General features: G+C 38.2%; 5 protein-coding genes across 11 annotated transcripts in view; 2 read left to right on the top strand and 3 right to left on the bottom strand.

Annotated features, from left to right (window-relative positions):
* CRPPA (CDP-L-ribitol pyrophosphorylase A) overlaps positions 1-47,370 on the bottom strand; it is a 299,083-nt gene extending 251,713 nt beyond the window's left edge. For all 3 annotated transcript variants that reach the window (XM_029234261.1, XM_029234263.1, XM_029234262.1), the window contains exons 1-3: positions 47,114-47,370; positions 35,476-35,752; positions 14,008-14,157 (exon numbers count right to left, since the gene is read on the bottom strand). In XM_029234261.1, the coding sequence (XP_029090094.1) occupies positions 14,008-14,157; positions 35,476-35,752; positions 47,114-47,370 (684 nt within the window). The remainder of the gene's footprint in view (positions 1-14,007; positions 14,158-35,475; positions 35,753-47,113) is intronic.
* A 28,959-nt stretch (positions 47,371-76,329) lies between these two features.
* On the bottom strand, positions 76,330-80,640 carry SOSTDC1 (sclerostin domain containing 1). Its single transcript, XM_029234266.1, has 2 exons — positions 80,255-80,640; positions 76,330-77,767 (listed from the first exon to the last, which is right to left on the bottom strand). Exons 1-2 carry the CDS (start codon positions 80,457-80,459, stop codon positions 77,352-77,354), a joined length of 621 nt encoding a protein of 206 aa, XP_029090099.1. The 5' UTR covers positions 80,460-80,640; the 3' UTR covers positions 76,330-77,351.
* A 51,566-nt stretch (positions 80,641-132,206) lies between these two features.
* On the top strand, positions 132,207-173,195 carry LRRC72 (leucine rich repeat containing 72). Its single transcript, XM_029234265.1, has 9 exons — positions 132,207-132,367; positions 138,108-138,181; positions 142,443-142,512; positions 150,648-150,729; positions 151,832-151,942; positions 159,663-159,752; positions 160,684-160,836; positions 171,956-171,983; positions 172,966-173,195. Exons 1-9 carry the CDS (start codon positions 132,275-132,277, stop codon positions 173,129-173,131), a joined length of 867 nt encoding a protein of 288 aa, XP_029090098.1. The 5' UTR covers positions 132,207-132,274; the 3' UTR covers positions 173,132-173,195.
* A 7,268-nt stretch (positions 173,196-180,463) lies between these two features.
* ANKMY2 (ankyrin repeat and MYND domain containing 2) lies at positions 180,464-215,473 on the bottom strand. The gene is made up of 10 exons (XM_029233748.1): positions 215,082-215,473; positions 208,152-208,216; positions 202,160-202,298; positions 200,350-200,448; positions 193,689-193,849; positions 189,392-189,606; positions 188,463-188,598; positions 184,236-184,364; positions 183,068-183,197; positions 180,464-181,327 (listed from the first exon to the last, which is right to left on the bottom strand). The coding sequence occupies exons 1-10, from the start codon at positions 215,146-215,148 to the stop codon at positions 181,143-181,145; spliced, it is 1,326 nt and encodes a 441-aa protein (XP_029089581.1). The 5' UTR covers positions 215,149-215,473; the 3' UTR covers positions 180,464-181,142.
* On the top strand, positions 214,676-272,810 carry BZW2 (basic leucine zipper and W2 domains 2). Of its 5 annotated transcripts, XM_029233745.1 has the most exons (14): positions 214,907-214,929; positions 215,041-215,168; positions 215,820-215,857; positions 232,921-232,985; positions 241,626-241,802; positions 245,993-246,096; positions 249,222-249,287; positions 252,955-253,090; positions 257,103-257,212; positions 261,751-261,921; positions 263,720-263,866; positions 264,999-265,137; positions 271,546-271,668; positions 272,347-272,810. In XM_029233745.1, the coding sequence occupies exons 4-14, from the start codon at positions 232,928-232,930 to the stop codon at positions 272,373-272,375; spliced, it is 1,260 nt and encodes a 419-aa protein (XP_029089578.1). In that variant the 5' UTR covers positions 214,907-214,929; positions 215,041-215,168; positions 215,820-215,857; positions 232,921-232,927; the 3' UTR covers positions 272,376-272,810. The 5 variants fall into 5 exon arrangements, with proteins under 5 accessions (XP_029089575.1, XP_029089578.1, XP_029089576.1 ...); XM_029233743.1 differs by lacking the exon at positions 214,907-214,929 and having other exon boundaries at positions 214,947-215,168; XM_029233744.1 differs by lacking the exons at positions 214,907-214,929; positions 215,041-215,168 and adding an exon at positions 220,380-220,536 and having other exon boundaries at positions 215,708-215,857.
* The last annotated feature ends 15,548 nt before the right edge of the window (positions 272,811-288,358 follow it).

Genomic DNA, 288,358 nt, shown 5'->3' with positions numbered 1-288,358 from the left:
AACAAATAACACACAAGGGAATCCTCGTAAGGTTAACAGCTGATCTTTCAGCAGAAACTCTGCAAGCCAGAAGGGAGTGGCAGGACATATTTAAAGTGATGAAGGAGAAGAACCTGCAACCAAGATTACTCTACCCAGCAAGGATCTCATTCAGATTTGATAGAGAAATTAAAACCTTTACAGAAAAGCAAAACCTGAGAGAGTTCAGCACCACCAAACCAGCTTTACAACAAATGCTAAAGGATCTTCTCTAGGCAAGAAACACAAGAGAAGGAAAAGACCTATAATAACAAACACAAAACAATTAAGAAAATGGGAATAGGAACATACATATCGATAATTACCTTAAATGTAAATGGATTAAATGCTCCCACCAAAAGACAGATTGGCTGAATGGATACAAAAACAAGACCCATATATATGCTGTCTACAAGAGACCCACTTCAGACCTAGAGACACATACAGACTGAAAGTAAGGGGATGGAAAAAGATACTCCATGCAAATGGAAACCAAAAGAAAGCTGGAGTAGCAATTCCCATATCAGACAAAATAGACTTTAAAATAAAGACTATTAGAAGAGACAAAGAAGGACACTACATAATGATCAAGGGATCAATCCAAGAAGAAGATATTACAATTGTAAATATTTATGCACCCAACATAGGAGCACCGCAATACATAAGGCAAATACTAATAGCCATAAAAGGGGAAATCGACAGTAACACATTCATAGTAGGGGACTTTAACACCCCACTTTCACCCATGGAGAGATCACCCAAAATGAAAATAAATAAGGAAACACAAGCTTTAAATTTTACATTAAACAAGATGGACTTAATTGATATTTGTAGGACATTCCATCCAAAAACAACAGAATACACATTTTTCTCAAGTGCTCATGGAACATTTGCCAGGATAGCTCATATCTTGGGTCACTAATCAAGCCTTGGTAAATCTAAGAAAATTGAAATTGTATCAAGTATCTTTTCTGACCACAACACTATGAGACTAGATATCAATTACAGGAAAAGATCTGTAAAAAATACAAACACATGGAGGCTAAACAATACACTACTTAATAACCAAGTGATCACTGAAGAAATCAAAGAGGAAATCAAAAAGTACCTAGAAACAGGGCTTCCCTGGTGGCGCAGTGGTTGGGAGTCCCCCTGCCGATGCAGGGGACGCAGGTTCATGCCCCGGTCCGGGAGGATCCCGCATGCCACAGGGCGGCTGGGCCCATGAGCCATGGCCACTGGGCCTGCACGTCCAGCGCCTGTGCTCCGCAGCGGGAGAGGCCACAGCAGTCAGAGGCCCGCATACCACAAAAAAAAAAAAAATACCTAGGAACAAATGACAATGGAGACACAACGATCCAAAACCTATGCGATGCAGCAAAAGCAGTTCTAAGAGGGAAATTTATAGCAATACAATCCTACCTTAAGAAACAGGAAAGATCTCAAATAAACAACCTAAACTTGCACCTAAAGCAATTGGAGAAAGAAGAACAAAGAAACCCCAAAGTTAGCAGAAGGAAAGAAATCATAAAAATCAGCTCAGAAATAAATGAAAAAGAAATGAAGGAAATGATAGCAAAGATCAATAAAACTAAAATCTGGTTCTTTGAGAAGATAAACATAATTGATAAACCATTAGCCAGACTCATCAAGAAAAAAAGGGAGAAAACTCAAATCAATAGAATTAGAAATGAAAAAGGAGAAGTAACAACTAACACTGCAGAAATACAAAAGATCATGAGATCTTACTACAAGCAACTCTTTGCCAATAAAATGGACAACCTGGAAGAAATGGACAAAGTCTTAGAAATGTACAACCTGCTAAGACTGAATCAGGAAGAAACAGAAAATATGAACAGACCAATCACAAGCACTGAAATTGAAACTGTGATTAAAAATCTTCAAACAAACAAAAGCCCAGGACCAGATGGCTTCACAGGTGAATTCTATCAAACATTTAGAGAAGAGCTAACACCTATCCTTCTCAAGCTCTTCCAAAATATAGCTGAAGGAGGAACACTCCCAAACTCATTCTATGAGGCCACCATCACCCTGATACCAAAACCAGACAAGGATGTCACAAAGAAAGAAAACTACAGGCCAATATCACTGATGAACATAGATGCAAAAATCCTCAACGAAATACTAGCAAACAGAATCCAACAGCACATTAAAAGGATCATACACCATGATCAAGTTGGGCTGATTCCAGGAATGCAAGGATTCTTCAATATACACAAATCAATCAACGTGATACACCATATTAATAAACTGAAGGAGAAAAACCATATGGTCATCTCAATAGATGCAAAGAAACCGTTTGACAAAATTCAACACCCATTTATGATAAAAACCCTCCAGAAAGTAGGCAGAGAGAGAACTTACCTCAACATAATAAAGGCCATATATGACAAACCCACAGCCAGCATCGTCCTCAATGGTGAAAAACTGAAACCATTGCCACAAAGATCACGAACAACACAAGGTTGCCCACTCTCACCACTCTTATTCAACATAGTTTTGGAAGTTTTAGCCACAGCAATCAGAGAAGAAAAGCAAATAAAAGGAATCCAAATCAGAGAAGAAGTAAAGCTGTCACTGTTTGCAGATGACACGATACTATACTTGGAGAATCCTAAAGATGCCACCAGAAAACTACTAGAGCTAAATCAATGAATTTGGTAAAGTAGCAGGATACAAAATTAATGCACAGAAATCTCTGGCACTCCTATACACTAATGATGAAAAATCTGAAAGTGAAATCAAGAAAACGCTCCCATTTACCATTGCAACAAAAAGAATAAAATATCTAGGAATAAACCTACCTAAGGAGACAAAAGACCTGTATGCAGAAAATTATAAGACACTGATGAAAGAAATTAAAGATGATACAAATAGATGGAAAGATATACCATGCTCTTGGATTGGAAGAATCAACATTGTGAAAATGACTCTATTACCCAAAGCAATCTACAGATTCAATGCAATCCCTATCAAACTACCACTGGCATTTTTCACAGAACTAGAACAAAAAATTTCACAATTTGTATGGAAACACAAAAGACCCCAAATAGCCAAAGCAATCTTGAGAAAGAAAAACGGAGCTGGAGGAATCAGGCTCCCTGACTTCAGACTATACTACAAAGCTACAGTAGTCAAGACAGTATGGTACTGGCACAAAAACAGAAATATAGATCAATGGAACAGGATAGAAAGCCCAGAGATAAACCCATGCACATATGGTCATCTTATCTTTGATAAAGGAGGCAAGAATGTACAGTGGAGAAAGGACAGCCTCTTCAGTAACGGTGCTGGGAAAACTGGACAGCTACATGTAAAAGTATGAGATTAGATCACTCCCTAACACCATACACAAAAATAAGCTCAAAATGGATTAAAGACCTAAATGTAAGGCCGGAAACTATCAAACTCTTAGAGGAAAACATAGGCAGAACACTCTATGACATAAATCACAGCAAGATCCTTTTTGACCCACATCCTAGAGAAATGGAAATAAAAACAAAAAGAAACATATGGGACCTAATGAAACTTCAAAGCTTTTGCACAGCAAAGGAAACCATAAACAAGACCAAAAGACAACCCTCAGAATGGGAGAAAATATTTGCAAATGAAGCAACTGACAAAGGATTAATCTCCAAAATGTACAAGCAGCTCATACAGGTCAATAACAAAAAAACAAACAATCCAATCCAAAAATGGGGAGAAGAGCTAAATAGACATTTCTCCAAAGAAGATATACAGACTGCCAACAAACACATGAAAGAATGCTCAGCGTCATTAATCATTAGAGAAATGCAAATCAAAACTACAATGAGATATCATCTCACACCAGTCAGAATGGCCATCATCAAAAAATCTAGAAACAATAAATGCTGGAGAGGCTGTGGAGAAAAGGGAACACTCTTGCACTGCTGGTGGGAATGTAAATTGGTACAGCCACTATGGAGAACAGTATGGAGGTTCCTTAAAAAACTACAAGTAGAACTACCATATGACCTGGCAATCCCACTACTGGACACATACCCTGAGAAAACCATAATTCAAAAAGAGTCATGTACCCAAATGTTCATTGCAGCTCTATTTACAATAGCCCGGAGATGGAAACAACCTAAGTGTCCATCATCGGACGAATGGATAAAGAAGATGTGGCACATATGTACAATGGAATATTACTCAGCAATAAAAAGAAACGAAATTGAGCTATTTGTAATGAGGTGGATGGACCTAGAGTCTGTCATACAGAGTGAAGTAAGTCAGAAAGAGAAAGACAAATACCGTATGCTAACACATATATATGCAATTTAAGAAAAAAAAATGTCATGAAAACCCTAGGGGTAAGACAGGAATAAAGACACAGACCTACTAGAGAATGGACTTGAGGATATGGGGAGGGGTAAGGGTAAGCTGTGACAAAGTGAGAGAGTGGCATGGACATATATACACTACCAAACGGAAAATAGATAGCTAGTGGGAAGCAGCCGCATAGCACAGGGAAATCAGCTCGTTGCTTTGTGACCACCTAGAGGGGTGGGATAGGGAGGGTGGGAGGGAGGGAGACGCAAGAGGGAAGAGATATGGGAACATATGTATACGTATAACTGATTCACTTTGTTAAAAAGCAGAAACTAATACACCGTTGTAAAGCAATTATACTCCAATTAAGATGTTAAAAAAAAAAAACTTCACCTGAGTAAGACATGTATTTAGATACATATGAAAGTTGACTAAGAAAAGCATTAAATGTAACAGAAGAGGTTCTTCAGGAAGCAGAAGAGTAAGATCTTGGAAAACGGAGAGAAAAAATAAAATTTTTAAAAAAGAGGTGGCTAGCACAGATAAACTGCAGTAACCAACGATAAACCAAGAAGGAACATCAAGTCAGTTCTAAACACCTAAGATCCAAAACAAAGCAGGAAGGGAACTGACAAGTTTGCACTGTAATGTATCTGTATATACACGTTAAAAACTTTGATGGTAAAACACTTTAGGGTATAAGGCAACAGATTTCAAAAGTTTCAGTAAAGGGGAAAAAAATCACCAGGAATTAAGGTGACCAATAAATGACAGTGAAGTAGATGTTTTACTTTTTTAAACTTATTTTATACCTAGTAGGTTGTACCTATTAATCCCCTACCCTATCTTGCCCTTCTTACCTTCCCCCTCCCCACTGGTAACCACTAGTTTGTTCTATATCTCTGAGTCAGTTCCTTTGCTGTTTTCACTAGCTTCTTAGATTTCACAAATAAGTGATACCATATGTTGTCTGACTTATTTCACTAAATGTAATACCTCCAAGTCAATCCATGTTGCTGCAAATGATAAAATTTCATTCTTTTTATGGTTGAATACTATTCCATTGTGTATATATACCACATCTTTATCCATTCACTTATTGGACACTTCAATTGCTTCTATATCCTAACTATTTTAAGTAATGGTACTATGAACATGGGAGTGCATATCGCTCTTCAAATTAATGTTTTTGTTTTCTTCAGATATATACCCAGGAGTTGAACTTCTAGATCCTTTGTATATTGAGGAACCTCCATGCTCTTTTCCACAATAGTTGTACCAATTTACATTGCCACCATCAGTGTACAAAGGTTCTCCCTTTCTTCTCATCCTCACCAACATTTGTTATTTGTGGGATTTTTGATGATAGCCATTCTCACTAGTGTGAGGTGATATCTTACTGTAGCTTTCATTCACATTTCTCCAATGTAATGATGTTGAACATCTTTTGACGCGCCCATTGGCCACCTGTATGTCTCCTTTGGAAAAACGTGTATTCAGGTCTTCTGCCCATTTTTGCAGGTTATTTTGGACGTTATATGAACTGTTCATGTGTTTTAGATATTTACCCTTTACCAGCGATATCATCTGCAATGATTTCCTCCCATTCAGTAGACTGTCTTTTCATTCTGTCGATGCTTTCTTTTGCTGTACAAAACCTTTTAAGTTTAATTAGGTCCATTTGTTTTTTTGTTGTCTGCCTATTTTTAATGAAACATGAAAGGAACAGTATATACCCAAAGTAGACATAATCGGATAAAAGATGTGGTAAGGAAACTAGGCCATGAAGTCTGCAGACTGGAGTTTTGAGCAACGGACTGTAACTGTATGCCGTGCTTAGGAACTGGTACTTTATCCTATGAACCACAGAGGACAACCTAAAGTCCTAAAGCTGTGGATGAACACTGACAGATTTGCATGTTAAAAGGATCATTTGCAGGGATCACTGGTGTGGAACATTAAAGATGGACAAGGATGGCAGGAGGAACATCATCAAGAGAGATCCTCCCCCCACCCCCAACCCAAGTCCACATGAAGGATGAGGGCTGTATCAAAAGATAATCAAGTGATTAGTTTTTAAACTGTACCATCAAAGCTTATCAATGTAAGGGAAGATTCAGAAAAAAAGCAAGTATGAGATGTGCAACTTGCTACCATAGTTTGTGCCTGACATTTGAGGGGCAAAAGTAACGTTTTGCAGATACTTCCACTAATTCAACAAGTCGCTCATTTCCAACTCAAAGCTTTACCATAAGAGCCCTCATTTGGTTTTCACTCATTTTCTTCACAGTTTCTTCCATCTTTCACTTACTCATCCCACTACATATCTTTTCATTTCTATCCCTTTCTCAATTCTTCATTTATAAAAATGATTACTGCCCTCCTCTCTTTCCTACTTCTCCTTTTCAAAACCCCATGGGATGTGAGGTTTCTTCTGAAACTCTATCCTGAGGCTCTTCCTCATCACCTCCAAATTCAATCCAGGCCTAACTAAACACGGAGAGGGAGGCAGAAGGAATGGGCAAGTACACTCCTTAAAAACAGCAATAAAACCTCCGAGAACTGTAATGCTTGTGGATATAAAGGAAAGACTCTTCATAAAGTTCAATGCTTTTGACTGGTTTCTTGTTAACTTAGCATTTAAAGCCCAACGTGTTAGCACTCAGTACAAGATACAAGTCCTATTTTATTCTAATGCATGTGGGGTGTGAGCAGGGTACGTATTACAAAAGGAAATTCCTATTATATTCCTTTAATTTTATAATTGTATTTTGGATCTAGAGACTTCAGTGACAGGAATCTTTAAGGAATCCAAGGACTGTCTTAGGCATGTTTTTGAAAGGTGTTTTTCCCCTTTTAGGTTAAACAGCCAGTTTTATTAAAATACTCTTAATGGAGATTGAGAAAATTTAACACCTACGTATTAATCTCTGCAGTGAAGTCTAGTATATCAAACCAAAAGGTACATAATTAACACTGAAGAGAACAATTCTGTCACTAGTTGAGTCCTGCTCTGTCTTCCATGCATGTGCATTTTCATGAAAATTCAACAAGTTATCTTCTAAAATTCTCATTGAGAACTTAAAAACTTGTTAGAAATGAGGCCAGGTCTCAATAAAGTTTAGAATACCATCTGTGCCCATCATACCAATTTTCCGCAAGAAATTGATTCATGTAATTCAAAAAGCTTTTGTACGAAATTTTTCTAAACAGTATAGAACGTGATTATGTATCTGAATACTCAGTAAGAATCCTCTGGACCAATCTGGTGTTTTCCTCATGCTTCTGTAGACGGAGTAATTTCCACTACTGAATCTGTTACTCGTTAATTTAGCCATCTTTTCCTTTAGCAGCTGTTTAATGTATCATTAAAAAGTCAAGGAATGAAAGTTTTGCAAATCGTTTTTAAGCAACAAAAGCAAGTACGTGCGAAAGTCCAAAACCAATCAAAACCAAATACTTAAGTATTTATATATTTTAAATGTGTATCACATCTGCAGATTTTTAATGACTTCAATTACTATCAACCCAGTCACATGTCAGTATTCACATATCCAACTAGTTTTTCTGTTTTGTATGTGTACTCATACCCACACGTGTGTACATGTAAGCATAAATACATATTATATATAGTTAACATAAGGAGTTATATTAATATCATGAGCATTTTCATGCTCCATAAAGATTCCCCCAAAACAACTTTAAGTGACTCTTTTTTTTTTTTTTTTTTTAACATCTTTATCGGAGTATAACTGCTCTACAATGGTGCGCCAGCCTCCGCCCTACAACAAAGTGAATCAACTACACATACACATATGTCCCCATATCTCTTCCCTCCTGCGTCTCACTCCCTCCCACCCTCCTTATCCCACCCCTCCAGGCGGTCACAAACCACCCAGCTGATCTCCCTGTGCTATGCGGCTGCTTCCCACTAGCTATCTATTTTACATTTGGTAGTGTATATATGTCCATGTCACTCTCTCACTTTGTCCCAGCTTACCCTTCCCCCTCCCCATATCCTCAAGTCCATGCGCTAGTAGGTCTGTGTCTTCATTCCCGTCTTACCCCTAGGTTCTTCATGACCTTTTTTTTTATTTCGATTCCATATATATATATTAGCATACAGTATTTGTTTTTCTCTTTCTGACTTACTTCACCCTGTATGACAGACTCTAGGTCCATCCACCTCGCTACAAATAACTCAATTTCGTTTCTTTTAATGGCTGAGTAACATTCCATTGTATATATGTGCCACATCTTCTTTATCCATTCATTAAGTGACTCTTTAAATTCATTCAAAACTAATCTCTAGAAATAGAGGCCGAATAGAATTTCTCACATTTACAAAAATGCTGCAAATCACTAGCTTTATACACAAATGTTTGCCTATACTTCTAATTTCTCAGATGAATTTCTTGAAGGTTTTAGAAAAAAATTTCAGTATGTACATAACACATATTACCCCATGCAAAGCTTTTTACATAATAACTGACCTAAGTGTTAACACATAAACATGTATCTACATATACCCATGTATGGATAAAATTCTTACATTTGAAAATGTTAAGAACATCATGTAAGCCATGAACTCTTCCAGGTGCTACAGATAAGATAAAATTCCTGCTCTAATGGAGCAGTCATGCAGGAAAGAGAAAAATCTACCAAAAACACATTAGTGATATCTAATGAAACTAAAAGCAGAATTAAGCAATACATGACAGAGAACATTTTTATATGTAAGTTATCAGTGGAAAGCTTCTCTGAGAAGGTGACATTTGCATAGGGACCTAAATGCAGAGTGGAAACAGTGTTAATATCTTGAAAAAGTGGCCCAAAAGCAGCAGTACGTTGGATATTTTTCATATTTATATGCATATACTTTGATGCTCATCCACTGAACAAATATGCACTCGGTACTAATAAAATATCAGGCAAGTTGCTAAGACAGGTACCGTGCCTACTTTCACAGGGCTCATGGTCTAGCAGGGGAGTTGGACATTTCGTAAGTGATTTCCCAAGTAATTATTCCATTCTAATTTTGATGCTGGGCAGAAAAAACAGGGCACTAGGAAAATGTGTAGTGGGTTAGACTAACCTAGTGGGGATGGGGGTGGACAGTAAAGGCTTCCCTAAATGATAATTTACTTACTATCTAAAGGATATACAGCAAGATAGGAAGTAAAGTTCCAGAAAGGACCAAACTTATATTTGAGGAAATAAAGTAAGCATAAGTAGAGCACACAGAACAAGAGGATGAATGACATGAGACAAGAAATGGTGGGGGAAACAATCCAGCAGATCCATAGACAGAATTGCAGCTTGACATCTATAACTTCCCAGCACCCAATTTGATGAGGAAAAGTCATCCATAACCTCAAACTCGGGAAAAACAACAACAAAAAGAAAACAAGAAAAACCCACCTTTTTGGCCAGGCCATATGGCTTTGGGTCAGATTAAGATGTGTTTGTTCTATGTATAATACAATCTCATATGACCTTACTTACAACTGCCCGATTTCTGCTCAACTCAGTAAATGATCAACACTATTATGTATTTTCTACGTGAGTACCACAAAGCAAAGTTACACCCTTGATAAAATATAAAAAGTTCACATGTCAAGTCCACATTTCAAGGCCACATTAGTGATTGACCCATTTGATGGTTTTGCAGTTTTTTTGATCAAATTTTTCAGTTTCCCATAAATGTCCAGAAAATAGCCCTGGAAAATAGATAGACTTTTTCTTTGGGATGATTTTGTGTATTTTTAGCTTAAGTGTAAGAATTTAAGAACACAAGTCAGTATTTACTATGGACTAGAGGTATCCTTTTCTATCCTAAAGCCTAGATACCTCCCCCCTCCCTGTGTCTCAGCTGATGATCTGCACCCCGCATCACTAATAAAAATCAGACAACAAACTCCAACAAATCTTCCCACTACATCTATTAATCTACATCTGTACCCAAATATGGCCTTTCCTCCTATCCCTGTGGATGAACTGTCCATCCCCTCTCAATACAGTATCAGTCTTTTCCTTTCTACTAAATCACTCCATCATTTTATCAATATGTTGTCATGCCATCCACCTTAATAAAAAATTTCTCAGTTTAGAACCCCCTTCGGCCACCCCATTTTTCTGCTCCATATGCATGGAAGTTCCTATAAAAAGCGGCCCTCCTATTCTCTAGTCAATCAATTGCAAGCAGGTTTCCATAACTAACACCACCACCACCCCGACACTGGCGATCTCACACTGCTAAGGCTTATTATGGTCAGTTCTCGATCCTTTTTTTAAACCACTATGCAGCATTTAACAACTGCTCAATCACTCTTGAGCCCCTTTCTTCACTAGGCTTCTGGGATATTACCCTCTTACTCTTTGGCCACTCCTCTTCTGAATAATGCCCCTTCCCAAGATATCCATGTCCTAATGCCCAGAATCTGAATAAGTCGTTTAGATGGCAAAGGCACTTTGAAGATAAGAGATTTTGAGATGGGGAGATTATCTGGGACTATCTAGATGGGTCTGATGTCATCACTAGGATTAGATGTGACATTGAAATCAAGAGCTTGTAATGGTATGAGGGATAGGCCAGAAGCCAAGGAATGCAGGTGGCCTCTAGGAACTGGAACAGTCAAGGAGATAGTCTCCCCTATAGTCTCAAGAAACACAGCCCTACCACCTTGATTTTAGATTTCTGATCTCTAGAATTTTAAAGTATTTTCTTTTTAATTCTGTAAGTCTGTGGTAATTTGTTTCAACAGTAATAGGAAACTAATACATCTTCACAAACTCAATCTTTGCCCCAGGGTTCAGCCTTTGTAGCTCTTACTTTCTCTGTACCTGTTTTTCTAGTTAGGTCAGTTAACTCCAAGGCATTAAATGCCTTGCATGATGGCAATTCTCAAGTGCCTATCATTATCTGGATCTTTCCACAGAATTCTAGTTCCATATAGTCAAAAAGGTTAAGGGATACAGTTGAGTATGTCTAAAGGAAATCTCAAACTTAGTCTTTCGGAACGAAACTTTTGATCTGATCACACAAAACCATCTCTTCCTCTCGCATTCTCCATCCCAATAAAGGGCAACTGCAATTGGGAGATTGGAATTGACATACATACACTATTGATACTATGTATAAAATAGATAACTAATAAGTACCTACTGTATAGCATAGGGAACTCTACTTAATGCTCTGTGGTGACCTAAATGGGAAGAAAATCCAAAAAAGAGGGGATATATGTATACTTATAGCTGATTCATTTTGCTGTACAGTAGAAACACAACATTTTAAAGCAACTATACTCCAAAAAAAATAAATAAAAAAAAAAGGGGGGCAACTACATTCTAGTTATTCAGAGCAAATTCTTGGACCCATGATTCTTCCCATTCTGATATCCCATACGTGACCAATTGGCTTATCCTCATTTTATTTTTAAATATATTCAGAACAAACACTTCACACCAAATACTCTACTATCCAAATTGCCCTAATTGTCATCATCTTTGCCTTGATCATCACTATAGCTTACTTCTTTCCCTTACCTTCTGTAAGGTACCATCCCCACAACTGACAGGTGACCCCATAGAAGTGAGGTTTCACACAGCACCATCCAAAGTCTTCCCTTCTCATTCAGGGTAAAATCTAAAGCCCATAACATTGCCTTTAAGGCTCAACAAGATACTGGACCCAGGTACACCTCCTACTTCCCCCCATGATGTCATTCTCTTCCAGCCTTGCTCCACCTTCTTAGATTCTGCGTCCTGTGCGTAAAATAATGTTCTGTCAGTTACCTGCATGACTTATTGCCTCAATTACTTCCCGATGTTGGTTTAAACTTTACCTTTTCACAGAGTACTTCTGACCACTCTATAGAGAACAACTTCCCACCCTTGGAACTCTGTCATATCTTACTCTTCTCTATTCGTTAAAAGCAAACATATATATACACAAATCATATAGATGAGAGACATCTTTTACACAAATTTCCTTATGAACGCCTTTATGATCAAAAATAATTTTCATAAGAACTTGTATCAAAACCTCCAAAATGGCTTGAGAATTCCTCATCTGAACCACAGAACAGTTATTTTTGTGTGACTACGTTCTCATTCTCCCAAGAACACAACAGAAGAGAATTTATCACATACAACGGATACCTTAGGGTGTTGGTTCCCAAAATTCAGTGTCAGTCAAGATCACGTGGCCAGCTTGCTTGTTAAGACACAAATGGATGGGCCTTATTCCCAGAGTTTCTAAGTAACTAAGTCTGAGGTGGAGACGCAGAATTTGCATTTTAACAAGTTCCAAAACATGCTTATGCTGCTGGTCTGGGAACCATAATTTGACAACTATTGCCTCAGTGTATTAGGGCTTAGTTCTCTACTGAAAACCGTTGAAACATGCTACTCTAGTGTGAGGATCATAAGGTTATATTAAATTTTCTAAGACAGAGCTATCATATTTATTATTCTTAATGTAAATGCTTATATAAAGATGAACAAATTCTTTCATTAATCTTAAAAAATATTAGAAAGATTTAGCAAGATTTAGGCTTTATAGGATTATCGATAGGGGAATATTTGATTAATGATCAAATACAGGTAAATTTCTGTATAACGAGTTTTAAGAAAACAAAACAAACCACTGACGACTATTCATACCATGAAAACTGATTACGATTTACAGTCTCAATATTTAAAACAGTAACCGATAGTCAAGATTGATTCATTGTGATTAACTTTCTATCCAAAATGCAGTATTCTTTTATTATAAAATGTCAATATTTATGTTACCATTATCTCATATTCTTTAAAGTCCATCTATCTCTATTTACTGATTGTCTAACATCAGCCAAGCACTGCCTTAGTTGTTGTAAGTGATCTTATTTCATTGGGAAGTTTCTGACAAGCACAATACCTGATATTTAATAACTGTTTAATAAATAAACACAGAAATGAATAGCAGTAAAATTTACAGGTACAAAAATGTTTCCAAAACATGAAAACAAAGACAATCCAGTATAATCTAAACATGAATGATTTGATATTTTGAAATCACTTACCTTTAAAATTTTAACAAAATATCTATACAGCTGTGCAAAATGTTTACTACATTAGGCCTGAGATTGCAGGCCTGAGCAGTAGACCTGCTCACCAGGTGGGCCCTCGGCCAGTGTCTGGGAACTTGGCTCTTGGAGTGTTTCCAGTGAACAGTTAACTGGTAAGAGTGGCTCACTGTGCCTAGATGTTCACATAAACAATATGGTTTACAATATGCTTTATGTTGAACACCGGCTTTTCTCCTGGAAGTCTGAAGTTTGTGTGCAAGGCAGAGGGTATCTATGTGACCAACACAATACCTTAGACATCAAATCTCTAATGGGCTTCCCTGAAAAGAAACATCACACCCAAACTGCTGCCTTCTCACTGCTGGACGGAAGGCGTACTTTGTGCGACACTGAAGGAGACAGATCATGAGGAAGATTACACATGGATTCCTCCAGACTCTGCCTGGGTCTTTTTCTCTTATCATCCAACTTCACTCTAATCACTTTTAGCCTTGAGTCCAACTACGTACTCAGTTCCTTGAGTTCTTCTAGCTAATCTCCAAATATGGGGGTGGTTCTTAGAGACCCTCAACACAGCAGATTGTCAAAAAGCGAAGACTCTTACCTGCTGATATGCTTCATAGATCACATCAAATAGAAAGGCCTGTGGCATTTCACTTGCCCTGTGTCTCGCACGTTCCAGTGAGTGGTCTAAACAGCCATCTACAGATGGACTGATGACAGTAGATACAAGAGGTCGGATTGCTCCTGCAGCCTAAAGCATAAATAAACAGAGAGGCAAATGACACAGGTATTTCACTTAGAAAACATCTGAAAGTCAAATTCTGAACTCAGTATCTTTGTTTTGAAACAGATCTTACACCTTCAACAAGCTACCTCAAGAACATACTTAAACAAGTCTTAATTTCGTTCATAAATCAAATCATTTCCAGTCAAAAACCAATCTCATACCACTACAGTTCCATATATTAGAGACAGAAATAATTTTTCATTATGGATCCAAAATCCGCTTCATCACAGGCCACTGAAGTCAAATACGAAAAAAGGATGCTAAGATACAACTGAGTGTTCCCTGAAGATGGGAAGGAGACTACTGTCAAAGAACTGAAACGGATTATACGTGAATATTTACTTGTTAGTGTGCCTTCAAGTATTTAATTTACACATCATTAAGGAACAAGACATATTCCCTAAGATCCCCAAAATGAGCTCAGACACCAGCCAAGTGACAATGAATATATGTCTTGCTCTAACTCCTGCAAAAAAACAGCTCCATTCAAATATAGCATCAATGCAACGCTCCCAGAGGCTAATATCCATTGATTTCAATTGCTCCTATGAAAGCTCTGTCTCATTAATAGATGCATCTAAACTTTAAAAAGACACCTTACCTGACAGCTTTTCCCTTTACCTTTAATAAGTTTCACTGGAATACAGTCTTGAAGGTCATTACCAGACAGCTGCCTTGGTGAAGTAGCCTTAAACTTCCTAGGGTAGGCCTTAACCCAGCTGTCTTATATTGACTATAATACCTAAGAACAAATTTGGTCTCAAGGAGACCAACATCTGAGAAGGACAGTCCATAAACTAGTTTACAAAAGCCAAGGGACTGGTTGAAAATCAAAGCTAACGTGAGAGCCAAGCAGGCTGTACAAATTGTGTGGCCATTTCCAGTGACTCAAGCAGAGATTTGGAGCCTAGGCATAATAGCAAAAGTGAAGAGACAGCCAGGGGTGATAGGGAAGGAGTGAAGTCCAAGTAGGTGAAAAGTAGATAAAGAGCAAGCCCGTATGGTAGTTCTAGTTTTAGTTGTTTAAGGAACCCCCATACTGTTCTCCATAGTGGCTATACCAGTTTACATTCCCACCAACAGTGCAGGAGGGTTCCCTTTTCTCCGCACCCACTCCAGCATTATTGTTTGTAGGTTTGTTTTTGGTTTTTTTGGTGGGGGGGGGGGTACGCGGGCCTCTCACTGTTGCGGCCTCTCCCGTTGCGGAGCAGAGGCTCCAGACGCGCAGGCTCAGCATCCATGGCTCACAGGCATAGCCGCTCCACGGCATGTGGGATCTTCCCAGACCGGGGCACGAACCCGTGTCCCCCGCATTGGCAGGCAGATTCTTAACGACTGCACCACCAGGGAAGCCCTGTTTGTAGATTTTTTGATGATGGCCATTCTGACCAGTGTGAGGTGATACCTCATTATAGTTTTTATTTGCATTTCTCTAATGATTAGTAACGTTGAGCGTTTTTCATGTGCCTTTTGGCCACCTGTATGTCTTTTTTGGAGAAATGTCTATTTGATTTTTTGATATTGAGCTGCATGAGTTGTATATTTTGGAGATTAATCCTTTGTCAGTTGCTTCATTTGCAAATATTTTCTCCCATTTTGAGGGTTGTCTTTTCGTCTTATTTATGGTTTCCTTTGCTGTGCAAAAGCTTTTAAATTTCATTAGGTCCCATTTGTTTATTTTTGTTTTTATTTCCATTTCTCTAGGGGGTGGGTCAAAAAGGATCTTGCTGTGATTTAGGTCATAGAGTGTTCTGCCTATGTTTTCCTCAAAAAGTTTTACAGTTGCTGGCCTTACATTTAGGTCTTTAATCCATTTTGACTTTACTTTTGTGTATGGTGTTAGGCAGTGTTCTAATTTCATTCCTTTACATGTAGCTGTCCAGTTTTCCCAGCACCACTTATTGAAGAGACTGTCTTTTCTCCATTGTACCTCCTTGCCTCCTTTGTCATTGATTAGGTGATCCAGCAATCCCACTCCTGGGCATATATCCAGAGAAAACGATAATTCAAAAAGATACATGTACCCCAATGTTCATTGTAGCACTATTCACAATAGCCAGAACATGGAAGCAACCTAAATGTCCATCAACAGAGGAATGGATAAATAAGATGTGGCACATATATACAATGGAATATTACTCAGCCATAACAAAGAGTGAAATAATGCCATTTGCAGCAACATGGATGGACCTAGAGACTGTCATACTGAGTGAAGTTAAGTCAGACAGAGAAAGACAAATATCAGATGGTATCACTTATATGTGGGATCTAAAAATAAGGGTACAAGTGAACTTATCTACAAAACAGAAATAGAGTTACAGATGTAGAAAACAAACCTATGGTTACCAGGGGGGAGGGATAAACTGGGAGGTTGGGATTAACATATACACACTACTGTATATAAAATAGATAACTAGTAAGGACCTACTGTAGAGCACAGGGAACTCTACTCAATACTCAGTACTCTGTAATGGCCAATATGGGAAAAGAATCTAAAAAAGAGTGGATATATGTATATGTATAACTGATTCACTTTGGTGTACACCTGAAACTAACACAACATTGTAAATCAACTATACTCCAATTAAAAAAAAAAAAGAGCAAGCCTGACTTGTCAAGCCTAGCACCTATCAGCAGAGGTTAGAAGACAGGAAAGGAACACACATGCACATACGTCATAGTGCTTTTTAAGGAAAAAAATATAGTTCTATTACTTATAATTAACTACTTACGGTTAATTCTATGCCAGACAATGACATAAAAATTTAGAAGAACATGAGACATACAAAATGTCTCCATGAAGAGCTGTGCAGACTCTCTGCAACTAGAGAAAAGCATTTTTAAAAAAACAACCATTTAAAGCCTTTGAAAATTGTCCTAAGGGCATTCAATAAATTAACATTTAAAAATATCTCTTAAACCTTGGAGAGAACAGAGTCTGTGGTACTGGAACCGTCATCTGTTTTTTTCCTTCATTCCACAACACCCAGCTCAATGTGACTTTAGTTCCACTCAGAGTAGGTATGGCCAAAAAGAAAGGGTTCCCTCTCCCACCAGCTCCCAGTGGGAGGGGCAGAGTGCCAGCATTTCCCATCCCACTCAATTCCATGTCACAAAGGCTCAGTTACCAGCAAGTATGGCCAAGAGGTTGTAGACTCCCTTCACCCACATAGCCTCCACCCAATAGAGTACAAGACCCACCCCAGGCATGGTAGGTAGGGAATACTGGGGCCCTGATCACTCTTGGCCCAGTCACACACAGGGCAGAGGTTCTGTGCCAGGAGAGGCAAAAAGAAGATGAGTCTAATGTCTCCAGGCAGCACCCTGCTCACGAAGCAGTGGTGTCACTCAAACAACATGCCCAACTATAGCTCCAAAGCAGTGGCATGGTGATTTTTCACAGGGAGAAAGACAGGCTCTAAGAAGAGACAGCTACTAAGCTCTCCCCAAGGGAACTTGCTTAATTGGAAGTGTGAGGAAGTTTAAGGGTAAGCATGCTCTCAAAAGAAACGGAGATCATGGTAAGCAATTAAGAGGAAGGTGAGAGCTTCATGAGAACAAAAAGCTGAACCATAGGGAAGCTAGTTTACCAGAGACAACCAGAACAAGAGACAGCTAACAAGAATCACCCACCCACCCACCCCCAAAATCAAAGCAAACCTCCAATACCAGCTTTACAAACTACCCCTGGCTAAGGGACCAGAATTTACTTGGATCAAACTGTAGGGTACTTTATGTATTTGGCATTGTTCCGAAAAAAGAGCAATGAATGGAGCTTATCAGTTGAGCGTCAAAGGCAGACAGTATAACAGAGATCGGGGAAATACAGATGAAGCGAACCCTGCTAAAACAACTGTCATTCCGTGGTGACTCAACACTTGTCTAGAACTGCTCCCTCTGAAGTGACTTTAGAGGTTTTGCCCTGTACAGGAATAAGACTGTAACTTTGCTGGTCTATTTTAGTAGCTAAGAAAATAATAAGCCTAGGGGAGGTAACTGGAACTGACAAAATACATTATCCAAAATATGCATTTTTCAACAACAACCAAAAAATGTAAAGACATGCATCCAAACAGGAAGGTGTGATCTATACAAAGCAAAAAAAAAAAAAAAAAAAAAACAGGCAACAGAATCTGCCTGTGAGAGGGCCCAAGTCACACACTTATCAGGTAAGACTTCAAATCAGGTATTATAAATATGTTCAAAGAATGAAAGGATATCATGCATAAAGAAATAAAGTATGATGACCGTTAGTATTATCAATATTAGGAATACCTATTTTTAAAAACTGAGTAGCAATTTTAGAATTGCAAAATAGCTAAAATGAAAAATTCACTGGAGGGGTTCAACAATAGATTTGAACAGGAGAATAACTGAACTTAAAGTCAGATCAACAGATTACACAAAGAAAAATGAACAGATTCACAGAGAAACGTAGGACATCATTACAGACATTTTTGTAATAGGAGTACCAGAGGGAAAACGAAGGCAAGAAAGGAGCAGAAAAAATTATGACTGAAAATTTCCCAAGAAAAGCAATCTGCACACTCAAGGAGCTCAGTATACTCAAAGCACAATACACACAAAGGAATTCATATCCAGACACATCAGAGTAAAAATGCGAAAGCTAAAATCACAGGAAAAAAACTTGAAAGCGGCCAAAGAAAAATGTTTTATCGTTAACAAGGGAACACCAATAAGATTAACAACTGATTCTAATCAGAAACAATGGAAACCAGAAGGCAAGTGGCTGATATGGTAACTGCTCAAAATAAAAACCTGTTAAAGGTTAAGTCCAGCAAAATGAGCATTTACAAACATCAGATCAAAATAAAGATTCTGAGCAAACAAGCAGAATTTGTGGCTAGCTGATTCACCCTACGAACACTGAAAATCTTTAAGCTCAAAGAAAGCAACCCTAGACAATAATTCAAATCCACATGAAAAGAGCACGAATCATTTAAAAAAAATTAAAAAGTTATAAATGCCTTTTTCTCCTCTCTTATGTTAAGAGGTTTAAAAAGGAATGTATAAAATAAATATATAAGTTAATTGATCAACCTATAATATTGAAATATATATTTGACAAAAACAGCATATTGTGACAAGGAAAAGATGAGTAAAGGTGTATCACAGGAAGAAACTAACAGATGATAACTTGAATCTACAGTAACAAATGAAAACTGAAAATGGAAAACAAAAAACTTAATATGACATTCCTTATAAATACAGCTCACCTTTCTTCTCAACTTCTATAACTGGTGTAAAATAAGATGAAGTGATAACAACAATGGATTATTGGGTTTCTAACATACATGCACCTAACACTAATAGCACAAAAAGGCAGAAAAGGGAATAGACCTATTTAAGAGTAACATTTCTGTACCTCCCTAGATTTTAGTTAGCATATATCTGAATTATGTTAAGATGTATACTGTAAGCCCTAGAGTAGCCACTAATAAAAAGTTAAAGTGAGAAAATAAACAAATTAATGTTCCATAGAAAATATTCATTTGATACGAAAGCAAGCAGTAATGAGAAAAGAGACACACATGAAACAGAAAATAAAGTGGTCAATGTATATCAATAACATTAACTTTCAGTCGATTAAACAATCCAAACTCACATTGTCAAATTGGATTAAAAACCCAACTGTATGCTGTCTACAGGAGACACACATGTGAGACTCAAAGATCCAAATATACTGAATACAGAAGGATGAAAAAGGATACGTATCAGGCTAACAGCAACCTGTAAGAAAGCTGGAGTAGCTATACCAGAAAAATTCCAAAAATGTTAAAGATAAACCCATCTTAAAATTTAAAAAAGGTCAATTCAACAAGATATAAAAATTTATCTAACAGATCCCCAAATACATGAAGCAAAAATTGGTAGGATTTAAAGGAGAAATAAATAATCCAGCAGTTGGAGATATCAACACCCCACTTTCAATAATGAGTAGAACAACTAGGCAGAAGATGGCCATGGAAATAAGACTTGAAAAGCACTATAAACCAACTATATCTAACATATCTATTGAATACTCCACCAACAAAAGTCTATGTTCTCCTCAAGTACACATGGAGAGTTCCCCAGATCAGACCATACGTTTGGCCATAAAATAAGACACAATAAATTTTAAAGGAGTAAAGTCATACTAAGTATGTTCTCTGATCTTAAGAGTGAAATTAGAAAACAGTGATGCAGCCACTATGGATAACAGTATGGAGGTTCCTCAGAAAGTTAAAGATAGAGCTACAAAATGACACAGAGATTCTACTTCTGGTTATTTATCTGAAACAAACAAAAACACGAACTCAAAGATACCCACCTCCATATTCACTGCAGCATTATTTACAACAGCCAAAACATGGAAACCTAAATGGCCATCTTCAGGACATGTGAAGACCTCACAGGCATTATGCTAAGTGAAATTAATCAGAAAGACAAATACTGTATGATCCCACTTACCTGGAACTTAAACAAAAGACAGAAATAGCTCATAGATACAGAGAACAGCTTGATGGGGGACATGGGTAAAATATGTGAAGGAAGTTAAAAGGTACAAATTTCCAGTTATGAAATACATCATGGGGATGTAATATAGTTAATACTATATTGCATATTTGAAAGTTGCTGAGAGAATAGATCTTAAGTCTCTTCAGAAGAAATTCTGTAACTATGTATGGTGACAGATACAGACTTATTGTGGTAATTTCTCAATGTATACAAATGTTGAAACATGTTGTACACCTGAATCCAGTATGTTGTATGTCAATTATACCTCAAAAAATGTTTTAGAGAAACAAAAAGAAGTGTGAGAATTAAGAACATAGCAATTGGGGCTTCCCTGGTGGCGCAGTGGTTGAGAGTCCGCCTGCCGATGCAGGGGACACAGGTTCGTGCCCCGGTCCGGGAAGATCCCACATGCCGCGGAGCAGCTGGGCCCGTGAGCCATGGCCGCTGAGCCTGCGCGTCCGGAGCCTGTGCTCCGCAACGGGAGAGGCCACAACAGTGAGAGGCTCGCGTACCACAAAAAAAAAAAAGAAACCGCCTGCCAATTCAAGGGGCACGGTTTCCAGCCCTGGTCCGGGAGGATCCCACATGCCTCGGGTCAACTAGGCCCGTGCACCACAACTACTGAGCCTGCGCTCTACAGCCTGCGAGCCACAACTGCTGAGCCCACAGGCCACAACTACTGAAGCCCGCATGCCTAGAGCCCGTGCTCCACCACAAGAGAGGCCACCACAATGAGAAGCCCGCACACCGCAATGAGAAGCCCGCACACCGCAGCTAAGAGTAGCCACCCCTTGCCTCAACTAGAGAGAGCCCATGTACAGCAATGAAGACCCAAAACGCAGCCCAAAATAAATTTTAAAAAGCAAAAAACAAACAAACAAAAAAAACATAGCAATTGAACAACACACTACTAAATGAATCCAAGAAGAAATCACTATGGAAATGATACTTTGAGATCAGTAACATACACAATGTAAAGTAACTGGAGAATGCAGTTAAAGCAGTCCTAAGAGAGATTTATAGCTGTAATTGTGTATATATAAAAGGACATTTTCAAAATCAAAACCCTAACCTTCCACCTCAAGATACTGAATAAAGAGAAAGACTTAAGCTAATGCAGGCATAATAATAAACATAAGAGCAGAAAATAGAATAGAGAAAAACCAAAAGTTAGTTCTTCGAAAAAGTTTAAACAGTTTTTTTTCTAGTTTAGCTAAAGGTTTATAAGACTCAAATAAGTAATATCAGGAATGAAAGTGGTGGTATTTCCACTAACCTTATAGAAATAAGGAGAAAGAAAACTGCAAGCGTATTTTAACAAATTAGGTAACATATAAAATCACATTTTTCTAGAAAGACACAACCAAAACTAATTCAAAGATAGAAAATCTGAATAGACCTTTAAGAAAATTAGGCATTTTTTAATTTCCCACGAAGAAAAGCCCAGGCCCAGATGGCTTCACTGGTTAATTGTAATGAAAGTATTTTTTTCAATACCAGTTCCTCACACCATTTCAAAAAAAATAGGAGGGAACACTTCCCAACTCACTCTTTAAGACCAATATTACCAAAACCAGAGACATCACAAAAAACCAAAATACAGATCAATACTCCTGAAAGATATAAACACAAAAATCTTCAAGATAACAAACCAAATTTGGCAACACGTAAGTAGTATTGTGCACCATGACCAAGTGGGATTTATCCCAAGAAAGCAAAATTAATTTAACATCCCAAAAAAAAAAATCAATGTAATACACCATATTAATAGAATAAATAACAGAAACACATGAACATCTCAATAGACTCAAAAAAATTATCTGACAATATCCAACACTTCATGAAAAAAGCATGCAACAAACAGAAGAGAACTTGCTCAATCTGATCAAGGGCATCTACGAAAAAAATCCACAGCTGACATCATACTTAATGGTGTGATGACTTAATGTTTTCCCTTCAACATCAGGAACAAGGATGTCCACTGTTGCCACTTTTAAGAAAAGTACTGGAAGTTCTCGTCAGGGCAGTTATGCAGGAACATCTAATAAAGGCATCCAAGAAAAGTAAACTATCTTCACTTGCAGATGACACAATCTTATACACAGATAATTCTAATGAATCCACTAAAAATACTATTAGAACTAATAAACTAGTTTAGCAAGAATGCAGAGGACAAGATTAATATATAAAAGTTAACTGTATTTCTATATATTTGCAAGGAACAATCCAAAAGTAATTCCTTTATAGTAACTTCAAAAAGAATCCTTAGGAATATATTTAACAAAAGTGCAGTATATTTAAATATACTCAGTAAGTGCAAAACATTCTAAGAACTACAAAAAATTTCCACCTCTTTTCTAAGATCCAACATCTCCACATACTTACTGGCATCCATTCCTTCTCATGTAGGTCTCTATAGCAATAGTCTTCTGTCCTCAGTTTGTATTCTTTTACTGAACTGTCTCCGTTAGAGTACATGCATTTTGTGACATCTCCCATCATTAAGTCAGTCTTCCATTGATCATACGTCTGCCAGTTAGTGCCAGTTTAAAATAAGACTCTTTCAAACAATTGTCCACACTATACTATTCCTTATCTGTAATTTTTCTCTCCTCCCGTGTGCTCTGTAGTCTACTTTTATTAGGATTTCATCTCCACAACTCCACAAAATAAATTTTTCAAGCTCACAATGACCCTCACATTGCTAAATCCAGTGGATAGCTCTTTATCTTCTTGAGGACATTTGTTCACTTGGTTTTCAGAAACCATTATCACCAAGCAAACTCTCTCGTCTTCTCACACTTTAAATCCTAGATCCTTATATCCTCCTTCTAAGTGGAAAGCATTTCCAGAACTCGGACCTCAGACTTCCCTACATTCATTCCATAGGTGACCTCTTCAAGTCCGAGTTTCAAATACTATCTTATACGAGACTTCGCAAATCTATAAATCCAGCCCAGATATTTCTCCTTAAATCTGGAGTTGTACATCCAAATACCTATTTAACATCTCCATTCAGATCAAAACACACAACCAGACTATAAATATCCAAGTTCTGGTTTCACCTATACCACACACCCCTAACTGGCTCCTCTACAGATGTTCCCATCTACATAAACGTCTACTCTATTCTTTTAGTCGTTCTTACCAAAAACATTGAAGGTCATTGATTTCTCCTCCTCTCATATTTCCTATCCAAACCATCAGCAAGACATCAGCTTCAAAATATCCCAAATCTGCCCACTTTTCATTGTTCCTACTGCCCCAATCTGAACCCAAGGCACCCATATTCACTCTCTCAGATCCCACACAAATCAAGAGCCATAAAGACATTAGTAATTTTGGCTATATTGAAATAAAAATGCTTGCTCATCACAAAACAGTATTTTAAAAAGAAATTTTTAAAAGGGAGATAACAGTTACAAAGCATATACTTTGCCAAGTATTCGTTTCCAGAATAACCCCAACAAACCAGCGGTTATTTGAGAACTAGAAACAGGGGCAAAAGATGTATATGTGCAATTCAATGAGAACACATAAAGCCCATAAATATATGAAGAATACCCAACCTACTTATAAGATGCCAATTTAAACCACAAAGAGAAAGCACTTTCCACTATCTGGATTAGAAAAAAATAAGTCTAACAGTGTCAAGTGATGGTGAGAATGTGGGGCAACAAGCTGTTGTTAATACACTATTGGTGACTGTAAATTGATACAAATTTACAAAATAATTCAGCATCATCTGGTAAGGCTGGTAACGCTCACACATCTTGACTAGAGAAATCCTTGCACATGTGCACCAGAAGACATGAGTAGCACTGTTCATGCTAGCAATGTTCATATTAGCATAAACTAAAAACAAATGTCCACTAACTGTAAACAGATAAATTGTGACATATGAAGTAGTGCTCATGAAGGCATTATAGATGCACAGATTAATGTGAATACATTTCCCCCAATACACTGGGCAAAAAATATATATACAAAACAGTTAAAAATCATATGAACGTGTGAATTATACCTCAACAAAAAAATAAAATCTAACAAGTATGTTCTTTAGGGATACACGCTACAAAACTGAAGACAAGGGCAAGAAAACAAAGTTCAAAATAATGTTTATCCACCTGGGAGGAGTAAACACGATCAAGGCAGGGACAGAGTTTCACAGTGACCAGTAATGTTCTATTTATTATACCATGTGGTAGATCTGCAAGTGTCCGAAGTTCTCTGACTGTTTTTGGTATTTTTAAAAAGAGAATTTCTAAGATGTGTATTTATGGACCCTCATTTTGATTACTGAAAACTAACTTCAAGAGCAGAGATCATTCATTTTTGAGATGTCATTATAGGATTAGTATACTGCAGAAATTACTAGGTTCTTTCCTATGGAAGCTAAAACATCAGTTGGAAAGTAACACAACATAAAGACAATTGAAAGCACAAGGTGGCTACCAGCTTCCTAAGTCTCACTACACAAAAGCCGAAGAAAAGAGTCACAAGTGAAAATACCTCTGCTGTCCAAGTATGGACAAAGTGAGTTGCCTCTTAAGTACAGCTACCTGAGAAGTTTGTTTTATAAAATGTAATTCCCAAGTTATCAAACACACTGTTTCCATGGGAATTAGCATAATGAGCTCTGAATGGAAGCTTAACAGCTCAACACCACAGTGATTACGTGCCTCTCAGGGTAATGTATCAAATATTTCCACATATCAATGCATGGAAAACATCATAGATACAAATCATACAATACGAATAAAGAACCCCACCTCTACTGTTTACTTTTAAAAGCAAAATTGAACAATGCTTATCATCCATCAACACAGCAGGTACTAACATGCATCCCTCCTCAGGCATCTGCGTTCAAGCTAATTATGACACTACAACAGAAATCCTCTGACTAGGTAATTACAATTTCAGTTAGCTGAGTTATCTTTATTCAGAGACTACTTAATGTTTACAGAATAACGTCTTCAAAGCTAATCATTGCCAATTATGAGATTTTGACTATTTCACATTTTTATACTAGAATACTTCCCATCTCCTTTTATGAGGAAAGAATCTATAGTTTATTCAGTATAGAAATATAGCTTTTAGAAAAACCTGTCCAAACTGTGCTATCACTACAAAGTATCCCTAAACCTGAATATGCAGCACAAAGGCATAAGGAGCCCCCGCTGTACACAAAACTTTAATTCTGGACAATTAGAGTGATACCATTTATCTGAAACCTAATATGATCAGAGATAAACTTGGATATGTACTAAACTTTAATTCCTAGGTATACTCATCTTTCCTTAATCTACCCTTTCAAACTTCATTTTAAAGTAATTAATTGAACAGATTTGCAAGGGCAGATAGTTTCAGGTAATTAAGCAAAACAAAAGCCTTTCACATAGCAGCTTCTCTAGCATCAGAAACAGATCAAGTTTCACCTCAGACCATGGCAGTCAGGGAATAAGTAGTTCACCACCTGCCCTGGACTTAATTTAAACCTTTGTCAACATTTCCCAAGAAATAATCAGAACTCACTGTTTTCTTCCAGAACTCCCTCATTCTTTAGACATAGGACTTAAATCAATACCAAACTTTCTCTTGAGTAGATAAAGGATCCATTTGGCCCAGGAAAGCTTATTACCTGACCCCCACCCAGGACTGAACTCTGACCTTCAGTATGGATCATCATGACCACAACCACCCAGAGATCAAGCAATTACTAGCCATGGTCAATTCTACTTTATGTCAAATTTCCAAATACAGAGTCAAATATCTGTTAAGTGAGTTTTTCATCTCTATTTTAAAACAATCCATTCCTAGGTATTTTATTCTTTTTGATGCAATGGTAAATGGAATTGTTTCCTTAATTTCTCTTTCTGATCTTTAGTATTTAGTGTATAGAAATGCAATAGATTTCTGTGTATTAATTTTGTATCCTGCAACTTTATTGAATTCATTGATGAGCTCACTCTGAAAACTGTAAGATACTGATGAAAGAAATCAAAGATGTCACAAAGAGATGGAAAGATATGCCATGTTCTTGGATTGGAAGAATCAATGTTGTCAAAATTACTATGCTACTCAAAGCAATCTACAGATTCAATGCAATCCCTATCAAATTACCAATGGGATTTTTTGCAGATCTAGAACAAAAAAATCTTAAAATTTCTATGGAAACACAAAAGACTCTGAATAACCAAAGCAATCATGAGAAAGAAGGACAGAGCTGGAGGAATTAGCTACTTCAGACTAAACTATAACGCTACAATAATCACAACAGTATGGTACTGGCACAAAAACAGAAATAATAGATCAATGGAACAGGATAGAAAGCCCAAAAATAAACCCACACACCTATGGTTGTACCACTATGGAAAACAGTGTAGAGGTTCCTTAAAAAACAAAAACAGAGCTACCATATGATCCAGCAATCCCACTCCTGGGCATATATCCAGAGAAAACCATAATTCAAAAAGATACACGCACCCCAATGTTCTTTGCAGCACTACTTACAAGAGCGAAGACATGGAAGCAACTTAAATGTCCATCGACAGATGAATGGATAAAGAAGTTGTGGTACATATATACAATGGACCATTACTCAGCCATACAAAAGAATGAAATAATGCCATTTGCAGCAACATGGATGGACCTAGAGATTATCATACTAAGTGAAGTCAGACAGAGAAAGGCAAACATATGATATCACTTATATGTGGAATCTAAAAAAATGATACAAATGAGCTTATTTACAAAACAGAAACAGAAAACAAACTTATGGTTACCAAAGGGGAAAAGTCGGTGAGGGGAGGGATAAATTATGAGGTTGGGATTAACAATATACACACTATTGTATAGAAAGTAGATAATCAACAAGGACCTACTGTATAGCACAGGGAACTCTACTCACTACTCTGTAATAACCTATATGGGAAAAGAATCTGAAAAATAGATATATGTATATGTATAACTGAATCACTATGCTATACACCTGAAACTAAGACAACGTTGTAAATCAACTATATTCCAATATGAAATAAAAATTTAAAAATTAAAAAAAACAGTCCAGAATACATTGCATAAAGTTATAAAACTGGGTAGTGAAAGTATATTCTTGATGCATACACCCACATTAACTTCAGCAGAATTTCCAAAGCATTGTTCATCATTGCTAAATAGTCATGCTGCACAGTCCTAAGAGATCCCACACACACCCCATGTCAAAATTTCTCATTATATAAATTCCACTGTTTCTCTTCAGATTAACAATTTTCCAACAAAAACTAATCCTGCTAACTATGCTATAGCACATGGGATAGCCACCCCCCGCAAGAATAAACAATTACCTTACCCAAAAGGTCTATCGTGCCAATGTTGAGAAACCTTGTGCCAAGCTGATACTCAAATATAGGAAGAAACAAAGGCCTGGAGCCTGCTTTCACATACAAAAAGTCCCTGTTTTACACATTGCAAAAATCCAACACAGGAAGTATAGGAGACCTTGTTTTATGAGAAAAGATAAGATAAATCGTGAACCAGTGCGGAAAAGGTCCCAGGCAGTCATAACCCTTAGGCAAATGTAAATAGGTCTGCAAAGATGTGGCAAGCAGAAAATCAGTGCCTAAACCCTAATTTCACAGAAACTTGGAGGCAAGGGTGGGGACGGCAGGAACACAGGGATTTAGAGAGAAGAGATGAGACTACCTCAGGGAAACGAAAAATTAAAAGCACACAAAATACAGGTCCCTTATTTCCTATGGCTCACATACCACACCGTTACTCAAGTCCAGGCAGTCCAGTGCCCTGAACATTTTAGCACTATCTACTTCCCTCTCCATTTCATTTGGTTTATATAGGGTTCATCATCACTCAGCTGCATCATGACTGCAGATCCCAAACTAACGTCACTTCCCTCAAACTCTTCCTTTAGTCAACCTACCAAACAAGGCAGACAGTCATCTTTGTAGAATTCAAGTCTTATTATTCCCTCCTCAAAAATCAGTGGTTCCCTCTTACCTATGGATGAAATTCAAGGAAAGATATCAGGGAGGATTAATGAATTCCAAGCTGCACATGATTCCACAGACACTGAAAAAGCCAAATTTAAGTGGTTCTATCTAGCTGGAAGTTGAACACAGCAGGTCTGGAATTCAGAAGTGAGAAGCCTGAGAATGAGAGAGATTTGGGACACTGTGTCAGTGAGAGTTAAAATAGGTGCACACAAATGTGTTGCGCCCAGTGAAATAATAGTCTTTAAAAGTTACATGTTGTATGATTCAATTTATGGATTCTGGAAAAGACAAAAATACAGGAACGGAGAACACGTCAGTGGTTGACAGGGGTTAGAGGAACGAGGGTCTGAATACTAAGGGCAACAGGAGGAAATTCTTCAGAGTGTTAGAACAGTTCTGTGTCCTACCTGTGGTGGTGATTACAAGAATCTTTACAGGTGTAAACACTCAGATTGTACATTCCCCCAAAGTGCGTTTTATGGTATGTAGATTTAAACAATATTAAGTATTGTGGGCATGATTTAGATTGCTCAGAAATACTTTGGTGATAATAGTTAAAGGAACCTCATTTAAAGGATGGGAAGAAGTATCTGAAAAGTGAGTGGTCAAGAAAGTAAGAGGAATGAATAAAGTCACAGAAGCCAAGGTAGAGGCAAGAGTTCCAAGGAAGAGCTAGTTAACACTATCAAATTTAAGGCATTCTATACACACTGGTGTACTCTAAAACTCAATTCTGATGTCAGCCACCTAGAGTTAGCATAAACCCATGGTTCATAACCAGACTGCCATTACTTCAGACACCAGAGGGAAGTGGGGTTCCCCAGGCCACCGACACTTCTGACCAACTGACTCCAAATTCAAGAGGTTCCCACAACCTCTATTCAAGTTCAGTAATTCACTAGAATGACCCAGAGCTCAGGAAGAATGCTTATCACATTATGATTATATGATTATGATTACTTACATTACATATTTATGACAAAGGATACAAATCAGACTAGATAAATAAATGAAGAGACACATGGGGTGAGATCTCAGGGGAGACCAGAACACACAGCTTCTACGGTGGCCTCCCCCCAAGCAATCAGGGAGCAGCATGTTTTCAGCACCTCTTTGTTCACCAACCAAGTAGCTCCCCACTGTGCTCCATTGTCCAGAGTTTATTGGGATTTCACTTCTTAAGCATGATTAATTAAACCATTGAGCATGTGACTGAGTTCGGTCTCCAGCACCATTCCTCTCACCCCAAAAATCCAGCTGGTTCAAAGCTCCATTGGTCTTGCTGGTAACCAGCCCCTATCCTGAGTCATCTCATCTTACTAGCGTAAGCTCAAATGAGATCCAATGGGCTCATGAAAAATGAAGACCCTTGACAAATTTCAAGGATTTATTCTCCCTGCAAGGAACCAGGGACAAAAGCCAGTCAAACTCCTTGTTATGCAAAAGACTAAAAATGTATTTGATTGGGAATTGGAAAGTTACAGGTGATTTTCAGGCAGAAGAGTCAGAGGGGAAAGAGGCCAGGTTGATTGCAGTGCATTGAGCAATAAACTGGAGATGAAGAAGCAGAAGCAATAAATATAACCTGTTACTGTAAGAAGTTGATTAGGGAGAAGACGATAAAACATCATTAGAGATGCAAAAACAGAGAGCTCAGGAAAGAAACATATGCAAGTAACTAAACTAAACGTCTCCCCTCAGGAGCAAGTCTTTAGGAGGCTGCTCTACTGATAGCATGAACTGAAAATGAGACTCTACTGGCAGTTCTTAGAGTATATGCAATAGCTTATTAATCCTTCTAAAAAGGATTCTCCCTACATCTTTATTTTTCAGTGCTCCAACATATCCCTTATAACAATGTCCTTATAACTACATCTCTTGACTTATACTTATGCAGAAATATACAAGTACTTCATATTTTGCAATATGGCAGACCACATACCTTGGAAAAACCTATTACAATTTTTTTAAATGCAGAGGAATTCATAAACAGCTTTTAAAAGTAACTTTTAAAAGTGCCTTTTTAAAAAAGAACTTTAAAAGTATGACTCAAGAAAACTCCCTAGAACTAACATGATAGCCAGAAACCAAGGAAGTAGGATGGCAGAGACCTTTGGGTTAACAAGAGGCTTTAGTTTTAACAAAGGAGAAGGAATGAGGAATTAGATCTTGAGCCTGTGCTACTTCGTTGGTTAGAACTGTAGCCCTCAAAGATCGATGAGAAGCTATATACTCATTTAAAGAGTAGACTAGAAAAAAGTGCCCTCAGTGAGGAAAGACAAAGCAAAATTGTCTGTCCTGGCTTGGGATTTGGGGCGGGTTGGGCAGGAGGGTGAGCTGGGGGTGGGAGTAGTCTTCTCTGAGAAGTGGTAATGATCATCTATACTTTATACGTGTGTTAGAAATTTGTTTTAACACCACCATAGGATCTACAAAACTTCAACCCATGAACTGACAAAAGTTGCTGCAGGCTGGAAAAGCCCTTGGGATCCCCGGCAGAGGGAACACAAATTCATGTTTCAGAAACATACCTTCGTCCCATGCCCAGAGGATTCCTGCTGATCGAGTCCTGCCAAACATGGGCTTACAATCCAAATTGCAAAGGAGGACACCAATCATCATGAGCAAAAGTGAACAGAATTGAAGAGCTGGAGAATTAAACTACCAAGAATTACTATTAGCTACAATGTATAAAATGTTTCAATATTGAAAGACAAAACAGAAAAGCAAAATAGAAAAAGACCAGTCACATTTGAAATGGACCAAACAGAACTCCTAGAAATTGAGAATTATTACAATTGTAAAACTCCTTAAGCAAAAGATTAGAACTAAAGAATGAAATAGAAAACTGAAATTACCCGTGAGGCAGTCCACGAGAACAAGTAGAAAATATTAAAGTTGAGACATGAGGACAGGATAAGGTTTATCATATATAGATACATATGGATAAAGAAGAAAAAAAGCTGTCAGTTGGGAAATGCGACAAGGTCAATATTCAATAAGATAATAGCTTAGGATTTTTTAGAATTGATTTTTAAAGACCATAAAATTCATAAAGGACAAAAAATCCAAAGCAAGGGAAGAAAGATTCATATATTGAAATACCAGAGACACTGCCCAAAACCTGAAAAATTCTTACATGCAACCAGACAGAAAAGGCAGATTACTTTCAAGGGATACAATTAGACTGGTTAGTAGACTTCTCAAAGGTATATTAAACTCAGGAGACAATGACATAATATATTTTCAAGGTACTGGGGAAAAAATAACTGTACACTTAGAATTTCATACTCTGACCAACCCTACCAAAAGTAAAAGAAATAAGAAATAAAAGTAAAAGAAAATAAATGAAAAGTAAAAGAAATGATAAAAGCTGCCCTACTGAAGTCATCTTGCCTCTGTGGAACCCAAGAATGGAGCATACACAGAGAAGAGAAAAGAACTGGGGTCCTGGCAACACTTTTGAGCCCCTATATGCAGACAACCTAATGTCACCCTTAATTTTGGGGCATCTTAGTCTCTTGAAGTAGTACATCATCATTAATTTGGATATTTTAACCAAAATGTAATGTAAGTTAAAATATCAACGTTATCTTAAGCCTGCATACCCACCAGGGGGCTGTCACAGTGTCTCATTTATTCAGGAAATGATGTATCTGAAAGGGACCTTTCTAAGTAGGGTTTGAAAAGAGGTAAGAAAACAGGACAATCAGTTGAGAGTCTATAAAACACAATTTAAAATAACAAACGAGAATGAGCTCAAAGGACTCCCAGGCAAACAATTGTCTGGTAGCTCTAAGCAAAAATCTTCACTACTTTCTTTATAGAATTTAATTCAGACCAGTTTTCTGCAATTTGACCTGACGTTAAAACGATGCCAATACTTCCCACCAATTCAAGAACTTCAACTACTAGTAGTACATCTCAATTAGTTGTGTTTTTGTTTTTAGGATTAAAATTTAGAACAGGGTAGGAGAGGTGGCAGAAAGTAGTGCCTGAATTTCCTGAGGCTACTGGGTCACTATCCTCAACATTCTAAGGAAATGAGAATAAGCAAAATAAGTGTCCCCAATTGAAAACTGTATTGTTTAGATACAGTTCCTGATTAGCGGAAACCAGCTTTTCATTGCCCTTGAGGTCTTTTACAACTCTCAAAAATTATAGATAACTGATAGTAAATGGAAAATCATTCTTGCCTATAAACGTGCCAATAGATTCTGCCCAGTTAAGGTTCAACTGGCACCCCTCGTCCCGTGGGGAAAAAAAGTTTTGTCTATTTGTGAATTAATTTCAACATTCTTTTATTCCATATAAATTTGTTCTCCTATCAATTGTAACATCTGTCTGGTTCCCTCATTAATGAGGGCAATAAACTCCTTAACATTCTCCTTATAACTGCATGAAACTAATAATGATGTTACACTTATGAAAATTATCCCTTAACACCATCAAAAACAAGGCAGTATTTCTTAGACACCAAATTTCTGAAGTTTTCTTAAATTAGTTGTAAAGATTTTGCTTTAAACCAGTTTTCAATGTATCTGGAAAGTTTCAGATTTTATTAAAACATAATTTGTTCTATTTAGAAGGCATAATGAGACTGAATCTTACAAATTATATTCTGATTAACAACTTAAGAAAATTAGAGTCTAAAAGCAATTCCGACAAATCTGCAACTAACAAAAAACCACCGAACTGCTATATATGTTTATGTTTTATTAGTCACCTGTTAAATGACATTCTCAGCCTGTTAATTGGTGCAAATTAATCTTTTGCCTTTCAGACATACTACCAAAAGAATCACTTTATAAACAATCTTAGAAATTCTCTGAATACTCAAAAAACCCAAATGTTTGCTTTTCACAATGAGTTTTAAGTGCTATTTTCCCAAAAGGTAACATAGGCAAAGAGCCATAATTTATTTGTACTATGGTATGCCTAGACTTTCTAACTGCCCAAATTATATAGTCTTCCCTAAGAACTTTCAAACTTGTAAAGTTTTACTCAAATTCTTAAAAGTTATAAATCCTTTCTTCTTTTATTCCTCATCACCCTTGCACCTGGCCACATTGTCTCTTCCACAATCTAGGAGCCGGGGAAAGAGGAAGAGGTCACAAAAAACACAGGAGCCGTGAGAAAGTTTTGTGGTCACTAATGTTCCTGAGCCATAATTTTCACTACATCAAAATACCACTTAGAAGTTATATTAAAAATAAGAAAAATGGTTCATTTTACCTGTGGAATTCTTACATAGGTCTAAATGTAAAAGAAATTCATGTTGTAGAGAGATGAAATTAGGAGCAATTTCCTGAACCTGAAAATCCAAATACATATAGATAACTAAATAGAAATCAGGCTATCTTTCCCAGTTGAGTATTTTATAACTTCCTGGCCACCCAGACGGCTAGGAAGGCTTAGATGACTCCTTCCATTGGTCTACAATCTTTGAAACAAAATATTATCTGAGATATTATAATTATTCTTACAGTAATACCACTTTAAATACTTAGCACTTTATACTATGTAGTTAACATATATACAATTTCCAATCCTAAAAGCAACCTTACAAGTTAGCATTTATATTTTTAAAAGGAAAATAAGCTCAAAGAAGTTGAGAAAGTTGAACATATTATACTACTAATAATTAGAAAAACAGGATTGGGCCTCAGTCTGTCCAACTCTACAGCCTCTTTTTTTTTTTTTTTGCGGTACGCGGGCCTCTCACTGTTGTGGCCTCTCCCGTTGCAGAGCACAGGCTCCGGACGCGCAGGCTCAGCGGCCAAGGCTCACGGGCCCAGCCGCTCTGCAAAATGTGGGATCTTCCCGGACCGGGGCACGAACCCGTGTCCCCGGCATCAGCAGGCAGACTCTCAACCACTGTGCCACCAGGGAAGCCCCTACAGCCTATTTCTATTATACTATACTAAGTCTGGGCCATAAATTTTCACTAAGTCTCAAATTTAAACTGCAAACTTCAGTTTAGTATCTATTATGTCATTTACAGGATTTTACTCAGTAATTTAAAAAAAAAAAACAAATATGTTCCAAAGATTACAACAGATCTTTTGCTATCCTGTGTTTATTTTGGTGAAAGAGAAGTAAACACAGAATTCTGTCATCCTAAGATTACTCACTTTAAGGGGTGTGAAAATCTTGCCTGGCTGTTTGTACTAAAAAAATAAACCACTTCTAAAAAATTAAAACAAAAAGTGGGTGAAATAAGCCAGGTTTGTTTGGGTTTTTTTGCTTTAAGTCACATAGCTCCTAGACTCTTAAAGATTCTTAGGCTTTTTTTTTGTTTTTTTTGTCATGCCGCAGCATGTGGGATCCTACTTCCCCGACCAGGGATCGAACCTGCACCCCCTGCACTGGAAGCACGGAGTCCCAACCACTGGACTGTCAGGAAGTCCCTCTTTGGCATTTTTAGGTAAAGGAATGAAATTAAATATGCAGCTAAGGTCCATCCATTCATATCTATACTCTTAATGACATTACTGCATTCTTCTCCAAATAGCTCATATTACATTATGATAAATGGCTACCTAGCAAAAGAAATTCCAGAACAGTCTCACAATCTATAATAATATAAACTTCCTAAAACAAATTAGCATAACGTTTTATGTCATCTTGCCCATTTTAATTAACTTGACATTTAAATACTGAATATAATTCCATCAAAATCCAGCAAATGAATATGTGCTATATAGCGTTTGCCCCTTTTATCCATTCTCAGAAGTATTTCAATACTTACCCCATGTTCCTTAGCAGCTGTGACAACTTTAAGGAGGACATCTTCCTCCACAAATGGTCTCACAGCATCATGGATAATCACTACTTCTGGCTTTGAGAGTCTACAGTTGGGCTGATCCTCTGCCAGTGCTTTTAGTCCATTGAAAATTGACCTGTGGCGGGTCACTCCAGATTCAACCAGAGAGATGCCTTTATGCTGGTACCTCTGAATAATACACTTCATTGCTTCCATGTTCTCTCCAGTTACTGCCACAACAATGTCCTTTATCCAAGATACTCTATAAGGAAAGTATGCACACATTTCATATCAATTGATTCTTAAACAACTAAAGTTAATCTAGTAACAAAACTGAGTTACTAATTACTACTAATACATCTTCATAGGGACATTAAAAATGGAAAGCTACTAACTAAGTCAATGTTATGCATTTTTAATCATGTCTAGTAAAGGGGTTGATTAAGAATTTGAATTTCTCATACTATAGAAACATGAATATAAATAGAAGTAGTATTTTTCAATACATAGTGTAAAAGTACCTATATTGCAAAGCATAGATTAGGTATAGATATGTATCACAGATTTCTTAAGTTAAATTTAAATAATTAGTATATTCATCAGTAGACTGAGAGAAAAAATTTAAGATTATGCTTTTAAATTGCTTTTTTTTTCCCCAAATAATTCTCTCCATTAAATAGGAACAACCCAAAGCACTTTTGAATTCCACAAGTTCTGTCTCTTTCAAGAAATCCATTGATTTGGCAACAAAGCTGGATAGCTGAGCTAAACTTTGCCTACATCAACGTGAAATGTTTTAGCTTAAATAGGGAAATTATGCTAATTAAGTTTGTATAAGTATAAATCAGGCTCAAATAAAAGAGAAAACTCATATTTTAATGAAATATAAAATAAAAGGAATTCATCTGTTGAGTCAGATACAAAACAAAGCAATTCTTCTCTGTTCTGAAACACTTTTAGACCTACTGACATACAGATGCTAACAGTCCACAGCGCTGAGTGGCAGTGGCTGCAGTAAAGTTGAGCAGTATTCTCTTGAAGACCAGTGTTAACAGAGGTTAACATGATTATACACTCAAAGTTCCTCAGCTGACGGGCCCAAGCCAGGAAAACAGCCTCTGGCCCATGATATCAACTCTGATTAAAGGCCACTTTAAAATTTAATGGCATTCTTAGCCTCTGAGATCCTACCTGTTCATGCTAGACAGTTAAGGCTTGTACTCACTTTTAAAGAGATGAAAGTAGGGTCTGAAAATTACTGAATAATGAAATTAACTATCGATAAATGAAAAACACTGGGTTGCTTCACTCAATAATTAACCATCTCCTACCTTCTGCTATTGAACAAACCCTTCCTATAATCCAAAACCCCATTCTGTCTGTGGCTACAACAGCACTACAACGATGCACACAACCAAAACTTGAGGGCACACTATCCTTTCATTTTAAGTCCATTCCTCTAACAAATATTTATTGAGCACTGAATAAATGATCAGAATTGAGTATACAATGGAAATAGTTACTGCTTTCACAGAGCTTACTGATAAAAAAGAGAGCACCGACAACTCCAAGCCGCAACACAGTGCTGTGAAGGAGAGGTCCAGGCCCCAGGATCGCATGCGGCACAATATGTGACCAGCACAGAGAAGGCCAAGATAATGCTCCCTAAGGAAGCAGAGTTTTCTCTTCAAGTGGCAGGAGGCAGGAAAATAGGCAAAAGGATTTGGAGGGAGAGAGAGAGGGATGGTTTAAGCAGAGGCCGTAGCAAGGTTCTGAGAAACTAGGAGGAAATGGAGGGGAGTTCTTTAAGCACAGAGAAGAGCCCATGAAGAGGCTGGAGGAACAGACAAGTGATGGGCTGGGCTAGGCCATGGAGACCTCCAAGGCCATATTAGGGGTTCTAGTCTTTAATCTTAAAAAATAGGAATCTAGAGAAAAGCTTTATGCAGGACATTTACACTCAAATTAATACTCACCTCCCCCAGTATTCTATGCTGTTCAATGACATAAGGGGAACTGTGGTAGGCAGAATAATAACCCCCAAATGATGTCCATCACCTAATTCCCAAAACCTGTGAATGTGTAACCCTACCTATCAAAAGAATTTTCTATATGTAATTAAGTTAAGGATCTTGAGTTGGAGATCATCCTGGGCTATCTGGGTCGGTCCAATATAATCACAAAAGTCCTTAAGAGTGAAAGAAAAGCAAGTGAGTCGAGGGAGAAGATGTGGTAACAAATGCAGCACTCATTACGACACAGGACCATAAGTCCCAGAATGCAGGTGACCTCCAGAACCTGAGTAAATGGACTGCCATCTGGCAAGTAAATGGATTGTCCCAAGAGCCTCCAAAAGGAACACAGCACTGCTAACACCTTTATTTTAGCCTAGTGAAAATGATTTTTTGACTTCTGACATCGAAAAGTTTAAGAATGTATTTATGTTGCTTTAAGCTACTTAGTTCCATGGAAACGTTTACAGGAGTGATTGCAGCTTCTAATTTTAGAGCATAAACTTTACTCTGGTGCAAGATGGAGAATAGATTGGGTAGAGAAAGCATGCAGACAGACCAGGTAGGAAGCTGCTGCTGAAGTCCGAGCAAGACAATGATGGTAGCCTGTCTATCAGATGGTGCATGTGGATAAGATTTAAGAGATGGTAATCTTCCTGAGTCAGTAAGAAAAACTGGCAAAATAAATAATTTATCACTTAATATGAAATAGCTAATATCGATTAACTTACTAAGTCTTAAGCATTAGTCATGTTCTAACTCATGTAATCCTCACACTCTATACTATCTCATATGGGAAACATCAGAAGGATCTGATACACAAATACATCGTACTTTATCTTCCTATACTGCCATCTGATGCCAAAAACTACTTGAAAAAAGTATTTTTACCGTTTTTCATCAAAATACAACATTCCATCTTCTAGAATGTAGGCTCCATGATGGCAAGGACAGTATCAGTTTTGCCCATTGCTTTACACCTAGTAGGTACTCGATAATTATTTGTTTTATCAATAAATGATTTTGGTCTGTCTCATCTACCAGGATCTTACAACATAGCATAGTTTGAAGGATTATGCAAACAGAAAGCTCTCCTCATCAACCTGAAGAGAGAATGAAAATCAATGAAAATGCCTTCCCTCTGCAATATACTGTTTGCTGATTGTTTTGTTTCAGCAGACTCTTTACTCTGATTTCTAAATGCTAAAGCTCCAAGGATGACTGGGATTACTTATGTTTTGTCAGACACCTTGGGGGAATTTTAATCATAAGCAAAGCAAAGCAACACCACTCAGAGAATACCAGACCAGAAAATATGTAGTTATGTGAATAGGCAATAAGGAGGATTCTGGGATATGACTAAGTGTAGGTTGCTCTTTGCTTTGTAATCCATCCATCCCCCACTTCTATCACTGCAAATTTAACACTGCTAGAACTTACTCTATTTACATGGTTTAAAACTTATACTGTGCTTAACCAAGTCCTTAGCAAGTGACAGTTTCTCAGTGCCCCCTAGATGTAAGGTTCTTTCCCAAGGTTCTGTCTCCGCTGGCACAGCTGTGACCCAGGCAGCCATCTCTCCCATTATTTCTGCAATAGCCTCTCAGCTCGTCTCCACCTTCTCACTTAACACAATCCACCCTACCACTTCTAGATGACTTCCCTCAAGTGTAAACCTTAGGCCATCCCCTGCTGGCTCTTGAGCAGGACCTGATCTCGGCCTTCTTCTCCCTGCACCACTTGGTCTCTGCCATGACCCTCTTTCTGTGACCACCACATTGTCTCACATCCAGGTCTCCGCTTACGCTGCTTCCTCTGCCTCTCAACATTAACCCCCATCCTCATAATTCCTCCACCCCCACCCACTCCTGGCTGAGTCCTACTGTTCTTCAGCTGTCAGTTCAGATGTGGCCTCCTCCAGCAAGCTTTCCTTGACATTCTGGGTGAGGCATCTCTGCTCTCAGCTCCCAGAGCACTCTTATCGCTAGAGAGTCTTATCAAGCATTGTACTGTTTCATTTTTGCCTCCCTCACCAGGCTGCCAACCCACAAAAAGCAAAGACTATATCCCAGGGCTTGGCATATACTAAGCTTTCAGTAATATTAATAGTAGCAATAGTAACTAAGATGTATTAATTGTTGGCTAAGTGCCATGTACTGTTTGGAGCATGTGTCTGTAATATTTCACTTAATAGTCATATCGGCCCCAAAAGAAATCACTATTATCTCCATTTCACAGATGGCACAGAGGCAGTGACCTGCCCATGATTATACAGCTAGGAAACGAAAGGACCTGGGTATACCCCACTCTGACTTTGGAGCTCACACTATAAACCTCTGTAAAAGCACTAACACTGAGAGGTCATAAAATCCATGAGAGAAAAAAAAAATCACGTCTGGATCGTCATGTCCCCAGCAATCCATTTATTTTGAACAATAATGCTGCATTTGTGGTCAAAACATGGTCAAGTTTATTTCTTACAATTTAAGCATAAGTATTCCTTCATTCATGGGTTCATTTAGTCATTCAGAAAACATCCAGTAAGCATCTGTCATTTGCCAGACATTATACTAGTCACTGGTAATCCAATAACAAACACCAGCAGAATTCTTGACCTCACTGACTATGTATCAAGAAGTATCTGTTGGACTTCCCTGGTGGCACAGTGGTTAAGAATCCGCCTGCCAATGCAGGGGACACGGGTTCGAGCCCTGGTCCGTGAAGATCCCACATGCCACGGAGCAACTAAGCCTGTGTGCCACAACTACTAAGCCTGAGCTCTAGAGCTTGTGAGCCACAACTACTGAGTCCACGTGCCACAACTACTGAAGCCCGTGCACCTAGAGCTCATGATCCACAACGAGAAGCCACTGCAATGAGAAGGCCACACACGGCAATGAAGAGTGGCCCCTGCTCACCGCAACTAGAGAAAGCCCGCGCAGAACAACGAAGACCCAACGTAGCCAAAAAATAAATAAATAAAAATTAAAAAAAAAGAAGTATCTGTTAAATCAATCAATGAATAGATAAGAGGAAGCTTAAACAATTAGAAATAAAATGTGCTCTTGAGTTTATAGAAAAGTGTAAAAGTAATCAAATCTATTTAGTTTATTAATAGGACATCACACTTTATTAATAAGACATCACACTAAGTTTGCTTTTTTTTAAATACATAAGTTTCAAGTACATGTTCAACTATATCAGTGGACAGGATTTTTTTCTAAGGCAAGAGCTTTACCTGTGCCCTAACCTATCACCTTTTACTTTCCATAGTCTATTCTATCAGAAAAAATAAGCTAAAAGCAACTTTTAAAGACATGTTGCTTTTTTGACCAAAACTTACATGAAATTAAATGTTAAAATATAGAATAATGAAGAGGGAGAAAGATAGGACATTGCTTGACAGTAATCATTCAAACGTCTGAGTTAATGAACTCCCAAAGGTCAATCCCAATTTTACTGGAATGCCTTAAAATATCTACAAAATGATTACCTATGTTCCATCAAACAGAAAGCAGTCCAAAAAGGTAGATATAGATTAGACAGATATACTCGTGGCCTAAGACTTCTCAAACAATTTTATGAGGCTCTAAATAGAAAAATGATTTAAACAAGTGTTTCTCAAACTGCAGATTTCAGGACCCATTAGAGTATCATCAAATCAATTTTGTAAGTTACGATTAACAGTTTTGAGTCAATAGAAATTAATACAATAGTAAAATTCTAATGTATAGCAAGTAGTAAGGACAGATTGTTTTCATGAAATTCTCTTTCAAATATGTTGGATGCAGTTAAGTATGTGTCACTGAGTCATGAGCAAAATCTAATTCTCATAACAGGTCACAATAAAAAAGTTCGGAAAGCTGTCTTACACAACTCTTAAGAGATAATGGGCTTGTTATGCTATTTTGTTCAGTAACCAAGCATACATTCAGCACTTGCAAGCCTTTTTAAGTACTGTTTGTGTTTCGAAGGATTTAGTCACATACTTTTCTAGTTATAGAATTAAAAGCCTTTTACAGTATTAAAATTTAATATGTAGAATCATGGCACTAAGAAAGGCCTTAAGTACCTCACACAGTGCCTAGTGAACAAATATTTGCTGAATAAATGAATCTGGTCGACCTCCTTAGCTGAAGGCAAGTCCACACTGAACCCCCTGTAGCTGGATTTTATCAAGTTCTGAGTATTTCCTTCCTAGCACATTCCATAGGCAAATACAAACCTAACCTCAAGCTCCATTACACCTACCGACAATTTGAGGAAAAAATACAGTATCTTAGATGTAATCTTCTCCCAGAATATTTTAAGATTGTATTTAAATATATTTCTATTAATATGTGCATTATATTTAAAAATAAATATTACTTACAGGTATATTGTGCTCAGACAGTTTAACAAGATCAGTTGAAAGTAGATTTAAACAAATGCTTTTAAAAAACAGATGCAGGGACTTCCCTGGTGGTCCGGCAGTTAAGACTCCACACTCCCAATGCAGGGGGCCGGGGTTCGATCCCTGGTCAGGAAACTAGATCCCGCACGCCACAACTACAGATCCGGCGCAGCCAAATAAATAAATATTTAAAATAAATAAATAAAAACAGATGGAAAAATCAGGCGCTGTTAACACTCCTTAAGTGCTCTCACCCAGGCTGCAGAAGTTTGGCCCCAAGAGACAGTGACAGCTATGGCTCACTTACATGACAGTTGTCATGGAAATTAGGCCTCGGGATTGTACTGTGGCCATAATTTATAGATTCCTCCTTCTCCATAAACACCCTGATATTTTAGAAGGAAAATACCGAATTGGTGTGAAGGGGCTGGCCCCTGACTGCCTTGACAATGTCAAGTCTCTTTAATATGGCCCATGAAGGCTTCCACTGGTCAAGCCCAGACTACCAGTCCTGGTCTTCTCTCTTGTCTCACAGTAGCCACAGGGGTGCCAATGGGAACTGAAATCTCCAATCATCTGACCTGTGCAAAACACAGTCCCACTCTATTTCTTCTACAATACAGGCCTCTTCCTTCCCTTGACTCAGACTTAACCCTTTTATTAATGAAGCATCCAGACAAAATGTTTAAGTCAAATTCATATATCTGAGCAATCACTCAAGAGCATCCTAAATTCATCTCTTTTTCTGAATCCTTAGTATAATTAACCACTAAAAATTGCCAATTCCTATCTTCTAAATATTTCTCCTGTCTTCCCTACTGTATTCCTACTTTCAGCTTAATTCAAGCAATCAATATTGCTCATTTCGATTAACATTTATGCTTTCTATTCTCTTGTTCTAACAGAATTTGCAGTGGTTTTCAGAAACACAGTAGGACAGAACAATTTTTTTAAGTACACAAAAAATATTAAAAGAAAACTTTCAGGGCTTCCCTGGTGGCGCAGTGGTTGCGAGTCCGCCTGCCGATGCAGGGGACACGGGTTCGTGCCCCGGTCCGGTAAGACCCCACATGCCGCGGAGCGGCTGGGCCCGTGAGCCATGGCCGCTGAGCCTGCGTGTCCGGAGCCTGTGCTCCGCAACGGGAGAGGCCGCGGCAGTGAGAGGCCCGCGCACCGCAAAACAAAACAAAACAAAAAAAAAAAAGAAAACCTTCAGAAGATCAAATAAGCCATAAGTTAATCCACTGAAAAACACCATGGAGTCTTTAACAGTTACTAAAAATGGACTTTCATCGATTTTCCAAGTAATAAGAAAGCCACCCAGTCTCAATCACAAAATCCATGGTTTCCAGAACATACAAATTGACAAAATGAATTTTTCATCTGGATTTATCAGACCCGAGGACCCTAACTCACATTAACCAAACTAAAAAGGCTCTGAAACATGAATTTGAATGCCAACGTATTAATATACAACGATACACATTACTATCACAACGTCCACAAAGTTCTTTACCAATGCAACAGCATATTTTCTTCCTATAAAAGATTTCTATGGGAAGCCAATTTATAATAACAGGTTTTGATGAGCACCGAAACTTATCAAGAAACATTTTAAGCAGTGTCCTCAAGAACTCAAGAAGCCTCCTGAGCTATGGAGAGGGCTGTGCCTGACTTTGTTCAAATCTATTGTCAGGGAAATTCCCACCTAGTCCACAGCCACCAGGAGTCTGAATAAGCATGGCCAAAGTGTGCCTCTGTGACTTGCTTTCATTGTAGCTGTCATTTGAATCTATTTAGCTATTCCAGGTTAACCAGCTCTCCTTAATAACACTTTCTTTCCCTAGAAATTTGAAGCCAGAAATTAGACTGCCAGCAGGAATTTTTACTTCCTATTTCAGACCTGGGAATTCTTTTTTTTTTTTTTAACCAGTAAAATTTAGATATCAGTTGATCGACTGCGAGTAGATCTTACAACCGAACTGTCAGAGCTTTAGGCCCCTGCCAATACCACCACTGACACATGATTTCTTAGAGCAACGCTTCCTTTTGCAAACTCAGGTCATAAATCGTTATGAGAAGGATTAACACCCTTGACCTCAGTTCCTTGTTAACAAAATAAGAAAAATCAAAGCTCTCTTCAAGTTATAATCTGTGGTTCAATTTATATTTTAATGGCCCCTAAAAGGCCAAAATGAAACTTTAAAACTCCTAGAAATGTTTTTAGTCATCTTCTGAAGACCTGTTCTTACTACAACCTACAAATTAGTCACACTTGATCATTTTAGTATAACGCCTGTAATGCACAGATCTGAACAAAGCGCATAATCTCAACATACTTTGTGAACATATAAACATATATATTCTTCTACACATATAAAAGCTAATTGTAATATATACCCACACACAACTAGTTCAGATGGACTTTGAGCCTCCATTGGTCCAGCGAAAGCCTTTAGCCAACATGTTTAAGATTTGAGGGTTCAGAGATTCTTTTAAATCTCATTTCATCTGATAATTAGTTTAAGAAATTTCAAAGGCACACAAGTAAACTGTGGCTAAACTACAAAAATGTGTATTTTTCCAATTTCAACTAAAGCAGAAAAACAATATGAAGTCCCAGACAAGTCACAAGACAAACCTCTCAATGTCTCCTCCAACTTCTCAGTTATGCAAAGACAGGTGCTTTAATGCATAGCACGTTTGAAAAGTAAAGTACTTCCTTGAGTCTACCTTAAGTGCTAAGCATCTCATTCGAAAATGAGAATGTGGCTCTTAATTTCTTTATGGCCATGGAGCACTTCACTCTGCCATTGGCTGTGCTGGATCTGAGCCTGACGCTAAGCCTCCAGTGTTCTGACAGGGATCTGGGAGCCTGTTTTTTTTTTTTTGAAGGTTTCAACCAGTTGCCTTTACAGCTGTAGACAGTTGTTCTCTGTCTGCCCTACCTTAATTAGTACTTTTAACTCCTGAGCCTTTCCAAGGTTCTATGACCGCAATCAACTTGCTTCCATCACAGCTCTTCTACCTCAAGGCTTACGTTTCTGCTTCCTTGAGCCTGTTAAAACTGACTGGTTACCACTCCTCTACCTCCTTTCTTCTAGAGCTTTATTGTTCTCTTACCTGCCCCACCTCCTTTTGCTTTCATGTTTCCTTTGTATGGCTATACATTTTTACTTGCTTTGCGTAGGTAAGTCAATGAGTAGAAATAAATGTTCACACGGCATTAACTGAAAACCAAACTAGTCATTTTTTTTGCATTTCCCTATCCCATTTTGGGGCCAAATTCAGGGGTAACCTCCTTCTAAATCCTCATTAGTTCTTTACATTGACTCTCAGTTCCAAAAGACAGGAACTTCCATAATTTATCTTTCAGGATGAAAGGCCTTTCAGCACCACACTCTAGGAAAACTATCAGCAGTCTACGGAGCTCATCTTTTACCAATAGAAGGGCTTACATTTGGCAAATGGCTAAGAAGCACCTGTATATACATCCCTGTGATACAAGGTTTCCAAGGATTTCCTGAGACATACTCCAAAATAACCATATTCCATCAATTCTTCAGGCATTGTAATAGTTTACAAAGAATGATCCCGGAAGTATTTCAAAATGGAGGTTTTGATTAGTTACTACTGCTATTAGGATTTTATTACTGCTGTGATCAAATTAAGTAAAAACAGAAGTGTTCCATCTTATTTTACATCAACAAGGCCTTTCCAGAACATTCGTGTACTTTAAAATTGATATTTTTTAATATCCACCTATCTCCTGCTGCCTCAGAAGAGGCAAAACTGCAAATACAGAAGTTTTGTGGCGTTTTTTTCCATACGAAGGAAAACTCAACGTAGAAACGTCTGCACTCCCTTACATCTAAATGCTTAATAAAGATCCTGCTGGCCGAGCTCTACTGTGTCCCCTAATATTACCTGCATAAATGAGCTACGTTGTCACAATATCTGTGACACTGGAATATTGGAGTAGCATGAATCAACTACTCAGAGAAATGGAAAACTACAGAAGCTAAAGAAGCACCTGGAACTCTTTCAATGTTTGTATGAGTTTCACATGTAACCACCAGCCACGAATCAAAGGTGATTATGGGTCTTTACACTTCCACTTACTTTCTGAATAGTGTCATTTGGAAAAATTACCATATGCAAAGCAACTGGGGCCTTTGGCTTCTGGGGTGTGTGAAAGCGTGGGAGGTAGGGGTCTGTTTTCTGGATAACATGCTACTGTCCTTTGACTAGAACCTCATTAGCTTCATCTTCATTAAAGCCTCCTAAAGCAAATGGTTCATGTCAATCCACGTGAAAACATATTCCCACAGCTCCACACCGGCTTCTGTAAGTTTCAACACCATAACAACACCTATGAGGACCTTTGTACTCCCCCCGCTTCCCATCCCTCCAGCCATTACACACGGCTAAAAGCAAGCTAAAATAACATACCCTTCCTTTTCACCTCCTTCGATCCTCACTACTACTCCCCTGGTCCTCCTTATCCCATTCCTTTTCCATTTCCCCAGCTAGTCCGTTTTCGAAGATACAGCATGTAGTTAGCGCCCTTAAATCCGTTTCCACCATGGAAAGGTTTGGATTAAATCCTGCTTCTCGGTCCACCTTCAGTAACTAGTAATTAGCACAGTATGTCTCATATCAGATACTCAGTTAATATTTGTTAACAGTTGATAAAAAGAATGACCAAAGGCCCATAAAACTATCTTGGCAAGTAAAATCTAGTTTGCAACTAGATTTTAATCTAATTTGCAACTCATCACCCACGCATGCGCGGAGATAGCCGCTGAGAGTGAAGAATGAGCGTGAGAGAGAATATGGGACAGGGAGACTCCTAAACCAGCTTCCCATTAGTCCCCACAGGCCCCGGGGTTAGAACTAAACGTCCCCCGCGCTAACCCAGTCAGTCTTGAGGGCAGCTCCACAGGCCGGCGGCTGGAGCAGTAAAGGGCTCCGTGGGGCAGCCCCAGGCTCCGCGCCCGTCTGTTAAAGGGCCAGAGCTCCCCTTCCGTGAAGGGCTAGCGGGAATGGAGCCCGAACTGGAATGACCGAGCGGGTGGAGTCCGGCCCCGCTGTCCGCCGAGAGCGGGTGTCAGCGCGAGCACAGCTACTGGAGCAGGTGCCGCGCGCGGGCTGCCCTGGGCTTGAGGGCGGGGAGCAGGGGGCCGGGGACCGCAAGGCGCGCTTGGCGCCGCATTACCTCTCCAGGGCCTGCAGGGTGTAGCTGATGAGCGGCCTCTCCAGGATAGGGCAGAACTGCTTCGGGGTGGGGACGCCCATCCTCTCCCCGCTCCCCCCCGCCGGCAAAACGGCCGCCACGGCCGGCGCGCTGCACCCGGCTTCGGCCCCGGCCCCGCTCAGCAAGGAGGCCGAGGCCGCCAAGTCGGCGCCGCGCAAGCCGCGCAGGCGACGCCCGGCCTCCGCGGGCCCAGAGCCGCCAGGCGGCCATGACTCCATGGCGGCGAGCGGCGGGGCGGGCCCTCCTCGCCCCGGGCCACTGCGCCTGGGCTCTGCTCCTGCCCTAGGCTGGGGTCGCAGCGGGGAGGGCGGGCAAGGGCAAAGCGCGCACACAGACAGCGCCCACCCGAGCCGCGCGGGCCAGGCCGTTGTACGGCCCCAGGGGACGATCCAGCTGCCGGTCTTCCCTCCCGGCGCGTCTTCGGCCTCTGTCCCGAGCCCAGCGCCCCGGAAGGGCTGGTTTTCCCGGCTCTCGGCTTCTCCTCTGGCAGGCCCAGCAGTCGCCGCAGGTGGAAGTGTCAGCCCTCCCTATATGCCTAAGGGCCTCCTTAAACCTTAACAGCTGTGCGCAGGCAGTAGGGGTCAGGACTCCCTCCCACCCCTCTCCCCTTGAAGAGATTTGAAGAGATTTGGATGCGAGCCACGAGATGAGACAGAAAAATGTGCACCTTAGTTATCTGGCTTTCATTCGCTCATGAGGCATCCTGGTTCCATCTCTGGTAAAGATAGGTGGATGGGCAAATGTTATTATGAAATATCAGTGAGCCACATTGCAGCCGTTCCCAAATTTCTGCAAATTGGAAACACCTGGGGAGCTCAAAAAATGCTGACGCCTATGTCCCACCCTCAGAGATTGGGTTTAATTGGCCTGGTGTGTGGTCTGAGAGTTTAAAGATATCCCCAGGTGATTCTAATGAGCAGGCACGTTTTTTTGGAACCATGGAGCCAAAGCGATAATACTAATAATTGCTGAATAGTCGGCGCACATTATCTCATTTAATCTCCAGGAGAACCCAGCTATTACTGTTCCTCTTTTACAGAGGCGGAAATAAGGGTAAAATGTTTAAGGAACTTGTGTAAGATTGCACACCTAATGGCCTTTGCACAGAAGTACAGCCAAAGTTGAAAAATTCCAGGCCTGAAGCGTATCATGCCCTTATTTACTACTGTCTTTGCTGTCAGTGCTTCCCATGAAAATGTACTAAAGTATTTGGAGTGTCAGAGCAGATTGTATTAGGCCCCTGGAATGTAAACTCCTTGAGAGCAGGGTCCTTACTTTTTTGGTTTGGGTTGTGTCCCCAGGTCCTGGAATATAAGGGAAGTTTAATAAATATTCATTGAATAAGCTACTGATTGAATGAATGAATGACAATCGAAGTATATATAATTAAATATTTGCTAATTTATCAATCTTCACCCATCAGTAGTAAATATAAGATTCATAAAATAGGAGTCTTTAAGCACTGAAAATATTATCAGATTATAATATTCCAATTTAGTATTTTTAGCCATTTTCCCAGTTTAGAATGAAGCATACAAAATTAAGATTTAAATTTTCTACTTTTATTGTCTTTTGATTTGATCTTATTATTAAAATCACTATCAGTTTTATTTTTGTTCCTTTTATATTATAATCAACCTTTAGCTCCATTCTACTTGAAATTTGTCAGATCACTGACTCAGTTGAAAAGTAGGCATCGTAATACATTTCACTGTGTAGCACCACCACCCGTATCTAACCTATAGTATGCATTCTATTAATACATGTTGACTAATTGGTGGACAAATGAATAAATGAGTCTACCTACAGAGGCAGAAAAGCAATCAAATAATTGTTTCTATTAATATTGATCTTTAAACCTCGCTTGTGGAACTAAAGTTATTCTTCATTTCCTTATTCTTGAGCAAAAATAGCATAGTAATAAAGGTCTTGTTATATTAATTTCTATATAATCATTAATATAATTAAACTTTGAAAATTTAGCCAGAATCTTATTATATTGATTTAGTTCTGTTCTTAGAACAAATATATTAACTCTGTTCACTATGAACCCGTAGATCTTACATAGCGTATGTTAACCATGTTTAATATATAGACTTATATTGAAAAAAAGGACAGACTTTATTTATATATCATAATATGAGAAGCAAAGTATTTGTATATCATAATATGAGAAGCAAAGTTTTTTTCTGAGCCTTTTTATATGGACGTAAGTAATTCCTTATTATGCATACTTTGGGTAAAGTATGTAGTTTCCATGTTACTTTTTTTTTTTCTAATTTATGGCTACGTTGGGTCTTCAGTTGCTGTGTGCGGGCTTTCTTTTTATTTGCAGCGAGCGGGGGCTACTCTTCGTTGTGGTGTGCAAGCCTCTCATTAAGGTGGCTTCTCTTGTTGCGGAGCACGGGCTCTAGGTGCTCGGACTTCAGTAGTTGTGGCAGATGGGCTCAGTAGTTGTGGTGCACGGGCTTAGTTGCAATGCGGCATGTGGGATCTTCCCAGACCAGGACTCGAACCCATGTCCCCTGTATTGGCAGGCGGATTCTTAACCACTGCGCCACCAGGGAAGTCTTTACTTTTCAATGCATATAGAAATACCCATTCAATGGAAGTGGCTCTTGTCTTTGTATCTGAAAGGCCTAAAATTCCTGTGTTTGGTTTGTTTCTACATGTCAGTGTACCGTGGAAGATTTATCTTGGGGATTTTATTATTATTATCATTATTAGAGAATTTTCGATCAAATTGGGTTCATTTTTCAAGCGTTAATTCAAGTATAATTAGCACTGTCAATCACTCTCCTCCTCCCCAACCACACTTACTGTTTTAATAGCATCTCTGGAGGTTAGTTGTGGTGTTGCTCACAAATGCTAATGAACAGCTTAATGGTTTACCCTTTAACTCTTTTCAATTCAGAGCCAAACAAAATAAATTATGGTTCCACAGGGGCCAGCCCCAGCATTTCTGTCAGCCTATGAATTCTAATTCCTGTTTTGCTCTTGTGTATCTTTTGTAAATGAGACAGTCTATTAACCTCTGACCTTTAACTCATTTTTATAAATAAGAAAGGTAATGCTCCGAATTGAGGTTTTTCTGTGGATAATTCAAACTAAACACCACATGGCAACAAGAATATTATCTTTTTTTCTCTCAGTATTTCTTATAAAGTTAATTATCAACCATCTCAACTGTCCACCTTGTTTTTCCTGTATAGCTAAAAAGGGAAATAGTGGTGAATAGCCTTAGGACTGAATGATAAATTTGACTTCATTAATGCTACCAAAGTTTAACTTTTCATAAGAATCATTTGGGGACCATTGTTAATATACATAGTAGTTCTTATATAGTTATATAATATAGTCATTTACATAATATATATTAATCTTAGAAGATATATTATTGGCACCTTTGTTTCAGGAAGGAAGACCCCTTCCAGGGCCCAAGAGTGGGCTTTTGTCTAACACCTGGAAATGAATTGTCCAAGGAGACACAAGTGCTGCCAAAGCAAAAGACTTTATTGGGAAGGGGCAGCCGGGTGGAGAGCAGCAGAGTAAGGGAACCCAAGAGAAATGCTCTGCCAAGTGGCTCTCAGTCTCAGATTTTATGGTAATGGGGTTAGTTTCCAGGTTGTCTCTGGCCAATCATCTTGCTTGGCCCATAGTCTGACTCAGGGTCCTTCCTGGTGGTGCACACATCTCTCAGCCAAGATGGATTCCAGTGCGAAGAATTCTGAGAGGTTGGTCATCTCCTTCCTCTTTTGGCCCCTCCCGAATTCTCCTGGTTAGTTTTCGGTGGCACACCATGTTCCTGTTGGGACCTCCTGTTGTGAGACAACTCAGGCAGGTGGTCATCATCGTTCCTGGCCAAGGTGGATGGTTTCAATCAATGGTCCCCTAACACCTTCTGACAGAAAGTTTACCTCAGTAGATCTGGAGTAGGCCCAGAAATCTGCATTTTTTAATAGGCTTCCTTAGGTGATCCTAATGTAAGTTTGGACCAGACTTAAACACTGAATTACAAAAGAATGACACCCCAATTCACGTTATATCCAATGCATTTAATTTCAAGACCTAACGCAAAATGCATGTAATATATTAAACATGCCATATAAAAATTGCATAAGAAATCCATTAAAATGTCTGTTTTATTTCCTTGTTAGTTTATAAAGAAGAAAACACGAGGGGAAAATGTTTAAATGCCAGGAATTAAAAAAAAAAAGATGATAGAGACCTGGAGAACCGAATTATCCCCAAGATCTTTCTACAGACCTGTCATTAAAAAACATATCACCTCTGACAGACACCAAAGGCCATGTCCTTGTCCACAGCTTAAGCAGAATTGAAATTGTTGCCTGGAACTCTGTCCTGAGCATGGAACTCAAGGGTATGATTCAATTGAGGGATGACACATACCTCCAGAAACTAAAAGAGGGGAATGCCCTCTGTGCGTAAGAAATGTGGGAGAGGTGATATCTTTGATGGGTTTGTTTAGGAAACAAATGACTAGTCTAGAATTGGTGGTAGCCAGTTTTCATAATCTGTGGAAGAGAAGAGCATACAGAATCATCAGTGAAGAGCAACAGCTAGAAAAGGAAGATTTGCCATTTCCGCCAGGAAAGATCTTGGCAGCAGTTATTCCTATATATTTTAACTGCAACGTATTACTAAAATGAGATTTAAAGAAAAGAAAGGAAAAAAAAAAACCTAGACTTTAAGAAGAAAATGCTCCCTGAGAATTCAAAGTCTTATCTGTTTACTAAGGAATAAGAAAAGAAGAATGTGGACATTTGAATGTGGCATTATTACCACAACCACCACCCCCTTCCCTGCCAAGCACGGAGTAAATATAGGATGTGAGTTGTGCAATAGAGTCTGAATGTGGGACATCATTGCCTTATAATGCCTCACCTAAGAGGGTACCGAGTCTTGATCTTAAGCAGATCAAAAGGGACTCTGGTGGGGTAGGGTACAGAGAGGCAAAGAAGTGACATGGATGAAGCAGAGAGAGAAGACTGAGACGATGATACAGTCTCTTCAGTGATATCCAAAGGATATGAAGATATAAACAACTTTTAATTTTTGTTTAAAAAAGAAAGTGCTTCACTGCTTTTTAGCATGGGACACTTACTTCAGTAGCCAAAAAAACAAAAAAAAGAAAGAAGAAGAAGAAAACACAGTAGTTTGGGCAGATGCTGTAATATCTAGTTAGGAGAACAATAAGCTAAACTGGTTTAGACAGGAAGCACTTAGTAGTGATGGCAAGACCATGTTTCATGGAGAAGTAAATTGTGGTAGATTGCAGAGAGGAAGAAATAAGGTCACTGTGTTGTTTATGCTGTATGTGAATAGAAATAAGTTAACTAGAAATTAATTCCATTTGTGACCATGGCTACCACTAACTGGCATAAGACATAAGTGAAAGAATGAATGAATTAAGAATGTTCAATGTGCCAATGAATATAAACCTAAATGCATGAAGACCAATTTACACTTAGTCTTCAGAAAAATTAGAATGCTGAAAACTATTCCTAAAAGAAAAAATTGTTTTGATTTAAAGTTGCACAGACTATCCTCTTTCTTCCTCTTCTCCTATCATTATTCCTTAAAAGCACTCAAGACCTTGACAAAAGATTAAAAAGAAAGACAAAAAACTTTCCCTTTTGTCAAATCTTTCCTTAGTAGTTATTTTTTTCTCTTAACTTCATAAAAAATCTGATTATTAACTACTATAGTACGATAACAAAAATATGCACAAAATTAACCAACACTGGTCCTGGGCAAAATTTCAAATTTCATTATGTTTCTCTTTGGCTCTCCTGGCCTCTCGCCCTCTGGTCCTTTTTCCTTTCTCCCTACTATCTCCTGAGTTGGGCATCTCACTATCAGCTCTGCTGACCACAAGTTCATCTGTGGCTTTCACCGATGGGCTTAACCCTTTCAGCCTTGACCAGGACAGGTAGCTCCATCCTGTGAGAGGGCTGCACCTTGAATTTGTCTCATTGCCTAGAAGAACTGCTTTACCATTCATGGGGTGTACTCACCTCCTGGCAACCTTCCTCCTGAACTCTACTCCCATTGACCCAGGTCTTACGATTGTCTCCTGCTTGGAATTCCACATCTCTTTGGCGTAAAGTAGAACAGGATCCCAGTTTGACTGGCTAGGCTTGCATCACCAGAGGGCTGTTCTCTGATTAATTGGCTGGATAACTTCTCTGAAAGGATTAATCACATAAAAACATGTCACCACTTAACTGGTTTTAAATGTCAGTCCTGTGAATTATGATACCTGGGTCTCCCTAGGATGTTCTATAACCTGGCCTTGAATTACTTCCCATGCCCACTGGCTGCTCCTGCTAGGTCTCGGTTTGGTCAAGTTATATGACTAAGGCCTTCCTGCCCCTATTAAACCTGGCTCTCAAAGTGATAAAAATACAACTGTCTCATTTATCCTGGGAAATAACAACTAATAACAGTTGTTTCAGACATTTCCATTTAAGTAAATATCAGAATCATGATTTAAAGGCACGATATTCTAACCTTAAAAATTCCTAAGGCCAGAGATAATAGCAAGAAGTCACCGTACACGAGGCCAGCGCGAGTCTAACCTTAAAAACAATCCACTTACTATTCTTTATTTTTGAATGGATGGTCAAAGATAAGTGTGCTATGTAATTGCTAAATCACAATAAGCTCTAGAGAACAAGAACTGTATCATTTTACAATTTTTCTCGGTTGTCTATTGTGTATAACAAACCATTCCAAAATTTAGTGTCTTAAAATAATACCATTTTATTGCTCACAATTCTATAGGTCAGGAATTTGGGCAGTACTGAATGAAGACCGCTCAACTCTCTTTCATTTGAGGTTGACCAGGGTAGTTCAACTGGACCTGGAGATGAATCCGAGATGGACTCATTCATACATCTAGGGTCTTGGTGCTTGGCTATTGGCTGAGGTATCTCAGTTTACTTCCACATGATCTTTCTCCAACAAGATAGCCTGGCCGCCTTTATATAGTGGATGGGTTCCAAAAGAGCAAAAGTAGATTCTACCAGGCCTCTTAAGTTCTATGCCCAGAATTGGCACAGCAATACTTCTGTCTCACTATATTGGTCAAAAGAAGTCACAAGTCCAGCCCAAAGTCCAGCTCAAGAGGAGGGAAAATGGCTCCACACCTTTTGATGCGAGAAATGGCGTGTACTTATGGGGCATGGAGGAATTATTAATGGCCCATCTTTGCAGAGTCTTCTGCAGCCACCAGTCACCCACTTTTGGAGATTCGCATGTCTTTGGATCAGAACATCTACTCAAACAATACAGATTTCATAGATTCCTGGCCAGATCAGGGCAAAGGATTCAAAGGGTCATTCCCTCGCTTTCCTGCCAAAAGAGGAAGAGACTGAAGAAATACAGCATGATTTGTACAGCCCTCTCTGCTCTTTCAGATCATTTGTTTCTACAAGTTATTCGCTAGAAGTTATCAATAACTATCCAGACCCTCCTTTTTGCCATCATAAAAGCCAAAACTAGGGCTGAAATATTAGCAAAGTGAATATATACCTAAGAAATTATTTCTGTTACTGAAGCCCCTACTGTTATAGATACCCCAAGTGATAGGCCAAGAACTGATTTCCAAAAGGTGACAATCTTTTAGTCTCACTTGTAATCATACTGTTTGGACTAGCACTTTATTAGAGAGCAAAATATTGGTGATGAGGTTCTTCATTATCTGAATATTCTTTCAGCTTTTTAATTGTAATCATAAGCATTAAATTTATTTAACTTTAATCAGAGTTAAAACTATTTCACATGATAGTCTTAATTTAAAATTCAGTAAAACTAAAAATATGAGAAAATACAGTATTTGCAATAATGGAGAGGACCAACACAACTCCTTTGAAAGTCTATGAACAATTTGGAAGGTGGATTCTATCACCCCCAAACTGAAAATTGGAAGCTCCAAGTATTAATATTTGTCATGGCCATTTATTCTATTAAAGAGCCATGTCTACAAAATGATTTGGGCTCTTTCCTCTACCTACGGCTATAGACTTGGTCAACTGGGAATTTCTGAACATTAAACCTACCACTATCTTGGAAATGGAGCCAAAGGGCCCAATATCAACTAGAGACGCACAAACTTGTTTCAACCAAATGACTACCTAGGTGTCAGTTTTTAATTAACAAACCACACCCCCAGTGGTAACACTAGTGGAGACATATTTTGCCGGATTTTGTTCATATGGATGTGGGGTCCTGCTTCAACAACCTCATTGGTGTGAATTAGGCCTCTCTTTTGAAATCATCTGTGCCACATTTGAGCAATAAATTGCTTCTTCATATCTTGGGACAGGAACTGAATTAAGAGTCCTGTCTTGTGGGCAACTGCTCTCCATTTTCAAATCCTCTGAAGAGCATAAGTAAATGTCAGGCCAGAAAACAGTGGACAAAACTACCAACAGGTGGGGAAAATCAGACAGAGTGGGGAAGGAAAGGGGACTTTGACCTTTGCCATTGCCCAGCATAGTCCAGCTTGATTCCACTGCAAGTAGAAGCAAAGAGAGCCCACGTAGTAATAAAGGCAAAGGCAGCTTTGTCCTGATACACTGGAGGTGTGGCAGGTAAAAAGCAGGTCCAGGGCTTCCCTGGTGGTGCAGTCGTTGGGAGTCCGCCTGCCGATGCAGGGGACACGGGTTCGTGCCCTTGTCCGGGAAGATCCCACATGCCGCAGAGTGGCTGGGCCCGTGAGCCATGGTCACTGGGCCTGTGCGTCCGGAGCCTGTGCTCCGCATCAGGAGAGGCCACACAATGAGAGGCCCGCGTACCAAAAAAAAAAAAAAAAGCAGGTCCAGCTCCCTCTCAGCACATAACCTAAATTAATAGTTCTCAGCCAGGCTACACATCACAGCCATTTGTGGGTGCAGATTGCATCAGGTGCAAAAGCTGAGTCAGAATCTGAGGTGAGAACTTGGAAGTGCTTATTCTGATGAGCACCTACATTTCTAGTCACTTTACTAGATCATACACAAAGATGGAAACCTGGCCTAGTTTAACAACTTGTGATTGACCAGGGTGAACAGAGGAGTTATTGCATGATGGGGTGGATCACTGAATCAAGGAGTAGGGCCACTTTCACTCTATTACAGTACTCTATTGCATGTTCAGGCTCAGTATTACATGCATATATCAATAATTCTTTCAGGTCTCACAACTGCTTTTGTGAGACAAAGGTTATCATTTCTCCCTATTTACTGATGTGGAACCTGAAACTAGTGACTTGCCAAGGGAAGCGATGGGCTGTGATGCCAGGTCTGTCTAAACAATACTATCCTCCGAAAGAGAGGACAGTGTTTCCAATTTGTTTTCAGTACTCTTTAGAGTAAGGTTCAGCTCTTTAATGCCCATCTTGACAAAATATTACAATAAATTATTATTCAGTGAACAGTGAGCATTATCTCCTACAGCAAAATTTCCTGGATGAAACTGAGATGAACGAAATGAAGAAGGCATTGAAAACTATAACATGCCATAGAAATGAAAATTTCTTCTTATCTTTTCTTTTTTTTTTTTTTTCTGGTACGTGGGCCTCTCACTGTTGTGGCCTCTCCCGTTGCGGAGCACAGGCTCCGGACGCGCAGGCCCAGCGACCATGGCTCACGGGCCCAGCCGCTCTGCGGCATGTGGGATCTTCCCGGACCGGAGCACGAACCCGTGTCCCTTGCATCGGCAGGCGGACTCTCAACCACTGCGCCACCAGGGAAGCCCCTCAAAATTTCTTCTTATCTTGAATGATGGCTCTTATATCATCATCCTATAATACAAATTAAATTTTTTCTTAAATATTCCTACTTCCTCATTTTATTACCCAACTTCAGCATATTCTATTATTTTAAATTTTTCATGTCAAAAATTTTCTGACCACACATTTTTCCATTTCAAAAATATTCTGACCACCACAGTTCTTCTTGAATAGAAGAGTAATGTAAGTAAATAAATTGAAATTGAGCCCCCTATTGGTGATGAAGTATTCTCCCCAAATGGCATAGTAACTCAATTTTTGATGGTCTTTGTCGTTGAAGTTTGGAAAGCTAATGTTCTATTGTTCTGTACTTATTTTAACACTTAAGTAATGACTGAATCTTCCTGGGCCCCTACTGTCTTTATGATCTGAGCTCAGTTATTAAATTCCTCTATGTGCAAAATAGAACTAAAAATGATACATTGCAGTGGATGTAGTTCTGATTGTATCATTTTTATGAGAACAGTTTTATAAGAGATAAAGTGCTACTCAAATGTGTATGAATACCTTGAGAGCAGACAATAGTTCATTTTTGTATTTCCAGGAGAGCAAGATGTGGTGGAAAACATTAATGATCATAAATGAGAAAAATCAAATTATCTTGCTCTATCCTTGGCAGTGTGATTTTTTTAAAAACAAGTCATTCATTTTTGCTGAGCTCAGTTTTTTCCTCTACAAATTAGGCATAATAAGATAATTATCCCGCCCTACTTCACAGAGCTGTTTTTAGAATAAAATTTATGTGAATTATATATGTGAAAGTTTGTCATGAACTCTTATGAAAATTCTAGGCTAACATTGGTGTTGATTTCTTATGGTTCTATCATCTCCTGCTAAATTGCACTTGACTAGCAGGAAAAGTTCCTCCCTGCCTTATGCTTTTGTTGCATTCCCTTCTGTACCTAACACAATGCTTTACCCATAATAAATTCTTTATTTAAAAAAAAAATAAAGGAGGCTTTTAAAGCAATGGTGACCTTCTGTTTTCAAACCTGCCCATGCTTTTGAGCAAAAAGCTGGTGGTGTTTGAGGGGTTCCAAACCAGTACCAACTTGTGTCCCCCCAAGCACTTTTTATCAGTAAAAAGGCAAAGCATGTACTGGAGAGAATGCTTGATTTATACCTGTCTAGGCAATCAACCTGCCACCCACAGAAATGTTGGAAGTTTGGCAGTTAATCAGCAAGGCAATTTTTTTGCTCTATTCTCCGTTGATGATCCTTTGAGTTTGTTCCATAATGGTGTTCCTTAGTCATTTTGTCCCATAATAAAATCTCTGTGAATAAGGACTTTGTCTGTATCTCCACAGCACCTCCAGAACAGTGCTGGAGAGCAGTGCCAGAAGAGTGCCTGGTGTATCCTGGGTGCTCAATAAATACTTGTTGGATGAATAAGCTAAATGACTCATGGAAATGAAGAATATGTATACTCAAGATTTTGAAGTATTTACCCAAACATTGATTTGATTTAATTCAGTAAAAGTTTTCCCCAATTTCCATCATTATAGAAAAGACTGAAAAAACTAGAGTTTGTGCTGAATTCTTTTTCAGTGTTAAGCTCCCCCGATAGTCAAATTACATTGCAATTTCTCTCCTGTGCTTATGTGTATGCATATTTGTTTTAAATACATATAAATAATGGGCATCTTTTTGATTTAAACCTAGTCCTATATAGCTCCTATTTTTTCTGAGGACCATAATTTCATGTTTGAGGAGAAGCAAAAATAACCAACATGTTTGAACATAAATACATCCATTCTCAAGGAGATGTCTTTCATTGGGCTAATGACACATTTTTTTTCCCAAATATATAACCCAAGAAATTATTTTACACACAAACCAAAGAGGTTACAGAATGAATTTTTAAATTTAACCCTTCAAGATACCATTCTATTTCTTTCAGAAATAGCATCATGAATTTGAAGATTAGGAAATAATCACATTTTCAGTGCTATTTAAGTGTGCTTTCCCTAAGACTCAAAATTTAAATGCAATTTTTCTCACTCTCCTATATAGCACTTTTCTAAAGCAGTTGCATATTACCTCTACAAGGTTTATAGAGTAAGAATACTGAGGGCCCAGAGATGTATCCAGTTGCTCAATTGACCAGTTAAGTTCCTTTGTCTTTTCTCACCCTGCCCACCTCCTGGTGGGTCAATTGATGAAGAATGAATTGGCTAAAAGGCAAGGAGTGGGGGATGAGAGGCAAAGTCCTGGATAAAGAGAACTGGATAATTAAACGCTGGATAGTGAAGAGTTGACTTAAAACAGCTCTTTTCAAAGGAGACTTCAAATTGCTGTCTCCTTACCAGACTGGAGAATCCAATTTGTCACGATGAGTTGATTCTCATGAAGATGATGTAACCTGACAGCTAGCAACATGTAGGGGTCTGGTAACCAAGCCAAGAAATTTGGTAGCACAGAGTAAGTGGAGATGAATCTTTTTCTAATCAATAAGGATTACGTTTCTTAGAGGTTGTTTAGCCTGTTACACATTAACAGCGTATTTTAAACACATTCTGTGCTTTTAAAATTGTTATAATTTAAAAAATGGATTTTTTTTTGCTCACAAATTAATTACAGGAAAAAGTGATGATGATGAAAGTATAGTTATTGACTCATGTTCATATCCTAGAATGCCAAGGATATTTCACAGGCAGATTGGCATAATTCAACTTTCTTTGGATAGTGACTAAATTGGGCTCAAGGAGAACTTAGAGTTTGATCTATAAATATTCATTTACTATAATACAGTGGGGCTCTTTTTTAAGTGACAGTTCTATCTCATTATTAAATACATGCAGTAAATTTCCGGGATGCCTCAGAATATAGCCAAGGGAAAAAATGCTTTTGAAGATTGAAAAAAGATTCATGCACTCTCTGGATCTCAACTAACAAAAATTAATTAATTAATAGGTCTAAATTATGTCTGTCCAGAATGCAGCCAAAGTACCAGCTTCCCAGATGTTCTTAATGTCACCGATCCCATTATAATTCCTCAAATGCCAACAGTACCTCCTTTGGGGTAGGGGAATTATACAAGAGAACAAGATGCCAGCAGGATGGAGGAGTACAACCATAGGCATGTTGGTCAGAATAATTATAGTTGTTAAAGCAAGAATATTCAAAGAGCAGTGCATAATCATGCATTACCAAAAAATCACAATGATCACCTGACCAGTGTCAACATCCTGCAACATCCTCCACTAGAAAGGGGCACCTCCCGAAGGGCAATACCCGAAGGCAAATGGCAGTACTGAATAGCCAACTGTTTTGCATATGTTGACTGCGATTGTCAAACAAAGGATCCTCTTTTTCAGGGTGCTTTCTCCATTGGAGATAGTTGGTTAATATTTGCTACACTCTCTTCATTTCTTTCATTGCACCTTTTGCCATTTATCTATTTTCTTGTTTGCTTATTTGTCTCCCATTCTAAACTGTAAACTACCCATGGTCATTTTTCTTAGGGAGGGAGATAACTTTTTATCAAACTATAATATTCATGCAGTAAAGTACATATATCCTTAGTGTAGAGGTCAACGAATTTTCACAAATTAAACACAACTGTATAGCAAGTATCCAAATTAAGAAGCAGAAGACCAGGGGCTTGCCTGGTGACTCAGTGGTTGAGAGTCCGCCTGCCGATGCAGCGGATGCGGGTTCATGCCCCGGTCCGGGAGGATCCCACATGCCACGGAGCGGCTGGGCCCGTGAGCCATGGCCGCTGAGCCTGCGCGTCCGGAGCCTGTGCTCCGCAACGGGAGAGGCCACAGCAATGAGAGGCCCGCGTACCGCAAAAAAAAAAAAACAAAAAAAAAGAAGCAGAAGACCAGCAGCACCCCAGAAGACTCCTGGTACTATCTTCTAGGTTGTTATACTCCAAAGGTAAACATTTCCTGACTCTTAAAAACTGTGCTTTCTTTTGTCTGTTCTTGGACTTTATTCCAAATAATGCTGCTCTAAATATATGTTCACAAAAAGTATATATCTCTGGTAAATATATGTACATATCTTTGTGGTATATATACATAGTAGTATAATTTTGGGGTCATAGGGTATGCATATGTTCAGTTTCAGTAGACATGGCAGACAGTTTTCCAAAGCATTTAAACCAGTTTCCACTTTTACCATCAGTGTGTGAGTGAGGAATCATATCTGGTTTGTTCACCATTTTATCTCCTGCACGTGTCACAGCACTTAGCACCAAGTAAGTACTCAAGAAGTCTTGGCTGAATAAATTAATTTGATATATGTTAGAAACGTCTAAATGACTATTAGCATTTCATCAATCTTTTCAAATTTATAAGAAACCGAAACAAGTTTCTGGCCCACTTCACAATTTTGCTAAGAGCCATCCCTAGGTAATCGGTCCCTGAAATAAACACCTCTTCACTGAATGCTGTTTTCTAGGACAGATGGCTGACTCAATGGAATAAACAGTATCAATCTGACAACATAATGAGCTTAGATATGTTAGCAGAAGACATTTTAGTGTCAACTTTCCCAGCTGCTCTTTACACAGTTAAGGACACAGAGGCCTAAAGAAATCAAATTAGGTGCCCTTAGGGAAGAAAGGATTCATAAGTGGACATATTCTTTGTTTTCTTCTTTAAAACTTTGTAGTGAATGATTATTTTATTTGTATACAATAATGTGTTTTGCCAAGAACAGACTAGGATTTTTATTTCATTGGTAAAACTCATGTTTTTACTGTGACCATCCCTTAAAACACTTTTTTCTTTTCATTACTTAAACAGAACAAATTACCTTTGTCATTATGCAAAATTGCTTAGATTTTGTCTTTGGGATGAGATTTACTCTATTTTTTGCATGGTGTGATCACAATCAGTCCTGAGGTTCAGTGGTTTTTTTAGGATGTACTTTTTATTTGTTCATGTGTTTTTACCAAATGCATCTAACAAATAAAACCATGTGGAAGAATAATAAAGCTTTAAGTCTTTCATCTAAAGAATAAGTACTTTATTGTGAATACAGTGAAAATGGAGAGAAATTCAACATTTAATATGTTTCTACACAATAATTACAAATACTCTGAGGAGGCTGAATCACTGCAGTGTTCCAAGGTCTGGGACATAGACTGGATTTGGATGAAGATACATGTACTAGATTCTACTAATGTCTTCAAACCTTTACCCCTTCTTGAGTATCAGCACCCTTTGATGTGTTACTTCACAGTTCTAATAAAGAGATGGAGTATACTGCCCCACTCTTTGACTTTAAATTAGTTATGTGACTTTTTTTTGAAAATGGAATGTTAGGGGACATGAGTGACAAAGGCTTGAAAAGTACCAATGCATTTAGGCTTTTTCTCTTGAGCCTCTCCTATGATAATGAGATACCCTAGCTAGTAGGCCAATTCCTGCAGGAAGCTGAGAGTAATGTAGAACAAAACCCATCTGCCCTAGCTGAGCCTAGATTGGTTGACTCCAGTTGACCTCCAGATACATAAATGGGTCCAGCTGAAATCAACAGGCTCATCCAAACCCTATCTAGATCAACTGACCCCCACCCAGAAAACCCTTAGATGTGTGATCTAAATAAGTGCCTTCTTATTATTGTATGTCATTGAAATTTTGTGGTGGTTGTAATGCAGTGGTATTGAAGGCATAGTTAAGGGTTACAGGTATCATCAGATAAGCACGGGTGGATAATGACCATGTTTACCAGAGGATGGTAAAAGGAACAGGTGCCACAGCAAGGGCAACTTGTCCATAGCTAAGAGGCGAATTCAAGTTACAGGTAGAGAGTCTTTTTTTTTATAAATGTATTTATTTTATTTGTTTATCTTTGGCTATGTTGGGTCTTCGTTGCTGCGTGTGGGCTTTCTCTAGTTGTGGCGAGTAGGGGCTACTCTTTGTTGAGGTGCTCAGCCTTCTCCCTGCGGTGGCTTCTCTTGTTGTGGAGCACAGGCTCTAGATGCGCGGGCTTCAGTAGTTGTGGCACACGGGCTTAGGTGTTCTGCGGCATGTGGGATCTTCCCAGACCAAGGATCGAACCAGTGTCCCCTGCATTGGCAGGCAGATTCTTAACTACTGCGCCACCAGGGAAGCCCGGTAGAGAAAGTCTTAAAAGAAGGACTGCTGTTCTGCAAATAAAGAGCTTAGAAGTTACACTCTGTCCTAACAACAAGTGAAAAGCTAAACAAACTGAAAAATCAACAACTCTTCTTACACCTATCAGAGAAATGAGGTCAAAGGACAAACCACTGGCCCCAAAGTAACTTTTATAATGTCTTATAGTTCAGGTGTGGGCTTGGGAATCCACCTTTGGAATCGTCTCTACCCACTGAATGTTATTACTAACACATATTATGTGCCATGTTTTGTCTTTCCAGAAATATGCTAGATCTTGCATAAGAGTAAACTATTACTCACCGTAGGCTATTGCTAAGGCTTATTAAACTTCAAGTCTCACCTGTAGTGGGAAAAGACAACTTTTTCAAGAAATAACAAATTGTAGGAGGTAAGGCTAAAACGAAGTGCTGTCAGCTCTCTCAAGTTTCATCAAGTTAAAAGAATATGTCAATATTAACACCTTTTTGGATATGGCTTGAAAACAGTTTTTACTATGAACATCCTTAAAAGGAGCTTAGGACCAGCGAGAAGAAATAAAACAATCACTACAGCCTGACTCAACAAACCCTATTTTGACATAAAAAACCGTATCAAAGAGAGCATGCATCAATTAGATTTGCACAAAAACCTAATTTGTTTCATCCACATTCTTGAGATCTTTCTATTTTATTAGACAACGATTCTTGGTTTTAAGGGCAGAGCGTATACACCAACTAGTCATCTCTCTGAGCTTCAAAAACTGGTTGGCATGCTGATTTCACCTCCCTCAAGGACTGAATTACAGAATCGAGAAATATAGTAAAAAACTGAGAGTGAGACATTGAGTTGAAATAATGAGCCTGGAAAAAAAGTCAGAAAAAAATAAGAATCATTAGGGAAAACACCATCTACATGAAATAGACTATAAATCCCTGAGGAATGCCAAATCCACTCTTTGTATGGAAACGCCTCTTCCAGCCAACCTCAGCAATACTTTTTGTTTTTCTATTAATTACTTTACAACTGTCTATTAGCACTCATCTGCTACAACAGGACCCTAAGCAGCCAGGAATCAGGGATTGTGTGAGACCCACCATCAGGAGGATGGTGGAGCGGCAACCATGCCTCTTCGCCATGGCTTGGGAAGAGTAAGAGGCAGCACTCTGGCCATCTTGATATCTAAGGGTCTCAACAGCCTCTGCCTGTCTTATAGCAATGGTCAATCCCAACTCCCTCACCCACAAAGAAATTCTCTGGTTTGGAAAAACAAGATGAATTCCTCATTAAGAGGGTACCAAGCTATTATACAAGAGTTATACAGATGGTACAAAACATGGTTTACCTCTCCAAGAAATTTCACTCTAATTGAAGAAAAAAATGATGTACACAAAACTAGAGCAATTAAGTGGTCAATTAGGTTTCAGATTATAAAGGCAATAGATTAGATCAGCATTCAGTAATAGTATCTATTTTCATTCCAAAAGAGTTTGATTGTTAATCCAAGGTTTATGTGCTGCTGTTGTAATAGAAACAGCTGACTAATCAGAGCCGCTTTAACTTGTATGTGACAGTAGTTTCACCTGTGAAAAGCAAGCAAAAAAACAGGGGGAGAGGGCTTCCCTAGTGGCGCAGTGGTTGAGAATCTGCCTGCTAATGCAGGGGACACAGGTTCGAGCCCTGGTCTGGGAGGATCCCACATGCCGCAGAGCAAGTAGGCCCGTGAGCCACAACTACTGAGCCTGCGCACCTGTAGCCTGTGCTCTGCAACAAGAGAGGCCGCGATAGTGAGAGGCCCACGCACTGCAATGAAAAGTGGCCCCCGCTTGCCACAACTAGAGAAAGCCCTCGCACAGAAACGAAGACCCAACACAGCCAAAAATAAATAAATAAACAAATGTGGGGTTTAAAAAAAAAAAGGGAGAAAAAGGGGATTAATAGTTAACTATTTCAAAATTACCAAATCATACCTCGTTTCTAGCATAAAATAGTAAAACAAAGTTTTTTTCATCTATAGAAATGAAAGTTGTAATGTTTCTAGTGAAACTTCCTTTTCTAATATTAAAAAAATACACAAATGGAGAGTTAATATTCATATTAAATGCAGGCATTAATTAGGAATTTAATGTTTCTAAAGGATATAAAACAAACTTGCCAAGCATACTAAGGGTACCCTGATATAAGAAAGTTTCTTCACTATTTTTATGCCAGTAAACTATGTTGAAAGAATCTTTAGCAACAAAACCTCTATTTATAATTCTTCTAAATATCTTCTTGTGAGGCCAAGGATAAAATATACTTCCAGATACAGCAGGCATGTTTACCTGGAATTTTGCCATTGCCTTTTAGAATGGTGTTAAATATTTTATTTCCGTTTATGTTACTGTCTTCTGGCTTTCCCCTCATTAAACCCTCTTGACATATACAAGAAGATATATATGACAAAGAAATTAGTAAATAAGGGAACAATTAACAAGTTGTGATCTCAAAGGAGACTATAATTTGTAATACACAATTATTGATAACAGAACATTTTAAAGGGTAGTAATATAGGATTGAGAAATGTGTAAGAAATGCTTAGAGGTATACTTTAAATAAACAGTATAAAATTTGCTCAAGTTTTCCAAAATTATATGACATTTATTATTTTCAGAGAATACAGTCAAGTTTACTTGCTCTTGTTTTTCTTTCTTTGCATTATTATTATTTAAGCTTTAATGATCCATTGGACTACAGGAAGAAAATCTGTTTTCAGTTTTATCTCATTTTATTCTATTTCTGTTTTTAAATGTGTTGCATAATGCACACAATACATTAATATGATTATATATATATTTATAATTTATAAGTAAATAAATGTGTTTTGGAGAAAAGTGCCCCAAATTCTATTTTTCTTGTGCAAACATGTTCCAAAATTTAGAGGATGACTTACTTCTAAGCCATCAGTTAACATAAACTATAAAAAGAAAAAACAGAAGAAAACAGTAGCCTGAACATTTAGGAGTAGATTGACATATTGTATTGGAATTATGAAAAAGCAGGAATGAAGTAAAAGAAAAACTGCTCTGTTCCTTTTGTTGAAGAAATGAATGAGAGGGTGAGCCCTGAAGTGACATATTGGTAAAGTAAGCAAATGCAATAGCAGTCAAGACTGAGCATAGGGGCAAAAGGAGGATAAATGTGTGAAAATGTTTCCTACATCAGTTTTTGTGTCACTCAAATATATGAAATGAATGGGAAATGACAACATAGCCAAGGAAAGCAAACCTGGGGTGATTCAAATGGGAATGGATAAAGGCATTGACATAGTAAAAGAGAGAGCGAGAGAAAGAGAGAGAAACTCCCTCTTTGAAAACTACCAAAATGCCAAAGCTATTTATTTTTATTTAAAATTAACTAAGATCTGTCCAGAATATCTTCCAAAGATGTGTCTGCCCTCCACCTTGCATTCCCCTACCTTGCTAACACTTGCTTCTTTCCTCTGCTTCTCTCTGACCCACTCATGGTCTACTTTCTTGACCAAGGGCTTGGAGAAGATGAAGTCCTTACCCAAGCCTATATTCTCCTCTGCTCAAATAGCTGGTCTCAGCTTAAGAAATATAATAACAACAACCGTAATATCAGTAACAACTAATATTATGAGCCCATACATTCAGGAATTCTTCTAAGGTAGAGATAATTACCCTATATTACAGATGAGGAAATTGAGGCATATAATGCTCAAAGTAGTCCGTTAGTAAGGGCAAGGTCAGGATTCAAACCCATGTACTTTTGGCTCCAATATCTATCCTCTTGACTACGCTTCAATACTATCTAACAATATACCAAATAAGTTAATTTTGAATGGATTCCCCATATAATCTTTTCTTTGTATTCTCATTTCTAGGACCTCAACATTCTAAAACCTTTATTTAGATCAAGTAATATTACTATTAGTGGATTAAGCCCAACGTCCAGCTGTTCAAGTATAAGAGAGTGGAATAAGAGGAAAGGGGAACTATTCCAGTTACAGATGTTATTTCTATGCATTCAGACACAGGTGAAAAAGAAATTGCAAAGTTGGCAGTGCTTCTTATCCTTTGTACATCTAAAGGCTGTGCTAGGCAGTGTAACAACTAAGCAAAGCCTGGCACAGCTGTTCATTCTTTCTCATCGCCTTTTATCTATGCAGTGCTTTCCCGTTAATGTGAGTCCTTGAAATTCTGAAAGCCAAGTGCTTCATTTCCCATCATTCCACACCTAAGCCAAGTTTCTAAATTGGCTTTGATGTGTATTTAAAATGGCTTGGCATCCTACGGTCATCATTCCCTGGATCAGTCCCACTCTGTGAAACTGTGATATGCTTATCACTGTCCCAAGTGAAGAGACCAGCTGCATATGGAACCATGATGATGTCCTTCTGCAACTTTGGGTTGTTCGTGGATTACAGTGATGACTGCTGGGGAGTACAATGTGAATGGGTAAGAGTTACATGTTTTGAGATCAGGTAGGAGTATGTAGTGATCTTCCTTTTAATCCGTAGACCTTCAGCCTTAGGGTTTTAGTTCTGAAGTTTTATTTTCATAATAGGGCAGCCAAGCTTAAACACTGCCATATTCAAATGCTTCCTTTTCTGAGGTTGAGGAATAAGCTTAACATAGGACATATATTTATATTCTAGATAATGCCTTTTGGTGAAAATTATCATATTTGGTGAGTAGTTCTTAGTTAATGTGTAATGGATTTATGGAATAGATAGTTTCTTTTTCCAACTAATATACTATTTCAAAGTTTGAATGGCTTTCATGAAAAAAACCAAAATAGAAACTGATCTGTAGTTAATCATTCACCTATGACTGCATGTTCTAATGACATGGTTGTTATTAAAAACACATAACAACAATAATAGCAAAAATAAACACCCAGTTCCTATCCCTCACTCTATCCATAAATGTAAATAGTGAAAACTTCTCAAAGGTATAGGAATCTATAGTAAACACGCCCCTGCTTTTCATGTGCTACATGAGATATTGCTCAAAAAAATGTTATCTCAGTTTTTGTGTTTTAAATAGGTTTTGGCTTTAAATAGGCTGACTTGTTTCTTGAGGTACATGATATCTAACCTTAAGGTAGGCCATCCAAAGCTCTCAGAATTTCTCCCAAATGTCTCTTTTAGATTCTTATCTCAAGCATGAAAGAGGAAGATTAATGCTAGAAGAGACCTTGGATCTTAATCCTTACAACTTAATTTCTACATTTTAGAAATGAAAAAAAAAAAAAGAGAGAGAGATTCTATAATAATTCAGTGCCTACTAAATGCACTACACTGTTCCAGTTTTCCAGTTGTAAAGAAAAGGCTGCCCAAGAGATTGTGCGAGGCAGATATGTTTGACTTTCCATATCCATCCTCTACTCTTCATGCTGCCCTCTGCCCCAAGGCTGACCTGTACGGATTACGTTCACCAGCTCTCAAGCCCATGACCTCTGAGGGGGTCAGCTAGTGGGGATCCCTGGCAGAAGATTAATCAGAAGGATGGGGGGGAAAGTAGAGTGACAAGGGTATTATTCCCCTGGACCCCTGGCTTTGCAGTTTCCTCTGAGTGACTGCTCAGCTTGACAATAGCCCACTGCTCCTCTCCATGTGTCCCCTCACCTTCCAGGCTCCAATAGCCTCATCCTTCCCTCCTTTCTCAGGGCCTGGTCTTGTGACAGCTTTGCTGTTGCTGGCCTGGGCTCCTGCACTAGGCCCTGTACTTTCCCTATTCCCCCCCAGACTTTTATTATTAGTCCCCTTGTAAATAAATCCTCCTTAACTTATTCTGAGTATGTTGTCTGTTTCCTTTTGGGATGCTAACTAATACAGAGATGCCAACTCAGATCTCAGGAAGTTTACACTTTAGCTGAATTTCCCAAGGCCATTCAGAAGTGGCATATTGGGGATTAGAATTAAATTCTCCTAACTCTAAACTGAGATATCATTTAAGTGCCCCATATGGCCCATAGACCAGCTTAAACGGACACAACAAAAGGGCCAGTATGCATACTTCTTCAAATACAAGATTTTTTAAATCTACTGCTCACGTTTATAAATTAGGAAAATTCATATAAAATATTTAGATTTTTGGTGGAGTTTTATTACTCTATATGGGAGCAGATTTGAAAGTGCCATTTTTTTTTTTTTTTTTTCTGCTACGCGGGCCTCTCACTGCTGTGGCCTCTCCCGTTGCGGAGCACAGGCTCCGGACGCGCAGGCTCAGCGGCCATGTCTCACGGGCCCAGCCTCTCCGCGGCATGTGGGATCTTCCCGGACCGGGACACGAACCCGTGTCCCCTGCATCATGCAGGCGGACTCTCAACCGCTGCGCCACCAGGGAAGCGCGAAACTGCCATTTTTTACGCAGGGCTTTTTTCTATAGTCCCTTTTCCCTTTCCCTTGCTTTATTCCCAACCTACTGGTCCACGTGAGGCTGCAAACATTATCTTGATGTGTTTTCTCTTTCAGAGATGTTTGTATTTGAGAGGAATCAAAAATGTTAACATTAAAAGGTGAATGAGTATCAGTAGTTGTGGAAGAGCCAGAAAGAGGATTTGTTTATGTGTTTGTTTTGTTTGCTATTTTTACCACGGAAGAGAGCAGCAGACCTTCTGATAGCATGGAAATTATACAACGTTTGAAGGTTCCTGTTTTGGGCAGCAGCCCTGAGAGACTGTGGCTTTTCAGAACTCATTCCAGAGCTATGCTACGGTGTTGACTGTGTGTCCTTACAAGCCTCTTCTCCGTGTCATCAGCATTTCCAGCTCTTTATTTCAGCTCAGAATAGAGCTGCTCTGGTACTGTGGTCATCTTCCCCTTGAACATGCTTATCATTACTACAGGTCATAAAAGAGATAATGAAACACAATAGAAAATTCTCATAACCCAGGATGTCCAGGAACCACACCTGTTTTAGTTTAATAATATTACTGAATCATAAATGCGTTAACTCCAAAAGAACACAATGGTTAAAAAAAAGGTGAGGGGAGCTTGTTCCAGCTCCAACATCTGCTGAAGGCATTCTCTTGGATTTCTTTCCTCATTTTATGAATTAAGGAATGAGGATAAAATATACATTTACACAAATACAATTCAAGCCGTTAAAAACATTATTACCCTCAAATGTATGTTAATGACTGAAAACCAACTTAAGTTATGCAATATCCGCATGATTTGCACGATACAGCAGTCATCTGGTGTAATCAACAGAATTCTTCATGTTTTTGGAGATTGCTTTGCTGGGACCTTACCGTATACTGCCAGGCAGATCATCCTATCATTACAGGCCCTTTTCCAGAGCAAAGTGACTACAATGGCATTATTTCAAAAGTATATATTTTTTAAAATATCCATATAAATATTGGATATAAGCCATATTTAGTGTCCTAGATGCACAAATCTCTACATGTTTATTTTTGCCAAAGTCATCTTAGCTCTTTGCTTTACTCATGCTATCATCAGCAGTAAATGGCTTCACCTAATATACAGAAACTATCCAGAAACTGGAAATTATATGTGGGAAATGCCCAGTAACAGGCTATAGTCTCAGCCCTCCTGCAGTTGGGTCTCCAATTTCATCTTATATAGCCTGCCTTAATGAGGTAGTGGTAAAGCTGGAAAATGTCAGTTCCATAACAAGTTTGACCAAAATCTTATTCTGAAATTTCATAATTGAGTGACCTGGAAACATCATCAAAACTGGAGAATAGTACTAGTGGAATCCGCCTTTTTGGGTGTCCGTGTGATTGAAAATATAGCCATACTGTTTGGGATAACAGAAAGTGAATATTTTAGGCTGGAAGACACTTTAGACATTATCTAGTTAAACTCCCTTATTTTACGGATAAAGTAATTGAGCCTTAGGGAGCTTAAGACACAAGTGTGATTTCGCCCAACCAGTTAGTAGCAGCACAGTCTAAACCATAAAACAGGTCTTCTGTTTCCAAGTTCACATGTCTTGCAATCACTTGTATAGAAATTGTTACATAAAAAAATTCAAACAGAATTTTTTTGTTTATTATGTGTTTAAAATGTCCAACTATGTCATAGATTAAATGTAAAATGTTTCTTAATTAGTATACAAAGTGGACAAAATCAACTCTTTGGAAAGAGTGTCAACAAACAGGCAAAATGACAACTCGTTTTTTTGCGGTACGTGGGCCTCTCACTGCTGTGGCCTCTCCCGTTGCGGAGCACAGGCTCCAGAAGCGCAGGCTCACCGGCCATGGCTCACGGGCCTAGCCGCTCCGCGGCATGTGGGATCTTCCCGGACTAGGGGCACGAACCCGCGTGCCCTGCATCGGCAGGCGGACTCTCAACCACTGCGCCACCAGGGAAGCCCATAACTCCTCATTACATTATTAAATGCATTTGACAATTTTTGTCTTTGGCTTGCAATAAGAAAATTTGTGGCAAGACAGAGTTGTTGTTGTTTAACTCTCTAAGCTTGAAGAAGTAAAACAAACAAATGAACAAAAAACATAAAGAAAATATTTTTTAATGTATAGACCACATAGTAAGAGAGGAAACAAGGCAAAAAAATATAGAGAGAGCTCTAGTTAGTAAAAACTGTCAACTATTCAACATAAAGTACAGTGCTAGTTAAAGATGGGAAAGGGTTGTTAAAAAAGGCCTGGTTACTGGACTACTGGTTTCAGTGTTTTAGGCTGTCTTTGAATGCTAAATTTAGGCTAACGTCTCAATAAATAAAAGGACTCAAGTGATCATTCTGTGAAAATTCACCAATATTATAACATAAACTTTTTTTATAATTTGTGTGAATTTAATGACAATAAATTTCAAAGAAAAAAGAATTTATTCCTACTGAAAAAGGTGATGTTTATAGTTTAATAGTAAGTTATCTTAAAGGCTCATTTTTTTTTTTTTTTTTTTTTTTTGCAGTACACGGGCCTCTCACTGTTGTAGCTTCTCCCGTTGCGGAGCACAGGCTCCACGGGCCCAGCCGCCCCGCAGCATGTGGGATTCTCCCGAACCCGGGCACAAACCCGTGTACCCTGCATCGGCAGGCGGACTCTCAACCCCTGCGCCACCAGGGAAGCCCCACCTATCAGGCTCTTGATCGGTTTTAGTAACAATGAACTTTCGCTGAATATGTCTGTGTCACTGACAATGTCATTCACTTTAGACATTCTGTCTCAATTCATACATCTAATCCCACCACTAAGAAATAAAATCAATAATACAAGGTAACCCTTGGTTTGCAGTTACTAAAATTCAAAAGGAAATATTTAAGTTCCTTCTTAAATCTCCCAAACTGTTTTACTCTTCATTTGTAACAGAAAATAAATCCTTTAGCAGGTCTGCCACTGCCGATGATAAACCATCACTCAGTCTAATTTGCACTGGAAATAATTATGCAGTCAGCTTGGCATTAAATCATTTTAATCAGTTCTTGAAACTGGAAGTTGAAACATCTTCCCACTGGGATTTTTGCAGTGGTTGTTACCCAGTAGCTCTTTGAGACAATTTGCAAAATATGCAGGTAAAGGCACCAAATGGGTTGTTAGCTATGGAATCAGAAATGATGGACAGACCAATACAATGGAATATCTATTCTAGTAAGTCTCTCTTAGCGGATGTAACAAAGATTTCTAGTGGCCGAATGTATACTCAGTTCACAAATCTAAACTCATTTTAATTCAACATAGAGCTATATTTTAATAGGTTCCAATTAAACCAAATGCGAGTCATCACTATCTGTCCTTGAGGGAAGGAAACATTCTAACAAGATAGTACGCTGTAGCACTGCGGATCCCAAGTCATTTTCCCAGTGAACTCCTGAGTGTCTACAGGATTTCATCAAAGGCTTGCCATGCATTTTATTTTTCATTAGAATATGTGACTACAGAAAGTGTATAAATGCTGAATTTATAGTATGCAGTGAATTGCCACTTTAGTGCTAAAAACCATTGCAAAAAAAAATCCAACATACTAAATTTAAACTCTCAAAAGCTTCAATTTTACTCAGCAATTTGGAACTTTCCTGGTTTTGTTTTGGCTAAATACTCTTCTTTCCATTCATAACTGCCTAGTATAACCTACTGAATATCTATTAAATATGATGCAAAATAGATAGATCAGGTTATACAATTTTTAAAAATCATTCTAGTAGCGTAGGGTGAATGATACAGCATGATCTTCTGGCAAAACCTTACTAATTGGGGCTTCCCTGATGGCGCAGTGGTTGAGAGTCCGCCTGCCGATGCAGGGGACACGGGTTCGTGCCCCGGTCCGGGAAGATCCCACATGCCGCGGAGCGGCTGGGCGCGTGAGCCATGGCTGCTGAGCCTGCCGTCCGGAGCCTGTGCTCTGCAACAAGAGAGGCCACAACAGTGAGAGGCCCGCGTACCGTTAAAAAAACAAAACAAACTTACTAATTTTATACAAGCCAGGAATGGATTAAAATTCAGTCTTTTTTAAATTAAAAAAAACACACCCTAATTTTCGTTGTTTTTCAAAAAGTATACAGTAAAATAAACATGGCTAACAGAGTACTGCCAATTAGTGGTTATTTGTAACTAGCATAAATGAATAAATATAAACCATTTGTAGTTAAAATATTAATTTTTTTGCAAATAGATATTTCTGAAGGCTCCATGTCCATATTTAGCTTAGGTGTAGCACACTATATGTATTATTTATTTGTATATGTACTATTAATTTTTCTTCCATTCTTGTTATTGATAAAAACACCTATCTATATATATCTAATATAACTATAAATATCAATATATATCTGTCTACCTATCTATCAAACTGTCTTCTATCTATCAAGCCACTTGAGTAAAAGCTCTTTATCCATATTGGGCAAAATAAATTTGATAAACAAATCTTTAATTGATAAATATTATGATGTAAACTAGAGGTCAGACTCTGCCAGAATGATCACAATCACCATTTTGAAATGATAGTTACTAAGGCGAGAATACAATTATGCAGTTTAATGAGACTGGAATGTGTGAATTAACTGGAGAAAAACAAAGGCTGAAATATAATCAGCAATTAAGATGCAAGTGCTTTTTAGCATTTTAAAATAATAACTACAAAGCTACTCTTTCTGTTTAACTTTTTACTTCACTGAGTGACTGATTGTATCCTAGGCTTTTCTTATTGATTGCTGACCTTTTCCTGTCATTTGATGTTAAATACCATGCATTGAATGCATCACAATGTAACATGGCCTGAAATGGATCAGTAAGTTGAATGTGACCATAAGAAATGGATCCAATCCTTGACTTAGCCGAGACTAATCTTATTTATAAGTTTGCTTTATTCCATTTCATTTTTCTTAGTACATTCACTTACTAAATACTATTAACAATCAAATTAGTGATGATTTTAGTATTTTATCACCAAAACCTTTGTTTCAATGTTTTATTAGTAAAAGGCAACCACATAGTCTTCTTGATTGTGAAGCCATTGTCCAGTCAACTCCTTTTTATGCCTCAGGCCTTAGGACACACTAATTTTAAGACCATCTCCAAGGCCTTCTATACAAGGTGCTTTGATGTTGAGAAGGAAGAAATGGCCAAAGTGTCTTAAGTCTTCTGTTATGTTAAATATCCCATATTGGGCAATGATGAGCAAGTAAAATAGACATACGAAATAATACATTTTTGGTATATTCAACCTATGATATAATTATTATGAATGTTCCATGCATTGATATAATGATATGAAGTAGTTTAAGATCTAGTTAGTAAGACTAGAAAATAAGTCAATAGTGGACTATGAATCATTATTTTATTTAATGATACAATAGTTGGCATTATTACAAAATCGAGAGATGTTTTCTCGTCTTTATGTATGTTGAGACTCTCCTACCTCTCATAGGGAAGGGACAACATTAACGTCCTTATTTAGCTTAGTATGATTTATGTCATATACATGTGACTTTTAGACATAATTACAAAAAGAACAATCTACCACAAAAAAGCACTAAGGACTCCTTCATGCTCAGGAGCCAAAAACTGAAAACCAAGATCTTGTCAATACATAATGAAGCCTCTTTGGCTTTCTTCACTTGGAGTGATGGGATCAATCATTGATTGAATTGACAAAACAGTTATTTAACTGTATAATCTTGTTCAAGACCCATTACATTGGTTAATAAATGGCATGTCAAACTTGAAAACAGTGAAAAACTAGTTTTTGTTTTCTTTTGTTTTAGTTTTTGGTTCTGGGACCCTGCAATATTATTCAAATATTCAAAGTTTCCCAACATATGGTAGTGATTTTTCCACAATTCATTTCTCAAACTTAACTGCATATTAGAATCACCTGGAAAACTTTAAAAACTGCTGATATCTGAGTTCCATCTTCAGAAACTATGATGTCATTTGGATGGCAGCCTGGGCATTGGGTCTTGTATCTCCCCCAGGTGATTATAATGAGCAGTAGACTTGGTATATTTAAATATCATATTCTTATCACAACTCACTGCTGGATTGCCACCCAACTTACTCAAATGTCTTATTTACTGAATCGATGGTCTCCCTATCCCTCTCTTTTTTCTTAATATAGAATTTTCTATCAAAACTTGAATGTGCCTTATATTAAAAAAAAGCAGGGGGGCTTCCCTGGTGGCGCTGTGGTTGAGAATCTGCCTGCCAATGCAGGGGACACGGGTTCGAGCCCTGGTCTGGGAAGATCCCACATGCCGCGGAGCAACTGGGCCTGTGAGCCACAACTACTGAGCCTGCGCGTCTGGAGCCTGTGCTCCGCAAGAAGAGAGCCTGTGATAGTGAGAGGCCCGCGCACCGCGTTGAAGAGTGGCCCCCGCTCGCCGCAACTAGAGAAAGCCCTCGTACAGAAGCAAAGACCCAAAAATAAATAAATTAATTAATTAATTAAAAACAAAAAAAAAACAGGGACTTCCCTGGTGGCACAGTGGTTAAGAATCCGCCTGCCTATGCAGGGGACACGGGTTCAAGCCCTGGTCCGGGAAGATCCCACATGCCGCGGAGCACCTAAGCCCGTGTGCTACAACTACTGAGCCTGTGTTCTAGAGCCCTCAAGCCACATCTCCTGAAGCCCGGGCACCTAGATTCCCGTGCCCTGCAACAAGAGAAGCCACCGCAATGAGAAGCCTGCACACCGCAATGAAGAGTAGCCCCTGCTAATCGCAATTAGAGAAGGTCCGCGCACAGCAACGAAGACCCAACGCAGCAAAAATAAATAAATAAAATAAGTTAAAAAAAAAAAAGCAATTACTCTGATACGTTTATTCTGTAGTTTTTGTAAACACGTACTTTTTTATACATGTTAGAGACAAAGACAATAACTTTTAGCAGTGTTTATTTTTGTTAAAAGAAACTGATGGAATTGAAGGTTAAATCACCTTCCGATTGCACAGATTAAACAAGAAAGTATTACATATTTCATCTTTACAAAGCATCTTATTGATTTAAAAAGATCCATACTATTGATAAAGTTCATGATGAAACATATATGTAATGAGGAGACTGAAATATTTATTTTACATATCTACAGTATGTATTGTCCTATTTCTAGATCAACCACAACTTACACAAGAAAATATTTAGATACATGAAAAAGCTTCAGAACATAAAAAATTAACATTTTGAAAAAAATCACTTGTGAAAGCTCATTAAATAATAACATTGACAAATAAATAGTTAATCAGCTTTACTTATTAGCTGCTGCCATGCATTTCTGGCATTCCATTCCAAGCGAGGGTCAGCATGCAGGGTATAATTTCATACTATGAGACTGTAAAAAGCTACAGGGCTTATTTTTGAAGTGAAATGTCACGAAGTCTTTCACTCTTTCAAAGGGCGATCACTCTTGGCTGCTAAACTGTTCCCGTGAAGATTACCAAAAAAGCACCTTCCTGAAGTGTTAAACTGAAGATTCATGGCAACAATTTTTTTTTTTTTAAACTTTTCAATTCTGAAGAGGTTTTGTTGGGGGGTGGGGGAGATGGATTGGGAAATGAAGGGTAACTGAGAAGCCCTCTTCCTTTTTAAAAAGTAATGATTCAGTGATGTGTATAGTATCACCAGTCTTTCAAGAACTAATACTACAGGATGTGTGGAATTAATACTACAGGATGTGTGGAATTTAAATGCAAATCCCACTCATGGATGTGCGTACGTCTTGAAAAAGAAAAAGCTATTTCCAAAGAAGCTCCTGATACTTAGGACAGCTTGCTGGGTTTGATCAAAGCAGAAAGCATATATTTTCAAGTAAGAAAAGAGCAGTGGCAGGCTTGAGTCTTCCGAGCAATCAAATCTGTAAAGCAGATGGTTACCAGTCAGTCCAGTTTGGAGGGCCTGAATTCTAACTCATGCTGTGCTTGCTGGATTTGCTGGCTCTTTTCCGCTCTCTGTGATGCTGGGCTGGCTTGGCAGGAGACATGCTCTCGAAGTTATGACTGGACTCATTGTGCTGCCGCGTGTACCTCTTGCACTTGCAGGCGGTGACCACCGTGATTTTGTAGGTGCGCGTGCTGCCATCTTGGCACTGCAGCTGGATTCTCTGGGTACGCGTTTTGTCATTGACACACCTCCACTCCTGGGAGCTCCTTCTGCTCCAGTACTTTGTTCCATAGCCTCCTCCGATCCAATTGGGGAGCACAGGCAGGGGCAAGCATTCGCCAGCGCACACCAGCTCCTTCAGGGGGCTGATGCTAGTGCACTGGCCGTCAGAGATGTATTTGGTGGAACGCAGTTCCCGGCAACCTACTTGAACTCGAGCTGCAGGAAACAGGAAAAAAATGTGCATCAGAGGCAAAAAACAAACGGACAGTTTTTTTTTTAAAGTAATCTGCAATGACAAAAATAATGTCCAAATGATAGCAAATGGCCAAATAGGAAGCGAACACCCATTTTATTTTCACAATGCAAAACACTGCCTGGATGGTTGTAGAGAAAGCTTTCATGAAAATTATCAGCTTATATGGCTACAATTTATGGAATAAAATAAACTGGGCCTGATTTTTTTTTCATGTATAACATTAGCTAATAGCTTACTGGAGTATATGAAAATCCCATTTTCTTAGTCTTACTCCCCAATAAGTATTAAGCAGGTCTTACATTTATGTGTAAATATTCATTCTTTAATGAGGTAAGAAGGAGTATACTTTAATGTTCTTTTACTCATGGGTCATATTAGTTAATGTCTGCAAGTGCTTTTAATTAGGTTTTTTAAAAAAAATCTATTGAGAAAATATTTAAATATTGTGTACAATGCAACCCATAATATTTTGTTTCACTTATAAAATTCAGCTGCAGAGAATCATATATACATATGTGTACGTTTGACATTTTGCATATCAAACTTAATAACTGCATTTTAAGCATAAATTCCCAAGCTGACTTTTAAAAACACAAATATTAAAGTGTTTAAATGCAAAATGTCACTACAACTCAATATTTAAAGAATATAAAACCCCCTAAATCAGGAACGTATGGTTGCCATAACAACTTGGCTACATTTCCATGAATTTTATGGCAGAAAAATGCCTAACATGTCTGATTTACAACTGCAAAAGGAACTACGGTGTTCGTTTCCTGAATATTGGTCATGGCAAACTTTTTGTTTAGTCATTTGAATTTGATAAGCATGTTCTCTAATTGACTGTTTCTCATTACATGCCTTACATAATTAAAGCAAAAATTAATCTTGAAATATTTGAGTTTTCCTTTCCATTGCTTTGTTATCTAAACTTGAGGAGAATTGCCTGTAACAAGCTTGGGGGAAAAAATCGAGCCTTGTTAACCAGAAATATATATACATTTCAAAGTACAGACTGCTGAAATTTAAAAAATAAAAATTATAAGGGACATTGAAGTGGTCTTGCATAGAATATTGAAAGCTAGTATGAAGTAGATACTAAATTAGGAGTCTTACGTCAGCTCTGTACCGCAGTACTAGTAAGGTGAGAGATATAGGCTAAAGGGATGTGATAGTTGTGAAAAAATTTAAGGTATATGCACATACATCCATGCGGGTACAGAGCAGGAGACTGAAATTAAAGTGTAAACTAGCTGGCTGGTCAGGGTACTCTGTCTGATTCTGATTCAGTTCACCTTCCTGCAGCTGCCTTAGGAATGCACCTGGAAACAGCTGGAGATGATTTTGACCTGTCTAGCTTTTTGTTCCTGTTCATATAGAGATTTGGCATTTTTGCAGTGACAGTTCATTGACAATGAATACCCACCACATTGCTCGGTAATCTAATAATAATAAAGTAGTTCCTGTGTACCTAAAAGCAACCATCCTCATGAAAATTAAAACACCTTGGTTTTCTTAGAAAGACACTAACAGTCACACTTGCTTTGACTTTTCAGAGGTTGAAACTCCTTTTAGCACTTGAACGACGAGTGCTTGAGGACGAGCTAAAGATTTGTGTAAGATTTCTTGTGTACTGTTTCTCTGTGTCTCTTTTAAAACCCTATTACTAGCATGTGAACTCTTCTAAAGGAAAGGAGTGAAGTAAAAGAAGAAATTTGAATCCCTCTAACTAATGGTCAATGAGTCTGTCAATTAAGCAAACAGAAAAGAAGAAAAATACTTTCTATACAAAATATTATTGTACTGTCATTATTTTATATCTCTAAAGTCATGAAAGTTTCCCCAGTCTCTCCCAGAAATATACAGTTACCTAAATTTTGATCTGGTTAATGAGGAATTATTTTGGAGAATATGATTCTCCAATGGTTTTAGTTTTACCCCTCTTTCTCAAATATCATCATCCAAACTTCAACTTTTTCACTAGACATGTTTTAGAAATCAGTGTGAGCCGTTTTTTTCCCCCAAAAAAGCTTCTTTTTTTTCCCTTGTGATTTCCCATACATGGTTTGGTTAATTACCTTTATACACTTTACCAAAATTGCACATGTCCTGAAATAAACAGAAAACAATCTGAATTTAACTAGAACAACACTTTGTAAAAATTGTCATCTTGCATGATTTTAAAGAAGCAACAGTCTAATTCCTGGAAACATTTTCTTTTGGAATGTTTAGAAACTTAAGTCTGCGCCTACGTTATCAAATCACTGTTTTAGTAATGTTAACTTTGTACGGAAGAACGCCAATATACACGTGCAGCAGATTTTCCCAGATTGTTTAGCAAAACGTATATGGTTCAGGTTAGTTAGCAATGAAAGAGTTCTACAGGAATGTGAGCTAATGCTACCAAATAAGAAAAAACCAAATCCATGGAAGTAAAACACACTTACTGTTCCGATCCAGTCCAGTGTCACTGAAATGCCTGCCTCCATTTCTGGCTTGATTCATCGTGCTGTTGTTGCTGGGCTGTGCTGGAACAGGTTTAACCACATGTGAATAAAGGATTTCTGTGGCATCATTTTTAAAAGCCAAACAGCTTTTCATTAGGATGCATGCAAGGGGAATGAGATAGAAATGAATGGCAGGAGGAAGCATGGTGAGTAGAGGATTTGCTTGGCTGGAGAGCTGGTTAATTCCTTTCCCTCTGCTTCTGCACTGTAACTGTGAAATTCCTCCTCAAGCTTCCCTTTATATATCCACTGAGCTTTGGCGTTCATTCAGGTGTAAAGTTGTGTAAAGCTTCAGAGTGAAAACACAGAGAAGGGGTGGGATCCCTACATGACCCTGCAAAAGAATTTTACCAATGGAAGAGAAGACTACAGAAAAGGAGGAGCTTGGTATACAAATTGCCTGAAATTTCAGAGTTGGACTTCATCAGTTGTCTGTGAGCTGAAGCAGCCAGGCACACTCTGTAGTAACTACAGCACCCCAACCCCCCCGTCTCTCTGTCTCTCTCTCTCTGTCTCTCTGCCATTTCCTTTCCTAAATCTAGTTCACATTCGGGTTTAATTTAAATGAAAATACGCTGCTGTTCATTTGAAGAGATTTACATTCCCCCAGTTGTTCTGTATTTGCGATAGGGAGAGGGTTCATCCCAGATAATAAGAGGAATTCAGGAGTTAAATATTGCAGGGCTTGCATGAAGCACCTAATTAGTTAAACATATCTTGTTTCTCAAGACGCAAACCACCATATTTTTTTCTTAAATGTATAGGCACAGAGCTAAAAATCTCCCCCCTGGACACACTTAAATAATGCAGCTTTGATCTGCATGAACTGCTGCGCTCCTAGGTAAATTATTGCCAGGGGTTCTGTGTGGAGAATAATGAGCATAGCTCTGTCTGCATTAAAGTAACTAATATCAATTTTCATCTTAAAAATGTGGCACAAGCGTTAACATTCATTGCCTCATTTTACGTGAAAGAAAGCCATTTCTGACAGATTATTGTTTAGCAAATTAAATTCAAGATAATTTTTACAAGGTTTTTCATTTGCTGCAGAACACATGTTCTACCTGCATTTACTGAACATTTTGTTCATTACTTCCTTTGGCTCTGCTGCTCACATAAGAAACATGGTAGTTTTCTGTTTATCCACACAAGGCACAGATGTTCCATTAATTACTACTAGGCCACTAATCTCTATCCTTAAAACAATTATGAAATTCCAACAGATTGGTGGGACATTTTGATTGGAATCAAAATTCTGAATCTCTTTTCAGTTTTAAATCCATTTTTTTGCGCTTCGTGTGGCTATTAAACTCACCTTATGGCATGGATACATCTCTTTATAAACTTTTTCCTGTTGTAACTGCTGTTCATATCTATCTGTCTATCTATCTATCATCAGTCATCTGGGTTTTTCCACAGTAGCACTAACAGCATTTTGGAATAGATACTTCTTTGTTATGGGGGGGTGGCATTCTGTGAGTTTAGTAGCATACCTGGCTTCTACCCACTAGATGCCAGTAGCACCCCCAGTTATAACCAAAAATGTCTCCAGACATTGCCAAACGTCCCCTGTGAGCTAAAATGACTCCACTTGAGAACTACTTGTTATCTATCTATCTCTATCTCACTACAAAAGAAAGTACAACTAAGAACAAAAGACTAATTATTTAATAATACTAAGGAACAATTAGGAGAAAAATGGTACTGCGGTTTTACTTAAAAACAACAACAGCTTCTCTTTTAGAGGTATATACTGAAATATTCCTAGATGAAATAATATGATACCTGGAATAAACTTCCAAAACAACATGGGAGGGGGGTAGTTAGGTGTGTGGATGGGGCATGATTTGATGGCTGTTGGGGCACGATTCCGGATATTCTATTCTGTTTACTCTTGTATATGTGCAAAATTCTACATAATCAAAACTTTTTTAAAAACTAAATTCAAAAAAATCAATATATACATACAAGTCCCCTACATATGAACGAGTTCGTTCCCAGAGCATGTTCCTAAGTCCAACAAAGTTAGCCTAGGGACCCAACTAACACAATCGGCTATATAGTACTGTACTGTAGTAGGTTTATAATAGTTTTCACACAAATAATACATGAAAAACAAACACAAAATAAAGAAAACATTTTTAATCTTACTGTACAGTACCTTGAAAAGTACATTAGTACAACAGCTAGCAGACGGGGGCTGCCATCGAGTGAACAGGCAAGAAGAGTTACCTACTAGAGGTGGGAGGTAGTAGAGCTGAAGGATCGCCAGCAATAGGAGACAGAGGGCAAGCTGCAATTTCACTCACGCCTGATGTTGATGGAACGCATGTTCGAATCTTTGAAAGTTCACAACTTGAAGGTTCGTACGTAGGGGACTTACGGTACTGCCAATCTGATCTCTATCTTAGGATTGTACGTAGTCATTTATTCTAGCATCCCTCCTGGAAAATAATACATCAGTTTATTCTGTGCACATAGAGATTATAGATCAGACATCCTTCTAAAATAGAAACTATGAAGGATTTCTTATCCTGCTTATCAGGGGACTTCATATTAAATACATGAAGTGTGTTAATATTAACCATTGACTGGTAGACCCAATGCCTAAAGGAAGTAGGAGCATCAAAATATCTAATCTCTTCCCCCTTACTCTTTTTTGTGTCAGGAGGAGGAGATTTGTTTGTTTGTTTGTTTGGCTGCACTGCGCAGCTTGCAGGATCTTAGTTCCCCAACCAGGGATTGAACCCAGGCTGGGTGTGGAGTCCTAACCACTGGAGGAGGACAAGATAATTTAATCTGCAGTTTAATTATTAGGTTGGGCTAATCAAATTAACTCATAATTGTTAAATCTGCTCTGTACCTAGTATTCTGTAGGCGCAGCCTTAGGATATCCCCTCGGGCAGGAGTAAAATTAGGAATCACGGTAATGTGGTTGATACCTGTGGACAGGAAAACTTCAGCATTCAGACAGTGACTTCTATGATTAGGTTAGCAAAATACTGTGACTTTCAGTCTTGCTTGCCTGCTCTAGCCATCTCACTTGCTTCTATGGAAGTCAGCTCCCATAATGTAAGCTTTCACACGGAGAAGCCTAAGGGGCATGGAACTGATGTCTCTCACCAACATGGAGCAGAGGCCCTCAGCCAAACAACCCTTGAGGACCTGAATTCTATCAACAACCACATGAGTGAGTTTGAAAGCAAATCTCTCCACAGCCAGTCCTTCACATGAGGCTGTAGCCCTGGCCTACACCCTAATTGCAATCTTATAAGAGATTTTAAGTCAGAAGCACCCACAGGAACTATGAAATAATAAAAGTTTTAAATAAGTTGGGGTAATTTGTTACATAGCCATAAATAATTAACACAATATTATCTGCTTAAAAATGAAGAAATAGTAATTAAGCCATTCATTTTGTGAAGAATGCTAGGACCTCAAAAGCATGGAATCATTTAATATGGTAACTGAGTAACTTTCATTCTTTGGGCAAGCTTTAAAACTTATTTTCCAGGTCTCAGCTGAGTCATCAATGTGATGTCATTATTATTATTTTTTTTTTTGCGGTACACGGGCCACTCACTGTTGTGGCCTCTCCCGTTGCAGAGCATAGGCTCCGGACGCGCAGGCTCAGCGGCCGTGGCTCACGGGCCCAGCCGCTCCGCGGCATGTGGGATCTTCCCAGACCGGGGCACGAACCCGTGTCCCCTGCATCGGCAGGCGGACTCCCAACCACTGCGCCACCAGGAAAGCCCGATGTCATTATTAATAATCAAATAATGATATCAGAATTACTATTATTGGTCTGATATGCAAAAGCTTGAAAGTAATTTTAGTACTCTAAAATAGTATTGTTTATTATGTGACTCTTGGCACTGGAATCAGAAAATCTGAATTTGAAGCTTATTTCTGCCATTTATAATGTATATGAACTTGGATGTATTTCCTGAAACTCTCTAAGTCAGTTCCTTCAACTGTAAAACATGACCAAGCTTACCTACCTCACAGAGGCGTAAGAAAATGTGAACATGTCTAGAACAAAACCTGGCCTGGAAGAAATGTGGAAAAAATAGTCACTGAATATGAGTCTAAGCCTACTGTTTCTCATTAGAGTCTTTGAACTTAAAAATGACCTTGGAAAAAATAGAAAAGTCTCAAATAAATGCAATTATCCTGTTTAAGGAGGGGAACAAAAAGTCATGAGAAAAGACTAAATATGAAATAATGAGTAAATATTATTTGATTAAGAAAACAATTAGCCTGACTTTTTATCTTTGACAAGAGAAGAATCAGAATAAATACACACAAAACATATTTATTGAATGCAATATCTGGTGAGCTACATCTGGTCCTCTGGATTTAAACTATTTTCAGAGAGCTCCAGTTAATAAGGTAGAACTTATAAACTGGAAAAGTAGCCATCATTAGTTTAGAAGAAAATAAAAACTACTTACAGACTCTTCATTCATAAAAATCCTTAAAAAGAGGGTGGGCTAACATCTTGCATTTATTTCATATCAACATGTGTTGAAAGCAGTGTTTATCATAGGTGCTGTAGTCCAGGGACTGCAGAGCTGAATGAGGTGTGGAGCCTGCCCTCTTCCCTCTCCCAAAAGTTCCCCTTTAGAATTCCACTAAAGGAGCTCCCTTGATCTCATCTTCCTGTATCACTTTCTTCCTTCTTCACCACCTTTCTCAGTTGTCTCTTTATTTTTATTTTGTTTAAATGCTTTCGGTTTAATATGTAAATATTCCTTTTCCTATAAGCTTTCTCAACAGAGATAATATTAATTTAGATAATACTGCTTATAATCCAGTGTAACCTGATGTAAAACCCAAGTGGAAATTACAAACCTGGTGGATATATTTCTAGGTAGAACTTCTCAGTCTTGGTACTAGTGACATTTTCGGCTGGATCATTGTTGTTGGAGCTATCCCCTATGTTCTAGGATGTTTAGCAGCATCCTTGGGCTCTACCCACTAGATGTTAATAGCACCTCCCTCACCCAGTTGTGACAATCAAAAACAGTCCTCTGGTGTGCAAAATCATCCCAGGTTATCTAGGCAAATTCTCCAGTAAATTTCCTAAAAATGTCAGCACGCTGCTCTTAAGGAAAACCTCACATGCAAGCTCTAGGGAGCAAATTAGGACAGTAGAGATAGGGTTTCCATCTGATTGTACAAACTAAGGCGAGTAGTAAGTTGTCCTTTTTATTGGCATTTGCTACCTTGCTCCGTAGGAATTGATGTCCTCATTCTGTACACTTAGCTCACACAAGTACCTAAACTCAATTTGACCAAGGCTGGCAGCATATTAAATATCCTTTTTTTCTTTTTCATGGAAAGGCATTTTATTTTAAATATAGTGGTGTGTACATGTCAATCCCACACTCCCAATGTATCCCTCCCCCCGGTAACCATAAGTTCGTTCTCTAAGTCTGTGAGTCTGTTTCTGTTTTGTAAATAAGTTCATTTGTGCGATTTTTTAAAAGATTCTGCATATAAGCAATATCATACAATATTTGTCTTTCTCATATTAAATATCCTGCCCACAGTGGTGCCTGGGAGCTAGAACTAGTTTTGTTCCACAAGCCTAATAGTTGTTCTAAAACCACGTTTTACCTGGGAGTTTGCTAGATATGCAACTTCTAGGCCTGATCTCAGGCCAGAATCAGAATCCCTAGGGGTGGAACCCAGGAACCTGTGTTTTAACAAGCTCTGCAAGTCATTCTTATGCGTGCTAAAATTTGAGACATACTGTTCTCAAATCACATGTGCCCTCCTAACTGTGGCCTGTCCCCATAGTCTCCATCACAGTCACCTCATCTATTTTAACTGGGCCTCTACCTCAGAGTCTTCCAGTTTGCACAGTCAGATTGAAGTCCTGCCCTAAAGCGCAGCCCTGCTGACCAAAACCCGACCCCTTTTTCTCTTCCTGCATTTATTTCTCCCCACAGACTGGATGCTCTCAGTGTCCCCCAGTGACTGATTAATGCTTTGTTCCACAGAATTGGTCACAACAGTTACTACTTACAGTGATGTCATTGCTCACTAGAAATTTTGGCAGTCATATCTGATTCGGATATCACTGTGAACTCAGATTTAGGCAAAATACTTCAACCACTGTGATTTTGATTGTTTTCCACCAGCCCCCGGAACATACCATAGCCACGTCAGGCTCCTAGACTGGGCAACATGCAGTCTGGCTTCACTGTTTCCTGAGGAATCTCTTACTCAAATACCAGCGGATGTCATGACCAAGCCAAAGATGGTAATAACTTACATCACCAATAGAGACTTAACAGTTGGTAGTTCCCTGGTATGTCAGAAAATTGGAGAACAAAAAGAATTCAGCAGAGCATTTGGCCCAACAATGCCACCGTCTTTTCTGGGAAATAAAGTTGTTATAGACATTTCTAATTTCAATTCTGATTTTTTTTTCTTTTTGGTCATGCTGCATGGTATGTGAGATCTTAGTTCCACGACCAGCGTTCGAACCCACTCCCCCTGCATTGGAAGTGCGCAGCCTTAACCACTGGACCGCCAGGGAAGTCCCTCTGATACTTTTAATGAAGTAATTTGCCTCTAAGTTATGTACAGATGGAAGCTGTGTTGTAGAGGATTCCACAGCAACAATGTAGCTGGAGTGAAGGGAATGTGATAGGGAATATGGGAAAAAAGTTTGACTACATTGATTGGAAAGGTAGATTGGAGCAGATCATGGACTACAACCCTGTTTTGTAGGTTTAGAAGTCTGGACATTATCTGGTAGACAATGGAGAGCCATTGAAGGATGTGTGGTGTGTTTGTGTGGGTGTGTTTATTTTTATTTTCACAAAGTGAAAATGCTGTGTAACTTATACCTAGGTAAAGTGATAGAACTTTTCCAGTACTCAGAAGTTCCCTTCCTGTCCTTTCCTTGTAACCACTTCCTTCCTCTCTAAAAATAAACCACTGGGCTTCCCTGGTGGCACAGTCGTTTAGAGTCCGCCTGCCGATGCAGGGGACAAGGGTTCATGTCCCTGTCCGGAAAGGTCCCACACGCCGCGGAGCGGCTGGGCCCGTGAGCCATGGCCGCTGGGCCTGCACGTCCGGAGCCTGTGCTACGCAACGGGAGAGACCACAACAGTGAGAGGCCCACGTACCGGAAAAAAAAAAAAATATATATCTGGGTCATGGAGAGACTGAGGTGTCAGGAGAACCAGTGTTGGCAGAGTTTAGAGTTGAATAATGAGTTTGGGCTGAGTTAGAATGAGGTTAGGGTGCTGATAGGAATTCAGAAGAGGGACTTCCCTGCTGGCGCAGTGGTTAAGAATCCGCCTGCCAATGTAGGGGACATGGAGTTCGAGCCCTGGTCCGGGAAGATTCCACATGCCGTGGATCAACTAAGCCCGTGTGCAACAACTACTGAGTCTGCGATCTACAGACCGCGAGCCACAACTACTGAAGCCCGCGTGCCTAGAGCCCGTGCTCTGCAACAAGAGAAGCCACCACAATGAGAAGCCCGCTTACCACAGCTAAGAGTAGCTCCCGCTCACCAAAACTAGAGAAAAGCCTGTGCACAACAACGAAGACCCAATGCAGCCAAAAATAAATAAATTAAAAAAAAAAAAAAAAGTAATCCAGAAGAAAGTGTCTAACAGACAACTGGAATCAGAGCTCAAGAAATCTGTCTAGCGGCTGACATCAGTTTCACCAGGATGCTTTCCTGTAACATTAGCATAATAGAACTTGGTTTAGAAACACTTTGTCAAATAACACTAAGACTTTCATTTATATATCTACTGCCATCTAATCATGCCCCTAGGCTTTTAAAATCTAACTCCCTACTTTCTGTAATTCCCAAGGAGGATGAAATATTGTATAGATATATTCGTGTTACCACGCCTCCCAAGTCGGTCTCCAACAGGTGTTCTCCTGGCCAGTGTCCTTTGAGGCAACAGAATGAGACTGAGTTCAACTCAGAAGCAAAGGAAAGTACTATTCTTTGGTCAGAGAATGGAGACGTTCAAGCTCGCGCTCTAGAGCACACACTCTCCCAATAGGTCCTGGACGGAGCTGCTTTATAGGGTCTCGTCAGGCGCAGGGGGCGGAGTTCTCTCTCGCTTGGCGGTCGCAGCTGTGCCGCTCGCTCCAGATCACAGTGTCGGGTGCAGCAACTCTGCACACGGCCCACGGCCACCATCTTGAATTGCGGCGTCGTGGGCCACGCCTCTGCACCGGGTTCTCTGAGGTGTTGGCTGCGGCGTTTGACGCTCCGAACTCTGGCCTGAAGTGCCGGGTGAGAGTCCTCTGCCCGCAGTACCCTGTAAGCGACTGAAACTAGACTAAGCACAAAGGAAAAGAAAAAAGGTTAGACTTTATTTTATTACCTAGATTCTATTTTTATTTCCTGAGAATTGTTAATGGCCTTTGCCAGTGACGTTTGTATAGGCTTATCAGATGAATGCCCTGTGTTTTATGTGAAGCCATAAATAATAAACATTTTTCAAGATTTCTTCTTTTGTTTCCCCCACAAAACCACTGGCCTAGTTCAAGTTTCCATCGTTATTTTCCTGAACTACTCTTTCCATAACTTTTTAACAGATCTCTTGTCTTCTCATCACCCTAAAATGCACTCTCCACAGTGAGATCCAGAATTACCTTTAAAAAAGGGGAGTCTAAACATCTCATGTAAAAGTGTCATTTGCTCCTTTTACTTGCAGAACAAACACCTTCATAAACCAGCTGCCCTCATTTCATGCCACCTTCTTACTTGTATTTTATGCTTTGGTAGTAGTTTCTCATGCTCATCATTCAATTTAACGCTTTAGGCCTTTCATTCCTGTAAGTGTTACTTTCATAATTCAAAACTCTGCTCTTTACAGTCTTCCTTGAATATATAATTTAATCAAACAATGAGAAACAAGGAAAAGGACAATTGAGGCAAAGGAAACTTTTCTGAACATTCAGGAGATGGATCTCTGGAATTATGTACTACAATTTAAAACAATATAAAGACATTTATTTTAATTTCAGTAAAATTGTGTGTTTTACATTTCCAGCCCTAAAATACTGCAGAACACATTTAAGATCAGTAAAATAATTTAAAATATAATAGTATGAAGTATTAAACTATTAGAAAAGATAGTACATGTAGATTTTCAGTATGCAATATTTACTTAATTCATGAAGTTTGAAAGAATACTGCTTTAAATTTTCAAATTTTCTGAATGCATATCCTTTTTAATGCTCTCATGCCATTAACAAGAAAATTAACGTGATTACTTAATACTTAAACTCATTTTAAAATGTATTGAACAAATACAAAAATTATTGTATTTTGGAAAGTATTCACATCATCAGATTTCTACTCTTTTAAAAACTGGGGTTATAAAATAGTGAATATAACATATGCATGTTGTAAAAAATGTCAACAGTTCATTAAATAGGATAAAATTCACCTCTTCCCATCCCTCCTCCATTGCTGTTCTCCAGAGATAATCACAGTTAAGAGTTTCTTGTGACGCCTTCCAGCATTTTCTGCACTTACAAGAACATTTAGTTATACATGTATATGTGTGTTCACACAAGTATGTTTAAAATTTTTTTACATAGACTGGATCATGATATTCATATGATTTCTCAAATTACATTTTGTACTTAATGACCTATCTTGTACATTTTTTATATCAGAATGTACAGATTTACCTCATTCTTTTTAAGCCTTGCATTGAATGAGTTGTATGGATGTGACACAAACTATTCATCCAGTTCTCTATTGATGGCTATTTAGATTATGTTTAGATTACCTCCTTTATAATTGTGGCGGGATATTTGTTGTGTACAATTATTGTTTTTAGCCCCAAGTTTTCCCCTTTGCCTTCGTTCAGATAGTTGAGGAGGGGGTAGAATTGGGAATGGAAGTGTAAGGTTGGTTATGTGTACTCCATGGAAGACCAGATGCCAAGCCTTACTCCCTGACAGCATGCCAGACAGGTGGCTAGCCTACAGAAAGGCAGGGTAACCACATTCGTTAAAGATTCCAGCAGGAAATGTAATTGCAGAGCCTCTGGACCTGAAGGAAGCATGTAGACTGGACTTGAAGAGCCCAGTAGTGACCAACGGGAAATGATTGCTAATGAATAGAGCCTAGAGGAACCTCACCAGTGCCTTGGCCATATGGAGGAAACTTTGCAAAGTTCTTGTTAGGGGGCTGGTGGGCGAGGGGCAGGGATGAAAGGAAAATGAGGGTCAGAGTTCTAAAATTGATTTTAAAATATAAAGAAATACAATATATATATTTTTTGCACATCTAAGCTTCTAGACCAGAATTCATAACCATCTTCATAAACATTTAGATATACCTTGATATATTTAAAGTTGCACTTTAATTTTGGAGGCTCTTTATCCATAGAGAACAATTCTTCATTGATTACAGAAAAAATTCCCATTTGAAATAATGTTTTTTTTAATCTTGACATCATTACATGTGGAATTTTGTGATATCCATTTGTTCTTTCAAAATGTAATTCCAACAAAAATAAACCATGCTTTTATTATAGTCTCAAGTTGTTAAGGATTTATTATATCATTTGGATGTCATACTTACATCAAGCATGGTTTAGAACACATAATATGAAATGATAAAACTTAATAGTCTATTTTGAAGAGCAGAAAAAAAATTTATTTATGGAAAAGTCATGCTTTTACTATGACCATTGCATTTTTGTTTGCCATTGCTTTTACCTTTAATTGGTACTTTTGCAGTCTTTATTGAAGGCTTTAGCCTGGTTTAAGGTTGGCCAAAGATTAAGTCAATTAAAAATCTCATGGAAACAATTTAACAATTATTCTCTGATTAAGAAGCACTGATTAAAGTTGCTTTTAGAAGGAAAGACGGAAAAAAATCCTGAAAATGCCTTATGGCTTAGAACTTTATTATGTCAACTAGCAGTTTATATTGTCTTCAGGCCTAATTCTCTAGTGTGTTTATATAGCAGTTGGGGGCTGTTGACCTGACAGTGCCTGGGGAGGAGAGGCTCCTCTGAAAAACAGCCAAAGAAGAACTTGAGACAGATGGGGGAAGGCCCACTCCTGCCAGGACACTGCAAGCTGTTTAGTGACCATCTAGATGTTCTGCTAGTTTTGTTGCCATACTTGGTAGTCCTGGGAATCTGGCTAGTCTCAGAAGTTGAGCAAAACAAAATACAACTGTGCACAGCCACGCCCTAGGGTGACTGTCTCCAAATACCATACAAGTCCAAGGCTGAAGCACTTGAAAGGCTTGTATCTCTGCAGATCAAATCTTCATCAGATTGAGCCTTTAAAGACAACCCTTAAGCACATAAATGTTGTCATTTACGGCACTGTTTCAGCACTATTTTACCTTTCCAATTATAAAGGTGGCTAATGCACATGATAATTACAGTTCCTTAAAATTTATGCACTCTCAAGCAGATCAGCTCAGAAATGTTGGCACAGTTTCAGGGTTCCTTAACAACTGCTTGCCAAACCGCTCTTTGATCCAGTGAGATCATCATATGATTCAAAACAAGGCCTAGAGCCTTTCAAGAAGTCACATCTGAAGTCCGCATCTGCATCGGCCAACCTCCCCAGGTTGAACCTAAAAACTGATTTTTTTTCCGTATCAATGCCAAAGGAGTAAGTTTTTTCTCTGTGGGATTTATAATATGCTTTCTTGGTCCCCATTCATTTAGTCACCGTTTTAGCTAACATTTATTGAGTGCTTATGTACCAGAGATTGTGGTTTATCCTGTAGTTTAGAACTAAGCTACCTCCCCTAAATTCACTGCATAAGGTAGCGGCAATCAGTTAACAGATAATTACCAAAAAACGCTCTAAGTCAGGGCAGGGTAGAGTAGGAGGACAGACTGTGGGCTCAAAGCCACTGGTGGAGGTCAAAAAGAGTCCCAGTGGAGGTAATTCTGAGTGGAGCATTGAAGAAAAATTAAAGTAGGCAGGTGATAAAAGCAAGTGGGTGCGAGGATTCTAGAGAGAAGAGATGGTGTGCGCACTAAGGTCTGGCAGCAAGAGAAATGGCAAAGTTTAGAAGCTAAAAATGTTTTGCTTGCCTTGGAATGCCTCCCATGGAATAGCTAGAAAAGAGGTGGGAGAAAAGCATGACAGGAATTTGAATAACCATTTTTTTGCCCTCCTGAGGAGTTTGAATTTTACTCTAAAGTCAATGTGGACTTTTAGAAGAATTGTGAGCAAGAAGGTGACTTGACCAGTTTGGAGTTTTGGATGGATGACTCTGAGGGATTGTAGAAGGAAGTTCAATTCAGAAATATTTAGCATATAGTGAGCATATCTCAAATCAAATTGTTGGAGGACTGAGGAGAGGATCTGGTCCTGAGGACAGTGCTGGACAAAAAAAGACTGAACCATCACTCCTAAGGGTCAGGACTATCATAAAGAAAGAACAACTAAAGAGGAAAAAACTAAAAAGGAAAGTGAAGAAAAAAATAAGGGGAAATGAAAGCTGGAGGGAAAAGACAGGAAAGGAGTGGAGGTGATTTGGAAGCAACACTTGATGCTTAAATCCTAGCTCTCCAGTCAGGGTTGAAAAGGAGCAGGGAGGAGAAAGTCAAAATATGTGTCAATAGCATTCTATTTCTTTAAAAAAGACACAAATTATTTTCTTTCTTTAAAAAAAACCACTTTATTGAGATGTGATTCACATATAAAAAGCTGTACATATGTAATATATACAACTTGATAAGTTTGAGGATAACTATATACCCATGAAACCATCAGCGCAATCAGGGCCATAAACTTATCCATCACCTCCAAATGTTTCCTCCTGCCTCTTTTTGTTTAAAGGTTTTAACAAATTATTTTCTTTTTCATCTTGATGTCCGGGCAACCAACATCAGTAATTCATGGTAATCTGGCCTGTTGTGAAAATAATACAAAAAAATTCATGAAATTTCTATAAATCTTTCTTGATTATAAATTGAATATCATATCCAATTGATTTGGTCAAAAACTCTTTAATGGCTCTCTTTCTATCCCATGTATTTCAAATCTACCAACAAATAATACCCGCTCTTTCCTTAAATTATATCCAGAGTCCAACCACTTCTCACCATCTCAACTACGACAACCTTGACCCAACCTCTATTCTGGACAATTACTAAGCCTCCTCTACCTACTGACATCCTAGAAGCTGCTAACTCTCCAGTGGTTTTCCATCACCTTATAATGATCCAGAGACTGTGAATGATCTGGTCCCTTGTTACCTGTTTGTCCCCATCTCCTCCTGCTTTCCCATCTTCTGTCTCTGATCCAGCTACACTGAGACTTTTTGTCTCAAATGCATTAGTGGTACCCCTCTGCCTGGGGCATTTGCATTAGTGGTACCCCTCTGCCTGGGACATTTCTCCCCCAGTTATCTTTTGTTCAGATATCTCCGTAATTGAAAGGTTTTCACCATCACCTTAAGTTAAAATAGCACACTCATCACCATTCACATTTTATGTTGTTTACTTTGTTTTTCTCTCCCCACCGCCACCAGCAGAATGTAAACTCCTGGAGAGGAAGGACTTTATTTTGTTCACTGTTGGGTCCCATATGCCTATATCTGGAACAAAGTTGGTGCTCAGTATTTCTTGACCAAATTGATAAACCAATCAGTATATAATTGTCCCCTGAATAGTACTTTTTTTGCTTTATGTGACGCAGAGTAAGCATTATTATTTATAAGAGAGTTGTAGTAGAAAACTCAGTCCCTTCTCTACAGATAGGTATTAAAACATTGCCAGAATCCTGGAGGGTAAACAACTTTAGCATGGAAATGAAAATGCCAGTTACTCAGCAGTGGTTTTAGAACCAGAATTTAACATCTTTTCAGGATTTCCAAGTAATCTGAGAGTGGGCCAAAGTTCTATTCTACTCAAAATGGCAATGTTTCAAAGGAAATAACATCTTGGTGATGGGGCAACTCAGAAGTATATCACATAGGTGCATCGTTGATAATTTGATTGATATGGCATTGAATTGATGGATTAATTAGGAAGAGTGTTTAACTGAAATCTTTACAATATTTACTCTCTATGCAATATTTTTGTTTATATATTCCATTTATTTTTGTCCTTAGTCAAGTTTTGTAGTTCATATATATCTGTCTATACATTTCTTAAATTTAATCATAGGTATTTTATATTTTAGACTGCTTTTGGAATGGGAGTTTCTTACATCATTTTCTAAATATATATTGAAAAACTACAGAATTAGATAATTGATCTTATATCTGACTTCAATACTAATACTGTTTAATACTTTTTTAGTTGATCTCAGTATTTCCTGGTAATCACACCATCTATCAATAATGATAACTTTATTCTTCCCTTTTCAGTGTTTTATATTTTTGTTTCCATCATATATTGCTATTTATTCTTCTGGTTAAAACTTTCCACAAATCTTAATTTCTGTCAGCGATGATGGGCAATCTTGTATTGTTCCTGACTTAACTAGGAATGAATTTAATATTTCATCTTTAACTTTGGGTATTGATAGTTGAGTTTTGAATAGAAACTTTTTAGGTGTCTCTAATTCCTTGATAATTTTTTTTTTTACATCTTTATTGGAGTATAATTGCTTTACAATAGTGTGTTAGCTTCTGCTTCACTACAAAGTGAATCAGCTATACATATACATATGTTCCCATATCTCTTCCCTCTTGCATATCCCTCCCTCCCACCCTCCCTATCCCACCCCTTGAGGTGGTCACAAAGCACCGAGCTGATTTCCCTGTGCTATGCAGCTGCTTCCCACTAGCTATCTACCTTACGTTTGGTAGTGTATATATGTCCATGCCTCTCTCTCGCTTTGTCACAGCTTACCCTTCCCCCTCCCCATATCCTCAAGTCCATTCTCCAGTAGGTCTGTGTCTTTATTCCTGTCTTACCCCTAGGTTCTTCATGACATTTTTTTTTTCTTAAATTCCATATATATGTGTTAGCATATGGTATTTGTCTTTCTCTTTCTGACTTACTTCACTCTGTATGACAGACTCTAGGTCCATCCACCTCATTACAAGTAGCTCAATTCGTTTCTTTTTATGGCTGAGTAATATTCCGTTGTACATATGTGCCACATCTTCTTTATCCATTCGTCCAATGATGGACACTTAGGTTGTTTCCATCTCTGGGCTATTGTAAATAGAGCTGCAATGAACATTTTGGTACATGACTCTTTTTGAATTACGGTTTTCTCAGGGTATGTGTCCAGTAGTGGGATTGCCAGGTCATATGGTAGTTCTATTTGTAGTTTTTTAAGGAACCTCCATACTGTTCTCCATAGTGGCTGTACCAATTTACATTCCCACCAGCAGTGCAAGAGTGTTCCCTTTTCTCCACACCCTCTCCAGCATTTATTGTTTCTTAGATTTTTTGATGATGGCCATTCTGACTGGTGTGAGATGATATCTCATTGTAGTTTTGATTTGCATTTCTCTAATGATTAATGACGTTAAGCATTCTTTCATGTATTTGTTGGCAGTCTGTATATCTTCTTTGGAGGAATGTCTATTTAGGTCTTCTGCCCATTTTTGGATTGAGTTGTTTGTTTTTTTAATATTGAGCTGGAAGAACTGCTTGTAAATTTCGGAGATTAATCCTTTGTCAGTTGCTTCATTTGCAAATATTTTCTCCCATTCTGAGGGTTGTGTTTTGATCTTGTTTATGGTTTCCTTTGCTGTGCAAAAGCTTTGAAGTTTCATTAGGTCCCATTTGTTTCTTTTTGTTTTTATTTCCATTTCTCTAGGAGGTGGGTCAAATAAATCTTGCTGTGATTTATGTCATAGAGTGTTCTGCCTATGTTTTCCTCTAAGAGTTTTATAGTGTCCGGTCTTACATTTAGGTCTTTAATCCATTTTGAGCTTATTTTTATGTATGGTGTTAGGGAGTGATCTAATCTCATACTTTTACATGTAGCTGTCCAGTTTTCCCAGCACCACTTATTGAAGAGGCTGTCCTTTCTCCACTGTACATTCCTGCCTGCTTTATCAAAGATAAGGTGACCATATGTGCGTGGGTTTATCTCTGGGCCTTCTATCCTGTTCCATTGATCTATATTTCTGTTTTTGTGCCAGTACCATACTGTCTTGACTACTGTAGCTTTGTAGTATAGTCTGAAGTCAGGGAGCCTGATTCCTCCAGCTCCATTTTTCGTTCTCAAGATTGCTTTGGCTATTCGGAGTCTTTTGTGTTTCCATACAAATTGTGAAATTTTTTGTTCTAGTTCTGTGAAAAATGCCAGTGGTAATTTGCCTTGATAATTTAAATACACTGAAGCAAATATCTTTGTACATAAATATTTGTATTTTTTATTATTTCCTAAAATGGATCTCATGATGCCAAATTGTTTCCAGAGCTTCATGTACAAACTTATCTGCAGTATATAAGTCCCACTCTTATCAGCATTTAGTATTGCCAATTTAAAAATCCCAGCAATTTAATTGATAAAGAATATGTTTAATCTAATAAGTAAGAAATACTATATGTCTTAATTTCTTTGCTCATTATTGCATTTGGTTCTTTTTTCATTTCTTAATTGGCCATTTGTATTTATTCTGAAAATTATTTATTCCATAGTTTTATTTAGTTGTGAGTTCTGAAAATATAATAAAGAGAATGATTCCTTGATTTTTGTATTGCTCATTTTAGCACATTTGTGAATAATGCCAAGTTACTTTTCAAAAATATTCTCTTGGATAATCTTCAGCCATATGTGAAAGTGCCCATTTCTTTCTACCCACCCCAAACCTGAGAAGAATAACTTTTTTAACTAAATTGCCAATAGGCGAAAATTGCATATTTTAAACATTTCACTTTCATATCTAAGACTGTTAATAAATAGGACCATTTTTCATGTTTATCATCAGATTTTTTTCTTCCTGCATTATTTGTTCTTGTCTTTAAATTGTATTTACTTTATTCTTTCTACGTATTTATGAGAGGTCTTTACCTATGAAGTTATTTCTATAAATAGGAAGTATTTTTTAATTTGATTTGCCATTTGATTGTGCTGATGGTTCTTATTTATTTGCTGTACTCAGTGTGTCTTGTGCCCCATCTTAAGTCCTCTAGCCTCACATCTTATTCCAGCCACTGTTGCAGAGTTCATTTCCCTGCTGGCTTCACCTAACTTCTCCTGGGTGCAGGCTGAGAGCATTTACTTGAATCCTTTGTTCCAGTCCTCTTGCTTCCTGACCTCTCAGTAGCATACACCCAGGAACTCAACGTGTACCCATTTTTGCATCCTAAAAATATACAGGAATCAAGAATCTCTGGTTACTGCTACCTCTAACTAATGAGGTCTGGGGGAAATGGAGCTTCTTCTTTAATCCTTCAAGTGGACCTTCTGAGTTATCTCAGAACATCCCTAGGGATAGGGTAAACTGGCACACAGAGGGTGGCCAACAGCATCATGTATCTTTGTATTGACTCTTTCTGCTAACCTGTCTCCCTCCTTCTGTCACTCATTCCTGCTCTCTGGCATCATGTTCCCAAATAAACTACCCACACATGGATCTTTGTCTTAGACTCTGCTTTGAGACCAGGTCCTATATGCTTTTACATATAAGCTTTGTCTATGTCTGTGTGTTGGTATGGGTAGGTATGACCACGTATATACTTCATGTATTTTATGGTTTCTATCTATTTCTTCATGCTTATAAAGGCTTTCTCTATCACCAAGGTCAGATAAAGTTATTTGTGTACATTTTAGTTCTTTATGATTCATTTTCTCATTTTTCTTTATTACATGAAGTCTATTTGCTAAGTAAAAAACACATCATTTACTTCTATCTTTTATAACACATTATCGGCCACATTTTTCAAATATAAAGTGCTTAATATTTCAAAGTGTGTTCTTCTTTCTAAATTTATTTTCCTGTATGTTTAGTGATGCTTGGTTAATGTTGCCTGCATATATAGAGTACCACAGTACATCTTGGGTTAAGAGATCTTTTTTTTTTAAACATAGCTATTAAATTATTCAAAGGCAAAAAAAAAGTTTATTTGTGCAAAGTAGTGATTTTTTTTGTCCCAGATAACTTTTTACAAAATTAATTTTTAAATAAAGTTGACTGAACGTCTAGCTTTTTCTCACTGATTTTGATGCTTAACTTTTCGGGGTTTCAGGGGAATTACAGATTAACAAGAATAGACTGATCCTCATATTCCTACTCTTCTTCACACATAATTATGATTTAATTAGCCAAAGATAGATACATATAAATATCCACAGAGGAGGAGCAGATGCATTATATCAAGATGCTTTTTCTCCACTTCCTAGCTGGACTCACAGCTGCTGGTGACACTCCACATAGAGGCTTGTCACAGCAGAGTAAACAGCCGAACACTAACTGTGCCCTAAGTCTTAAATATTTAGGGCTTATATCCTCATTCCAGGAGAACTTACATCAACAACCTAATTGCTTCCATTTATGTACACTTTTATGAACATGAAGTTATCCAGATTTTTTTTAAACAAACCTAATTATCCACAAGGCCACAGCCACATGAGGGTGGGCTGTACGAAACAGCACTCTAGTATTCATGAATGATATCATTGCCTTAATCTTCTGAGTATCTCAAAAAACAAAACAAAAAGCAAACTGTTCCCCCACAATCATGCACTAAATATTTATGTGTACAGGAGACTGTTTTTGGCCTTCAGATCCTTGTCATTGAACTTTCAGTCTATTCTTATGACAGGACTACCAGGGAGTACGGAGGCTTTTCAAATATGTTTTAAGGCCTGACAGAGCAAATCCTTTCTCTTATTTTCCTTTTTCAAAAATTTATTGGCTCTTCTTGTGTGCTTATTCTTCCAGTTGAACTTTTTTTTTTTTGGTCGTGCCACAGGGCTTGAGGGATGTTAGTTCCCTGACCAGGGATTGAACCCACGCCCTCAGCAGTGAAAGCTCGGAATCCTAACCACTGGACCACCAGGGAATTCCCAGTTGACCTTTAAAATCACTTTGTCACCTTCTTCCCAAAATGTGGCAGACACTGAGACGCACAGCCCAGAACCCCTTCAAGGAAGGGCTTGTTGCCCAGCTGTGAGGACTACGTAGATACCTTCCAGCTGTCAGCTCCTTCAAGGTCTTGCCCTTCCAGAGGCCACTTCCATCAGGTACCTGGGAGAAGTGGTAATAAAATCAGTCATTTCAGCTGGCCTGGGATGACTCCATGGGGCAACCAGCCCCCAGTTGGTTAGCTGAGAATTTTTGCATCTGTATCTTAGTCTACTTCTCCTTCTATTAATAATTCTATTAGCTATTATGAGATGGGCCAACATCTTTATGAAAATGGCCATAATAACTTACTCATAGAGTGATTCATCCTAACAATACTTGCTGAGCAATTCTGCTACTTTCCCCCTCCTTTTCCCACATGTCAATTCCTAATAAATGTCTTATACTCTAAATTCCATCTCAATCTCTTTCTCTGGAGAACTCAACCTGCAGCAAATTTAATTGGAATAGTGCCAAACTTATCAATTAATTGTGGAAAACTGACTTTCTTTTAACTCAGTTTTCTCATTTAGGAATAGGAGATGTCTCTAAATTTATTCGTCTTCTTATATATTTCTTAGCAAACCTCTCTTCATATAGAGTTTACAGATTCCTTTTTAAGGTTTTTCATGGTTGTCTTATATTTGTGGCTATTATTGATTTCTGTATTGAATAAAGCTCTTTCATTATATCTTTTATGTGACCTATAATGTTATAAATTATTTATAAATAATGCTATAAATGTTATAAAACATTTTTTTAATTGTAACTTTACTGAGTTGACTTGCAGAGTATGCTTATTTAAAACATTGTCTACATTTTTCCCATCAAGCTTCCTCTCTTCCTTCATTATAATTTTTACCTGGCTTAATGAATTATAACCCTGATATATCAAAAAGATTTCAGTTTTCTGCATTTTAAGAGTAATCTCAATAGTGATAGCATCTATTGAGTGCCCTTAACGTATCAGGCATTGGTACCGGAATGGCCTGGTGTTATTTTTAGCAGCCACCCTACAAGGATACATTATAACCTATGCTTTTCAAAGAATACGTATAACTCACCCATTAGCTATTGCTTGCAAGTTATTGAACCAGGAGTCAAACCCTGGAAAATTTAACTCTAAAGTAAAAAAATATAAAGACATTTTTCCCAGGCAACATAACCAAACCATGCCTTCCTAAGTTCATTTTTATTTTTGTCACATACAAATATTTAATAAGTATAAATAATATATATTTCAATTTTGATAATATATACATTTCAACTTCATAACACACACATATAAACTCCATGAGTAATTTCTAAGTGCAGTCTTTATATAACATTCAAATGTAAAGAAGCATATAGACTAAAAAGCTAAATTTCACCTTCACCTTACTCCCTTCCAAATACTTGCCCTTCTCCAGAGGAAACTACTATTAACAATTTTCCGTACATCTTTACATTTTCTATTAAGTTATGCATTCACATGCACACACGTACACTCATATGAGTTTGCATATATGCATACCAAGCTAGTATATATAAATTTATTTTTGTGTTTGTTAATTTATTGAGTTTATACTTTATGCATTATCTTGTAATTTGCTTTTCTTACTTAACAATGTCCTTAAGTCTTTCCATGTCAGTATGGAAAGTCAACTTTTTCTCTTTAAGCTCTTCAGGACCACCTGACTATCACTCAAGCCCCCTAAAAGTCCGAAGCCGGATTAGGCAAGGGCTTGATACCTGAGGAAAATTGGAGCTCCAAAACCAAGTAGAGAATTGGGGGAAATTATTTTGAAGACAGATCTTTAAATAACTAATACATAAATACATACACATGCATACATACATATATACATATGTATGTATAAGCCAAATATTCCCTTCTTACATTAATTTAGTTCACTGAAAACTTAACAGGTTCTTACCATATTTTTGTCACCAATAACATTTTCTCAGGTATTGCATTATTTAGAATAAAGATTTGGCTGTATGTACTATAAATCCAAAATCACAGTGACTTGTATAAGATGGATTTTTATTCTCCTGCTCTTAACAACACAATCTAAATTATACGCATCACTTCTACTCATATCTCTTGGTCTTCAAATCTAGTCACGTGGCCACATCTAGCTTCAAGAGTGTCTGGGAAATTTAATCTGAGCCACCATGAGCCCAGCTGAATATTTTTTTGCTAAGCATGAAGGGGAGAACTAGTAGATTGTTACAGGCTGTGCTCGATAACTTCATGAATCAGTCTAGAAAAGTACCCAAACAACCACTTTTCCAGGGAAGCTTTACTTTATTTTTTCTTTAAATGCTTGATCTAATCTCTTTTGAAAAACTTGTTAAAATTGAATTGAAAATGCTAGTAACTCAAAACAGCAAATCTAGTTTTGTGAAGTTTGTTTACCTAAATCTATTAGCTATTATGAGTGGGCCAACATCGTCATCAGAATGGCCATAGTAACTTACTTATAGAGTCATTCATCCTAACAAATGTTTATTGAGCAATAAGTTCTTACATCAGTCCTGAAAAACATACCAGAAATAAAGTAACAAAGATGGCCCCCATTGTGTGTTTATCTGTATCATATAATTTCATCCATAGCATCTGCATTGGTAAATACTAGTGAAGAAATAGAAGACAGTTTACCCATGTTATTTCTATCATAAAAAAAAGAATTGTGTATTTCTGACTTAATTTAGCATTTTGTTGTAGGATTCAGAATGTAAGGTCTTTACTTTTACAATAGTGAAATAAAACAAAAAGGAAGATTAGTGTTCCAACCATCTTATAGCCAAGAAATTCTTCACATTTATTTGAGTAATGCATCTGATGAAGTGAAATATGTTACTCATCAAAATTAACCTGTCTTTTACTTGAAATTTTACTTGAAAGAATAATATGAGGTTAAAATAGAACTCATTTTCACACTGAGTTTGAAAATGAACTTCAAGAATACAGGACACCCAGCTGGTAACTGTCTATCAACCCAGTTATTTGAGGAGAGGCATTTCTTGATACTAGTTCAGCTTATCTGTATATTGAGGGTATATATTGAGGGTGTATATTGATGACAGGTCACTAGAAAAAGTCCCTGGGAACTGAGTGACAAAGTACTGTGTCTCTCTATCAAATTGACTTTGTAGTTTAACACAGATGCTTTAAGCTCCAGAAAATTTTTCCAGTAGGGATTTTTTACTTCTGGATCATGATAATGCAACATAATATGTCAGATGACTTTTGCCCTTAAGATCCTGGCGCCTAACAGGACAGGGATGAATTTATATACACGATCTTTTGCTCAGTCTCTTGCAGCCTATACATGTGTTTCTTTACGTAGATGCATTTTCTGACACTAGCATTTAGTTTCTTAGAAAAGAATATCCAGATAGTAAAGTATATGCCTTTTTAGGTTAAAAATAAAATCTTCCAAGGAATACCCTAACCAGATTATACTAAATATAGCCATTTGTCCATGGTTATATTTACATGTATATAATATACATGTAAAAATACATTACATGTATATTTACATAAATATATTTACATGTATATATTATACATGTATATACATGTATATATTATACATTATGCATATAATAAACATGTATGTATACATATATTATACACATACATGTAGATATATTACATGTATATTTACATATACATAAATATATTTACATGTATATATTACATGTATATATATTTACATGTCTGCTCCAGTTCCTTACTGCCAATTCGCAGGTAGCATTTACTGACCCATGAGCACAGCACTGCGGTAGCCCCACTATGTGTGGAAGTTCAGCGAAGCTCAAAGTAAACATATTAATGTCTACTATGGAGTATTTTGTGTGTGTGTGTGTGTGTGTGTGTATGGCGGGAGGGAGGTGTTGGGGGGAATCTACAGCCCTGAGAGGCCACACTTTCCCATTTGAACTAGAACACAAAGAAAGGTAATGTCGTTCTAAGAAACATGAACAACCAAGGAATCCTCTTCCTACTTCTGTTAGTACTCTGTAGTAGCAATCTCTTACACTGAAAATGATGACATAGAAGAGAAGGGAAAGTTAGGACAATTCATATCTCCTTTCTTTTCAGTTCTTCCCTACTCATTAGCGTGCCAAAGGTAGAGAGTGTTGGTAGAATGCCTATGTATCAAGAAGTAAAAAAAACAGTTGAGATAGTTTTGTGCAGAGTTTCTATTCTTCTAGTAAGGACAAAATACATATGCATGTATAGGCTATGACACATGAATTGTGGTGATTTCAGTAATTTTGCATAAAAACGAAATGGTCTTATATTTTCATTTAAGACTGACATTGTACACCAAGATGAGTGATAAAATTCATACTACAGATTTTTAATTTTAGTTTTTTCTGTACTTAGAACAACACGAAATAAATAAAAAACACCATGACAGGTTAAGAGACTGCAGGAAAAAGGAAAGAGCTCTACATTTTAGTGTCTTTAATGGAAATGTTCCTAATTTTTGAAAAAGTGGCCCCATATTTTCACTTTGCACTGGGCTCCGCAATTTATGTAGCTCCTGTGTGAGCTCAGTGTATGTATCCCTCAGCAGCCTCTACCATCTGATTTAGGCATTGTCCTTTTTAAGTCACTTCCGAGTCTGACTCTCTGTTACTCCTACCTCAAGAATCTAAGAGCTACCCAGGGTCCTTTAACAAATTCCTTTTCTGTTTACTCTAGCTGGGTGGGTTCTGTCTTTTGCAGCCAAGCACAGTGACTGATAATGATAATAATAACTAAAATTTATAGATTCTTACTCTGTGCCTAGTACATATTCTCATAATAGTGTGATAAATACGATCAACTGTATTATCCAGATGAGAAAATCTAGGGTTAAAAATCAAATAAATTGAGTTCACTAGCTAATACATCCAGGGCCAGGATTCAAACCCAAGTGTCTGATTCCAATCCTGTGTGGAGCCACATTTATTGTCATTTGTCCTTTTAAACTTCGTTGATCCCTATGGGAAGAGTTTGACTAAGTTCTAAACAGGCACTGTGCCACCTAAGCAAATAGCCATTGTTAGAATCTGAGACAATAAATGTTTGAATCGGCTTGTTGCTGAAAACATAATTCTTAGGGAAGATCCAATAAACTGTCTTTTCTGAGAACCACGTTGGTGGTGATCAAGAATGTTCAGTGGTTTTTATGTCTCTGGGATTCATTGTTTCTGGGTTTTATTTCCCTAGATTTTACAAGATTCTACCAGCATAGGATTACACTGATTAGCAAAGGCAGACAAAGTGAGGAATTTGGATGGCTTTAAATATCATACAAATACCTCTCTTTCTGTTTATCAGAGGTGTTAAAATAGCTTTCTCAGCAAGTTGTTTTCATGCTGCTTCTGCTATTGTTTTTCTTACTGAAGTTCACACAGATAACTTGGCAGGATACAAAATTTTGCAATTACAACAGATTCTTGGAAAGTTCTGTATAAATAAACGAGGGACAAAAAAGGTTGAGATTGATGGAGTTCGGAAGCTCGGACCACACCTACCTGTACAAAGTTGACCATTCCGCCATGAGTCCCGCACTCTGTGAAAATTAAATCACTCTAATTTAGGACACACATCATTGCAGTTTTTAGATGTTTCCAATTTTTGCTGTTACAAGGTAACAGAAACACGGTGCTTTTTCAAAAAGTATGCAGTGTACTGTAAAAAACAAAACCAAAAACCAAGCCAAAACAAAACAAAAAACCCCCATGTAATGTGGGCTAAACTATGCAGGTTGAAACACTACAAACCACAAAGGTGAGGATCATAGGACAAGTATTTCTTTACCAGCTATGGGTGGGATAGTATCTTAATGATTTATTCTGAAATAACAAAACAATCTGAAACAATGAAGTGTTTCTCTATGCCTCATGAATATATATGAATTCAGTTCATGATAGAACAAGTCATTGGCTGCCTCAGCCAAACAGCCAAAAGGGGATGATTGATTGTTTTGTGCAGAACCTCGCACAGTCGAAAGGTACTTGAAACCTGTGGTTGACCAAATGGGAAACACTGCCAAAAATGAATGTAACTCTTCAATAGTATCACAGTACTAATACTGATGACCAGAAGTACTTGAGGACTAAAAATCACAAACTTCCCAAATCCACTACAGATTTGCTTATATAAACTATGTTTCTATTACTTCTTTAAATAAAAACTCTTATTGCCTTTAAAGTACATATACTAGAAAATAGATTTGATTAGCCTTAGTTGATCACTTCATACATACTGGAGGGTTACTGCTTTCATGAGAAAAATTTTTTTACCATAAGTGAATATGAGCAAGTGATTTATTTTATTCACAGTCAGATAAGGAAAATGTCCCTTCCTGAAACGTAAATGGTATAATTTTTTATTTACTTAGAATCTAAAATTATATCTTCATATAATTCAGTGATCATTCATTACTGCAAACGCATTTTTCAAATTTATGGCTACTTGAAATTATTTGAGGGGAAAGGAATTGCTTATACTTACTTCTATCCATAAGAATGTTGTCTTAATGTAGAGTTCCCCAAATGTGAATTCCAAGACATGGAATTAGATTTATTTGAAGGGCAACATACGAAGCAGGAGTGAAGGGGCAGGAAAAAAGAGAAAGGAAGGAGAGGCCATTACAGGTGTGCATTACTGAGACCTGCTGCTGGAGGGAACAGGGACTCAGTAGTGCAGGAAACTGTGAGAAACAGAATACTCGCCCTCCCTCCACTGGAAGGACAGGTGCTACATGCCGGTCCCCAGCTACCATCCTCCATTGGTTGAGGGTTACTCCTGGGGACATGACCTCCCTCCCACTGCTGGGCTCATATACCCAGGCTGAGGATGCTCCAGTGGCTTCAGAAAAAGCTCTGTGATGGAAAAGTGGAGACCCCCCTGCCTAGAGGTGCAGTAAAATACAAGATGCCCAGTTAAATTAGGATTTCAGACAAACAGTGAATACTTTTTAAATTGTAAATATTATGTGAGATATACTTATGTTAAAAAAATGATTCCTTATATTCCTTATTTATTTAAAATCTAAATGTAACTAGGCATCCTATAATCCCTTTTTTCTCTTCTAAATCTGGCAATCCTACCACTGGCAAAGTGCTTGTGATGGGCTGCTGTTGGCCTGAGTCTGAACTTGCCCAGAACTGTCTATCTCTGCTGCAGCTAAAGTCAGAGGTGGGCTGAGGGCAGGTGAAGCAGGGCACCAAAAGTGTAACTTAGATAAAGAATAAATCTACCTAACTTCACCAAACAGAATACCACATACACTCATCCTATGTGTTTTCATTTTTCTAATCGACACTTTTTTTTTTTTGCTACAAATAGATATCCACTTAACCTCCTCATAAGTAATCTTTTACTTGACTCTGTACACCACAAGTTTGCTTAACCAAAATTATACAACAGATTACTTATCTCCTGAATCTTCTCAAGTCCTCCTAGGCTTGCTCATGCCAGTTTCTTGTCACATTGTGATCATAGATGCTTTATATGATACCAGTAAATGTTAGTCTGGGCCTTCTGAGGAGCAGATGGAAAGACAGGACCAGCCATGCGAGAGATTTTACGAGGGGCAACAAGACCTGTGAGAGGAATATGACGAGGTTTGACCACAGTGAATGAGAGAGGCAAGGAAAAAGGATGGGTAGAAGAGCCTTAGACTGTAGGACAGTTATAAGATATCTGGGCAGGGCCATTGGGCAGTCATCCTTCAGAGGTGTCCTGTGTCCTGCGGGAGCAGGGCTGCCTTGTTGACCCTGTCACACTCAGTCACCGACCAGGAACGACTCCTGGGGAGCGTGGCCTTGGTGTGGACAGAAATGGACATCAGAGCACAGTATCTGGTGCCCTTGTCAGTTGGGCTCAACTGCTCACTTTCATGTGCAGTTGCTTCACAGTTTCATAGGAAGAGGTACAAAATACACCTGCTAAAGGTACTCATTGACTGAGTACCCTCTTTAGAGATAGTTTTGAAAAATACTTAAGTTAATACTCATATCCATGAAGCTGAAGTAACTGTGATATTGCATTTGTAGAGATATTTTAGGGCAGTGAAATTTTGTAGCATTTTTTCTCATCATAGTTTTTTAGACAACAGCTTATTTCATCAGCTCCTTAGAGACGTCTTGCAGTAAACTGGTGAAATATAGTAATAGTAGCTACTTGTTAAGGCTATTGTAAGGACAATATGAAGACAACTCTAATAGAACCCTTAGCATATCACTGCCACATGGTAAAAGTTCAATTAATGTTAGCTATTGGTGAATAATTGTTAAAAACCAATGTGGCATGGGAAAAAATGTGACATGTATCCATGTAAAATTGCCTTGCTTCTTATATTATTCCTAGCTCCACATTCCTGAGGAAGAACACAACATCTCTCCTCCCATTGCCAAAGAAACTGAGAAGATATGGGAGGTGATGTATGTGTTAACGAACCTTATCGTGGGAATCATTTCACAGTATATACATATATCAAATCATCACATTGTATGCCTTCATGGTACACAATGTTTTATGTCAACTATATCTAAATAAAGCTGGAAAATTAAAAAAAAAAAGTAACTGAGGAATGGGTCACGAGGATTGATTCTTTTACTTGTTTTTAGGGATAGATGCCTGCAATTGTGGATGAACAACTCAAAATCTACCAACTTTATTTGTCATGTCATCTACTGCTGCCTAATAAATCACCACTAAAACTTAGTGGCTTGAAACAATACATAAGCATTTTTTACATCTCAAGTTTCCCTTGGTCAAGAATTCAGGAAGGGGTCTTATGGGCAGTTCTCATTTGGAGTTTCTCATTTAGTTGTAGTCAGATATTGGCTGGTCCTGAAATCATCTGAAGGCACGATTGGGTTTGGAGGATCCATTTCCAACATGACTTTCATCAGACTGGCAAGATGGTGCTGGCTGTTGGTTGGAAGCCTCAGGTCCTCTACACAGGGTTGTTTGAGCGTCCTCACAGCATGGTGCTGGCTTCCTCCAGAGACAAAGGTGAAAGCTGTGATGCTTACATGACCAAGTCACACACCATACCCTCCACACAACTGCTCACACAGGGCTAGCACACAAGGGTATGAATACTGAACACAAGGATTATTGGGAATCATCTTGGAGCTAATATGTTTATTAAAGTCTCCTGCAGAATATATGTGTCCAGGAAAAATTACCTTTAATAAGAGTGCTTCTAATACTGGAGACTACAGAAAAGAATCATTTTTCAGCAGAGCTAAACTAAGCCTTGGTTTTTCATTTGTAGACATAGGCAAATGCAACATGACTACCATATCCTACCCTTTTAGGAAAGGCCTAAAGCAAGGATATAAGTGGGCAGCTTTCAAGCAGAATTCCCCCCAAAGTTATACAGTGTTTGGCTTGGCCTAACCAGTGTGTATAATGAATATGCAATTAAATACCTTTGGAGAAGCATTTGTTCTCCAGTTTGCCACCACTCCCTACAATCTTAAATCAAGTTATATATTATCTGCTCGACCCCTGAAAGGTCCCAGCAATCCCTACCTTAAAGAAGCGGAAATTCTAAGTGTAGAGAAAAGAGGGCCAAGGGGGAAAGAGGAATAGACAGAGAGTTCCTGAAGCAAGCTCACTCAGCTGTCCTCCTCCATGCAGAGGATATTATAAGAACAAATGAATATCTTGGCAGTATCATGAACGATTTAACATAGGCAAGAGAACAGTGCTCTTGAGAGTGGAGTCTGTTCAATACTAAAGTACGGAAATGGAAACTCCTTCTCCGGAGGTCTTTAGAAAGAGGAAAGATTCTAATCTGTCTGGAAGAATTTAGGTGTGGTTTTTCTTGGGGATAAATGGGTTGGTTTATATAACTTACAAAGTTTCTTCTATGATTTTTTGACCCCCTTCTATGATTTTTTAAAAAGTTATTCCTTCTCCCTCCACTCTCCCCACACACAGAGTCCGCTTAAGTGCAGAGTACGTCATGACTCTATCATGAAGCTCAGCAATTCCCTCTTCTAGGAAATGGGAGACCACCCAGGCGAACAATGATAGGCTGTCCCCTAAAATCTACATATCTGGCTTGCTGCAAATTGTCTGTCATTTCACTCTTCCATTTGTAGAATTATTTTCAAAGTCTGGTCATTAGCACTATTAATTTCAAAAGTTCCTATTATTTTGTTTCCTTTTTTCCCAAAAGTATTCCCCATGCAAAAATATTCTGATTTTTAGTATATCCAATAATATATGCGTATCTTTAAAGCTCAACACTTTCAACTAAAGAACAAAGTAGTCTGTAATTTACGCTTTATCCCAAGCCCCAAAATTTTCAATGTGTGTGTTCTCATGTGAAGAAATCCAATGCTTCCAACATATTCCTTGAATGTTATGTTTTCTTTTCTAAACAAACAATGTGATGATCAATTTCAACCTTATGCCCAGGCTTCTATACAAGTGTGTTTCCCATTAAAGTTCATCATAACTTTTCCAAATGTGTTTCTCAAACAAATCAAGATTCTTTTATCCCTATATAGCTAAATAGTCTTGATTTAATTTGAGAGAAATTTCACATATCAGAGGTCAACAGAAATTGTAGCTGAGTGCCACTGTTAAAATTTTCATTGCACTTAAAAAGATTGAAAAGATATAATATACATCACCTTTTATGCTCAAAATTTAGAAACTTCTTAACTCTTTTTATCCCTGTGTTCACTCAGTGAACTTTTTTTGTACCTTTATTGAGGTATAATTGACAAATAAAATTGTAAGATATTTAAAGTGTATTTGATGATGATTTGATATACGTATACATTTTGGAAGGATTCTCCCCATCAAGTTAATTAACATATCCATCACCTCATATATTTACCTTTGTGTGTGTGTGTGTGTGTGTGTGAGAGAGAGAGAGAGAGAGAGATCATTTAAGTTCTACTGCCTTAACAAAATTCAATTATTTAATACAGTGTTATCAACTATAGACACCATGTTATACATTTGTATCTTTAGACTTCATTCATCTTAGAGCTGAAAGTTTGTACCCTTTTTACCAACCTCTCCGTATTTCCTCCACCATCTATTCCCTGGAGCCTACTTTTCTACTTTGTTCCTATGAACTTGACTTTTTAAAAAATTCTGCGTATAAATGATACCATGCAGTCTTTGTTTTTCTCTGTCTGGCTTATTTCACTTAACACAATGCCCTCAAGGTCAATCCAAGTTGTCACAAATAGCAGAATTTCCTTCTTTCTCGTGGCTGAATAATATTCTATTACATATTTAGATATAAGTCTTGGCTACTGTGAATAATGCTGCAATGGATATGGGGGTGCAGATACCCTTTGATATCCTGTTTTCATTTCCTGTGGATATATACTTAGAAGTGAGATTGCTGGATCATATGGTAGCTCTACTTTTAACTTTTTGAGGAGACTCCCTACTGTTTTCCACAGTGGCTGCATCAGTTTACATTCACCAACAGTGCAGAAGGGTTCCCTTTTCTCCACATCCTCGCCAACACTTGCTATCTCTTGTCTGTTTGATGATAGCCATTGTAATAGGTGTGAGGTGAAATCTCATTGTGGTTTGGATTTGCTTTTCCCTGATGATTAGTGATATTGAGCACCTTCTCATGTACCTCTTGGCCATCTCTGTGTCCTCTTTGGAAAAGTGTCTATTCAGTTCCTCTGCCCATTTTTAAAATAGAATTGTTTGGGGGATTTTTGCTGTGTGAATTCTTTAAAATGTTTGCATATTAAATCCTTATCAGATATATGATTTGCAAACATTTTCTTCCATTCCATAGGTTGCCTTTTCATTTTGTTGGTGGTTTCCTTTGCTATGCAGGAATTTTTATTTTGATGTAGTCGCACTTGTTTATTTCAGTGAGTCTTAACTTTTAAAATCCAAGTCCCTGTTTTGAATTTTGAAAAATTTCAAACTTACAGCAAAGTTGAAAGAATTTTATAGTGAACACCCATATATGAATCACTTTTTACTATACCTTACTACTCGTCTTTTACCATACCCAGGTACACTTTTGATAAACATAAAACAACTGTCATCCCCTACTCCCCACAGTCTGATGCACAGGTTATCTTAAGAATTTCTGCTGTCATCTGTGTATCCCCACCAGACAAAAAATTTTTTTAAAGCTTTATATTGTTTGTTTTGAATTATAATGATAGCAGGTTAAAAAATAATAATGACTACAGTGGATTGAAAAGAATTCAAGAGTTCATAATAAAACTTGAACAAAAATTCATTGGTCATCTTTGCAGGTTTCTGGTACCAATTCACCGCTCTGAAAATGAATTAATAAATTGAAAAAATAAAGCATTTGTTCTGTTTTCCCTGTACAAACTGTATTTCTGGGTAACTAAATCTTCAACAAGAGAAAATTATTTATAGAAGAATTACAGCTAATAAATGCAGAGAGACTGGAAGAAAAGTCACCTTTTGCATCCCCTTAATGAAATAAAGGAACTAGACAAACATCAAAGGCTACTAAAACCTTTAGGAAAAGGTGGAGAGGGAATATTATAATGGGGTAATCTGGCTGACAACTCCTGAATCTACCAATCAATCTTAGCATCACTAACTGTAGGACAGAAGACATTGTGGGTCTCCTGAATGATGTAATAAAGAGTACACAATACCATCTATAAAGTGTTTCTTTCTTTAAAAAAAAAAAAAATTGCACTGGAACCTAAGTCAAGACTCTGAATAGCTCTACCTCCCAGTTACAAAAAAAAAAAAAAAAATACAGGCGATGGAAGCACAAGGTAAATAGTACCATGAGGAAGCCAGCAAACAAATGCAGAAAAACAGGACATTATCCAGGACCAATGAGCTGCTTTATTCAACAGCTGAAGGATATTAAAATGAAGGAGGGTAATAAGTGGAAGTAGGTTAAAGAAACTTAAGAAACACATTAACCAAATAATAATTGAGGACCTTGCTTACATCCTAATTGAAACAAATTGAGTGTAAAAAGACATTTTTAAGATAGTTGAGGAAATTTGGATATGAAATGAATAGTAGATGACATTAAGCAATTATAAAATTATTTAGTTGCTTTAATAGCATTGTGATTATATTTAAAATGTCCTAGATCTTACAGTTAAGTACCAAAGGTGAAATGCTGTAATTTTTGGGATTTGCTTTAAAATACTCTAAAAAATTATGGAAAGATAGATAAAGCAAGATTAACAAGATATTCTCTCTACATATATGATGTTTGGATGCTTTTATTAAAAGAGATTAAGAAAGAATAGAAAAAAAATGTCATCAGGAGTGGTAATGATAAAGGAAGGCATATGAGGGAGAAAGAATAGAGTTACCCATGGTTCATTAGCTTTAAAATATGTTATGTTTTAGAAAATTAAGTCAATAAATAGGAATGTGTTGAAAAATTATGCTGAGGTTGTATTGTATATGTGGGGGTGTGCGTGTGGTAGTCCTTTAATACCACATTAAGAATTTAATTATCTGTTTTGTAATAAATATAAACCCAGTAAGGAACTTTACACTGAACAGTAATTACCTTGTTTTGAAAAAAAAATACGTTACCTTTAAATTTTTTTGCATTTAACCAATATGAAATCACTTGAGCATCACTTATTTTTTAAAAAGCTTTTTTGTTCATCCATTTAAAAAATATACAATAATCTTATAATAGTGAAAAGTTGTTTTTAAAGCATTTTCTACCTCCTAAAATTCTGAGATGCTCTGTATTCTCTCCTTCCCACCCACACCCCATCGTGAAGTTGGGAATTTCCATTAAATGTGTGTATGTGCTGTGGGGCAGGTAGCAGACAGAGGGCAGAGAAACAAGAGGTCCTAGGGCATCAAAGGGTGAGAAACAGAGGCAGAATGAATTGTGGGAGCTGACGCCAACCTCTACTACCTGAAACCTTGCCATTTTCCCCACTACAAGATATAGAAATGAAGCACCAAGGAAATCATGCCCAGACAGATTTCTGGAAGACTTTGCCTTCAGCTGGAACAGATAGAAGGAGACGGTCTATTGGATCCAAAGCAAGAAGATCAAGGAGTGGAGTAATGAAACTCTCAATTAGGGTTTGCAGACTTCAAGTTCAGGGAGCATTCAGCCACTCTGTCAGCCTCCTTAGGCAAGCAGGAGTTTTCCCTAAACACGGACGGCTCAAGTGACTCCTTTCGTGGGAACAGTAAACAAAGCTTCTCTGGGTAAGTCACTGCAAGGAGTCCTGGAGAGATTTGGCAGCAGCTTCAGGCTTCATAGGGAGCTGGCAGAGGCAGCAGAGAAATGAGGTCGCACAGTGTAGGAAAAATCTCCTGACAGAGGCAAGGATTCAAGATTAGAGAACAGATACAAGTGGCAAGAAAGAGTGGTATTGATGAAAGGGAAGAAATGAATAGGGGTAGGGCAAGCATGCCCAATGTGCTGATCTGGTGGTGAGAGTCACCATGACAGGTTGGGAACCTAAAAAATGCAGAAAGCAAGAAAAGAATGAGAAAAAAACAGAATGTAGGGGTGGGGAAGAAATTAGGGGGAGAAAGGAAAAGCAAGCAAGCATGAAAGTGGATACTGAGGGACTTACCTGGTGGCGCAGTGGTTAAGAATCCACCTGCCAATGCAGGGGACACAGGTTCGATCCCTGGTCTGGGAAGATCCCGCATGCCATGTAGCAACTAAGCCGGTATACCACAACTACTGAGCCTGTACTCTAGAGCCCATGAGCCACAACTGCTGAGCCTACATGCCACAACTACTGAAGCCAGTGTGCTCTCGGGCCCACGTGCCACAACTACTGAGACTGTGTGCTGCAGCTACTGAAGTCCACACACCTAGAGCTCGTGCTCCGCAACAAGACAAGCCACCACAATGAGAAGCCTGCGCACCACAACAAAGAGTAGCCCCCGCTCGCCGCAACTAGAGAAAGCCCGCATGCAGCAACCAACACCCAAACGCAGCCAAAAATAATAATTAAAAGGAAAAAAAAGAAAGAAAAAGTGGATACTGAACCAGCCTAGAGAATCTTTATACATCTTTAAGGTATAACACATTTACCCCAACATACCATGGAAGAATAATACCGAGGTAGAATATCATGGTTAACTCAGATTACCTTCTTCTTAACATGTGCCATATTTATTAGACATTCAACTGTTTGGATTTTTTCTCATAAATAAATAATATTCTTTGCCTAAATAAATTGTAATGTAGCTCTTATCTACTGTTCAAGAAGAATAAATATAGAAGCAATTTTGCTAGAAGTTTATTTTTATTACTTGCTCAAGTATTGGTTTCTGTTTCAAAGTATGTCACAAGCCATCTCCTATTTCTTCCCTGCCCAGGCTCACCATGCACTTTGAAGGTGGCTGCCCCAACAAAGGAGATGGATCTCTCCAGCCTACTTGTACCAATGTGTGTGCCATTTCATCCTGCCCTCTCACCTTTGCTCTTCCCCAATTCCATTCCAGTATTTCCTAGTCTTTGATACTTTAGGCTTTGCCTCTCCATTTTTTGACTCAACAATATGATTCTATTTACCTGGCTTTGACTTTTAAATATTTGCTAGCCTAGGAGTAGCTTTTCATGCTCTGGCTAGAGTGGAAGAGAGAAGGAGAAGCTGGCACAAATAATAGAGTACTGGCAGCCTTCAGGTGTGTCTAAGTACAACTTTGATGGATGCCAAGAATAGCATTTATAGCATGTGAATCCTTGCTGGGAGGCCCTGCAAAACTAGGCTTCATTCTCCTCTCTGTCCTCCTGCTGTTGGTTACCTTGGTTTCCCGCCTTCACTTGATCTACCACTAATGTCTAAAAGAGTGATTCTCAACTTCAACTGCATGTTAGAGTCAACTAGGGGACTTTAGCAAATACTGATGCCAAGGTCCTAGCCTCCGTGATTTCATTGCAATCAGCCTGGGGTGCTGGTTGGGCTCTGGGATCTTTCAGATCTCCTCACGTAATGTTATCATAGAGCCAATGATAAAAAACACTGCCCTAGAAACATACCCCAGAGTTCTGGTTGCGTAAGTGATTCCAATCTGACCAATCCCTATTTATTTAAATTGGGGAGGAAAGGGGATTGAATATATGATAACTGAAGTATCATTTACTAATAAAGTAATAATTCTGAAAATGATAGAGCCAATCCAAGTGTATCAATATGCATTGGAATGCTGTAGCATTACCTTAGCCCACTAAAATAAATTAACATGTCATCTAGACTAAATGCAAGGAAGATGTTCATGTTGCACTTGGTGCAATGTGGAGTATAGGAAGAATGAAACCAGAAATATGTGGTATTCATAATAGACAGTCAAAGCCAGATACAATTCAAGAGGTTTACGGAGTGTATGAGGAGAAGGTGCCAAGCACTTAGGAGAAAATGAACCAGAGCTGCAGCCATGGGACATGGGACCAATGATTAGGAAAAGGAAAATAGAAAAGGCAACAAGAGACATTTACTAGTTGATTCCAGTTAATTCCAGTGGAAGGAATACTGTACAAAGCCTGGTCAATATTTGCCAAATTGTGCTGTGCAAGTATAACCTGACACCTGATTGCTCACAGGTCCTAATAAAAATGCTTCATTTTGTTTTCCTTTAAACACATTGTATTAGTCTGTATAAGCTGAGCTGTGCTGCAGTAACAAATAATGTCTCCCCTACAAAATCTCAAAGGATCAATACCACAAAATGTCTCAGTCACACACCATGTCCATTAGGAGGAGGTAGTAGTCATTCAGGAGCCCAGACGGACGAAGCAGCCACTTTCGCAGATGTTGCCATCCTCATGTCAGACCAAAAGAAATGTCATGGAAAATCTTGCACTGGCATTTAAATGCTCCCATTCAGAAGTGACCCAAATTATTCCTATTTATAACTCACTGGCTATAACTAGTCACCTGGCCCCATGCAATGAGAAGGGATCAAGGAAGTGTAATCTAACCATGTGCTGAGAAGAGCAGAGGACCAGAAATATGACAAGCAGTTCAAATGGTACCACCATCTTCATAGTGAAACAGTCAACCTTTTCTTGTTTTTCTTGTTTCTCATAGAAACAGCTATGTATAAAGATATGTCATGTTACATAACTCGGTTGTACCCACTAAAATGTAATGAGGGAAAGAAATTTTGTTTTTATCTGATGTGTCCCTAGGGCCTAAAACAGTTCCTGTAACATGAGAGAGTTTAAACAAATATTTTTTGGATAAATAAAACTCTTGTGAGAAGTAAGAATAGGCAGAGAGAGCTAAGAGTAATGTTATCATTTATCAGAGTGACTATCACTAACTTGCTATTAATTATTTCAAAATCACCAAGAAATTTCCATAGTCAAATGATTCACCAACTGTATTGAAATGATTCTGTCACCACTTTATTAAATTGCTTCAGAAGCCTTACCCCAATTAAGATCAAGTACAAATCCCATCATAGACTATGCCCAACACCACATATTTAACCACAAATAGCCAAGTCAGTCTTTAAAAAATTTTTTTTAAAGAGGATGGGCAAAGAGATGGCCTTGTCCTCTGAGATACTGATCTCAACAAATAGAATAACATTTCATACTCCTGCACCTGCATGGGAAGTCAATCATTTATATTGATCTGGATTTTCCCTAAATTAATCTATAAATTTAGTGCAAACCATTCAAAATTCTAGTCAGGCTTTTTTCTCCATAAAATATTTCCATTTTAATTTCATCGAGTTCCTAACTTCCATAAGTCACCAAATTTCACCCAAAATGCCTTTGACATTTGCAAAACAGCTGGATTGGTTTAGGAGAATGCTTAAGACCACTGAAACTCTCCGGCGAATTTGCTAAGAAATAAAACCATATGAGGATAACCATCCTGTCATCTTGGGAGAAGCCCTGGGGCCCTGTCCTCTCCCACTCTGGGGCCACCCACAGAGTGTAGCAATGGAGACTCTAAGCATGGGGTCGTTCCCCCTTTCCCAGACCCCGGATTCTCCCAACCTTGCTCTGGACCTTATGACCAGTTAGACGGAGCTGCCTAGAGAAGCCAGGCTGAGACTTCCCTCTGATCCTGGGCCCAGGGTCTCAGATGCGTGGGGACAGAATCTGACCATTTTGCAGTTTGAGTCCAACAGGGAAGCCCAACGTTACTCATATGGTGACAAGTAACATCATATGGTGACTGGTATGAAAGTAGAAGAAGCCATCATGACAGGAGGGGTTCAAGCCTCCTGGCCTTACCCAGATGGCTCTGCATTCTGGATGGTGGTCTTTACTCACAGTCAGAAAGAAAATGTGGCCTCTCAAATGGAGTGACACAAGGTTCAAAGGTAGCTGACTGGCAGATTAACCCTGGCCACTCACCAAATCAGGACAAGAGCTGAGTCTCATTCCTGTGTTCACCCCCAGTATCAGCTGCCTTCCTGAAACATGGTGGAGGTTCCTGAACTTCCCCTGAAGGGAGTTAAACAGAAAGCAGGTCAGGATGTTCTGAGTAGACCGTTCATGACAAAGGGCTGGTTAACCACAACAGAGGTTCCGAAAGGGACTTTTGTTTCTCTTACACACCTTTGAGCTTTTCTGTCTAGTGAGGGACCAACCATGGGCTTGAGCTCTGTCCAGCATTTATTTACCTGGCATTGGCTGCTGGTCACGGCATGTCTTTTAACCCTGAAAAGGTGAGGGACCCAGGAGAGTACACCTGGCCCAGGTATGCCTGATATCACCCTGGAGTTGGTCTGGGCATCTGGCCTCCCGGCATGGAGCTGAGACAGGGGAGCCCCCAGTTTCTGGCCTGTGGGATCCACCCCACTCATTGGGTAGCATGGACCTCCTAGGTGTTCCTGTCTCTCAGGTGGCCTGCTTGACCTTTCCTTTCTGAGCTGTGTTGACTCACCTCTATCCCCTGAGATTCCTCATTTCATAACCCAAATTCTGCTGTCCTCTCGTACTCCAAATTCATATCCCGATTCTGCTCTCCCAGAATGACACTGTGGACACTTTGCCTAGAATCCTTCCAGTCCTGCTTGGGGCATTTATAGGTTTATACAAACACTCGCTTTATAATCTATAGATGGTCCTGATTCAGTTTTTACAGCAAACATTGTGTGATAAACTAAACATCTTTCCTCATTGGTAAATGTAACTCTATTGTATCATTCTTTTACAGCTGTTTAATTTCCACAGGACAGATGATTCATAAATCCTTTCCCCTCTCTGGTTATTTCTTAATTTTCTTCTAGTAAAGATAATACCACAGCCATGTATTTTTTCCTCAGATGAGCACACACTAGGAACTATAAGGGCAAGGGAGCCAGGCTGCATGGGGTGGGTCCTGCCTGTTCCTCTTACAGCTGTGTGACCCTGGATCAGTTACTTAACTCACTGTGCCTCAGTCTTCACATCTGTAAAATGAGCCTGCTGTGGAAATCTTGCAGGTAATATAGCAACATAAAAGGTTTATTGCCACTCTAAGTTCCCTTCTAGTGACAAGAATGATGAAATTATGGTCAGGACCGATCATAAGTACCATCATATTAACTCTTAAAAATCAACTGTCCTGTTTTAAATTCATTTCTGGCAAAACAGGGTCAGATTCTTATTTTTATATTTCCAATTGACAAATACCACTACATAGTTTTAAAAGTTAAAATGTCATTTGAAATTGCTATTCTCTGTTTCTGTAACTTGAGATACTGCTGATGAGATGGGGGAATAGTTATATATATTTTTTAATTTATGAAAACCACATTTGTTAACTGTAGGTACTATAGCAACAGTGTGCATGTACCATCAAAGCTTTCTAGTCTGACCACTCCCATTTATTTTTTCCTGCAAGTGGAAAAATCTCATAGCTTTTTTTTTTTTTTACTTTGTACATTGCTGTTTTCCATATCAACTTGCTTCTTTAAATAGATGCTATAAAAATTACATCTGAGCAAGGTTTTAACTCTTGTTGGAACAGACCGTTGCTGGGTAAGCAGTCTCAGTGGCGTGACAGAGCACACGGGTGTCAGAGCCTGGGCTGGGTGAAGAACCCGTCGATGCATGGAGTGGGCCCATACTGAGGATTCAGAGCCTCTGCTCATTGTCGGAGAAGCCCCACGGGGTGGTAGGTGGGTGCAGTATCAGAGTTCAGGCCAGGGGAGAAGCATGTCCTTGTGGAAGGAGGAGCCCAGTGGGTGATGTAGGAGTTCAGCAATGATTGACTGTCTACCAATGATAGCAATACCACTCCCCTTGCCAATGTTTAGGAGGGCATGTGATGCCATTCTGGCCCAGGATACCTGAAGGGAAGCATTCAGGGAAAGAAAGACTCCCTAAAAGGTTTTCACTCTTGGAAGGTGAAAATGGAAAGTTGCCCCTCTTATTTCTCTCAATAGTGGCATGTCAAACTGTGAAACCTGGAACTGCTACTGCTGACCTGTGTTGAGGGGAGGCAACCTGAAAAGAAAGTTGCCTTAGAGGAGTGTAGCCTTTAAAACCAGCAGAGTTCTGGAGCCCCGTTCCTGACTGTATGGAGCCCAGAACTGATTTCCTTTGGACTTCTTGTTAGGGAGGCAAGGCATTTCTTTACTGTTGAAACAAGTAGAGCCTAGTGTCCTGATACTATAATGAAAGACATCCTCACTGATAACTACACCTTTCCTCCAAGGTTAGCACCTATCACTGCCAACGAGTCTGCTAGTGGCTCTGTGCACGACAAACCAGGAGGACTTGGAAGCAACAATCAGGATCATTTATAGATAAACAATATAAGATCCAGGGCTTACAAGCTGCCCTGGGAAAAAGCCACAGCCAGACTTTATGATTTTCGAATGGGTCTCATGTGGATCTCCAGACAAGAGCCTTGGGGTCATTCCACCAGTTAAATGAAGCTTCTTAAATGTTCCTAATTAATACAAAGTGTGAACTTGTTATGTTACCATAGCTACCTACAGTTTAGGTGTGAGCCATATCTAAGTTACAAAATAAAGTTAATAAAAAATAGTTTATTCAAACAAGAATCGTACAGGAAAAAATGTGTCAAGAGGGAACAAAATAGCTTTAGGGTAAGAAGTTAAGATATGGAAGCTAGACTTTCTTAGCAAAGAAACTGTCAAGTTTACCAATCCAATAATATTCTTGGTAACTTCTCTTGTCAAAGGACTTCTGATGGAATTCCTGAACTTATACAGAAAACAGAACCAAAAAATAGCAAGAGATCATATCAAAGAACTGAATAATTTTGATAGTAGAAGTCACTTTCAGCATTGGCCACACCAAGATAAACAGTTATGGGAGTGCACTTGTAATACTTTGAGTCATTAATTTGTAAATGACAAGGATCGGAAGTAAGGGATTTTCTTCGCCCCAAAGACATCCTAGTTGCTAAAGCTATGATACAAAATATAACAAAAGTCAACAAAAGGAAGTTGAAAAGGAATGTATGTAATCACAACAAAGGCAGGATGCATGACATTTTCCACCAACTAACATTACTATAGGTAGATGGATTAACTACTTATACAATCTGACTTAGAAAATATAGAAAAGATTATTTAAAATAATGTCATATAAAGGGCTTGGTTGACTTCCTTTGTCGAATGGTATTCACACTTTAGTGACAGTATTTAAAAAGTTGATTAGTAAAGGTAGGAATGCAGTAAAATATTTTTAGACCATCTACATTTAGCATACATTAAATTACACAACACATTCTTTTTAGTAAATGCTCTTTTTATAACATTCATTCCAGTTACTGATAGAAACTGCAAACAGGGTTATGATATTTAACTAATTCACAAAATGCAGCTGTACTTCAAACTCTTGGCAGCTGTCCAATAGTTTTAATGTAAATTTATATAGAGAGAGGGAGAGAACAGGAATTATTTCAAATTTTTCTTATTAGTTCCTAATTTGGGGGACGGGTGCGGCAGGGAGATCAATAGACGCAAGCTCTGGGCAAGTGTTGCAATAAAAATTAGAGTCAGTGTCGGCAGGATGTAGATCCAAGAAACACCAGGTATATGTGAAAATGCCATGATATTATGTGGTACACACTCAAGATAACATTACCACATCAACTAACTTGGTCACACTCTTGATTTAACCTAGAGAAATCTAATGCAAACCAGCTTAAACCAAAAAGAAAGTATACGTTGACCCACATAACCAAACTGCAGTGGAAGCACGCATGGAGCAAGCTAGAACCAAGAACTCAAATGCCATTAGACTTGATCTTCTCTTGCTCTGTGTGTTAGTTTTATTTTCCTCTACTGTAGCTCCAGTTTCTATATGGAAAGAAACATGGCTGATGGCAGTCTCTAGGCTCATACAGTAATAGCTTAAAGATAGTGAAAAGATTCTAGAGAAGGATTCTGATTGGCCTGGCTTGTGTGATTGACCAATAATTGTGGCTAGAGTTGTGAGGTCTGGATAAGCTTAAATCCCCACCTTTAGACCAAAAACTGTGGCAGAATAAAAACCATATGATGCAGAAATAAAAACCAATAGATGCAGAAAAAGCTTTTGACAAAATTCAACATCCATTTATGATAAAAACTCTCCAGAAAGTGGGCATAGAGGGAACCTACCTCAACATAATAAAGGCCATATACAACAAACCCACAGCAAACATCATTCTCAATGGTGAAAAACTGAAAGCATTTCCTCTAAGATCAGGAACAAGACAAGGATGTCCACTCTCGCCACTATTATTCAACATAGTTTTGGAAGTCCTAGCCACAGCAATCAGAGAAGAAAAAGAAATAAAAGAATACAAATTAGAGAAGAAGAAGTAAAACTGTCATTGTTTGTAGATGACATGATACTACACATAGAGAATCCTAAAGATGCCACCAGAAAACTACTAGAGCTAATCAATGAATTTGGTAAAGTTGCAGGATACAAAATTAATGCACAGAAATCTCTTGCATTCCTATACACTAACAATGAAATATCAGAAAGAGAAATTAAGGAAACAATCCCATTCACCATTGCAACAAAAAGAATAAAACACCTGGGAATAAACCTACCTAAGGAGACAAAATACGAGTATGCAGAAAACTATAAGACACTGATGAAAGAAATCAAAGATGATATAAACAGATGGAGAGATATACCATGTTCTGGGATTAGAAGAATTAATATTGTGAAAATGACTATACTACCCAAAGCAATCTACAGATTAAATGCAATCCCTATCAAATTACCAATGGCATTTTTTATAGAACTAGAAGAAAAAATCTTAAAATTTGTATGGAGACACAAAAGACCCCGATTAGCCAAAGCAGTCTTGAGGGGAAAAAACGGAGCTTGAGGAATCAGACTCCCTGACTTCAGACTATACTACAAAGCTACAGTAGTCAAGACAATATGGTACTGGCACAAAAACAGAAATATAGATCAATGGAACAGGATAGAAAGCCAGAGATAAACCCACGTACTTATGGTCAACTAATCTATGACAAAGGAGGCAAGGATATACAATGGAGAAAAGCCAGTCTCTTCAATAAGTGGTGCTGGGAAAACTGGACAGCTACATGGAAAAGAATGAAATTAGAACACTCCCTAACACCATACACAAAAATAAACTCAAAATGGATTAGAGACCTAAATGTAAGACCACACACTATAAAATTCTTAGAGGAAAACATAGGAAGAACACTCTTTGACATAAATCACAGCAAGATCTTTTTTGATCCACCTACTAGAGTAATGGAAATAAAAACAAAAATTAAAAAATGGAACCTAATGAAACTTAAAAGTTTTGCAAAGCAAAGGAAACTACAAACAAGATGAAAAGACAACCCCCTGAGAGAAAATATTTGCAAACGGATCAATGGACAAAGGATTAATCTCCAAAATATATAAACAGCTCATGCAGCTCAATATTAAAAGAACAAACAGAGAACGGGGGGGGGCGATGGGGGACAGCACCACACCTGCTGTGACTGGATACACTTCGGGTGCTGCATTCATACAAAGCACCTGGCCAAAACCCAGGTGGTGCCATGGGGGATAGCACCATCCATATTTAGAGAGGAACCTCTACTCTCAGTAAGAACACTGGTGCCCCCAAGTCAGGACACCCCTCTGACTTAGAGGAGGCAGCATTGTGTTTGGAGGCTCCTGGTCAGGGCAGCTGTGCCTGTGCTCATCTGAGTCTGGAAGCCTCATAACCTGCCCAGGACTTCATGGGAGCCATCAGCTAATTCCTTTCTTCTATGAAGAAACTCAACAAATGAAGAGCAGATCTTATTCTGCAAACTGTGAGCTTTGCAATGGACTTTGCATCACTAGAAAGTGGCTCAGCCCCTTTAAGTGAAACTTAACCTCCTCTCTTCCTACATCAAGCCGGAGGACCACACCTCAGGGGTGTGCAGGAGTGTGTGTGTGTTTGTGTTGGAGGGTGAGGAGCATATGAGCCCAGTTCAGAAATTACACCAGACTTGAGAAGTTCCAGTTAGGAGAATGGAAGAGAGCTGCATGTATCATCCACTGTGCCATCCCTCGCTTGACTGTTAACTTGGCCGACCCAAGCTCCTGGCCAGTTTTCCCTAGACTTGGAAATGTCAGGATGCCCACAGCTGTTTTCAGATGCTTCCTCTCCCCCTATGCATTTGCCTCAATGGTCCCTTCTCTTTCCCAGATTTATGTACATATATATATATATATATATATATATATATATATATGTATGTATGTATGTATATATGTCAAGAAAATCTTTTTCGTATTAAAACAAAAAACAAAAAAACCACATTATCTCCATTTCTGAGTGTCAGGAATCTGGGTGTGCCTCAACTAGGTGACTCTGGCTGAGTCTCCCACAAGGCTGCAGGGCTGTGGCCATCTCAAGCCTCCTTTGGGGGGACCTACTTCCAAGCTGGCTCACATGACCATTGCAGGCTTCAGGTCCTCTCTGACTGTTGGCCAGAGACATCAGTACCTTGCCATATGGGCCTCCCCATAGGTCAGCTCACAACACGGCAGCTGGTTTACCAGAGTGGGCCAGAGAACAAGAGAGGGTGCCCCAGACAGAAGCCACAGTCTTTTTGTAAGCTGCTCTCAGAAGTGATTGATAGCCCATCCTTCTGCTGTATTCCATTCATTAGAAGTGAGACCAAAGTCCAGCCCACTTGCAAGGAGAGAGGATTAATAATACAGGATATGAAAAACAGTGGGGATCACTGGGGACATTGTACAGTTTGCCTGCTATATGTGTGTGTGTGTGCATGTGTACATGTATATGAATATATACATACATGCACGCACACGCATGTATTTATATGTGTATGCACACACATATACACATATATGTACAAACGTATACATACCCACACATTTATATATAGAGAGAATTTATGCTTGAAATGCCTGATTGTTACATCATATGTGTGAAAAAATTCAGCATTCTTAACAGCACTAACAAGACTTCTCTGCTAGCCCAAGATAAACCATCAATAACTCATCAAGCCTAAACTGAGCAAAGTGAGGGAAGGCTTAGTAATTTCAATGACATCACACAATGAAGTCCTATAATGGAAACTAATATTTGTGACTTGTATGACTTTTCCACCCAGTACCACCCCTAATTTCAGGCAAGGGGGCTTCTGACCTAGGCTCCATGACTTAGAGGGCCCTGCTCAGCTCTTCCACTGGACTCTTTCCCTACCACTCCCACCCACTCCACTGTGGGAAAAGTGGATGAACCCACCTGGAGTTCTTGCCCCCTCATCTTTTTCACACTGTGTACCTAGGACCCTGATGGACATGTGATTCCCTAGGTGCAAGGGATAGTCAAAGGATAGCTATTTGGTGAGATAGACAGAGCTTAGACATGGGGTTCTTGGGAGAAGATGTGAAATCACACTGAAGCAAACTCAGGTTTGGAATTGAAAATTTATTATTTGGTTAAGCTGGGGTTCTGTCTAGAGGTTCCTAGCTTTCCCAGACAGTATAGTATGTTTCCAAACCTGAAACACTCCCTGTTCCTATACAGGGAGACATTTAGAGGATCGTGTGTGAATTTTGAGAGAAAACAGGTATGTAAGGATGAAGTGGAAATGGCTGCTTTCCTGAGAGTTTAAGAAATATTACATGTGGGCAATATTCCTTTAGAACCCCAATAACTAAGCATGCCATAAGGATGAGGAGAGACTGCTACTTCCTCCATTAGCTCACAATCCACCACCATTCTGATAACTCAAAAAATGCAACACTTAGAGCATCGGAGGATAGCATCCTGGGCATGGACCCTGGAGATCAGTGAAGGGGTACTTTTGGAGATAGATGAAGTTTATTTAAGCAGTCTAAAGGGCAACAGGCATTAGCCAGGGAGAAGAGAGCAAAGGAAGACAGCTTTGCAGGATGCTACAAGATGACTTGAGGCAACTCACTGTTGACTTCAGGAAATATCTGGAAAATTCTTTACAGATCTAGCTTGTAAAGCTTCAGTCACTGGCATTTGCATGGTAAAAATTAAGCAATTAATATGAAACAACAATTCACAGAAAAAATAAAAATGACCAATAAACATTTGAAAAGACACAACTTCACTAAATAAATACAAATGAAAACATTGAGATAAAATTTTACTCTAATTAGATTGGCAAATTTCAACAAGATTGATATCATCCTACAAAGAAAAGGACACTCATGTATGATTCATTAATATCATCAAGGGATTTCAGCTAATGGAATACTAACCCAAGAGCACAAAAGCATTTAATATAGCATTGTTTATCATAGCAAAAAACTGGACAATGTAAATGTCCATCAATAGAGTAATTAGTAAATAAACCATAAAATACGTTGCGGTGGAACATGATGCAACAATTTAATTCAGTAGCTGACTTTAAAAGATGGAGGTTCATGAGACGGTAAGGAGAAATATAAAAGCTGAAAAACACATTACATGGATGCATTCCATTAAAAAAAAACAAGAACAAAACCAAAAACCTGCACAAGCAGAAGAAAAAGCTAGCCAAGCCACAGTGTGACAGATGCTGGCAGAAAATAGAGACTTTTGGGTCAGAGACTAAGGACAGTTTATTACTCACAGTAACAGCATAGCCAGAGTTTGGATATTTGCACTAATTCCCTTAGCCACAATTCCTAGTCCAGGTGGTGTGGCCACATACAGTGGCTTGTGTTATAGGAGAGGAACTCTGAGCTTAGGGAACCCAAATCTTTTATATTGGGTAGTAAGCCCACCTGACCTTATCGTTATTATAAAGGAGGGAGACATGATCTTTATGATGCTGCACAGTAACAAACAAAACACCCACCCTTTGCTCTGGAGGTAGACACTGTCTCTATCTCCCAAGGCTGTTCACTGTACAAATATCCTTTACAATGCTTTACAGTGTGGCCCTGAACAGAGGCAGTCAGTGCCTGTTCTCATAAGATGTGCAGTACCATGAAAGACTCATGTAGAATTCCAAGAATTCCCAACGTTCTATTGTACTTTTCATTTTGGAAAATCTGGAAACACACAGAATACTGTAGCTGTCAATTAAAATGGTATGTTATTTTACCTAAAGGTATAACAGTGAAAATGTTGATGCTCTGGTCATTATATATCATAAAAATATATATCTTTTTATACATATAAGAATGTGATTTGATTGTAACTGATATATGGCTCATTCTATGCTTATTCTACACAGTAGAAATGGGTGATAATGATTATTTTATTTCATAAATATTTTTTACTCACTTAGAAAAATAACATCCAGACTGGAATTATTCAAGACAAAATTAAGAAGAGAATTTAGAAAAATTATTTAGCTTTAATGATAGCCATTACATGCATAATTTTTTCTTACTTTTTTTTTTTTAACTAGAAAATTGTTCTTGAAAAACAATTACATGTCAACAACTCCATAAGAATCTTTTACTCTGTGAACAATACATACTACCTGTCTGGGAGAGTGTAATTAAATAATGGATTTTTTGAGCTAAACTTCCAACTCCTTCATTTTACTGTTGAAGACACTGAGGCTCAGAGCCATTAAGTGCCTTGAAGGTGGCCAACAACTAGTTAACGTCAGAGCTGAGACTAAATCCCACATGCCCTGACTTGGAGTGCAAGGCTCTTTTTTCTTATCCAAATCCACATACGTGGTATGATAGAGCTTTCAAACTGGGTTATGCATATGCCTGCAGGCAATGGCAGCATGCCAGGGAGGTAAAGCCACAGGGTAAACACAGGGTGTCTTGCTTCAATGTAAATATTACTCAAAGATTTGAGAGGGGTTAGGGGGAGCCACTTTATTTTTATATTAAAACAAGATTGATTATAAAGGAGAATGTACATTTTACACAAATTTTTAAAATTTCAGGCTGGATTGCTCAGCTATAATCCCACCAAATGGAGGTAAAATTTCTCTCTGCTCACTCTGCTAGGGATACTTCTTTTGTAGATCAGCAATGTGAGGACGTCTAGGGAGAACCTTTTATCCAAGAAGTGCCTTCACTAACCCCCAGCTTTCACATTCCATTTTAAATTTCCATTATTTTATTCCTTGTGATCACTTAAATTGTAAATTTTTCTTGAAGAGGGAACACATGAAGACCTTATAGTAAATGAGTTTCTGAGTTCCTTTCCTAAGAACAGAGCTGTTCTTTTTAAAATTTATTTTCCTCTTCTTAATCGGTATAAGGTAAAAAGATTAAAAAATTAATCAACAATATAATCTTTAAATGTGATTCTAATAGAAATTAACTTGTTAGTAGTTTACTTTTGTAAGATGCTCTCTGAAAGTATTTGTTTTTAATTGAACTGTTATTTTTCTTTTTACATCTTTATTAGAGTATAATTGCTTTACAATGGTGTGGGTTTTTTTTTAACATCTTTATTGGGGTATAATTGCTTTACAATGGTGTGTTAATTTCTGCTTTATAACAAAGTGAATCAGTTATACATATACATATGTTCCCATGTCTCGTCCCTCTTGCGTCTCCCTCCCTCCCACCCTCCCTATCCCACCCCTCTAGTTGGTCACAAAGCACTGAGCTGATCTCCCTGTGCTATGCGGCTGCTTCCCACTAGCTGTTTACCTTACGTTTGGCAGTGTATATATGTCCATGCCTCTCTCTGGCTTTGTCACAGCTTACCCTTTCCCCTCCCCACATCCTCAAGTCCATTCTCTAGTAGGTCTGTGTCTTTATTCCTGTCTTACCCCTAGGTTCTTCATGACATTTTTTTTTCTTAAATTCCATATATATGTGTTAGCATACGGTATTTGTATTTCTCTTTCTGACTTACTTCACTCTGTATGACAGACTCTAGGTCTATCCACCTCATTACAGATAGCTCAATTTCGTTTCTTTTTATGGCTGAGTAATATTCCATTGTATATATGTGCCACATCTTCTTTATCCATTCATCCGATGATGGGCACTTAGGTTGTTTCCATCTCCGGGCTATTGTAAATAGAGCTGCAATGAACATTTTGGTACATGACTCTTTTTGAATTATGGTTTTCTCAGGGTATATGCCCAGTAGTGGGATTGCTGGGTCATATGGTAGTTCTATTTGTAGTTTTTTAAGGAACCTCCATACTGTTCTCCATGGTGACTGTACCAATTCACATTCCCACCAGCAGTGCAAGAGTGTTCCCTTTTCTCCACCTCCTCTCCATCATTTATTGTTTCTAGATTTTTTGATGATGGCCATTCTGACCAGTGTGAGATGATATCTCATTGTAGTTTTGATTTTCATTTCTCTAATGATTAATGATGTTGAACATTCTTTCATGTATTTGTTGGCAGTCTGTATATCTTCTTTGGAGAAATGTCTATTTAGGTCTTCTGCCCATTTTTGGATTGGGTTGTTTGTTTTTTGGTTATTGACCTGCATGAGCTGCTTGTACATTTTGGAGATTAATCCTTTGTCAGTTGCTTCATTTGCAAATATTTTCTCCCATTCTGAGGGTTGTCTTTTGGTCTTGTTTATGGTTTCCTTTGCTGTGCAAAAGCTTTGAAGTTTCATTAGGTCCCATTTGTTTCTTTTTGTTTTTATTTCCATTTCTCTAGGAGGTGGGTCAAAAAGGATCTTGCTGTGATTTATGTCATAGAGTGTTCTGCCTATGTTTTCCTCTAAGAGTTTGATAGTTTCTGGCCTTACATTTAGGTCTTTAATCCATTTTGAGCTTATTTTTGTGTATGGTGTTAGGGAGTGATCTAATCTCATACTTTTACATGTAGCTGTCCAGTTTTCCCAGCACCACTTATTGAAGAGGCTGTCCTTTCCTGCCTCCTTTATCAAAGATAAGGTGACCATATGTGCATGGGTTTATCTCTGGGCTTTCTATCCTGTTCCATTGATCTACCTTTCTGTTTTTGTGCCAGTACCATACTGTCTTGACTACTGTAGCTTTGTAGTATAGTCTGAAGTCAGGGAGCCTGATTCCTCCAGCTCCGTTTTTCTTTCTCAAGATTGCTTTGGTTATTCGGGGTCTTTTGTGTTTCCATACAAATTGTGAAATTTTTTGTTCTAGTTCTGTGAAAAATGCCAGTGGTAGTTTGATAGGGATTGCATTGAATCTGTAGATTGCTTTGGGTAGTAGAGTCATTTTCACAATGTTGATTCTTCCAATCCAAGAACATGGTATATCTCTCCATCTATTTGTATCATCTTTAATATCTTTCATCAGTGTCTTATAATTTTCTGCATACAGGTCTTTTGTCTCCTTAGGTAGGTTTATTCCTAGATATTTTATTCTTTTTGTTGCAATGGTAAATGGGAGTGTTTTCTTGATTTCACTTTCAGATTTTTCATCATTAGTGTATAGGAATGCCAGAGATTTCTGTGCATTAATTTTGTATCCTTCTACTTTACCAAATTCATTGATTAGCTCTAGGAGAGTTTTGTAGCATCTTTAGGATTCTCTATGTATAGTATCATGTCATCTGCAAAGTGACAGCTTTATTTCTTTTCCGATTTGGATTCCTTTTATTTCCTTTTCTTCTCTGATTGCTTGCATATGGTTCTAAAACTGACCTTTGTGTAATGTACAAAATTGACCAAGTAGTATGCATTTCCATTTTTCCATGTAGAATATTCATGAATGATATCTGAAATGTTGTAACACATATTAACAGCAAATGTGGGAGACAAGAGGCTAGTAAGTTATTTTATACCTTTTCTCAGTGGACCATTCTTCTCATCTGATTTTTATTTCTGGGATAAAAGCTATTTAAACAATAGTTTTCAGATGATTACTCTCTCAATGATAACTGCGAAGACTTTTACCCACCCACCTACCCCAAAAGGCTCAAATAATTTTTAGAAGTACTAAAAATAGTGTGTTTGATTTGAGGAATAATGATATTACATAGTTTCAAAGTATCTCCCCACAAGAAACCTATACATTACAAAGATAAAATAGTAACTTTGCTATTTGACTGGAGAAACGTGGCAGGTATGACCTTAATTGAATAATCAAATGTAATACTACCAGTAACGGGATTAATTGACAGCAACTGCCTCTGAAGTGATGCACTGAAAAGCACTCAACATCACCTCTGCAGTATCCCAGCAAAAAGTCCATAACCTGGATCTAGTCACGAGGAGACATCAAACCCAAACTGAGAGCCGTGCTACAAAATAACTGGCTTGTACTCCTAAAAATTGTCAAGGTCATGAAATATAAAGACAGACTCAGAAACTGCTCCAGATTAAAGGAAACTAAAGAGAGACAAGATGAAACGCAATGCATGATCTTGGATTTTTTTTTTTTTTTTTGCTACCAAGTACATTATTGAAATAATCAGAGAGATATGAATAAGTTCTGTAGATTATATAATAGTATTATAGCAATATTAATTTCTGATTTCAATAATGGACTGTGTTTTTAAAAGAGAATTCCTTGCTTTTGGGGAAACACACTGAAGAATTTAGGTGTAAAAAGGCAATATATCCACAAATTACTTTTAAATGAGAGAGAGAGCAAGAAAAAAAAATGTAGTAATATATTTACATTTGGAATCTTGGTGATGGGTATTCAGGAATTCTTGTATTATTCTTGCAGCTTTTCTGCAATCCTGAAATTATGTCAAAGTAAAATATTTCTTTTTTTCAAAAAAAAAGTGTGTTTGATTTCTTCACTGAGACTTTTTTAAACGCTCTATTCCAATACCAGCATTTTTTAATGCAAGTAGCTTGATGCATTTCAAAAAATTACATTTAATTCCTAGATTTCAAGTTCAAATTTGGAGCCAAGAAACCAACCCATTCAGTTGAATCAACATTTATTAAATGCAGTGTGTTAGGTCCTGGCAAAAAACAGTGATGGTACAGACAGAATCCTGCCTCTGAAGTTTCCCAAGCTAGAGGAGAACCAAACTCATAAATAAGATCATAAGATAGTCTTGAAGTCTTCAAGATTGGAAGAGACTGGCCAAATAGTGACTCAACTTAGCAAAATAAACCTTAATGCAATGTTTTTAGAAAATCAAAATTAATGCAAGACATACATGACGAACAAAATGTCAAATTTTCAAATAAAGAGAGGATCAGCAGTATTGATTGTTTTTTCCTTTTGCCTTAAGCTCCACTAGGACTCTGTTAGGCACTGCTTCACCCCTACCCTCCGGGATGGCCAGTGTTTTCCAGACCCATCTAATTTTCAGAAACGTAAATTTTCTGATATTTAGATCTCAATAAAATTATTATTACTCGGTGACTGCAGTTGGGGTCCTCTGACACACTCATGGTCTCTGGCATATGCTGTCTTTCTGGCATGTATGGCACGCAGTACCCGGCGCAGGGGAAACACTAGTGTATCTGAGGTACGACGCGGGGTGTTGCAGGGTCACACGCGCCAACGTCACAGAAGTCAGGATTTGGCTTCAGATCTTCCCTACTTTGGATTGGCTGTTAGTCAACAAGGTTCTGGTAACTGTTGGTAACCGTCAGAACAATCAGCCGCAGGCCAGGCTGGGTTGATCACAGGTGCTGCTGAGTCCCCCTGTGTCCTGATGACTGGGTACCTCGAACATCTGCCCTGTGCCTTCCAACACACGACAAGCCAAGCGGAGGCGGCAGATGCCGCCCTGGAAATCAGCCGTAGAGTAAGCATCGCCCCGTTCCCCAGATCACGGAGCATTTCGGGGCGGGGGCAGGGGCGGGGGCGGTGAGGAGGGGGCCTGTCAGATGCCCTAGTCTTCTGGAAGCCACCCCTGGGATCCAGGGTGGAGGGATGGAGCAACGGCGGACCTCAGCCAAACCCTCCACTGGGGCTAGAGGCCTGTAATCACCTGGGTGGGGGTTGGGGACTGCCCCTGATCCACACTAACTGATATATACTGACTTTTTCCCACTTAATATCTCCTGAATATATAATTATGGCAGTTTAGAGATTAGGTAATAAGGCCATAAATTTGGAGTCTTGACTCTCCAAAGGAGATATATATATATACACATATATATAACACTGAAATGTTTCCCTAAAGTGCAGATCGACACACCGGGGAGGAAAAGTTCTTTGAGGGACAATACAAGCAGAGTTGAGGGCAGTTAAGATAATGGCTAAAAGAATATTTGAGTGGAAAAAAAATGTCAAAATTGTGTTATGCCACTTAGGACCTAGCAAGGTGTTCTTGAGTTCTCACACTTGTCTAGAAAGGCTGGGGGCTATGATGATTAATCAAGGCTGAAAGTTCTGTAATGAACTGAAAACTTCACACTAAATCTTAACTAACTTGTGGTGCCTGTGTATTGCATGTAGGTATAGGAATTTATCTATCATTACAGTATGTAAATCGTCAAAGCAAGGATATTTCCTTCTATAGTTTTTAATACAGTCTTGATTCTTCTAGGATTTAATAATCCCACAATTTTCAAACATCCTTCTCCTTTATCCAGATTCCAAGGCATCTGCCGTGGAAGAAGTTGCCTTTATTCTTTCCATGCTAGAACTGTCTACACCCAAGTTCTGTGTTGGATTGTTTTTAGTTTCCTGTTTTGTCAATCACTTAATTTGAAAGCTAACATTTCCTCCTCATCAGGTTGCTGAAATTTTTTTTTTTTTTTTTTTTTCGGTACGCGGGCCCCTCACTGTTGTGGCCTGTCCCGTTGCGGAGCACAGGCTCCAGACGCGCAGGCTCAGCGGCCATGGCTCACGGGCCCAGCCGCTCTGCGGCATGTGGGATCTGCCCGGACCGGGGCACGAACCCGTGTCCCCTGCATCGGCAGGTGGTCTCTCAACCACTGCGCCACCAGGGAAACCCCTGAATACCTTTTCTGAGTGGTATCCTCTACCACCCTATGCAACACTGCAGATTCAAATTCTACCTTCTTGAAATCCTCCCTCTCAGCTCCCACTGTCTTTTTGTTTCTCTTCCTCACTTTATAAAAATCCCCCGTCTTTCTCCTTATCCATCTTGGTTCTCTCCTCCTCTTTCTAAATATAGACACTTCACGATGATCTTACCTGGGTCCCACTCTCTCCTCTGTGCTGGCCAACTGGCCAGTCTGTACACACCCACCCTGGAATCTCTGGTGAGATCCATTCTCCCACTTGCAGCTTCCTGGTGGATGGCTTGACTTGTATGTTCCACCAGTGCCTCAGTTTCAGCATTTCTCAACTGCAAGCATCTTCCCTCCCAGTCACCTGTCTCATCATCATGTCATCACACAATCATCATCACCTGTGACTTCCCTTGCCCTTATTCTCTGCCTCTAGTTACTTGCCAGTTCCCATCAGTTCTCTTTGTACATCACACGTCATATCTGTTCCCTGCTTATTCTCCCTTGCTACTGTCCTGGGGCAGGCTCATCAGCTCTTGACTTGATTTTCCAGAGGCAGCCTTGCTTCCTATCTGCAGTTCTGTCTGCACCCCAGGCCATCATATATGGTGCTGCTACAGTCATCTTCCTGAGATTTAGCTTTGTCACATCTTTTTCTCCAGTTTGAAAATCCTATAATACTTCTCTATTGCCCCAGAATTGAGTGCAGTGATGAATTACCCAATAGTTATTAAGCCCATTCTTTTACAGCCCGACAAATCAAGGGCACAAAAAAAGGAGGAAAAATGATTTTGAAATAACTTGATATTGCATATTACTTAAAAGCACTGATGTAGTTGTCATGGGAAAAATCAGAACTTTATTGGAATTCCTTACACTGATTTTACCGTGCAGTTAGTATATATATTTCATGTATATGTATATATATCTCGTATAAAATTAAATTAAATTTAAATTTCAGATTACATAAAATATGTGATTTTAGGTTAGCATTCTTAGGACCTGTAAAAGTTTTGTTTGAGCAGTAGGTGCACACTTCTGAGCCTAAATTTCAAAGTTAGCACAAATAATATGACCCTAATCCACCTTTTAAAATTGATTCCTCACAATTGCCTTCCCTGTGCCTTTCCCTGCAGCCAAAGGCTGTACAACCCTAACGCCTCACACATTCTTCCCCTGCTTTTTCTCCTTTGTGTACTTACTCCCCTGTGTCTAAAATGCCCATCCATCGATATCTGTGTCTCATTTCTCCTCACTGTTTCAGACCCAGCCCAATTGTCAGTGCTGCCCTAAAATCCTCTCAAAGTTCCCAGGGTTGACAGTATTTTCTTCTTCCTCTGAATTCACCAGAGCATATTTTCCTTTTCTCTTAGCCCTTAATATTTGCAACCTTCTTTTGCAACATTGTGTATACTTCCTTCTCTTACTAATAGTTTAGTCATAGAGAGTAGGCACCTTTCCTGATTCATTGCTACATTTACTAGCTAGTCTCAGACTAAACTAGTCATAGCCTGAACTAAGACAAAGTAGTTTGTGGTTCAATAAATAGCTGAATGATCTGTTTGGACCTACGACTTAAAAAATGTTCATATTAAAGAGTGCTGTTGTGTGCAGCTGTTGTGAAAAATAGTATCGCAATTCCTTAAAAAACTAAATATACAATTACCATGTGATCCAGCAATTCCACTTCTGAATATATACTCAAACCAAGTGTAAGCAGGGACTCAGATATTTGTATACCCATGTTCATAGCAACATTATTCACAAAAGCCAAAAAGTGGAAAGAACCCAAGTGTCCATTGATAGTTAAATGGAAAAACAAAATGTGGTATATACATACAATGGAATATTATTCAGCCTTAAAAAGGAAGGAAATCCTGGCATACATCACAACATAGATGATTCTTGGAGACATTATGCTAAGGGAAATAAGCCAATCGCAAAAAGACAAATACTGCCTGACTCCATTTATTTGAGGTACTTAGGGTAGTCAAATTTATAGATTGAAAGTAGAAGGGTGGGTGTCAGCAACAGGGGAATAAATGAGGAGTTAGTGTATAATGGGTATGGAGTTTCATTTGAGGAAGATGAAAAACTTCTGAAAATGGATGGTGGTAATGGCTGAGCAGCAATGTGAGTGCACTTAATGCTACAAAACTGTACAGTTATAACAGTAAATTCTATATTATGTATATTTTACCACAATAAAAAAAAATAGTCCAGGGAAAGAATTCTTGTGCTTCTTTAGATGAAAGGAATATGCTGCTAGTGAAGTTGTTTGTTGTTTGGGAACTGGAACTGCTCCACCACGGATTCACTGAAAGTTGAAACTTCTTGGCACATTTTTGAGTTCTTTGGCATTTTGACACTTTCTTGTTACCAGAGTCGTATGAAGTTTTCAGTTGGAAGGAAACATGCCATGATAAAGAGCTGTGTAAATAAATAATTAATTACATCAGTGATTCACATATTATGACGATAGTTTCAATTTTCCTTTTCATGTTTTTATTTTCAAAATTTGATTTAAATCCTAAAATACTCATTCCGTGGCTAAAATGTTCAAAATGTGTATTAATTTCTGATTACTAAGTTAATATGCGTTTATCATAAAATATTCAAACATTATTGAAAAGTGGATTGCTTTAAAAGTGGCAATCCCTCATGATCTCAAGTGATAACTTGTTAATAATTTGGAGTGTGTGCGTTTTGTGTGCATATAAATATCATTGGTAACAAAACTGCCTATGACATTTTAACTTAAAAATATATTTTGGATATCTTTATAGGTCTAGATATCCATCTGTCTACATTTTTAAGCTACTGCACAGCGTTCTATTGAGAAGTTACTTTTTTTCTTTTTTCGGCACGCGGGCCTCCCACTGCTGTGGCTTCTCCCGTTGCGGAGCACAGGCTCCGGACGCGCAGGCTCAGCGGCCATGGCTCAGGGGCCCAGCCACTCCGCGGCATGTGGGATCCACCCGGACCGGGGCACGAACCCGTGTCCCCTGCATCGGCAGGCGGACTCTCAACCACTGCGCCACCAGGGAAGCCCAGAAAGAAGTTACATTTTAATTTAACCCATATTCCAATTAATGGGGCATATTTCACAACTACAATGTATGTATGAGATGAGCAGTGGTATTCACATTTTGCATGTGTGTGTATGTACTGGTGTATTTCTGAGTGCTAGATGTGAAATTGTGGGAGTAAGTTAAAAGCAAGTTTGTAATTTTAATAGATAGCTGCAAACTTTTAATTCTAATTTGACCAGACTTTAACATTCCAAACACTTTGGTGAAATTGAGATTGACTGTGTACAGTAGAAGCTGATGGTTTGGATGTTAAATTAAAATTCCCAGATGTGGATGCCTAAGACTGATCCATTGAGTTTTTCTAAGCCCCAGATTCAGCTCACTTATCATGGTCACAAAAATACCCTGATGGAAATGCCTACACCTGAGCCAATAAATTCTCTAAGCCCCAAGATTCAGGTTGTGTAGCAGGGTCGCAAAGGAAGTTTGGGATATAAATTAGCAGCTGCTCTCCATCCCTGGGGTATCTGTCTTTTTCACTTCTTCAGATATTTGTTCATCCCATTAAATCTAGCTCTTCTAATGTCCTCTACTAAATAATAAAACCATTGTCAAAATTTCATAAATCCCTTACTGACATTACTACCTCACCACCCACAACAAATCCCAGCTGAAATTTGGTGATTGTTTTGACTCTGGTAATTACAATGTTTGTCAGATTCCAGAAGTGCAATGATTATACTTTCCACTTTTGTTGTGTCTTGTTAGCTTAACTCCCTCATTGACAAATTATAGATGGGCTTTAATTTTTCCATATCATCTTAGGCCATGTGGCCTATACATGTTATTCTGTAGTTTAGTAAAGGACCTTAAGAAGAAAGAGCAAAGCAGTTAAATAGCTGTTGTTGGATGTGTGTTTTCCAAAAATAACCTATGGGAATAAAAATCGCTACTTCTCCACCAAAAATTCCCATTGTGCAAGTGTGTCAGTAACTCTTGAAACATGAAGACACTGTTTCTTTGCAGAGAAAAGAAAACATTTATTCACTCATTCATTCGTCTGACATGTATTGAGAATTTACAGGGTGCCAAGCCCCTATATGATAATGTACATTATACTCTACTCCCTCCCCCTCCAACCTTGATACTGTGTCTTCTGCAAATATGGAAAACCTACCAAATGTCAGTCCTTCACGCTTGAAGGTATATTTACAGATATTTAAAGACCAGATTACTCTTCCTCACGGAGAATCGAATACTTGGTTTTGGTGTATATGTACACATACACATTTTTTCTCTTGATTAAAATTTGTTTACACATCTGTGCCCGAGATTAAGGATAATGAAATTCAACCACAAAAATGATTAAGTAATGTATAATTGTAGCGTTGGAATTTATCAGTTTAGAGTAGTTGCCTCCATATTCACCTTTCTTTTGATCTTCTTGTAGACATTATTGTTATTGACTGTAAATGTCTCAGTATTTTTGCTCAGTGGAATGTGGCTTGACAGATTAATTATATGTTATCAGGCAGTTGAAGATCAACTAAAGATATGTGGCCACAAGAAGGATGCTGATGTCTTTGAGCTGTTTCTTTCTCAAAAGTAAGTGTGCTTTATATGTGAAATAGAAGAGCGTCATGTTATGTTTCATAGATTCAAATGTTCTCTTCCATTGTTTTCCCCTTCTGTGGATAGGCAAGTAGCACACGCTCGTTGGCATCCACAGTCTCTATTGGAGATGCAGGATCCTGAAATGGATAAAAACAAAGATTATGGAGTCAGGCTGAGTTTGAATCCCAGTTCTATCTCTTCCAGCTGGGTGACCGTGGGTGGGTCATAAGCCTCTCTGTTAGGGTTGTCAGGTTTAGCCAATAAAAATATAGAACATCCAGTTACATGTGAATTTCAGAGAAACAAATGAATATAATTTTTTTAGTATAAGTATGTCCCACACTGCATTGGGAATTTGTTGTTTCTTTGAAGTTCACATATAACTGTGTATCCTGTGTTTTATCTGGCAAACCTACTGCCTGCATATAACAGTGCTATCTGCTTCACAGGGTTGTTGTGAAGATTAGGTGAGTTAGTAGAAGGTAGAGAAGGGTCTGGTACACAGTAAGTACTCAATCAGCATTAGTACAGTTAATGTTACTACTACTATTAGAGAATAATGACTCATTATACCACTATACTATAATAATAACCCCTATTATACTATAATCTCTACCTAACAACCTTTATACTAATTTTACTGGTAAGTATGAAACTTCTCCCTTATATAACTTCTTTATATCGATTTCTTTGATTCCACTCCAACTCCCCAAGGTGGCAGACAGCAAAGTTGGGTTCTTCTTCTACAGAGAAATCACAGTGCCTGAGATAGAACCCAGGTGGAAGAGGAAGTATGTGTTCCGTTAGATGCTGACAGCACAGGTTTTACTAGCCCACAAGTGACACCTGTGTAGTCACAGTTAGCATTTTCATCATAATGACCGTATTCCTACTCTTCTTTCCCTTCTTCATACTTTTTGATCTCTGTGAATTCCATGTATTATCTTTAAAGAGACTTAACATATTTCTACATGTACGTGATATTCGGAACTTAGCTGCTTTTTAAAGAAAATGTCCTACTTTATCAATGAAGTTAATCACTTTATCTCTAGTGATTTGAGGAAATCCTTTATTAATAAACATATTTCTTTTGTTTTATATTAATATGTTTTAGTTTATTAGTGTGGTGAATAATATTTAAAATAATATTTATTTCTGTAATGGCCCTGAATCTCTTGGTAGTAAGGGAATATATAGCTGACAAATATAAGATTTTTTAAAATATACATCTTAGAATGTAACAAGTATGTGGGTAATTCTGACAAACTTAAGGTCATGCTTTGAACCTTCCTATAGATCAGTTAGTTTTATAATAACAATAAATATTTTTCTTGTCTTCAAAAGATTGCATCTCTAAGCCTTCCATGATTTTAAAAACTGTACACACTTGATCACTAAGATAAGTAGATAACAATAAGAAAAGCTTTAAAACACTAGAAAAAAATAGAAATATTGATCTTCTGACAGTGGTAATTGGTGGTCTTCTCAATTAAAGGACAATACGTTTTGAATCCTAAGAATACTAAGTCATCATTTAATCCATTTGGGTACAAGAAATGTTTCACTGTCCAGATGCCAATAAACTGGGTAAACTGGGTTATTTGCCTAAGTCTTTGTTGCCCTTGGAAAATATCCTATCAGTGTTTCCTTGAGAAATCATGCAGCACATATACTGTAACAACAGAGTTGACGTATTATTGTCAGCCTGAGTCATTGCCAGCATTAGTAGTAGAATTTCCTATCATTGTCTTCCATTGGCCTCACCTTAAAATGTAACAGCTCATTATTGATTTAGGATGGGTTTATATGCAGAATAAACCCTTCTGACTTGAGTTAAATTCCCCTCAACAGTAAGCCACTTTATTACATTATCTAATAGCAGAAAGTTCAGTACCAGTACTACTAATACAAGAAAATTAATGACACTTATTTGACACAGTTGATATTTTTAAGCATTAATGTATTAAAATAACTTTCCTGGGAATTCTTGGAGAGATACTCTAAGTGGGGCTTGAGTTTCTCTGCTACCATGTAGTGATTGCTTTATTTTTCGTAGGAAATAATGAAGCTAACATAATATCATTGTTGTCCAATGCAATAGTTTAAATGTGTCAGGGTCCAAATTCCCCTCCCAGAAATTAGCTACACACCTACAGTGAAAGAGGAGAATGCATTTTGTGTGTAAATCTATTACAAGTTGCTTTGAAGAAGCCTAGAATATTTTGTTGTGCCAGGGAAGTGCTCGAAGACTAACAGTACATGTCAAAAGGACAAGGTGGGCTGCTTGAAAAGTCTTTTGTTTGGGATAATTTGAGAATAAAAAAAAAAGTACGAAAAGATTAAGAAAAAACTATTCAAATGAGAAAGGTGGAGATGAGAAGGAATGAGAGAAATAAAGGGGAGGGGAAGATCTTTTTTACAGAATACCAGCTAATAAATGTAAAAAGAATGAGAGCATTAGAAAAATTACCATTTCATAATACCAAATCTACTGATTCAGGTAAAGGTTATTAATCAAAGCTAAAGCCATTAAATAAATAGTTATTGGGGACCACTAATCTGTTCTCTGCAGATTGGCGGTTACCAGAGGGGAGAGGGATTTGGGGGTGGGGCATGATATAGGTGAACGGGATCAAGAGGTACAAACTTCCAGTTGTAAAATAAGTCTTGGGGATGTAATGTACAGCATGACCACATGCCGTGGAGGCTGCAGAGCCTGTGCTCCGCAACGGGAGAGGCCACAACAGTGAGAGGCCCGCGTACCGCAAAAAAAAAAACAAAAAAAGAAAACAAAAGTAAATGTTAAAGTCAACAAAGAAGAGAAGGTGACTATTCTAAATTTAAGAAGACTAAGGGGTTATACTAACTGAAAATGCAATGCATGAATGTTGATGGGATTCTGGGTTTAAACAAAGAAAAAATCTATAAAAGAAATGTAGGAGCAACAGGAACAATCTGAATATGAATAGTAGTGTATTAGATGATATCACTGAATTCAATTTTAATTTTCCTAAGTGTGATAATGGTATGGGGGTTATGCAGGACAGCGTCCTTATTTGAGGGATGCGTGTGCTGAAGTATTTACGAATCAGAGTCTGCAACTTATTTTCAAATGATTCACCAAGAAAATTATCAACCCACAAATAGATATATTGTATATATAGATAAGAGAGTGAGCATAAATGTGGCAAAATATTAAAAATTACGAAGGCATGCATTGTACTATTCCTTCAACTTAGGTTTGGAATTTTCCAATATAACAAGTGGGCGAGAAGGGTTTCATTTGTTTAGAAATGTTGTTTGCATGACAAAAAATATGTTTTCACAAACATTTAAAAAAATTAGCCCCTCAGTGTCCCAAGGTTAAACATAATTGTGAAAGGATGTTGCTACAAGTTAGTAAATGTAATATTAATTAACATTAGTATTTTTAAAGTGTTTAGAAAAGTGCCTTGCACACAAAGTGTGCTCTATAAGTGTTTAATAGGGACATATATGTGTATATACCTGGGCTGGGCTCACGATTTCTGTCCTAAGAAATAAAAGAGATCAGAATACTCCAGCCCACAGCAGTCAAAGGGCCAGCTATCTGCAGAGGCCGTGCTTTCTTTGCTGACAGCTCCTCCACCACACCCTACGTCTGCCCCTTCGCTGAGTGAGCTGCATCACCAAAAAGACTCATGACCACTGGGGCAGCTGGAGTCCTGCACAGTTCAAGAAGGATGGGTAACATTTTTGACCCCATATTTAATAAACAACAAAGGGAGAATAAAACACTTAACCCAGTCTCTGTCTCTTGGTGTCCTACAATTTCCATGTCTTAAATCCAGTTTGGCCAAGATCTGGACAACCTCAAAGTAAGGACCCTGAGGCACTGTTGAAGCAGGAGTCAAGGCTGTTTCCCATATTTATCTTAAGTCCCATGTCTTCTGCACTTTTCTTCCTCTGCTCTCTCCTCAGTGAAATCTTTTAAAATTAAGGTCCCAAAAAATTCAGTCATAATGAGGTGTAAATTTCTACTAATGTCATAAAATTCTCTTTTAGTATTCATTTTACTGGCTGACAAAAATCTTGACCCAAGTGAATGAAGTTTTGAAGACGGAATTTAGGAAGTTAGCACATATAAGAGTGCCAGTAATTTTGAAAGGACAGAGAGAGGCCTTTCCAGTTCCCCCAGAGTCATACTACATAAGCCACTTACCCATGAATGAATTAATCATTGCTAATGTTCCCTTTTTGTTTTCCTTTCCAGGGAACTGACAGAGGTCATTGATCTTTCTAGGTTTAAAAAATTAAAATACTTATGGCTACATCATAACAAGGTAGTATGATAATTGATCTTAAATGGCTCTATAATTAAATTGCTATCTTAATTTCATGTTTTTAATAGAACTGATCATGAAAAGTATTAATACTTTATACTCCTAATTTTAATTTAGGTAAATTAAATTTAATTTACCTTTAAATTTAGGTAAATATATATATATAAACAGGTATATTGAATAGCAAGATTTGTGAAATGTTATCAGACTGGAACTTTACTTTTTTCTCCCATGTGCTTTCAAAACTTTTCAGTGGAAGCTATTGCTTCCCAGTTTCCTGGAAGAAAACTTGGGCAGTCTCACGACCTTTCTTATCTCTCTTATGTAGTTCAAAAGCTTACAGTCCATTTTGAGACATAGTCATACTCTCAGTTCAGAAATGAGAATGTGAATATGTTAATTCATAAATGAGACATCCCTCTATCTCCCCTCCCTTATCCAGCTAGGGCTGACTGCAGATGGCCACCTGCCTGCTTCATTAGCAAGGGGGGTGTGGTTGGTTGTTTCCCTTGCCTCTCACCTCCACCCTAGCCTTCTGCAGGGTTGGTATGGAATGGGGAGGAGTGGAGGCAGAGGAAAGGCAAAGGAAAAACAAAGTTTCTATTTGATTTGCACCCTCTGGTGTCAACATGTTCAGAGTTTACTTCTCTTAATGGGTTATTCAGAAGCTCCCCTGCTAGGTTCCTCCAACTCTAATTCCTCTTCGCTGGCCACTCCTGACCTCCCTTTCACCTTGTATTCCAGTGGTACTTACAACTGAGCATCTCCTGGCCTTGGCAAACTGCCCATTTGGGCAGGATCCTTTGTAAAGTGCCCTAGATCAGCATTCCTCCTATGGTCCTGCATGTATTTCCCAGAACTCACACACCTTTGTCCTGCTGTCAGAAGGATTGATTACCTCCCAGTTGCCACCCAGACTGATCCAGCTTCTTCAGGAAGTGCCAGGCACTAAGCCAACATGTCCCCAACTGCAGGGAATGCTTTTCAAGGGCACTGAGTGTGGCCCTTGAAGCTTTTCTTCGAGGCTAGGGTTTAGCTGGCAGCGCCTCCTCTGTAGTGGAGTCCTGAGTGGGGCTCCAAGCTCTCTTCAAGTCATAGAGCAGGACTGAACTACAATCCAAGCCAAAACAATCATTACAGTTAGTCATTCTCAAATTTCTAAAGTTGGACTTTCCAACAGCTTGTATTTTGTTCATTATAAATTGATGACCCAATCTTAGCATTTTAAGTTTAAACTTTCAAACACCGGCTGATTAAAAAATAATGATTTGAGTTTTCAGTAGTAGTCTGCTTGTCAAGCAATAGTCCAGATTCACAGCATTGAATCTTTAAGCATCCATGTTTATGAAAGTATTTCAATATTACATTGCATTTTCAGTCTGTTCTTTTAACCAAGTGGAAAATGGAAAATGAAAGTTTTTCTAGTATTAAGTGCAAGCATAAGTTTCATAAGCTTAAAATAATTTCTAGGAGAACAAACACAAATACATTCAAGGCCCAGGCAGCTAACAACTGAAATGGAAAGTGCACACACTACTTAAGAGCATACAAGTTCAAAACTCTTTTAAATACCCTGCCAAAAATTATCCTGGGTTACAGTGTGTGACCTCTGATTAGAAAAAGATGGAACTCATCAAGCATGGCAAAAGTGACTAATCTTTGCTTTTCATGTGTGTTCCTTGTGGAGTTCAGTATTCAGTTTTGAAGGAAAGAATGTACAAATGTTGGCAATATTTCTAAAGGGAGAGGTATAATTAGGGATTTTGTAATATTTTTTGGCTTTCTTGTAGTGGACACCGTCCCACCTTCAGCCAGTCATTGAATTTTCACACAGTTGAATTACAGATACATTACGTACATAGGAAGGGATTGCATACACTGTCAACTATTGTACTTTCTTTTGTTTTGGAAGGGGAAAGGGTGCAACAAAGGGCTAAATTATCTTCTTGTGTTTGGTTATTTATGCTCAACATACTATATTATTTCCAAAATAACCATCACTTAACTTTGTTTTTTAAAAATAGACATTTATTCCATATAACCCTGAAAGGATATCATATTTGAAATAAGTTTTAAGTGGTCAGGAGATGAGTGAATAAGCTAACGTGAGTTTTTCTATTGATCAATAATTGACTGGTTGCTAAGTTGCCTGAGTATTCACACTCTATGAAAAATTAAAATCTTATTCAGGATCCAAAACTCTAATGGGCATATTACCTATGATAGTACGTCATCAAAATTCACATGGAAAATTTTGATTATTACTTTTCTTTAATATCTAGATTATATTAGGTGGACCACTAAGAAGTTACTTTGCCAGAATAGAAATGGTATGAAGAATCATGGTGAAAATCATCAACATTGACAAAGGAATACAAATATTTAGAATTGTAATGTTTTGTTAACAATGATCTAAATTTGTGACCAACATTGTTCTCACATTATATTAGGCAACCCTTTATTTAGGAACAAGTAAGGCACGAAATAGTAAAATAGAATGAACACACCTTTTTTTGTTTATTCATTTATTCAATCAACAACTTTGTTGAGATGTATGTACTGACCATTATTGGTTGTCCATTCATTATCCATTCTATTCTTTTACCTATACAGCAGAATCTGGGTTAAGGTATTGGTACATACTTCATTTTAGTCAGGTAGGTGGCTCCATTCCCAGTTCCAAGAGGTGGAGCCTGAACTGTTTAAACCAATCAGGATAATCCCATCTTCTTTGTGAGTGGCTAGTCAATGAATTGGCTCATAACCCGGCTGTCGTAATAGATAATATTGGAGGTAGCTACTGGGAGACTTCTGTGAAAGGTTTCCTTATTCCTGAAAAAGAGCACTAGAAGAGAGGTCCCTTGTTCCCTCTGGATGTTTTCTTGCCTGGCTAGTAAGCCAGGAACCATCCTATCAACTTGCGGATGTATCCAACATTGTGAGAAAAGCAGAGCTCAGAGAAGCATTGAGATATTCAGACTGAAGCTCTCACAACCTCTGGACTCCTTGATATGTGAGATAATAAGTGTTCTAATTTATGTGCCAGTTTGAGTTGAGCTTAGGAGTTACTTGGAGCCCAAAGCATCCTCTGTAATATGGTTTATTCTGTACTTGCATTAGGCTACTGATAGAATATAAAAATAAATGTGATGGTGCCTGCTCTAGTGATAGAATTAGGAAGGGCAGAAGGTGTGGCTGTACTCCTGGTGAGGAAACTGTGGTTGCAAACTGCCTGGAATGGAATGAGAGAAAGCAGTGGTTTGGGGAGACAAAGGATGAATGTAGTTTGGTGTGTTTGGAGCCTAACATGCTTGAAGGGTGCACACTTCTCCCCATTATTATGTAGTGGATGATAAAACTGGAGCTTCTGATCTGACCTGGAACCAGCAAATTAGATAGGTACAAGTTGTTTCTGAGGACGTGCAATGCCCCAGCTTTCCTAGGTTTGCTCAGGCTGCCCCGCTTCCTTCATTATGCTCTCCGAGGGCTTGCTTTCTCCTTGTACTGCATAGATATCTACTAGTCCTGCAGCTCCTCTCTTTCTGGGTCATCTGTTTCTAATCTCCGCCGATGTAATTAGTGGGAGGCAACTGCTCTTAGGTGCGTATTAACTGAGGCCTTCTGAAGACTCCCTGCCTTGTCTCATCTTTTAGCAAGGCTGACTGAGGGAATTTTAGGTCAGTTCATCTTCTCCAGCTTTCCTAAGAAAAGAAGCTGGGTCTGCTCAGACGAGTGATCTAAGTGATTTGCATTTTATACTACAGTTTCAAAGGTATATAGACATTTGATCTGTTTGTGTTTTGGGTCATTACCTCAAAATTTTTCTTTTACAGACGTTTAGTAGTGAGCTCATAATATTGTTGTCACAATGCTGGTATCCTTCTATTTCTGGAAGACCTAGCATTACTTGGGTGTATTTCATGTGTCACAGATTAGAGTAAGCATTTGATGAGAAACCTGTATATAATGCTTCACCAAGCAACTGTCCAAAATGGAATCTGAGTTTCTACCATGTAGCAAAAACTGAACAGTTGACAACTTTTACAAACTAAATTTAAATAAAAATACCTATTCTGGCAAGGTCATTGTTTATAAACGTCTTCATCTAAAACATAATCAAAATACTTATCTATAATAACATTTTCCACACTAAAATAATGTACAATAATGTATGGTGTATTATACACCAACTTTATTTTTTTCTTTTTTCGGTACGCGGGCCTCTCACTGTTGTGGCCTTTCCCGTTGCGGAGCACAGGCTCCGGACGCGCAGGCTCAGCGGCCATGGCTCACGGGCCTAGCCGCTCTGCAGCATGTGGGATCCTCCCGGACCGGGGCACGAACCCGTGTCCCCTGCATCGGCAGGCCGACTCTCAACCACTGCGCCACCAGGGAAGCCCTATACACCAACTTTTGATCCAAGTCAGATAGCCTTGAGTTTGAACCCTTGCTCTGTTGTCTTGAGAAAGTTGTTTTTTAACTTCTTTTAGCCTGTTTTCTCCTAGGTAAATAAGGGAACAAAACAACATGGGCTATTGGAAGGATCATATTAGATAATGGTGAAAACATCTAGCTTAGTGCTTGGGTCATAATAAGCACTTAAAAGAGGGCTTCCCTGGTGGCGCACTGGTTGAGAGTCTGCCTGCCGATGCAGGGGACACGGGTTCGTGCCCCGGTCCGGGAAGATCCCACATGCTGTGGAGCGGCTGGGCCCGTGAGCCATGACCGCTGAGGCTGCGCGTCTGGAGCCTGTGCTCCGCAACGGGAGAGGCCACAACAGTGAGAGGCCCGCGTACCGCAAAAAAAAAAAAAAAAAGATATGACTGTCCCCTTGACTCTGAACCAACAGTTCTCAACTAGAAGCGACTTTGCAACCCCTGCCACACCTCCCACACACAAGGAGAACATTTGGCAATGTCTGGAGACCTTTTTGATTTTCACAGCTGGGGTGTGTGTGTTCCTGGCATCTAGTGGGTAGAGGCTAGGGATGCTGCCAACCATACTACAATCCACAGGGCAGCTTCCCCAGCCCCCCAACAAAGAATTATCTGGCCCCAAATGTCAATAGCTGTAAAGGTTGAGAAATCCTGCTCTAAAAGAATGCCTCCTTAATTTTAAATTCATGCTGGTGTAAAATTTTCCCCACTAGTACCTCAGCAGTTACGTGTAAGAGCTTTACCTTGAATGTAAGTGCTCTCAGCTCTATGAAAAATAATAATGGTTAAATAGTAAATAATAAAAGCTATCGTTTATTGAGCCCTTGCTACGTGCTAAGCCCTGAGCTAAGATATATGATTTGTGGAATGTCACATTCAGTATAAATCCTATGGCAATCCTTAGACTCAGTAGTACAGATTTTCCTAAATGGATAATTATAATAACATTTTACTTTAACAATGGTTTGAGTGTCAGAACAATCAGCATGTCTTCCAACTCCCATTCCTACATCTTGACTTCAACAACTTGGTACATTGCAATGTCTATTTAAGTCCTGTGAATTCTGCCTTGGAATTATCTCTCAATTCCCTCTACTTTGCTCTTCTCCCACTGTTATTACTCTACTCTGGCACCCATATATTCTTTGGAATTAGCATAACACCATTTTTGTTCATCTCTTGCTGTTATACTTACTATCTCCTCTAAATGGTACTCTTCCCTGTCATTTTTTTTTTCCAAAATAAAACTGGGCAATAACACTCCTCTGCACAAAATCTTTTATTAGTTCCCCAAGATTCTCATGATCTGGCCTTATCTCTTTTCACTACATTCCTCCCACTCATTTCGCCCCAACGAAAGGTACAATCTTAAAATTCCAATAATTATGGTCCAAAGATATTAATGCTCTTGGGAAAGTTATTATTCTATAGTCAAGATGAAATGGTTGAGTTTATTAGTATTCTTGAGTTAATGTGTAACGCAAGAGAAATTAAAACCTCAACTAATTAGAATGTTCTGTTAATGTGTGGTTGAGCAGGCAACTGGGAAAAAAGAGAGAAGAAAAAGTCGTGGTTTGCCCTGGTGTTCTCTTTCTAGGCTGATGTTAGGTGTGGCTCTCATTAGATCAGGGAGTGGATGGAAGGTAGTGAGTTGCTGTCAGGAGGCCAGCAGGAAGAGTAGAAAGGGATATGAAGCCAACTGGGACCCACCCCTCACTGTGTTGAAGGGTCTCTCCTACCTGGGGGAAACATGGCTCCTTTTGTGACTTAACAAAGCTGAAGTGCAGTTACTGGTGGTTCTCCTGCATGAGTGCTCACATAATTAGGTACAGATGAGACTGTGAGACAATGAGATGAGCAGCACATGTGCCTTTTATAGCTTCATAATTTGTGACTGTTACAATTAAAGACAATTCATTAAAGAAACCCATTTTCAAACTTTGATTACAAATCTAAAATAGCTTTTCTGAGATACAAGAGGGCATGAGTAAAATTTCCAATAAATCCTCACTAAATCAGACAGGTTGGCATCTGTCTATCTGAATCAACCAATCAAAGGTCAAAACAGTTCTATTTAACTGATGACAGTAGTTACTGTGATAGGCTTTAATAAACATGTAAAACTAACTTACAATCATAAGCATATATTTCTGTATATATAAATTAGGAAGCACTTGATCAATAACTATTTCATATGATTCTCCTCCCTGCTAGATCCTGTATTAAGCAGTAAACTTAGCCTTGTTCCATTTAACTTAAGGGCTGCTTTTAGAACATACCAGCCCCACGTTAAGACCCTACCATGCCTCATCCTCATAACTCAAACAAATCTGTCAACTTCTATTGAGGTTATAAAGTCAGTATTTTTAAAAAAGTGGTGGGATTCTCCTTGCAGGGTAACAGAAACATTTCTGAATTCAGTTTAAATACTCCTATCATGTACTTTAATGGTGCATTTGAGGAATTTTCAAGAGTGTCTTGACTATTTTCAATTCTTACAGTACACCGAATTTCTAATCTAATCTTAAAAGTAAGATGCAGCTTCACCATATCATTAGGAGAATGGAGAGGTGGGAAGGATAACAGACTGAAGAAACATCGTTTCTTTCCTTAAGGAAGACACAAAACTAGTGATCCAGTAATTGCACAAGTCATAGGAGGTGTTGGATGTGGACAAGAAAAGGAAGATTCATGGGCATGGAGGTTGTCAGGAAAGGCCTTATTTAAAAAAAGATGAGCTGTAAAGTAACAGGATTATTCTGTGCCTTGTCTTCTCCTTGGGGATGGTGGCCGGTTGAGCTGTTGGCACTGACCTCCTGTGTGGTCAGATTACAGAGTCCTCGGCTAAGCTGAGATCTGTTGACCCAAAGGACAGTGAGCCTGAGAAGAGGAGATGGTTCATAGACTGGGGCATAAAGAAAGGGAATTCAGAATTAGACAATCTCGGAGGTAGAGCTTGGGGAGAGGAGGTAGAGCATTGAATGCAGAATTAGACCATCTCTCAGGAGATCTGACTTAAAATGCTGGAGCAGATGGAAGTTTAGAGAAACAAAAAGTGGGTCAAAACAGAGCAAGAAGACAGCAGTGAGATGCAAAGAGATCAAAGAACGGTCTCAACAAATCCCTGGAGCAGTGGAAACTTCTTGTGGCAGCCTGCTCAGGCATGGTTGGATAGGCCTTGCCAGCCTAGGGCAGTTCCTTAAGAATAATCAGAAATGTACCAGGAGGAAAAGCCATGCAGGCAAAGAGAAATCGTGACTCATACACAGATGCAGAAACGATTCAGCATTATCGGAGGAGAGAGCCCTTGGCACATAATAGGCACTTAATAATATGTGGTGGTGAATTAGTGCATATATGGAGCCAAATCCAATGTGACTATAGGGCAGAGAAATGTAGGGAAGGTTGTGAGAGCAAAAGGATAGGCCAGATTCCAGAGGCTTTGAAAACCTTTCAGGGAGTTTGGTGGAAACGTGGTAAGAGAAGTTCGAGTATTAAGTTAGCTAAAAGCACCCTTTTTATCATACGTAACTTCAAAGACAATCCAGACATAACTCATGGCCCAGATCAAAAGGTTGCACATAATTAATAAAAACAGCAAATGCTGAACTTCTATGGTTCTTATTAAATTTTTATATCTGTATGTAATTACATGTAATTATTGTAGAAAGAATATTGTTCTCTAACTCTCATTTTCAGCTCCATGGAATAACATTTATAACTAGAAACTGTTGTCTGGCAGAACTATACCTAAACAACAATGCAATATTTGATATACAAGGTATGTCTTAAATTTTGTCTTTTGATTGAATTGATTTTCAATTAAATAATAACTTTCAACTATGGTATTGCTCATGGCATGCAATAATCTGTTTTAACATTTCTGTTGAAAATATATGATGGAAGCTGTTATTTTTTAATGTTCTTGTGTACATTTCATTTTAAGATGTGCTGTTTGATTATGGTTTTAGCTCAATATTGTCATGTATCTTATTCAAGATGTAGAAGAATCTTTTTTTAGCATAGAAATTTTGCCATTCTACTGCACAGTTGGACACAAACTAGATATTGTGGAAGCAAATTTTAATGTTTGGGAGCATTAATAAAAAATAATGACTTCATAAATAGTTTTAAATATTTTTACAGGCTGTAATTTTTCCCAGCCAAATTTCTGTTTCACTCTGAGTTAATTTTGTACCTGCAACAATCTCTAAACTGACAATTTCAAGCCTGGTATAAAAGTATATGATATACTAGGATCATGAGATACAAAGAAGTATGGTACAAAACATTTTTCTTCTGTATTACATGCTGCAGAATTGAAATATCGTAAATTTTGAGATCCAGTATGATTCCTTGTTCCATGAAGAAAGGAAACCTTGCCAATTCAACTATGATGTCGTTATTGCAAAGATACAACACACTTTCACTTATGTTAAAAATGTGGGAAAATGTGCAAGTTAGAATCAATAAGATGATAGGAATATTTGGCTTCCCATTGTGTAAAGAAAATATTTAGTTGAGCAGTTTGGGGGAGATACTGATTTGAATAACCATTTCCTGGATTGGCACTATAAACTAAGCAACATTGGCAAAACAAAACAAACAAAATAAGGATAACGAAAACAACCCCTTCAGAATCAAACAAAATCATTGCTACAGAAAAAAAAAAAACAGTGGAAAGAAATTGGCTCTATATTCCCAAATTACAGTCACTTATTTGAATTGTTATGCTTTGTTGTATTCTTAATGATAATTCATCATATTATTAATAATTCCTCCCTTCACCAGATGTAATGTATTCTTTGCTTTTGCTTAGGTAGCATGTTTAATTAGCATTAAAAATGTTTAAAATCTTATACAAATATTTTAATTTCTTTTAGGCCTGCACTCTTTGCATTCGTTGCATATACTCCTGCTGCACCACAATGAGTTAACAAACATTGAGGCAACAGTAAAGGAATTAAAGGGAATGCTAAATCTGAAGACCCTAAGTATTAATTTGCACTTTTATATAGCCATAACTTAAAGTAGTGATAACACAGGACATTTTTTCATTTTTTGAATTTAAATTAGATCAGTGTTTATAACAAAACTACTTAGATAGTTTCCAGAAAACAAGACTAGATCTTTTTCTTTTTAAAAATACATTTTTGAAAGAACAACAGGTAGAAAAACAATTTTTGTGAAATGATATGGCATGCCAAATGGAAATGATGAAAGCAAAAAGAGAGGAGGTACATGTTTAAATCTGTGTTTTTGGTTTTACCTCTAAAGGCAGTTTTAGCACATATTATATGATTCCATTTATTTATATAAATGTCCAGAATGGGCACATCTATCGAGACAGCAACACTGAGAGGTAACTGTTTTTAAATAGTGGCTGCCCAGTGCTGGGGGGATGAGGGTCTGGGGAGTGACAGTCTGGGGTTTCTTTTCAGGGTGATGAAAATGTTCTAAAATTGAACGTGGTGATGGTTGCACAATTCTATGAATATACTAAAAACCATGAATTGTATACTTAAAATTAGTGAACCGTGTGATATGTGAATTATATTAGTAAAACTGACACTCCCTCCCCCTACACTAAAAAAAAGAGCACGTTTTAATGTAATCTTCCTATTGGGTGAACAGCAAACAATTCATATTTATTGAATCGCACCCAGCAAGGAACTGACCTCAGTATTTGAAGAAGGTGTGAGGTGGGTTGGAAAAATAGATAATACACAGTTCCTACTCTCAATAAGCTTATAGTTGTTTGGTTGGTTTGTTTGTTTTTAAGCTTATAGTGTCTGAAGGGTAAATAAACTGGTACACGATTGCAATTCAGAACAAATGGTTCTAGGTGGACCGAGAGAAACTCAGAGCAGTGAAGGGGTTTTCAAACCTCAGAGTTTGTAGACTTCTTTATACAAGGTCATAAAATAGATGGTTTTTTCCTATTTATTTTCTATTCATTTCTCAGAATTGCCAAAGATAGTGTTGTGAATATGTGTAAAGTGGTGTTGATGGTGGAGCTTCTAATCAGCTCAATACATAGTTATTAAAATTTTCAAATATTTTGAGTGTTAATCAGTTATACCTACTATATTAAGGAGAAATGATTTAAGCTCTTATAGGTAAGATTCTTTAAACCCAACTATTAAAAGTACCCCAAGTTCTAAGGAATTTAATGCTCATTTTTGAGACGTGATAAGGTCTGTGAAAGACTTATCAGGATTGGCCTGCATATTTGAATTACCTGGCCTTTCTGTGCTGAACAAATGCTTAAAATGTCTTTAAATGATTAAAAGACTGGTTATACTAGATCTTGAACTCTCTCTTACCTTCATTTTTCTGTAAAATGGGCTAATAACTACCTCTCAGGATTGCTTCAAATATTAAGCTAACTCTGTAAAGCATTAATTGGTTTGAAGGAGTAACAACAAAAAATTGTTTTATTATGGCTTATGTAAATTAGATAGTGAATTAAGATGCACACAGTCTAGAAATTCTGCTGATTGGTAAATAGATTTTCAAAAAACTGACATTTTGAATAATAATTATAATAACATGTTTGAATGTTGAGAAAATGCTTTCTTACTATATTCTCATTTAAATCTTCATAGCAATCCAATGATGTGATTAGAATTATTCCCTCTTTAATGGTAGAAATGCAGGGCTCAGAGCTTTAACCAGACTACTAAGGAATGTTGAAACTTAAACTCATGCCTTGTTTCTTCTGTTTATCATTCATTCATTCAATAAATATTTATCATGCATTCACTAAGGACACTAATAGATGGAGATACAAAAGTAAACAAGAAAGACCCTATGTAGACCTTTATGGAGCTTATAGTTTTGTAACTCTCAGCCTAAATATTTCTTACAGAACTGAGGGGGCTTGATGCAAAACTAATTGGACAATTTGCTAAATGTAAGAACTGAATAATTTAAGCAAGCTTATTTTACAATGTAGGATTTGGAGGTTAGCCATCAAGGTTGCCCCATCATAGTCAACAGTGTTATGCCTTAAACAAAAGTGCCTGGCGGGAGGGGGGGTAAGTGGAGTCTGAAATTCAGCCCTTGCCTGCCTTACCAGCAGTGTATGTGGGTGCAGAATGGTGTCAGCCCTGAGGTGGGGTGCAGGAGTGCCTTTTCTAGTTCTCTGAAAGGCTATTAGGTCAGCCTGGTAGTATAAGGTCCATATCATTGCCTGTCACAACATTTTAAATGACCTCTATTTAAAATCATAGTGACTATAAATTGTTCCAACTGAGAATCTTGTAGAGGGATCATTTTTTGAAATGGAGAAAATGCTGCATCAGGTTACCCAAAAATGCATTTTCTGAAAATTTTTGGTAGCAAATATGCACAGTTTGAACCCTTGCCCTATTTTGGTTAAAGATATTATACAAAAAAGTGTTGGTGGACTTCCCTGGTGGCACAGTGGTTGGGAATCCACCTGCCAATGCAGGGGACACGGGTTTGAGCCCTGGTCCAGGAAGATCCCACATGCTGTGGAGCAACTAAGCCCACGAGCCACAACTACTGAGCCCACATGCCACAAATACTGAAGCCTGCACGCCTAGAGCCCGAGCTCCGCAACGAGAAGCCGCCACAGTGAGAAGCCTGGGCACCGCAACAAAGAGTAGCCCCTGCTCGCTGCAACTAGAGAAAGTCTGTGCGCAGCAACGAAGACCCAACGCAGCCAAAAATAAATTTAAAAAAATTAAGAAAAAAATGTTGGCATTTACTAGCTACTAATTATATTGTGCAGTAATGTCCCCTGATTAAGTTCCTATGAACCTCCTTTGCAATCACAGATTAGATTCAGCTCATTAACTACAATAAGAAATCCATGTATTTAAAATATATATAAATTTATTAATTTATTTATTTAATTTTGGGTGTGTTGGGTCTTCGTTGCTGCACGTGGGCTTTCTCTAGTTGCAAAGAGTGGGGGCTACTCTTTGTTGCGGTACGTGGGCTATTCATTGCGGTGGCTTCTCTTGTTGTGGAACACGGGCTCTAGGTGCGTGGGCTTCAGTAGTTGTGGCAGGTGGGCTCAGTAGTTGTGGCTCACAGGCTTAGTTGCTCCGTGGCATGTGGGATCTTCCCAGACCAGGGCTTGAACCCTGTCCCCTGCATTGGCAGGCGGATTCTTAACTACTGCGCCACCAGGGAAGTCCCCCATGTATTTTCAAGTGTTAAAACTTTTCTTTTCAAGTCATAAAACTGTTTAAAATGCTAAAATATTATTATTATTATTATTCCACTTCAATTACAGCTCTTCATAGGGTGAGAAAATAGCCTGAAGGGTAAACCTCTAACCCATTTCAGCATTGCACCCTCCACTGGCAATGAGGAGAACTGCCAAGAGATTACCCAGTATACACGTGGCTGGGAACTTCAGGGAGGCCTAAAACCAGCTGCAGAGTGTGAGGTCCTACAAACTGGAATTCCTGACTTCCAGGCTGAGTCAGGAGGGCCACACCTTTTCTCTCCGGGCAGTCTACCTTTCCACACCCTCCCCCTCTGGCTCCATTTTCCTCTTCCCTTCCCTCCTCCAAACTCTTTCTAAATCTGCATGTGTCAAAGATTTGCTTGTGGCTGCGGACTTTCACTAACCTTCAGTCTCCCTGCCTCTTTCCCAGCACAGAGAGAAAAAACACCACCGACAATAGCAACAAAATACTTAACCCATTCTCCTGTTCCTAAATCTTTAGTCTCCTCATTTTTCTCAAATTTTCTCTATGTTGCATTAAGCTCCAGTATTGGAAAGTATACTTGAACTCCTACATTCCGTAATTGTTAAGACTTGCTTCCTAGCAGAGACTTAAGGATTCACCCTTGGAGACAGGAAGTGCCCCTTTCAAAGAGAAGGTCTCCATTTTTTACAGATTCTGCTCTTAAGCACGTCCTGCCTTTCCTCATTTGGCCGCAGTCCACTGCTGATGGCAAATAGCCAGGGAGTGAAGAGGGATGCTGAGAGGTCAGCGTGGGACTATGGTCTCAGTGGTCTCTTCATCTGAGACTCTTTACCCTGAAATGCCCCTCAAGGTGGGACCACTCCTCCCAAACAACACAAGAGGACAGTCCACTCAATAAAAAGAGCCAACTGGGTCTTTCACTGCTGTTTGTCTTGAAACAGCATCCCTCACTCTCCTAACTCTTGCTTTAGTCCAGGTTTGCCTTTTAAAAATCAGGGATCATTTCCATATTCAGTACAATCATGTGGTATGCTGTGGCCCAGAGATTTTAGTTAAAATGACATGGTAACAATGGAGATGCTGACCTTACTAAGTAACCTTGAACCAGAACCTCTGTCTGATCATTGACAGTTGAGCTTCTTTCCACAGGCTGTTCTGTATGGGCACAGATGGAACTGCTTTTAACTTCTCTACATCTGTTTTCCTATCTATTAAAATGGATATGTTGGTACATTATTAATTACATCAACTTTCTTCAAAGGTGGTCTAAAAAACATCCAGGTTCATTTAAATGGTGATTTTAAATTTTGCCTTAAAAGTTAAAAAAAAATTAACTGGAGCCAATTATTTAGATGACTTTTTTTCCCTCTTCTGTTTCAATAAGAAGTAGCTTCACACATGTGACTCATGTAACTCAAGCTTGTGCAGTAAGGTAGTAGAAACATTTTGCTATATTATTGGGTAAATGTAAATTGCTTAGACTCAGAATCCCAAATTAAGATAAGCAAGACAGTGCTGGCGCCACCAAGGTGTACTCTATAAGTAGCCTAGAGGGAAGGTGGATTAAATAGTATTAACCTATTGAAAGTGAAAGTGTAAACAATTTTGCTTCATAGTTTCTAAAGGAATGTACCCATACATCATAGAAGGTTTTCAGAACTTTCAGACACAGGAAACGAATATCATATCTTAGAAACTTTATTTATGGTAATTTTAGTGGCATCAATCCAAAACTCATAAATCCAAAATGTTAAATGCTTAATAGTATAGAGGGGAAAAAAGATAATTAAAAATAAGATTGCTTCCTTCTAACATTTAAGAGTAAGAAAAAAAAGTGAAGAATAATAAAAATGAAATTCTTTTAAAATTATTTAATTCTAATTATTTTTTTAAGTTAATTTAGTCAGAGACTAGGCTTCATAGCCCAGTTTTCTGACTTGCTGTCATTTAGATTTTATTTTATGATGAGATGAATGTTGAACCACAATAAGTGCATCAAGTTTTTAGTATTATGACACCTTTTTAATAAGTAATGTAATAGTAGTAAATCCAAATTTGGTGATTTGTTTAGCTGAAGCCAGAAGTTTTAAAATTTACGTAAAGCAGTTATTTAACTAAGCACTAGGAAGAAAAACCAAGAAAAGAAATTAAATAGTAGTGTTCTCAGAGGGAAAAGAGAATATGAAGTGTATCCTAAAAGTAAACATCATTGAAAGATGTTGGTACATTTTCCATTAACATCATATGCAAAGGCAGACTCTACTCCCAGCTGCTATAATGTAGGATAGTGTTATGAGGTGTCAGATGTTATTCTCCAAGACAGTAACCACAGAGCAGACTTCTGCACTAAAGCATCTGTGAATTTTTCTCCCTCCTGAACTCTCATTAAAAAGAATTGTGTTTTGTTGGGCTTCCCTGGTGGCGCGGTGGTTGAGAGTCCACCTGCCGATGCAGGGGATGCGGGTTCGTGCCCAGGTACAGGAAGATCCTACATGCCGCGGAGCGGCTGGGCCCCTGAGCCATGGCCGCTGAGCCTGCGCGTCCGGAGCCTGTGCTCCGCAACGGGAGAGGCCACTGCAAAAAACAATTGCGTTTGGCTTTTTTTTTTTTTGCGGTACGCGGGCCTCTCACTGTTGTGGCCTCTCCCGTTGCGGATCACAGGCTCCGGACGCGCAGGCTCAGCGGCCATGGCTCACGGGCCCAGCCGCTCCGCGGCACGTGGGATCCTCCCGGACCGGGGCACGAACCCGTGTCCCCTGCATTGGCAGGTGGACTCCCAACCACTGTGCCGCCAGGGGAGGCCGTGTTTTGCTTTTCTACCCTTGAAGGGTGACCTTTTTTCTTCTTTGTCTGGCTCAAACTACAAGGTATGATCCCTGTGGATCTTTTAAAATCTGTCCTTATTACTGATTTAGTATACATCCGTTCTATTCCCTGTCCTGTAGTTATAATTATTTGCTACCACTTTAAATTCCTTCTCTTTTGAGATTAAAATTCAAACCAGTTTTGTCACTTAAGAAATCTTGAAAAATATCCATCTCATTTTTCCTCTCATTTCCCCCAATAGATACATATTTCCTTTCTTTTAAATTTTCTTGTTGCCCCTGGCTCTACATTTTCTTTTTTGCCTTTCCTCTTATAACTTTTGTTTCTTATGCACCAGGTGTCTTCCATTGCCTGCTTTAAGTCCCTCTAAAGCTCATGTTTTCCACAGCGAATAGCTACCTATAACGACTTTATTAGCCAGAAAAGTTTGTGTTTATACAACAAATATCAGAATATTTTATTGCCTGCAGAGAAAACATTCAGATGATTAACTTCTTCAGTTTTTATCTAGTTTGTTGTCTTTCAAGCATCCCCCTTGACCCCCTCTTCTTTATGTTGCAAGCTCTTCTTTATAAATATTGATCAGTTTTTTCTGGGTTTCTAATGCTTAATACTTTCATGCTTTTATCAAACCTTTTTGTATTTTATAACTAGTCAAATGCTACAGCAGTACTCCTAGATTTAAATGTACGTTAAATGAGCCTCATGTTGTTGAGTGATGTTTCTGTACACAAGCTGGAGCTCTTTCTGCTACTGCCATCTAGTGGTTCTCCTCTTTTCCAGGAGTATTTTCTAGAAATTACGTGTAGGTGGAATTCAATAGCTAAAGATATGCAAGTGGAAATTATAAGAGTTTTATTTCACATTGTATTGAAATAATCCTGTTTAATATTATCTAAAGAAGAATAGGGAAAGTACCTTTTCCATGGAAATAAAATACAACTTCTAGCTGAAGATTTTAAAAAATATACCTACATGCTGATGCCTAAGGGATGTCATGTCAGAAGCGCCTGGAGCTCTTCCTCATCAGCATGCCTCCCACCTCCAGCCTGGTTCATTAAGTATCCTAGCACCTGCGCACAAGGAAATCCGAGTCGCCTGTGCCTGGCCAGAGGTAGATGAGATGCAAAACCCGCATCTCTTCACCTCTACTCCTGCTGAGATCTGAAGCTGCTACTGGCATTTATATGTTCTGAACTAGGTGCAATGGTGTGAAGCCGAGGAAGAAAATTATAATAGAACAGTGTGCCACAACTCTGCCCATCTCCACGCAGGCACCCATGTGACCTTTGAGACTGGAAGAAGAGAACTAATGAACAAATACTTTAATAAAGAGCAGCATCAAGAACCCTCTAGAGCTGATATTGAGTTCTTTCTTTACTGATTAATTACGGACATGTTAAACGTTTCCTCATTTGTGACAGATTTGGGTCAAAGATATGTCCTCAGCACCTAGCACAGTTCCTAGTAGACAGTAAGCACTCCGAAAATATTTGTTGAATGAATGAATTTAACAGATAGGAAAAGTAAGTCCTGCGATGAATAAGTAAGGGTTTGGTGAAACCATTGGTCTGTGAAGCAGAGCTTTACATACTGTTATGTTTTATATTAATCTTGCAATTTCTCATATTTTATCAAGTGATAAATGTAACTGATTTCGAAACCTGACATCTTAATTTGGATTCTTTCTTTGCAGCTCTCTACCAAAACCCTTTATGCCGATATAACTTGTACCGTTTATACACAATCTACCACCTTCCAGGAGTAGAGTTGCTTGACGGAAATCGTAAGAACACCTCTTCTTGCAGAGAAATATTTGAGAGTCAGTCTTATAACTCAGTGGTTTAAACTGCTGACGTTTTTTGGAAATAATTGTCTTTGTAAAGTTTTTCAATTATTTATTTTTGAAATGTTTGCTGTATGAAATTTGCTATAGTTTAGGAATTCATGTCTGTTGACCACTTTATAGGAAAGGCCATCTAACTGAGCATGAGGAAATGTCTCCTTTTGATTCTAGTTTTGACAGTAATGTGTTGAATGCCAATTCACTGACCCCCCGGCACCCTTAATTTTTTATTTCAAAAATGAGACAATTGGACTAAGTCTCATAGGCCTATTTAAGTTCTAAAAGTCATATTCTTTGAAATTCTGTAAATATGTATGTATATATATACTAAAACATATATAATAACTTCTATGTGATATATTTTTAGACATTGTAGATAAACTAGTATGTCTGATTTATATAAGCCACAAAAAAGAAAAATCAACCTCAGTGCATTACATTTTACATTTTTTGAGGTCTATTTTACCCAGAAGTTCTTTATTACCTATCTACTTACCTTTCTACAGATTTGAACATTCTTAATAACTTATAATTGAGTAACTTCTAAATGAGAATATATTAAAACCTTATGTTTATTCCTCTTCTTCCACATAGCCATGAGGAAAAGAAGGGATGTAGCACAGCTGCAATTTCAGTCATCCATGGTGATGTGTTAGAATGTGATGCAATAGGATTGATTTGTGCCTTGTGACATGAGGGACATATATTGAGCACTTGTAAGACTATGGAAATAACTTTTTACAAATTAATTTTGACAGGATGTTCACATACAACATGGGATAAATCCATTTTTAAAAGTAATTCTATTTTGAATCACTCTGCATATCTATTTATAATGTTATATAATAACATTACTTTTTGCATTTATCAGAAGTTACAGAAAAAGAAAGAAGATCAATGATTACGATTTTTAACCATAAAAAGTCTCATATTGTTCAATCAATAGCATTCAGAGGAAAAGTAGATGCCTCATGGAATCCAAGATCACCACTTAAGCAAAAACCAGCCCAGAGAGTACCTTCAGGTATTTAAAAAAAATGAAAAAAATGAAATGAAAACTTCTCAAACTTTTGGTTAATTTAGTTATCATAATAACTTCAATTTACAATAAGCTAAACAGTTATGTAGTGAAATAAATATTTTCCAATTTTATTAGCCTACCTAAATATATAACTTTCATCTTCATTTGTGTGTATTAAATAAGGTAATGTGATAACGAGATAATACATTGAAGTCCTTACCCCAGTATCTAGCACAGCATAAAGGGCTCAATGAATAAGCTACAATTGCTATTATTACCATTGACACTGGATAATTTCAACAATTAAGGCTATAAGTTTTTGATAATATAGAAAAATATAAAGAAGAAATAAAGATCATCTGCAATTCCTCCATTCAGAAATAAGCACTATTATTTTGTTGTACTCTCATAGATGGTGATCATATGCAAGTATAACCTGAATATCTTCAGTAATGTTTCATTAGATGGAATTTAATTTCTTGTATGTAACAGAAATCCAACTACAGTGACTTAAGTAAAAAGAGGTTAACTTTTCTCACACAACAAAGAGTATACAGTGTCCAAGGTTAGTGTAAGGTTCAATGATATTTTCAGTGTTCGAGAATACATCTATCTTTTGTTCTGCAATTCTTTTTAAAGAAATATGTTTATTTGGTCACAACAGCTAAACCTGCTATTAGGTTTAGTAACATACCCTAGTGAATTTAGATTTTTGACCCATTTAGGATCCTGTATTCTATAAATTTTATTTATTTATTTTTTTAACATCCTTCTTGGAGTATAATTGCTTTACAATGATGTGTTAGTTTCTGCTTTATAACAAAGTGAATCAGTTATACATATACATATGTTCCCATATCTCTTCCCTCTTGCGTCTCCCTTCCTCCCACCCTCCCTATCCCACCCCTCTAGGTGGTCACAAAGCACCGAGCTGATCTCCCTGTGCTATGCGGCTGCTTCCCACTAGCTATCGATTTTACATTTGGTAGTGTATATATGTCCATGCCACTCTCTCACCTTCTCACAGCTTACCCTTCCCCCTCCCCATATGCTCAAGTCCATTCTCTAGTAGGTCTGTGTCTTTATTCCTGTCTTGCCCCTAGGTTCTTCATGACCTTTCTATTTTTTCTTTCTCCTTTCTTAGATTCCATATATATGTTAGCATACGGTATTTGTTTTTCTCTTTTTGACTTACTTCACTCTGTTTGACAGACTCTAGGTCTATCCACCTCATTACAAGTAGCTCAATTTCGTTTCTTTTTATGGCTGAGTAATATTCCATTGTATATATGTGCCACATCTTCTTTATCATCTGTTGATGGACACTTCAGTTGCTTCCATGTCCTGGCTATTGTAAATAGAGCTGCAATGAACATTTTGGTACATGACTCTTTTTGAATTATGGTTTTCTCAGGGTATATGCCCAGTAGTGGGATTGCTGGGTCATATGGTAGTTCTATTTTTAGTTTTTTAAGGAACCTCCATACTGTTCTCCATAGTGGCTGTATCAATTTACATTCCCACCCACAGTGAAAGAGGGTTCCCTTTTCTCCACACCCTCTCCAGCATTTATTGTTTGTAGATTTTTTGATGATGGCCATTCTGACCAGTGTGAGATGATATCTCATTGTAGTTTTGATTTGCATTTCTCTAATGATTAATGATGTTGAGCATCCTTTCATGTGTTTGTTGGCAATCTGTATATCTTCTTTGGAGAAATGTCTATTTAGGTCTTCTGCCCATTTTTGGATTGGGTTGTTTGTTTTTTTGATATTGAGCTGCATGAGCTGCTTATAAATTTTGGAGATTAATCCTTTGTCAGTTGTTTCATTTGCAAATATTTTCTCCCATTGTGAGGGTTGTCTTTTTGCCTTGTTTATGGTTTCCTTTGCTGTGCAAAAGCTTTTAAGTTTCATTAGGTCCCATTTGTTTCTTTTTGTTTTTATTTCCATTTCTCTAGGAGGTGGGTCAAAAAGGATCTTGCTGTGATTTATGTCATAGAGTGTTCTGCCTATGTTTTCCTCTAAGAGTTTTAGAGTGTCTGGCCTTACATTTATGTCTTTAATCCATTTTGAATTTATTTTTGTGTATAGTGTTAGGGAGTGTTCTAATTTCATTCTTTTCCATGTAGCTGTCCAATTTTCCCAGCACCACTTATTGAAGAGGCTGTCTTTTCTCCATTGTATATTCTTGCCTCCTTTATCAAACACAAGGTGACCATATGTTTGTGGGTTTGTCTCTGGGCTTTGTATCTTGTTCCATTGATCTATATTTCTGTTCTTGTGCCAGTACCATACTGTCTTGATGACTATAACTTTGTAGTATAGTCTGAAGTCAGGGAGGCAGATTCCTCCAGCTCTGTTTTTCTTTCTCAAGATTGCTTTGGCTATTTGGGGTCTTTTGTGTTTCCATACAAATTGTGAAATTTTTTGTTCTAGTTCTGTGAAAAATGCCATTGGTAGTTTGATAGGGATTGCATTGAATCTGTAGATTGCTTTGGGTAGTATAATCATTTTCATAATGTTCATTCTTCCAATCCAAGAACATGGTATATCTCTCCATCTGTTTGTATCATCTTTAATTTCTTTCATCAGTGTCTTATAGTTTTCTGCATACAGGTCTTTTGTCTCCTTAGGTAGGTTTATTCCTAGGTATTTTATTCCTTTTGTTGCAGTGGTAAATGGGAGTGTTTCCTTAATTTCTCTTTCAGATTTTTCATCATTATTGTATAGGAATGCAAGAGATTTCTGTGCATTAATTTTGTATCCTGCTACTTTACCAAATTCATTGACTAGCTCTCATAGTTTTCTGGTAGTATCTTTAGGATTCTCTATGTATAGTATCATGTTACCTAAAAACAGTGACAGTTTTACTTCTTTTCCAATTTGTATCCCTTTTATTTCTTTTTCTTTTCTGATTGTTGTGGCTAAAACTTCCAAAACTATGTTGAATAATAGTAGTGAGATTGGGCAACCTTGTCTTTTTCCTGATATTAGTGGAAATGGTTTCAGCTTTTCAGCATTGAGAACGATGTTGGCTGTGGGTTTGTCATATATGGCCTTTATTATGTTGAGGTAAGTTCCCTCTGTGCCTACTTTCTGGAGGGTTTTTATCATAAATGGGTGTTGAATTTTGTCAAAAGCTTTTTCTGCATCTAGTGAGATGATCATATGGTTTTATTCTTTCAGTTTGTTAATATGGTGTATCACATTGATTGATTTGCGTATATTGAAGAATCCTTGCATTCCTGGAATCAGCCCCACTTGATCATGGTGTATGATCCTTTTAATGTGCTGTTGGATTCTGTTCACTAGTATTTTGTTGAGGATTTCTGCATCTATGTTCATCAGTGATATTGGTCTGTAGTTTTCTTTCTTTGTGACATCTTTGTCTGGTTTTGATATCGTGGTGATGGTGGTCTCGTAGAATGAGTTTGGGACTGTTCCTCCCTCTGCTATATTTTGGAAGAGTTTGAGAAGGATAGGTGTTAGCTCTTCTCTAAATGTTTGATAGAATTCGCCTGTGAAGCCATCTGGTCCTGGGCTTTTGTTTGCTGGAAGATTTTTCATCACAGTCTCAATTTCAGTGCTTGTGATTGGTCTGTTTATATTTTCCATTTCTTCCTCATTAAGTCTCAGAAGGTTGTGCTTTTCTAAGAATTTATCCATTCCTTCTAGGTTGTCCATTTTATTGGCATATAGTTGCTGTAGTAATCTCTCATGATTCTTTGTATATCTGCAGTGTCAGTTGTTACTTCTGCTTTTTCATTTCTAATTCTATTGAGTATTCTCCCTTTTTTTCTTGATGAGACTGGCCAATGGTTTATCAATTTTGTTTATCTTCTCAGGGAACCAGCTTTTGGTTTTATTGATCTTTGCTATTGTTTCCTTCATTTCTTTTTCATTTATTTCTGATCTGATCTTTATAATTTCTTTCTTTCTGCTAACTTTGGGGTTTTTTGTTCTTCTTTCTCTAATTGCTTTAGGTGTAAGGTTAGTTTGTTTATTTGAGATGTTTGTTTCTTGAGGTAGGATTGTATTGCTATAATCTTCTTTCTTAGAACTCCTTTTGTTTCAACCCATAGGTTTTGGGTTGTCGTGTTTTCATTGTCATTTGTTCCTAGGTATTTTTTGATTTCCTCTTTGATTTCTACAGTGATCTCTTGGTTATTAAGTAGTGTATTGTTAGCCTCCATGTGTTTGTATTTTTTACAGATTTTTTCCTGTAATTGATATCTAGTCTCATAACGTTGTGGTCGGAAAAGATACTTGATAGGATTTCAATTTTCTTAAATTTACCAAGGCTTGATTTGTGACCCAAGACATGATCTATCCTGGAGAATGTTCCATGAGCACTTGAGAAGAAAATGTATTCTGTTGTTTATGGATGGAATGTCCTATAAATATCAGTTAAGTCCATCTTGTTTAGTGTATCATTTAATGCTTGTGTTTCCTTATTTATTTTCATTTTGGATGATCTGTCCATTGGTGAAAGTGGGGTGTTAAAGTCCCCTGCTATGATTGTTCTGTTACTGTCAATTTCCCCTTTTATGGCTGTTACCATTTGCCTTATGTACTAAGATGCTCCTATGTTGGGTGCCTAAATATTTACAATTGTTGTATCTTCTTCTTGGATTGATCCCTTGATCATTATGTAGTGTCCTTCTTTGTTTCTTGTAATAGTCTTTATTTTACAGTCTATTTTGTCTGATATGAGAATTGCTACTCCAGCCTTCTTTTGATATCCATTTGCATGGATTATGTTTTTCCATCCCCTCACTTTCAGTCTGTATGTGTCCCTAACTCAGAAGTGGGTCTCTTGTAGACAGCATATATATGGGTCTTGGTTTTTATCCATTTAGCCAGTCTATGTCTTTTGGTTTGAGCATTTAATCCATTTACAGTCGAGGTTCTTATTGATATGTATGTTCGTATTACCATTTTCTTAATAGTTTTGGTTTGTTATTGTAGGTCTTTTCCTTCTCTTGTGTTTCCTGCCTAGAGAAGTTCCTTTAGAATTTGTTGTAAAGCTGGTTTGCTGGTACTGAGTTCTCTTAGCTTTCTCTTGTCTGTAAACATTTTAATTTCTGTGTCAAATCTGAATGAGATGCTTGCTGGGTAGGGTAATTTTGGTTGTAGGTTTTTCCCTTTCATCACTTTAAATATGTCCTGCCACTCCCTTCTGGCTTGCAGAGTTTTTGATGAAAGATCAGCTGTTAACGTTATGGGGATTCCCTTGTATGTTATTTGTTTTTCCCTTGCAGCTTTTAATAATTTTTTCTTTGTGTTTTTCATAGTTTGATTAATATGTGTCTTGGTGTGTTTCTCCTTGGATTTATCCTGTATGGGACTCTCTGCACTTCCTGGACTTAATTAACTATTTCCTTTCCCATATTAGGGAAGTTTCCAAGTATAATCTCTTCAAATATTTTCTCAGTCCCTTTCTTTTTCTCTTCTTCTTCTCGGACCCCTATAGTTCAAATGTTGGTGCACTTAATGTTGTCCCAGAGGTCTCTAAGACTGTCCTCAATTCTTTTCATTCTTTTTTCTTTATTCTGCTCTGCAGTAGTTATTTCCACTGTTTTATCTTCCAGGTCACTTATCTGTTCTTCTGCCTCAGTTATTCTGCTATTGATTCCTTCTAGAGAATTTAAAATTTCATTTATTGTTGTTCATCATTGTTTATTTGCTCTTTAGTTCTTCTAGGTCCTTGTTAAACGTTTCTTGTATCTTCTCTATTCTATTTCCAAGATTTTGGGTCATCTTTACTATCATTACTCTGAATTGTTTTTCAGGTAGACTGCCTATTTCCTGTTCATTTGTTAGGTCTGGTGGGTTTTTATCTTGCTCCTTCATCTGCTATGTGTTTTTCTGTCTTCTCATTTTGCTTAACTTACTGTGTTTGGGGTCTCCTTTTTGCAGCCTGCAGGTTTGTAGTTCCCATTGTTTTTGGTGTCTGCACCCAGTGTCTAAGGTTGGTTCAGTGGGTTGTGTAGGCTTCCTGGTGGAGGGGACTAGTGCCTGTGTTCTGGTGGATGAGGCTAGATCTTGTCTTTCTGGTGGGCAGGACCATGTCCAGTGGTGTGTTTTGGTGTGTCTGTGACCTTATTATGATTTTAGGCAGCCTCTTTGCTAATGGGTGGGTTTGTGTTCCTTTCTTGCTGGTTGTTTGGCATAGGGTGTCCAGCAGTGTAGCTTGCTGGTTGTTGAGTGGAGCTGGGTCTTAGCGTTGAGATGAAGATCTCTGGGAGAGCTTTTGCCATTTGATATTCGTGGAGCTGGGAGGTCTCTGGTGGACCAATGTCCTGAACTCGGCTCTCCCACCTCAGAGGCACAGGTCTGACACCCAACTGGAGCACCAAGACCCTGTCAGCCATACGGCTCAGAAGGAAAGGGGGGAAAAAAAAAGGAAGAAAAAAAGTAATAATAAAATAAAGTTATTGAATAAAAAATAATTATTAAAAATTAAAAAGTAATTAAAAAAGAAAAAAAAGAAAGAAAGAAGAGAGCAACCATACCAAAAAACAAATGCCCCAATGATAACAAGTGCTAAAAATTATACTAAAAAAAAAAAAAAATCCCAAAACGGACAGACAGAACCCTAGGACAAATGGTAAATGCAAAGCTATACAGACAAAATCACACACAGAAGCATACACACACACACTCACAAAAAGAGAGAAAGAAAATAATATATATATTGTTGCTCCCTAAGTCCACCACCTCAATTTTGGGACGATTCGTTGTCTACTCAGGTATTCCACAGATGCAGGGTACATCAAGTTGATTGTGGAGATTTAATCCGCTGCTCCTGAGGCTGCTGGGAGAAATTTCCCTTTCTCTTCTTTGTTCACACAGCACCTGGGGTTCAGCTTTCGATATGGCCCCGCCTCTGCGTGTAGGTCACCTTAGGGCATCTCTTCCCTCCCCAGACAGGACGGGGTTAAAGGAGCAGCTGCTTCGGGGACTCTGGCTCACTCAGGCCGGGAGGAAAGAGACAGTACGGGTGGGGGGCGAGCCTGCAGCGGCAGAGGCCGGTGTGACGTTGCACCAGCCTGAGGTGCGCCGTGCGTTCTCCCGGGGAAATTGTCCCAGGATCCCGGGACCCTGGCAGTGGCGGGCTGCATAGGCTCCCGGGAGGGGGGTGTGGAGAGTGACCTGTGCTTGCACAGAGGCTTCTTAGTGGCTGCAGCAGCAGCCTTAGCGTCTCATCCCCGTCTCTGGTGTCCGGGCTCCTTTAAGCGGCTCTCTGAATCCCCTCCCCTCGCGCACCAGGAAACAAGGAGGCAAAAAAAGTCTCTTGCCTCTTCGGCCGCTCCAGACTCTTCCCGGACTCCCTCCCGGCTATCTGTGGCGCACTAGCCCCTTCAGGCTGTGTTCACGCAGCCAAACCCAGTCCTCTCCCTGGGATCCGCCCTCCGAAGCCCGAGCCTCAGCTCCCAATCCCCGCCCGCCCCGGCAGGTGAGCAGACAAGCCTCTCGGGCTGGTGAGTGCTGGTCGGCACCGATCCTCTGTGCGGGAATCTCTTCGCTTTGCCCTCTGCACCCCTGTGGCTAAGCTCTCCTCTGGGGCTCCGAAGCGCCCCCCCCCCCACTCCGCCACCCGCAGTCTCCGCCCGCGAAGGGGCTTCCTAGTGTGTGGACACCTTTCCTCCTTCACAGCTCCCTCCCACTGGTGCAGGTCCCGTCCCTATTCTTTTGTCTGTTTTTTCTTTTGCCCTACCCAGGTACGTGGGGAGTTTCTTGCCTTTTGGGAGGTCTAAGGTCTTCTGCCAGCGATGAGTAGGTGTTCTGTAGGAGCTGTTCCACATGTAGATGTATTTCTGCTGTATTTGTGGGGAGGAAGGTGATCTCCACGTCTTACTCTTCCGCCATCTTGAAGGTCTCTCAGCTGCTTTTTCAAACAAGAATCCAGTCAAGGTTCACGATTACATTTGGTTGTTGTGGCAGATTTCTCTTTTAAAATAGTCTTGGGCTTCCCTGGTGGCGCAGTGGTTAAGAGTCCGCCTGCCGATGCAGGGGACGCGGGCTCGTGCCCCGGTCCGGGAAGATCCTGCATGCCGCGAAGCGGCTGGGCCCGTGAGCCATGGCCGCTGAGCCTGCGTGTCCGGAGCCTGTGCTCCGCAATGGGAGAGGCCACAGCAGTGAGAGGCCCGCGTACCGCAAAAAAATAAATAAATAAAAATAAAATAGTCTTAAATTTTTCCCATGACTTTTTGAAGGGACCAGGCCAGTTACATTATGGAATGCCTCAATTTGTATGATTGTTTCCACAAAGTATAATTCAACGTGTCCCTTTATCCCCTGTATGTCCTATAGAATAGAAGTAATGTCTGGAGGACACGTTCTGGATGCGGAAGGCTATAGTGTAGAGCAGTGGTTGTCGAAGTGTGGTCCCCAAATCAGCAGCAGCAGCATCACTTAGTAATTTGCTACAGATGCACATTCTTGCCCCAAACAACATCTACTGAATTAGAAACTCAGGGTGGACCCAGGAAGCTATGTTTTAACAAGCCTTTCAGGTGATTCTGATGTGTACTCCCGCCAGAGAACAACCAATGTAGAGGCAAGAACACAAGGTTTAGATCAGATTCTCCTGGATTTGAACACCAGCTCTGCTAGTAATTACAATTTTTATTTTGGACATGAATTTGCTTCACCTTTCTGTTTTTTAAAATGGGGGTAATATCTTCCTTTGGCTGTTAGGATGCTTAATATGCAAACCATTGCAACACCTGATCTGACACATATCAACTGCATGATAAGTTGGACTGTTCTCTTGGTCAGCCACTTCCTTGTTTTTTCTTTTAGTTCATGTAAAAGCTAATGCTCAAACTGAATGTTTACTGGATTAGTGGGGGTAAGCCATGCTGCGGTAGGAAAGGAATCTCGGGATAGAAAATCTCCACTCTTAAAAATAGCTAATACACCCAGTAACAAGCAATATATGGTAAGTCCCATCTGTTTTTCAGGGCTAGAGAGTTTTTCAGGTGTGAGGAGGATAGCTGATAGCTACCTTTAGTGCTTTACATTTCTTTCATATCAAACCTCCAAAAACAAAATTAGGGAAGAAAGGATAGGGAGAGTATTTCATTGCATTTGAAATTTTTTCTTCTTAATTCACATTCTTAATTCATAGACAGGCTGACTATAAGCCTCCCCCAAATTGGCAGCATGACCGTAATCAATCTCCTCATTTTCTACAAACCAAACATATATAATAAAATTAATAAAACTCACTATGTAAGTTTTTAAAACTTGTGCCTTATAGTTTTTATAGTTTCTATATTTGTTCTTACTGTGACATGCACATTTAGGACTCTAAATTCTTTTGTTGGAAATAAACTATTCTTGAAAATGTTTATAAAGCAATTGTGACACCACATTTTGATTTTATTATTCTTAACCCTAAAATGAGAAAGAAATCAATTGTATTCCAAATAGATTGAGAAGCAAGGACAACTTGAAGTTTCTTCAAATTTCAGGAACAAAATTAAAAGACACAATTGGAAGAAATATTTGCAATACATACAATAGGAAAAGTTAATGCCCATTATCTCGAAGGACTCCTATAAATCAATTTGAAAACTAGTCACAAAAGATATGGACATTTATAGAAGGAAAAAAATGTGATGTCTAACAATCAGCCTCACTAGTGAGCAAGTAAGTGCAAATTAAAACAATGAGATACCATTTTCATCCTGCAGGTAGGTAAACACTGAAAAGGTTGGTGAAGTTGAGGGGAGAAAAGAGCATAACTCATACTCTTCCAAGAAAGTTGAACCAGGGTAAACTGGTTCAACTTTCTTGGAAGGTCATATGGCAGTATGACAGTAGCCACCCATATATAAAATGTGCAACACATTCAACACAGCAATTAAATTTGAAATCTGTCTCCTACAGAAGTATTTGCACACATGAACAAAAATATATGTATAAAGTGCTAATTGAAACTTTTTGTAATAGAAAAACAGAAAATCTAAATGGTCACTCATAGAATGTTAGCTTATGGCACATCCATACAATATGAACAATTGGATTTAGAATCATTCCATGGTATATTTTGAGTACAAAGAAATATGTTGTGGAGTAATATAATGCAGAATGACAAAATTAGAATTTCGTCAGCAAACAAATCTTTGTGTATATGTATGTGCGTGAGTGCACGTGCATACGAACATAGCGGGCTGGAGGCATACATACAAAACTCTTAACGGTGATACTTCTGATATAAGGAATTGGACAGGTCAAAGGGAGATTTCACTTTTTACTATTTTCTTGTTTATATTCATCAAAAGTAAAATGTGAGCTTTTTGTAATTAAAAACATAGAAAGAATCTGGGGAGATGAAAAAAGACATGGGAGACTTGGGTTAGCCACTTGTGAAGGGAAAGATGCCTTGAACCCCTCTCCTAAGGCAGAGGCTGTGTGCTCCCTGCTGCCTGTGAGTTGGCAAGAGCTCAGACTGTGGGCTTTGCTGGCCCAACAGGTGCTGGTACATTCCATCACTAGCCTGGCACTGGGCCTTCTGGAGAGGAATAAACAAAGTAATGACAGTCTCTAGAAAATACCATAAGAAATCCAAGCTTTGAGGGCTAGCCTTTGAGCTCCAAAGCTAGGTAAGATGTAGATTCTTGTGATCTAGGATTTGTTTATTTTGTGTCTTTGAAGTTAATGCCAAGAATCCAAGAGGTTTAAACTGCCCTAAATATTTTTTCCTCATTTGGTCTATTAGTCCATTTACAGATGCATGTGCCTATCTGAAAAAAGAAAACGGATCCGTTTCCGCACATGAGACTGAGTATCTTAATTATAAAAATTTCCATTTGGATTCCGTTGGTAACTAAATTGATTGAGCATTTTGTTTTCAGAGTTTTGAGACGTGTATTGTATTAAAGAATTTGTCTTAAAACCTTAGACACACCTAAGGCACTATATCTGAAAGAAAATTTGAGTTTGAGGTTAGGTATCACGGCAATTTTGACCGATTGAACTATTTATCTAAATGATTGCTCAAAAACCAGAGAGCTATGCTCTAGACTTTTTCCTTTATAGCATTATTTCATTGTTTTAAAATGTTGACTAAACATTTGAAAAATACTAATTTAGAATTTTTCTTTTAGACTTTGCATTTGCGAATAATGTAGACAAGTAAGTGATTTTTAAACTTTACTTTTCTTACCAGATTATTTCATAATCGTGTTGATTCCCTAGATTATTCCCATTTCCAAAAATGGATTTTAATGGGTTAAAAAAATGACTAACTCTTCATAGATCAGAAAAATTGCTGTCTTCCTGGGATATATGAGTTCAAACTATGTGTTCATATTTGACATATTTAGATTTTTTAATATTATTATTATAACCTAAAATAAATGAAAATGTGGGGTGAGGTGGAGGGAGAAGTTAGACAAAAAAGTTAAAAAAGAAAAAGACAAAATCTTGAAAGTAAGCATAAAAAAACCTTAAGAATTACCTGATATTGTAAATGAAGGTCTTTACTTCTTTGTTTACTGTTCCCCTAAATATGTTCAGTGAGAGCAATTATTAACATTTTATATTCACTGGAATTTACATTTTCAAAAGAAATAGTTCATAAAACTATGAAAAACATTAAATTTATGAATATTGATGAATTTTAAAATCATCATTCTGTTTTAATATTGTGCTTAGGAATTTTTTCTTTGGATTCAGTCTTGAAAAACAGTATCTCCAAGCACTTTTACAAAATATAGTATAATATAGAGTTATATAGTAATTAACTATTATTAATAATAATTATAATTAAAAGTTATAATAACTTTTCAATAAAATGTACATAAGATACTAATATGCATATGATATCTCTATATATTTTTTAATCATTTCATTTAACCACTGATTTAAAATATGAATGCTTGAATATGTGAGACCTATTATAGCTGATCCCAAATATATTCACTCTATTTTTAAAATAAACAATATATACAATAAAAATGGTGTTACTTGTCCTGAAAGTCATTTGTCAGTAGGGCCCAAAAGTTATTTGTCAGTGGCACTACACTACAGATAAACGAAAAATATGGCACTGATTCACTTAAATTAAGCATTGGTCTAACTGATTTTTTTTCTGACATAATTGCCATTTTTTCAGAACTATGTTTGATGACCCAGAAGATGCTGTTTTTGTAAGGTCCTTGAAGCGATCGGCAATGGCTATTACCTCTCTGAACTGGGACACAGTTCCAACACGAGAGGAAAAATACCTTGAAGAGAAAGACACAGAACCTGTCCAAATGCTCACAGTTACACTGAGATAATCCTTGGGGTTTCTAGAAATCCTAGTAGTTTTCAGTTATACATTAAACTTTTCTGTGATTAGCATATTATATATTTATTGTGGTATTATTTGAAACATTTGAATGTAAACAGAAACACCAAGGAAAAATAATTCCTACATTTTATCTTATTTCTTTTGAAGTAAAACATGTATATAGAATTGTATACAAGTCATAAGTGTTTTGCTCAAAAATATTTCCAAAAATGAACATGTTCATGTAACAGGCATCCTAGATCAAGAAATGGAACCTTACCAGCACTCTAAAAACCTCCTCATTCCTGTTACCAGTCCAATGACCTGTTACTATCCACCCATCCTCCTGATTTCTAAACCATATATTTATTGTGTCTGTTTTTGAAAGGCATATAAATGGAATCATAGAAGTTGAATTATTTTTTTCTGGCTTCTTTTACTCAACATTATAAAATTGTAAAATTGACCATGTTGTTGCCAACAGCAATAATGCCGTTGTTCTCATTGCTGTATAGTATTCCATTGTATGACTACACCATATTATATGACTTTCACTCTCACCTTTGGAGGCACATGCCAGTTCTGGGTGTGGGTTTATGATCTGTGGTTGGCCTACACCAAAGCACTCTGCTAGAGGGAAGGGAAAACAGAAAAGCTTTCAGCAGTTGCCTTGTGCTGAGACACAAAACCGGACATGTAAGATAACCCAAAACGCATTGCTGATCTTCACCAGCTAAGCTAAAGCGCTAGACCTAAAGCTTATAAAAAGCAGAAGGGGGCTTCCCGGGGCTTCCCTGGTGGCGCAGTGGTTGAGAGTCCGCCTGCCGATGCAGGGGACACGGGTTCGTGCCCCAGTCCGGGAAGATCCCACATGCTGTGGAGCGGCTGGGCCCGTGAGCCATGGCTGCTGAGCCTGCGCGTCCGGAGCCTGTGCTCTGCAACGGGAGAGGCCACAACAGTCAGAGGCCCGTGTACTGCAAAAAAAAAAAAAAGCAGAGGGACATTTCCCCTTATCTGTTGGTGCCTAGACAGCATCACACTGTACCACAGACACACTGGAGAAGTGGGGCTGAAATCAAAACAAGCAAGAGATGAAAACCCTAGAGGGAGTAGTGAACTGTCACTGAGAATCTGTGATCTCCTTCCCCCTGTGGGCACTTGTGATTCTGTGCACAGCCAGAATCTGCAAAGTCCGGTGTGGTCCCTGGCAGAAGGTTGCAGCTGAGGAGAAGAAAAAGTTAGGTATTGATGTAGGTGAGTGGCTGATATTAAGGAAAAATGATGGTGTGTTGCTTCCAAGATTAGGTCATAGAAAGAATCAAAGTCGTCTCTTCCTCTCTCTCCTTATCACTTATTCTGCAGGAAGCCAGCTGCCACATCATGAGGACGCTTACACAGTCCTCTGGAGAGATCCATGTGGTGAGGAACTGAGGCCTACTTCCAGAAGCAAATAAGGAACTAAGTCTCCTGCCAACAACCAAGTGAGTTGCAAGCCATCCTCCAGACCCAGTTAACTACCTTGCAAGCAGATCTTCTATATCCAGTTTAAGCCACAGATGACTGCAGCCCTGGCTGAAAGCTTCACAGCACCCTCCTGAGAAACCCCAAGCCAGAACCACCCCATTAAGCTGCTTCTATTTCTGGCTGCAGAAACTGTATGAGATAATGCTTATTGATGCTTCAAGCTGATAAATTTTGGGGTAATTTACTACATAGTAATAGATTAGTAATACAATAACCCAGCCTAATCCATGGTGCTAGAAGTATTTGTTGTAAGCAAGCATGCCTTGTGAAGCCCCTATCAAGCTGAGAGGTATCACAGTGACGTCTTCAAGGGTCATACGGCAGCAGAGAGCTAGTTACTGGTCAAATAGTAGTTTCTAGGCATGCTACTGCATTCATTCTAGAACTGGGAGCCTGAATTGAACTCATCCTGAACTGAGTACCATTAGACCCACCAAGCAATAATGTTGGGCAGGTAAAGCAACAATCCATTTCATGATGGAAATGGTATATGTTGGCTCAGATTTAAGATGGCTCATAAACTGCATAAGCAGTATTAATTTTTAATTAGATTGCAGTAAATTGAGGATGCGATATTGTAATCTCCAGGTTAACCACTAAAAGAATAGAAAAAGAATGTGTAGTCTGATATTTTATTTTATTTTATAAATTTATTTATTTTATTTATTTATTTTTGGCTGAGTTGGGTCTTTGTTGATGCATGTGGGCCTTCTCTAGTTGTGGTGAGCAGGGGCTACTCTTTGTTGCAGTGCACGGGCTTCTCATTGCAGTGGCTTCTCTTGTTGCGGAGGATGGGCTCTAGGCGCGCGGGCTTCAGTAGTTGTGGCACACAGGCTTCAGTAGTTGTGGCATGCAGGCTCAGTAGTTGTGGCTCGCGGGCTCTAGCGCGCAGGCTCAGTAGTTGTGGTGCACGGGCTTGGTTGCTCCGTGGCATGTGGGATCTTCCTGAACCAGGGATCAAAACCGTGTCCCCTGCATTGGCAGGCAGATTCTCAACCACTGCGCCACCAGGAAAGCCCTGATATTTTATTTTTAATCCCACAATTACTGAAAAGGATGAACAATTTATTCCAATTACAAACATATGGCTAACAAATTTTACTTAATATCCTTTTTAGAGAACTAATGGAAATATATCTCATCTGTATGAAGAAAAAGATTTGCTTTAAAATGCACTCCTCAATACTAGGCACTTTTTGTTCAAGAAAGAAGGGCTACTAGTGGCCATGATTGGAAAACATTATATTAAATACCATTTGCAGAAGAGCACACAACAGAAGATACGATCCTTACTTAAGTAATCTAAAACTCTACCAAAATTGAACACACAGTTGAGAGGGTGTTTTTAATTAAGTTCTTAGTTTTAAACAACAAAGACCCATTCAAATAGGCTCAAGTGAAAGCACATTTATTTCAGGATCCATCAGATGATCTTATAGCTAAGAAACAGAAAACACTGATACATAGATTAGTGGAGGGTGGTGGTTTCAAGCTGAGGCTCTGGAATCAAACACATCTAGCTTAGCTCTTCCACTTACCAGTTATGTTACTTGGACAAGTTAGTTAATCTCTAGGCTTTGATTTCCTCTTATTTAAAATAATAATAATAGTTACTTCATAGAGTCTCAAGGATTAAGTTAGATCATGTATGTAACAGGTAAAGTGGCTTTCTCAAAGCAAGTGCTCAATACATGTCGGCTGTTAGAGGTGACCCTTGAACAACTTGGGTTTGAACTACTCGGGTCCACTCACGTGCAGATTTTTAAAAATAAATATGTAGCACAGTACTACACGCTCCACAGCTGGTTGAATCCACAGATGTGAAACTGACAATATGGAGGACTGATTGGGAAGTTATACTTGGATATCGAGGAGAGTCCTAACCTCTGCGTTGTTAAAGAGCATTTGTGCCCCTTAGGAACTATACCTACCATCATAGACCGAATGTTTGTGTCCCCTCAAAATTTTTACATTGAAATCTAATTCCCAATGTAATAGTACTTGGAGGTAAGGTCTTGGGGAGGTAATAAGGTCATGAGGGTGGAATCTCATGAATGGGATTAGCACGCTTCTAAGGGGCCAGAGAGCTAGCCTGCCTTTTCTGACATATGAGGACACAGCAAGGTGGCCCCCTGTAAACCAGGAATAGGACACTCACCAAGAACTTGACCATGCTGGTACCCAGATCTCGAACTTCCAGCCTCCAGAACTGTGAGAAATAAATGTTTCCCGTTTCAACAACCCTAATCTACGGTAATTTGTTTTAGCAGCTCAAACTAGGACACCTGGTCTGTTAGGGTTCTTCAGAGGAACAGAATCAATTGGGTGCATGCATATATAGAGAGAGCAAGTTATTTTAAGGAATTGCCTCATGGCATTGTGGAGGCTGGCAAGTCCAAAATTTGTAGGGCAGGCTGGTGTAGACTTGAAATTTAGGTATGATATGATGTTTCAGTTTTGAGTCCCAAATCCACAGAGCAGGCATTTGTCTACTGGAGCTTATTTTTGTCTGTAGTTGTTGGTGCTTCCATGTTGCTGGCTTCTTCCGCCTCAAATCTGCTATATATGAGGCAAAAAAAAAGCCCAGAGAAAAAAACAAAGGGTCATTGCCTGGATCCTGAGGGGCCTAGCCAATCTGCCCTCTTCTGATTGTTTTATATATAATGTTTAGGGTTTTTAGTTTCACTTCGTACAAGGAATAAGGAAAAGTATGTCTACTCCATCTTCCCAGAAGCAGAAGTGTTCAGATTTTTTTTTTTTTTTAAATGTAGTTGAATTTGTTTCCTTTTGTGGCTTCTGAGTTTAGTGTCACATTTAGGAAGATCTTCTTCATGCCAAAGTCATTAAGAATTTTTTCATGGTTTCTTCTGAAATTGATAATTTTTTCCACATTTAAATCTTGTCCATTTGGAATCATCTTGCGGTTAGGTAGGTTTATGTGAGTTGATGAACTAGCGCTATAGCTACATTGCCCTGAATTGATCAGTTACACAGCTACCCGATTTATTCTAGACAAATTAAGATCACCATTTAAAAAGATGCCTTTATTGATTTATAAAACTAGAACTTAGTCCTTAAAGGCCATAGAAACTAGGCTAAGAGCCACCTTTTGGCGGGGGTGGGGGCAGAATCTCCTGTTTATCTGCTAAAGTAATTATTATGAGAAGAAATTTGCTTTTTCTGAAATTAAGATCTTGCTTTTCATCTATGCAAATGATGCTTTAATATCATCTTAATTTACATAAGCATGCATTAATCTCTATACAATTTCAAGCAAATATGAGGTTTTCCAAAATAAACATCAGTAAAGAGGTGCAAAAACACCTTGTACTGAGCTTCTTTTCCAACCAAAATAACTATAATCCAATCCAAAACCTGATGTGCCTTTGTACTTTTTCTAAGAGCATATAAATCTCAAAAATTTTAATTTATGTGCCTTCATTTTCCTTTGTTATATTTACACATATTTAACTTTTGAAATTTGATCCCATTTGTTTTCTAGTTGTCACAAGATGTATTACTGATTCTTTGTTTCTGATTTATAGAAAGCCAGATGAGAAATTTGCTCATGTAACCAAACCCCATAAACCCAGTGCAGAGCCCAGTGGACTCAACATTTTCCCCTCCTTTCATCCCTCTCTTGTCTGTGTCTGCTCAGTGGCTACATTCTCTCAGGTACCTCTACATGTCAGCTCTAGCAGCTCTGGAACTGAATCCCTGTAATTTATAATTGTCCCAAGGGAGAAACAAACAAACAAACATCCTCCCTCTTTGGCTTCAGGAATGTAAAATTTCTGAAAAGTATCCTTATTGGCCTAGTTGTAAACCATGAGAACTGGAAGACATCTACCTCCCGCTCAAGAAGGGGAATGATTTGCTTCAGAAGCAGGGGAGATGATCCTGAGAAGATAAAAACACTGCAAGAACATCTACTTTAAGAATTTCTATTAAGTTTAATATCCAATAATATTAAAACTCAAGTAAACTCATATACATCATGATGACTAAAATCACTCATCTTTTTAAGAGCCTAGGGATTATCTACCACATCCTGTAAAATAATGGCTTGTCTTCAGAGCTCTATTATTATCTTACATCTGCAGAGAAACTACAGTGATGGTAACATATTAAGAGTGTACAATGTTGTAGTCAAAACTGCAGACCTTGTTGAGTTCCAGTTCTGTAATTTTGGATACATTAGTAGACCTCTTTAGACTTTAACCTCCTTATCTGTGTTATGGGGATAAAAATAAAGTCTACTTCATGGGGTTGTTGTGAATATTAAACAAGATAACTTCAGGGATACAGTAACTTTCAGTGGTAGCTATTATTACCACCTATTGGATCAAAAAGCAGAATCCAATTTCCTAATAAACCCACTGGCTAATTTAATATTCTATTACATCTGCTCTAAGTATAAGACATATTGGAATAGTAAGGCTATTCTTATCCTTTAGGTCTATTTTTGTTTGAGAAAAGTTTCTTGATGGCATATTGAAAAACAAAAAAACGGGTAACACCTGTTTTGATGGTGTTACAATGGAAACATCTATTTTTGGTTATTTATGACAAAGGAAGGGAGTATAATGAGAACCAACCTCATTTCTCTTAAACCCCTCTTCTGACCACCCCTTTCTTGAAATACATCCATGGAAATTTTGATATTGACATGGCTTATATCTAAAGTTCTCTTTGTCCAATTGGAAAGTTACTATTAATGCCAGTTGTAGCTGTGTTAAGAGTTCTGATTCATATTAGCATTCATTTCAATGAAGGGAAAATTACCTCTACGTTGCCTCATCTCTTGACTTTCCTATTCCCTTCTGCTGTTTCATAACCTTCCATGCTATCCAAAGACAGGGACCATGATAATACCACACACCCAGAAAATAATTAGAATCAGGGAACTCAGGTTAAAAAACATACTTGTGGAAGAGGAAGGCCTGGGAGGACTATTTTTCTGGTCAAAGATAAATGTTTATCAGTGCGTAGATTGAGGTACCTTGATGAATGAAGGGAGTCTCGTCATGATTGACAAGTTCAGGTAAAATCTGCCTGTAGAATTCCTACCCACTTAACACTTAACTGTGATTTACTCACATGAAGTCTTCCTAGAGCAGCATGGTACAGAGTGTGCAGAAGATGTATGTGCTGGCACTGGGAGAAAAGTAACTGAGTGTAAGGAAGAGGAAAAGCAGCAAGACAGAAAAATCTAATCAGTGAAGTGAGGTGAGAATTCTAGTCATTTTGATTTGTAATTGTGAATATTAAAATAATTATACTGTGTTCTCCAGTATTTGCTAAGTTTCCTAAAATGTTTTAAGTTCTCTAGTATTTCTTTAATATTTGCCACCCTCGACAGCAAAACACTATGAAACAAGATGTGAGGTGGCTATATCAGTAGGCACAATTTATTTTACAAATCAACACAAGAAACTTTGAAACACAGCACTATCTTCAGATCTCATACTCTAGCTTTATTTAAATACTCAGACACTAAAAACTGATGCCAGGACAGTCTATAAGTGACAGTTACAAATCAGTTTGTGGACAGGAAGAGCCACATGAAAAGCTTACAGGAAGGTAAAAGCCTTTCAAGTGGAAAATGGCACATGAGTTAGTTTTATAATTGTGGACACAGTATGTTTAGCCTTTGTTTAATTGACAGTTTCGTCAGACATCTTTTTAAATGCACATGCTGAGATAACTGTGGCTATGCCTTAGTTCCTCCTGGGGGATTTGACATTTCTGAAGGTACAAAGACTGTAGATAAAACACCACTGCAGGAACTATATAAAGTTCAGGCTGCTCAGCATAAATTCTATAGAAAAACTACAATTAGCTGAACTATGGCAAAGATCCTTTAACATGTAGCTTTTCTTCATTTCATTGCATCTTTTTTTTTTTTTTTAACATCTTTATTGGAGTATAATTGCTTTACGATGATGTGTTAGTTTCTGCTTTATAACAAAGTGAATCAGCTCTACATATATCCCGATATCTTCATTGCACCTTAATAAGTAGAACTTCACTATTGTAAATGCTATTTATATGCATTTTATTTACATATGTTATGATTCTTTTAACTACCCATCTCTATGGCTATAAAATTTTTCTTTCCTGAAAATCTCCTCTTTCCTACAACTGTTCTGCTTGCCTCTTTGTTCCCTAAAACCTATATTTCTTCTTTAAAAGGAGATTTATTTTCCTTTGAGAACAACTGCTGGGAGGCCTGCCTCAGAAAGGGAATAGAAATGTTTCTCCTATATTTTGGAAAAAAATTTTTCTCCCTAGGAATATGTGACCAATTATTGAACAGAATCAGTAGGAAATTAGGGCTTGGTAGACAGAGCTTTGCTGGAGAGCACGTATTCTATGAAAAGTGGAATCCTGCCACAGTGCCATGCAGGTGTGGAGGCAAGGAGGACAGTCTCGTGAGTTTTCCAGCTGCCTGCCAGGGTGAGGACTGTCCACACTGGCACTTGCTCCAGCTCTTACTCCTCGGACTGCTGTGGACCTACAGGAGCATCCTGTAAGCATTCCAGCCCAGCATCACTCTGAAGAGATTCTCTCTCCCCTTCCACAGAATCTTTAGGATTGCAGTCGTCCTGGGAGATTCCTGTTTCAGCCTCCGGCTGCTCTTCATTAACACAGTTAGAATTGACATTAAGTTTGCCATCTGATAAAAAGAAAAAAAGTGAGTCATTTTGTTCCTGCCGTGTGCTGGACACTCTTCTAAGTACTTTACGTGTATCCAATCATTTAATCCTCGTAACAACCATGAGGCCAAGTGTTATCTCTATTATGATTTCTCACAAATGGAGAAACTGAGAAGAGAGGGTTTGTTAACTTCCTCATAGTTGCACCACTAGGAAAAGAACAGAACTGGCATTTGAACTCAGGCCTTGAAACCAGGACTGCTGACTGGCAAAATCCACACTCGAATACAGTTTTGCCATGAGTTAGCTTGACGTGCTTGGCTAGGTAACTGCCTGTACAAGGCTGTTTCCTTATCCATAAAGTGGGGCATAATAAAGCCTATCCTACATTTGTGGAGAATAAAGGTGTAGAATGGTGTGTGATACGGGCTGATGTCTAACAACCAGGAGTTCCCATTCTACTGACTGTCCTCCCATATGGCTTCTCTAGTACCTGTCAACATAAAGGATATACAAGTTTGGTTCAGAAAACAGGAGAACGCACAGCAGTCAGAAAGTCTGACTATTCTCTTAACAATTTATTTCTAAAAATTTAATTTTGTATGAATTCAGCTTTGTACCAATCATCCGTTCCCACTAGTAGTGTTTCTCCACCAGGTGGTAAAGTGGACACAGTCCCTTGAGGGGTGGAGATGGACGTGCTTAGTGTTAGAATCACCTGGGCAGTGTTTTCAAACTATCACTCCCCAGAATGTGCTATATATCCTCTGGGTAGTGTGGGCGGTTCTCTTCTCCAATATATGAATCATTGCTCAAGCAACTCACTGTTCCTGATGAAAATGAGTCATATACTTCAGGAGGGAGGGAGAGGAAAAATAATATGGAACTCACTGCCCTCACACTTGTAGAAATTTAATTTGTTCAAGTTAATTTGTAATTTATAGATTTACTCTGTAATTTCACCTCAAGTTTCATAGTTAAGAAATTTAAAGGCTTCCGACCTTAACATTTTTGGGTAGCCATTAGGGGAAATTTAATTATTTTCATATTCAAAGACCTTAAAATCCTTTGTGAGCAAAATATAAGTAACAACTCGTTAAGAGTGCATGGTTCCAGGGCAGTCTCATAAGTCATAACGTAGAATGTGGAATAAATGATATTCCTCAGAATCTTTTTTTTAAATTAAATTAAATTTATTTATTTTGGGCTGCATTGGGTCGTTGTTGCTGTGTGCGGGCCTTCTCTAGTTGTGGTGAGTGGGGGCTACTCTTCGTTGCAGTGTGAGGGCTTCTCATTGCAGTGGCTTCTCTTGTTGTGGAGCACAGGCTCTAGGCGCGCGGGCTCAGTAGTTGTGGCACACGGGCTCAGTAGTTGTGGCTCGTGGGCTCTAGAGCACAGGCTCAGTAGTTGTGGCCCACGGGCTTAGTTGCTCCGCGGCATGTGGGACCTTCCCGGACCAGGGTACGAACACGTGTCCCCTGCACTGGCAGGCAGATTCCTAACCACTGCGCCACCTGGGAAGTCCCATCCTCAGAATTTTATGTCTTTCATTTTCTAGTGATAGCTAGGCTGACTACAGTCTTGTACATTATTCCAGGGACTCAAAACAGGGATACATTTAAGCGTGATCCTTATGTTGGTTAACCCCAAGCTTCCTTGGTCCCCTGAGAAGACTCAGTTCCTGTGTGTCCTGTGTTAATATCATTGATCCTTCCTTTCCCCACTGACCAACAGTATGATCTTGGTTTTTATACACTTACGGTTCTCCTCTTCACTCTTTTCTTTGGCAGCCTCCAACTGTTGCTTCTCATAAATGTCCTTGAGACTCTTACAGATTTTCTTATGTGCAAACCAATGTGTTTTCTGGCAGGTTTGATCGCAATATATTACCTGAAGGCAATTGTACGTTTATTTTCAAGAGGTGTAATCGCATAATTTTTCAATTATGACATTCAACCAAGTACTGTGCTGTAAAACCGTTAACTTTTCTATGCTTTATTTTAAAGGACCTCCTGCTGGTCCAAGGAGGATGAGAAACACATGGAACACAAGTGCCCCAGCCAACCCCAGACATGAGAGAAAAAATAAATGATTGTTGTTTTAAGTAAAATATTTTAGAGTGTTTTTACATGTGGCAATAGTTAATCAATATAGATGGTCACATTTAATTCTCACAACTCTAGCCCGATTTCACACATAAGGAAACTGAGGCTCAGAGAAGTAAGTAATTAAAGGAAATGGAACTGGAGAAGTAGGTTATAGCAGAATACGATAGGTTACAGAAGAATATGCTGAAGAATTTCAACCTTAAAAAACAAGAGGAAATTAACATAATCTATAGGGTAAAGTGAATGTATAGACGCATGCATGTGGGTGACATTTGTATGTGAGAAGAAGAACCCATTCAGATATGCCCTTTATAAAGATAATTCTGACAGAAGTGGGTAGTAATCCAGAAAGCTTAAAGATTGGTGACAGTCAGAAAGGAGTTGTAGTTTTACAAGGAAGAGTTGATGAAGAGATTGTAGTTAAAGTCAACATCAGAAGATTTAAGACTGCATATTTAGAACTGTTCCATTGTAGGTTCTCATATCTGCACCAGTCTCAGTCCCCTATGTATAATTTTTCTCTTGTTTTCTTATATTGATTCATTCATTCATATTCTTTCCTTTTTGGGGATAGTCAGCATAGAAGTTGGGCAGCCTGGGAGTTTGACAGAAGGTAGAGAGGGCACAGAACTACATTTATCCTGTAGTTCTCTTCCAAAACTATTTTAAAATATTAGATGCAATACTTTATATCTAATGGATTAGAATTTATTAGAAAACAGACATCAACTATTATATTTACAGAATATTAAAACTGAATTATCAATTTGGATGAAATGTAAACCAGATGTCAATGAACTGAAAAGAACTTCATTCTTACCATTTTGCACACTGAGCATCTTTTACTTGCTCCTTTTTCTCCACAGGTGGTGCAAAATTCAACATCCACGAAACCCACCTGACCAGTGATGGCTTGGGTAAGTACCGAGAATGCAGTGGGATCAGAACCCTACAGTGGGTTAGAAGAGGAGGAAAAAAACCTCTGAAATCACCATTGAAAGACTACAGAGAAGACATGTCAAGAACAAGAGACAAAATTATTAAGGCGAGAGACTGCACAGACTATAACAAAATGATAGATGCCTTTCTGAGTACGCCTTTTTCTATACAAAGTACATGGCAGGTAAGTCATGTATCCAAATATTCAGAGAGAAAAAAACTGGCCTTATTCTAGAATAAAAGTATTTTTTCAATTAGGATTATTCAGTAAGCACACAAAGATTTCAGATATATGACAATGAGCTCAGAGTGGAATTTCCTTCTGAGAATTAAGACAATATACATATTTTGAGGGACAATTTATAGGGCACATCACAAATGTTTATCTTAATTCTTAAAAGTTTAGTGCAATTTAAATGTTTTAAAGACTTTAAACTATTTACTTGATGCTGGTCTGCAATTCTAATAGTTAAAAATTATCATCTTTATTACTGAAATGTTCCAAACTCTTAAAATTAAAAAGATATAGATGTGATTGCATTAGGGTATTAAGAAAGACCAAAAATATGAAAATTACCATATGGCTACTGAAAATCAGAATGGCTTGCTGAAGAGGATTTATGAAATTTTTTTACATGGGAAATTATAAGGGCAAATATTTATCTGCCTGGGATAATGCTATTAAGACCTATTTGAATGTTTATCAGCCTAGCATAATACTATTAAGACCTATTTAGAGCAATTACAGGGTATCCAGCTGTCTTACCTACTCAAAACAGTTGTTTCTGAGTTTTTCCAATTTGCTTCTTTATTCCCAACTAAAGTTTTGCCAATTTTCATAATTTAAATTTTCATTTGCATTTGCCTTTTCTTCCTAAGTTTATTTGTTTTAATATTATCTTATCAATTGTACACAACAGAGCTTTACAAATACCACCGTGGAACATTGTTTTACACTGTACTCATTTTGAAAACCGCCTTACTTCTCCTGAAAACAAATGATGACTGAGTTTCCTTTCACATTCAAGGGCTGAGAATTCTCTTTTGGAATGAAGATAGTATAACAGTGAGAAAAAAGTAGTGAAATAAAACCTCAGATACTAGATATAAGTTAATAATTTCATAAGGAATGAATGTCTATGGCAGTTGTGCTCAGAAGAGAACTTGTTAAAAATTCAGATTGATCTATACTTTCTAAATTAGAATCTCTAAGGATGTGGTCCATGTACCTGCATTATTACAGGTAATTCTGAAACATACTAAAAGTTTGAGAATTACTGGTACTTAAATGTTACAATGAACACTTATTAATCTATAAAATTATTCTTCCTTAAAAGTAGAGTATTTGATCAGACAACAGTCTGGCCCACAGAGTATGATATATTCAACAGATTTTACAACAATTACATTTTTTTTTTTTTGTAAAAGTGACTGAGGCATGTTCAAAATCTCCCCCACAATAGGACTTTTGTGGGAGTCAGAAAGCAATGACATTCTCACAGATGTAACCGGAGGTAAAACTAAAGGATTTTTTGCTAGAAGTATGGCTGTTAATGTGAACTATTGCTTCAGAAAAAAATTGACGGTACAGTAGAGTAACCACATGAAATCTTTCTTGTCACAGTTGAATGACAAGAATTCTTTCTTGCTGTGCAAAATCTTGTCATCTACTTTGTTAAATAAGAATCTGTTTAGGCACCAGAGCTCCACCTATAGAAGATATTCAGCCTAAAAATGAACAGGATGCTTTATTCAATGTATCCTATAAAATCAGAGACATTAGCTAGCCTTCCAGATGTTAAAATACACACTGTCAATTGAGAAAGCAAAATATCTTTAACAGTTATCATCTGTTACAATGCTGGAGCAGCATTTCTTAAGTGTAGCCATGCCTCACACTTCCTGCTGAATTCTGTCACAGGTGGAAGCCAGAGTTCCACAGTAGGCAGAGGGAATCAAAACCCCTCCATGAGGGCCCAGGCATCAGCACTGTCAGAAAGTACCATAGGGGACCCTCGTGGCAGCCAGCCGTGAGAACCACCGTGTCACGGGACAAGCTTAACACTGCTTCAGAGGCTTTTGAACTTGCAGGATACCGGAAGCCATTAGGCAGTAAACAGTGGCTATCTGGGACACTCACAACCACAAGCATTGCAGATAAATAAAGTTTTCCGGAGAGCAGAATATGTAACTCTTAAAGAACAAAAATGTTTAAAGAGAGAAATTTTTCTAAATTGCATTAAATAAATACTATCTTTTTACTGATGGCTCAGATCACTAGGATAAATATCAATCACACACCATACACTCTAACTACATTATTTTATGATACAGGGTTAAAATGGATTGTTGAGCCTTACACTGACCTGCTTTGTCTTTTTTAAAAATACTCCAGGCTGCTAGTTTTACTTTTTCTGTTTTCTCCCTTGAAGGTACAATGTCAGCTACACTTGTTAGTGCTGGAAATATCCCACAGCAGCCACTATTAATTGCTTCTCTGATAGCCATTCCCCCAACTCCTTACTAACAGAAACAATTTTGTCAGAGCAGCAGTGTTTAGACCAGCCAAAAGCATTTCCCCAGAATACCCATTTCTCCAAAATACTCACTTCCACCTGTGCCACTAAGAGCACAGGTCAGCATGCGTTTCAGGGAGAGCTTATGTTTTCCAGCTACAGACCAATTTCCTTTGCTTGTCTGCCTAGGACAGGAATGTGAGCTTGGAGGAAGAGCATGAGATGCCTTGCAACTCTGAGGTCATAAGCATGTGTATGATAATCTGTATGGCTAAAGAATATCGGGTGGAAAAATAGGAAAGTGTGTGGGTCCCCAGTCCACTTCTGAGCTACTGTACCAGATCTGGTCTGCCTGCCTTTGGGCTTCTGAGCATATGAGAATAAATAAACCCTTATCTATTTAATTCATAGTTGGCTGGAGTTTGATATGCACAGCCAAAACACATTCATAATTGATACACCACCCTCATAATTTGCTAACTTTAATCTTCCAAAAGCTTAAACACCAAATAGCCAAGCATATTAAAGAGCAAGGGGAAAGAATCTCTATGTGAAATCATGGAGAGCTCTCAAGAATAAATCAGTGCATGAACTTCATGAGATCATCTTGTCTGCTTAGGTCTTTCTTCTTCCATGGTTCTGAGTCGGTTAAGTCAATGTATAAAGGAACACCTGGAACCCATTTTTAGTCCTGATTTTTCAGACTGAGAATGATATAACAGCCTAGAGAAGGCAGAGAAGAACCAACATTGCCAGATGGAGGGAGGAAACCAGGCATGGGAATAGTGTCAGGATCAGTTTCTTGCCTAATAGACAAAGGCTGATAAAGGATTTGGTTGAAATGCATAAAGCATAACTGGTATAGATAAGGTAAACTGAAAGCTATTCAAAATAGGGAAGGCAGGGAGTGTCTTTCATACTACTTAAATAAATATATGACAAAAGAGCAGTAAATAATTTAAAGAATAGATAATAAAGTTAAAATTTACTTCCCATAACTGGCAAGTATAAATAGATTTTTTTTTAACGTATGGAAAATTTATAAGATCAGAGGCATTAAGGTAGAACATAATAAGCTGGGACATCCTTTGAGATTGTTTAGCAGGACACACAATGAGCCTTCTCATGACTTATCCTCTCACATCCCCTGACAGGAAACCATCAATGCAGACATTCAATTCTTACTTTCATCTAGTATGGGATTTTGTACTGGTTTTTCACACACTACACCTGAACAAGTGTGGATCTATATTACATAGTGGATGTGTACCCACCGTTAAGGTTTCACAGAGGCATTAAAAATGTACGTATCCACTGTAACTATCTATATTCTGACATAAGGATATACTGTTTATTAAACCATGAACCATATAAATGGAAGAAGAGGATTGAGAGAGGGGAAATGGATAAACAGAAACAGTGTTAACAGGCAAACCTATCTCCATGTTCGCTTCTGAAATTTTTCTAAAATAATAAAGAATTAAGTCTTTATCAAATAAATAAGTAATGCTAAAGAGAACATGAATTTAATTGTACAAAATACGGTGATTAGGTCTTACTGATAGAGTTAACTTAGTTGCGAAGAGCCTTACAATTTCAACAGGAGCAATGCTTCGCACCAGCTGCTGGAGGAGTGTAGCTTCACAGTAAGGAAATTTTCTGATACTTTCTCTAATGATCTTTTCTTGATATATTGGAAAGCCATCAGAAGGTCGGCCTTTTAACAAGCTGAAAGATATTTTTTAAAAAGTAACTAGAGTTACTTTTTAAAGGAGTTGAATTACTAAGCATTTCCTCCCAGCTGAACCCATGAACTTTGAGTAGTTTCTTCTTTGCAGCGTAAGATTTTCATTGGGTCTTCACATCATGAGGATAGACTCAATTCAGATTGCTGCTCTACCTGCACATTAGGCTAGGCCTTATGAGGTTTAGGGGCTCAGAGATGTATTTATAAAAGTAACCCCTGACATAAAACATACTAAACACTGTTATCAGATTAGCTAGTTACTTATTACCATGTCAGTTATTTGTACAAAGAATGAAAACTCTCATTGAGTCACACCCTTCTGACTTAGTTCTCTTTTCTTAGTAAAACTATCGGAGAATTTGACCCCCATGGGTCAGATAACAAGGGTAACACACAGCTCTCCCGGGTACAGAAACAGAGATACATTGAGCGCCACTGTGAATCCAGAGCAGCAATTATGGCATAAGCACTCCTATCCTCAAATTTGGACTTGGGCTGCTTTCTAGCTGTATGATTTTACACATGATATTTAACATCTCCAAACTTCAGATTTCTCACCTATAATTGGGGATAACAAAAGCACTGTTGTAAAGAGTATAGAATGGAATAATCAATTTAGTTATGAGTGCCCCTTGTTTCTTACAGATGAAATGTGATCTCAACATTAACATCTGCTGCTAAAATGTTTAATTTTTAAATCCATAATGCGATCTCATATAATGGAACATTATCCATTTGAGTGTACTTTATACATGACATGGGAAAAAACAGTACCTTTTGATCAGAGTGTCCAATTTATTCTCTCCGTCTTTTAAGAAGTTAATACATTTCTGAAAGATACAGCTGATGTAATGCATTTTCATAGCCAGTACTTCATTCATGTCTCTTTGCTTCATACATTTCTCACAAATCAAATCCATCACCTTGTAGCATTTATTCAGAGCTGCTGCTTCTGCCAGCAGAGGATTCTCATTTATAAGCATCACAATCTAGAAGAAATCCCAGTGAGCTTAGAAATTCATTGAGAGATTTTCCATGTGCAAATTAGGTAGTCAGTTTTGATTACCAAATAAAGTCTTTCTTATGGTCACATATTTACTGTGTTAATTTAAATTAGAATGCAAATTGCCACTGATCAAGTTGTAAAACTAATACAGAAGGACCCTGACATTATGGAATCTCTTGAATTCTGTGTATCAGTTATCGAGTGATTTGCCATCCAGCTAAACTAGGGTGTTAGTTGGCCAGTAGGAATCATGATTTCACTATCTCTGTTAAAAGCACTTTCACTAAAGATAAGCATGGCATATCTGTACACCTTTTATATATAGAATCAACTAACAGAGCAATCACTACTTTTAGTTAACATCACTGTTAGGATTTCATGGCTAGGAAAACCACAATTCTCATTCATTCTTGTTAATTATAAGGAAATGAAGATTTTTACTGACAAGAAGTCTAAAAATAAAAGGTGTATTACTTACTGATTGACTACATTTCTCTTTGGAAATTTTCCTAATATGCTTCTAATCACCAATGCGAATAGGTCAAAGTGGAAAGCAAAAATAGCTTTAAAAAGGGATTCTAAGAGAGTTATCCAATCTGATGCATTATGAGTCCCACACTTCCCATATATGCCCAGATTAAGCCCAAATTTAGTGTAATAAGGAGTAGTTATTTTTTCTTTATTGGTTGTGGTAGGCTTTCATAGGACAGCTGTAAAGATCCATAGTGAGATACAGTAATGTAAACATGTGTGTAACATAGGCACAGTTGCATTCTCAGAGCAGAAGTTCATTCAGTATTTGTTAACTGACGTGTTACAGCTAAATACCTGTCCCAGGTAATCTTAGGAAACAACAGGTGGCAGATTTCATGAATTAGATCCTTTTCTTTAGACATGAAGATAATTTGTTAACTTAAGTAAAACCCATGCTGAGCTTCCTACTTGAAAATTTAACATATATTAAATGTTCTTGTTAAATTAAGATTTTTTACTTATTTTTGACACTACTAAATTGATATATAACCTAGTATTTTACTTAAAATATAGCACTCAATAACAAATTATTAGACTTCATGAAATAAGTACAATCAGAATCCTTATTGGTAACAAAAAGTTTGCTGAAAACTTTCCCTACCGTAATATATATCATTAATTACCTGTTTATATTTCTGCTGTCAACTGCAATCAATTGAAGCTGTTTGCTCAATATTTTGTATACAGCATTTGTAATCAAAGGATAGGATCTAAACTTACATGTAAGAATTCTTTAAAAAATCCCAAATAGAACCCAGATTAATGATTGATTTTTCTTTGTTTAAGACATTAGACTTTATTTTATAATATGCAGTACACACAATAAAAAATGATTTATACCCACAGCTCAACAGTGAGCTCACTGAAGCATTTACATAGCTGCACACAAAATAATATTTGAATTAGTTTCCTTCCTTTAATCTCTGCAGCATTATAAAATAATATATTTATTATAAAGGGAATCATTAATTACTGAAGAGGAATAAATAAATTCTGGGCTTAAAAATCATGTTAATAATCAAAAGATAGGATCACTTGCACACATCTGTTTCCTAATCACTTACAGACTCTGCTAAACTCTATTGTCATTTTTCCTGTGACTGTGTTTTTCTCCATTATAATCTCTGTATTCTGGGCATTAGCACAATTCCCCAAGTCCCTGTTGAAAGCAAACATCCTTATTGCTATAGCAGCCCCTTAACCTCCATGCAAATGTATCTGTGTTAGGTACAATGCAGCAAAAAGGTGCACTGTTGGATCGAGTGTTGTGCTGTGCTCATTTTAAAAGGTCTTTGATTTGGTAGAGTGGCTATTAGTTACTTTTTTATAATAAGCCCTATGAAGACCTGTGCCAGCTTGAAAAGGGGTAAAGCAATGAAAACGGGCCACCACAAAAGCCACTGGGCAGCTTTTATCTAAAGTATGGATAAAAGAAAGGTTTTCAAGGGAATAGACTATTTATACATACAAAAAGCAAGGTGTGGTCTGAAGGAAGGTACTATAATCATAGAATAGTCTCTCTTATAAGACCAAGTGCTCTAAAAAATACAATGTAGGCTATTTTAGTTTATATACCTTTACAATTTGTCTGTATAAATATACCCCTAATCAAATTTACTCAAAATATGTGCCTTTAAAGATAATTGGAGGTACAGTAATTCTTAGGATATTTAACCCTGAGAAACTAGGTTCTGTGCAAACATCAAAAATTACTCCATAGACTCAATTATCACAATAATTGAGATTACTGCAATCTCAAAGGGTGGACACAGATATAAGACACAGTGAATCAGATACATACAGGAAACTTCTTCAAATCAATCAAACCCAGAATATTCTGTAATGCTCAGGCTAGAGGGGGAATGACAAGGGCCTTGTAAAACCACACACGTTCTCTACATTGAGAAATACTGTATCCCTGGGAAAAATCCTGTCTTCCCACTCCAGCTTGCTCCACTCCTAATAGAAGAAGTGCCACGGAGGGGGAGTCACTGTTTACAGGAGTTCTGTCTTTCCTGTGTGTGCTGGGAGGGAAAGAAAGACTGAAACAGAAGAGGCTAAATATTTTTTAGAGGTTAAATTCTAAGTCCTATAAAATCTCCACTAGAAACACAAACACCTGATTCATGACTCAATTTCCTTTTTGTCCGATTAGGGTCATAAGTGTTGCCTCTAGTGGTTCTTTCAGAATGTTAAGTAAAACATTTGAGTTTTGAAAAATAAAAACAGAATAGATACCACTTGTCTGTTGTATGAGAAAGGATCTGCTAGTCTGTCATCTCTCTAGATGGTCCAGAAAATTAATTTGGGTGAAGGACCACATGAAAGGTATTTTTTGATTTGTTTGTTCCTCGAGCTTCAAAGACCATATGCAAAGGGATGTAGCAATAAAGTAATAAGATTATACACAATTTGGAACTTGAGTGTTAGTTTTCAAAAGAGTTACTTTATGAGAGCTGTCCACTTATTTTAATGACAATAAGTATATTCCAGATTCTTCTGTAACAGACAAAGGAAGTCTATTTCACTACATTAACACTTTGTATTAAGGGAAAACTTCAATTTTTGACCCAACATACTGTCTTGCTCACCAAACAGCTCTGAATTACTATCAAATCTATACATTATGAATGAAGACATATGGTAGACATTGAAGTTTGAAAAAGGACAGCATCATTGTTGCACACATGGAGTTTTATGTGATGACTCACTGAAAAAATAATATTAATTTGGATCAATTTAAAAAAAACAATCAGTTTATAAAGAAACACAAAGGTCATATATAAAACGTGAAGAAAATAGCAGTGGAAATAGTTCACAATAGCCCTTGAAGTTTCCCAGTTAAGCCATTTGAACTTCCGGGTTGGTCTACTGAGTTTGAAAATCTGTGTGATTTGACTATTTACTAGAAGAAGTGTATCACTTAAATGCATCAAATACCTACTTGCATGAAAAAAAAAGTGTGTTCATTGTTACATTTCAGAACATTTCCTGGAAGGATAATTAGCGTAGTAGATGCTGTTGGTTCCCCACCCAGATTCTCTTTACCAGGCCTGTGTACCAGGTCCCTGCTGCTGGATTGTTGGCTGCTGTGGGCTTCGAGCTGCCTCCTTCCTCAGGGAACTTTCTTCATCCAAAGACAGCCACCTCACTTGTCACTATCTGGGAAGCTGTCCTTTCCCTCTGGGGACAGACCTCAGCCAATTACAGACTGACATATGAAAGCCTGGCTCCCTTGCCTCTCTGGAGCCATTAATGATCCGGAGCTCACTGTGAGATGAGGTGGAAGCTAGGCTTCGGCTGAACCCATCTCTCTGCCTAGCTTTTCCTCTTGATCTAGGCTGTGTCCCTCACTCTTCTAGGTTTCAAACGACAGCACTCCTTCACTGTATCAAGTGAACAAGAGAGTCTATCACAAGCTTTACATCAACAAAAAGCAGCCCAAGACAATTATGATCCTATGTACTAAGAGCCGTTTAAATTCTGAAGCAATATTTGAATAGAAAGCAAATACAGTAGACGTTACAGTACCTTGACAGGATGCAGATTTGTTGTGGTGATAATTTTGTGCAGGGGGCTTGCCAACTTCGGGGGCAGCCTCGGCTCTTTATCCAGTCCCTGTGGTTTAGTGTAATAATCCAGTTTCTCTCGAGGAAAGAAATTGTTGATTATAGTCACACAATCATGTTGACCTTTTAATAGAAAAATAGGAAATATATAATTTCATTATTCAAAATAAGACATTTTCCATTTTTTTATTATGTTACTCTGTTTTCTGAAGTAAACATGCATCAACATCTTCAATTTGTAGGAAAGGAGAGTACAGGGGGAGGAGGAGAGGTAAAATGTTCTGGGGAACATCTATAAGCATGCTTTGTGATCAAGAAATAATCTTTTTTTTTTTTTTGCGGTACGCGGGCCTCTCACTGCCGTGGCCTCTCCCGTTGCGGAGCACAGGGTCCGGACGCGCAGGCTCAGCGGCCGTGGCTCACGGGCCCAGCCGCTCCGCGGCATGTGGGATCTTCCCGGATCGGGGCACCAACCCTTGTCCCCTGCATCGGCAGGCGGACTCTCAACCACTGTGCCACCAGGGAAGCCCAAGAAATAATCTCCTTTTAAAGACACAGAATTCACAATACATGAGAAGATTATGTGGATAACAACAACAAAAAAGCAACGTTCAACTTAAAATTGACCCTAAATGTTTAATAAAAGTTGCTTGTAATTTAAATGTCTCTTCTTCCACCCCTACGCAAATGATATTCATTCTTCCCTAATCACATCTGGCTTTCTTTACACAGAATTTAAATTTATTCTGTATAAAGTTATTATCATTATAATTACTGTTCATATTGTTAAGCTAATCTCTTCCCCCCTTGAATTTGAGAAAAACTTGGCCTCTTTGTGAAATGAATTAGAGAAAAAGTTTTTGCCCCCGTAAGCTTGGAATCCACATTATGGCTCCTCATAGATCCCTGTGCCACTTCTCTAAGCCATCTCCAGAGGTAAAAATTGTTCTAGGAAAGCAAAACCTTCCCTGGCGAAGCTGGTAGCTTGTGTTTTTCTGCTGCCTCCCCCTCCCTGGCTCCCTCTCCACTACTTCTCTGGAGCAAGAAAGTGGCCACTCTGGGCAAGCAGGCTGTGCCTGCAGGGCACATTTGCAGGTGCAGGCTCTTCCAGAATCTCCGGAGGACAGACTTCTTCCTCCGCTCTGCCTGATGAGGGCTGAGGGACCAGCGGCGGAGAGTCCTGGGGAGCCGGCCCAGACGCCGGGGCTCCCAGAGAGGGGTCCACCCTGGGTGGCCCTTGTGGCCCCTGCCCATTTGTACACAGTCCAGGGAGCATCTGCTCGATCCTGCCAACAACAGGTGACCTGTGGGGGGATTGCATTGTGGGCCAGGTGGACCCTTGAGGTTGGCCAAGGGCTCAGCCTGCCTGAGAGTTCAAGGAGAACTCAAGAGTGGACCGGCTTCCCGCTGTGTCTCAGCAGAGGACAAAATATCTCGTGGTTTGTTGACCCTAAGACCACAGGTATAGAGAGATGGCACTTCCCTTCACTGCTCCACGACGCTGTCGGCTTTACCTGACTGCCTAGGAGATGCAGACCAAAGGGGATCCAATCTCGAAAGACTCTGCAATGCCTCCAGCAAAGGGCTTCTTCCGCGGAACATGTTCTTACAACTACAACTACACCACAACCAAACCATAACCACAACCACCAAAGAAGAAAACTTAAATTAAGCAGATCAACTACAGTATGTAAAGAGACTTTCATGGACCACAGAAAGATTCCATTTTTAAAAGTTAAGAGACAAACTGAAAGAGGTAATCCCGGTTACTACCGAGAACTAAAATAGTAATGTAGAAGATGAAGGGGATGAAATATCTCAAAACAGAGAAAAACTAGGATATAGAAATCATTATGGAAGAGATGAGCTGAAAAACAGATCCAGGAAAAAAAAGAAATGGATGGAGAATTAATAATTAAATGATAAAAGAACACATCCATGATATGAAGGGAAATTTTAGTAGTGATCACAGTATCATTTTTGGTATTTGATGTTATTCTTAAATGCTGAAACACCAGTTTCTCTTTCTTTTCTTTTTTTAAAACCAGAAATCTCCATTGTATATATCTTGAGAAGAAGTCAAACAGTAACAGGAAATATTAAAAATATGAAGTGTTCTGTTTAGAAAATGATCATTTCTACCTACATAATCTTCAAGAAGGGAGAAAAATGACAATCAAGCAAATATACTACAAGCAGGATGTAAACATGACAGCACCAAAAGTAACAGAGATAATGGTGTGCAGGAATTTACAACTGTACATGAAGAAATTAAGAAGATGAAGACAAATTGCACTGCTTTCTAAAACACATCCAGCTTGAATAAAAAGATAGAGGTTCCTGTTTAAAAAAAAAAAATGGTGCTCTAAGATAGCTTCTAGAGACTTCCCTGGTGATGCAGTGCTTAAGAATCCACCTACCAATGCAGGGGACTCGGGTTCGGGTCCTGGTCTGGGAAGATCCAACATGCTGCGGAGCAACTAAGTGCGTGCACCACAGCTACTGAGGCCGTGCCCTAGAGCCCGCGAGCCACAACTACTGAGCACACGTGCCACAACTACTGAAGCCTGCACGCCTAGAACCCATGCTCCTCAATGAGAGGCCACCGTAGTGAGAAGGCCGTGCACCACAATGAAGAGTAGCCCCCGCTCACCACAACTAGAGACAGTCTGTGTGCAGCAACGAAGACCCAACGCAACCAAAAATAAATAAATAAATTTTAAAAAATTAAAATAAAAATTAAAATAGCTTCTAACTATCAAAATAGTCATAGGAATATTTGAAGGTAAAGGGATCAGAGGAAAATATAGACTTAGCTTGTAACTACATCTTCTCATCAGTCCCCCAACTAGTATACTCAGAAGAAGCCTTGTTAGCAGTTGGAAATATTTGTACATAAAATACTGGCTACCTAACAATGACACTGTCGTAGGACTAGAGGTTTGTTAAAATTACACCTTTGTGAGAAGGAAAAAAATAATATTACTTTACTTTTTTCCAACATTAATCTTTCTCATTTTAGGTAGTATTTAGGTAATTTTGATATTTTGTTTTTAAAAATCTGCCAATAATTTATATTAGAGTGATTACATATATATTTAAAGTTTATCTTTATAAATTTTTAATTTATATTTAAATTTTAAAATTGAAACTATTAAATGTTTAGTTTTATGAGTTTTTAATTTATGAATTGTGAATACCTACAAATAAAATAGTACTATTAATATAGAAAATGAATGCTGGGGGTGGGGGCTGGGTGGGGACCAGTGCATCATTTTGTGCCATTATTACTATCACTGGACTTGAGTCTTCTAGACTGAATGGGCTCACTGAGTCAGCCCTCGGCAGGATTAATGAGAACATACACACAACCAGACACATGCTAGTACAATTTTTTACTTTCAAGGATAAACTGAAATTGAAATACAGTTCCAGACTAAGAAATGAAAAGTTGACAAAGAAAAATAAATCACATTCTCACTTACAAAACCAGGATTTAGAAAACTATGGAGTAACTTCTACATATGATTGAGAGAATAGAACAGTGATATAAGAATCATGAAACTAGCCAACATATGACTCGCATTTCAGAGAAAAAGAGAGTTTTGGTTATGATGGGTTTCAAACAATATACAACCTACGTACCATGTGAGAATGTCCTGTAACCAAAACCTAAATGAGAACAGAGATCTCAAGATGGAGCAACGAGAAAAGAGAGGAGAGAGTGAAGAACAAGAGCCCTTGGCAGCAGACTTAGTTAATCCCAATGGGTGGAGACAGCACGATGGAGAAATTATACTGTAGATGGTGAGGACTGCTGAAGCAGAAAGAACACACCATGAATGACACTCTAATGACATATTGGCCCAAACATTCTAGACTTTCTCAGGCAAGTCCACAGCTAGTCGTAGTGGTGGAGGAGGAAAGGAAAGGCCTGTTGCCTGACAAGGCAAACACAGAGAATGTGGAGAAATAAATGAGTTATAAGGATTTCATCTTGTTGGGGTTGCTAAATGGGCAAATGCAAAACCTTAAGGGTAGGGCACAGGGTATAGTTTTGCTCTTGTTTCTAGATAGTAACTGAGAAATATGGGTTTAACTGGGAGCATTGTGAATAGGAGAGTACACACTGGTAGAATATAAAAGCATTCTTAATCTTTCAAGTTAATAAAAGGAGAAAGAAAATTTACTCTAACAAGACCAGGCCAATCACATTAAGGAAACACACACACACACACACACACACACACACACACACACACACACACAAACAGTCACATACTGAGTGAGACGGGAGGGACTTCCATGGTGTACTGGTAAGTGAGGAAAACAAGTTGCAAGGAATATATTTGTATGACCTTATTTTTAAAAGATGAAAAAATCTTGCACGTGTGTGAGTACATATGTATACATATTGATCTGCTTGAGGGGAATGAAAGTGGGAGAATGAGTTTTTAATAAGACCAACTATAAGGAAAATATAATGTCAACTTGAAAGGGTACAATGTAATTTTCTGTCTATGAAATTAGTCTAAATAGATTAAAATGGAATGAAAGCATTACCCTCACTTTAGGATGGAATTGTGGACAGGTGTACATTAGATTTTTATTAACATAGTATTGATAGTATTAAGAAAACAGAGAAAAAGAAAAGCATTGTATTAATGGTTGAAAGTGCAGGCTCCTCCACTTCCAGCCTGTGATCTGGGGAAAGTTACTTAACCTCTATCTCAGCTCTATTTCATTACATTGTGGACATAATGAAAACTTGTAGAGTTAAAGAGAACTTCAGATCATCCAATTCCCTGGCTTCTTCGTACATAACAGAAAACTGAGGATCTGGAGGTGAAGGGATTTGCCTGTGATCTTGTAACTAATTAGGAGCAGATATGAACTAAAATATGAGTCTCATGATTCCTAGTTTAGTGTCTTTTCTTACTAAACTGACACCCTCAAAATTAGCTGAGGGCTGAGGTGGTAGCAACCAGGGAGCCCCTAACTGTGGGAGATAAATATTTCTCTGAAGTTTGCACAGCAAAGCCATACCTTTTTCAAATCCTCCTGAACTGAAGTAAAATAAAACAAGAATATTTGTTCTTAAAGAGCTGTCATAAAGTGACTCAGTGACTGTTTTGACTTAATCAACAGTACTTACTATTAGTAGTTTTAAGTAATATAATAATAAAATTTAACACCATATACAGTTACTGTCCCCCATATCTGACTAATTCCCACTGTACCTTAGCTTACATGTAATTTCTCTCTTGAAATTCCCTTGGAATGGGAGAGAAGATCCCTCTCTTTGATGTATTTTATGGAACCCTTAAGTCACCCACTGGAATACATTTTCTCACAGTCATTGCCTTTATCCTCTTAGTGCCATGAATGGAGGAACACCCTCTGTCTTATTCACCAAAGCATCTAGAGTGATGCTTGGTCTACAGGTTGTGAATGTTAAGTATCTATTTAATGAATCATTAGGCCTCACTGAGCTACTTACTACATTCCCAATAAATCAGATATTTCTATCATTGCTTTTCTATCAATGGACTCTTCTAACTGCCAACTCATTGGGGCCAAAATACCAAACATCAAATATTCATTCCCACTCTCTTCTAAACCCCCTATATTATATCAAGTAACAGGATTAACACACCAAGAAATACTGGGCACACGCAGTAAATGTTTGTGGTTGATGAGGATGATAATGAAACAGCTGTATATTGTATTATCATTAATGCTCCTTCCTAATCATTGCTGTAATTATTATAAACAGCAATAACTGATGGCATTTATTGAGAGCTACATGTAAAGCTCTTTCGGTCTCTCATCTCATTTAATCCTTTCAATAACCATGTAAACATTTTTGCAATGGGGAAACTGAAGATCAGAATCATTAAGTAACTTGCTGTTAAGTGGTACAGCCAGAATTTTAACCCAGGATCACTGACTCCACAGTTCCTGTTCTTAAACATTAGGTTAAACTACTTCCTTAGAGGAGTAAAATATTCTCATTCAAGCATTTGACTGCAACAAAAAGGCCTCACCACACTCTGTGTTTCAGAGTGGAGATTCAAAATAGCTTGTTCACGTTATCCAAAGTGTCATTAGGTGTTTCATTAAGTTAGACAAAACTGTAAACATTTGCTTTTTTAAAAATAAACATGACAGGGCTTCCCTGGTGGCACAGTGGTTGAGAATCTGCCTGCCAATGCAGGGGACACGGGTTCGAGCCCTGGTCTGGGAAGATCCCACATGCCACGGAGCAACTGGGCCCGTGAGCCACAATTACTGAGCCTGCGCATCTGGAGCCTGTGCTCCACAACAAGAGAGACCGCGATAGTGAGAGGCCCGCGCACCGCGATGAAGAGTGGCCCCCACTTGCCGCAACTAGAGAAAGCCCTCGCACAGAAACGAAGACCCAACACAGCCATAAATAAATAAAATTAAAAAAAAAAAAAGTGAAAGGGAGACAAGGTCATTTACATGGCTATTATAAAAAAAAAAAAAAAAGAAAGAAAAATAAACATGACAGTATTTACACTCTGAGAAGCAAAGTGGTATTTTTTTCCATGGGGGAAACTCTGGGTATAAGCTAATGTAAAACTGCCATAAAAACTCACCCACAAAGGCTGCCATCTGGGCTGCTGTTCTTCCTACAGAGTTGACAACATCTGTCTCGGCACCAGCTTCCAACATTACCCACGTGATGTCTTTATTACCTAGAGTTAAAAAGAAACATACTTGTTAAAATTAAGGACTGCACAATTCAAATATTCCCTTTTAAATAATCTGTACCCTTTTTTTTCTGCTGAGTTTTAGGTTTCTATTTTGTGGATATTTTCATTTTTTCCAAAATATAAATCATAGCTATAGCAAAAAGTAAAATGCTATAGAAGCTGCATAGAAATTAACCTTATTTTCTAGAAAACACATTAAGCAATACAAAAATGGTATGGAATTGAATATAACTTTTTTTTTAACAAGACAAAGTATGTTTTTCCTATGATAATACTTAGTATTAAAAAAAAGAATAATGCTTAGTATAAAGTCAAAACAAAAAATAAAAAACAAAGACAGAAAAAATAAAATGACTAAAAGTCTCCCCTTAATGTCTACTAACTCATCCCATCCTTCACACCTACAGGCCCTGAGATAACTACTGACAGTTGAGGATCGATCTTTTTACACTTTGTCCTATCTACACATTCACAGTGATTCTATTTGTGTTCTTTCACTAAAGGAATCCTTACAGATAATCTACTATTATAAACTATACTCAGTGGACAGCATTTCCCATTACTTTTTGCAGGCTTGAACTATGATTTCCTTAGGAACAGTTCCTGGAAAACACTGTAGGATCAGAGGTTATGCATATTTTAAATGCATTTTACCAGGCTGCCTTCCAGCAAGGTTGGGCTGATGTACACTCCCCAAAACAGTGCACAAAAGTTCCTGTGCCAAGACTGGGCATCATCATTCCTCCTTAACCTTTGCCAATATGTTTAAGTGAAAGGTTATCATTTGTTGTCCTAATCTGCAGATCTTTGAGAGCGTTTTAAGCTTATTAGCCAGTTGTATTTCTTTTGTTCTCTGTTCAATTTTCTGTCTAATTTTCTACTGTAGTATTTGTTTTCTAACTGATTTATAAGAACTCTTCATATATAATGATACAACCCTTTTAGAAATAGTAATAACTATTTTCCTCAGTTTTTTAATTTATATTTTAACTGTATGGTATTTTCTATATATGGAAATGTTTTAAGATTTTATGTAATCAAATTAGGCAATGTTGCCCTTTTTGAATTCTATATTTTATACTATATTTAGAAATGCTTTTTTTCCCCCTGGATTTAAAAATACAGATTACTGCTTTTAAAGCATGGTAATATTAAGTTACATATTTATTTTCTTAAAAAACTGTAACAAGGACAGATAATTCCACTTAATTTTAGATATTTCCCAATTGTCTTTATTCAGCAAATTATAAGCAACATGAATCAGAGTAAGTTTCTAAATGGATCATATTTAGTACTTAAATGTCACTGAAGCAAATAGCCCTATCATAGCAGGTATTCTCTCAAGAGAACAACAAAGAAGCTTTCATATTACTTCAAAATATAAAACTATAGAACAGCAAAGGAACTAAATTGTAAGAATAATAGACCTAGCTCCACAACTCTAAACAAAATATATTGTCAATACAAAGAATCAAGTGATTTAAATAACTAAAGAAACATCACCAAATAAACTATATAACATACTTCATACATTATAGCTTTTCAAAACCGATTCCCACCATGTCTTTCCACAAGACATGATCTTAAAATTACTATAACAAAAATGTGCTTAATTTAAAAATGTACACATACTTATAACAAATTTGTATAGGTGACTATTATTGGTATATTAGAATAAATGCTAAAACTTCACCAGAAAGTGCAGCAAACATAAGGGCTGTGTATCCATGTTCATGTTGATGACAATTTACATCAGCTCCATGTCGTAAAAGTAATTTGCACATATCAAGTTTTCCTTTATATGCAGCATGCATTAGAGGAGTCATTCCATTCTTTAACAGAAAGGGAAAAAAAGTATTAAGTTTACTTATTTACCTTTCCCCCTGCCTATGAACAATTCCTGCAATTAAATTAAAACACAAAATAAAATGAATTAATAAAATCATCTTTATAATCTGCATTTTTATACTCAATTCCCCACTTGGATCTTCCATAAACTGCTGAAGAAAAAAGATGGTTTTATTACCTGAGGTTTTCTACAGATTAGCAAACAGATTCAGAGAAGAATTGCTCAACTTCACGTGACTAGTAAAATGGCCAGGGCAAGGACCAAAACTTAAATTTATCAGGGCTTTCATCTCTACTACACATACTTAGCTCTTGGGGAAACAAATGAACAAGCAGATACAAATGCGTTAAAAAAAGAAAAGAAAAGAAAAAAGTAAGGAAAAACCTTAAAACAAATAGAATGCTTATCAAGGGGAAAGTTGAATATGGTATATCCATAGCATGGAATAGTACGGACTAGTATGATGTTACTAATTGAATACATTTGTATCTATTGAACTGAAAAAATTTCCATGAATTACTGCCAATGAGAAAAACAAGATGTGGGTAATGTATATTAGAGTGTTCTCATTTTTAAAAAATGATCCTCAAAATCACATTTATATTTTGATCATATATATGATTTGGTTATATATATGATTATATGAATATGGAGAAATGCTTGGTAGTGTTTACACCAGGCTACACTGTTTAGTCTCCATATATTTTGTCCATATCCAATGAAACATCCAACTTTATATGTTAAGTACCTAATACTATTTGGTGGATAAATAAATGAGATGTTCCCTGTAAGTAAATCTTCTCAGAATCCAGGAGAGACTCTCTGAGTGCTGGAATTTCAGAGTTACTCTGGATGAAAACCTCTCTAAAACACATAATCTCTTTTTTTTTAGCAAATCTGAGAATACTAACATAATTTGAATTGTTCTTGATGATTCTAGACTATTATAATGAACATCGTCATCAATATTATCAGAGGCTTGTTGATGTGAGAATCATAGGAAGGTTCTACAAGAGGCAACTTAGTAGTAGTCAATGTTTCTTGAGAGTAGTAATGGGAAAATGATAAGGAGATTTAAAACTTTAGTAGTTTTAAAAACTTTAAATATGATGATCCTAAAAATAAAGTTTCTCTCCCATAATTTTTAAATCAAAGAATTCATCAATATTAGTCTATTGAGTTACAACTCTGTATCATTAAATGCAGCATTCATTCATTCAGCAAATATTTATTGAGTGCCTAAGATATGTCAGACACAGATCTATGCACTGTGGGTAGCAATGAGCAAATTCCATGCCCCTAAAGTCTAAGTCCCTGGCACTAAATTTTAGTAGCGGTGACAAGGCAGATGGTGATAATAAGTGCTATAGGGAAACAGCATCGAGTAAGGGGAGAGGGAATGGCAGAAGGTAAGACGAGATTGTTATTTTTAAAAGGACAGTCAAAGAATGTCCCTCTGAGCAGGTGGCATTTGAACAAAGCCCTGGAAGGAGCAAAGGATGTAAATAACTAGAGGAAGAATGCTCCAGTAAAGAGAATGCAAGTGTAAAACTCTTTGAGGGAGAGGAGCATTGGGTTCAAGGAATACCAAGGAGGCCAAATCTGTGCGCAGCTCACTCATAGAAGCTCCAGGAACCTCCTTGTCTTGAATCTGGTGCCCCTAGGTTTAAACATTAAGTACAGGAGTGTGTCTCATGTTTTAACATTAAGTAGGATGCCAATGCTCGTGGAAGGTTTCTGCAAACTTATTCAAGTTACAGAAAAGCCATTCTATCTTAAGTTGTTAAAAGGGTTTTTAATGCATTATATCTACTGAGATGATCATATTTCTCTTTTATTCTGTAATATAGTGAATTTTTTCTAAACTGAACCATCGTATCATTCTTGGAGAAACCTTACTTGGTTAAGTCTTATTATTCTTTTGATACACTACTGGATCAAGTTGGTAATATTTTATATAGTGTTTTTGCATCTGTATTTACAAAGTGAATTGAGCCCACAGTTTGCTTGGGCTTCTTCCTGTTTTGGCATCAGCATTATGCTAACTTTATCAGATGAGTTAGGCAGCTTCCCATCTTTTTATGAACTAATGGTACAATCTGTGTAAAATGAGAATTAAATAGTCCTTGAATGTTTTGTAAAGCTTACTCAGGTGTGCAGCTTTAGAAGGTAGTTGGCACTTAAATACATTTATACAAATCTTCCTTAATTATCCCAGTTTTTCTATTTCTATATGAGATAAATATGTTCATTTTTATTTTTCTAAAAAATCACTACTTTCATATGGGTTTTCAAATGAATTCGCTTTAAAAAGTTATGACAATTCCTCTTATAATTGCAGTTATGCTCTCACTTCCTTGGTGTTTATTTATTATTTTCTTGCTTATACTTTCCAAATTGTATCTATTTCTTTGGTCTTAAATTGATAACTTTGTTTTATCTTTTCTCTTTTAACAGCTTCACTGTGATATAATTTACTCATTTAACGTTACAATTAAATAGTTTTAAGTATTTTCAGAGTTGTGCAACCATCACCACAATCAATTTTAGAATATTTTTGTCAAAACCAAATGAAATACCATACCTATTAGCAGTCATTCCCGTTACCCCTCCCCATCCCATTACCCAGCCTTAGGCAACCGCTAATCTACCTTCTGTGTCTATGAACTTGCCCATTTCGGACATCTCCTATACATGAAATCATACAATATTAGTCTTGTTTGATTGGCTTCTTTCACTTGGCAGAATGTTTTTGAAATTCACCCATGTTGTAGCATGCACCAGGACTTCATTCCTTTTTGTGACTGAATAATATTCTGTTGCATGGATATACTACACTGTGTTTATCCACTTATCAGTTGATGGATGTTTGGACTGTTTCCACCTTTGGCTCTTATGAATAATGCTGCTATAAACATTCACGTTCAAGTTTTTGTATTGTCATATGTTTTATTTTTCTTAGTTACATACCTAGGATTGCTGAGTTATATGGTAACTCTATGTTTAATCATTTGAGGAATTGTCAACCCATTTTAAAGTGCAGCTGCACCATTTTATATTCCTACCAGCAAAGCGCGAGGGTTCCAGCTTCTCCACATCCTCACTAATACTTGTTATTATCTATATATATATTTTTATTATTGCCATCCTAGTGGGTGTAAAGTGGCCTCTCATTGTGTTTTTTTTTTTTTTTTTTTTTTTTGCGGTATGCGGGCCTCTCACTGTTGTGGCCTCTCCCGTTGAGGAGCACAGGCTCCAGACGCGCAGGCTCCACGGCCATGGCTCACGGGCCCAGCCGCTCTGCGGCATGTGGGATCTTCCCAGACCGGGGCACGAACCCGTGTCCCCTGCATCGGCTGGCAGACTCTCAACCACTGTGCCACCAGGGAAGCCCTCACTGTGGTTCTGATTTGCATTTCCCTGGCAGCTAATTTTGAGCCTTTTTTCATGTGCATATTGGTTATTCATATGTCTTCTTCGGAAGAAGAAGATCCTTTGCCCATTTTTTAATAGGGTTATTTGCCATTTTTATTATTGAGTTGTACGAGTTCTTAATACGTTCTAGTTACAAGTCCCTTACCAGATATGATTTGTAAAACCATTCTGTGGGTTTTATTTTTACTTTTTGGATGGTGTGCTTTGAAGCACAAAGGTTTTAATTTTTATTTTTTCTTTACTTTTTCTTTTGTTGCTTGTGCTTGATGGCTTTAAAAATTTTTTATTTCTATTTTATTTTTCTTAACTCACTTCTTATATTTTCTGAGTATACTTTATTCTTTTTATCTAATTTCATGAGTTGAAAGCTCAGAACAACACAAAGATTTAAAGTACAATAACAAGTGCTACAAAATTTCCTCTGAATATGACTTTGGCCACATGACACAGCTTTTGATAAACAGTAGCTTTTGATAAATGTTGTGTTTTCAGTTGTTTATAGTAGGAAATTTCTATTTCTTCTTTTACCCAAGAACTATTCAGAATTTTTAAAAACATTCAGGTTGTATGTTTTATTCTTTGGAACATATTTTTGTTTATTTTCAGTGTTATATTGCATTTGGTAAACTTGTTTAAAGTTAGTTAAATTTTTCCTTTACAAAATAGTATAATACAGGACTTCCCTGGTGGCGCAGTGATTAAGAATCCGCTTGCCAATGCAGGGAACACAGGTTCGAGCCCTGGTCCGGGAAGATCCCACGTGCCGCGGAGCAACTAAGCTCGAGTGCCACAACTACTGAGCCTGCGCTCTAGAGGCCGTGAGCCTCAACAACTGAGCCCGAGTGCCGCAACTACTGAATCCCACGCACCTACAGCCCGTGCTCCGCAACAAGAGAAGCCACCGCAATGAGAAGCCCGCACGCCGCAATGAGGAGGAGCCCCGCCCTGTTCCCCGCAACTGGAGAAAGCCCGCGCGCAGCAACGAAGACCCAACGCAGCCAAAAAATAAATAAAATAAATAAATTTTTTTAAAAAAGAAAAAAACTCATTTCTAAAAAAAAAAAAAGTATAATACATAAACCAATTTTTTTTTTTTTTTTGCGGTACGCGGGCCTCTCACTGTGTGGCCTCTCCCGTTGCGGAGCACAGGCTCCGGACGCGCAGGCTCAACGGCCATGGCTCACGGGCCCAGCCGCTCCGCAGCATGTGGGATCTTCCCGGACCGGGGCACGAACCCGTGTCCCCTGCAACGGCAGGTGGAGTCTCAACCACTGTGCCACCAAGGAAGCCCATAAACCAATTTTTAACAGTGTTAAATGTAAATGGAGATGTACTATTTCTGTCTTATATAAAGTGCATAGACTGTTAGGTTATTCAAATTTTCCATCCCTTGAATACTTTTTTCTACTTATTTTCTAAAAGATGCTATCGTGGTCTTACAAATTTCTCCTTTGAATTCTACTTTTTTCTTTATAAACCTCAAAGCTTATAAGATTATTAGTGAAGGCTTAAGGCTGGTATATTCCTGGTGGTTTATCAACTTTCTATAAGAAAGAGTCTTCATCTTTTTTTGTTGTTTTTTTTTTTTGCTTTAAACTTTTTTTTGCGGTACGTGGGACTCTCACTGTTGTGGCCTCTCCCGTTGTGGAGCACAGGCTCCGGATGCGCAGGCTTAGCGGCCAAGGCTCACGGGCCCAGCCGCTCCGCGGCACGTGGGATCTTCCCGGACCGGGGCATGAACCCGTGTCCCCTGCATCGGCAGGCGGACTCTCAACCACTGCGCCACCAGGAGAAGCCCTTTAAACTTTATTTTGTCTGATATTAACTTTATTACCCATGTGCGGGTAAAGGGTTAACAAAACACCTCCTTTGCTGCATGAGAAACTGAAATTCAGTTAATGTTCTAGTACTAGAACTGTCCTGTATAATATCTACTAGCCACAGATGGCTAATGGCTGCCATACTGGACAGCTCTGAAGAGAAACTACCATCTCAGAAAGTTATTCTGGATTGCAATTGTTCTAGAAAGTTGAGTTTAGGTCAGTTAACCCTCCCGAGAAGTAGAATTGCTGGATCAAAGGTATATACATTTAAAAATGAGAAATATTCTAAAATTTTCTCCAGAATATGATGCCAATTTATACCTAATCCAGTAGCATATAAAAGTCCAATGTTTCACAAGAAATGATATGGAATTGGTTTAACGGTCACTTATTCGATTACCAGTAAAATTAAACATGTTTTTACATCCTTATTATCTTTTGCAACCTGTCTGCTGACATTTGCTTTAGAGCTTAGTATAACTTGAGCACAAATGCTAGAAAACAACCCTTATTATTAGATTTTATATATTATCCATTCTCATAGGAAGTAAAACTTTATTAAATGTTTTAAATTTTACCTCATCCAAGCAGTTGACATGAACATTCTTGCTGGCTAACAATGTTCCAGCTTCTTGGACAGTACCTTAAAAAAAAAATAAAGAAAGTGCAAAGGTTTTTTATATCTAGAACAGAAAAAAAATCTAACATCAAGGAAACAGACTTCAAAGGGTTATCTGTAAAACTAAGATGAGTCAGGTCAGGTTGCTAAGAAATAAAGCATCAATCGCATACTGTTTATTCCGCAAAGTAATTATCCCAGAGAACAGATACATATAGACTAAAATAGCTGCATCTTGCTTTTACTTCCACTGGCCTTACAGTATATTAAACTGGCCACATTTTCCTTTTGGCAGTAATACAATAACCACAAAGCATAACACTTTTAATACTGAAACAAATCTTAAAGGGCATCTAATCCAACCCACCATCTGAAGCTTAAATTACAGTCAATGTAATAACAGTTCAAAATACAGTCAGTATTTATATACCTTGTCACCACTACGTCCTGTGAATTGATGGCATGCTCCTAATAGAATTCTTGGTTTGGAAATGCTGAGGTAAATGTATCTTTTATGCCTCGTACTATATAAAAGTGCCATATGGTCAGTATTCAGGCTCTCATACTGAAAGCCATCTAATGTAAACCTGAAGGTCAGTCTCTGTAAATTTGTAAATAAGCTGTAATTGGGCCACGACTATCAGGTTTTCCAGCCTTCTGTAAGGCATACTAAGGCATAGTTGCAGGAGAGAATGTTGCTATTATCATCCTTAATAGGAGCCAATCACATGTTCTGCCAAAAAATTTCTGGTGTGACAGGGAACAGGATAGTGAAATTGCATGTTCTCAGGGAGAAAGGATGAGATAAGCCTCTCCTTTAAAAGGACGTAAAAGAATAGAAGCATCCTCAACTAGGAGTTATTTCTTGTCTTTAAGTTTAGAATTATAGTTCAAGAATGTGTTAAACTTTGCAATTCTTCCAGAGCTAAAGGTGGAATGCAGAATGAAGCTTAGCCTGCTTCTTTCTACCCAACCTGCTTCTTAGGCACATGGTCTGAGTGCCCCTCACCAACAGAGGGGAGATACAGAAATGTCTCCTAGATTGATAGCGAAATAGCTCAGCTGGGGAAATGTCGAGTGATCTACAAGGCCCCGAATTATGACAGCAGCTATTGTGCCAATAGTTCATTGGTCCGGTCCCACACTCCACCTGGGCAGTTGGTATCACTGGCTGAATGGCTACAGAGGGAGAGGGGAAAGCCTTCAAGCATGCAAGCAAGTTGTGCAGGGCAGCTTATCCGTACCTGTGGCTTCTCACCAGAGACACTCAAACATCTTTGGAAAGGAATTAGAACAAACTCCTGCACACCAATTTCACTTGAGGAAGATGCTTCAGCTGAACCCCATTATCCACTAAGGAATAACTGAAGTTATTTTCCATCTGACTGAGAGATGTTTATGCAATAAAGGGAGAATACTACAGGGATTGTGATCATGCCAGAGCCTGCTATATGTTAGGGAAAGGATGGGGATTGCAATCATAAACATTTGGCTCATATTAGACAACAGGCCAATAATTCTATAAAATGTTTAGCCCAGTGGCTAACAATGCATGGTAAATCTGTCCAATCGCAGGGCAATTAAAAAAAAAAAGTGAGTTGTTCACTCACATACCATGGAATACCAGTTTTTTGAAATGCAGGGACCAGGATGGGGAAATTTTTCTGAAACTGTTTGGGCTTCTAGAGAATGAAAACGTATTTTGGAAAATAGATGAGCAAAATACCCACAAGAGGAAAAACTTTTGATGATTTCTAACTTGGAGTTCCTAATTTAATGACATTAGGAAACTGTAGAAGGTCTAGAATAGCATGGAAATGGGAAATACATAGTTTACACAGAAGGATTTTTATTTTTTGTCATTCCTTACTGTGCATAGTATACTCTCAAACAATATTTTGCAATTAAAAGATTATTTGCTTTACTTGGGAAAGAAATATGTTAAATCTGATTTAACAAACTCTTAAGATGAGGGGATGTGGTACTATAAGGGGGATGGGAAATGAGTCAACATTTATCCTCATTGGAGACAAAAAAGAATAGACATAACTGACGAAAATAATATTTAATAATTTGTTTCCCTTGTGAGAATTTCTCCAAGTTGCTCCAGAGAAGAAAACACAACCCAACCTGCTCCATTAGGGTAGGATAGATAACTTATCTGGATGGACCAGCATTTTAGCAGAGAAGAGATGATGATAAGAGTGATATTCTCACTGTTACTGCCCTCTCTTATATCACACTAGAGCCCTTTCAGGACCACTATAAAACTGAACAAGTCCTATAAAACCCTCAGTTTTCTTATATAGGAAGCAGAAATAATAACATCCATCCCACAGTGTTCTTAGGACTAAGGGCTTGTCTTGGTGCGGGGCACAGGGTACAACCTCAGTGCATATTAGATGCTCTTGTTATTTATATTTACAGCAGCATAATATAATTCATTGCGACATTTCTAATATCTAGTTTGGGACCACTGGTCTCTACTGAAGACAAGGAGAAGTAGCCAAAACAAACAAAAAGGGAGAAACAAACTAACATGTCATTTTCTGTTTCCAGCAATCCATCAGATAGTCATGAGATCTGAATATTTATGAGTTTCAATCATTTAGTGGGATCCCTCAACAGGAATGTTTTGAGGAATCTATATCTAAGTTAAGTATTTAAAAAACTGTTTGACTTGTTAGTTGCTGTTACATTTATGTATAAGTAAAATCATGTATAAATAATTAAAGTGTCTGAATTTAAAAATAATATATGGATACAGACTTAATCATAGATACATAGTTATAAATGTATTTTAAAATAGACTTCTAATTACAACATATATTTTGAAATAGTGAATCTGTTTAAGTGTAAAGTTTCTAAATTCTCCTATGTGTATCTATTTTTAGACTTTGTAACAAAATGTTTTCAAGTTAGGATTATGAATCACTACATAAAAATTAGAGTAACTAAAAGAGCTGTTGTTTTGTAAAGGAAGACAATGAAGCCCACAGAGGTTGCAAAACCTGCCCAGTCATATAGTTAATGGTAACTACGTATTCGAATTTAAATTTGTCCTTTAACTCTATGCTATAATTATTAGTAGACCTGAATCTTTCTATATACCAGAGGTACTAGAAATAACATTATTAACTACACAGGACCTTAGAGCAGGATCTTTTAACAGTCCCAAACTGTAAACTGAAATGTCCATCAGTGTCACCAGATAAGCAAATAGTAGTTATATCCATACATAGAAAATAAAAGAAAAAAATAAGAAACAAATTATTGGTACAGTATGGATGAACATCAATATCATGATGCTGAGTGAAATGTCATGCAAAAAAAAAAAGGAATATTTATTATACTTACTGTATAATTCCACTTACATAAAATTCCAGAATAGAGAAATCTAATCAATAGTGACATCTATCAGTGGTTGCCTGGAGACAGGGGTGGAGGGAGTGACAGATTACAAATGGGTATGTAGAACCTTTTGGGAGTGACAGAACTGTTCACTGTCTAGATTGCAGTGGTTTCATGGATGTATACTTATGTCAAAACTGACTTTTAAAAAAGTGTACACTTGAAATATGTACCATTTATCATACTTTAGTTATACTCCAATAAAATTGGTAGAATAAACCTTATTGTCCGAGTCCGCTTCACATCTCCTTTAACACAAACAATAATAATAAAAAAAATAATTACGTTACTTTCTTGTGAAATTGGCAACAGTGATCCCAGGGATTTCAAGTACTAAACAAGATAAGTAATGAAAGACTTTCTGGTTTATATTCTTAAAGTTTAATTTATTTTGAAATAGTGCTTCCTCAGTGTTTAATGAAAAAGATATCAGAGCTTAGAAGAATGGGTCAATCTACAAATAATATAACCCAGTTAACTGTGCTTAAGTGATTTCATTTCTCTTCTGAAATGTTGTGAAATGGATGCTGTTAGTGACTATGATTTAAATGGATATGCGAGAAACAGCTTCTCAGTTTCATCTGGAACTTCTTTTTGGCATTCTAACAAATAAACAACCTGTAGAATACCTAGAATGTGCATTTACTCAGAAGAAGAAATTGTCTAAAAGTGTCCGGTAGCAATGTGCAGTATTCTCTGGACCGTAAGTCCCACTTACAATCGGCTTAACTTCTGGAGGGCAGTGGTTAGCCGGAGGGAGAACTCAAAAATTTGTTGAGTTTATTTCAGATTGGCCAAGATGACAGGTCACACGTGGCTGGAAACTTATTGTTAGTTCCACGTACTAGTACTGACTAAGCCAGTGGTTCTCTAAGTTGAGAAATGTACTGAAGGGAAAAATATCAGAACTCTACTCACCTCTTTTAAAAAAAATTGCTTCTTATGAGTATGAATATAAACTTTGTTTATGAGCTTCGTTCAACTGTAAGCCAAAAATTATTTTACAAATTTTAAATGCACACAAAACTACAAAATCAATAACGTTTACAATTAAAATTAATTTAACTTGACAGATGAAAATATTTTGCTGCAATTAAATTGCCTCTCAAAGTGAATAAGATATGGTATGGACTCTGGTGCTGGTTTAATTTTTTCATTTTGTTTAGTTTGTTTTCAAGTCCAGCATATTTCTAGGACTGTGGGCCATATGATATCTCTGCTCTGCCACTTATTACCTGTATTATATTGGGCAAGCTATTTGAACTTTTCAGTTTCTTGGTTTCTTGTCTATCAAGTAGAGACTGCCATATTTACCATAATAATAGCCAATAGAGTATTTTAAACACATTACTCATACTAACTCATTTTATCCTTATAGCAGTGTTGTGAGGTGGGTACCATTTTTCACATGGAGAACTTAAGGCTCAGAAACAGTAATTTGCCCAAGGCCAAGTCACCAGCAAATGAATGAGGTAGGATTCCAAATCAGACTTGAAAGGTTAACTACCATCCTATGCTGTCCCTCATAATGTTGTAGCTTAAAAATAATTCCTAGCTTATCAAGATTAAACGCATGGATATATGTAAAGTGCTAAGAATTATGCCAGGCCCAAAGTAACAATCAGTAAAAGTTGGCTACGGTTGTTACTTTCTCTTATCTCCCATTACATTTTTTTAAGAGTATGGTAATGTCCCACAGACCTTCACTTGACAAGAATGTATCACATACTATGTCTGTCTCACTTCTTTTCTCATCAGCTTGGACCAATTAAATAGGTGAGACGGTGTCTGTGTAATTTGTTGCACGATGTAGGCCCAGAAAAAATCACAGTGCTAACCAGGCAAAATTCACATTAATTCTTTTATTTAATTTAAAAAAATAAAAACTAGTGGACACCTAATAATGTATCCAAGGATTCCCTCCCTACGTCTCCACACACACCACCTGCCGCTTTCAGAGACCCCCTTTATAAAACTGCTCACTTGTTTACACTTTTGAGAGAGGGTGATAGCTCTGGACTGCTTAAAAACAGAATTTGCATCCCTGGTGGATTATAAGTTGATGCGTTGTCTCCTTTTTTTGCCCAGCACTGTACCTGGCACAGAGCTGAGACTCACATGGTTGCTGAGCTGAACCCCAGGGCCACCAAAGGCACGGAGACATGAACCAGAGACAGGCAGAAAAGGGAGACTGCAGTGCCAAACAGGTCACCGAGGACCGTACTGGACAAACAATCTGCAACAACTCCAAGTCCCACAATTCTAGGCAAAGAACACATCATAGCAAATTACAGCTGTGACTGAGTTCAGCCTGTCGAGATCAGATGGAGTGGGCTCAGCTCATGAGCACCTGTTGAGTTCCAATCCGATATTTCTCTCCTTTACGTTTTGACTTTTCTTGTCAGTATAAAGAATACATGTGCCTTTCTGTAGGTCCAGATGGGAGCCAGGCTACTTAGAAAAAAAGAAAGACTGGAAATTGGGAAGTTTATGTTGCAATGACTGGCTCCTCTGCCGTTCGAGGGAGCTTAAAACAGCCAAATGAACAATGCCCGCAGTTCCCACACATCCGTATCGCCGCGCCGTGACAGTGCAGAAGCCACGTAGTCACGCTGTTGTCACCTGCCAGGTAACGGGACTTCGGGAACTCTTCTGGGACGTCCACTCGGAGACGGAGCGGAAAACATGGCTTCTGGCTCGTCCCTGGGGCCTGCGTCTCCCTCCCTAGGACTCGGAGCGGCGGAAGTGGGACGCGCGTTGGGAGAATGGAAGGGAAAGCGCGGAAGAGCGCGATTAGAAGGTCGCAGCCCTGCGAAGTGCGCAGAGCGGTGTGGACGCCTCCCCAGCCCCCTCGCTGTTCTGCGAGTTCCTGCGGCGGCCGGGGGTTTCTGGAAGGAAGCCAGGGTGGCCCTGGACTCAGAAGCCTCAATGCGGCAAATTACAGACCTTGTTTTGTGCCCTTGTAAAGAACCCTTCTCCTTAGGAGCTCCCTCCACCCGCCCCAAGCGAGGGCGGGGACAGCCAAGGGATCCAGATCTTTCGGCCTCCGGAAGGCGAAACGGCCCTCAGACACCGATCTAAGAACCTGAAACTTCCAGGCCACTATCGCCCAGACGGACTGTGGTCAAAATCACCTTAGGAGTTTTGAAGAATGCACATTCTGAGGCCCCACCCCGGGTCGCTCATTATCATCCGAAGTGGAGCCTGGAAATGTGCACCCTTCCAAAAGCTTATTTAGAAGACGAACGTCTGCAACCTCCGCTCCCGTCCCAGCGGCGCTTCTCCTTCCCCACCTCTCCGCCCCCGCAACCGGTCCCAGATCAAAGGTAGGAGTGCTGTTTCCCGGTCGCAGGATGCCAGCCTCGCAAAACCGCAACCCAGGGTCAGCCGGGCCGGGGGCGCCGCCCGGGCTCCGCCACGCCCCCCTTCCCTCCCAGGCCAGGCAGGCAGCGCCCCCGCCGCAGCCCAGCACCCACACCTTTTCCGATGACTTCCAGCAGATCCTTTTCCTCCTGGGTCAGCTCGCCTTTCTTTATGTGAACCATTGCTTCCGCCAGCTTGACAGGTATTGTTTCTTTGGGAGTATTAAAAAGAAACGACGTGTCTGTATTAGGAACGCCAGCCGCAAGGTTAGGCAACTTGAGACTAGGACATTAAGTAGCCAACCGCGGAAGCGTTCGAATTCTCTCCACCCTCCCGGGGGCTGGCGAGCAGCGGGCGAGCTCGGGCGAGCCGGGCGGGCAGTCTCTGCAGGCCCAGCAGTAGTCTCCGCCCCCCGCGAGTCATTGGCCCGGCCGGGAGGAGGAGCTGCAGGAGGCGGCAGCGAGATTCTCCCATTGGAACAGCCTGGGAAGGAAAAACCAAATGGAGAAAATCAGAGGGGGGAAATTAAATGCCTGTTACACGTCTCCCACCGCCATCCTTTCCGGTGCACGCATTTAGGGACAGACAGTATTTAAATTCTCTTTCTGGAATTTCTGTGTTCGGCAGTTTCTGCTAAGGGCATGCATCTCCCTTGCTCTCGCTATACACCCCCCCTCATTTCCCAGGGAGTGGAGCGGCCCGGGACGGGGGGCGGGCTGGGAGGCGGGGCAGCGTGGTAGGCGGGTCTGCGCCGAGCTCCGTGTGTCGGTGTCAATGTGTCTGTCCTTCACTCCTCCATTGTCTGCCGCCACCACTGCCGCCGCTGCCACCGCCGCTGCCGGAATCGCTGCAGCCCCCAGCCTCGCGCGTCGCCGCTACCTCCTTGGACAGGTGAGAAGCAGCCCAGGTAGGGCAGCGGGGGAGCCGGGAAGCCTTCGACAACCGGAGCCAGAGCCCCAGCAGGAGCTTCCCCCCCTGCCGGTGCTGGCCCTAAGGAAGCATGTGCCTGCTGGGGCGGCTTCCTTCCTCTCGGTGGGGAAGCCGCCCCTCCACCCCATTACCATCACTTATACCGCGTATCAGTGCCCCGGAGTGAAGACCCGCCACTTGCCACATTTGGCCGTCCCGGGAGACCGAGAGCGGCCAGGCGCCGGCCACGAGGTGGGAAGTGGCGGGTGCCCATCGTCCCGTGCGTGGCATCGCCAGATGTAACTCCTGGGGAAGACAGGGTTGAGGCTTTGGACTCGGGGTGGGGTGGAGAGGAGAGCCTCCCATTACGAGCGAGATGAACGCATGTGAGAGTAGTCTCGGGAGAAGGTAGTTCTCATTTGGCAACCTGCCCTCCTCACCCCTCCACCCACCCACCCCCACTTGTCATCTCCTCTGGCGTCTGTGGAAGCTGTAGAAGAAAACCGGATCTGATCGCTCTATGGTGCCCGTTAAGGACGTTTGGAAGCAATTTACACTTGAACTAATACTTCGTTTATGAAAGACAGCCGGGGATGAGGGGGGGAAGGAGGGCCTCTTCTCTCTTCTAGAGTTCCCAGTCTCTTTGTAACTCAGATCTTGAGATTTATGGAAATAGGAAGGGGAGGGAGAAGGGGCGGAGATTAAATTGGTGTTGCTGTCTATATATAGCATTAGATTAGCCTCTTAATCCAACCTTCATTCAACTGTAATATGTAGCTTCAGGCTTTCACTATAGGAAGCCAGGAGCCAAATACAAGCGTGTACCCTCCTGTGACTCAGAGACAGGACTTGCTTGCTAATACGAAGTCAGTCGTTCCTCCCGGGTGCACATCCATAACATATTTACAGCATCAGCGAAAGCTTCTGTAGAAATTAGTGTTTACTGTTGTTTCTCTACAGTCTAGTATTAGTGTTTCTCCCAAGACGCGTCTGCTTCAAAGAGAAATATTTGTATAATTATGTAGATTTTTTTTGTTAAGCATCCCCCCCATACCATCACTTTCTCCCCGCTGTGCCATATATGAAGTGAAGTGTATTTTCCTCTGGCCTTACGCCTTCATTTCTTGGAAGCATTCACTAACACTTGTGAAATCCTGGAAGATGTTCATTATTTCCTGCCTTTAACAAAATTTTTTCCTCAAATCCCAGATGTTTTCTTGTCTAAGGCTTCATCTTTACAGGCTGGGGCAGATCTGAGCCAGAATATATCACATGAAAATGGTTTGAAATTATTCATCGCAATGTATAACAAAGAAACTTTTGTTTGGGAATGCTTTAATAATGATGTGACTGTTCAAACAAGTAGTAAGGCTTTTGAGTGACCCATCTTTTGTAACACTTAGAATACTGCTATTGCCACAGTTACAACTGATTGAAAACACAGTATTATGAAGAAGAAACTCAGAAACCTAAGAAAATGCTTGCGGAGTAACCTTTCCTTACCATGTGACTTAACATTTTACAAGGGATGTTACAGAATTGGGTGCTTCATTGACAGTATTTCCATCTCTTGTGCCAAATTGGGGCCATGGTTACTTGAGGGTCACACCTGTTTGTCTCACTGAAGTTGTCAGTTCCTCGAGGATAGCAACTTATTATCTATTTTCCTAGTGCCTTATGGCACCTCCTTGGTATTTAGTCCTCTGTGAGTACATGAATTCAGTAAAGCTAGAGTCAATGACATTTAAAGTAAAAAAGCTAACATCTGCCTAGAAATGTATATAAATAATATGTTAAGTTTAAATTTCTAGAAGCAGATACGTAATGGATTGTGTTCATCAGATGGATTCCATTAATCGTTTTTGGCCAGTGTTAATATTTAATGTAGGAATAAGATTAGCTAATGAGCATACCTTAGACTAGATCAAGGAACTTTTTTTGTATTAAGAATGTATTCCCATCAAAGGAGTTTTGTTGGTAATAAAATAGCTACTACTTATTGGGTCCTTAGTCTGTGCCGATATTCTACCAGATGCTTTGTTATAAGATTTGTTTAATCATTGTTGTAGCGACCTAGGAATTAGCCAGTATTACCCCTGTTTCTGAAAATAAGAGGACAGAAACAAAAAGAAGTTAATTTGCCCACAGACCCACAGTTTGGAAGTATCAGAGCCAAAATTGGAACCTAGATCTGTCTCCAAAACCTTTTCGCTTTTCATTATTCTCTATCTCTGTGGCTAGCAATAAGGGGGAAATTATATATTCTTTAGCTAATAGATAACACATTCATGTGGTTTAGCGTGACAAAGGTACAAAAGACTCTCTGACCTCTTTGCACAGTTTCTTCTCCATGCCCTACAACCCATGGTGTCTATTTTTCTCATACCTTTCTGAGAAATTGTATGTGTTTATATAGCTTATATGTATAGTTCCACTTTTTTTTTTTTTCTTACAGAAATGAGAGCATACTAACACATTGTTCCACAATATGCAATAGAATTTATATGTTGCTTTGGTCTCTGTTTCTTTCTTCTCCTTTTAAAAAATAATGATTTCTGAAATGTATGAAATCCTTATATGTGTCCCCATCATCCCTTTTTCTACTGCTACCACCCTGGACGTCTCTTGGCCTGTTGCAATGGATTCCTAAGTAGCCTGCTTTCCATCCAGCTCATTCAAGGCACCACCATTAAGGCACCACCACCAATATACACTGAGCACTCATCATGCACCCAAGGATGAGACATACTTTGTAAAGACAGAACTGATTCACTTAAAGCATGTCAATGGCTCTCCACCTGCCGCAGAATAGAGGCTGTGGTCTCGTACTTCTGGTTCCTCTCCACCAGCCCAGGTTCGGTCTAGGAGGCTCCGACTTCTGGTCCCAGCCGGCATTTCCAGTCAGCCAGCCCCTCCCACATACTCTGCTCTAAGGTCACCTCACTGCTGATTCCCTAACATGCCAGTAGTTTCCATCCCTTTGTTCCTGCTTTTCTCTTCCTGGAGTGACCTCCCTTCCCTCTTTACCGAGTCTTTCTCTCCTTCCCAGATCTGATGAAGTGTCAGCTTTCAAGATACTTTCATGGTCCCCTCTCCCACCCCATCCAGGAGGGGAATACAGGCCCTAGTAAACATTTTTATTCCCGTCCCTCAGCAAGGGCGATAAGAACAATCTTTCCTCAGGAGTTGCTGGTACAGTTGCTGACATCCTCTAATTTTCTCCTATCTTCTTAGGAGCCCTGGTCCCCACCCGCCTTGCACCCCGAAATTAACATCATCTTTGCTTCTTCATCTGGATCCCCATGAAAATAACCTAAGGCAGGCACCTTTTTCATGACATCCTAGTTCAGTTTTTGTTAATCTATTTGACCCCTTCTCCTTCTAGACTGTAAATTAACTAGAATTAGTTTACCTTTGCTTCTCAAGATTGTGACCCATGTCTCGCACCTAGTGTGTGCTCAGTACATGCTGAGTTGAATTCAGTTTGATCTCCAAGTTATTTTAGGTGGATTTGTTTCCCTACTTGACTAATCCTTCCCGGCAATGTGAGGTGATGTGGCCCTAAGCACACACAATCATAACCAAGGGCAGAAGGTCTGTAAATGTTTTCGGTCTCAAGCTGCTTGACATTCTGATGAATGCTACCAACCAAGAAAAAAAAAATTGTTCATATGCACATGTTACAAATTTTGCAGACCATTCCTGGACTCCCTCTTTGAAGCCCTTGACGTACAACTCTGTGCTTTAAGAGAATGCCTTTTTCTTTTTATTGCAGGGGAATAGCTCATTTTTGAGTGTTGTAACTTTTGGGGTAATGTTTTCCTTGACATTTAACTTTCTTTTCTTAGGTACATTTCTTGACTGAGTGGATATTTGATGATATTAAGGATTTTTTTTTTCTTTGAAACTAATATTGTGGTTATATGTTTAAAAGGTCCCTTATCTTTTAGAGATATGTACTGAATTGTTTAAGGGGGGGAAATGGTAGAACATCTAAGACTTGCTTCAATATAATTTTGTGACAGTGGGGGACAGGGACTGAGTAAGAGTATTAATGAGACAAAGTTCACCGTGTTGTTAAGGGTTGAAGGTGGGCAATGAGTACATTGACTTCATTAGACTGTTCTCTCTGCTTTTGATATGTTTGAGATTTTCCATAAGGAAGTTTTAAAAAGGAAATCTGGATGTATTACAGCCCCTAAGAAATTGTCGTTGTAGTTTAAACCAAAAAAAAAAAAAAAAGAGAGAGAGCGAGAGAGAGAAAGCAATATGGATACAAATGCACTTTCTCTATACTTAGAGTTGAGCTTATGCGGTTATCCATTTAATGTTAAAACAGTTACACCTAAATCTGCAAAAGACTGTCTTGTGAACAATGCATTTCCATAAACTGTTCACATCACCCTTTAGCTTCTCCACAAAACGAAGAGGTAGGTGGCATATCTCAGTGCTGTGTCACAAGCTTATGAATATCCTACTGGCAGCTAATCTTCATCTTTTTTAGACCCTGACGAAGTAATTTGCAGACACGTCTCAACAAGGGGTGCAAATATATTTCGTTTAACTGAGAAAATCAAGACATGAATGAAGTGGAGTTACTGATTTTCTTCTGTGTCACATAAATCAAGTCAGAAGGCATTTCCGAAAAAAGAAGTACTTTGGTAATGTCACGAGCAATAGTTAGAGGAGGTATCTCACTGCATGAAAATCGGAAGCACACTCAGGTGTGCCTGCCACGTCCTTCCTCAGGATTTGCTTAACTAAATGCTTGCTTTGACAACTGCTTTCTGAATTCTTAAAACTTTATAACCTGCGTGTCTTGATGTTTATGTTTCTTTTATAATGTTTTGGACTTATGAAATGTTAATGTTTCCAGAAGCCAACATGGAATTTTTTGGTATCATTCATAACATTTCTTCCCAGATTTGGTTTGAAGCGTTCTTAAAGAATATTTAATTAAGCTTCAAAGCCAAGCCTTCACAGTGTCTAAGGACAATGTAGCCAGTCCAGTCTCATTGCCAGGTAATGCTGAAGCACACATTAGTGTATATCCACCTTCAACTCATATATATTTATATTAGCTATGTCACTGTGGAATTTAAAACTCAAGGCTGGTGCCTCTTATCTCTGAGTATAGTGAAACAGTTCCAATAATTAAAAATAGAAAGTTATTTTTGCATCAGAAGGGAAAAGGTAGCATTCACCTTCCCAATAAATACATTTAAGCTAGAAAACTGGTGTTTTTATCTCTTGTTATTTGGTTATCTATTGCGGGGTTGTGTTAAAAAGACCCGGCAGACAAAGCAGCCCTTAAAACTACATTCATCGGCCTCTGAGTAAAATCTCTTCCTGGTCTGTTGATTGTGGAGTAAAGCAGTCCCATTAAGTAACCTCTTCTGACCTGGTAGGAAATGATTATGGATGAGCCCTGGGAGACAGCCAAGCACAGCCATAGCTCTGAGAATTAGAGTGGGAAAACCAAGACTCCGTGATGAGATGGCTTTTCCAAGGCAATGTCTCTTGCTTTCACTTTCTTCATATATAAAACAGGGATACTAACCAAACTTACAGGATGACTCTGAGGACACTTGAGGATCCCCTGTGAACTATAAAATGTTATATAAAAATTAATTGTTATTTTTAGGGCCAATTCTACCTGTTTTTACAGTTGAGAAGAAGATGAATAACACAATTACAGGCCTAGTTAAGAAATCATTTTAAAGTAAAATTGTATAGACATTAGTATTTGCCATAAGCCCAACTTCCTACATTTTGGAAGAGATTTATTTTTCAAGAGAGACTTTCATAAAAGATATAATTCTAGTAATTCTATCTCAGGATTAACTTATTAAAAATACTAATCAGGATTAACTTTTTTTAATAATAATAAGAAAGTTCTTGGTATGCATCTGTTGTTTTCAGCGAATCCCAAATGATAAGACATGATATTTGTTCCCAAGAGGCCTCTATCCTTTAGGAGAAGACCCGCCAGCCCCTGAAACAACAGGGACTAAAGTCATCATCCAAAAGCGCCCCCCCCCCCCCCGCCTCTGTCAGCCGACAGGTTAGACCCCTTTGAGAACTTCCCTTTGCCTGTTCAGGTGGCTGTCTGGCTCCATCCAGTCTTTCAGCTCTAATGTGAACAATGTGGTTACTCCCTACCCACCCACTGGCTTCCTGCTCCCAGAATACCCTCCTCCACCCATTTCTGCATATCACATTTTACTCCAATCCTTCTCAGCTCAAATGACCCCTTCCCCACACAGCCTTCTCCAGTCCCCAACCAGAGCAGTACAGTCACAAGTGCAGATTCCAGAACATGTGGAGCTCAGTGGGAGGACTAGAGAAAGTGAGATTCTGAACAGAGTCTGGAAGGATTGGTGAATTTGGGCAGGTGAGCCAGAAAATGGAGAACATTCCAGGGAGAACAACCCCCAAGAAAACAACTCCATACAATATTATAACATGTTATAAATATTTATAAAATAAATATTGGCTGTAATTTTCTGGCCAACCGTATTGGAACTAGAAATTTTTTCTTTGAAAGGCACGTTTTCTTCAGTATGTCAACTTTTTTAAAATCATGGAAGTGGAGATTATATTTGAAAGGTTTGTTCTTGCTCTCAAGTAATTTATGACATCATATGTTTTAGACTAAACTGAAAATTATAAAGCAGTATCTTCAGAATTGGTTGTAGCAGGAAAGTTAATAATGGACATAAAAAGAAACCATAGAAGAGAAAATCATATACTTATTCGGATATTTTGCCCTTGAATACAAACTAATTTGAAATTATCCAAAATAGCTAGAATATCAATAGCCAAAATAGCTAGAAAATAAAATGAGTAGGAAATTGTGAAATTTATTTTGCAAGTAAACTATGATGCATGGAACTGTTTTTATCTATATAGTGCCTTAAAGGAATTTTATTCTCTCAGTTTGATTTTTTTTCCAGTTGGACTGTTCTGATTTTTTGTTTTCTACTTTTATTGATGAATGGAATAAAGACGTGGCTGAAACAGTTAAACCTGAGAGATGCAACTTGGGGATTTAATAATCAGGTTAATGTGAATCATTTTAATGCGGGATTGTGGTTGTCGTTAGGAGTTTCCACAGCATTTTTCCTTTGTATCTATTAGGGGAAAAAATACACGACAATTTAGAATAATTTCTAAATTAAAAAAATCTGCTGTATACCAGTATCAGCAGTATACACAAGAATACTTTTCTTTCTTAACTCATTCTGATGTCTATGTTGGGGCCATGGGTCTCTTCAGCAAGTATCTTTTAGGCAGTTAAATGCCAACGAATAATTTGGCCTGTTCTAAATTTGGCATGTGTTGAGTGAAAAGTGCCAAAAAATATTCTGATAGTCATATTTGTAAACTGCTTTGGAAATAAAAGGTTTAGGTAACTCACTGAATGAACCATTCTTTTGGCAAATGCCAAAGAGACAATGCTTTCATTGTTCTTTTTTGATTTTTTAATTTCAGGTGTATCTTTTGGTGTTTTTTGTTTTGTTATCTTTCATTCTCTTAATTATATATATATATAATATATTAGTAGGAAAACAATAATAACAAATTTGTGAGATGTGTAGAATTGTGTTTTCGTAGTTCGACTTATTTTTATGTTAGAAGAGGACTTTTAAAAAATAATTGTTAGATGCACTGTTATTTTGAGGACTTCTAAATAAATCTCAAGAAAAGTGCTAGGCAGAGGTGAGTAACAGTAAGGAATATTAACTCTTAGCACTATGGAGACTATATCATAAGCCACCATGGGGTGTGCAGTTTTATAATATCCTACTGTATCCTCTTCTTTTTTGCATATTCACACAAAAGACTTTAATGCTTTTCAAACCAACCTCGACAGCTTCCTGGATTTGTGATCATTTCTAAGGAAAAAAGAGAACATGACATATGTTTTTCTCAGTATACAAGGTAATAGAATGGGGTTATTGTAAACAGGAAGGAGAAGCCCACATTGCTGGTACAGAGGAAGCTGCTGGCTAGAGGAAAGGACGCCACATCGGGCGTGGAGGAGTGTGAAGATGGTGTTTACGTTAGCGTTGAGCTTCTGCAGGAAAGAAGTTGAGAACCAGCTCCAGTAGTACCAGAAACCATGGAGCCATAAATTTCCTATGATTTACATGTCCTTAAGAGGCAGGATTTCTGTTAAATCCTCTTGCTAAAGACAAATGTTTTTCTCCTTACTAGAACTCCACGGAGAACTATTTGGCATTTGGGAGGTAACATATGTTAATTCAGTTTATCCAAGTGCTGAACTAGATGTTAAAATTAATATTTATGCTTCACTTTCTGACTCTAAACCATAAAATTCATGAGGCAAATAATAAAAAAGCTGTTTTCAAGAATCATATAAATGGTTACCCAACAACTTCAGTTGGTTCTTTGGAGAAGTGCACTGCAAATAGACAGTTGACGGGTTCTGGCCCTGACCGTTCTGTGTTTGTGAGGGCCTGATTTTTCTGCTTTGATCTCTGCTTTATCACCAAGGTTAGAATGGAATGCCTGACCTCAGGCAAGTGGCGTGACATCTCAGAACCTTATCAGAGTGTGAGATGAGGGTCTAGGTTTAGTTCTTCAGGTTTCAAAGTGTTCCATACCTCATGGATATCCATTATAAGTTAAAACGTAAAAAAACAAAAATGCAACACACGTTTAATTGTTAAAGCATTAATAAACACAACTGCAACTCAAATTCATCATGTGATGTACTTTAACATACTGGAGACCATTACTTCTTAAATCACACTGCCAGGTTTTTCTGTGCAGTGCTTGCGTCAAACCTCACCTGCTAGAAAGTGAGCACCATGCATCTTGCCTATGTATTTTGTCTGATTGGTCCCATCTGCATCCCTATTGACCAGCACCAGATAGAGGTATGTTTAATAAATGAATGCAAATGAATGATTTTAAGCCTTTTGAAAAAGTATACTTGAAAGTTTGTAATGTGGCACTGGTCTCCTCTCTCTCTCTCTCTCTGTCTCTCAATTTGAGTTTCTGTAATTCACTCCTTTAAAATTGTATCTGGGAATACAGTTTCATATCATCAGTGTGCTGTGTCCCATTAAGTCCCAGGCTAGGCTAGGGCATTTCTATACATTTCACGCTGTCCTCATTGTGAAACAGGCATGTGTATGGTAGGTAACTTTTTGTGTGTGTGCAGCCTTTCAAATAAAGCTTCATCTGCTAGACAGGCTTGGGCAGGTCCCCTCCTGGGAGGATGGGGGCCGGAGTGGCCTGGTTGAGAGAACTCACAAGTGAGAAGACATTTGGACTCCTGTCCGTCACCACCTTTGAACTTCCTGAAGTTTCATTCCCATGTTTTGTAAAAAGCCATTGCTCCAAAGCAACATTCTCCCACTAGTAACCAGTCTAGGGTGTTATTTTTTTTTTCCAGAAGATTCTGTCATCTTCTCCTCCTTGATTACAATGCTAAGAAGAGAGGAACAGACTTCAGTCCCCCTCGCCATAATAACTTATCTCCTACTCTTCTATTTGTACTGATAGTCATAAACACTCCCATCAGTTTTGTGTTTGATACAAAATTAGCCTTAATCAACTGAATGCTCTCTGGCATTTGACACCACTCCCTGCTGATTTTTTTTTAACTTAATTTTTTTTTTAGAGCAGTTTTAGGTTCACATCAAAGTTAAGAGAAGGGTACAGAGATTTCCCATGTATCCTCTCCCCCCATACATACGTAGCCCCTCCCCATTATCACCTCCTGCCAGAGCTACTCGGTGATGCATTTGTTTTGTCTACAATTGACATTAATGTTTGGCAAACAGAAATAAGTCTTTCAAGGAAATATCTGGCTGGTTGCTGCTCTGATGTGTTTAGACCTGTGTGCACAATTTTCAATTCTTGAGAGCAAGGCCCATCTCTGGCTTTGCTTACCTTTGTTTCCTCTTTAATGCAGGGTTTTCCAACCTTGGCACAATTAAAACGTTGGGCGAGATAACCCTTTGTTGTAGGGGGCTCTCCTACAGTGTTGTAGATCGTTGAGCAGCATCCCTGGCCTCAACCTACTAGATTCCAGTAGCAGCCCCCTTCTCCCAGCATGACAAGCAAAAATGTCTCCAGACACCGCCAAATGACCCTTGGGTAGCAAAATTAACCCTGGATTGAAACCAGTGCTCTAGTACAGTGCCTGATACACAATAAGCCTGCCCTAAAATACTTGATAAATTAATAAATATATTTAAACCACAACTAGACATTTAATCATTGGATATTTCTGTTTCATGCCACCATTTCCTCTAAATTCTCTGAATTTACAACTTGAAATATCATAGGTATGCAATTGTTATCACTATCCTGTTGTCTTGCAGACAAAAGTTCTAAGGGTCTTAACTAGAACAGAGGTTTTAAGACATTTTGCTATTAAGATACCCTGAAATGTTACGTTTGAGGAATGAGTTTTCTAAAGGCCAAAGTATGTACAGTGTGTGTAGTTGAAGGTGTGTTTGTGTTTTTCAAAGTGTTGAGACATAAGAATGACATCAGCGAGATTAGGCCATCTGGGAAGCTGAGTGGGGCTGGTCAGTTGCTGGGGGAAGGGAAGGGCCTGGGAGAGATCCCAAATGGGGAAAGTGGAAGGGTCCAGAGAAGGACATGTGCTTGCCCCAGGGACTGCTTACAGAGTCCCTTGAGTAGATGGCATGAATTGATAAGCAGAGTGAAACTGTTTCGGAGTTAATTTATACTTCTTGAAAGTTTTTGAAAATAACTTCATTGAGATGAAATAAGCGACATTATGTAATTGTCTTTATTTCAGTGAAGAGGTTGTACATTAATACTTAAAATGTAATTTCTGGAATATTTTTATTTACAGGGAAGCAAGAATCATTATTCAAAAATAAGATAAAGTTTAAGAAGTGAAATCAATTTGGAAATGTCATAATGAAAATTTAATCACGATGCTTTTATGTCTTCTTAAGGCAGATTTAAATGAATATAGTTAACTTAGTGTACTTTTTTTCGCAGTACAATTCCTTTGGGCTTTGATCCCTCTTTCTTAAAAGGTCGTTGCTTAGCACAATTTAAGTTCCTACCATTAATGTCCCTTGCTGCAAACTACCGTTGTAAAATTTTGAGGAGAGAACTATAGTTTAAGTTTTGTGCTTTTTAAGAAAGATATCTTTGTTCTTTTATATCATTAATTATAAGAATGAAGAGGATATGAATATAATAGTAATATTTTTGTATTAAAGAAGTATTTGAATTTATTTAGAAACATTTTTCTTTTATAGGTAGGCTATTTGTTATTTTAAATGTTTTTTCAATTATTATAAATACTGAAACTTAGATAGAATTTTCTAGGAGCTATAGCGAAGTTTGTTGTAGAGGCTGGGTGATTTTGAGTCCAGAGAGGCTGTTACAAAATCATGGTAAGGATATTGAACAAGCTAATGTTATTCTGGACAACAAAATTGTGTAGTGTAATTATAGGCAAATATTTAGCGTATCACTTTAGAATGTTCATAATTTAAAGTTTCACAGAGCAATTTAATTTTGTTTTTCTTTTGAGAGAAGGATGCTACAATGTTATCAACCCAAACGATCCCTAGATATGACAACTTTTTGTACAGGAGTTTATGATGTTTGTTCTTGCAGTTTTAGCTTTAACGGAAAGGAGAATAGTTTATAATTATGGGCAATTTTTAGTTTTCTTTTATGGTATATTATTTTACCCATTTGAAATATAGAATAAAAGGTAGTTCTTGAAACTTACTCCCAAACACAGAGTACATCCTGAGAACGTTGCAGTAAAGTGGGTCAGTTATATTTTGAGTTTTGTGTGCTGGTGTTATTGCATCTTTATGACACACTTTATACTTTGGGGATAATATTGTTGCCCTATAATTTTTATTATCTTAAAATCAGAAGTCTCTCTCTTCCCATTGTCTTAAGTAATATTGACGGTACAAAGAGAGTTTCACTTTGAAGTTTGGTACTTTTTCTTTTCTTTCCTGCTGTAGCCACATAGTTTTGAAATTTGGGCAAAATGCTCTGCAGAGCTACTTTATTTGAAAAATATTAATTAAAAAATTCCTATCCTTTGAGTGTGTTTTCACCTTTTTAGCAAGTTTGTGTGTTGGGCCATAGGGAATGCTTTAGAACTGGGTTGCCTGACATGATAGCCACTAGACATGTTGGCTATTTCAATTTTAATTTTAATTAATGAAAATTAAATAAAATTAAACATTTAGTTCCTCAGTCACACTAGCCGCACTTCAAGGGTCCAATAGCCATATTAGACAGTGCAGATAGAGAACATTTTCACGGTCACAGATAGTTCTGTTGGGTACACCTCTCCAGGATGGGTGTTGGCAAACTGCAACCTGGGGGCCCATTCTGATCCACTGTTTGTTTTGTAAATAAAGTTTGACTGGAATATAGCCATGACCACCTATTTATATATTGCCTATGGCTGCTTTCAGGCTATAACAGCAGAACTGAGTAGTTGGAACAGAGACCATGTAGCTCACAGAGCCTAAAATATTTTCTTTCTATCCCTTTATAAAATAAGATTGACTCCACTTTAGAGTATCCATATTTATAATGTAAAGGTTGTTTGAATAGCATAGTTGTTTTATGTGTAGCATATATTAGTAATATTAAATGCCTTACATAAGGCAGATTATCATACTTCAAAGATGAGCCAGACCAGAAGAACAGGCAAGAATAGAGTATCAGGCCAAATCTCTTGATTACTAGTTGAGAACAGGCATCCACTAGTAGGGACAACTAGAAGGTACAGCCTTCTGTGATAGGTCAGACACTTTTCAGAATGGAGAGAATTAAGGAAGAATACGAGGGAAGACAACATGCAAGGTGTCAATCTACTCAGGGTGGGCAGGGCAAGTGGCAGAATTAATACACAGTAGCCATGAGACCCTTCAATGCTGCTGGCCCATTGTCACACTTGGACCCAGAGTCTGGTTGGGAGTAAGGGGTGGAATATGAAAAGAGCATGAGGGCAGTTAGAAGATAAATAAAGTGAGGTGGGGGCGATATTTATCTAATATGTTAGATTTAAAAATCTTTCAATTAAACTTTTCCATTTAGACTTAAATAGAAATTGATTCAAAAATGTTTATTTCATTAATAAAGTACCTGGTTTCTAATGTTTGGTTGATTGTATCGCTTTAGAATTTTTATGGCCTTCTTTTATCTTCTAAACTATCCAAGAAATTTAGTCTCTTAGATGACATGTGAAATACTTAAATCCATTTTGTTTTACCACTTTACATACAATTTTTAAAAATTCTATTTTAAACCGTGGAGCTTTTCCATTTTGGTGGGACATAAGCTTCTTTTCTTTTTATTTTTTTAATAATTTATTTTTATTATTTATTTTTAAATTTTTGACTGTTGGGTCTTTGTGCGTGGGCTTTCTCTAGTTGCATCAAGCAGGGGCTACTCTTTGTTGGGTTGCACAGGCTTCTTATTGCGGTGACTTCTCTTGTTGCAGAGCACAGGCTCTAGGTATGCGGGCTTCAGTAGTTGTGGCACGTGGGCTCAGTAGTTGTGGCTTGTGGGCTCTAGAGCGCAGGCTCAGCTGTTGTGGCGCATGGGCTTAATTGCTCCACGGCATGTGAGATCTTCCCGGACCAGGGCTCGAACCCGTGTCCCCTGCGTTGGCAGGCAGATTCTTAACCACTGCACCACCAGGGAAGTCCCTTGAGCTTATTTTCTATGTGAGTGTTTGGGTTATAGTTTTTATGGAAGCGAAATCATCATGATTTTAGTTGATTTCAACTTGTAAGTTGTAATGCAGTCTAATAAAAGTGAGTTTTTGGGCTTACCTGGTGGCGCAGTGGTTGAGAATCCGCCTGCCGATGCAGGGGACATGAGTTCGTGCCCCGGTCTGGGAAGATCCCACATGCCACGGAGCGGCTAGGCCCGTGAGCCATGGCCGCTGAGCCTGCGCGTCCGAAGCCTGTGCTCCGCAACGGGAGAGGCCACAACAGTGAGAGGCCCGCGTACCGAAAAAAAAAAAAAGTGAGCTTTTGACCTTGGCCTAAGAGAACTGCCTTTGTTAGTCTTCCTTTGTTACTTACCCAGGTTTAAGCCAGCACAGTTTCTTAGTCATCTTCCTTTGTTACTTTCCCAGGTTTAAGCCAGCACAGTTTCTTAGTCAAAGTGCCCTTGCTCTTCTTCAGCCAGAGCTTCAGTGAGTGCCTTATAAAGGCTGACCCTCACTGGAGGAGATTATAATGTAGCACCAGAGCTAAATTTAGAGGGAAGCCAAGCCTCTACTCCAAATAGTAACAGCTAAACGATAGAGACTTTTGGTGAACAGAATATCTTCATTTAGTCTTTCAATACCAGTAGGTGAGCCTCTGTGTTTGTTTTATTTTGCATGTTGTGTGTGTCAAAATCTTTGCATACTTTTTTTATGTTTATGTGTTCTTTTATTATTTTCCACATAGACTATATTGAGGCTGTGTAAAATAAGCCTGCATAACTGGGCTATGAAGAAACAAACTTTTGTATTTAGAACTAAAGAAAGTATAAACAGAGCTAAAGAATTTTTAAAATAGAGTAATTCTCTCCAGTGTAGGCTGTGTTTGGTAGTAATTCCCCATTAGCAGGAAAATAGAAACAAGGTGTAAAGGTAGAGTTAATTAGGGAATTCTATATGTTTATATTCTAGACGTTAAAATACGTCTTTTAGAGGGGGCTCCCACTTTAAAAATATTTTTAAATTCTAAAATAAAAACATCTTTGGCAAAAAAGGAAACTCCTTCCTTGCTTGTTCACCTCCTGCAGGAGTTTCAGGCTCTATTTTTGGTTTTGTATCTCAGTAGGAGACCCAAACTCTTTAACAGGTATTTTTCTTCGCTAACACAAGAAAATATTTTGTATGGTATTTCGGTATTTGTTGTGTTTTGGGAGGTGTGGAAACATTAAGAAGAACACACACACACACACACACACACACACATGTATATTCATTACTTGTGCTCCAATGGAAATGTTTGCTGGTATAGAGTGAATCTGTTGAAAATTCCAACAGGGAAAATTCTGAATGAAAGAGTTTTGCAGTGAATATAAATAATGCATTAGAAACTCTATTTCCGACATCTTTCAAATGAAATGAGATTTCATTGATTAAAGTTATTGCTTTTGTAGTTATTTCACTGTGCAGCTGCTGCCCCATACACATACAGCAATCATTCCCTTCTCTATACTGGTTAGCTAGGTGTGTCCCCCTGTTGTTTCACCTGTCACATTGTACTGTAGATGTTTGTATTTTATCTCTGCTGGGCTCTTTGTTCCTTGAGGGCTTGGAATCCGGCTTAGTCACCTTTATATCTCCAAGTAGGATGTAGTAAGTTCACTTTATAGGATTGATAAAAATTCTCTCTACTTAAACCATAAAAGAAATTACTTTTGGGCTTTGTTACTTTATTTAAAACATTTTTTTTAGCTTCACTTTAAAAATGGTGATTCAAGTTTTCAATGATAAACAGATTGATTTCTATGTGAAAATAGAAGTTTCTCTTTTTTCATGGGGTTGGAAGAAAGTTTTAGTATATAAATTGAATAATAATTCTTCCACATTCTTGAGGATTTTTTAAAAATTTTGAGATATAATTAATGGTATAAGTAATGGAGAAAATCTAGACACTTTCAAATCACAATTTTAAAAATCTTTGAAAGATAATTAAATAATTTGCTTGACATTATCTTAATCGTTTGGTCCTCATAATTTAGGCAATCTAGACATATTTTCAGATTGTAATATTTATGCCAGCAAGGTTATTCTCAGTTTGTAAAAGGTCTTTTAGAGCAGATTTTTCACTTTTTTAAAAGATCATTTTTGATATTTTTAATTATATATTAAATCCAATAGGAGAATTTAAAATACCCAAATACTCATCCTCTGAGGTTAAGCAAACAAATGAAAAGCTTACTAACAGTTTCTTGTATCGTTCTTAAATGTTCCTTGCCTAGAAAAGGAAATATTACGTTTACCCCCCTTTTTAACCAAAAAATTATGCTTTACACTCTTTCATTCAACTTGCTTTTTTCCTTTAACAATTTTACTTGAACATCTTTCCATATCAGTGCGACAGCTTATTTGACAATTATTTATTAAATTTAAATGCTTACTCTCAGTATTGTTTTAGGTGCTAAAGATACAGTATTGAGTAAAACCTACACAATCCCTACCCACATGGATGTTACTCTTGGGGGAAATAGACCAGGGCAAACAGATGCTAATGAAATGACAGGGTCTGCTGTGAGCTATGAAGAGAAATAGAGCTAGATGAGAGGGAGAGAGAGAGAAGGAGCCTTGTTAGTCAGGGTGGTCTGGGAAAGTCTCTGAAATGGAGGCATTTGAGTGAGTGCAGAGAGTTAAAGCCATGTGAATGGCTTCCCTGGCCCACTGGAAGAAGCAAAGAGGGCAATGTGGCTGGAGCAGTGAATGATGGGACGAGGTATACGTAGGAAACATAATCAGAGAGGTAGCCAGGGCCATATGTAGTACATTGGATATAATTTATTTTGTAAAGCTTCGTAGTTCCATTTGATGGCTTATCATAACTTATTGAACTAGATAGGTTTATGAGTATTCAACTTCCATTTTTTTATGCATCCAACAATGTTGCAGCTAAATCCTTTTATATATACACATACACGTATATTTGCATACCTGTGTGGGTATTGTAAAGGAAAAGTTATACAAATTCCTTGTAAAGGAATTGCTGGACCATAGGTTATGCACATGTAAATATTTATAGATATTCACCAAATGCTTCCCAAAAGTATTGCATGTAGTTTATCCTTTATATCAAAGTTTATGTCTGTGGTTATTTTCCTTGTGTCTTTTGTCCACACTAGATATTATTAAACTTTAAAAGTTTTGCTAGTTCAGTACTTACAATTATCTCATCTTTAAAACTATATTTAGTATGGGTGAAGTCAAACATATACTTATTAGCTATATATTGTATGAACTGCTTATTTGAAGTGCCTAATCTTATTTTCTTTGTTTTCAGAAATTTTATGAATAAGCATCAGAAGCCAGTGCTAACAGGCCAGCGGTTCAAAACTCGGAAAAGGGGTAGGTAGTGTTGTGTGTTTGTGTGTGTATGGCGGGGACGGGGTTGGGGGAAATGTGTGTTTAAAGTTCTAATCAAAATATAAGGTTGGTGAATGTCAAGTTTAACAATACAACAGCCAGTTATTTTACTAGCAAAAGCGAGTTTCTTCGGGAAGAGCCCAGAGGAATTGCAGTTCGGGGTATGTGAACTATGGGGCAAGTCAGAGAACAAGGAAGAGGAACTTGCTATTATAGGGAAAAGAGGGGAGTTGAGAGTAGCTATAATAACCCAACAGTCCATGTGAGGAAGCTGGGAGTCCAAAGTATGGAGGCTACTCATAGGTTGGTCTGGTACATTCTCTGATTGGCTGGGCTGTGGTTAGGTGGAGAGAAGTTTTCTTCTTCCTTCTGGATAGTTAAGTAGGCAACACTTTTCCGTTGGAGACTAGAGAGGAAGGCATAAGATAAGTATCTTCCTGTTTGGAGTAATTGATGGTGCATGGCAGGGTATAAGAGCTCCCCCTACAGGCCTGCCCGGACTCCAATTTTAGCTGAAATTTCTTAATTAATTCCACAAAGAGGAATTGGGATTATCTTTGTTTCCACCTAACCTCACTAATTTCTGTCTTTTGAGCTCTGACTGTAAAATCTGAAGGTGTGCATTCAAGCCTCAGAACCACCAGTTACTTAGGTGTTTGATTTTGGACAAGTCATTTAACTTCTCTGAGCTTTGTGTCTTCATCTACAAAATGAGGATGGTTATATCTGTTCGGGTTGCCTTACTCTCATGTGAGGCTATGAAGGCAGTTGATAAACTTTACTGTTTTTAACATCAGCGTTTGCATTTGGTTTTTGCTTTCTTTGTGTTTTTAAGAAAACATTCATAAGCCAAGATAGTAAAACTAAGAGAAGAGTAAATTAGGGAAGACATTGAAGGGTTTTAGCCTTTTCAGAATTTAGAAAGTCGAATTAAATTTACTGCCCTAAATATCTGTAAAACTCAGGATATTTTCAAGTGTCTTTTATCGTGGGAAGAGAAGTGATATAGCCAGTTTGATGGTGGCTGGTACAATTTCTATATGTGAGTGACTCCTTTTTGTTATGTTCATCTTCCCATATTTTTTGTGTAAAGAATTTTTAAATCTTTTATAATATTTAATCAGTTTTGCATAATTATATAGAAATCCTCTTGGTTTTAAGAGCAGTTGAGTCAAAAGTTGATAGGGAAACTTTTTAATCTATTTATTTATTTATTTATTTAGGCTGTGCCAGGTCTTAGACGCGGCATGTGCGCTTCTTAGTAGCGGCCTGCAAACTCTTAGTTGCGATATGCATGTGGGATCTAGTTCCCCGACCAGGAATTAAACCCTTGCCCCCTGCATTGGGAGCACGGAGTCTTACCCGCTGGACCACCAGGGAAGTCCCAATAGGGAAACTTTTTAAAATATGAAACATGGTATGAAATTATTATGTTGACTGACACTGAGGAGAGTGACTGAAAAATACTTAAGGAAGTATCATGTGTAAAGATAAAGGATGATTGAATATCTTTTTGAAGGCCTCATAGCTGATTATGAAGCAGAATGCTGTGTAATGGTCATTGAGTGCTAAATTGTTGAACTGATAAGCTATATCACATGCCTTTGGCATTTTCAGCCAATGCATGTAGCTGAAGTTCTCTTGCAATGCTGTGACTATGTAAGTAGCAAGTGTAGCCATGTAGAAAGAAAAGAATTCTCAGTACAATAGATCATTTGAATTAGAAGAGATTGCAAGAGTCACTAGGTAACAGTAAGGACTAAAATGCTGCCTGCCAGAAAGCTTCACATTCCCACTAAAAAAAATGAAAATTAAAAAATATTTTAAAAACCAAAAGATACGGTTATTTTGTATAGTATTTCTATCTTATACTCTTTTTTATTTTTATCTTTTGCATCCTTGACTCATCCCCATAAGCTAAGTATAAGTATAGTCTGAACCACCTCCTTCTATTATATTTAGCCCTCTTACAAACTGTGTCCCCACTACACAATGTGGATTGAAATCTGGAAGCAGGTAGCAATGCAAGGTGCTGCAACCAGCGTACGTTCTTTGTCTCATTGTTTAAAGCCGTCTTGAAAAACATAAATGACGTCGATGATTTCCAAAGGACTTAATCAGAAACCTAGTTACAGTTAAGCTATTGTTGCGCCTAGTAATGTGATAATATTTAATGTATGCCCAACTGTCAGGTGAAGGAAGGTTTGCCATCGCCTGCCCGCTGAGGGAACGTGTTAATCTCAGACCTGGATCTCCAACTTGGGCAGCTTTCTTAGTGTGACGCTGATTCACGGTAGCTGAGCTCCAACGCCAGGAGAGGGCCCAAGGATGTCTTGCACAAGAGCAGGCATGATTCAGCGAGTAAACTGGCCCTTACGGTCAGTCTTCAGTTTTGGACTGGAAAGGTTGCCTCTAACACTGAACTGGTTTGCCTCTGATTCATTTGGTGGGCAAGACTGTGCCTGTGTCTGATAGCTGCGGGAATACTCACAGAGAGCCACCCAGAAATATGTTATCTATCATTTGTCAGTTGATCTAGATTTATATAACTCAGGTCTGTTGGGGATTAGAGCAGCACTTGGGCCATTTTGTGCCAAACTGCTGACTGGAAAAAAAAAATGGAGTCAACCTCATTTTCTGCTTTTCATAATAGTGAATTGCATCCTGACGATTCATTGTGCTTTGGCTTTTCTTCTGCTAGTATGATGGGGCTGAATTCAGATAAATGGTTGGCAGTTTTGTAGAGCCGAGAAAAAAAATCTACGGAGGATATTTCAAGGTCATTTTAATAGGCTGTCTTCTGAAGCTCTGTCTTCAGTTTGTACCTATTTCCTAGCAAAGCTAATGCTCTTCCCTGCCAAGTTAGTATAAAAATGTATTTCTTTTTGCTTAACATCAAAATTAAACATTATGGTAGGACACATCATATCAAACGAATCCTTTGTGAAATATGCACATCTTGCTTATAATATTTTCTCCAGAGAGATTATGTTTTCTAGTGTGACTTGGAGGAATCTGAAAGGATGAACACTTCTCCCTTGAGCCATTGTTATGCTTAGTGAAATGAAATATTTAATAATTGAACTGGCCTCCCTCTAAATTTTGTGGAGAAATTGGATTAAAATTAGTGAAAATAGGAGGGAAAAAAATGACCAAACTTCAGGCCTCCAGAGGGACCACATACTCAGGTTTCTCTTTGAGGCTTTAGATCCGTTTTGGTGGTTTTAAATCACTCTTAGATTTGTAATAAGTGGTGTTAGGAACTAATGAGGTAAATCTTTAAATATATACGGAAGTAAATCTGTGTGTGTATAGTTAGAAAACCCATGATCGTTCTTATTCATTTACTGTAACTCAGTGACCTTCAGAAAGGGAGGGTAGATTGTTATTTGTCACTTAACACATTGGGAAAATGCTGTCTTAACAATTTACCATAGTTCTTAGAGAAAGCAATGCATTTAGATAACTTACAGGCGTATTTGAGTGTCGGAAATAGGCCTGTTTCTCTATGTTGTGTGAGGGTGATTATGACTGACTCTTCAGTGTCACACTTGTGATTCACCAACACAGTATAAATGTGAGACCCTAATTGTGTACTTCCTACCTCAAGGGAGTTTTGACCTGCCAAATGGAAACTCAAGGAAGCAATGGCATATTTTCGTTAGGATTTTGTTGGTACTTCTGCTACACTGTCCTCAAATGAAATACAAATCATATACACTGTTGATTGTTTCAGATGAAAAAGAACCTATGGGTAAAATATTGTCTTGTTTCCCCAAACTTCCAGTAATGTTCTTGCCATTTTCCTGTACAGGAATTTAGTTTTCCTCTAGATGGACACTTATCTTAGCAGGTGGGAGTTTTGCTTTTCATCCTGCAAGAGAATTATTAATCCTCCCAGGCCATCATGACTTTTTAAGATTCCTAAGCTATACTTGATCATTTTGACCTAGTGCATTATTACTCACTGTTGAAATACGTCTGGCCATGATGTGCTGTCTTCCTCCTTTTACTTTCCCTCTCCCTTAGCAAGTCTTTTGGAAAAGTATAACTGGTGGATGAGGGCCTTTTTACAAAGAAGAGTTTTTAAGTTGTCTCTTAGATTCAAAACAAAGCTGTCTGCATGAATTTGTAGCTTACCTTATTGCTCAACTTATATTTTCCAGTGTCTTGAATTTATAATTTTCAAACCACCAAAGTCTGTTCTACCACCTGAGTCAATGTCAAAGCATGTTGGGGTCCATTGTGCAGATGGCCTCGGTTGATTTTGGGAGCTGGTCACGAGACTTAATAAGCAGCTAGTGGTCTTTTTACTTCTCATGCTTTTGTGTTCAAGGAGAGGGAACTTCTTCCCAAGGTGGGTGGTGAATTACCCTTTGGCTGGACCCCAAGTAGGGGATGATGCTTGCCAATGAGTTCATCCTGTGGGTCACAGTTACCCACTTCTTCCGAGCCCCGTGATCTACGCTTCTAGGGTGCCCATTCTCTCCCTCCCCCGCTTCACAACAAGACCCCAATTATGTTTTTCCTGCGGTCAACATTTGCATGTTCTTGGCTGCATAATGTTTTGCTTATGGCATCAAAAGGACTTTTATCTCTTGTTCATGACGAATAGTGTTCAAGTTAATTTACATCTGTCTTCATGGTATCTTATGCTGCGTGACTCTGACTGGTACTGGGAATGCCATTCTTCTCTGTTTCTGAGGCTGTGGTATTAACCCCTTACAACACATCCCTTCTGTTAGGCTGTAGGTAGGCAGTCTGTACAAACCAGGCAGCTGCTGTCTGGTTTTTACATGTAGTTTTTAATTGTTATCAAAGTCATGCGTGTACGTGGTTTAAATAGTCAAACAGTTCTGCAAGACCCCAGCGGAGCTCTCTCTGCTCTTTAACTGCTTCTTTTAGCATTTGCATTCCTGTGGCCAAATAACACTGCTGTATGGCTGATGCTTGATGTTTCTGTTGGAGGTATTCTAGATGTATTTCCTCCTATGGGAGATAAGGGTTCAGCTCTTTCATGCCTCACCCACCTGCAAACCTCTTCTCGTTCTCCGTCCTTTCATTATATCACAGTTTTAGCTAGACTCCTGTTTAGGGTGTATATTATTGTGACTTGGTACATGTTCTTCAGAGCTGAACTATTATTTGATTTATTTTTCTGAACACCATTTTCTCTTTGGATTTAATGAGTTTAATAATAATCAAAATCTTTTTTTTTGCTTAGTCTTCTGTACCTTAAAACTAGTCAACCCCATCCTTTCCCTTGTTATGTAAATCTCTTAATATAAACACTTTAGGAATTCTAACAATGATATTACATTGAAGGAATTCTGACTATGTATCATATCATATTGTATGATTGTATTGAAAAACCCTCTTCCATTTGGTTTGCTCTCTAGGCCAACTGTCCAGCTGTTAACCTGAAATGCTTGAAATGTCCTTTCACCACTGTCCTGAAGAGTACTGTTGTCTGTCTCTTAGATTTATTTTCTCTTTTTCCTGGGATCTCATGACTTACTAAAATTGTGAAATCATGAGTTATTCTCTCATTTCGGTGTGGTGTCTGTTTCAATCGCTTTTAAAAAGAGTGTATCAGAAACATAATTTTTGAGGCCTTGAATGTCTTGAAATATGTTTATTCTGCTCTTATGTTTGATTAGTAGTGTGACCGAACACTGGAATTCTAGTTTGGAAATTGTTTTTCCTCATAATTTTGAAGGAATATCTTCAGGTTTCTGGTATTTCTGTTGCGCAATTCAAAGTCATTCTGTTTCTTGATACTTTATATGTGATTTGGTTTTTTGCACCTGAAACTTCAGAGAGTTGCTTTATTCCCAGTGTTCTGAAATTTCACAGTAATGAATGCACCTTGTGGATCCATTTTCAGTCCTTGTGCTGGGTCCCTAGACAGTCCTTTATTGGGAAACTCATGTCCTTCAATACTGTAAAACTTTCTTGAAATTTTTAAATCCTTTCCTTTCCTTTTTTAAAAAAATATATTTTTATTCACTTATTATTTGGACATTTGACGGGTCGGCTCTTTTTCTTACCCTTCTGCTCCTATTTTATAGGTCTCTGACTTTTTTCCCAGTTTCTAAGAGATATTCTCAGCTTTCTCTTTTAACTCTTCAGTTGAGTTCGTATGTTTTTCTGTCATATTTTTCATTTCTAGGAACTTTTTCTTTTAATTCATGAAATGTTTCTTTTTCTATAGCATTCTTTTCTTCTTCTCCTTTTTTTTTTTTTTTACAGTTGCAATATCTACTTATCTCTAAAGACACATATGATAGAATTGTTTTTCTTTTTTTAACTTCTGGGTTCATCTTTTGCCCCTCTCTCCCCATATGCAGACTCTGCATAAGGGGGGGGAAAGGTGAAATCCTTTGAACTGAATCCTACATACTTTGCCTTTAACCTAGCCTTTTTTTTTTTTTTACACCTCTTCTGACCTCTAGTTTGCTAGCTTCACATTTTTTCAACAGCATATGATCTTTATTTTGTTCAAGATTTTGCTCCAAACTGACCTTCCACAAGACGTCTCCCTAGAGTCTGCTGAGGAGAGGAACTTACCTAATATCTGTACCCCTAAATCCTCTGAAATACTTCAGGGCATCTACAAAGTCCAAACTGTTTTCGAATTAAATACCGAGATATCATTTGCCCCTTTCACACATTCTCTCATGAGTTTACAGTGGGTGGCTACAGGTTGTGTGATATTGCAACAGATTGCATGCAGCATGTTTGGAAATCTGTCTGCCATTAAGCCAGACATTAAAGAGATTTGCAACAGTGTAAAACAGTGCCTCTCTTCTCACTAATATTTTTCATGTAATAAATAATTTTATGCTTTAATTTCTATAAAGTAAGTATCCATGGATGTAACCTCCATAAACAAGAGCTCTTTGGAATCTTTAATACTTCTGAAGGGTGTCAAGGGGTCATGAAAACAAGAAGGTTGAGAACATCTGCTCTGAAGCTGGATATAGAAACGTATATAGCTCACGATATTTTTAAAATATTTAAATACTCTGGAATAATTTATCTTGTTAAAAAAAAAAAAATTCCTCCAGGAAATAACAAGTGTTTGGTGAGGATGTGGAAAAAGGAGAACCCTTGAACTGTATTGGTGGGAATGTAAATTGGTGCAGCCACTATAGAAAACAGTATGGAGGTTCCTTAAAAAATTAAAAATAGAATTACACATGATTCAGCAACTCCACTTCTGGGTATTTATTGGAAGAAAATGAAAACACCAACTCAAAAAGATATATGCACCCCAATGTTCACTGCAGCATTATTTACAATAAGCCAAGATATGGAAACAACCTGTCCATTACTCGGCCATAAAAAGAAGGAAATCCTGTCATTTGTGACTACATGGATGGATCTGGAGGGCATTATGTTAAGTGAAATAAGAAAGGCGAATTCTGTATGATCTCACTTACGTGTGGAATCTTTAAAACAAAAACAACAACAACAAAACAGCTCATGGATAACAGATTGATGGGTGCCAGAGGCACACTGGTGGGGACGTGGTGGGGAGGGGGCAGTGGGTGAAGGTAGTGGTCAAAATGTACAAACTTCCAATCATAGAATAAGTAATGAGGATGTGATGTACAGCTTAATAACTCTAGTTAATAATACTGTATTGCACAAAACAGAAACAGACTCACAGACTTAGAGAACGAACTTATGGTTATGAGGGGGGAAGGTGGAGGGAGGGGATAGTTTGGGAGTTTGGGATTGACATGCACACACCGCTATATTTAAAATGGATAACCAACGAGGACCTACTGGATAGCACAGGGAACTCTGCTCAATGTTATGTGGCAGCCTGGACGGGAGGGGAGTTTGGGGGAGAATGGATACATGTGTATTTATGGTGAGTCGCTTTGCTGTGCCTCTAAAACTATCACAACATTGTTCATAGGCTATACTCCAATATAAAATTAAAAGTTAAAAAAAATACTGTATTGCATACTTGAAAGTTGCTAAGAAAGATCTTAAAATTTCTCATTACAAGACAAAAATGTGTGACTATGTAGGGTAATGAATGTTAGCTAGACTTATTATGGTGATCATTTTGTAATATATACAAATATCAAATCATATTGTATTCTTGCAACTAATATAATATCATATGTCAATTATATCTCGATTAAAAAAATTTAGAAAGAGATACCCCTCTTGATTTTCTTCCTCCCAATCTTTATTTTGTTTGTTTATATATTCTCCCTTATTCTTAAGTGATTCTCCCCGCATCATTTTCTTTTTCTGTCTTAAGTGGAACAAAATTTTAAGTTTTGATTGTTATACTTTATTGTTTATCAGATAGATAGGGTTAGTAGATTACATTGGCCTATCCTGAGTGACACAAATGATCAATCATCAATTTTTTAATGTATTAGATAGAGTGTGGCCCCTTGCAACAGAAATAAATTGCTTGAATAAATATTTAAACAAGGGCTTTAACATGAAAAACTAGTAGAAAAACTTAATCATCCTTCAACTTTTAAATAATCATACTATCAAATAAAAACCAGTGAACAAAGGAAATGTATGGTTGCATTTGGGAATATGTTGTGTAAGTAAAAGGATAATTGTATTCTGTATTTATTTTAGATGAAAAAGAGAAATTCGAACCCACAGTCTTCAGGGATACACTCATCCAGGGACTTAATGAAGCTGGTGATGACCTTGAAGCTGTAGCTAAGTTTCTGGACTCTACAGGCTCAAGATTAGATTATCGTCGCTATGCAGACACACTCTTCGATATCCTGGTGGCTGGCAGTATGCTCGGTAAACCATACATTAGAGCACCTTCTTGTAATATTATGCACTTTCAAATCTACTGAAAGATTTTCTTATGAGATAGAATCTTTATAAGCTTACATTTATGATAGTTGGTAAAAGAAATGTAAATGGGAGTCTCTACAACTTTTGCCTACATTACGATTTAGAATGATATTAATGTGGCTATGAAATGATTGTTAGTTAAGAGAGGCATAGCATTGAGGATTTTTGTTGACATACAACATGACTGGCCCCTTGACTTTAGATAAAAGCCAGTTTTTCCATGTGTCCCTAATATTTGAATGTTTCTGGAGTGGACTTACGAGGAGTAATTTCTACAGTAGAGTATAACTTTATGTTTGTCATCTAGATCCTTCCAGTATATATCATTAAATTCCAATTGCCATAGCACTTTTCTTTTGAGTCCCACCCTTTTTTTCTTTTTCTTTCTTTCTTTTTTTTTTTTTTTTTTGGTATAGTGAGCCGTGAGATTTAACTGTGTCAACAAATTTAAAAAGAATCCCCATTAAATTTAATTCTCATTAAAATTTATTTTATCCATAGAAAACTGTCTACGAAATATAGTTTAAATCTAGTTTTTAAAAAATCCTTGTAATTGTGAGTGTATAGGTAAAAGGATTAAAGATAGAAGTTTGGAAATTGTTAAAGATAGATAAAAAGCAAAATAAAAACTATGTCTTATAGAGCAGGGACATCAGGGGAAAAGGCTTCAGAATACTATTTAAGTGGTATGGTATATTGTTCTAAATGTTTATTAGGAATCACAACCACCCATTTTTCCTTTCATAGTTATTCTTAGAACTTGGTTTTCATAATTAGTTCCTATGGTAACCATAAATCACTGGAAATTGTCAGATCCCCAGGCCAGTGACTTTCAGCTGCCTAGGGGCCCTTCACAAATGTGTGGAAGTGTTTTGTTTGCTACAAAGACTTGGGAGTGGAGGCCAGGTATGCCACCTACTTTGCTATGCAAGGAACATTCAGTACAATGAAAAATTGCCCAGCCCAGCGTGCTGTGAGTGCCTTTCATTGAGAAATGCTGCTTAAGCCAATCTACTTGAAGCCAGGGTGTATACATGCATTTTTAGGTAGAGCTACCCTTTAATTCTTCCCTCTGAGCTCTTAGATCTATCTATGCTGGTACATGGTCCCGTTTACTTTCAGACCCCCTTTTGATCTGAACTGCTGGTTTTCACTACCTTCCAAGTTTATTTTGTTGTTATCATTTATGAAAGTCTCAGTTTATCCCTGTAGATAATTCAAGTCCACATATAAAAAGCTCTTTATCGTGTGTTCAAATCCCAATACACAGAGATAGCTATTGTTAATATTTTGGTTAATTCTTTCCTAGAAATCTCTTTACCGAAATACATAAACTTTTGAGAATGGGATGATATTATACAAATGTGATACTCTACATGCTGTTTTATATTTACTCTGCAGTATGTTGTTGCCTTTCATGCCCATGAGTGTTATGTTACCTTAGATGATTCTAAAAAGAATGAAAACCATAATTAACAGTGAAGTTGAACCTTTCCTGATGTGATTATTGGCTTTTTCCATTTCCTTAGTTATGGTATACTTTTATCGATGCACTGGTAAATTGTCTGCAAGAATAGTCTTCGGTCGGTTTTGGTTCTTGCCAAAGTTACACATGACTTCACCATTCAATTCAACGCACGCTTTTCAGTTCTTAGCGCCTTCCTGGCAGCACTGTTGACCCTTTCATCATTCGTGAAATGCTTTCCTTTCTTGCCTTACATAGGACCATTTAGACTCCGTCCTACCTCTCTAGATGCCACTTCTCACGTGACTCCTAGGTTTCCATACTTGTCCCCTTACATATGTTTAAAATTATATGCTTTGCATTGATTATCTCAAGACTTCATTTACCATCTCTATAATGATGATCAACAAATTTATATCTGCAGCCTAGATTTCACTCCTTCACACCACACCTATCCATCCAAAAGAGGGGAGGGCAAATGTTTGGTACAACTTATGAGCACAGGCAGTACAACCCCAGATGTCTACTGAGGCCAGACCTATGATATAATGAATAAAGTCAGCCAGGTGCATTCTTTTTATATAAACATTTTGTTTACAAATGGAGTATGTAAGAATTTTCTTCACACCTACAAAAATATTTACCTTCCCCTGTTATTCTTGAGACAACAGTTACCTTGGTTTTTCAGTCGTACCCTTTGAAGAGTAGATACAATAAATACTTTACTTTTCTCGGGGCTTCCCTGGTGGCACAGTGGTTGTGATGCAGGGGACACGGGTTCGAGCCCTGGTCTGGGAAGATGCCACATGCCACAGAGCAACTAAGCCCGTGCGCCACAACTACTGAGCCTGTGCTCTAGATCCCGTGAGCCACAACTACTGAGCCCATATGCCACAACTACGGAAGCCTACAGCCCGTGCTCCACAACGAGCACAACGAGAGAAGCCACTGTAATGAGAAGCCTGCACACTGCAATGAAGAGTAGCCCCCGCTCTCCGCAACTAGAGAAAGCCCGTGCGCTGCAACGAACACCCAACACAGCCAAAAATAAATAAATAAAATAAATAAATTTATAAAAAATTAAAAGAAAAGAAATTCTTTTACTTCTAGTTTGAGAAAAACAGCAGGATCACCAAAATTTTTAGAAATGGCAATTCATACTTCGTCCTGATATCAGGGAACAAAATTTTAAACGTGAGGTGTAGCAATATTATCAATGTGTAACAAATATTTTCTTTTGTAAGGGATTGCAATTTTTAAATCTTACCTCTTAAGAGAAAAGACTGTAGTTTCAAAATCAGACTTTTCAGTTATGTAACTTCTATCAGATAGGAATCATTAGCCCAGGGTTTTTAGAAGATTATCATCTTAATAAAATTTTGTTCCAGGTGGTTGTATTCATTACAAAGAGCTAATTAAGTCTTGTGCATAAATTAATTGCATGAGAGTAGACTTCTGAAGGAGTGGACTTTTCTAAAAACTAATTTACTTATAAAACTGTATGCCGGAGCCTGTAAAAAAGTTGGTTATGTGTAGCTCATTTCATCCAAAGATCTGAAATACGACTCAAATCAAAACACTAAAATAAATAGAGTGGCCTATACAAGTGTATACTCTGCAAATACTTGTTGAGTATGTAATAGTTATTACTCTAACTTGGCTTGCTCAAATTTCTACCCTTATTCTGATAAAGTAGAATCAGAAAACAAAAATACCTAGTGTTCTGACTCCGGTCTTCTAATCAACCAATGTTTGTAATGACCACCATTGAAACTTACAGGAGGAGCCTTTGAATGAGGAAAGTTGAGTAACGGAAAAAAGGCATTCTTTTGGTCTATCCATTTATTCCATGATTACTGTATAGGCCATGGGGAAGAAAGATTAGAGAGGATAAAATACACTCTTTCCTAGCCAGTGCAACTGCTGGGTGATCAAATACAAATGACAAGGGGTCAGAGTGTATACTGTTCAACCCTGTGTGAATAACTGAGTTGGTGGAGGAGGGAACATTTTTAATGCCTACTGAAGTAGAAACCAGCAAGATCTGTAAAAGCCAGGTCTGGGCAGTTCCAGTATTGGTGAACTGGAGTCCAGCAAAATATTATCAAGCCTGAAAAGTGAATCATGTCCCGATGTGGGAAAACGTCAGGAACTGCACTGAGAATAATCAAGTTAAATTCACTGAACAAATGTTATTGTTTAGCTGCCATGGTTAAAGATATACTTTGGAAAGAACCAGACTTGTAGTGGTAGGATCTAGTGAAGGCAAGTATATAGAACAACAATCTCATCATACACTATGGTAGGAATAGAAAATCGAACAACCACTTTGCATTATGTTAGAAATGTAAACAAATCATAACATGTATGCATCTTTTATAAGTAAATTAGTTTTTAGAAAAGTCACCTCCTTCAGGAGTCTATTTCCATGCAATTAATTTATGCACAAGGTTTAATTAGCCCTTTGTAATAAATACAACCACCTGTACAAAATTTTATTAAGATGATAATCTAAAAACTGTGTGTGTCTACACATGCACATCATTCTATGAAACTTTATGTGACGTCTACCTTTATTGTTTTCCTTGATGTGCAGGAATTGATCTCTTCTGCAAATGCTCTTCTGATTTCAGCATCGTCCTAATGGTCATTACCTTTCCCTTTTTAGCCCCTGGAGGAACACGCATAGATGATGGTGACAAGACCAAGATGACCAACCACTGTGTGTTTTCAGCAAATGAAGATCACGAAACCATCCGAAACTATGCTCAGGTAGAGCCTGTCACTGAGAGATTGTTGTACTGGAAGGGAAACATTTGAACAGGATTTAGGAAAACATTAGGTTCAGAAATTCTACAGGCCACTTTTTAAATAGAGATATTAGATAGGTCTTAAGCATAGGAAGAGACACTGAATTGCGTTCGTAATAATGGACATTAAAGCTTCACCAAAGTAGAGTTTCTTTACCTTTCACCTATAAGAGATAAGGAGAATCATAATTTCTGGAGGAGTATATATTGGTCCAAGCTTTAGGGAGAGCAGTTTAGCACTATCTTTCAAAACTAAAACTACACATTCCCTTTGACTCAGCAATTCTACTTCGAGGACTTCATCTTGCAGACAGTGGCATGTGTAAAGTGACGCAAACAGTGGCAGTTATTATAGTGTTGCTTGTAATAGTATCAAAGGATGAAAACAATATATAAGTCAATCCATAGAATTTAGTAATTCATATTAACAGACTCTCGGGTAACTGTTTAAAAGAAAGAGGCAGGAAGATACTTGTAATACATAAAACCGATAAAGGATTCATATCCAGATTAGACAAAGAACTGTAAGTCAATAAGAAAAGGACAAGCAACCTATTAGGAAAAGACTTACAGGCATTTCAGAAAAGAGGAAACACAATTCCTCCAAAAAACAAAGGAAGTGAGTTCAAACTCATTGAGAAAATTTCAATTAATATCGAGATACCCTTTTGCATTCATTAGATTGGTGAAAATTAAGAAGTATTTAGGCCCTGGTGAAGATCAGGAAGCGGTGGTAGTGTAAAATGGGACAACCTTGTAGACATTACCTTCTAAAGCTGAACATATGTGCGTTGTGACCAGCCAGCTTAGGGTTGGTGTGTTCCTTTTCTGATTCTTTCACTGACTCTTCTTAAAAGTCAGTTTTTATTCCCATCTAAACCATGAAGGCAAGTCCCAGGTCAACAAGTCTTCTTGTTTTACACATTTCATTATATATGTATATGAAAAAGGCCATAGGAATCCCTGGCACCTATGTGATTTCAGATGCTAGAAACTGTCTTTACTTTGTTTATTAAAATGTGTAAGGCATGCTAAGCCGAGTAATTTGGGATATGTGGCCATTAAGAATTTAAACTTCAAAAATTATTATTTTAATCACATGCTATTTTAGCATAGATATTTCTTCCCCTTTTTTATATTTAAGAAATGTGTAATAGATAAAAACCAAGGAAATCTTTAAAAATGGACCAAAAGGTTAAGCACGTGGGTTCAGTGGATGATGTTCTAACCTGTCCTCTCTAAATCTTTGCTTCTACTGTCTTATGTCAATGGCCACAAACACCTTGGGCCAGGTGGATACTGAAGCAGATGTTCTCAATTCAAAAGCTGTTCGTTTAAAATTCTCTCTCGCCTTATGATATATTAGATAAGTACAGTTCACTGAGGATCAGAATTTCTGAGTTCTGTTCCTGCTCTGATACTTAGTAGCAGTTTCCAGGTCTGTCAATGATGTTAACGCCTGCCTTACCTTCCTCAGAGAATTTTTGTTAGGATTCAATTAATGCAAGTACAAGGTGTATTATTTGCTATTTGAGTCCCACTGGGAAAGAAAGATAAGAAGGCCTGGAAGAAAAATCAGTACTCTACTATTCTCATAAAATTGAAAAGATCTATATAGACTTAACCTCATCATTATTTCTAAATAGGATAGTTTCTTTTACTTATGATTTATTTTTTCATATGGAATATGTATATTTGAAAGAACTTTTGATACATTATTGTTTCTAAGTTTATTAAACATTATTATATACTGATAGACTGTCAGAGGTCAATGGGATAGTCAGGGAGAGAGATTAAATTGAGAAAGGTATTTGAGTGGAAGTTAATTTTATAAGCTGTTAGTTCATTGAAGAGTACTTTGGTAGTATAATGACTTTTGCTTTCATATGTAAACATTTACCTGTGGGGATTTGGATAATCATTCTTGGATAAGGAGAATTCTTTTTCCTGATGATAATCACACTAAGAAATATGTGAGTGCTAGTGTAAGGTGGAAATCAAATTTGTGGGACTTCAGTATAGTTTATTTATTTTTTTCCTTATTGCATTATCAATTCCCTCCTGGCTCATTTTTCTTTCCTCATAAAGGGCAACACTATAATTTTTACTCTTGAACTCCATCTTGATCACATTAAGGAAGAAACACAGAGTTTTAGATGAGAGTATATCACGTGGGTATAAGAGAAAAGAATTGTATTCAGAAATCATTTTGACACTTATTAAAATAGTATTTATAAAATCCCCATTTAAATAAGAACATTGTATTAGTCTGTTCGGGCTGCCGTAACAAAATACCACAGACTGGGTGGCTTAAACAAGAGAATATTATTTCTTGCAGTTTGGGAGGCTGGGAAGTCCAAGATCAAGGTGCCAATGGATTTGGTTCCTTGTGAGGTTTCCTTTCCTGGCTCTTAGAAGACCATCAGTCCTGTCAGACTAGGGCCCCACCCTTATGACCTCACTTAACCCTGTCCCGAAGTCCCTACCTCCAAATGGTCACATTGAGGGTAGGACTTCAACATACGAATTTAGGAGGAACAGGAACTCAATCCATAACAAACATCATTCCTCTTAAAAACAGTCCAGAATTCCACTGACACAGTTGCAAACCCTGCTTGAGAATTCTAACTAGATTGTGGAGGCCAGTAATCTTTATTGCTCATCTGCTGAAATCATGTTTGTGTTCACCTGGAGTATATTCTCTCCTGAACTCTGATCTCCTCTTCATCATATCCAGCGTGTAAGTGATTCTATCTATGATCCCCTTAGTTTCAGTTATTTTCAATCTCTGCATCACACAGTTTTAAAATTATATTCATTTCATTTTCATCAAAGTTATTTTTGGTTCTCACCTGTTACATTCTCAAATGAATCTGTTATATTCTACATGTGCATTTTGATCCTCTTTTTCCCTCAGGTCATAATAACTCCTTGAAATGCTGATAGTTCTCATACCACAGTCTGAGAATGTTTAACTACACCTTTTTATTAGTGTAGACGCTTGTAGTTAGGGTGAGTTTCTACACCTCCTTCTATTGCCTTTTAAAATTGTTCACGTAGTATTGACTGGTTCTCTTTTATGTTTAGGTCTTCAATAAACTCATCAGGAGATATAAGTATTTGGAAAAGGCATTTGAGGATGAAATGAAAAAGGTAAAAATTCAACTGTAATGCTCTGTTTGCTAAAATGATGAAATGATGAAATGAAGAGGGACAAAAATTTTGTGGTGGTCCAGAAGTACCATGGACCTCTTAAGTTTTTAATAAATGTTTGTTGAATGAAGGAATGAGTATGATAGATCATTAGCTAATAGCTGTAGAAAGAAAACATGATTAGCCTAGAATTTTTCTTTCATGTTTAATGTAAGCCAGCATGCTTTGTTCAAAGGAATAACTTTACAGAATATGTAATTAGTTAAAGCTTGTGAAAGAGCATAGCACAGCAGCTAATACTCAGTAAAATTCCTTAATTTTAGAAGATACAGTTTAGCAAAGGGGATAGAAGCACATCTTTGGAAATAGTGTCTGGGTGTAAATCTCAGTGGTTTTTCTCATCTATAAAATAGCTGCAATAAAAGTACATACTTTATGGTTGTTGTACTAATAAATGAGATGAGCTGTAAGGTACTTAATACAGTAATTGGCCTCTAATAAGTAGCCAAATAAACAATAGCACCTTATTAAAGAAGCCCTCTTTTCAGAAACTGCAACATGTTCCTCCTTCTAATTTGTAGCTCCTCTGTATTTATATATAGCAGTCACTACATTAACTTGTTACTCTGATTCTAGGTATATGCCTAAATTATAAACCAAGAGAATAAAGAAATCATCTACTTTGTTACTTACTTTGTTACTTTGCAACATCTACTTTGCTGCTTACCTACTCTTACTTCCCTTTGTTCAAAGTGGTTCCATGTATAATGAAGAACATTTAAACAGTAAAATCGTTGTTTTAAATTTACATTCTCCATGACTCAACTTTCACACTTAAAAGAATCCTTCAGCATGGATACATACAACTATATGTATAAAGATGTTCATCACAGTATTGAGATGTAACCTAAATGTTCATGGTGGGAGATGGGTTAATTAAATTATGGTCTCTCAATACAGTGGAATAATATGCAGTCATTTAAAGAATGAGGCATAACCACGTGAATTGATAAAAGAAAATGTCTATGATGAATTGTTGAATGAAAAAGCAACCATTTGGTAGAAGTTTAACCTTAGGCAGGTCACTTAAGTTCTTTGTGCCTCAGATTTCTTTGTCTTAAAGCGAGGATCAAGACTTTTGTAATTATTAATACACATGAAGTGTTCAGAAGACTGTCTGCTTCACTTAACAAGTTTGAGCTATTATCAGTGCATAATTCAGTAAAAGCATGTGTATATGCATCTAGTTATTTATAAAATGTAGACATATATAATTGCATTTAGAAATCTGAAAGAACACGTCAGACTGTTAATAATGTTAATTCTAAGGAAATAGGATTAAAGAGGAGATTACTCACATTTTTATATTATTCTGTGTTGTTAGATTTGTTCTACTAGCAGGTATTACTTTTTTTAACATGAAAAAACATTTAAATGGATAAAAGTGGTCCATTATATTGATAGATGTTTAGAAAATAACAAGTGCATCATTAAAATAGAGGGATAGATATGACACAAAAATGATGTTAAAGCATTCAAATAAACATCTTATCATTTTGCCTAATAATATCACTCATGTTTTTCTTTTAGTTCATTTGAACCTTGAAAACTTTCCATTTGATTCATTTGATGAACATGCTTTCAAGAATTATTTATTTTTCACAGTGGATCCTTTTTTTTTTTTTTTTTTTTTTTTTTTGCGGTACGCGGGCCTCTCACTGTTGTGGCCTCTCCCGTTGCGGAGCACAGGCTCTGGACGCGCAGGCTCAGGGGCCATGGCTCATGGGCCCAGCCACTCGGCGGCATGTGGGATCTTCCTGGACCAGGGCACGAACCCGTGTCCCCTGCATCGGCAGGCGGACTCTCAACCACTGCGCCACCAGGAAAGCCCAGTGTATCTAGTTTTTAAAGATAATTCTGCAGCAATACATGTAGCATCTGATTTTAATGCTGACTAGTATAATTGAGCAATGTGGATATTAATTTTAAGAAAAGATATAATTTTTGCACCATTTTGTTATAATTGAGGGGTTTTTTGATGCATATGAGTATATTAATGTGCTTAAACAAGTAGTGTTAATATTTTAATCTTGGGGGCTATTTTTCATTATTTACTTCAATCTTACTTATTTTGATAATAAGAGAAAGAAGCCAGATTAATATAAAGTAGCTACAGTTTTGTCGGGTTTTTTTACCCCATTCCTGGGGCTCACTGGAGCTTTAACCATTGATACCTCCTTCCCTCACTCCCTCTTTTCTTGTGAACTTAGAAAGTGACTTCTTTTTAAATCAGTGAGATTTTAATAGGCATAAATTGGGAGTGAAATGGACTGGTTGGTTCCAGTTCTGCCACTTACTCATCATATAAATATTTGGGGTCACATAACCTCTCTGTAATGTAATAATCCTTTAACTGTTGGGAATGGTAAATTAATATAGTCCTACCCACTGCACAGAGCTAATGGAATTTCATTGGCCCTAAAACATTTAATAAGCCTATATTGATGCCAGTGATTTTTTGTCAGTACAGAGTAATGAAAAAGTCAACAGGGCCCTGATAGTGATACTGGGCCCTGGGGAATCTCAGTAACATGCCCAAGGTCTGTTGAAACAGAGAAAATAGCCATGGAATATAAATATAATATAGTCAAAGCACTAAGTGGAGGAGGGTTAGGAAGGAGGGCATTCTATAAGCCTGGATACTCTTAGAATTCAAAATGGCAAGTGGGGTCTAATCCCCTTTGCTTTGGCTTCCCTTCAAACATTCTGGGGTTGCTACTTTGTTACTTTCCCTATTGCTGGGATAAGAGGATGGCAGCATTGTGACCCAGAAGGACCCAAACAACACTGTCATCCTCTCACTACAAAATCACAGCAGAGGCCTTTACTCTGCTAGGAACTTTTCTTTATCTTACATCCATCATTACCTCATCACCAGGGCTGGTGGTAAAACTGTATGATCTAGGAAATACCTAGTTTGAATTTCATTTTTGTTTGTTTGTTTATATATCTTTTATTGTTTTTATTTTTTTATTTTAACTTTATTTTTTTATTGAAGTATAGCAGATTTACAATGTTGTGTTGAATCTCATTATTTTAAAAGAGGCATCAAGAACCTAGAAAACCCTTTTTTCACTCAGCAGTCTTGTTTTTAAAAAGATTTCTATGCTGTGGGCTCAGAAAAGTATATGCTACATGTCAAAGCTTATTGACTCCTGTTTTTTTTTGTTTGTTTGTTTTTTGTTATAACCCAAAGAAGATGGGTAGATGTATTGTAGGATGCGGATGGAGGGGGGAGCATGCATAGAAGTGAAAAACATGAAAGGCAATAGTGTATTTCAGAAAACGCTTTGTAATGCTTACACTTTGTCATATACAAAGTCGAATGTAAATTATTTATGTGACCCATTTACATTGTTCTCCAAATGTCTGTTTTCCTTCCCATGAATGCTATCTATAGCTTTGTTGTAAGTGAACTTGGAAGAAAGGAACTATGATAAAGCATCCAATTTATAATCGAACATATGGGTGTGTCTCCAATGAATAAGAAGTGTGCTGCATAAGACCCACCAGTTGTGTGCCGTCTAGCTATGGATGTACATTGTGTGTTATTTTTCTACCTTAGTCCTTTACTTTATAGACATGGTTTCTTTTGTTTGACCCACAGCTTCTCCTCTTCCTTAAAGCCTTTTCTGAAGCAGAGCAGACCAAGTTGGCAATGCTGTCTGGGATTCTGCTGGGCAATGGCAACCTTCCTGCCAACATCCTCACCAGTCTCTTCACTGACAGCTTAGTCAAAGAAGGTATTTATGCTCATTTTCTTACCTGTCAGATGTGAAAAGAAAAGAAAAGAAAAGCCAAAGATAGAAAAATACCAGTACCTCTTCTTAGTGTTCTCTACTTCCCACCCATCCTCCATGTAAGAGACCTGTGTGTGTGTGAGTGTGTGTCTTCAAACAATAAGAGAATTGTACATGTTTATTGTAGGCAATTAGGAGAAAAAATATGCACACCTATACAAAGACAAATAAAGAATAATAATAAGCTGGAATTTTTGGTTTAAGACTCAATGCCTAGGTCAAATACCCTGAAATTGATCTGGTCCAAACCATTTCTCTCAACGTAGATGCTTACTGGCATACTTTGTTGGGACAGTGCTTCATTGTGCAGGACTCTTTTGTGCTTTGTGAGTCATTTAACCTTTTTGCCCTCAGACACAGAATGCCAGCCTAAAACACCCGCCTGCATTTAGCAGAATAGCCAAAAATGGCCCTTCACATTCCTAAATGCCCCCTTAAACTGTTTTTCATTTCCCTGGTTGGGGCCATTCTTCTGAACTGTTTCCCCTCAAGATGTTGTGCTCAGATGTTCATTTTGATCACATTTTTAAGATATTCATTCTGTTTTAGAAGTCCAGGTGGCTGCCTCAGAGTTTTGCTTTAATTTTAAGACATTAAGAGTTTGATGGGCATACATACGATTACTTGATTATAGAATAATACAAAAATGGGCTTTTTTTCTTGCAGGAGGATAATGATATTCAAATTATAATGCAACACAAAACAAAGAGTTCTTTTTTTCTTAAAAATAAAAGAGCTTTTGCGAAAACATCTGTTTCTTCTTAGAACTTGGTTTTTCTCCTATAAATGTGAAGTCCCAGCCTCATTAATACCTGCAGTGAAATGAGTTATAGTTTCTTGTAGCTGAGAAAAGAATAGTAAACCAGGGCTTCCTTGGTGGCGCAGTGGTTGAGAGTCCGCCTGCCGATGCAGGGGACGCGGGTTTGTGCCCCGGTCCGGGAAGATCCCACATGCCGCAGAGCGGCTGGGCCCGTGAGCCATGGCCGCTGAGCCTGCATGTCCGGAGCCTGTGCTCCGCAACGAGAGAGGCCACAACAGTGAGAGGCCCGTGTACCGAAAAAAAAAAAAAAAAATAGTAAACCAAGAGTCAAATGATATTACTTAGAGATTCTCTATAGTTTTCAGGCTCTCTAATTGTTATTAATATATTGTTAATACTATAGCACTTTAAAGTATTCTCCTGAAGAGAATTCATGATCCTTCATGTTTTACTTATGGTACTAGACATTTTATACTAGGAAGACAAGATAAAATGTAAATATTAATTACATCAGATTATCCCTAGTGTTTATAACAGAAAATAATTGCCTTTCTGGTTGTATTAAAAACCTAAATGATGTATACAATTTCTTTTGAAATGTATTAAAAAATAAATTATTAGAAGGATAAATGGACAGACCTGATAAAGCAAATGCAGCAAAATATTAACTGTTATAGAATCTAGATGGTGAGTAAATGAGTGTTTATTGTTCAACTTTTCTTATGTTTAAAATTTTTTATGGTAAAATGTTAGAGGGGTAGGAAAGGAGAAGAAAAATACCTTTGTTATGAAAGTGACGTAGTACCTATGTCATTATGGTTTTTCTTTATACTCCAGCATCTCTAGAAACAAAAGTATTAAGCTTCTCCTTCCCAAATAGGAAGGAATTATGAAATTATACCTTTTCCCCAACCTCCCACCCAACAAATGGCTATGGGGAGACCCTCCACTCAGTAGAATCTCAAGTACAAAGAAATTTCTCCAATCCTTCCACCAAGAGCCACTTTTAATGTAAAATGATAGGTTTGAGCCTGGTTTTTAGACTCCTAGTTTCAAGCATGCTTTTTTTCTCTTTCTTACAATGAGGATTACAAGATCTGTTACCTTTATTTTTATTTAATTACATAAATTTGTATTATGTTTTATATTGACTTTTGGAACGAATGGTAATGTTAAAAATCCAGGTCAACAAGTTGATAACATAAAATTCTCCAGGTCATATCACAGGTGTTATTGTCATAGACAATTTGGGGGGCTTAGTTTCTCTGCTATTCAAAAGAAAAGAATTGGGTAAAGTTGGTGTCTGTATAAATTATATTATATATATATATATATCTCAATTGAATTTGTTTACCAGCAAGTAACTGGAAGGCAGGACTCAAATTTGTATACAAGGGCATTTCTTTTTTTCTTTCTTTCTTTTTTTTTAACTTTTTTTTTTTTTTGCAGTATAGTTGATTTACAATGCTGTGTTAGTTTCAGATGTATAGCAGAGTGATTCAGTTATACACACACACACACACACACACACATACATACATTCTTTTTCAGATTCTTTTCCCTTATAGGTTACTATAAAATACTGAGTATAGTTCACTGTGCTATACAGTATGTCCTTGTTTGTTATCTATTTTATATATCGTAGTATGTATATGTTAATTCCAACCTCCTAAGTTATTCCCCCCACCCAGCCCCACCAAGGGCATTTATTTCTTATGTAACAATAAATATAAAAGCAGAGCAGACTTCAGGGTGAACAGCAATATCACTCAGGACTCAGGCATTTTCCCCCATTACCATAGCATCGACTTCATTCCAAGGGTGGACTCCTTAGCCTTTGAAAGAAGTCTGCTAGTCCAGTTATGGCACAGGCTTCTTCATTCAGGTTCAGTGGAAGAGCACTTCTGAACATAGGATAATTTATCTTGCCTTCAGCTGATTGGCTGAAATTGGCCACATGACCCACCCAGTAGTAATTGTTGGGGGATGCTATGGCCAACAACTTAGATCACTAGGCTAATCATTGCAGAAGAAGGTGGTGCCAGGGCTTAGACTAATTAGATGGAAGTCACCTGGCCTGAGCAACATGGGAACTCTCTTAGGAAAGAGGAAAGGAGAATAGACACTGCTTAGACCATCAACGATACTGAAGCCTTCAACTCAGAAAAATCGGTTTAATATTTCAACTACTCCTTAACTCTTCATTGAACAAATGCAACATTAATTTAGAAATCTGGAGTGTTCACAGAAAAGCTATTAGTTATCTGATTATTTATATTGGAAATAAATCTTATTATAAATATGGGTATGTAATTGAGTAGATTCCTGATTAACATAGCTATTTTTTTTTTTTTTTTTTTTGCGGTTCGCGGGCCTCTCACTGTTGTGGGCTCTCCCGCTGTGGAACACAGGCTCCGGATGCGCAGGCTCAGCGGCCATGGCTCACGGGCCCAGCCGCTCCGCGGCATGTGGGATCCTCCCGGACCGGGGCACGAACCCGTGTCCCCTGCATCGGCAGGCGGACCCTCAACCACTGCGCCACCAGGGAAGCCCAACATAGCTATTTTTAAAATCTCTTTTAAAATATCCAGAAAAGATTTCAGCTTAAAACAGCACTGACATTTTCATACCTTAACTCGTGAATATTTTAAAATGCTTTTTACAAAAAGCAAAACTGTGAAGTAAATGATGCATGTTCATCTATAGCTTTATTTATTTATACCGGTCACTATTGATGTTCTTTCACTGGTATTATTTATCAGCAAATTAGTTGACACGTTGACATTTCAGTTTTATGGCTTGCGATTTATTTGGTGTACCTCAGGATCACGGTTAAAAATATGAGATACTGGTGAACCACGGGGTGAAATAGAGGCAAAACACTAGAAGATCCTTGGCTTTGAATCTGGTTTTGACCAAGGTAAAAATAAATAAATTTACAGTTATAACAGGTTGGAATTAGGGAGTCCAACTTTGAAAAATACTTTAACATTTTTTTTTCCCTTCTTATGAAAATATTTCCTTGAGTAATGAATAGTACAGTGCCTAGAGAGCTTTCCATTTTTCCTTTGTGCCAAATCAAGTCTTTGAGTTATTTAGTCATTTCAGGACGCCCAATGGGAAATGTTGCCTTGTACATCATCACAAGTGGTTTTTGTTATAAAAGGTTTACTCTTTTTTTTTTTTTTTTAACAGGCATTGCAGCCTCATTTGCTGTCAAGCTTTTTAAAGCATGGATGGCAGAAAAAGATGCCAACTCTGTTACCTCCTCTTTGAGAAAAGCCAACTTAGACAAGAGGCTACTTGTAAGTGTTGTTTGGGCGAAGGGTTGTTTGTTTCGTGCTTCTGCCTTGGCTCTGTCAATTGTGATGTATGTAATACATAAATGAAATGCCCGAGTCTGTGTCGAATTGGAACATGGTTCTTTTTATTTCTGTGTTGTTGGCAGATAGAAGCTAATTCCAGTTTAATCTTTGTTGCATAAATAAATGGAATGATAAAATTAAAGAGTCATAGGGAGTACAGAGACTTTCAAATTTAGAAGTTTGTTGACGTAGTGATAACATTTATCAGAATTAACTCTTTTGCAGCTAATAACTATAGAAATGTAAAGTTTTAATATGAAATTTAAAGTCACATCGATCCCACCTAATTAGACATTTGTGATTATCTTGGGTCGTAGGTGAATGACACTGACCTCAAATACACGTTAGTTTGTTAACAAAATAAAAGGTTAAAGAAGATTCCTTGTTTATACTAAGATTCCTTGGAAATACTTAGATATTTAAGAAAGCTAACAAGTTAATAGTAGTAATTTGAAGCTCCCAGTATCATGATTGCTTGATTATATTTTTACTTCTCTTTGTATTTTTCAAAGAAAAGAAAAATATTTTGTCCTCATAATTCCTATCTGCTCCCTATAATTTCTTTCTGCCAGAAGCAACAGCTGTGCAGATGACAGAGATTGCTTCAAGTGAAATTGCTTTTAAAATTTTAGGACAAAGTCTAAAATTGCAAGACATGCTTGCCATCTTCTCTTTACCTAGTTACTTATCTGTTTTCTCTTCCATTGTGTTCTGTGCAAGGGTGTTGATTCATGGGATAATTCCAAATCTGGCTCATTGTAAACTCTTGTATTTTCAATGACTTAAAATTCCTTTATGTCTTGAGGTTTACCTAAAATAGCCCTATTTGGGTCTTGGAAGTCTTTAGAATATGATAAAGAAGAAAAATTAAGTCCAGATTCTTGTTAATTTCTGCCACTAATAATACTTTTCATTTAACTTATATATGTATACATATATATTTTTTTTGCGGTACGCGGGCCTCTCACTGTTGTGGCCTCTCCCGTTGCGGAGCACAGGCTCCGGATGCGCAGGCTCAGCGGCCATGGCTCATGGGCCCAGCCGCTCCGCGGCATGTGGGATCTTCCTGGACCGGGGCACGAACCCGTGTCCCCTGCATCGGCAGGCAGACTCTCAACCACTGCGCCACCAGGGAAGCCCTAACTTATATTTATTAAGGGCCTGCTCTGTGCCAGGCACAGTCCTAGAAGCTGTGGAGCCAGTAGAGACAGGACAGAAATGTTTCCTGCCTTCATGGAGCCTACTCTCTAGCAATGAAGGGTATATAGAAGTCACAGAAGACAAGTGAATAGGTTGCTGATGTGGGTGGAAGTTCATATGAAGGAATACATTCGTGTCCCTGAGTCTGTGGATTAGCTGTATCTTGGCAAGGCCCCAGCCCTTTCATTCTGGATCCCAGGCTGAAGGAGCAGCTCACATCTGGGCTATTCTGTCCTCATGGCAGAGGACAGGAACACAGGTGACTGAAGGGAGACATTCCGGTGCTTTAAAAGCTCACCTTCTTTCGTCAAAAGAAGTCACGGAGAAGCCTGGCGTGGGGTAGGAAGATTTAGTCCACTCATGGGCTACTTCTCCACCTGTGAAGACAGATACAGCAAGGAGGGTCTTCACTGAATACTTGTTTAAGGGAGAGGGGTGGGGGGTGAATTATTAGGAACAAAGATACAATTACAACTTAACCACAAAAGACTTAGTTATTTCTTAAAGCATGGTTCCTTAAAGATGCCAATAGGCAGAGCTTGGTTAACTTAATTAGGTTACTTCATTAAAAAAATTTTACTGTATTTCCTTTTTGAAAAATACATATCATTTAACTGTTCTTACTAGGTTTCTTTGTCTACATATGTTTTGAACATGAAAAGCATAGGTAACAGTTTCTACCAGAAACTCCATGAGGACAGGGTGGCTGTGCCTTAGAACCATGCCTGCCTGATATCATGCCCCCATCCCTGGAAAAGGGAACAATGATCAAGACATTGGCTAGAAACTTTTCTAGGAGCTGAAGATATTGAAAGAAATCAAGCAGACAACCTGTGCCTTTATGGGGCTTACATTCTGTTTCAGGGGGACAGGCAATAAACTAAATAAACAATTAAAATAATACATGGTATAATAAAAAGTGAAGAGTGCTCCGAGAGAAAAACTAAATAGGGAAGCACTGAGGAGTGTCAGTGTGGTATGAGAAGGCCTCTCTGATAAGGTGACGTTTGTGTGAAGAAGCGATCTATTTAGATATCCCCAGGAAGAGTATTCCAGGCAAAGGCAGCAGAAAATGCAAAGGCTCTGAGGCGTGGCATGTTGGGGACAGCAAGAAAGAGAGGGTAATTAGTAAGAGCAAAAATGTAGGAGATCAGGTCAGAGTCATAGCAGGTCCCCTATCATCTAAGAACTTCGGCTTTTATTCTGAGTAAGGTGAGAAGTTTTTTGGAAAAGTCTCTGCAAAACGTGCATAATGTGATTTTGGGGTCTTAACAGGATCTCTCTGGCTGTTGCATTGGGAGCAGATTCAGGAGGAAGGGCAGAAGTAGGGAGACCTTAATCTAGGGATGAGGTGATAAAGGTTTTTACCTGGGTAGGATTTTTTTTTTTTTTGCAGTACGCGGGCCTCTCACTGCCGTGGCCTCTCCCGTTGCGGAGCACAGGCTCCGGACGTGCAGCCTCAGCGGCCATGGCTCACGGGCCCAGCCGCTTCGCGGCATGTGGGATCCTCCCGGACCTGGGCACGAACCCGTGTCCCCTGCATCGGCAGGCGGACTCTCAACCACTGCGCCACCAGGGAAGCCCTGGGTAGGATTTTTGTAACAAATGCAAACTATGTTCCAAGTTAGTAAAGGTCATGACATGATTTATACTGATTTTAGCTCAGTTTAATCTGAATAATAATTTTTAAGATGTTATGTATCATTCATAAGGACTGTGGTTATAGTTCATAAAAATAAATAAAAAACCACTAGTAACATGTTTGATGATGTCTTACTCTGAACATAACTTTCCATCAGAATTTGCAGTCACATTCTCCCTAATTTGAGTATTGAATGCTGGCACGAGTAACAGAGTAGTTATTGCCTTTGGGGTCACACAGCTATGCCCTTAAATATTTCTGGCTGCATAATTTGGGTCAAGCTGCTTAGCCTTGTTGAGACTTAGTTTATTTTTGTAGAAAAATTTCTACTTTTTACAATTATGAGTAAAATGCCCACCACCTCTTGATTCATAGAAGAAACTCAAAATTAAACTAGTTCCCTGCCCCCCAAAATTTGAAAGGCCTCTTGAATGGTAGAATAAATATCAGTGACAACATTTCAGTCAGGTATGAAATGTTTGCTTTAACATGAATGTGTGTTTGATAGCTGCTCCCACCAACTCTGTTCTGACATTTTGAAACTGATGACTCAACAAGGCAAATTATGGGATGATGGTACAGAGAATATTGAAATTTGAGTCATGACAGAAGCCATCTGGCTATGTCCCTATGCTTGGTGGCAAACTCGTTGCAGATCTTTCTTCTGAGATTTTTATTGAAGCCACGTAGCCATTGGCCATCTATATATGCAAATCTCACCATCATAAAAGTTTGGATCTATTTTATAGACTCTGCAGCAGTCTGAAAAATGTGAGAGCTTTGAAAATTGCCTTCCTTTCTTAGTTGGGTGTTGGCATCACACAGGGTTAGAACATGACTAAGTGTTCCTGAGACTCTGCCGAGCTGTGTAAGGTGAAATGGAAGTGAGGTGAGAATATGAGAGCAGCCATGGTGTGCTGCTCTTTTAAAAAATTTCCAACAGAATTATGTAATGAACTGAAGAGACAGTAGGGCGGATTTAGATTAGATCTCGCCATGAACTTAATTTAGAGCCACCATCGTTAAGAGATACAACAAAAATTCCCTTTAGCTCTGAGCTGTTATTTTAGAATAATAGCAGCATTTTCCTTAATGAAATGCTGAATCTATTCAGGTCCTTGAGATGATAATAGTCAATGTTGTTTTCCTCATATTATCTCAGATCATTTCAGCATTACTAAAACTGGCTTTGGTCTGTTAACTCATAGTTAAGGAAAGAGTGTGGTTAATGATTTCAGTTTTTTCTAGTCGGTTTAAAATAATCCCAACGTTATTCAGGGTTATCATCTTATTGGTACTTAATTTAGCAAATTTAGCTCTGTTTTTGTACGTGCTGCACTTTGATTAAAGTAAAAGAAAAAGTAAATAGCAGTGCCAAATGAGTGCAACTAGTTTATGTAAGTTGCTTAGCATTTTTTATTCTCTTTCTTTGTCAAATTGCCTAATTTTGGAAGGTACCTTAGCAGATGCTCAAGAAATATATCCGAGATTTATTCTTTTGAAAAACTCATCCTTCTCCTTTTCTTCCAAATATGAGATATTCTAAGTGTTCTCTTAATATGAAAATGTTGTTCTTTACGCTTGCTGAAATGTGAATGGCATGTTGTATAACAGTCTCTCTTCTTTTCTCTCCCAGGAGCTCTTTCCAGTTAACAGACAGAGCGTGGATCACTTTGCTCAGTACTTCACTGACGCAGGTCTTAAGGAGCTCTCTGACTTCCTCCGAGTCCAGCAGTCCCTGGGCACCAGGAAGGAGCTGCAGAAGGAGCTCCAGGAGCGTCTTTCTCAGGAATGCCCGATCAAGGAGGTGGGGACCATGGACTGACATCGCTGCAAACCCGTTCAGCGAGAGGGATGACGTAGCCTGTGCAGCACAAGCTTGACCTCCCTTAAGGAGACCTCCCTTTGTTTATTGCTATGAACTCGAGGCCCTTTTCATACCATTTAAATGAGCTCGCTTTCAAAGTATTGATTCAGACTCCTCCAGGATGTTCCAGAAAATAATGAGTATTTCCACACAAGTGCCTTATTTACCAGGTTGCTATGGTTGTCAAAATTTCATCTGTTGAATAGATTTACTCTCCACTAGCAGTATACCTCGATTTATGGTGGTTTTCCCATTTTATTGCAGATTACATAATATGGTTAAGTATTGGGTTAATATATATAGATTTTAATTTTAAGACAAAAAAGCGGTGATTTTGCAGTCATATCATGGGTAAAGACCAGTTGGACCAGTGGCTCATTGGATCCCACTCATAATAGTCGCGTATTCACATAACATAAATACTACCTTTTTGTATAGCTATCTTTCATACGGCTATGATTGTATCTTTTTTTTTTTAAAGTCCTGCCTGAAGAAAACTTCCTATTTGAACTTTAAAAACTTTTACATAATAATTCAAAAATTGCATAAAGAGTCCTTTCCTTTTGCCACTTACTCCCAAGTCCCAAATCCTCACTATCCTGCGTGCTCACAGCCTTGCAAGATACCTTTTGCGGTTTAAGGCTGGAGAATTCCAGACTGATGCTGTCCAGCAGGTGGAGGTGTTGGTCCTAAGTCTCATGGCATTAAGGTCAGCAATATATTCAGTAATCTTTCTCCAAGCAAAGAACTTGAACATGATTTAACATGGGGAAAAAAAAGCAAACCAAATAACACTGCGATACCTTTAGGTGCAGAGATGCCACCTTTCTTTGCAGCTGGGGGACTAGGACTTCCCAGTGCCTTCGGTTCTCAAAGGCTGCTTAACCCACAGCTGACCCCTCTGTACCCCAGGCCAGCAGGAAAGAAAGCAACGTATTTTCATTAAAAAAAAGGAAGGGAGAAAAATAGCTGTACTACTCACAAAGTAGTACACGTGAGATATATTGACATTATGGTTTTTAATCACTTCTGAGGCCCTCACCTCTATTTGTGATTCTATTCAAAAGGAGAAAGATTTTTCCAAACAAGTTTAACATAAGATACACTGTTAGGCAGATTTTATTCCATACAATCAGGTTTTAGGATACATTTGCACATTTAAAAGTAATTCTGAAGGGAAAATAGCCTGCTGAGGGTTGCTGCTTTGATATGTATCATATGTAAAGTCTTTGCACTTCACAGTTTATTTACATGAGGCACGAGGATCATCAAAAGCGATAATTAAAGAATGAATTGCAGAGAATGCCTTGTACAAGCCCAAGACATTTTTCAAGAGGTTTAAAGTTAAGGATCGGAAGTAAAAATTCACAGCTCTGTTGCCTTCTTCAAACCCCAGAAAGTCAAACTGGCTTAAATAATCTTGGCCCTGCTTTACTCAAAGGGGTTCCTGCCTGTAAGAGAATAGCCCCTAAGAAACCACGATTCTCTTTTTTTATTTTCTATTATCCAGCACCTCCTGACCAGAGATAAGCCTATTAATTTGGGGACTAAAAATAAATCTGCTTTGAGAACAAATCATTGTGTTTTTCCTGCCTCTCGTAACTGGAGAGTATATGCCAGGAAGGGAGGAACTGAGCAGAATATTTGTCTGCCCCTAACCTTTTACTGATCGGGCACAGTGAGAGGGGAACTCCCCATCTGTCTGTTACTCTCTGACTCCTTTTTTGGTGAAATTTAGGTGGTGCTCTATGTTAAAGAAGAAATGAAGAGGAATGATCTTCCAGAAACAGCAGTGATTGGACTGCTGTGGACCTGTATAATGAACGCTGTGGAATGGAACAAGAAGGAAGAGCTCGTTGCCGAGCAAGCCCTCAAGCATCTGAAGGTACTGGGTCCCAACAAGGCACAGTCTTGGCTGCAAGCCAACTGCAGCTCTTAACAATGTGATAGATGGGTTCTAGTCATAATTCGCCCACACTCAGTCCAAACACGTACTTCCTCGTGTTTTTCTTTTCAAATTTGCCACTACCTAAAATGTTTCAGATGTAAGAGCTTATGAAATACCTAAGGGTAAGTTCTTACTAAAAACAATGTCAGAAAATCCACAGAATAGTCATATATTCAATATTTAAAGGGAAATATAGTCGAACTATGGGTTCTCCTTCTACATGATAAAAATTCTTAATGAGTATTTTTTAAGTAAACTACAAGCTGACATTAGAATTTGAAAACTGAGTGGTGGAAGAAATCAACCGATTGTGTAAATTGTATATTTTTGTGGGGAGATACATATGTTTTTGCTTTTATTGTCCTCTCCCTATAAAAGTGTCTTAAGACAAGTGGGAGACTTAGAGCCTGCCTTCAGAGTTTACACTTGAATTGGGAAATCAACAGGTACCTAGTTTAAACTAGGTAGGATGTAAATTCAGATAACTCTCAGTATTTAGGAAGACAGAGCAGTGAGTAGCCTATGCAGATTAAGTTGACCAGGGAAGGCTCAGAGGAGGAGTTAAGTGTTGAGCTGAGTAGGTCTTAGAGAAAACAATAGCCAAACATCAACAACTGGAAGCCAAGGTCATTTGGGACGAAGGGAACAGTATGAACAAACCCATAAAGATGACATGTGGAGGGTCGGATGTTTAGGAAGGAGACACCCACTCTTCCAGTGGCAGAGCCACACTTCAGTGATGGAGGGGTCACAGCAGCCCTGGGAGCCTTTGGAACTTAGGAACTCTGTCTTATTTTCACAGGACCCATTAGACAGACACAGTAGCATAGCAGTTATCTTTAATATAGTCAGAATTTCATATTTGGTTTCTTTTAGTGGGTACAGTGAGAGAAATCTGATAAGTTGCAGGGGTAAAAAATTCATTTTGATTGGTCACAATATTAGAATAAGATAATCCTCAAAGTGAAGATTTTCTAAGCAAACCTCCAGATTATTGTTATGATTCAAGTGGTGTCAGCCCTGCACCTCTCACGAGAGTAAATGGTTTTACTCCCCACTTCTGTTCCAGCAATACGCTCCACTCCTGGCTGTGTTCAGCTCCCAAGGCCAGTCAGAGCTGATCCTCCTCCAGAAGGTGCAAGAGTACTGTTATGACAACATCCATTTCATGAAAGCCTTTCAGAAGATCGTGGTTCTTTTTTATAAAGGTGTGTATCTATGTCGTCCTGCCACTATGTTTCTATGTTTTGTTGAAGCTTTTCGAGGGACAGAGTAGGGGGTGAGGCGAGGGGGATATACGTTAATGATAGTCTTTGAGTTTTAGTCATGCAGCCATATTATGTAGAGAGAGAAGATGCAAACACCGTAGACATGCGTGGCCTCAGGAACCAGCCTGATTAGGCCCCTGTACACTTGTCACTGGTGGAAATTGCTAGAAGACTGGTGATGAACTAATAATTTTGGTGGGGGGGGATGGTGAAAAAGACTGTAATTACAAAAAATAAGGTCTGTTTTTGCATTGTAAGGATTAGCTATAACAACGGTGATTACCAAATGGTTACATATAGTATGTTCATGCCTTTTCAGATGCCATAAAGCTGACTTTAAAATTACTGAAATAACTAGCTTTTCACTTTGCATTTTAGTTATTTGGCCCAGCCATTCTCCTGTTTTCCAAGGAAATGGCTATTTTTAGAACTTCACATTTACTGTCTTGTTATTGTATTTATAAGGATTAGGTTGCCATGACAACTGGCACAGCCAGTTTATTAAAAATGAATGCTATTAGGGTTTTAACTGATCTCAATCTCTATACCTATAGTATATGAAGAAAATGATCCTGGACTCTTCTTTGGTGTAGGTGTTTGTAGTTTTATGAGGCGGGGGGGAAAGGAACACTTAAGAAACGAGACGTTTTGAACATTATAAAATGTTAATTAGAAGTTACTGCTATCTTAAATGGCATAACACAGAAAAGGCTAAAGTATAAATTAATACCAACCAAGTGTTTCTTTTCTTTTTGATGTGTTCTTAAATTTGTCTATCTTGAATGACAAGTTGGGCATTTGGAATGTAAAAATTTTACACTACTGATTACTAGCTATTTTTAAAACGTTTAATAGCATTTCACAAAGAGTTTTAACTGGCTGTCCAGATTCTTCAAATGCATACGTCTTGCCCACAAGGGTTTGGGCGATCTTTTGCTTTCTCAGCACTAAGGTATTTGGCACAATTTCCATATCAGTGGGAGACTGTGATGACTGCCAAGTCCCATTTGAAATTCAGTAATAGGTGTTTTTCTGTGGCCAGATCTGAATTGGCCCTCTTGGATGTGGTCATGAGATAGCAATGTCCTAAAACTAGGGCTTAAATGATACCCAGGGTCATGAGATAGCAATGTCTTAAGTCTAGGTGACCCATCAGAACCAAACCTGCAGGTTCTATGGCCAACCCACCTGTGGTACCCAGGAGCCAAGAAAGAGGAGCAGCCCCCCGCAGACAGTGGCCATTCTGTCCACACCAGCCACACCTGGCCCCACGTTAAACTGGTAGAGAGGCCTGTGAGATAGGTTTCACATTTGCTTCATGAGTGGTCAATATTTTCCACTACAGAAAAGCAAATTGTTTATAAACTAGCTGCCTAAACACATAATTTCCTTTCTTGTTGTTTAATAGCCAACCCAACCAAACAGTGTCTCTTACCAAATCCTTGTTTTTTGGGGTTTTTTTTGCAGTATGCGGGCCTCTCACTGTTGTGGCCTCTCCCGTTGCGGAGCACAGGCTCCGGACGCGCAGGCTCAGCGGCCATGGCTCACGGGCCCAGCCGCTCCGCGGCATGTGGGATCTTCCCGGACCGGGGCACGAACCCGTGTCCGCTGCATCGGCAGGCGGACTCTCAACCACTGTGCCACCAGGGAAGCCCTAAATCCTTGTTTTTAACTGAGATGTAGTTGTTTGAGCCTCGTCTGCAGCAATACCTCATTTCATTATTATACTTAATTCAAAACAACAAAAACTAAACTACTTTTTATCAGTAAAGGCATTTAAGTGGCATATAAACTATCAAAATCCTATTCTTCAAATTTCTCATTTTAACCATTAATGAATGCCAACATCCTTCCCCATTAAACTTTTTATAACAACTGTGAACAGCTAGCAAAACTGATTGCTTTATTTCCTATTCTTCAGCCCCAAATGCTAAGAAACAGTGACCTGAAATTATAAAATAACCAAGCAGTGGGCCCTGAGAAGTAAAAAGAAGAGGCATTAGCTCTTCCTTAGGCCATTGATTAACTAGGTAGTCAGCTTTTTTAAATAGATTGTTTCAGTTAGTAAGGTCTGTGGCAAGTATGAGCAGGCCCAAGGGAACACAGGGGGATAAGCGTCAATAACAGTTTTATTCTGGCTCAGTTATTTGGAAATGAAATCAGGAAGCTTTTACAAATGGAAACCTAAACTATATCACTGAAAAGTTAAAACTAAATGTCATTTTCTAGGTAATTTCATAATTTTCCACAAAATTATACATACAGGCTGCTTTTTTTTTAGTAAAATAATTGCTCTTGAGAACATGGAATCCCCAAGGAATGATTGTTCCATACTACTGTTAGGAGAGTTACTGTGTTTACCTTCCTTTTTGAATAGTAGTTTTTACTTTGACCTTATTTCATCCAACAAACACTTGTGCACCTGGAGACATATATTTCATTTGTTTTTATGAGGATTTGGGTGCTCTTGTTGTGTATTTCATATGCCTAGGAAGGCTTGAGGACAGCATGTATGAAAGCACTCCTTTCCCAGTGCTCGTGTGCACGTGACTCACCTGGAGCGCTTGTTAAAACAGATTCCCCAGGGATTCTGATTCAGTGGGTACAGCATTGGGCCCGCAAATTTGCGTTTTAACAGATTTCCAGGTGATGCTGTGACTGTTCATCCGGGACCACTGGTCTAAAGGGTATCGGATGTGAGAAGTGACAAATCCCATGAACCATGGTAACATGGTTAAGATTATACTTATCATTAATTCCATACACACATATACATTTTACAAATATCAAATAGTGTCTTTGTTTCTTTTATCTAGTGATGTGGATCCCTTGACATTTTGCTTTCAAGCAGGTTTTCAAAAATGTAATGGAAATCATTTCTTCTTTCCCATTTTAAGTCTCTATTACATACACCCACCTTACTGTATTTCCAGAACTTGAGGATAACAGAAACATGAGGGTATGATTCCTCATGTCCCCTTTGAAAACCTAATTACTTAAATGAATGATATTATTAAAGTATTTTTAGATGTTTTATATAAAAAACAGTGGAATAAAAGTGAATAAACTTTAAATAATAATGCTTTTCGGCAATGAAAGGAGAAAGTGGTGATTGGTCACTCAGTGAAGATTTACTTTTTGTACTAAAATCTAGATTTTTATATTTCTAAGGCAGTAGGAAAAATAGTAAATTCATCACTACTTTTTAAATATCACATTATTCACTTTCTAAAATAATTTTCTTTCTTCCTGAAGCTAAGAACCATAGTCTCAGCATGTAGGTCTGAAAAATATATAACTACCTTCTCAGGTACCATTAGTATCTCTATCATGGCTTTTATTGTTTGCAGATATTTCTTAGGTTAAATTCTGTTCCTCACGCACATTTTTCTAACAGAAGTTTCTTATAGTTGTTCTAAAAAAAAAGGTTATTTGCCTTCTCATCATACAGTGCCAACTTTCTTAAGGTAAATTATTTTTGACTTGTGTCCCTATGTGCCACTGCTAATAAAAAGTACTGAATTTTCTAAGTTCCAAGTGACACAGTTTTCAACTTAAATATTTAAATAACTAACGCTACCTAAAACTTTGCAGTTCTCAAACCACTTTTACAATATTGTCTCTTTGACCCTCATGAAAACCCAAATTTTGAATTATAACTCTACACATTGAGACATATTTAGTTTTTCTCATCAAGTTCATCGATTTGTACATTATACATTTATTGAATGCAAACTAGATGGCAAGTCTTATGTTATTAAATGCTGGGAATGAGATGCTGAACAAAATAGCACTTGACTTCCTAGATTTCAGAGTGTAGAAGAAAATCAAGGATCATAAATCACCCTGTCAGTGGCTAAAATAAGGCTCGTACAGATAGATGCTGATGAAGAGTGAAAGGATGTTAGAGGAGGGGCCCCTAACTCAGAGCTGAAGCTAACTTGGAGAAGGAAAAAGGAAGGCTCTCAAGGGACACAAGTATTTCACCAGAGATGATGAAGAAGTTGGCCACATCGAGGGGAGAGAAGTGTACTGTAATGTGAGGGGGTTCTGTGCAATTGTAGAATGTCTTCCTTTCTTGCTGTACTTTTACTGATCCTCCGTATTCCTAGTATGCATTTTGGGAGATCCCAACACTTTGTCATCTTCATATCCCAGTTATAATGAACTCCTCTCCCTACTTTTCTTTAGTGGGAAAAAAAGTTCTCTCTCTTCTTCATTTGTCAAGGAGTTCCTTCCTTTTTAGATGAGACTTTTCCCTACACAAAAGTTGACTTTCTTTTTGGTGTTCGTGCTTTGCCGCAAAGTCGCCCTGTGTAGGTGCTTATGTCCCTTCTTTATTATTTTATTCCCCTGGGACTAGAAATTTGGTCTTGCAGCAGGTGTTTATTACTAAATTAGCTTCTTCTAAGAACTCAGCTCTGCACAAGTTTGTCTGATTTTCAGTGGATGAGACATCCTATAAGTTTTACCTGTCATGTACTGTCCTTTTCACAAGCACAGTCACTGACAAGGATTCTAGTGGTTGCATGGCCTCTTTCGGCCTCTGTGGAGCAATAAAACTCTCAACCTTCAGAGAATGAGCTCTCAGCCTTCAGAAGGAAAACCTGAGACAAAGAGTATCGCTAAACTACACTCTCCGTTGCCTTTCCAACCTGTACATTGTGTCATAACATGATTCATTAAGGCGAGGAGAAAAAACAGAATTTCTCTTTACATGTTTAATTCTATGTTTTGTTTTATAACATTAACAATAGCAGTTATATAGTACATGCATATAATTTATAAAACAAAAAATACACATACATTGTGTGTACACACTCAAAATTGTCTTACTGATAGGGGAGCGTGATCAAAACAGTTTGGAAATTATTGGTCTAAATCACAGGCATTGTAAAGATGTCATAAAAACAAATTATATAAAAGGGACTTTAAAAATCCATGTTTGAGCTAATTAGCATTCCTGAAAGGTTTCTGCAAAGCCATCTTACCCAGTAACAGGTCACTTCCTTGAGCGGTAAAGCATCTCCTCCTCATTGGTATGAAAACCGGACTTTGATGGCAAGAGGTAGGAGAATTCTTTCATCATTGTGAGTGGGGAGTGTGGAGCTGGAAGCACAAGAAACTAAAAGACTAGAAGCTAAGAGTAATTCCTTAGGGCTCCTGGTTATAATTTTTATGTCTAGTCCTTATATATGAATAAATCTAGACTTCCTTCTTCCTTTGCAAAATGTAGTGTATTTAATGACCAAAATAAAACAAACTTTATATTTTCTAAAACCAGTCATGTGCATTTTTAGTCAATTTGACCTCTTCAGTTGAATCCAAGAGCCAATTATTAATTTTAAAAAAGCAAAGTTTTTGTTATGAAAAGATCACTGAGGTTTTGAATGAAACCAGTATCAAATCATTTCTCTTGTTTTCATAAGTTAAAGGTATATTTTAACTGCAAAAACATCATTAGAATGATTTATCACCATTTGCAATGGATTGGGAAGGCGTTGGGGACGATAATAAATCCTTTTTATCTGTTTTCCATCTCATTTCCCACACCAGAATCCCAAAAGATAACCCATTAGAACATTGGCAAAGTCTGTAGGCTATTTTTTTCATATTCCCCTTTCTATTCTTAACATTAAATATTCTAAATTAATGGTAACTTGAGGGTATCAAGGAATATTTGTGGAATTTAGAGTTCTAGGTAATAGTTAATAGATAACACTTTTTGTTTCTCTCCTAACAGTGTACAAGGAAAACATTACTCATGTGATTCAGATATTGTGCTGTGGGGAAGTAAATTTAGGACTTAGCGATAGAGTAATGTAGAACTTTGGATTATGTGTGTATTGGTCCCATGGTACACCCAGGAAGCTCATCATTATATTTAATTATTAACATTATTATTGCATCCTGTCTGCATTTTTTTTCATTTGCTTTCTTTTCCTCCTAAAGTAAATTCCCTTAAAAGACCAGTCATTTGTGGTTGCTGCTTAATCAAGATGTGTTTGCAGTTGGTGGCAGGACACAGAGTGTTCTGAAAGGCTGGAATTGATGATTCATTGGCAAAATTACAAAATAACCTAGTTTCCTGCCAGCAAATTAGCACTGTGAGATTTTCAAGTCCCAGTCCCATCACCATCACTCCCCTAACTACTAAAATACACAGGGCACTGCGCTGTATGGAAATAAGCTTGGTTCTTGTCTCCTGATAAGTTTCAATACGAATTTCTTTTATAAAAGAGCTTTAATATTTGAAGTGATTGCTTTCTATTAAACTATAAGACATGAAGTTGCTTTAAAACATGACATGTATGTAGTAGCTTTGAAACCTTTGATTTGAAATTTCAGCTGATGTGCTGAGTGAAGAAGCGATATTGAAATGGTACAAAGAAGCACACGTTGCCAAAGGCAAAAGTGTTTTTCTTGACCAGATGAAGAAATTTGTTGAGTGGTTACAAAACGCAGAAGAAGGTATGATTCCATTTAACAACTCTGGTGACCATTTAGCAAATCCTTTCTCACTGTAATTCAAAATAGCTCCTCCCTCCACAGATTCTTCTTGCCTTCCTAAAACTAGAGTTCTGAGGTGTGTTCCACAGCAGACATTTTGTCCACCTCTTAGCCTTCCTTTCTGAATCAAGGCAATGAAAATTTCTGCAAGATAAACAAAACAAAACCAAAACCTCTTAAATTATTCCTAATTTAAGGGACAAAGAGGAAGAAATAATCAGCAGCCGTGAAAGGAAAAAAAATACATCTGCTTAATCACTTTTATGGGATTATATCGATTTTTATGGCACCTTTACCAGTTGACTGGTATTTAAAATGGCAATACAAGTTGGAAGAACAATAATGAAGAGACTTAATCCAACTAAGCATGAAAAGTTGCAGATCCAGAAAAATATAAATAGTTTTAGTCACCAATAATATTTCTGAGCATGTTGCATTTTTAGAAAGGTAATTTCGTTTAAAGGCAAAAAGGAGCAAAAGTTTGCTGCCTGCCCTCATATATGACTCTTACCTAGTAAATGGATGCCTAGGCGAAGTGTCTTTTTTAGTGGGGGAGGGAGATAGAGTAGAAATTCTTTCATGACCTTATTTAAAGGTGTCTCAGAAGAAATGACCTGACTTTTCTTTCTTCTCTCCTAGAATCTGAATCTGAAGGTGAAGAAAATTAGACAGCTCAAGAAGCACAATACCTAGGTCACCACACAACACTCTTACTGGGAATGCTGAACCATTTGAGAAGAGAAACTTGGCTTCTGTTTTCACAAAGGAAAAAAAAAATAAGATAGGCTTCCCTTGTGCAGAGGGGGAAATGGTTTTTGTTTTTGTTTTGTTTTTAAATGGAGCCCTGAGGCATCAGCTATTATACTTGGGACTCTACCTCTCACTCACTATATGCTAACTTAAAGCCATTCAACAGGGAGTCCAGTAGGTGTCTGAAATTAAATACTCCACAGACTCCTCTTTTTTAGCTGTATTTTTCAGGTACTGTGTGGTGAATGCCCCACTGGTGTCTATTACAGGGCCACTTTGGTAGTTGTGTATCTGCTCGTGTATGTGATTTGACAAACAGTTTTTTTAAATAAATGGCTTTTTAAAAATCTGGGCTTATATTTTCAGAGATTTTATTTCTTTACTGTCCTGACTTCTTACACAGATGACATTTCAGTGTTAGGCTTTTTTTTCCCATCCAAAATGCTGAATTGTTCTTGTCTATGAAAACACTTCTGTTCCTTTTATCATCATAACTGATACACTTCACTTATCTTTGTAGTGAAATAGAAATCAACCCCAAAATACAGGCAGATAGCAGTAATACCAAGAAGTGATTTTTTTTTTTTTTTTGCGGTACGCGGGCCTCTCACTGTTGTGGCCTCTCCCGTTGCGGAGCACAGGCTCCGGACGCGCAGGCTCAGCGGCCATTGCTCACGGGCCCAGCCGCTCCACGGCATGTGGGATCTTCCCGGACCTGGGCACGAACCCATGTCCCCCGCATCGGCAGGCGGACTCTCAACCACTGTGCCACCAGGGAAGCCCTAGAAGTGATATTATTAATAATAATTATTATCTATATGTGAGAATGTCATTTTCATTACACAGGAAATAATAAGGACAGAATAACTGCAGCCAAGAATGACTGGAAGTCATAGGATAAAGAGCTTTAAAAGTATTAACTTGGGCTTCCCTGGTGGTGCAGTAGTTGAGAGTCCGCCTGCCGATGCAGGGGACACGGGTTCGTGCCCCGGTCTGGGAGGATCCCACATGCCACGGAGCGGCTGGGCCTGTGAGCCATGGCCGCTGAGCCTGTGCGAACAGAGCGTGTGCTCCACAACGGGAGAGGCTACAACAGTGAGAGGGGCTCGCGTACCACACAGAAAAAAGAAAAAAATATTAACTCATCTACCCCAATATGGTACACTGCCCTGGAGATGAAAACCACGTGGTACTAAACAAAGATAATTCTAGAATGCATTGCCTTTATAGCATAGTCCCTTGAGAGAAAAGCAGGAAACCGAAGGGAGGGGTATCTGATTTCTTCCAGTCCATCAGTTCATGGCAAGCCTCCATCATCTACCTACCCTTCCACCTATCTAAAAATTAGAACTATGAAGTTAAACGGTAGTCACGTTATAGAGTGCATATGTAATGTGTTTATTTGAAGTGAAAAAAATGAATCATTTTCATTGAAAACAAAGTTGGCAAACTAATTTGACAAGTGCTGACTACCAATTAGGATACGTGACAGGCACACTCTGTAAATTAAGTTCAATCTTCATCTCCGATGTTTTGACGAATATATTTAAAGATAAAATAATGCAAATTACATTCAATTTGTAATAAAAATTTTATATGTCAACTTTTATGTATTTTATATTTAATTTTATGTCAGTATGTCCCCCTTCATTTTAGGGGATCATGTGTAAAGCATGCGAAGGGCACTGCAGTAGAGGATAATTTCCAAAGGGTCCACACTAAGACCTAGAAAAGCAGAGTTGTCCAAGGTCTCAGAGTTAGTGACCAAGATGGAACTAAAAGTCCCACTTCTGAGTCCCACGCCTTTGCTCTTTTTTCCCTATATTCTGCTGTCAAATTATTCATGAGAATGTAAGTTTCTACAGTTCAAAAATTTTTTCAACTAGCACTTCTATCGAATAAACATCTGAGAAATCAATTTTGTAGCCTATAAACTATAGGAGTTGTAGAATACTAATACTTATCTTTTCTAGCGCATAATATTTTTCCCAAACGAACTTAAGGTAGTGATTTTCAGGTAAGCAAGCATTGGGGGAGAGGGAGGATGCTTATCAGCAAGAACTCAATAACAAATCATTCAACCAAAGCCCTTTCTTTCTCTGAAAGGCGTGTCTCTTTTTCTTTTTAAAAATAAAACTTGTCCTAATTATAAAAGTAATTACATTAGTTATCTATCGCTACACAACAGATTATCGCCGCATTTAGCAGCTTTAAACAACAGATATTTATCCTATCCGTTTCTGTGGTCCGGATGTAGGAGCTGCTTAGCTGGGTGGCTTCCAGCTCAGCCTCTGCTGAGGTTGCAGTCACACTATTGGTTGGGAGTGCAGTCCTCTGAAGGCTGTAGCATCTGCTTCCAAGCTGACAGCGGTTGTATGATCAGGCCACTCAAGATGCCTGCTCTCTTGCTCTCTCTACATCCCCTGCTCAATCAGTCCCTGCCTCACATGACTGACCTTCCCTCCTAATCATAGTGTCTAATCAGTAAATGCCTACTTGACCCTGGCCCCAGCTGGTGATTGTTCTGATCTTTAGATCAGAGCTCTACTAAGATAGTTTGAAAGGGGCGTGCCCCTCAGTTGGTTTCCCTGGTAACCAGTGAGCCCACCTGATACCAATTCCCTCTATAACTGGTAACCTCCCTCTCCCCGTGGTACCGAAGACTGCTGCCGCGTCTTGCCGTGGTGTCCTGCCTGCCGTCTGCCGCATACCGTGGCGTGTCACTCCAGGCTTTGCTTCAGACACGTAAGATCCCCCATCCATTAAACCATGAATATCCCTGTTGCTGCCTCGGGGCTCTTTCTTTGGTCTTGAGGCTGGGGGAGTACAGGGCTTGCCAGCCTGTGGGGTGTAGCCCAGCAGCAGTGGTTGGTGGACCTCGGTTCCTCACTGACTTTTAGCCAGAGACTTGAGTTCCTTACCACAGTGTCCTCTCCTTAGGCTGCCTGAGAGTCTTCATGGCCTAACAGCTGGTTTTCCCCAGAATGAGTGGTCTGAGAAAGGGAGCCCTGGGAGGAAGCCATCTTTAATAACCTAGTATTTGAAATGACCTCCCATACATCCCATCTACACATTCTTTGGGTTACACAGACCAACCCTGGTACAATGTGGAAGGCGTCTGCCTGAGGTGGACTACCAGGCAGTGGGGAGAATTGAGGGCCATCTTGGAGGCTGGCTACCACAGTAGTACGAATCTACATACTAAAATAATTCCTGGCTAGGTTAAAACTGTATGTTAACCATATTGTTTTTCATCTGGATAGATTAAAACTAATGTTAAAACAATGAAAGCACAAAAGACAATTTGGAAATATCTTTACAACTGTGGCATGGGAAAAGCATGACACAAAAGCCAAAAAAATCTGATTATAAAAAGTTAACACTTTTTCTCTGTATTGAAAGATATGCATAAGTCTTGGGCAGGGGTGGGAGAAGGAAAGGGGAAGGAGAGTTTTTTTCTTTTTAATCTATATACTTGGATTTCTTTAGAAAGAGCATGCAATATCTTTATAATTTAAAAACTAATACATGTTTATTTTGGAAAATATAGGAAAGCTTTTGGAAGAGACTAAACATCACATAGTATTCTGCCACAGAAATGAGAACTTCTAATGTTTTTATATTTTTACAAATATGGTTTTGCTTAATTCTTTAAAAAATTAAGTCCATTCTGTACCAGTTCTTTTATTCTGCTCTTTATTAAGTGGTACTTGATATTGCATCAATAACTGTCCTTCAAATACATGATTTTAAAATATATATAATTGGTATGGATGGGGCATAATTATGACTCTTTATATTCAATATAAGGTATTATATAAATTTTTGCTTTTAAAAATAGCCATTTAGAAGATTCTTATATAAGTCTTTGTTCATCTTATGGTTATTCAGAAAAAAGTAGAAATGGAATTTGGGTCAAGGAATTTAAATAATGTTAACACAACGTGGTCTTATTTTCTGAATTTGCAGTTTATACATTTGAAGGTATTTAACTCCCAGGCAATATCATTTCAATAAGAAATTGAAAAATTATCTGTTAACCTCTAAAAATATGAAAGTTTTAAGATTCTGGAATTCAGGTCCAATTAGTAAAATTCTAGAAGTGGGGAACTGAAAATATTTCATTGTCAAGCCAAGCAAAGCAGCAGTCTGGAAGCACATCAGGTCCTGCATGGTTATAGACTCATGCGGTTTGAGCCACAGTGGTGTCCCCGACTCAGTTGGTTCAGCGTGTCTGACCTCAACTTCTCCCCGCTGATAGCAGCTATTTCTTAACACTCTTTCTGAAAAATGATAGGCTTCAATGTTCCTCCTGATAGATGCCTTTAAACTGCCATGGCCCTCTACTTGTGGAATAGATGGAAATAAAATATTTCTTCCGTGAAAACGTTAGAGCGAATCTTGGCGTCCTTAAAGTCTCTACACCTTGATTTTGTGTATGTTTCAACTATTTATTGATGTACAAGAAAGAAAAACGCATAGTCTATGGATTGAATAGAAATTAAGCACACCTGTGGGAGCAGGGCTCAAATAAAGAACGTAAACACGAGCAGAGTCCCAGAAGATGCCGCCTCCCAGCCTCCACTTCTACCTCCTCGAGGTAAGTCATCATCCTGAGCCCTGACAGCATAGGTTCATTTGGCCTGTGTCTGCATACAGTATTGTTTCGTTTGTGCTTTCTTTTATTTGACTTTACCTTGTTCCGTTGTCTTTTTTTGTGTTTAATTCTTTTCTGGTATGTGATTAAGCACACCCGGTCAATCAAGAACATAAGAAACATGAGGACACTATTTTTTTAAATTTTATTTTACTTATTTATTTTTGGCTGCGTTGGGTCTTCGTTGCTGCGCACGGGCTTTCTTTAGTTGCGGTGAGCGGGGGTTTCTCATTGCGGTGACTTCTCTTGTTGCAGAGCACCGGCTCTAGAGCGCAGGCTCAGTTCTTGTGGTACACAGGCTTAGTTGCTCCGCGGCATGTGGGATCTTCGCGGACCAGGGCTCAAACTCGTGTCCTCTGCATTGGCAGGTGGATTCTTAACCACTGCGCCACTAGGGAAGCCCCGAAGACACTCTTTTTTAATGAACCAAAATGCTGCACTATTTCCTTTTGGCACAGGGAATAATTCCTAGGTGCATATCTGCTTATCAGAGATAGTTTTGGAGTGCATATATTTCCTCATAGTAGTCATTACGAGAAAGAAAATGATCCCTGCCTTCTCTGAAGGAGTAGTCCCATTTGATATGGGCAAGACAGATTCTTTAATCAAATTAGAAATTCTTGTGGCTTCAGTTGGGTGTCCTTGCTCCCACACTTTGCTTTTGCTGCTGTGTAAGCAGAGGAGTAGAGAAACGAACTTGGAATTGGTTGGCTTGAACTTGGAGGCACCATTTTGTCATTAATTATCTGTTTAACTTAATTAGCAAGTCACTTAACTCTTGGTATTTACTTTGCTTAATTGTAACGTAAGGGGCTGGACAAGATCAGTCCTTAAACTGGGTCTTCATTGTTCAGAACATCCAAAGTTGAAAGCAAAACTCTGTTTTCATCAGCTTCTCAGATTCTTAGGTCTGGGACCTAAGAAAGGTAAAATATAATGAGGCTAGATTGCTGGTTCTTAAATCTCAGCATGCATCAGGACAACCCAAGGGACTTAAAATTGATTGTTGATCGCGCCTCCGCGTCTCCACTGAGTTTCTGACTCAGTAGGTCTGGGACAAGGTCTGAGGACAACTTCTCGGTGATAATTGATTCCCCTGGTGTCGGGACCACACTGAGAGCCACAGAGCCAGATGGTTACTAAGGTCCACTCCTGTGGTGACTTCTGCAGTCCATTAGGTCTTCAGTAAAGGAGGTGGGTTGTATCTTGGCCATCACTGTATCTCTGATTGCCATTCAGCATAGCTTCCAGAAAGTTGGTGTTCAGGAAATGTTTGAATGAATAAATGAACAAATGTGTATTAAGAATTCCTTTTTAAAGGGTTCATCAGAAATTCATCCTAATGTGTTCCTATACCTTCTTTAAAAATTTCAGCATTGGGAACACAGCCTGACTGCTGCTTGGTGAGAATTTGGATTAATGTGCTATATTAATCATCATTATTGATTGTATCATTCTCTGAAACAGAGCCAATAAAAGGTGGGGCTATAATTTATAAAATGACCTGACCCTATCATTTATTTGTTTCCAAAAGAAGCAGAAATATTTTCTCATGAGGATTGTTTAGCCAGGCTCTGCAACAGTACATTTGTGGGTGTTGACCACACAATGTTGACCGACTGTGAACCCCTCAGCCTACCCTCTCCATCGTAGAACAGGCCTAAGAAAGGGAAACTCTCACTGGGCTAGATCACTAGTTTTCAAACTTTACCGTGCATCAGAATCATGGTAAAGGGCTTGTTAATCATTCATCATTCAAGAGGGCTTGTTAATTACAGATTGTTGACAACAGGGCCAGAGTTTCTGATGCAGTACACCTGGGTTAAGACCTGAGGACTTGCATCTCTAACAAGTTCCCAGGTCATGCTTCTGCTGAATCAATGACCACAGACTGAGAACCACTGGACTAGCTGGTTTCTAAACCCTTGGGAATAGGCATATTGAAGAAACCCAGCCTCACAGAATGGGAACTTGATTTAGACTAACTCAAACGCTATTGAATTTCTATAATTTCTTCCCTAGCTCTCTCAAGCTCCCGTCTCCTCTGTATCCTTAAGTATTCTGAAGAGGTATGAGAGAGAGTTTGAAACATTTCAACTCAGACAGTCTGGACTTCTTGCAATAGAAAAAATCCTTTTGAGTAAATGCTGGAACCTTTCTTAATATTCTCTTTCCCTTTGAACAGGAAGACCCAATGGTTTTTCTAAGTGTAGACCCCAGACCAGCGGCATCAGCATCACTTGGGAAGCAGCTAGAAATGGAAATTGTCAGGATCCACTCCAGACCTGCTAAATCCAAAACTCTAGGGGTAGACCCAGCAATCTATTTTAACAAGCGTTCCTGGTGATTCTGACCCATGGTTAGGTTTAAGAACCACTGGCCTAAATTAAACTTCAGGTGTCAGATTATCTTGAAACACATCCCTAAAAGACATAAGGGTAGGAGGAAAATTAGAACAAAGGCAGGACCAAAAGCTTTGGCACAAAATAAGGGGTTACTGAGACGATAGATTTCACTACTTTTGAAGGCTGGATCAGAGACTGAACAATATGTCTGGGGTCAAGCTGACCTGGAGTGCTTCAGGGAGGCATTTTTTGTGGTTTTTTTTCCTTCTTCTTTGCTAATTTAAGAGAATAAAGGATGTCAGTGCCCTGTAACATATTATATAATTCAGACCAAGCTATGGAAGTGGCTGTTAGCTAATATGAACTCATTCCCAAGTGCATGGGAACACCTTCTGAAAAGTTATAGTTCTTTTAAAAGCTTTTTCTCTCAATTTCTTATCTTCTTACTGAGCAATGAAATGAAAATGTATTGGGGTGTTTTTTTTTCTTCTTCACAGTAGCTTATCATGGATAAGTACAGCAGCAGTTTTAGTAGGAATAAGCAGCACATTTTCTAAATACAGTAGAATCTGGAAGATGAGTATTCTCAAATAGACTTCTGGATAATAGAGAGGAACATAGACGTATCAGAGTAGGAAAAGATGAATTTTATATGTACATGCATATGGGGTCTAGATAGGAGGATTACATTTAGGCTAACTGGCCTGTAAACAAAAGATTTTAAAATTCGCATGCCATATTAATACCGAGGATAAAATAACAAATGAAATTTCTGATCATTTATCTTTCTTTTGGCCGAAACTTTAAAGGTTTTCCATGGATTTTAGAAAAGGCGTTTACTTTGCCAATACAGCCTCTAGTCTTCTGTTCACATCAAAACACATCATAGTTCATGTCTGTTGATTCTGTTCACAATTCACATCATAGTGAATACTAAATGGCTTCTGAAATATTATAAACTGTGACGATGGCCCATGAACTATTTACAAGTGCATTTTACAATTTCCAGATATTTGAGTTTTTCTAACATTATTGTTGCTGCTTTCTGGTTTAATTTCATTGTGGTCAGAGAACTTGCACAGTATGATTTCACAGCTTTTACATTTATTGAGGCTGTTTTACAGTCACACATTTCGTCTCTTGATGAATGTACCACATGCTCTTGAAAATAATGTGTAATCTACAGGTGTTGGATGGAATGTTCTGTAAACATCAATGAGGTCATTGTGGTTGATGGTGTTCAGAGATTCTGTCTTTAATGATTTCTTTGCCCAGTAGTTGCATCAATTGCTGAGAAAGGGGTATTAAAATCAACTCTGGTTATAAACTGTCCATTTCTCTCTTTAATTTGACCTGTTTTGCCTCATGTGTCTGGGAAGCTCTGTTATCAGATGCATACATATTTATGATTATTATGTCTTTCTCATGAATTGGCCAATTTTTCATTAGAAAATGTCCCTTTTTACCTCTAGTAATAACCTTTGTCTTGAAGTCTGCTTTATCTGATGGTACAGCCACTCCACCCCTTTTAAGGCATACTATTTGTTGGCATATCTTTTTTCATTCATGTCCTTTTCAATCTGTGTCTTTCTATTTAAAATATGACTCTTGTTCACAACATAACTGAGTCTTGCTTTTTAAAAAATCCATCTTGATAATCTCTGCCTTTTAAATGGTGTGTTTGGTTCATTATTGACATAGTTGAATTTAAGTCTACAATTTTAGAATTTTTTTCCTATTTGTCCCCTCTGTTTTTAGTCCTATTTCCATCTTTTCCTGCCTACTTTTAGAATTAATTGAATAGTTTTTAGAATTCCATTTTAATTTACCTTATTGCCTTCTAGCTGTACCTCTTTATATTTTTAGTGATGGCGCTAGGGGTTAAAATGGACAATCTTAAATTTTCAGTTTAGAGGTACTATTGTTATACTTTGCATAAAATATAAATATCTCATAACTGTATAGGTCTTCCTACTATCTCCATTCTTTGTGTAATTGTTATCATATATATGACATCTATAAATATTGTACACTGTAGAATACAATATTATCACTTTTGTTTTCCACAGTTCTGAGTATTTTTTTGATGAAAGAAAAACTTGTTTTATGCCTACCCATTGATTTGCCATTTCTGGCGCTTCTCTTCTTTCGTGAATATGAGTGTTCACCTGGTGCCATTTCTCTTCATTATAAAACAAAATCCCAAATCCTGTTTTTACAGTTTGTAGAGGTATAGATCTGCCCACATTCTTCATTATGAAAGAATATTTTCACTGGATGTAGTGTTCTGGGCTTGCAATTTTTTTGTTGTTGGTTTTTTTTTTTTTGCGGTACGCGGGCCTCTCACTGTTGTGGCCTCTCCCGTTGCGGAGCACAGGCTCCGGACGCGCAGGCTCAGCGGCCATGGCTCACAGGCCCAGCCGCTCCGTGGCATGTGGGATCTTCCCGGACCGGGGCACGAACCCATGTCCGCTGCATCGGCAGGCGGACTCTCAACCACTGCACCACCAGGAAAGCCCTGGGCTTGCAGTTTTTAACTCTCAGTGCTGAAAGATCTTGTTCCACTGTGTGACTCCATTTTTTCCAACGAGTTGGGAAGGTGGCTGGGGAGGGGTGAGGCATTCAAGTCATTGTCCGGGAACTTCCCTGAAGCTAAAAGGTACACATAGACATAGATATTATTAGATAGCATACATATCATACTTCTGAAAAAAGGAGAGTGGGATACACTCACCAGGTGCTCTTCTCTCCCTCCAAGTGTCAACTCCTCCCATTGCTTGTGTCCCCACCAGTATCTGCCTGATTTTTTGTCGCTCTCCAGTGCCTTCAAGTAATTATTTTTCCTAATGTGTTTAGAGTTTATGTCTGTTATCTATGGGGAGTTCAGTCTTATAGAAATTAGCCGTTACCAGAAGCAGGACCTTGAACAATGAATTCTTTAGGGAAGTTACTGACCAGCCCATCACTCCAGCTTGCAGCTGTAGTCACACAATACCCACACCTGTCCTTGTTCATTTACATACTTATTAGATGTAAGCTTTTTTCGACTCAGCTACATTTGTCTTTTAAACACCCTGGGAAAAGTCTGTAGCCTCCACATTTGGAGAGCTAATTTAAGGAACGATTTATCATGTTGCTGTTAATGGCTTAAAGTGGGGTTCAGTTTGCCCCCAAAGTCAAGAGAGATCTAGGAGATATCAAAGGAGAGCGTGTTTCTGCTATGAACTTGGCATCTGACTATACCACACTCAAACAAAAATTCACATCCTACTCTGTGCTAGATCCTAGTCAGAGGTATGTATGAAAGTTGGTTAACTCATGTTCAACTTGATTGCTCACAGCTCCGAAGAGAAGGCTCTGGTTCCAGAAATCCTCCTTCATCTTAGATTACCATCTGTGTCAGGTATTAGTTACTTTGGCAGAAGTAAGAAAAATCTAATATTTTGTAAAAATCATTGTAGGTTCCGTAGGAAACAAAAATCTCTATTAAAACTTAATCTGGGGGCTTCCCGGGTGGTCCAGTGGTGAAGACTCTGTGCTGCCAACGCAGGGGGTGCGGGTTCGATCCCTGGTCAGGGGAGTAAGATCCCACAGGCTGCGCTGTGTGGCCAAAAAATAAAAATAAAAAAGCAACTTAATCAGGAAGGCAGGTATACTCGCCACCATAAATAATAACAATAATCAGGGACTGGAAATTGATGGTGTCATGGGAAGAGAGAATTCCTTTTGGTCATAATTTATATCAAAATTAATATCAGTGAATGAGTATCAATATCACACCTGGGGTGGGGTGCAGTTATCAGGTCTCTGATAGTTTTGTTTCATTAAAGCCACCTTTAAAACCTAGTATGACTTCTTATGTTCTAGTTGACAGAAAAAAACAAAAAAATACAAATACTGGCATATTTCCTGGTAATTGTAGTATCACCTCTACTGGCAACTTGTTGAAAGCACTTAAAAATAATGATGATAAACCACTGTAGAAATAGATTGTGGGTTTCATTACATCCCAGAACTTCTTCAGTGAACTATGATATCAAGATATAAGGATACCAAAATCTGTACTGGTTAAAGTTCTACCAGGGAAATAGAACCAGTAGGATATACATATATATCTATAGATATAGATATAGACACAAAAACACTGATATATACATACATGGGGACATATACACTATTTTGCATAGGAGCTACATGGAATAACAAAATTATATTAATCCCATTTTAAAGTGCTGAAAATATGACTTCAGTTTGTCTTCAGGTTAAAATAAAATCTCCAACAATGTCAACGAAAATCTCTAAAATGGATATTATAACCTTTTTCATTCTTAAACATATTCTACAAAACTGTGCTATGTTTGAAGTCTGCAGTAAATGGTTTTGGAGACATTTAGTCTCCAAGTGCATCAGATTGGGATTCAAAAGACCATGGTCTCAATTGTTGTTTAATTAAAAAAAAGAGAGACCATGATCTCTCTGTTCTTCATTCTTATCTTCTCTTGATGGGTTTCTTCTTGCCAAATCAGAGGGTTAGACATGATGACCTCTAAGAACACAGATCTTTCTAAGTGTCCGTGATTCCATAATTCCATACATAGGAACTGAGACTTGGAGCTGCTCTAAAACTGCCTTCTGATCTCTTTGAACCATATCGATATGCTCTCAGGATACCCTAAAAGAATGGTTGTAATAGGAAAATTTAATATTTGCCAAGGTCACAAATCACCATTTTTTTTACATGCTCCATCAAATTCATAAAAGCCACTGATAAATTCCTCTACCACACTGTGGTTAAAAATAATCATTTAAGTCAAATGTTAATTCCTGAAGTTGTTTTAGTTAGATGAAGTCCAAAGGCTTATTTATTTTTTTCCCCTTGGGTATATAGACAAGTTATCTTCCATATACAATGACCAACAAAGTTTCAAGCAAATAAACTCCCAGGAGGTTTTTATGATTTGTGTAGTGTTTTAAATGTGGGGAAAATATTCTTGTTCTTAAAATCATGCTGAAAATAAAGAATGATTCTAATGGTAAAAGATTTGCTAGTTACTAAATGAATACAGTAGATGTCTCTAAAGATTGGACTGCAAAATATGTTAGAAATGTGTACACTCAGGAAAATTACACAGAACTCATGAAAGAACGTACTGCTTCTTGGAAAAATAAAATAAAATAAAGAAGCCAGCTGGCAAGGGCTTGCCAAATAGTGGTATCAAGGTAGCTCAGGCAGGTAGTTAACAGCAAGACAGCCCCACTCCCATGGGAAATGTATGTGCCATTGTCAATATCAGAGTCCCCTACTAGCATCTCACTTTTGCCCTGGGGGCCATTTTTCTTTCCTTCGGACATAATTTCATAATGCAAAAATGAAGAGGAAAGGGAACTCAGGGTATAGAGGATGGAAGGGATGGGAAAAGGAAGAATTGAGGCTGATTTAATGAAATGCTTGTTCCAGTGACCCACTTACTATTTGTCCATCTCTGTTAGGAGGTGGCCTCAGAACAGGATACTGTTTCAAAAAAAGTAACAGCCCATATTCCAAGAAATACGGAGTAGTTTAGATAACTCACTGTACCTTTCAGTTGTTAAAAACTCAGGTAATAAACTTGATTTGTCCAACACAATAGCCAACTAAAGAATATGGCCTCTTAGTGTCCGTTTGGGAAGGCAGCTATGCCCTCTAGCATACCACTGACGCTGCACATACTGGTGTCTGTTTTGGATGAATTGGGTTTTCTTTTCTTCACTTTATAAACACTGATAAAGAATTTAAAAAGTAAAACACATCGTGCTAAAGATCCAATTTTTGAAACTGGATTGGAATGTTTAGAGGGGTTGCTGGCCCTCAGAATTGCAGAACCCAGAGTGAATTAAATGTGACTTCATGCCTTAACTTAAAAAAAAAAATTGATCTCTTACAGGCCATCTTTCACAGGATTTTAGCAGAAAGTGCTGTAAGACATGGACACACACACACACATACACACGGAGCAGCTCTGAGGTTATTATCTTGGAAGGTAAATGAGGGATAAGATGAAGAAGCAATCACAGAATCCAATCCAGGAGAATGAAGGGAGCCAAAATAATATTCTTAATTCTACATGGAAGCAGAAGGAAGCCACAGGCAATCTGGTCTCTGAACCAAATAGGAAAGAGGATAATCAGAGAAAGCCTTAAAGATCAATATTTAATTAAAGAGCATAAGAGTATTGCAGTTAGGAAACATTTTTCATATCAATTTGGTCTCATAGTTCCAGACTTATCTCAGAGCAATACAGGTTCAAGATGAGTTTACTCCAGTGAAATTTATAGAAACTCAAATTAGCTTAAGCAGTGTTGAAGAAGAGCTAAAACTTACTGCTTAGAGTCACTGATTGGGCTTAAGTATTAATGTTTCCTTGAATCTTTCTCTAGGTGTCTATCTTATCCAAAATTAATTTTTTAGTATTTCTGTTATGGTGAATAGCCTTCTAATCTGTATCTTAGGTAGCCACACATAGGAGAAACGGAACTCTTTATTATAAGGCAGCTAAAGCAACACCATTCACCTAGGGTTTCAATCACCTTTAGGCCAGTAACCAGAGGCACAGGCTCGAGCAGTGCTGGCCTCAAAAACACACCTAAAAGCAGCACTAGAGGCAACAGGTGCAGATCCCACAAAGGAGATGAGTGAAAGCTGCTTATAGACCATTGTTGGATTAATTTCCTATTGGCAGACAAATCACCACATGAATAGTAGCTTAAAACCACTGTCTGGTGGTCAGAGTCTAGAATGGGTCAGCAGACCTGTGTTCTTGTGTAGGCTGTAGGGAAGAATCCAGATCCTTGCTTTTTTCAGCTTCTAGACACTGCCTGCCTTCCTGGGCCTGTGAATCCTTCCTCCATACTCAAAGCCAGCAGCATAGCCTGTTCTGTGTATGCCTGCTCTCCCTCTTCTAGGACTCTTGTGATTACATTACACCTGGATAATTGAGGAAAATCTCCCCATATCAGAATCCCTAATTCGATTACATCTGCAAAGCTCCTTTGCCGTGTAAGTAACATATTCACAGGTTCTGGAGACGAGGATGTGGATATCTTGCAGGGGGTATGTGTGTGGGGTAATTATTCAACCTACTACAGTTGTCAAAATGTCAATCAGAATGTAAGGAAGCTTCCTATTATATATAAGGAAGGTTACAATGCTCATTCGCAATGAACTAAGAGAAAAAAGAAATTATTAGCCCAGGATACTTTAATTCAGCCTTGATTAAGTCAAAGGGGGAAAAAAGTCCCTATTTGAAGATCCTTAAGTGAAACAGAAGAAAAAATAGAAAGATGCTGAAGGAAGTGATGCATGAATTTACATCACTAAATTAGTCATTACTATATGTTGCAGAGAAAGGAAGACAGATAGAAGACAATATATAGCCTTTATTTACCATAAAAAGTAAGTTAAATCTACGTTTAGTCTGTTCCTTATCATCCTAAAGTGAATATCTTTGTACTAAAAGGGGAAGGAAATTTCCCAATATTTCAATTTTCTAACTTTTTATATTCATATTTTATATTTGTTTTATTAGAGATTCCCTAAGCATTGTTGACCTTAGAATTGTTTTGTTTCATGGAAAATGGTGTTTGTGAAAATATTTGCTTTGGAGAACAGCTTGTTCACTTAAAGTTGTAGACAATGTTTGTTTTTAGGAGGATGAATTTATTCACCAGCCTCCTGATAACTGCTATGACTTCACTGATCTTGCAAAAGCAACTCAGCCAAAAAAAAAAAAAAGGAATGACAAGAAAAATTTAAATTAGAAGACTATCTCATGGACTTTTTATTTGTGAAAGTTGATTTTGCAAGTAAACACTTTTTTATTTGATTTTTGATTTTAAAAGCAGTTCATTTTCATTTTAAAAAGCAGTTATTTTTTAACAACTTAAAATTCTTTATTCCTCAGTAACATAGTATTTTTGAGTCTTCTGATTCTTCTATCAATTCTTCGGATAGTGTGCTCTTGGATCTTGAACATAAGTCTCCAGTTATCCCAGCATCTCTGTTCTTCTTTTATATATTTGAAAATTTTCATAATTAAAAGTGAAGAGATTTTAACTGTTCTTGCAACTATTCTAAAATATATATTTGAAATTATATTTTAGGATCTGATGGCACTTCACTTCTTTCATTGCCAAATGAAATACTGAAAGTTCTGTGATAATGCAAATGGATTTCAAATCCATACAAATTTTGGAAATATCAAGTATTTCAAAATAATATTGAAGCTTTTATTTATGACATGGATTTTTATCACAGTAACACTTTGGCTAAACTAAACTTAGTAGTGAATACCATCAGCCAGGAAGACCCAAAACATAGGGTATCTCCAAAGTCTAAGATATTCTTAAGTTTCAATAATCTCAGAAGTATAAATGGTTCAAAATAAAAAAAATTGAAAATGTAAATTATTTACGTTTACCACATCATGCAGTTTTGAGAAACTTTGAATAATAACTTTTTTATTGTGGTAAAAATCCCATAACACAAAATTTACCATTTTAACCATTTCTTGATGTACAGTTAAGTAGTATTAAGTGTATTCACATAGTTGTGCAACCAATTTCCAGGACTTTTTCATCTTGCCAAAACAAACTCTATACCCATTAAACAACAAGTGCCCATTTGCTCTTTTCCACAGTCCCTGACAACCACCCGTACACTTTCTATTTCGATGAATTTGACTACCCTAGATATCTCATAGTAAGGAAATAATTCAATATTTGTCTTTTTGTGACTGGTTTATTTCACTTAGCATAATGTCCTTAAGGTTCATCCACACTGTAGCATGTGTCAGAATTTCCTTCCCTTTCAAGGCAGAATAATGTTATAATATGTATATAACCACATTTTGTTTTTCAACTC

The sequence above is a fragment of the Monodon monoceros genome, unplaced genomic scaffold (genome assembly GCF_005190385.1).
Source record: "Monodon monoceros isolate NGI ecotype Baffin Bay Population unplaced genomic scaffold, NGI_Narwhal_1 Super_Scaffold_2, whole genome shotgun sequence".
Taxonomy (NCBI): Eukaryota; Metazoa; Chordata; class Mammalia; order Artiodactyla; family Monodontidae; genus Monodon; species Monodon monoceros.
The sequence above is the reverse complement of the archived record's forward strand: the minus strand, read 5'-3'. Positions and strand labels throughout refer to the sequence as shown.

Coding starts and splice junctions, on each gene's coding strand:
- LRRC72 (XM_029234265.1), top strand. CDS start 132,275: ATGACTGGGTACCTCGAACATCTGCCCTGTGCCTTCCAACACACGACA. Junction 151,943..159,662: donor GCTAAATCTGAAGACCCTAA/GTATTAATTTGC, acceptor CTTTCTTTGCAG/CTCTCTACCAAAACCCTTTA. Junction 171,984..172,965: donor TTTGCGAATAATGTAGACAA/GTAAGTGATTTT, acceptor CCATTTTTTCAG/AACTATGTTTGATGACCCAG.
- SOSTDC1 (XM_029234266.1), bottom strand. CDS start 80,459: ATGCTTCCTCCTGCCATTCATTTCTATCTCATTCCCCTTGCATGCATC. Junction 77,768..80,254: donor CACTGGACTGGATCGGAACA/GTAAGTGTGTTT, acceptor TGTTTCCTGCAG/CTCGAGTTCAAGTAGGTTGC.
- BZW2 (XM_029233742.1), top strand. CDS start 214,814: ATGTGCACCCTTCCAAAAGCTTATTTAGAAGACGAACGTCTGCAACCT. Junction 214,930..232,920: donor CAACCGGTCCCAGATCAAAG/GTAGGAGTGCTG, acceptor CTTTGTTTTCAG/AAATTTTATGAATAAGCATC. Junction 249,288..252,954: donor TTGAGGATGAAATGAAAAAG/GTAAAAATTCAA, acceptor TTTGACCCACAG/CTTCTCCTCTTCCTTAAAGC.
- ANKMY2 (XM_029233748.1), bottom strand. CDS start 215,148: ATGGTTCACATAAAGAAAGGCGAGCTGACCCAGGAGGAAAAGGATCTG. Junction 208,217..215,081: donor GCTGGAAGTCATCGGAAAAG/GTGTGGGTGCTG, acceptor TTTTTTTTTAAG/GTACTGTCCAAGAAGCTGGA. Junction 188,599..189,391: donor TTGGACACTCTGATCAAAAG/GTACTGTTTTTT, acceptor AATATCTTTCAG/CTTGTTAAAAGGCCGACCTT.